The 226,622-nt window shown below is 44.9% G+C and overlaps 1 protein-coding gene and 2 pseudogenes across 1 annotated transcript; 1 reads left to right on the top strand and 2 right to left on the bottom strand.

The window, feature by feature from the left end:
• Nucleotides 1–26,704: 26,704 nt before the first annotated feature.
• Gm22557 lies at nt 26,705–26,804 on the bottom strand (annotated as a pseudogene).
• Nucleotides 26,805–40,122: 13,318 nt separating this feature from the next.
• Nucleotides 40,123–223,185, top strand: Tgfbr3 (transforming growth factor, beta receptor III). The gene is made up of 17 exons (NM_011578.4): nt 40,123–40,497; nt 63,402–63,558; nt 114,675–114,859; nt 151,810–151,947; nt 175,317–175,500; nt 179,794–179,962; nt 181,579–181,726; nt 187,206–187,395; nt 189,040–189,368; nt 189,831–189,983; nt 192,082–192,222; nt 192,675–192,833; nt 196,723–197,019; nt 199,174–199,291; nt 208,345–208,392; nt 211,226–211,333; nt 219,995–223,185. The coding sequence occupies exons 2-17, from the start codon at nt 63,492–63,494 to the stop codon at nt 220,111–220,113; spliced, it is 2,553 nt and encodes an 850-aa protein (NP_035708.2). The 5' UTR covers nt 40,123–40,497; nt 63,402–63,491; the 3' UTR covers nt 220,114–223,185.
• On the bottom strand, nt 87,303–88,133 carry Gm8145 (predicted gene 8145; annotated as a pseudogene).
• Nucleotides 223,186–226,622: the final 3,437 nt, after the last annotated feature.

Below are 226,622 nucleotides of genomic sequence, written 5' to 3'. Positions count from 1 at the left end.
GCATTGTCTTCATCCCTGTGGAGAAAACACCTCAAGACTGTGCTCTCAAAGGAAGCAGGACAACCTCTCACTAGAAGCTATAGACCTCCACACATATAGCTGTCCCCTCAGAAGGCTCTTCTCCCCAAAACACAAAAAGTGGCTTACTTCAGACATAGAGTTAGAAAGTACTCCTTTTTCTTTTTCTCTTTTTTCTCTTTCTTTTTCTTTCTTTCTTTCTCTTTCTTTCTTTCTTTCTTTCTTCTCTTTCTTCTCTTTCTTTCTTTCTTTCTTCTTTCCTTCCTTCCTTCCTTTCTTTCTTTCTTTCTTTCTTTCTTTCTTCCTTCCTTCCTTCCTTCCTTCCTTTCTTCCTTTTTTAACTTATGCACTTTGCATCCTATCCCTGTCATCCCCTCTCACCATCCTTCCCCTATCCTTCCCTCCCTTTCTCCTCTGAGTGGTTGGGGGCCCTCCTGGGTAAACCCACACACACACACACACACACACACACACACCTTGGCACTTCAAGTCTCTGTGAGGCTAGGCACTTTCTCTCCCACTGAGGCCAGACAGCTAGAAAAAAAACATATCCAGGGAGGGACCTGGGAGAGAGGAACCTGATCTGGTATTGGGTGAGGGAAAAGGACTGAAGCCCTGAGGAGCAGCACAAAGAATGAAAACAGGCAACCTCGGAGATAGGTTGCGGGGGACCCTCCAAAATGCACCAGAGACCTGGGAGGTGAGTGACTCTCAGGACTCAAAGGGAGGGACCTTAGATGAAATGCTGGACAGTAGGGAGAGGGAACCTACAGAGCCCACCTCCAGCAGGAAGACAGGGCATCAAGTGAGGGATGGGATTGCCATCCCACAGTCACAACTCTGATCCATAATTGTTCCTGTCTGAAAGAATTACAGGGATGGAAATGGAGAGGAGCCTGAGGAAAAGAAGGTCCAGTGACAGGCCCAAAGTGGGATCCAGTTCAAGGGGAGGTCCCAAGGCCTGACACTATTACTGAGGCTATGGAATGCTCACAAAAAGGGACCTATTATGACTGCCCTCTGAAAGGCCCAACAAGCAGCTGAAAGAATCAGATGCAGATATTTGCACCCAACTAATAGACAGAAGTAGCTGACCCCTGTTGTTGAATTAGGGAAGGCTGAAAGAAGCTGAGAAGGGCAATCCTGTAGTCTCAATTAATCTGGACCCCCAGGATCTCTCAAATATTGGATCAACAGACATCAGCTGATATGAGGCCCCAACACACATACAGTAGAGGACTGCTGGGTCTGTGTTTATTCAGAGATGATGCACCTAACCCTCAAGAGACTGGAGGCCCCAGGGAGTTTAGAGGTCAGGTGGGGTGGAGAGTGGGGATATCTATGTGGAGACAGCTGGGTGGGGAGGAGGTATGGAATGTAGAACAGTTGGAGGGTAGATGAGGAGGGGGGAATAAAATATGGAGTGTAAAAAAATAATTAATAAAAAATAAGAAAGAAAAAGAAAAACATACCCCACATACAGGTAACAGCTTTTAGAATAGCCCCTGTTCCAGTGGTTCCAGACAAACATGAAGACCAAGTTGCACATCTGCTACAGATGAACTGGGAAGTCTAAGTCCAGCCTTTCCTCCAGCCTGTGTGTGCTCTTTGGTTGGTGGTTCCGACTCTGAGAGCCCTAAGGGTCCAGATTAGTTGATTTTGTTGGTCTTTCTATGGAGTTCCTATTTCCTTCTGGGCAATAATCCTTTCTCCTATTCTTCCATAAGAGTCCCCAAGCTCCATCCACTGTTTGACTGTGGGTGTCTGTATCTGTCTGAGTCAGCTGCTGGGTGGAGCCTCTCAGAGGACAACATGCTCCTGTTGTTGCATAACAGACTTCATTAATAGTGTTAGAGATTGGCGCTTGCCCATGAGATGGATCTCAAGTTGGGCCAGTTATTGGTTGGGCAGTCCCTCAGTCTCTGTTCTATCTCCCATGCCTGCATTTCTTGTAGACAGAATAAATTTTGGGCCAAAAGTTTTGTGGGTATGTTGGTCTCTCTTTTGCACTACTGGGGTTCCTGCATGGCTACAGGAGGTAGCCTCTTCAGGTTCCATATCCCCAGTGTAGTGAGTCACAGCTAAGGTCACCCCCATTGATTCTTGGGTGTCCTTTGTCCCAGGTCTATTTCTTCCTGGAGGTGCCCCATCTCCTCATCCCCACATCATTTATAGATTTCTATTCATTTTCATGGCTATCTGGTCATCTCTCCTGTCCTTCCCTACACCTGATCCTGAACCCCACATTCCCCTGCCTATCCCCCTACTCTCCCTCCATCTCCTCCTTATGGCTATTTTATTCTCCACTCTAAATGAGAGTCAAGCTTCCTCGCTTGGGTCTTCCTTCTTGTTTGGCTTCTTAAGGTCTGTGGAGTGGAACATGGTATCTCCATTTCATGGCCAGTATCCACTTAAAAGTGAGCACATATTACTCACGAACTTTAGGGGCTGAATCAACTCACCCGGGAGGATATCCTCAAGTTCCATCCACTTGCTTACAAAGTTCACGATACCTTTCTTTTTAATAGCTGAATAGTATTCAGTTGTGTAGATGTGCCACATTTTCACTTCTATGAACAAGTTGAGCAAGTGCCTTTGTGGGATGTTAGAGCATCTTTTGGGTATATGCCCAGGAATGGTATAGCTGAGTCTTCAAATAGAACTATTTCCAGTTTTCTGAGAAAACACCAAATTGATTTCCAGAGTGGGCAGCCCTGTCTTGCCCCTGATTTTAGTGAAAATAGTATATGTTTCCATTTAGTTTGATGTTGACTATTGGCTTGCTATATATTGCTTTGATTATGTTTAGGTATGTGACCTATATACCTGGTTTCTTGAAACCTTTAACATGAAGGTGTGTTAGATTTTATCAAAGTCTTTTCAACATCTAATGAGATAATCATGATTTTTTTTCTTTCAGTCTGTTTATATGGTGGATTATGGTGATGAATTTTTGCATACTGAACCATCCCTGTGTCCCTGGAATGTGACCTACTTGATTTTGATAGATGATGTCTTTGATGTGTTCCAGGATTCAGTTTGTGAGTATTTTTCTTTATTCTTGGATATTTTCTTTCTTTATATTTCAAATGTTTTCCTATTTCAGGTCTCCCCTTTGGAAGCCCCCTATCCCATCCTCCCTCCCCCTGCCTCTATGAGGGTGCTCCCCACCCACCCACCCCCATCCTCCCACCCTGGCATTCCCCTACACTGGGGCATTGAATACCCCAGGCCCGAGGGCCTCTCCTCCCACCGATGTCCAACAAGGCCATCTTCTGCCACATATATGACCATGAGTTGCTCCATATGTATTCTTTGGTTGGTGGTCCAGTCCCTGGGAGCTCTGGGGGGTCTGGCCTGTTGACACTGTTGCACCCTCCATGAGGCTGCAAACCCCCTCAGCTCCTTCAGTCTCTTCTCCATCTCCTCCATCAGGGATCCCCGAACTCAGTCTAATGGTTGGCTGTGAGCTCCCTCCTCTGTATTTGTCAGGCTCTGGCAGAGCCTCTCAGGAGACAGCCATATAAGGCTTCCATCAGCAAGCACTTCTTGGCATCCATAATAACTTCCTGGTTTGGTGGCTGTATATAGGATGGATTCCCAGGTGGGGCAGTCTCTGGATGGCCTTTCCTTCAGTCTCTGCTCCACATTTTGCCTCTGTATCTCCTCCCATGGGAATTTTGTTCCCCCTTCTAAAAAGCACCGAAGCATTCACACTGTGGTCTTCCTTCTTCTTAGGCTTCATATGGTCTGTGAATTGAATCTTGGGTATTCCAAACTTTTGGACTATCCACTTATCAGTGAGTACATACTGTGTTTGTTCCTTTGTGAGTGAGTCACCTCACTCAGGATGATATTCTCCAGTTCCATCCATTTGCCTGTGAATTTCATAAAGTCATTGTTTTAAATAGCTGAGTAGTACTCTATTGTGTAAATGTACCACATTTTCTGTATCCATTTCTCTGTTGAGGAACATCTGGGTTGCTTCCAGCTTCTGGCTATTATAAATAAGGCTGCTATGAACACAGTGGAGCATCTGTCCTTATTACAAGTTGGAGCATCTTCTGGGTATATGCCCAGGAGAGGTATTGCTGGATCTTCTGGTAGTACTATGTCCAATTTTCCAAAGTTCTTGTCATACAGATCTTTCACTTGTTTGGTTAGTCACACCAAGATACTTTATATTTTTTGTGACTATTGTGAAAGGTCTCTTTCCCTAATTTCTTTCTTGGCCTGTTTATAGTAGGGAGCCATTCCAGACTTCCTGGTCAGCAGGATGGAAGTCTGCTCCAGGTAGTAAACAAGCCCTTGTTTGGTGGATGGCCCGCCCTTAATCCCTGATTAGCTGAGCAAGCCTGCCTGGTGAGGTGATGTGACCTGTGGTGATTGGTGGGGGTGTGGTTGTGGCTGGAGTGGAGAAAAACACTTGTAACTAGAGAGGCTGGGGGATTTGAAGTAAGTAGCTGCCTGAGTAAACTGCTCAAAGAAGAACCGGTGGTTTCGTCTTTCTTGCTGGTCGAGTGGGACGCGACAGTTTATCCTTTGAGTATAGGAAGGCTACTGATTTGTTTGCGTTAATATTATACCTGGCCACTTTGCTGAAGTTGTTGATCAGCTGTAGAAGTTCTCTGGTGGAATTTTTAGGGTCACATAAGTATACTATCATATCATTTGCAAATAGTGATATTTTGACCTCTTTCTTTCCAATTTGTATTTCTTTGACCTCCTTTTGTTGCCTAATTGCTCTAGCTAGAACTTCAAGTACTATATAGAAGAGATAGGGAGAGAGGGGGCAGCCTTGTCTAGTCCCTGATTTTAGTGGGATTGCTTCAAGTTTCTCTCCATTTAGTTTGATGTTGGCTACTGATTTGCTGTATATTGCTTTTACTATCTTTAGGTATGGGCTTTGAATTCCTGATCTTTCCAAGACTTTTATCATAAAGGGATACTGAATTTTGTCAAATGCTTTCTGAGCATCGAATGAGATGATCATGTGGTTATTTTCTTTGCATTTGTTTATATACTGGATTACGTTGATGGATTTTAGTAATTGAACCATCCTTGCATCCTGGGATGAAGCCTACTTGATCATGATGGATGATCATGTGGATGTGTTCTTGGATTCGGTTGGCAAGACTTTTATTGAGTATTTTTCCATCGATATTCATAAGGGAAATTGGTCTGAAGTTCCCTTTATTGGGTCTTGTGTGGTTTTGGTATTAGTGTAATTGTGGCTTCATAGATTGAATTGGTTAGTGTTCCTTCTATTTCTATTTTGTGGAATAGTTTGAAGAGTATTGATATTAGGTCCTCTTTCAAGGTCTGGTAGAATTCTGCACTAAAGCCATCTGGTCCTGAGCCTTTTTTGGTTGGGAGAATTTTGATGACTGCTTCTATTTAGGGGTTATGGGACTATTTAGATGGTTTATCTGATCCTGATTTAACTTTGGTATTTGATATCTGTCTAGAAAATTGTCCATTTCTTCCAGATTTTCCAGTTGTGTTGAGTATAGGCTTTTGTAGTAGGATCTGATGATTTTTTTTTTATTTCCTCAGTTTCTGTGGTTATATCTCCCTTTTCATTTCTGATTTTGTTAATTTGGATACTGTCTCTGTGCCCTCTGGTTAGTCTGGCTAAGGGTTTATCTATCTTGTTGATTATCTCAAAGAACCTACTCCTGGTTTGGTTGATTCTTTTTATAGTTCTTTTTGTTTCTACTTGGTTGATTTCAGCCCTGAGTTTTATTATTTCTTGCCATCTACTCCTCTTGGGTGAATTTGTTTCCTTTTGTTCTAGAACTTTTAGGTGTGCTATCAAGCTGCTAGTGTGTGCTCTCTCTAGTTTCTTTTTGGAGGAACTTAGAGCTATGAGTTTTCCTTTTAGGACTTCTTTCATTGTGTCCCATAAGTTTTGGTAAGATGTGCCTTCATTTTCATTAACTTCTAAAAAGTCTTTAATTTCTTTCTTTATTTCTTCCTTAACCAAGTTATCTTTGAGTAGAGCATTGTTCAGCTTCCATGTGTATGTGGGCTTTCTCTTTTTTTGTTGTTATTGAAGACCAGCCTTAATCATAGTGATCTGATAGGAGACCAGCCTTAATCATAGTGATCTGATAGGAGGCATGGGATGATTTCAATCTTCTTATATCTGTTGAGGTCTGCTTTGTGACCGATTATATGGCCAATTTTGGAGAAGGTACCATGAGGTGCTGAGAAGAAGGTATGTCCTTTTGTTTTAGGATGAAATGTTCTATGGATATCTGTTAAATCCATTTGGTCCATAACTTCTGTTAGTTTCACTATGTCTCTGTTTAGTTTATGTTTCCCTGATCTGTCCATTGATGAGAGTGGGGTGTTGAAGTCTCCCACTATTATTGTGTAAGGTGTAATGTGTGCTTTGAGATTTAGTAAAGTTTCTTTTATGAATGTGGTTGTCCTTGCATTTGGAGCATGGATGTTCAGAATTGAGAGTTCTTCTTGGTAGATTTTTCTCTTGATGAGTATGAAGTGTCCCTCCTTATCTTTTTTGATGACTTCTGGTTGAAAGTCGATTTTCTCTGATATTAGAATGGCTACTGCAGCTTGTTTCATGGGACCATTTGCTTGGAAAATAGTTTTCCAACCCTTTACTCTGAGGTAGTGTCTGTCTTTGACACTGAGGTGCATTTCCTGTATGCAGCAAAATGTTGGGTCCTGTTTATATAGCCAGTCTGTTAGTCTATTTCTTTTTATTGGCGAATTGAATCCATTGAGATTAAGAGATATTAAGGAATAGTGATGGTTGCTTCCGTTATTTTTGATGTTATTTTTATGTTTGTGTGGTTATCTTCTTTCGGGTTTGTTGAAAGAAGATTACTTTCTTGCTTTTTCTGGGGTGTAACTTCCCTCCTTGTGTTGGCGTTTTCCATCTTTTATCCTTTGTAGGGCTGGATTTATGGAAAGATAATTGTGTAAATTTGGTTCTGTCATGGAATATCTTGGTTTCTCCATCTATGGTAATTGAGAGTATTTGCTGGGTATAGTAGTCTGGGATACATCTGTGTTCTACTAGGGTCTGTATGAAATCTGCCCAAGGTCTTCTAGCTTTCATAGTCTCTGGTGAGAAGTCTGGTGTAATTCTGATAGGCCTGCCTTTGTATGTTACTTGACCTTTTTCCCTTACTGCTTTTACTATTCTTTGTTTGTTTTGTGCATTTGGTGTTTTGATTATTATTTGATGGGAGGAATTTCTTTTCTGGTCCAATCTATTTGGAGTTCTGTAGGCCTCTTATATGTTTATGGGCATCTCTTTCTTTAGGTTAGGGAAGTTTTCTTTGAATGGCCCAGAAGCACCTAAAGAAATGTTCAGCATCCTCAGGCATCATAGAAATGCAAATTAAAGTGACCATGAAATTCCACCTCACACCAGTCAGAATGGCTAAGATCAAAAATGGTGACAACAGATGCTGGTGAGGATCTGGAGATAGAGGAACACTCCTCCATTGTTGGTGGGATTATAAGCTGGTACAACCATTCTGGAAATCAGTCTGGTGTTTCCTTAGAAAATTGGACATAGTACCACCTAAGGACCCAGATATACCACTCCAGGGCATATACCCAGAAGATGCCCCTATATATAACAAAAACACATTCTCCTCTATGTTCATAGCAGCCTTATTTATAATAGCCAGAAGCTGGAGAGAACCCAGATGTCCTTCAACAGAGGAATGGATACAGAAAATGTGGTACATTTACACAATGTAGTACTACTCAGCTGTAAAAAAAAAAAAAAAAAAAAAAAACCAATGACTTCATGAAATGCTTAGGCAAATGGATGGAACTAGAAAATATCATTCTGAGTGAGGTAACCCAATCACAAAAGAACACACATGGTATGCACTCACTGTTAAGCGGATATTAAACCAAAAGTTAATTCACAGACCACATGAAGCTCAAGAAGAAGGAAGACCAAAGTATGGATGCTTTGGTCCTTCTTAGCAGGGGTAACAAAAAACACACAGGAAGAAATATGGAGACAAAGTATGGAGCAGAGACTGAAGGAAAGGCCTTCCAGAGACTGCCCCACCTGGGGGATCTGTCCCATAAACAGTCATCAAATGCAGACACTATTGTGGATGCCAAGAAATGCTTGCTGAGAAGAGCCTGATATAGTTGCCTCCTGAGAGGCTCTGCCAGAGCCTGACAAATACAGAGGAGGATGCTGGCAGCCATCCATTGAACTGAGCACAGGGTCCCCAATGGAGGAGCTAGAGAAAGGACTGAAGGAGCTAAAGGGGTTTGCAACCCCATAGGAAGAACAACAATACCAACCAACCACATCCCCCAGAGCTCCCAGGGACTAAACCACCAACCAAAGAGTACATATGGAGGGACTCATAGCTCCAGCCGTATATGTAGCAGATGATGGCCTTGTCGAGAATGAATGGGAGGAGAGGCCCTTGGTCTTGTGAAGCTTAAAACCCCAGTGTACGGGAATGCCAGGGCGGGGAGGTGGGAGTGGGTGAGTGGTTGGGGGAACCCCTTCATAGAAGCAGGGGGAGGGGAGATGGGATAGGAGGTTCTGTGGAATGGGGTCGAGGGACTGGGAAAGGGGATAACATTTGAAATGTAAATAAAGAAAATATTCAATAAAATAGAAAAAATATATAATTATGTTCCTTTTTCTCTTATCCCTCATGAATTAAAAATACAAAAGTCCAGTGTCCTGTTAATACTAATGACAACTGAATACATTGAGAGATTGGTTTGAAATTCCCAAACATATTAACAGTTTCCCTTCTTTCATTTCTTAGTATATGCTTTCATGTAACCACTAGGTGGCAGAACATGCCCACATTCCTTTCAGGGAGCCTTCCGTGCTCACCTTTTTGGGAACATTAATAAAAGTTTCATTATTTGGTTTTGTTTGTTTGTTTGTTTGTTTGTTTTAATTAGATATCTTCTTATTTACTTTTCAGATGGTATCCCCTTTCCTGGTTTCCCCTCACAAAACCCCCTATTTCCTCTCCCCTCCCCCTGCTCACCAACCCATCCACTCCTGCTTCCTGGCCCTGATATCCCCCAATACTGGGGCATAGAACCTTCACAGGACCAAGGGCCTCTCCTCCCATCGATGACCAATTAGGCCATCCTCTGCTACATATCCACCTAGAGCCATGAGTCCCATGGTTGGTTGAAGTTTCATATTTGAAGAATACGTTGTAGCAAGATAAGTACTTTAATAAACAATGTCTCAAGGTGTACTACATGCAGGGAAGACAGTTACTTTTATTTTTAATTCACTCTAGAGCTAACAGCAACACTAGAAGTAGACTTATGTCCCTGCTGCTGCCCTCCCCTGTCCCTCCCCAGTATCTGACATGCGCTATGGACTTGCGCTGGTTAATTTTAGCTTTAAGATATGACTCACTGGGGAATAATGATTTTTTTTTTAAGGTCAGGCTTTCATTCTATAGCTCAGGTTGGTCTGTAACTCAGAGTCCTCTTGCCTTAGGCTCTGAAGTCTTTGCGTGACAGGAGTAAGCTACCACACCCCATATGTTTTCTAACCGTTTAATTCAAGATGGATCCTGCCATGCATCTTTTTTACTATCTTCCAACTTCTAGACATGTTAGGGGGAAAAGCAGTTTAAGTTTCAAGGCTTCTGCACTGTGTCAGTAGATGTGCTTAGGAGTGGCTTGATATACTTGGAAGTTTCTTCATCTTTAGTGGGTGAGTGCTGTTGGGTGTATTTTCTGTAGAAAGGTATAGAATGCAATTCACATTCATATAACCACACGTGCTCAGCTTACCTTGGAAGGATCTGAAATGGGCTAGCAGAAAAGTCACCTACATCTAAAATTCATCAAATATTGCTGTCAAGGTTGTCTGAATTTATCACAGATGACCAACTAGGGGCTATTTAGTACAGCTGTTCACTGTCAGGAATAGAATACTTTCCCCTGAAGTTGTTGGTCAAGGGTGCTCTGGAGATCACCAATACAATATAGGTTATTGTCATTGATCTTGGTTGCCCACTAGAACTCCATAGTAAGACCCTATTGCTGAAAACATCGCAGTTTGGTCACAGGACTTGAAGAAATTAAGCTGGTACTGACCGTGAAGTTTCCTCCCTGCTGGCTATCTTAGTACTGGAGGGTACTATTTATGTGGCTGGGGAAAGATTGTGAGCCTACAATAAATGAACAGATGGCAAGATATGCCCATGGACACAGCAGTGGCATGCATGTTATGGGGATAACCAGCTAGGTGTTCTCTGGTTGGATTTAAGGTCCAATCGACAGGAGGGAAAACATGCCTATCACTGTAAATCTGGTCAAAGAAACCATGGTTGAGTCGTCACAGCCCCAGGGGTGAACCTACTACTATTTTGCTAAATGACTTTAACTTTTAAAGTTTTGCTAATAACTTTAATATCAAAATACCCTCTAAATTCACATCTGCCTGCAGCTTTCAGACCCCATCAGCGAAATTTCTTTGTGCAGTGGATGAGGCTTAACCGAGAAATTCACAACTGTTCAACTTGCAGAGAAGTGTCCATGGTGCGTCCAGCCACAAATGGGTCATCTGTATCACACCCACTCTCAAAGGCTTCAGGGTCATCATGGAAGATGGGGAAGAAGGACGGGAAGAGCCAGGTGTCAGGAGGACCAGAGTGAACAGGGTCTTCTGGACAGACCTGACCACCCATGAGCTAACAGCGGTGTGGCTGCCTGAGCGAGACCTGCTAAGATCGAACTGGTCAAAACTCTAGGAGAGCGGGAGCCCCTGCTCAGGCTGAGGAGCTTCTGACAGTCAGCTCTCAGGAGGAAGAGTCGGTTGTCTTACAGGTTGTGGCCTCTTACAGGTTGAGTACCATGGAGGCATACAGTGGACGGCCCCACACTTGTGAGTACAGCCAATACAAGTAGGATTTGGGGGACTAAACGTGAAGTTGGGAGGGGCTGGGAAAATGGGAGTTTGGTCTGGGGGAGTTAGGCAAATACAATAAAATGCAGAGTATGCATGTGTGAAAGTCTTGAAATTAATTTTTAAAATTACACTTAAAAAAGAAATTTGATTCAACCAACTGCTGGTGTGGAGCCCCACAGGACTGGGGAAGCGAGTCTGAGCTTCAGAGGCTGAAGCCTTGGGTGTGGCCCTAGCTGAGCAGCAGGCTAAACCTCTCTGAGCCTCAAATATGAACGAAGCAAGTGTGATCACACGCTGCCAGGAGACCAACAAGATGATGATTATGGCAGAGGCAGAGAAATGGAAATTTCTGCTTGCAAGGTGATTGTTATTGTCTGGGGGGGTTGCGTATCATCCTTGCCTGCTATCTACATTGAGAGGCTTTGCTTGTATCCCCAAACCCCTGTTTTCCAGCAGAGGAAAGCAAATGAAGCGATTGCCAAGCTCCTTATTAGGGGCTTGCTGTTTGCTTGTTTGGTGCTGTAGGTCACACCCAGGGCCTGGCATACACCGAGCACTTTCTAAACACCAAATACTGTTTCTGTCTCCTTACCTAGCAACTAAATTCTTTTTTAGCCTTAAACTCACTATGTAGCTGATTATCTTCTTGAACTTCTGATCCAGCTCTGCTAAGATTACAGGTGTGCTGAATGGTTTTCGTCTCATCCTGACACAAGCTTGGGTCACCTGGGAACAGTTAACCTCAAATGAGAAGGTGCCTTCATCAGACTGGCCTGGGGTCCAATCCGCTGTGGGTGGTGTCACCCCTGGGCCGGCAGTCCCCGGTTGTGTTGAAAAGCGGGCAGAGCAAGCCATGTTGAGCAAGACAGTTAAGTAGTATTTCTCTACAGCAGTGGGTCTCAACCTTCCTAATGCTGAGACCCTTTAGTACAGTCCCTCATGTTGTGGTGACTCCCCCCCCCCCAAAATCATTTCATTGCTACTTCAGAACTGTAATTTTGCTACTGGTATGAATTATAATATAAACATCTCCCACACTCCCATGCATACTCACAGGTTGAGAACTGCTGCTCTACAGCCTGCTTCAGTTCCTGCCTCCAGTTCCTGCTTTGGTTTCCTGCCCTGACTTCCCTCGGTGATAGACCCTGGTTTTGGTATGTAAGTCAGGCAAACATTTCGCCTTCTATGTTGTTTTTGTTTATTATCTTTAATGCATCAACTGAAAGCAGATTAAGATACCAGATACTGGCCAGCATGGCCGGGTTTGGGGGTGCTGGGGATTGAGCACAGAGCATCATGCATGCTAGGGAAACACCCTATTACCTGACCTTACCCTCAACCTCAACCAACTTAATCCTCACTCTCGTCTCTGAAATAGATTTGTGGAAATTGACTGTTCATTAAAATCTTAATGTGTGGGTCCTGACTTCTAAGATGACTCCCACCCCCGCCAAAGGAGGTGACTGTGCCAAAAAGGGCCGTGGCCGTGACTGCCCAGTCCGCTACGAGTGTACAAGCCAAGGTCACTGAGAAGTTCATTGCCAGGAATGCAGTAGAGACCTACCACATCTCCCAGGTTCTGTGTGAAGCTGAACCGCTCACAGTGAAGTGGTCAGGAATGGATCAACTCCCCCCCCTCCCCAATTTAGACCTGCTGGTTCTGCCCAGTGACTTTCCCCAAAGCCCATGTGATGAGCTGGAGTCTGCACAACATAAGACGAGTCATCTTCTGGGGAAATATAAAATGGAAAATAGTTTTTAAACATCTTGACCCTTGAAGCTGGAAGCCTGTGATCTCAGCTCAGTAGCAACAGGGAAGCCATCATCCATGCTTCAGCGAGACTTCTCAGCAGTGTGGTTGCTTTGGGGTCACCGTGCTCTCATAAGTACCCCTTCCCCATGCTCTGTAAGTAAGCTCAGTAAAGTCACAGGTTCCTCTAGTTGAACCTCATTTTGCCCTTTGTACTCTGGAGAGGGCAGTTTATTGTTTATCACTGAAAGAGTTTCCCCCTGTAGAAATCATGGCAGAGAGACAGATCCTAGACCTGGAGTCACAGCAGTGGAGCGGTGAGCAAAGAGATGATCTCGATGGCTGAGAGATGCAGGGTGAACCGATATCTCTGTGACTCAGCTTCGAGAAGGGCAGTCTAGGATGTGGCGGTTTGAATGGTGGCCTTCGAAAGATTGGCACCTTCACCCCTCAGCGCTGGAACTACAGGCTTGTGCCACTGTTCTTGGCTTTTTTCACAGGGCTCCTGGGGCTGCAGCTCCAGGCTTCATGCTGGTGTGTGAGCACTTTACTGACTGAGCATCTCTCTGGCTTCCCTGCCACCTTTGTGAGATAGTCTCACTCTGTAGCCCAGGCTGGCCTAGAACTCACGATATAGTCTGGATTAACCTTGAATTTGTGGTGAGCCTTCTACCTTAGCCTCCCAAGTCCTGAGATTACAGGCATGAGCTACCCAAAACAGCTTTCTATATGGTTCTCTGAAGAACTACTAAACTACTAATAATATACAGAGTCTAATCCATCCCCCCTTGGTGAAGACTCTGAGAGCAGGCAGAGAGAGGGGTGTTGTTTGTTTCCACGTAGGAAGGAAACTCTTGTAGGCCCAGAGAGAAATGGAGCCACGTCCATGATCGAAACCATCAGGCAGGTCCTCTGTGACCGTGGTTTATGAATGAAAAGGGCATTGAGGAATGATGTCTGTCCAAGAGATGACCAGGTGCTGATCCACGTCGTATTATACCCACACTGCAGACAAAAGTGCCACACATACCTTCGGAATACACGCTGTTCACTGAAAATGTTTAGCTTCCTCAAAAGGAAGATGAGAGTTAAATCTAATTGCTTTAGATTAAAGGCTGAATAGGCATGGTGGCACATACCTTTAATCCCAGCCCTCAAGAGGCAAAGGCAGGAGGATCTCTGTGAGTCTGAGACCAGCCTGGTCTATAAGCCAGAACTACATAGTAAGACCCTGTCTCAGAAAGCAAACAACAAAGCAAATGGATGGATAGATAGATAGATAGATAGATAGATAGATAGATAGATAGATAGATAAGATGGCGCCTGAGCTCACTCTGACCAAATCGCTCAGACTTGGGGGTTGGGGGTGGGGAATGGGAGGGTGGGGAGCCAGTAACATGTCTTGAATGTAGTCTAAGTGTTTCTTCCAAATCTGAAGTCTCCAATACTCAGCTCTGATCTTTGAGGGAGAAATATGGTGGACATCTGTACATTTGTTTGCTTGTGGCTTGGGTTTAATTATCTACAAAGAAAAAAAAATCCCCAAAATGTTTCATGTTCCTCTCTTTTAACTGCCAAGCCAGGGCCTCTGAAGTTTGACAGACTTTGTCACAGTCCTTTGGAAGTTTTATTAACAGAGACGGAGTATGTTTTTAATCTTTTGCATTATGGTCACCCAAGTTTATTTTCTGTGATTCATTTGTGTTTCATCCTACCATACTTTAAGGAAACAAATCAGCACTTTTTACCTTGTAAAATATATCAAGCTTCATTTTTTTTAAATGCAGCTCAATGGTAATTAATGAACAAATGCAGTTTAAAGAGTCCTTTTCTGTTTCAGAGAGAAACAGAGTCTTACAAACTCCTGAAAGATTAGCATCTGCACAGATTTTCGTGTCAACACATTTCTTTTCACTCAGGAACTCTGTGTCTGCGTGTTGTAGTGTTATGAACTTGTCAAGGTAGAACCAGATTCCGACCGCTCACTCTGGCGCCTCAGGTGGCAATGTGTGTCAGCAATTGCAGTTTCAAGTAAGTAATCAAGAAAACTTTTAACGATAAAAATGTTCAAGAGAAACTACCAGTACTTCAAATCCTGGGTTGTAATTGTTCTGTTGTTCATGCTTTTGGCCCCTCCCCTGAAGCTGCCATTCACACCTTACAGTCTCTTTCTTTGAGGTCTACTTAGGGCGTTTAGAGCTTAAATGTCTACTTAGTCACAGTTGCCTGGACTGAGAAACAGTATCAGACTTTCTAGATGAGTGAGTAAGAAGAACATATTTTGAACAACATAGAATTTAGTTCAACACTCTCCCACTAGATAGTTTTAGTGAAATGCCCAAGCAAAGGCTATTTCCGCAGAAATAAAGGCTAAGATATATGCTGGCTGGGTTTATATTAACTCGACACAAGCTATAGTCTTCAAAAGTGGGGGGACTTCAACTGAGAAAATGCTTCCACAAAATTAGGCTGTAAAGGCATTTTCTTAATTAGTGTTTGATAGAGAAGAGGTCCCAGCCCATTGCAGCGGTGCCATCACTGGGTTGGTGATCCTGAGTTCAATAAGAAAGCAGGCTGAGCAAGCCACTAAGCAGCACCCCCCACGGCCTCTGCATCAGCTCCTGCCTCCAGGTCCTGCCCTGCTTGAGTTCTTGTCCTTAATTCACTCTGATGAGCAGTGCTGTGGAAGTGTAAAACAGGAAAACCCTTTCCTCTCCAGCTTACTTTTGGTCCTGCTGTTTTAATCGCAGCAGTAGTAACCCTAGCTGGGACAAGACTTCTGGTTGATAAAGATAATTTTTTATTGATTATTTTATTTATTTATATTTTGAATGTTATCCCCCTTCCCAGTCTCCCTTCCACAAACATCCCTCTCCTCCCCTCCCCTTTGCCTCTAAGAGGGTGCTCCCCCCCACCCACTCCCACCTCACCCCTCTAGCATCCCCCTTTCCTGGGGCATCAAGCCTCCACAGGGCCAAGTGCCTCCCCTCCCACTGGTGCCAGATAAGGTATAGTCCTCTGCTACATATGTAGTGGGAGCCATGGACCCACGCGCACATATATATATATATGTATATATATATATATATATACATATATATGTATGTATATGTATATATGTATATATATACACACACTTTGGTTTGTGGTTTAGCCCCTAGGTGCTCTGAGGGGTCTGGTTAGTTGATATTGTTGTTCTTCCTATAGGGTTGCAATCCCCTTCAGCTCCTACAGTCTTTCCCCTAACTCTTCCATTGGGATCCTTGAGCTCAGTCCAATAGTTGACTGTGAGTATCTGCATCTTTCTCAGTGAGGTACTGGCAGAGCCTCTCAGGAGACAGCTATATCAGGCTCCTGTCTACAAGCACAACATGGCATCAGCAATAGTGTCGGAGTTTGGTGTCTGCAGATGGGATGGATCCCAAGGTGGGACAGTCTCTGGATGGCCTTTCCTTCAGTCTCTGCTCCATTTTTTGCCCCTGCATTTCATTTAGACAGGAACAATTCTGGATTAAAAATTTTAGATGGGTGGGTGGCCCTGTCATAGGGTTTTCCTGCTGTGAACAGACACATGACTAAGGTAAGTTTTATAAAGGACAATAATTGGGGCTGGCTTACAGGTTCAAAGGTTCAGTCCGTTATCATCAGGGTGGGAGCATGACAGCATCTAAGCAGGCATGGTACAGGACGAGCTGAGAGTTCTGCATCTTCATCTGAAGGCTGCTAGTTGAAGTCTGACTTCCAGGCAGCTAGGATGAGGGTCTTAATCCCATGTCCAAAGTGACACTCCTCAACTGGGGGCCTTGCCTATCTACTGGAGGTGGTCTCTTCAGGTTTTATCTCCCCTCTGTTGAATATTTTGCCTCATATCATCCCCAATGGGTCCTGGGAGCCTCTTGCATCCCTGGCGTCTGGGACTTTCAAGTGGCTTCCCCCAACCCTTGTTCTCCATACCCACTCACACACACCCCACTGCTACATATTTCTATTCGTTCCCCTGGCCTTCTGGACTTCTCTCCTTCTTAGGTAGAGCAATTGGACAACAAAAGTAGGTCAAACTGATACAAATCAGAAAGGAAGAAGTTAAGGTATTACTATTTGTGGATGATATGTAGTATACATACACGATCCCAAAAAATTCTACCAGAGAACTCCTACATTTCAGAAACAACTTCAGCAAAGTGGCCAGATATAAAATTAACTCAAACAAACCAGTAGCCTTCTTCTACACAAAGGATAAATGGAGTGAGAAAGAAGTTAGGGAAACAACACACTTCACAATAGTAACAAATAATATAAAATATCTTTGTGTAACTCTAACCAAGCAAGTGAAAGATCTATATGACAAGAACTTCAAGTCTCTGAAGAAAGAAATTGAAGAAGACCTCAGAAGATGTAAAGATCTTCCATGCTCATGAATTGGTAGGCTTAACATAGTAAAAGTGGCCATCTTACCAAAAACAATCTACAGATTCAATGGAATTCCTATCAAAATTCCGACTCAGTTCTTCACAGAGATAAAAAGAGCAATTCTCAACTTCATCTGGAATAATAATAATAAATAAAAAACAGGATAGCAAAAACAATTCTCAACAATAAAAGAAATTCTGGGGAAATCACCATTCCTGACCTCAAGCTGTACTACAGAGCATGGTATTAGTACAGAGGCAGACAGGTAGGTCAATGGAATAGAATTGAAAACCCAGAAATGAACCCACACACCTATGCTCACTTGCTCTTTGACAAAGAAGCCAAAAGTGAGGGTGGGGAAGCATTTTCAATAAATGGTGCTGGTTTAACTGAAGGTCTGCATGTAGAAGAATGCAAATTGAATAGTATTGAATGCAAACTCCGATACTATTGCTGGTGCCATACCTATCTCCTTGCACAAAGGTCAAGTCCAAGTGGATCAAGGACCTCCACATAAACCAGATACACTGAACCTAATAGAAGAGAAAGTGGAGAAGAGCCATGAACACATTGGCACAGGGGAAATTTTTCTGAACATAGAGTACCAATGGCTCAGGGTCTAAAATCAACAATTGACAAATGGGATCTCATGAAACTAAAAAGCTTCTATAAGGCAAAGGACACTGTCAAGAAAACAAAATGACAACCTACATATGAGGAAAAGATCTTTACCAACTCTACATCTGACAAAGGGCTAATATCCAAAATATACAAAGAACTCAAGAAGCTAGACTCCAGAAAACCTAATAACCGAATTAAAAATGGGGTACAGAGCTAAATAAAGAATTCTCAACTGAGAAATCTTTAATGGCTGAGAAGCACCTAAAGAAATGTGTAACATCCTTAGTCATCAGGGAAATGCAAATTAAAATGACCCTGAGATTCCACCTCACACCAGCCAGAATGGCTAAGATAAAAAACTCAGGTGACAGCAGATGCTGGTGAGGATGTGGAGGAAGAGAAACACTCCTCCATTGTTGGTGGGATTGCAAGCTGGTACAACCACTTTGAAAATCAGTCTGGTGGTTCTTCAGAAATTGGACATAGTACTACCTGAGGACCCAGCCATACCAATCCTAGGCATATACCCAAAAGATGCTCCAACATGTAATAAGGACACATGCTCCACTGTGTTCATAGTAGCCTTATTTATAATAGCTAGAAGCTGGAAGCAACCCAAATGTCTCTCAACAGAGGAATGGATACAGAAATTGTGGTACACTTACACAATGGAGTACTACTCAGCTATTAAAAACAATGGCTTGCCGGGCGTGGTGGCGCACACCTTTAATCCCAGCACTCGGGAGGCAGAGGCAGGCGGATTTCTGAGTTCGAGGCCAGCCTGGTCTACAAAGTGAGTTCCAGGACAGTCAGGGCTACACAGAGAAACCCTGTCTCAAAAACACCAAAAAAAAAAAAAAAAAAAACCAACAAACAAACAAACAAACAAAACAAAACAAAACAAAACAAAAAAAAAACAATGGCTTTATGAAATTCACAGGCAAATGGATGGAACTTGAGAACATCATCCTGAGTGAGGTGACTCACTCACAAAGGAACAAACATGGTATGTACTCATTGATAAGCCAGAAACTAGAAACAACTCATTCTTTCCCTCAAGGAAAGAATGGATACAGAAAAGTACATTTGCACAATGGAGTACTATGCAGCTATTAAAAATAATGATTTTGGGCTGGAGAGATGGCTCAGTAGTTAAGAGCACTGACTGCTCTTCCGAAGGTCCTGAGTTCAAATCCCAACAACCAGATGGTGGTTCACAACCATCTGAAATGTGATCTGACGCCCTCTTCTGGTGCATCTGAAGACAGCTGCAGTATACTTAGATATAATAAATAAATAAATCTTTTAAAAAAAACACTGATTTCATGAAATTTACAGGCAAATGGATGGAACTAGAAAATACCATCCCAAGTGAGGTAACAGATGTAAAAGGACACACATGCTATTTACTCACTGGTGAGTGGATCTTTGCCCAAAAGCTCAGAATACCTATGATATAACACAGACCATATGTAGCTTAACAAGAAGGAAGACCAAAGTGTGGATGCTTCAATCCCACTTAAAGGGGGGAACAAAATAATTAGGGGAAGTAGAGGGAGAGATGGACCTGGATGGGAGAGGGGAAGGGAAGGAGTAAAGGGGGGCGGGGGCAGGATCATGTATGGATAATTTTTTGTTTGAAGCAACCTGAAATTCACTACATAGACCAGGCTAACCTTAAACATACAGAGATCAGCCTGTCTGCCTCCAGAGTACTGGAGTATGAAGCATCAGGCCCAGTAGTGTTATTCTTAAGTCAAATTTATTTTTTAGTTAATTTTATAATGTGCATTATCTTGCCTTTGTTGTTAAATTCACACTAAAAATTATATAAGATAAGCTTATAAAACAAGACCAAAAAACCAGTACTTTAACAGATCTTAACTCTGTTAGCGCCGGGCGTGGTGGTGCACGCCTTTAATCCCAGCACTCGGGAGGCAGAGGCAGGCGGATTTCTGAGTTCGAGGCCAGCCTGGTCTACAAAGTGAGCTCCAGGACAGCCAGGGCTACACAGAGAAACCCTGTCTCGAAAAACCAAAAAACAAAACAAACAAACAAAAAAACTCTGTTATCGACTTATCAGATCTCAGAGAAGTATAGACTCTTCCACCTAACAGACTTTAAGGAGTTAAAAAAGAATGTCTAGCAACAGAAAACTAATTTTTCTTTATTTATTTTTCCCAAAGGATCTGGCCCAGCAGTCTCAAAATATGCCAGAAAGAACCATCTTGTCATCATTTCTTTCAATTTCATGGTGCCAGGATAGAGCCCAAGCCTGTAGGCTACCTGGGCAACTGTCCTACCAAGCAGCTCACCCCTCCCACCACCGTCCTTTTAGCAGCTGAAGGAGCAGGCACTTTAGTGCCTCTCACACTGATCAAGGTTTTCAGAAGACAGAAGGAAACTAGGCACCAAAACCTCACTCACACGGAGCTTGTGTGCAGAAGGGTGTGAACCAGACGCCGCTTAAACACATCTGGTTTTGTTTTTATTTTTTTGTTTGTTTACTGCTTTTTGTTTTGTGTTGCTTTGTTTTGAGTCAGGGCCTTACTTTGTGGCTCTAAGTTACATCCTCAAATACATCCCTAGTCTCTGCCTCCCAAGTGCGGAGGTTAAAGGCATGTGCCACAACCATGCATAGTTTAACCGTGTTTTTCTTTACTCTACTTGTAACGCTGAGAATGTAGCTAATGGGTAGACTATGTGCTTAGAGTGTGCAAGGCCTCAGGCTCAACGGCCAGCGTCAGAGCAGTCACCTGCTGCTATGGAAATCTTAACGACTTCATTATGGATTTTTAAGAACACCTACGGAAAAACATTATACCACAATCTGTTATTTTTCTGAATCTAAGAAAGTGTGATGATTCACCCTATTAGCTCGTTTAAAGTTTATAATATAAGTGGTTACTTTCCCGTGAATAAAATTTTATACCTCTCCTTACTAAATTATGATTTTATTTATACATGATAAAGTAGTAAATCCCAGAATCATACATCATTTCTTCAATCAGTGTCATCAGAAAGCGGTTACAGCACCAATGCCATTCCCTCCTGTGACCCTTAATGGAGTAGTGAGACAGGCCAGGAAGACACGGCCACCCTGGAACAACACTTCTAGTCTGTTATGTGTCAACTGATTTGCTAGTGTTTGATTTTGAGGCCTTCCAGGTGAGAGATGATGTTACATCCTACTATTTACAAGATTTCAAATTCAGGATGTATCATTGTTGGAACGGCATTTTCAGAAGGCTCAGGTTATTTGAGTGTGTGCATGTGTGCTCACATTTTGTGTGTATGTGAGTGTGTGTGTGTGTGTGAAGTCTTGGAAATAGTTTGGAAACTGATATACATCAATGTGTATGCTCACATGCATGTGGATGTGTGCGTTTCTTTTGAATGCATGCACATATGTGTGTTTCTTTTGAAGAGGGTGACCTTGCACTATTGTCCCCCTACATTCTGTTGGGGCACTCCGTTTGGGCTGTGCACCCGCAGATACTCAGTTCAAAGGATTTTTTTTAAAGTTTTTTTTTTAAGTTGCATTATGGAATTTATGTAAATATTTTTCTTATTTTCCTCCCTGATCATAAACTTGCTCCCACTCCTGGGTCTGGAATGTAACCAAGTTGAAAATACAAGAACATGTTTGCAGAGCACAGTGAGGTCATAGCAGCAATCCTCGGGCTCAGCAGCATTGGTGGCCCCGACTCATCCGCTGAAAGAAGAGGATCTGTTTAAAGTCAGTTAAGCATTGAAATGAAGCAGCAGAGTTAGATTTCCTTTTTGCATTTCTTAATATTCCAGATAAGGTATTTTTCTTTGCCAATACGATCCTCTTTCCCTTAGAAAAACTGTCTCAGCCAATAGTAGCTTTTTGCTATTGCAAATACCTTCCGTCTATCTTATTGTAGTTATTTTCATTGTGTAGAGTTATTATAATGTTAACTTTTGAATTTTTTTTAATTGGCAAAGGTTTAATGAATTCTCAGACTATTATTTATTGATTGGCCAATTTACTTTTTTTATATGGAGAACATTTTTTTCCCTTTGCTACTTTTTCATATGGCTACTGTTATTTATGAATGGCCTAATTTGCTTTATCAAAGTGAAAATATGATTTCTCTCTCTTGTGCACAGACACTGCTTCCAATGCAGAGCAAGTGAGTGTCACTTTAAGTTTCTTCTCAGATGTTTGCCACATGTGGCGCTTAGTTAGCATGGAGAATAATGAGTCCAGAGTGACATACCCCAGTTCCCTCTTGAAACATCTTTTCATGAACTGGCTGCATGTTTTAATAGATGCTATTATGGTCATGCTCAAGCCTTGTGTAGGCAACTGGTACAAACTGACTTCTGCGGCAGTTCCTGCTTTCCCCTGACCACTACCAACCTCCTCTGTCAGACCACGATGGGGCTACAGTGATTGCCCGACATGCAGGAAGCCCTCTGCCCTGAGGATTGCAGAAAGCAGTCATGGTGCACACCAATAGCCTCAGCTACATAGGAAGTTTGAAGCCAGACTGGGCTTGCAAAACAAATAAATGAAACAAGCACGAGAGAAAAAAATAGAAAGAGAAAACCATAGAATAACCAAGAATGAATAATAAATAAGCAAACTGAATTTATTTTGAGGGATTCTTGCCCTACCCTGTGTTAGTTATTCTAAACTAATAAGTGTCTGAGTTGTTCTCTAAGGCTTACAAGAGAACAGAAGGTGTTGTGAGGCCGGGGAGTTGGCACCTGCTTTGCAGGCGTGAGGACATGAGTTTGGATTCCTAATGCCCCCCTCCCCCTTCGTGGACACACACACAAAGCCTGGTGCAAAAGAGCCCTCTTATAATCCCAGGCAGGCTAGCCAACTAGTAAGTTTCAGGAAGATGGGTCCATGTTACCACCAAGCCCGATGACCTGAGAATGGGACCCACATGGTAAAAGCAGAGTCAACCCTCATGTTGTGCTATTAACTCTCCATCTCTCCGTCTCTCTGTCTGTGTCTGTCTGTCTGTCTGTCTGTCTCTCTCTCTCTCTTTCAGACACACACACACACACACACACTCACATAAAAATCAATGGCCTGGAGCTGAAGGCACCCTAACTTTTGTATCCCTAGTGCTGGGATCATAGGCATATGTTACCATGACTGCCTCAAGCATTGTTTTGAAATTAGAAAAATAATTGGTACCAGAATCAAAATCCAAGCCCATAGCTAATGTTCAAGTCTGTGCTTTTACCATTGAGCATTTTAAGTCTCCAATATGTGTTCTTGAGGAGATTGGGAGGAGAAAAGAAGAGGTGGGGGATGGGAAGAAGGGAATGAATCCCTAGCTGGCTGCTTAAGAAATCTTGGATTCCTGCTTCTTCCCCCCAACATAGGGCCTCTGGGTGAGTATAGAGGAAAGGCTGGGAACAGCTTGACCCAGACCCCTGCCCCAGGACCTTCTCCTCTCAAGCCAGGTCTCTGGACTGAGTTTATTCTCTGACCCCACGCTCTGGGTGTCGATGGTTTTCATGTTGGCTCTCCACAGCTGGATGTGGTGTTGGTACTGCTTGCTTGTACAGATTTCTCCCACGGGGACCAAGTTCAGAGTGCAATTCATTTAACCCTTCTTTTAAAAAGATGTTTTGGTTAGAGACCCTAAAAGACGTGGAAAACATAATTTTGAAAATATTATTTCAAATATAAGTATGCCCCTTAGTGAAGAGGTGAGAGGAAGCAGGGCCTTGGAGAGTAGCCACCCAGTTATGAAGTTAGCTACTTATTAAGTAGATGTCGTTGGGAAAATCGTGTCTACTTCAGTTTTTCTATATACACATATACTAAGACAGGGTCATATATAGACCAGGCTGTCATCAAACTTGCTATACAGCTTTGGATGGCCTGAGTTTCTGACCCTCCTGCCTCTACTTTCCAGGTGCTTGGATTACATCATAATTTATGTAGTGCTGGTGACCAAACCCTTGTTCCACAGGTGTATACCACTGTGCCCACCTGACCAGTGCAACCTCAATCACATAAATGATTATGTAACACAAAAAAGATGGGCTTGCTTGTCTTTGACACTGTGGCACAGCTTGCCTTAACTGTAATCCTCACACCCTCTGGTCTGCAGGTTGATCCTGCTGATGTGGCTGGGCTAGGCAGCTGTCCCCTTCCTCCCTGCTCTGTGCATGTCCTTCCCAAAGCTGCACTCAGAGGAAGAGGATGACCCTCCCTTGACAGAAAGGGCTGCTCCTCAGCCCGGGCACAGCAGCGGCTCTGTGGTGCCCTCCATCCCCCGTGGAAACAAACTGCTCTCACTCTGTCTTGAGAACCTTTTTAAAATTGCATTTATCATGTATGCTTGTGTGTGTGAATGTGCACACATGCATGTCGTGGCACACATGAAGTTTAATAAAGACATTTAACATAGGCCTGAGCATGAGGGATGGAAGAGAGGCACTCAGAACAATGTAAGGACAATAAGACTCACCCAGGGAACATGGGCTCCTGAGGGGACAGTTGTGGAACAGTCTTCGTTTTTACAAAAGAAAGTCTTGCCACATACCACAGTGTGGGTGAATGCAAGGACACTATGCTGCATGAAAACATCCACCAACCAAACCAATATGTATGCTCCATCTACATGAGATACATACATGCACACAAAAACATACATGGATGCACACATACCCACACATGCATATACATGCACACACTCCCCCCCAAATCCACACAAGCACGCACACACACATACACATGCATATTCACACATATACCCACATGAATGCACCCCTCACAAACCCACGAATGCATGAAAACACACACACACACACACACACACACACACACACACACACACACACACAGAAATGGAACGGGATAACCAAAAGGGAAGGAGAAAATGGAGAGTTGTTCAATGGCTTAGTTTTAGTTATGAAAGACAGTTATTCCAGATACCTACTGTACAATAATGTGAACACAATGTATACTACTGAACACTATATTTTAAATTAGTTTTAAAACTTATCTTTTTTTTTAAGACAAGGTCTCATATATTCCAGGCTAGCCTCAAACTCACTATGTAGCTAAGGTTAGCCTTGGACTCCTGGTGCACCTACCTCTATCTCCAGAGTGCTGGCTTTATAGTTTATACTACCATGCCTGGCTTCAAGACAGTTCAGTGCTAATAAATTCTGTTCTGTGTGTTGTTTTTTTTTTTAATTGCAGTTTTAAAAATTACATAAAAACCCAATGTATTTTTTCTACCAACTGTATTTATTGCTAGAAACTTTAAGCTTTGTTTTTTTTTTTAAAAAAAAAACTATTTTAAAAACGGGTAACATAGGGAAAGACAAACATGTGGCTGACAATAACTCAGAAGCACTCTTGTGTAAACAGATATAAGTCACAGAGGGCCAGCAAGGTTACTCAGCAGTCTGGGCCCCGTTCCTGAAACCTGTATGAAAATGCAAGAAGGGAACTAACTCCACAGAATTCTCCTGTGACACACCACGCCATGATATGAGCAGCCCCCATCAATATAGATGATGATGATAATGATGATACGACGACGAGACGACTACTAAAACTTTTTAAAAATTAAAAGCACTGAAATACTGACAATGTAATCAGAAAGGATGTAATGCCTAAGTGGATACAAAACCACTCAGGGGCAGGTGAGACAGACCAGACAAGGCTGACACTTGCTGGGACCCACGTGGTGGAAGGAGAGAGCCGACTTCTGCAAGCTGCCCTCTGACTTCCATACTTGTAATATTACAACAACTAAATGATAAAAAAATAAAAGCACCCGATAGGGATGAGCTTTGGGCACGTGGTCGTCAAGTGAACTGAACTTTGAGCTAAGTTTTAAGTGAGCTGGCTTCTGTGGTGGATGCACCCCAGGATCCCCCTGAGAGGTGAAAGCTTCCGAGTGGTAAGTTACCGATAGAGACCTAAGTGTGAAAGTGACCTGAGGAAAAGCAGAGTCTGTATATGACAGGGTGCATATGTGCATACGTATATGAACATACTTACACAGATGTATACTGGGAGTACCTTGAAGCTCCCCAGACACCCCAGAGTGCGTATTCCATACCCACTGAGACATACTTATTATCTCCCGACCTGAGCAAGACGGCAACCAAAGACAAGCCTTTCTGAGCCTCTCCACCCACAGTCTCTAGAAGCAGACAACCCAGACAGGAGCCCCACTCTGCGCCCCTACCATTCCCAGCAGAGGGACAGGAAGCTGTACCCTGCCCTTAGAGAGACGGCCACCTCTTCACCCAATTAAAGATAAGACACTGTGGGACATGCATGACTGACGCCACCTGTAGGGGAACAAGGAGGGGTGTGGTGTGCTGGGCTTGGAACTCCCCAGAGGACTGTTGACCAAGATTGCATTCCTTGCCTGGCTGGGCTGGTGTCGGAATTTCTCAAAGGCAGTGACTGCAGCTCGGATACAGTTGGTGGGGGAGCTTCTGCACTTCGTGTCACCAAGTGGGACACCCATGGCAGAGCAAGTGCCACTCAGGGTGGCAGAGGTGACAGTTTCTTAGCTGCTTCTGGAACGGCTGCAGCGGTGGCTGCTGTGGCGGCGGAAGTTACTTCTGGAAACCCTGAAAACGTCATCTTCCTCACAGTAGACAGAACTGCTGACATAGCAGAAGGCCTCCCAGCTCAGTTTGCCCTAGAAGCAATACAAAGGTCTGGAACCTATTGGGACCCAAGCAGGGGTTTTCCCTCTGGAACCTGCTCCATGGCATTGCCCGGGGCATTTAAATCTTGGCCATACAACATTTCCCACAATTGAATTTTCAGTAATGGTTTCAAAAACTCCCTAGAATTGGGATGACAGATGTTTGCTCGCCTTCACAGTGGGGTCCGGACATTTGATTCGGATTACTACGCTAATACATGGCTTCCCAAATGCAGGAGGGCAGGGATGGCTTGTGGGTGGGAGCTGGAATCAGAGAATCACTTTTTTTTAAATTTTATTATTTTTATTTTTTTAAATAAGGAATCCTTCACGAGTTTGCTTGTCATCCTTCTGTCGAGGTCATGCTAATGTTCTCCGAATTGTTCCAGTTTTTAATATCTGTGATGTTGAGGTGAGTGTTCTCATCAGTTTGGAAGGGTCAAATCCAGAGTGGCGTTGAGGAAGCTTTCTGGGGCGTCTTTCTGTAGGCATGGCCACCAACAGAAAATATTCCTCGGTGAAGCAAAAGAATGAATGGATTGTTTAAAATATGCAGTCTTTTATCAGCACGTCCTAAACCATGAATACTAGTTGTATGACTTTTACAGTTTATTTATACTTGTTTGGTTTTTGATTTTTCAAGATAGGGTTTCTCTGTGTAGCAGCCCCTGGCTGTCCTGGAACCAGGCTGGCTTGGAACTCAGAGGTCCACCTGTCTCTGCCTGCCAGAGATCTGCCTGCTGGGATTAAAGGCGTGTACCACTCACTACTGCCTGACTGAATTATACATTTTAAAAAGGTGTTCCAGGGTCAGAAAGTGTGGAGGCTACAAGGTTAAAAGGTGTTAAATATAGCAGAGCTTGTGGTCTAGGGTTGTGAATCCCAGTCAGAAGGTAGGAGGGCTTCCCTTAGCTAGTCTCAGTCAGGGCTACATAGTGAGTTCAAGACCAGTGAGGACACAAACTGAGACCCTATCTACAAAAGAAAGAAAAGAATTAAAGGCGCACAGAAGATGCACTAGCCTGGGCTACAAAGGAAGACCTAAAAGAGAAGTTTCATCGTGTTTTTAGTCCAAAAAAAGTTAAATGAGATTCATTTTTACTCTGTAATTTTTCAAGGGTTTTATCACGTTCATGTTATTATACCAATATCATATGATAATCAATATGTATATTATGTTTACAGTTGTTTATTGTCATCATTATTATGGGGGGGCACACAGGATGTCAGAGGAGCTGATTCTTGCCTTCCTAGGGAGGTAACTCCTGCTGTCCAGGCTGCACAGCAGCTGGTGCCTTTACCTGCTGAGCCATCTCACTTTCTGCCAATGTGTGATACTTATGGACTTATGGTTAATATTCAGTGTGATGGGTGTGGTTGCCACCTGCCTGTAATCCCAGCACGTGGGGAGTCATCCTTGGCTACATAATGAATCAAAACTGATCTGTGCTACAGGAGACCCTGTCTTTTAAAAAGAAACAAGACAAGACATTTAACGCTAATACATTCCTGTTTGTCCTAATGCTATTTCAGCCAGGTGCAGCCACCCAGGCTTGAGAATGCTGCCCTACATCATTAGAGACAAGAGGACTCAGGTGGTAATGTCCTTGTCCCTCACCCCCTAGGCTCCCACTTCCAGATGTGTCCCTCTGTGAGGCATGGCATTCTTTTTTTTTTTTTTTTTTTTCGAGGCAGGAGTTCTCTGTGTAGCCCTGGCTGTCCTGGAACTCATTCTGTAGACAGAGTAGGCTGACCTCAAACTCAGAAATCTGCCTGCCTCTGCCTCCCAAGTGCTGGGATTAAAGGTGTGTACCACCACACCCAGCTGAGGCATGGCATTCTTGTAAGATGTTTTCCTGTCATTTTCATTTTTTCTGACTTTGCCTTTACACCATGGTAACTGCTGGGACATATCCGGAGCATGGGGCAGTAAATATTTTTTTCTGCTGCTCTGCGCTTGTGAGATGATGACTTAGCTGGGCTGTCATCTCCACTTCTCTTAAGTCTTCCAAGCAGCACGATGTTTCACGATGTTGAGCCTCAGCTGAGCCGCAGTGTGCTCTTGCTCTATCACTGGCAGAAAGATGAGCTAAATGTGTTCTGTGTTTCTGGACATGTGTGTTGTGTCCGGTCGAAAGCTTGAGCGTGCTGTGACCAAACTCAGTGTTTTGCTTTTTGTCTGTGCTCAAGACCAAGACATGGACATTTGAGGGATGGCAGAGAAGCCCTGAGTGAAAACCATTATTTGGGCGTCCCTGAGCTAGGAAATTAGCTAAGACCATTGAGCCTGAAAGGTAGAACCACCAACCCAAACCTGATGAGAAGTGTCGACTGTGTGTCTGTAAACTTTTGGAGGTTCTCAGTAAACCTTTTTTCTCCTTAGCAAAGGGCTGTTTCTGAAGACCTCTTTCTGATACCTCTCACCTTACTCCGTTCACTAATTCAACCAAAGTGTATTGATTGAGCACCTATTTCATCCAAAGTGTATTTATTGAGCACCTTCTGTTTATTAAACATTGGGTTGCCATTGAATGTATTTATATTGGTATCTTATGTATGAATTGTGTTTTATTTGCATTAAGAAAAATTTAAGGAGGTATTGAGCATAGGATAGGGCCATCAGGAGAACAGAATTTACTAAGATGAAACTCATTATTTGTATGTTCATCTAAAAAAACTAATAAAAAAGAAAGAAAAATCTCAACAACTTATTCTCTTTAATTCCAAATTGCAAAAAACAATTCAAACTGTCAGTTCAAGTATTAATTAACTATATGTAAAAAATTTTAGTATGAAGATACAATTTGCAAAACACATGAAACTGAAGAAGAACGAAGACCAAAGTGTGGACACTTTGCCCCTTCTTAGAATTGGGAACAAAACACCCATGGAAGGAGTTACAGAGACAAAGTTTGGAGCTGAGACAAAAGGATGGACCATCTAGAGCCTGCCATATCCAGGGATCCATCCCATAATCAGCCTCCAAACGATGACACCATTGCATACACTAGCAAGAGTTTGCTGAAAGGACCCTGATATAGCTGTCTCTTGTGAGACTAGGCTGGGGCCTAGCAAACACATAAGTGGATCCTCACAGTCAGCTATTGGATGGATCACAGAGCCCCCAATGGAGGAGCTAGAGAAAGTATCCAAGGAGCTAAAGAGATCTGCAACCCTATAGGTGCAACAACATCATGAATTAACCAGTACCCCGGAGCTCTTGATTCTAGCTGCATATGTATCAAAAGATGACCTAGTTGGCCATCACTGGAAAGAGAGGCCCATTGGACATGCAAACTTTATATGCCCCAGTACAGGGGAGTGCCAGGGCCAAAAAGTGGGAATGGGTGGGTAGGGGAATGTGGGGGAGGGTATGGGGGACTTTTGGGATAGCATTGGAAATGTAATTGAGGAAAATACATAATAAAAAATATTTAGATAAAAAAAATTTTAGTATGTGTGTTTCTTGAAACACTACTTTAAATTTTTCTCGTTTGAAATAGGGTCTACCCACTGCCCTATCTGGCCTAGAGGAGATGCTACAGTCTAGGTTCCCTTGAACACTCAGTGATCTTCTTTTCTTAGCTGCCTGAATACTGGTATTACAGGTGTGAGCCACCCCCTTAGATTTAAATTTTCTTTTAAATCTAATGCCAGGTATAGTGGCATCCACATCCAACGTCAAAAATTCAAAGAGGTAAAAAGTAATTGTATATTTTTATAGAGTTATAATATGATGCTTTGATCTGTGTATATGCTGTAGAGTAATTAAATTGGTGTATGTGTTGATTTTGTTTTGAGATAGGGTCTCCCTATGTAGCTCAGGCTGGCCTTGAACTCACAATCCTCCTGCCTTTGCATTCTAAGTACTGAATTATAGGTTTCCTTCACCTGGCTTTATCTCATACTTGTTAACTTTTGTGTTTGTGAATGTGACAAGAATATTTGGAATGGTATCTTAACAACTTTGAAATATACAATACTTATTAGTAGCTACTGTCAGCATACAATAAACTCAAATGCTCTTTCTGCCTGCCTAACTGAAGCCTGTGTTCTTTGATCCACATGTTTCCGTGTCTACATTTTTTTTTTTTTTTTTTTTTTTAAGATTTGCTTGATTTAAGGCCGAGGATGTAGCTCAGTGACAGAGTTCGGGCCTAGTCTGTGTGAGGCCCTGGGTTTAATCTCGAGCGCTGAAAGACAGAAAAAAAAAAAAAAAGTTGTGATAGTTTCTGCACACGCAGTGCAGTGAGCAAAACTGAGGAGCTGAGCGAGCTAGGTTTGACTGTACTAGGATAGGAGCAAGGCACGGAGAGAAAATGCCCGCCGTGAAGCAGGAAGCAGACCCCACACGCAACTGGCAGCTTGCAGTCGGCCTCCAGAACTCTGTGAGATGCATGTGTTGTTGGAGCCTAACAGGACAGGCTTATTAAAGGACATGGAACTGAGGCAAGAGAAAATGTGGTGAAGATGTGAACAAACTTGGTGAAAAGAGGAAACACAGGAAGGGACAAACACCACACAGAATGTATAAATAGGCTGGCGATGTAGTTGGAGGTAGAGAGCTGGCATAGTACACACAGGACCTGGGGGTGATAGTCTGCACTGTGCACACATACGTGCACACACTCATGCATGCACATGTATGTGTGCTTAGGACTGGAAGCTGAGAGAGACTATTAACTAGTAAGGAATAACTTCCTCATCATTTGGGTGAGGAGGAGATGGTGGGTGAAGCCTCATAGGCAATCATGTCCCTATCTATTTTGAGACATATTACCATAATGACATGGGAGGCTGATAGGTATGTGAGGCCATCAGACTGTTATATTATTCATTTATTTTATTTTGTGTATGTATGTGTGCTGTGTATGTGTTTTTTGTGCCATGGCACATGTGTGGAGGTAACTCCTTATTTTTATTTTATATATGTGTGTGTGTGTGTATAATTAATTAAGAGCTAACATTTTGATTACATTGTTCCCTTCCCTTTCCTCCCTCAAAGCCCTCTCAATTCCCCCCATCTCTTTCAAATTCATGGTCTTTTTTTCCCCTCTAGTTATTATTGCATATATGTATATGTATATATACAAAGATACATATATATCCCTAAATATAACCTTCTCAGTCCATATGATATTAGTTATATGTGTGTATTCTTTCTTCCTCTCTTTCTCTCTCTCTCTCTCTCTCTCTCTCTCTCTCTCTCTCTCTCAGAACCCCAAGTAGGTCTCAAACTCTTGAGCCTTCTGTCTTAGCCTCCCAGGGTCTGTGACTCTGAGTGTTCCCCTATGTCCAGCTTGAGGGTTTGAAGAGAGAGAAATCAAATAAATCTCTTAGAAAATGCCCAGGTGACCTCTAACACACTTGCTGGGTAGCACAAAGGATGGTGGTCATACATTTGATGTAAGATTTGTAGGTGGTAAAACATAGGCAGGTCAATGAGTAGGAGATTCTGGTGGGAGCCAGGAGTCATTGGAACTTAGACACTGAAAGCAGTGAGTCCAGTGGGGACACTTCGTCCTTGACCCCACCAGGAAGTCTAACTTTCTAACATCCCAGGCTTGGTTTCTTCCAGAGACCAAAGTAAATAGGAAATAGAGTTTTGAGTACATCCTTACCAAAATCAAGGCTTGGTCCAGGGTGATGTTTCCGTGGGTAAAGTTTTCACCAGCTGGTAATCATCAAATGCTCTCTGCTTGGATCTACTGATGAGGATCCAGTAAGATTAAAATGCTTAGGTATGTTAATTGTATCTCTAAATAAAGAAAATGAAAAGTTTACAAGGAATAGTCACCTCACAACTTTTGGCTAAAACGTGTTTATTAACAAACAAACAAACAAACATTAAAAAGACAATGACCCTTGGGGGCTGGGGTGTGGCTCACTTGGGAGAGTGTCTGCCTGGTGTGCCCTTACCCCAACAGGAAGGAAACTGGGTGGTGCACACCTGTGATTCCAGAACTCTGGAGGCGGAGGCAGGAAGATAAGGAGCTTAAGATTTCCCCTGGCTATATATAGGGAGAGTTGGGGGCTAGTCTGGGGTACAGAAGGTCCTGTCTTATAAAAAAAGATACAATGAATGGCCCCAAAGCCCCTAAGGATGGGCCTCTTGTTTACTTGCACTTTGCAAGTCTTCTTGAGTCTCTATAAACTCTCGCACAGAAGGTGAGGATAGCCTGAAGTTGACCAAGGGCCCACACCCATCCCTGAACTCTTGAACATTTTGTGCTTGTCAAGTCATGAGTTTAGATTTATAACATTTAAAGCTTTTGGTACATATCCTGGATGCCTGTGATCCTATTATGTCAGCTATCTGGGCAGGGAGTCCTTATCTAGGCCCAAACTCACAAAGAGCAAACAGAAGAAACAAAAGAGGGCTAGTTCTTTGCTGTGGAAAATGGGAGGGGTGTAGGGGGTCCCCTTTTGGTTTCAGCTTTCAGCTACATGGGAGAACAAGCCCCACCCGCACACCATCTGCTGCGTGGAGACCACAAAGATCCCAAGTGGGTTTGTTGTTATTTTGAAATGCTACAAGTTTTCTGGCTTCATTGGAACCCCTGCTGTGGGGAAATTGAAGGCAGGTGAATTCTGGAAACCTCCATCCTGGGCCTCCCTGAGCCGCCGCTTCTCAGGAAATGGCATGCTGGCAGAGGCTGGTGGTTTAATGATCACAGGGAATTCGCTTCATGTTTTCATTTCAAAGCCCTGGCAGGACTCGGGTCTAAAGCAGGTGCTCATTTGGCTCTCTGCCCTGCACGCAGGGCCATCGAAGAGTCATTTTTCCTTGTTAATTGGAATTTTGCCTGTTGCACATTTTATCAGTCCAGACTTACCCCTTCTCAGATACAGATATAGAAAACTGTGGCTCTAACTTTCTGCCTTCAATTATAATGCCGTATGAGACGCCCGCAAGTTCGCCCTGGCGTCTTCGGAAGCACACTTTCGAAATGAAGTTCTAAGGCGCCCCTGACAATAGGCCAGCTAAAGTGAAGGTGAGCCTGCACGCTGGAGTCTGTGGACCGCGCCTGTCACAGCAGTTTTGGAACAGCGTTTGCTCTGTCACACATCCTTCAGAGTGGTTGTGCAATTGCCCTCTGGCTGCTCGCTGCTTGCTGTTCGCTGTGCTTGACAAACTTTAAGCTCACGTTTGGGCCTGGGTGAAAGGAGCCTGTTTTTGTGAATGAGTGGAAGTCAACAGTTCCACTCAACAAACTTTTTATTTTATTTTATTTTATTTTATTTTATTTTATTTTATTTTATTTTATTTTTTATTAATCTAGTCAAGTTCCAGAGAGCTTTAAAACCCAAAACAATGAAATAAGACTTTCTAACCTAGGCACGGGGCTCATTGTCACCTGTGGTACAGAGTACAGCTGTAGATATGGACTCTGGAGCCCAGTAATCACCTGACTCAGCCTCTTGCAGGTAAGTGACTCAGCCTCTCTGAGCATCCTGTCATACTTGATGATATGAGGGTAACAGAACTGTTATAGGCTTTATTTTGCTATTCACATAGACAAGGCCTCATAGAGATCAGGTTGGCTTCCCACTTCCTTACAAAGCCAAGGCTGACCTCGAACTTCTGATCATTCTCTCTCCACCTCCAAAACTGCTGGGAATGCAGGTACCTGCCATCATACCTAGTGTCTATGGTGGTAAAGATAACACCTAGGGCTTCATGCATATGAAGCAAGCACTGTGTCAACAGAGCTATGTTCCCCAGCCCTGGCACAGGGTCTGATTAATTAAATTCATAAATTATAAAGAATATACTGAGTTCTATATCAGGACTATGGAAAGAAAAAACAACCATAGGATTTTTAAAAATGACCAGGGCTTTCAGAAGATTGGAGTTCAGGGGGGCCAGGGCGAACCTAGAGCAAACATTACGGACAAACAGGTTATTACGCATTTTCTCAGTTGCCTGCTTATCAGTGGGATCTGGAGCCATGCCACAGGATGAGTCACCGTAAGAGTGAGTCCCTGCTTAGGGGAGGGACTGTTCCTTGAGACAGACACGGGTTCTGTAAATCACTGGGACTCGGCTGTCAAACATCTCTTGTGCAAGTAAGATGAAGTATTAAAAAAAAAAAAAAAGTCAGTTCTCTTTACAGCTCTTCTTGGGGGTGGGGGAGACCATCCGTTTGCCTGAACAAGACCTGCAGAATGACACCACCAGTTGATGTGGGGGATGTGGGTGGGGGAAATGTCACAAAGCCCCACCCTTAGATGAAGAGCTGCAGGCAATTAACCAGTCTTCTCTAGGGATGAACCCATTGGTAGTTGAGTCAGTTCTAAACACATACACATAGGAGCAACCCTAAGTGGACGCAAAAGGTTCTCTGTCTCTCTGTCTCTGTCTGTCTGTCTGTCTGTCTGTCTCTCTGTCTGTCTGTCTGTCTGTCTAAAACAATAATTAAAGAAGAGATCATGAATTTGAGGGTCAGTAGAGGGGGACATAGAGTTGGAAGAAGAAGAAGAAGGTGTAGAAATGAAGTAAATGCAGTATTCAAGTATGAGATTCTCAAAAAAAATATTTAAAGCTCAAATTAAAAATGACCATTTGTGTGCCTGCTTTAAAAAAAAAAAAGTTTTCTACCGAGTATGAAGTCTTGAATGGCTTGTGCCTAGATTCCTCAGAAGGGAAGGCAGGAAGATCAGTAGTTCTCACATTGTGTTACACATCAGGTTACAGGACAAAGTGGGACACTTGAGACCCTGCCTCAAACCAAAGAAACAATAAAAGCAAACAAACAAACAAACAGAAATGGATGAAACCGGCAAAAGGAAATTTCTCAAGATACTACCTCGGTCCAAAGGAAGATGGTCTCTATGGCAACAGCTGACATTCAGGCCAGGGAGGTAGCTTAGTAGGAGAGAATGCTTGATGCCCTGACCTGAGTTTGATCCCTAAAATCTGCATCATGGAGAGAGAAAGCCAACTCCAGAAAGTCAAGACATGATATGTGCATACAAATAAACAAAGGGGAAAAGATTTAAAGTGATGCTACCTCTGCATTCACAGCTAGTGAATTCTGAAGTGATGTCACCTCTGCACACACAGCTAGTTAGTGAATACTGATTCAGTCCTTTTGTTTTCTCATGACGTGTGCCCTCTCATGTTGTCAATATGGAAGCTTCTGGCGGTCAAGCCTGCTGGTTAAGGATTTGAACTCAAGGTAGATAAGTATTCCTACTTAGTAGCTACAGGCTTCTGTTCGTACACAGGACTTGGAGAGTGTGTTCGTATGGATAGAACATTAGTATCCTGATTGGCAAAGAGTAATTGGGTTTTATTTTTTAATTTTAAGTTTTTTTTGGAAAAGTACTTCCTTTTTTTAAAAAAAATGTTTTGTTTTAAGATTTATTTATTTATTTTATGTATGTGAATACATTGTTGCTGTCTACAGACACACCAGAAGAGGACGTAAGATCCCATTACAGATGGTTGTGAGCCACCATGTGGTTGCCAGGAATTGAACTCAGGACCTCTAGAAGAGCAGTTAGTAATCTTAACCACTGAGCCATCTCTCCAGCCCAGTAACTGGGTTTTAAAAGTGGTGTCATTTGGGCTCTATGGATAGGTACTTCATCAGTCTTCAAAGACAAAGGCTATGTAATTGAGGTTGGACCTCATGATCCTCTTGCCGTATCCATACCATACTTGGTAATTTAAGGGTTGAATTAAATAATCCTGCCCAGTTCAAGCGCTCATGTGTGCACTTGAGACTAAAGGCATGACTTGAGGCATCAATGCTGTGTACTCAAGTGTAAAGAAATCTGGAGGCCTAAAGTTAAACTGTGTTCAGGCCTGGGCTCACTGGCCTGGGTCTTGTTTCTTCAGGATATTATATCTATTAGCATTTGCAATACCTTAGCTCCCACTCTCAAACACTGCTTGTTTCTTCAGGATATTGTGTCTATTAGTATTTCCAGTACCTTAGCTCTCATTCTCAAACAATGCTTAGCACCTATCGGTAAGGTGTTGTGTTCAGTACCTTGCTGTGGCTGTGGTGAAACACCCTGAGCAAGGCAAGTTACAGGAGGCACAGTTTACTTGGTTTATGGTGTAAGAATCTACCATGTCAGGGTAGAAACGTAAAGCAAGCATTGGTGATGCTCTCATGAGCAGGGAGCCAAGAGATTGCACCTTTAATAGCAAACACCAAACAGAATGAACTGGAAGTGGGGAGAGGCTGTAAGGGCTCAGAGACGCTCCCCACCAACTGATGTACTCCCCCCAGCAAAGCCCCATGAGTGGTGCCCCATGTTCCCTCCCCAAGCAGCACCACCAACTGGGAACCAAGCGTTCATGCCTGAGCCTCTAGGGGCTGGGGGGTGGGGTGGGGCATGACTCATTCAAATCACCACAGATACCCAACAAAGAGAGTTTCATAGTAACTCATTTGATTAATGATATAAATCATTACAACGAATCTCTGTAGCTACATATAAACACATGGAAGAAGTGAGAAGCAGTTCCCGTTTTCTCAAGTAGTGGCTTCCAATAACTTTCTATTAAAGTTCAGTCCGTGTGTAGAGCACTTAGTGTGCATGAAACCTGTCTCCATCCCCGGCACCACATAAAATCAGGCGTGGTGGCAATGCCTGTAACCCTCCCAGGAATCATGAGATGGAGGCAGGAAGAGCTGACGTTCAAAGTCATCCTGGGCTACACGAGACCTCATCATAAAGTGAAAATAAATATAACAGAACTCATGCTCTGTCACAGTGGCTCTCAACCTTCCTAGCCCTGTGACCCCTTAATATAACCCCTCATGTTGTGTGACACCCCCCCTCCCCATAAAATCATTCCGTTGCTCCTTCAGAGCTGTATCTTTGCTACTGCTATGAATTGTAAAGTAAGCAGATCTGTGTTTTCCCTGCATGGTAACCTGTAAAAGTGAGTGTTAGTTTTTACATCCCCACACTGGTGTGCAAGTGTTCTCGTTTCTCTGGTGCTTGCCAGACATTATCATTTACCTCTTTGATAGCCATTCAGTGGGATTGGGCATCCGTGGTTTTAATTTTTTGCTTTCCTGATGGTTACTGGTGCTAGGCATATTTCGTGGTCCCGTGGGTCATTTGGATGGATGTCAGTGTACTGGTCTAGCCACTTCCTCCTGGTGCTGCTCATCTGTGTGCTGCTGGGGTTTGGAGGCTGTTGTGCTGTGTGCCTTGTGGATTGATATCAGCCTCTTGTCACCTATTGTTGTGTGTCACACACTCCCGATCTCTGGCTTGTTGCTCCCTTTTGTTATTTGTTATCATTGCTGAGCACAAGTTTTATATAATCAATCCCATTTGTCTGCTCTTACTTTTTTTTGTTTAGTATCTTATCCTAGGGTAATCTTTGCCATTGCAATGTCAAAAACCCAAAATCCACCCACCAAAGTGTCTTCCAATGGTCTTAGGTGACCCCAAAGGGGTTGAAACCCACATGCTGACACTGGAAGCCTCCTCCATGGGGTGTGCTGGCTGGCCCATGCCTGTGACCTTGAACTTGGGAAGTATGAGGCAGAAGCAGGAGAAATGAGAGTTCAAGGGCAGGCTTCACTACTTAATGAGTTGGAGACCCTGAATTACTTGAGACCTATTCAAAGGAAAACTAACCCAAAACAAAACAACATCAACAACAAAACCCTAAAACCCTACCACTCAATTCTCCTCGTTAGAAGCCTAGCACTTTTAGAGGAAGGCTGAAGTGGAAGCTTAAGGGTTCTTTCGAAAGTCAGTTGTGTTAGGTGGTGTTTTGCTGGGGCAAACATGTGAAGGAGTGTTTTCCTGAAGCAGACACAGGTGTACGTTTAAGGCAGTGAAAGGAACATTCCACTGAAGCAGACACAAGTGAGAGGATGTTCTGCTAAAGCAAGCACGTGAAAGGACATGTGATAAAAGATTCTTTGCTAGTGACAGACACATATATTGGTCCGCCTTCCATTGCATAGTTGAGCTCCATTTGTCAGGACTTCAAAGAGAGAAACACACCAAGAAACTTAGGTGGCGTGACACAGTTTCTTGTGGCTTCCATGGACTCGGGCTGATTGACAGAGTGATGTCAGCTGAGACAGACTCACGTGCTGAGGCAAGACCTGTGGGGAGGCAAGACCCGCAGAGGACATAAGGCGTTTGAAGGGTATAAGTAAAACTCCATGGACAGTAACAGAGTATAGCTAGGATTGTTTATAGAGCTAGCGGTGTAATGCTGGTCGGTTTGGAATCTTTGCTGATCTTCGCTTCTCAGAGGGGCATAGCTGAGAGCTTCTCCTGACATTCCTGTTGGTCCCTGCTGCTGCTGAGGCTGAGGCCTGGCTGTTTCTGCTACGTAGTGCCACCGCTGTTGATTTGTGTTGACTATCCTGACTCTACTGAACTTCATATATCTGTGAAGTGTTTGCGAGTGGATCCAACTGTCTCTTCAAACCTGTGAACTGAACTACAGATTTCCAGACAACACAGATGGGAGTTGCTCCAAAGAACCTTTCTAAACAGGTCTACTTCCCCATATCCTTTGGTTTTTCCTACTTCTCTGGAGGGTGGTGGGCAAGAAGGGAGGTTAAAGTGTTTAAGAAACATCATTAAAAATAGGCTTTAAAAACTTAAAATTACAAAAGTCTAGCTGGGCTACTCATTTGTGCAAAGGTTCCCTGACGATCCAGCAGCTGTCAAGACTGGAAACTTGTCTTTGAACCAGACACTTCAGTCACTCCATCTGTTGTGGCACCTGTAGAGTTTCCCGTGAAGTAACTGGTGACAGAATTCCATGGATAAAGGTGCTTGCTGCCAACCCTGAAGAAATGCACCAAAGATGGATTCTTGGGCCCTACTTGAGGAAAGGGAGAAAGTTGTCTTCTGACCTCTACTCTGGCCAAGGCTGGTTCTGAACTTGTGATTCTTCTGCCGTACTTGGTTGTATGTGGTGCTGGGGCTCAAACTCAGGGCTCTGTGTATGCTGGGCAAATACATTACTACCGAGCTATAGCCCCAATGGGCAATTCACCTTTTAATAGAAAGTGAAGCGTAAACAGTGCCAGATTTGTGTTGGTGACTGAAGTAGCTGCATTCAACTCTTGCAAAGCACATTCATGCAGGCAGGACCCTGTGTGCTCGCCTATCCTGTGTTCAGAGGGCCGCGGGGAAACCGTAGGAATGGAATTCAGCAGCTGGAGAAGGCACTTTAATTCAGCAGCTGGAGAAGGCACTTTGAGCTAGGCTGTAGAAAGTAAGAGACCCTGACCACACCACAAGAGCATATCTTTAGATAACCGAAACTGGAGAAAAACCAAACTGGGGCAGAATGAATGTGTGCATGGGGCTTCGATGTGGGAATGGGTTTCTCTGAGATTTTTTTTAAAGGAATTTTTATATCAACAACCAGGAATCCAATAAAACTATCTTCTCCTAAGGCCCTGGTAGTTTGAAGGATCTAGGGAAAGGCAGCGAGTCTTCGCAGTGCGCGCCACATCCCGGGTACTCCACACTTCTTCCAGGCCGGGGATGCCCAGCTGTCATCCCATCTCGGGCCGAACCCCCCCCCCCCCCCCCCACACACACACACACCCGACTTCCTTTCTATCCTTACAGCTCCAGCCTTCTCTGCCCGAAGGGAAGCACAGGCTGGAGCAAGCTCTCTAGGCTCATCCATCAGCAGTGGAGGAGGAGGAGAGGAGGGGCAGGAGGAGGAGTTTCTAGGCGGCCGAGCCCCCGAGGCCCGCGGTGCCCTTCCCCCCTTTCGCTGATTGCTGTGGCTGCGCGCCCGACCCCGCCCGCGCGTGTGCGCGGCCGAGTTAGGGCGCCGCACGGGCCTGATGGGGGTGATCCAGGCTTTCGGGGACGCCGAGCGCCACTTTCCTCCTCCCTGGCAGTGAGAGAGAGAGAGAGGTGGAGAGGGAGAAGCGGGCTGCTGTCCTTCCAGGCCACTTTCGCTGCGCGATTCCGCGAGCTCCCGGCAGGAGGTGAAAGTCCCCGGCGGGGTCCGGATGGCGCAGTTGAACTGCGGCTGCTGAGCTCGCGGCCGCCTGCGCGCGCTGGGCGCGGGGACTCGTCTGGGCTACTCCCCCACCTCGCGTTGGACGACCGGTCCTGGACACACCGCTTGCGAGGTACGTGCGGTTTGGCGCCCTATCAGAGGCTGTGCACGCTGCGTAGTGCGGGTCGGTGCCTGCTTTGCGGGGTTGCTCTGGCCATCCAGGACCCCGAGGCTGGGACCTGGCTTTGGTCCCGCAGGGTTGACGCTGAGCGGAACCGGGATCCGCTGCGGTCCCGGGTGGGCAGCGCCGGGGAGGAGTTCCCCACACCCGCTTTCGCTCTTCCTCTCCACGGTTTCCTAGTCCCGTGCGGGGCTGCAGGCCACTGCGCTCCTGGCGCGTGACAGCGTGGGTGGGCACTCGACCATGATGGGTAGCAGAGGCCGCGGCCGCGGGACTCGCGCGCCAACGCCAGTCCTGGGTCCCCGCTGGCCGCGCCCTGGCTCGGGGAGTCAGTCCCGAAAACGCTGTGAAGGACGCTCCCGGGTTAACCTTGTGGCGCTCCCGCTGATGGTAGAGGCTCCCTACGATTTGTGAACTTGGTTGGGACAAACTTGAAACTCTTGGATGTTGCTAGAGGAATCCGCTTGTAGAGTTGGGCTTATTGGGGCATTTGTCCCACCTTCCCGCACCGGATAGGAGTGCAGACAGCTGGAGTGACAAGCCGCAAGTATCACGGCTTAGGTGTTGGTGCAAACAGTTGCCCTACTCGCTAACCGTGAACTGGGAGGACACGGTCCCCCAAGGTGGCTGTGCGGTTTGGAGGAGTGCACAGATGTTTCTGACTGGGACCGTGCGGAGCGCAGCACAGGTGTTAGCGCCTCGTGCTGCGCCCTGCTGTGACAGGAGAGCCGCGAGGATAGGCATCCCGTGAGTGTCAGACTGAGATAAAGAACCAGCCAATTTAAAATTTCTTCTTTCTTCGAAGAAGTGAGCGGTTTGGGAGGGTACCAACACGCAAAAAAACCCATATCGGGATCCTTTAATATCCAGGGAATGGCCCTTTAGATTGTAGCGGGTAATTTTAGGGAGAGCTCAGCAGGTCCTTTTGGGGTACTAAAACGGGAATATATTGATCCCTCCCTGTATGTCAGTATCTCCAGCAACTCCAGCTAGTTCCTGTCAGGGCTTAAAGACTACGTCAACTCTGGTTCAAAGTGATTTTAGTGGACCCATTTTACAGATCATATATGCTAGACTCCAGCAGCTAGAGGCAAAGTTACTTGTCCAAGGTCACATAGAGCTTTCTGTTACTTTTAACCCAAGAGCTGCCTCGGTCAGTCATGGCGGAAAGTGTGGTAAGATCCATGGGCCCTAAGTCCTTGGCCCTCTGTTCTCACCCAGCTTCCTGTCTGAGTTGAATACATCTTTTGAAACACAGATACAAATTATCTGTGATTAATTTAGAGGATCATATACGTATGTACTTTGCAGGAGCCAGAATCCAGCTTCTCTGAGTCTGGGTCCAAATAATTATAAATAGAACTCTGACTCGTGTTAATTTCAATCTTTATTCTTCATTACTTTTATTAATCCACCAGACATTGTTGATCAAGGCCGCTTGGCTTCCTTAGGAAACAGCTTGAGGCTGGCACAGGAGGCAGGGAAATAATTCTTACCCCCTGAAGGGCTATTAAAGACGACTTGATTTCATGCCATTGTCTCAGCAAGAGGATGTTGCTCTGTTTCTTGATGTTCTCTGCTTTTGGCTTTAATTCTGCATTGTTTAGCATTTCAAGGCTTAGGCATACTTTTTTCTCTTGACATTGTTGTCAGCTTTAAACGTCCCCTATTGTGATGGAATCTGGCCACCCCACACCACCTTTGCTTAACTGTTGATTAAGATATGTACATTAAAAAACAATAAAGTCATCAACTGAGTTTTGAACCCCAGCACTTCAAAGGCCTATGCCTTGAGAAATTCATTGTTATTTTAAACACTAGCCAGCAGGGGGCGCACAGCATATTATTGATGTCCTGCTGACATCTAGACCTGTTTGTACTGTGTGTAGCATATATTTCAGAAATGGAAATTATTGTAGCTTTATCTAGTACAGTAACTAAGTTGCTTTACGATTAATTCCAACTGGTTAAAAGTGGGATGATCTTGAGTTCCGGGCCTGAATGTTAAATGTGTGTCTAGAACCTGTAGTGACTAGGTAAATATTTAAATACAAATCACAGGGTTCCCCCCCCCTCCTTCTAGTTTGCTTTTCCTTGAGAGGTATGTCTGTAAGATTTTGTGTTGTTTGAATAGCACTTTAGGTTATTTAGAAGTGGCAATCTAAAGAGATTCATTTGAGAGTCCTTTAGTAATGACTCCCATTGTCTCATTTATAAAACTGAATGCACGAACTCATTCTTGAGGAGGCTGACGGACTCAGTACTGTCATCATCATCTTTCATTAGCATTTTCCTCATGTAAGGGAGCCCGTTATCCTGTGTCCCTTTTATAGAGCTGAACATGCTGCAGACATTTTTGTTTTTTGTTTTGTTTTGTTTTGTTTTTTTGTTTGTTTGTTTTGGTTTTTCGAGACAGAGTTTCTCTGTAGCCCTGGCTGTCCTGGAACTCACTCTGTAGACCAGGCTGGCCTCAAACTCAGAAATCCGCCTCCCTCTGCCTCCCAAGTGCTGGGATTAAAGGCATGTGCCACCACTGCCCGACAGACATGTATGTTTTAATTCAGTGTGAGTTCCCTCATCAAAAGTGTTTGGGGGTGCCGGGCACTCAGGAAGCAGAGGCAGGAGGATCTCTGTGAGTTGGAGGCCAGCCTGCTCTGCAGAGCCAGTTCTAGGACAGCCAGGGCTACACGCACAGTGAAACCTTGTCTCAAAAAAATAAAATGCTTGTGAGTAAAAGGGCTTTGGATTTGTTCAGACTTTGGAATATCTGATGTGCATAATGATCTCCTGGGAGAGGGAACTGGGTCTAAACATAATTTGTGTGCAATATATATCTGAAAACATAAAGGTAGTTTCGTACAATGTTTTTAGTGTATCTGTGTCTTGAGTTCAGCTAGTTATATGACATCGGGTGGAATTTTCCACTTGTCAGCCTTGTGCTGAAAAAGTTATAGATTTGGAGACGCTTTGGATGTTAGATTTTGGGTCAGGGGTGTTCAATTTGTATGTCAATAGTTCAAAGCCATATTCTGCATGAGTACAGGTATCTGGTGTGTCTAGGCATCCGAGGTCCCTATTTTAAATAATGATTTTAATAGCTATTTCAGTCAGTTCCTTAAACTGTCAAACATTGCATTTTTCCACATTAAAAAATCTTTTAACTAGTTTTTGAAATTTACGTAACTGGTTAGGTTCATGGTTTTAGAGATTTTTAACTTAGATGTTCTCTTTCACTGCCTTAGGAGAGTGGCCAGTTAAGAATGTGAGGGTGAGCATAGATTATAAGAATAACTACTATTCCTATTATTTTGAAGTGCTAGGGTTTGAGTCAAGGGTCTTATGCATACGAGGCGAGCACCAGGTCTCTGAGCTACACTCCCACACCCCGAAAGTTATCCCTACAGGAGCATCGGTGAGTAAGAGATTCCGTGAGGTGTCTGCATCAGTAGAACACACACACCTGGCACAGGAAGTTCTTTGGTTTCCCTGTCTTCAGTCTCAAGTGTGAAGTGTTAGCAATGCTTCTTTGCAGCATTTTGTAAAAACGCAAACTGTTGCTAATTTGTTCAGTTTCTAGTCAGGCTGAAATAAACCAAACACCACTTGGAAAAACTGCTAAAATGATCTGGGTCCATTTTCTGGGCTCTGGATTTCTTGTTGTTATAGCCTTTGAAATCACACATTTACTTGTTAATTGACTTACTTGCTCCATTTACAAAGTCCTTGCTAAGGTTTAACATGTATTTCTAAGCGTGCCTGCTCTCCTCCTCAGCCTCCCCCCCCGCCCCCCCCCCCCGAAACCTTAGGGAGAGGTCCAGTTATTTGGATCTCCAGATCTCTCAGCCAAGAAATGTAATATTTTGGGTTTGACTCAGCATTTGTATAAATTCTCTTTGGGGCTACTCTTGTGGGCCTTATTTTACAGTTTTTCCTTAATTTTTTTCGGACGAAAGATGGAGATTTAAATAGGCTAACAACTACTTATAAGGCTTGTATTTAAGAAGGAAAGACTGGAGGAGAGCCCCAGAAACACATCTGTAGGCCACCCTAATGCACCTGCCAATGAGTATTGTATAGGGTGTGCATATGTGCATTAGTGTGCACAGTATTGCTATCTGGTATTTGTGTCAGCAACTGCTGTGTGTTGAAATTTCTTTCAGCCAAGCGTAGTGGACCATACCTCTCACTTCAGCCCTTGGGAGGTAGAGGCAGGAAAATCAGGAATTCCAAATCAGCTTACAATCCATAGTGAGTCTGAAGCCAGCCTGGGCTACATGGACCCTGTCATGGGAAAAAAAAATCCCCCAAAACAAAAACAAAAAACAAAAGCTTTTCCAAATCTGGGGAAAGGACTCTAAGTGATGTGTAAATGTGAGCAAGTTTCATTTTTATTTCAAATTTAATGTCAGATTGTCACCAGAATAATCATTGAAATTAAGTTAGATTAGTACCAAACTTCTGTTTACTTTAGGAAAATGGATAACAGAAAAGTGTCTGTTTCTTGGGTGTCAGGTTGTGACTGAGAAGGACCTGTGGGGTTTGGTACCGTTTGCACTGGGAAGGGCACCTGTTTTTCTGTCCCTCCAAATACATAATTAATTTTTCTGGCATATGCTGAAGGTCAGGTTGTTGTATACAATTACAGAAGGACCGTTTGTGAAAACACATTTCATTTGGTTAGTTTGTGGTGGTGGGAAATAAAAACCCTCTTTAGAGAGTACCCCGTGAAGTGCTCTCTAAAGAGAGTCCGGAGCCTTTCCCCTCATCTGATCATCCTCGGGCTCACTGGCGTGGTGCACTGAACGGCCCACGTGGAGGGTCTGGCAGGACATTGCATTTTCTTTTTACTGCTTGAGTCTTTTTCGTGGAAACTTGATGAATACTTAGTTCCATGTGGTTGTGTCATCCTGTTAGCATCTTAGCAATTCATGTGCTTTGACAGTGTGATGCTGGCCCTTGGATACAGCACCATGCTGGTGGCTGTTTGCACATTTCACTTCATAATTACCTAACTGTGCAATAATTGCTCGAGTAGACTATGACTTTTCTTTTCCCTCACATTAGGAGGGTTATTTGAGGTGAGACACTTTGACACAAAGCCTAAATAAATATCATTGTGCAAGCCTCTTTGTGTTGTTGGTAGTTGTCCCTTCTGTGGCTTTTACTCTTAAAACAGAATGCACTCAAACACAAACCTTTCTCGGTATCCTTAAAGGGTGTGCGCCCTTTTCTTACATGACTTTATGCAGTGGGCTGGCAAGTTCAGTTTGACTGGGGGGAAAGCACCATGGAGTCATAGTGTGTGCTGAGCATCAAGGCAGTATCAGGTCTTCCCTGTGTGGGGGGAAGTTTCTCATCTTCTAAATGGGTCTACCTCTTTCTGCCAAGGCCTTTCTGTCCAGACATTCTTCTTCATTTTCTATTCTTTCTTGTTTGTTTGTTTTTACCTTTATGACTTTAGAGAGGAGGTTACATGTTGTATATTTATAGCATACCATGTGAACCATGAACAGCGTATGAGCAATGGCCTGTTTTGTGCAGAGACAGCTGCACTCGTCTTGGTTTCTGATCCCTCCTATTCACACCTGACCACAGTTGCAGCCTGGCATTGGATTCATGATGTTTTCCACGGCAGCTCAGGGAGGACAGACCTGTGCTTTTTTCCCTGTGGTTCTCTGCGAATGCCTTTTCAGTTTGTGGCATCTGTGTTTCCTTGTTAGAGTGTCTGTTCACAGTTTTAGTTTTATTCAGTGTGTGGGCTTAGAGAAAGAGATTTCTTTTAAAAGGGGTTCTGCAAGTTCTTGAAAACGCCTCCAGAAAATGTCTCAGGTAGATGTCATTTGAATTGGGGATTTGAATTGGGGCTGGTTGAACCCAGGGTGGGATTCTTTGGAGTTTAACTGGGTTGGGAGTCTGGGAAAGAGAAGAGTGTCTCTCCTGTTGGATAGCTGGAGAAAGCTTCACTGTGTTGGGAAGGGACTGATAGCAAGTTTTAGGTGTGCAGGCAGGAACTCCAAGGCTGCCTCAGGTTGGTGTTGCAGCTGGCAACTCTTAGCATCCCAAAGATACTGTTCTCCAAAAGCCAGGGAAAACAGCCTGGCTCCAATTATGCATATTGCGCGCATGCACACGTGAAGCTAAGCCAAGAAAAATGTCCATCTGGGATACGGGTTGGTGTTCTGAAGAGAGGAAGAACAAAGGACAATCGATACGAACCTTAGAGAATCTGCTAGTTTTTCTTTTGGCTTCCAGATGCCTCTCAAGTGCTTTGTATTGGAGATTAGAAGCAATTTTAGGGTTGAGTTTTTTGGTCCCTATGTTTTGCAGAGAACAGAAGAGCAAGCAGCTAGGCAGCTTTTGGTGGTGCTAAAGGAAAGAGGGTTCTGGGACCCAGCTGGTGTGTTTGAGAAAGCTTTTCCCACCTTCACAGTGCCAGAATAGGGTGCAAGGTCCTCCCCCCTTTCCTCACACCTTCCCCGTGTTTTCCATGCAGCTGTGGTGTCTAGGCTCAGCGGTACTCTAGACTCTGTGGGAGGATGTTAGAGGCAAGGTGTGTAGGCAGCTGGATGATGAACATGAACACATTGTCCTTCACACCAGGCAGAAACAACTTGCTCGTTCTCTCTCTCTTGCTCTCTCTCTCTCTCTCTGGGATGTCATATGCCCAGGCTGACCTCAAACTGGTAGTTTTAAGGCTTCCTGTTCAATATCAAGTCCCTGTTTGTTGGCACTTATGTTAGCCCACTTTCTGTTGCTACCACAGAATAGCCCAAACTGAGTGATTTATACAGAATAAAGGCTGGGAGACTAAGCTTGTGAGGTACTTGTTGCTGGTGGTGGTAGAGGGGCTCTGCCAAGTCCTCAGATAATATAAGGGGAGACGGCATCCTAGCTCAGGTGCCTCTCCTCAGGGCCCTAGCCTTATAACAGCTCCAAGCCTTAATTGCCATCTCACAGTGGCCTTGCCTCCAGTCACCACAGCTGGGTCCAGCTCTGTCCTCTGGCTCCTTCATAAAGGATATTAAATTTCAATGTAGGTTCCGGTGAGGGACATCCACACTGTTAACACTTTTCCTGCCCATCTTTCTTCTCAGCCTACATATAGTCAATGACCCTATTCATTCTAGAAACTTCTAGTTTTCTGTTTTAGAGCCATGTTCACAGCAGTCTGTAGGCAGCCTCATGTGGTTCAAACAGGTCATCCCATTAAATTAAGCATACCTTCTAACTTCCTATATACTCTGCAGCCCATTGTCCTCGTCACTTTTCATGTCATCCTTGCTGCTGTCCCCCTGTGCATCGATGTGGTCTGAGCTCAGCGCTGTTGGTCTTTCTGCTTGGATGGGAAGGCGTCCTGGGACTTGCAAGGCCAGGAACCACATAGCTCTGAGGTGGGACAGTGTCCCAATGGACAGGTGTCCTGCAACATGGGAACTCAAGAACCACACAGTTCTGAGAGGAAGCCTCCTCAGCAGAGGCGTTGCAGCTCCCCAGGGAGGGTATCCCCAGCTGAGCTCAGGAGCTCAGAGGCCTCAGTCTGCTCGGTCTTGCTTCTCTCCTTTTCTTTATTGCTTGTCTTCTTCTGATGAGAGAATCACACCAGGCAGCAAATCTCATTGAAAGAGATTTATTGGAAGGTCAAAGACGTGGAGGAACGAATTCAGGACTGGCTGCCTATGCTCCTGGAAGGGATCAGACAGCAGCAAGGAATTGGACAAAGTGCAATGTTTTTATGGGGGCTTTTGTGGGTTGGAGCGTTCTAGGGTGGAGATTTCCACGGTAAAGATTGGTTGGATTTCAAGTCCTGAGCTTGAGGGAGCTCAGGGATTGGTGGGTTTTCCTGTTCAGGGATTGGTGGCTTTTGTTTAGACTTTTCATCTAAATTAGCATAACCCAGGGAGGGTCCTGTTGAGGGTCTGCAGATGACAGTCTGGAGATGACCTTTGTGATAGTTACGATAGTTGGGAGGGTTAGGGTAAGGGAGGGGCCTAGCTGATGGAGCTCCACCCCACCCCACCTCCAGGCCCTGGCCACTTTTCTTTCTTAAGGTCTACAAAGTTTACAAAGTATACAAAGTTTACAAAGTATACAAAGTTTACAAAGGGAGTCCACAGCAGGGAAAGCCTTCTCTGACACTTGAGTGGTGTGAATATCTAACAGGTGCATCTCTGCAGATAGCATCCTCCCCTTTCCTCCCAGGTCTTCCCAGGACCCTGACTATTCCCATCATCTTCCAGCTGTTTCTTGTGGTTTCTGCATCCAAGTTCTCGTCCGTGATCACTGGTACCTTTGAAAGCACATCTCACTTTGTGTCGCTTGGATCTTGCAGATTTGTGATTCTGTTCTCCTTAGCATGGACTGTATGATTATTAAAATTTTAGCCATTTTCCCCTCTGCTTCTCTTGAACCTCAGTGTGTTCACCTGAGGCAGCTCTGATTTCCCAAGTGTTCCATGTGCGTTCACATCCTGTTTCTTTCATAACCACACTTTTATAACCAGTGTGCCCTACTCTTCCAGCCTCCTCTGTTAGCTTAAAGTTTTACTCTGTCAACAGATACCATGACCAAGGCAAGTCTTATAAAGGACAATCTTTAATTGGGGCTGGCTTACCGGTTCTGAGGTTCAGTCCATTATCATCATGGTGGGAAGCATGGGTTCCACATCTTGTTCTGAAGGCAAACAGGAGAAGATTGTCTTGCAAGCAGCTAGGAGGAGGGTCTCAAAGCCCACTCCACAGTGACACACTTCCTCCATCAAGACCACACCTCCTAATAGTGCCACTCCCTGGGCCAAGCGTATTCAAACCACCACACTGTCGTTAGCTCTTCTGTTGAAGCTTCACAGGGTTCCTCTCTGAAGTGACTTCTCTTGGTAGCTCACAAGAACCTCTTTCTTTCTGTGAACTATCCTCGATTAAAACTGAGGGTAAGGTCAGCTTTTCATCACCATAACAAAAATACCTGAGATCATTAGCTTATAAAGAGAAAAGGTTGCTCTCGGCTCACCGTTTTGGGGGGTCTTGTTCAGAATTGTGGGCCTGTGGTAAGGCAGCACATGTGGTGGGAAGCATGACAACAAAATTATTAGCCTCATGTCTAGGCAGGAATAGAAAAGGCTGCGGTCTCATCACCTCTTCAAGTGCCTGTCTTCAATGGCCTAAAGGCCTCTCACTATAACCTGCCTCCTGAAGGTTTTACCACTCCACATGATGCCTTTAATAAATCAGTCTTTTGGGGAATATTCTGTTCTTCCAGATATCTGAAGGTCACTTCCTATAGATCCTTAGTCAAAACAAAGAAACTTAAGACTCCCACCTGATATACAGTTATGTGTCATGCTTATGCTGTCTCCAGGGCTCCCAGGGCAGGTACTTGTACATTTTGTGCCTTGTATCCCCATATTGGAGGCAGTAGCTGGTGTGGAGCAAGTCTCTCAGAACTGTAGTGTTTGTTGAGTGAATAAATGAATCAGAAGAAGCAGGACCTGGGAGGGTTTGATAGCTTCAGTTTAGCATACACTCAGGTATCTCTTCTGCAGGGAGGTAGAGAACCTGAATTTTCACTGCCTCATTGGAGACAAGCTGGGCTGGGACACTGGCGACTCTCCCAGCCTTTCAACTGGTTTGGGAGATTCCCATTCTACCTCCAGCAGGCAAGGGCTTGTTGTGGTTTCTCTCTGCCTGTGGTTTGCCCTTTAACCCATCCTGCTAAAAAGATGAAAAATAAACCTGGCAGCAGAGGAAGGGGTTTGGGGAGAGGGCGTGCAGAGCAGAAGGCAGCTCTTGCTGTGCCCCTACATCCTCCTTTGGCTCTGAGCTCATCCTGTTGGCAGCTCACTGAACTATCCAGATCGGCCCTGCTAGGGCCTGCGCTACAGTAGCCTGAAGTCTGCCAGGCCTCATGTCTTTTGAATTTTTTTTCCTTCTTCTTTGTCCTATTTTCTTTGAAAAGAAATGTTCCACTTCAGGCAAGAAGGACATGGGAGGAAATTACATTACTATCTTTAATTATTTATTATTTTGGGATGGTCTCATGTAGTCCAGGCTACCCTCAAACGCAAGACTATCCTGCATCTACCTCCTGTGTGCTGGGATTACAGGTGTGCACCATCATACCCAGTTTTTTTTTTTTTTACTATCTTAGTTAAGAATATTTTTAAAGATTAATTTTTATTGTGTTTTATTTGTGTGCATGCACACATGCATACATGCACATGTGTGGGGTTCCGTTTTCTCCTATCCTGTGGGCTCTGGCATCAAGCTCAGGTTGGCAGGCTATGCAAGAGTCCCTACCCACTGATCCATCTCACCTGCAGCCCATCTTTAAGATGAAGTGGAGTTTTAACCCTTCTCAGATTCAAGGACTGTTGGTGAAGCTAGTTCTTGCTTCTGTCTGTGATGCTAGTGATGGGTGGAAACTTCATGAAGCAGTCACTTAATCCTAAGGGCCAGGAATTTTCCTGCTGAAGAGTCAGGATTTTGGAGCCCAGTGTATGTGGGCCAAAGCGTGTGGCCAGTGTCATTGTGCCTATTGAGAGAATATCAATTTGGTCTTCTCAGGACAGGAAGTCCAAGGCTTCAAAGAAGTGGGGCTGGTGAGATGGCTCAGCCGGTAAGAGTACTGACTGCTCTTCTGAAGGTCCTGAGTTCAAATCCCAGTAACCACATGGTGGCTCACAACCATCCGTAATGAGATCTGACGCCATCTTCTGGTGTGTCTAAAGACAGCTACAGTGTACTTACATATAATAATAAATAAATCTTTAAAACAAACAAACAAGCTATTATAAAGTCAGCATTATAATGTAGCCCTGGGATTAAAGATGATCAGGTTAGAAATAAACTGATATGTGTGACATCATATATATGTCAATATGATATATCTATATCATATGTTATATGAAATAAAATGATAGAGCTACTAGTGGCTAGTTGAAGGGGGTCCTAGTCACCTGACAGCTTTCTAGGTATTCTTTTTTTTTAAAAATTTATTTTATTTTATTTATTTTTTCAATTAGGTACTTTCTTCATTCACATCTCCAGTGCTATCCCCAAAGTCCCCCACACCCTCCCCCCCCCCCAACTACCCCCCACCCCCACCCACTCCCACTTCCCGGCCCGGGTGTACCCCTGCACTGAGGCATATAAAGTCTGCACGACCAATGGGCCTCTCTTTCCACTGATGGCCGACCAGGCCATCCTCTGATACATATGCAGCTAGAGACACGAGCTCCGGGGAGCACTGGTCAGTTAATATTGTTGTTCTACCCATAGGGTTGCAGTTCCCCTCAGCTCCTTGGGTACTCTCTCTAGCTCCTCCATTGGGGGCCCTATGATCCATCCAATAGCTGACTGTGAGCATCCACTTCTGTGTTTGCTAGGCCCCAGCATAGTCTCACAAGAGACAGCTATCATTCTAGGTATTCTGTACTTACATTTTACTTCATTCATTCATTCATTCATTCATTCATTCCTCATAACAGCCCTGGAAGGGACTTAGAATCAGCACCCCACCTTACAGGTCAGGTTTGGACCCTGATCACCAGGGGCGGAGGGCACCACACTTCCCTCTACAGTGTACTGTGGTTGGCGTCATGATCCCATGCTTCACTTCTCTTGGGGCCTCCCATTCTGCTTCTCTCCCCACCCCTTGGCTTTTTCTTGTTACAGTGTTTCTTTCTCCTCTGCCGGGAGGTCTTCCCTGACTACTCTGGCACAGACTCAGCATCACCAAACCAGCTGTTTTCCTAGTCCCCACTGGAAGCCAGACTCCATGACAAAGATGAACTGAAGCCACCAACCTGTGTTTAGCTCCCGAGGGTCTAACACACAATAGTTACTTCTAAAGTTTTGTTGAGTTAATGAATGAGGGACAAACTTTGCCATACTGATTTCAAAACAAAGTAACTTGTGCCTATGTCAGCCCTCATCAGCTAGGAGCTGTCCCCTTGTCCCCATCCAATGCCCAAAGTGATGTAGGAATGTGCACAGCCCCTTTCCTTTCTTTTTCTATTTTTTTTCCTTGGTTGTTAGCTATTTCTGGCAGAGCCCCTGTTTATAGTGGCTAAAAGCATGGACTGTGGAATTAGACAGACTTGGGCTCAAATCCTGGTCCAGGGCTTCTTAGTTGGTGACCTTGGCGTTGCTTAGCAACTTAAAGGAAGCACCCATCTCTGTGGGTGGTTGAGAGGATTAAGTGAGAAATCATGGAGCATACAGCAGGTGCTCTGTAGCTAGTCACTGAGATGCTGTATGGTGTCAGAGACGAAAGCCAGGTACTGAAGTCTCCTCGGAAGGGGATAAGGTTTGCACATTCGAATGGTCAGAGCAGTTAGAACACAGCCTGGGAGGAAGGCAACAGAGGGCCAGTCATGGAGCCTTCTGAATTCTCGGTTTGCCTATCTGTAAGAGACTGATGTGGATACACCCGTTTCTAACACCCTCTGTTGGCTCAGAATAGGTGTAACATGGGGTACATTACACAAAGACCATAAGGCTGGGATTAATCATAAGTGGGCTTTAGAATGGGGAGAGAGAAATGAGGAGAGGTCTCAGACCTTGAAGACACATGTCAGGTTTTAATAAAAAAAAAGGCGAATATAAACTTACGTCTCTCTCTCTCTCTCTCTCTCTGTGTGTGTGTGTGTGTGTGTGTGTGTGTGTGTGTGTGTAATAAATAAAATGAACAGTCCTGACAGAAGGTGGAGTTAAATGCTTGCATTGCTGGGAGCATACTGCATTTTTGTTCCCGTAAGTTCCAGAGAAAAATTTTCGAGTGTAATCTGAGTGTTCTCTTTACCACTGAGCTGTGAGGTTGAATGTTCGTTCTCCTGGGACAGTGTGTTCTGGCTTTTCTCAGTTCCTGCCAGACCTTGCACAGTGAGGCATTTGAAGCTTCCACAGGAATGGATGGTAGCTTGTTTACTGTGAGAGATTCTCATCACTGTCCATTCAGATGACAACTGTGTGGAAGGCATGGAAGAAAAACAATTCTTTAATCTATTCATACTAAAGATGAACAAAGTGAAGGCCTAGGAGGCCTTTGGGTGGCAGAGCTCTTGCCTCCTGCGTGCTAGGGTGCTCAGGGTTCCTCGTTGTATCTGCCTCTTGTTTGCCTGTCATTTGTTACTAAAAATGTTCCAACAAATTCCTGGCCTTCCATAAATTTCCTATTGTATACAATAGTGTCTTGTCTTCTTTTCTTGATGATAACAATCTAGCCCAGGGTCTTAAGCATGCTATAGGCACAGGCCCATCACTGAGCTATCCTTTTTTGCTGGCTAGTTTTATTTTGCCTGATACAGACTGGAGCACCGTGTGTCTCATTCAGCATCCTATTGCAATGAAGAAATGCCACATCAAGGCAAATCTTATAAACATGGTGGCCCACATGGCGCTGGGGCAGCTGAAAGGTACATCGTGATTCACAGGCCAAGAGAGAGAAAAAGAAAGAGCCCTGGCCTGGCATGGGCAAAGCCCACCTCCAAGGTTTCAAAAAAACCTCAAAATGACATACTTCCTCCAATAAGGCCATGCCTTCCAATTCTTCTAATCGAAGTCCCTGATGACTAAGCATTCTAATATATGAGCCTATAGGGGCCAATGGTATTCAAACTACCACACCTGGGAAGAGACATGTCTATGTGCACTTTCTTGATTGACAGTGATGTGGAAGGGACCATCCTATGAAGGATGGCAGTACCCTTGAGCAGTAGGCCTGGGTTGTATAAGCAAGCAGGCAAGCCAAGGACTGGAGAGATGGCTTAGTGGTTAAGAGCACTGACTGCTCTTCCAGAGGTCCTGAGTTCAATTCCCAGCAACCACATGGTGGCTCACATCCATCTGTAATGGGAACTGATGCTCTCTTCTGGTGTGTCTGAAGACAGCAACAGTATACTCACATACATTAAATAAATAGATAAATAAATAAATATTGAAAGAAAGGAAGGAAAAGAAAGAAAGCCAGCCAGCCAAGGAAGCCATGGCGAGCAAGCCGGGAAGCGGTGTTGAATCGCCTTCCTAGAGTTCCTACCTTTGTTTGCCTCCGAGATTGACTGAAACCTGAAAGTCAAATAAGCCAATTCCTTCTCAAGTGGCTCTCAGTCAGTGTTTTATCCTAGTGACCTAGAGCACCCACTCCGGTCCCTGCTTATTCAACAGAACCCTGCTGGAATCCTTGCACCATCACGACTAAAACCCCTGGTTCTGAATCGTTTGGGTGGCTTACTGGCCCTGCCAGTCTGAATTCCACAGTCTCCTGCGTAAACCTCTGCAGATTTGGGATCCAGCAGGTAGAAAAGGAGGGCTGTGCAGCCAGGTCCTGACCTTAGCCAGTGGAGTCCAGGCAACTTCTCTCGATGGGGAACAGCAAGCAGTTACAACGGTTGCTAGGGCTCATGTCCTTTTTTTTTTTTTTCTTTCTTTCTGGTTTTGAGAAAACATCTTGCTGGCCTGGAAGTTGCAGCGTAGATCAGGCTGGTGTTGAGTTTGTGGTAGTTTTTTTTATGTCATCTCTTGAGTGCTAGGATTACAGATGTCACCCAGCACACCTGGCTCAGGGCTGCTTTGCTTGCTTGCTTGCTTGCTTGCTTGATTTAGTTTGTGTGTGTGTGTGTGTGTGTGTGTGTGCAAGCATGCCCATAGCAACCAAGTAGTGGTCAGAGGGTACTTTGAGGAACTGATTCTTCCCTGCTACCTTGTGGGATCTGGGGATCAAATTCAGTCAAATTCCTTTAGACTGTTGAAGCATCTCTACCTGTTGAGTTATCTTGTCTACTCAAGACTCATCTCCTATCTTGAAAGCATTCTTTAAATGTTTTTTTTTTCTTTCCATTTTTATTAGGTATTTAGCTCATTTACATTTCCAATGCTATACCAAAAGTCCCCCATACCCACCCACACCCACTCCCCTACCCGCCCACTCCCCCTTTTTGGCCCTGGCGTTCCCCTTTGACTTTAAAATTAAGTGTACGTGCTTGTCTCTGTGTGGGGATGTGCCCCTGAGTGAAGGTGCCCATGGAGACCAGAGGCTGGGGAGCCTCGGAGAGGTTTGACCTTAGTCTCTGTCTCCTCTACTCACACCAGACTCCCTTAGAGCTCCTGTCCTTCCAGCACTTGAGAAGTAGAAGCAGAGGGATCAGGAGTTCAAGATCATCCTTGGATGGGCTGGCGAGATGGCTCAGTGGTTAAGAGCACTGACTACTCTTCCAAAGGTCCTGAGTTCAAATTCTGGCAACCACATGGTGGCTCACCGCCACCTGTAAAGAGATCTGTGTCTGAAGTCAGCTACAGTGTATTCATGTTGATAATAAAGAAATCTTTGGGCCTGAGCAAGCAGAGTTGACCAGGGCTAACAGAGGTCCTAAAACATTCAGTTCCCAACAACCACATGAAGGCTCACAGCTACAGCTACAGTGTAGAGCTACATGGAAACTCTCCCACCTGGTCCACCCTCTCTCCTGGCTAAGAACATCAACACCGGGCCTAGCGCTTTCTCTTTCCTTGAGACTGAACTGCATTTTATCCTTGAAACCCTAGGTGTGCCTGGTTAGCCCCTGGCTCAGGAGTGGCTCAGACATGGAGAAGTTAGCAGAGCCATGGTGTGCTGCAGCCCTTCCGTCATTGGCCCTTAATGTGGACAGGGCTAAAGCTTCCATCTCTCTCACACATGACCCAGCCCACAGCCCTGTGGGCCTCTGGCTCCTGATCCCTAGTCACCTGACCTCTCACTCCCCTGTAGCCCCTGTTCAGGTGTTAAGACCCATCTGAATTTTGGGCAGCACTGTATCATACCCTAACCCCTACAGTATACGCACTGCAAAGCCAAGCCAAGCCGTCCTCTCAACTGTGCTCTTAACTGTGGATGTGACCTGACTGGCTGCTTCAAGTTCATGACCCTTTGACCAGAGGGTTTGACACTCACCCAGGTTTCTCTGTGTCTGACCTTTTAGGATGTGGGTCTTCCTAAGAACACTTCCTTTGGACTTCTTACCATACTGTATAATTCTGTATTCGTGACTATGTGCCTGTCTTGCCAGACTGTAAGCCCAGAAGCGTAAAACACAAGCGCTTTGATTGCCCACCACATTTCCACTACCTGATGCGGCACAAAGAGTACATAAAGGTCTGTTGACAGAGGAAAGGACGCTCCAGAAGCTAAATGTCTCGAGTAGCAAGTGATGCTGCCTTCATAATGCCAAACAAAGGCAGAGGTTTGGTTACTCTTCATATTGCCACACCCTTGGCACCTTGGCTGGTGCCTGGCACAGAGTGGTAGTAAATATTTGCTGAATATCAACTATACTTAGATATGATTCCAGAGATTTCTTATCTAAATCCTCTCCCCTCCCCCTCTGGGGGCCTGAATGATCCAGCTTCTCTGTGTGGAGGAGGCCTGGCAGTAGCTGCTGTGGGCATCTGCATACAGGTCTAAAGGGCATTCAAGTGTTACCAGACACAGCAGCTACTGCTCTGTGTCCCCCTCCCTGGCTGCCGCGCTACCCTCTGATGTTGTAATCCACACTGCCTTCCCTGAGTAGCACTGAGTAGCAGTCAGAACCGTGCTGCCAGCTTTTATTGAACCATTTTCAAACCTGTGTTTTTATCACAAAAAGGAAAGAAGAGAAGAGAAAAGAAGAGAAAATCATCTAACTGACAAAGTTGAAACATTTAAAATTTTTAGTGTGTATGTATGTGTGTGCGCATGCATGGACAAGCTCGGGTGTGTGCATGTGACCTCGGGTGTGGCTGTGTCGTGACATTCATGTGGAAGGTTAAAGAACAACTTCCATGCGTCGGCTCTCTCCTTTTATTCCAGGGATTAGATTCAGGTCTCTGGGTTTGTACAGCACGTGTACTTTTGCCTGCTGAGCCATTTTGCCCAGTCTATTCATTTCTAAGCCATTGGAAACTCGGGGATAACTTATTACTGAAGTTCAGGCCAGGTCAATTTTCCCTTTTTGATGTTTTGAGTAGTGGTTGCATACAGCCTAGGCTGGCCTGGAGCTTGCTACGTAGCAACAGATGATGTTGGACTTCTTGATCCTTCTGCCTCTGCCTCTGCAGTGCTGTGAGTTCAGGCATAAACCAGGATGCCTGCTTTATGTGGTACTGTGGAATGTAGGACTTTATGTGAGGTAAACAAGCATTCTACCAACAGAACCACACCCCACCCCACCCCCACTCTCCACCGTTGTAATTCCACTCACTGTATCAGTCCCTGTGAGCTCTCTCAGCCAGTAAGTACTGACTACTGACAACCCAAGTTCAATCCCTGAGACCCATGGTGGAAGAAGAGAACTGACTCAAGGTGTTCTCTGACTGTCTCGTGAGTGAGTGTAGTATCATGTACACACATGCTTGCACACATGCATGTACACATATGCACACACACAACATGCATACCACACACACATGCACATATACTTAAATGCATGCACACATATGCACACCACACATGTATGCACACATATACATGCACACACAGACACATACAACAAGCACACTGATAATAAATAAAATAAAAAATGTAAAAGATCTTGCTGGGCAGAGTTGAGCACACTTTTTAAAAACCTTTTTATCGATTCTTTGTGAGTTTCGCATACTGAACCCCAGTCCTGTTTATCTCCCTATCCCCTCATATCTGCCCTTCACTCTTGCAGTGTTCCCCGCCTCCAAATAAAAAACACATGCATAGAAGGCATCTCTTTGTGGAAACTGTAATCTGTGGCAGTGTGTCCTGAAGTACACCCCTCTGTCCACACATCCTTACTTGCAAATGTTCATTGCTATGAGTCGTTGGTGTGGTTCAAGGCATCTGTTTTCTGTGACGCCATCAATACTGGGTCCTCACCGAGACGCCTCTGGTTATCTTGTTGCTGCCCTGTGTCGTGGAGATCCTGCAGATTTGCATTTCACACATCTCAACAGCTCACAGATGATATAGATTTTTGGGTGGGCCAATTCAGAGCCCTGGATCTGGGCCTGGGTGGCAGCTGAGCCGGTTAAGTGTGGCAGCTCTTCCTTGTCTACACTGCAGGGGTAAGCTCCCCAGCACTGCTCTCCCTGGGCCACCTAGAGCCACCATCTGCAGGAGACAGAGTCAGCTAGCTCTCTTGCCCTCATGAGAACAAGATCTTCAAATGACCTGCAGGTCTGATTCCTGTCAGTATCAGGAGACATCACCACTCAGGTCTGTGTCCTTGCTGTGAAAAACTCCAGAATTTGTCCTCGTCAGGCTGCCTGTTCATCATAGCTGCCCCTGTGGTCCAGACTCAAGTCGTAGTTATAGTAAGTAGTGCTTTGTGTAGGGTCTGTGTCAGTATTTGCTGTCAGCACTGCCAGCCCCTGCCCTTCTGTTTCAGAGATGGAATGTTGGAGGTGAATGGCGGCCTGCTTGTAGAGCAGAGTAGTGGTGGTGGTCAGTGCAGTGATCATGGAAAAGATCTTGTCTCTAGTCCTGACCTTACTGTGTTATTCTGGGCAAGTGTTCATCTTGCCGTTTGGGGCCCCTCTTCACTCGTGAAGTCAAATGCTTCCAACTTCAAAAGTTACTTATGCTAATTTAAAACACTTTTCAAATTAATATAGATCAGTTGTATAAAGTATGGTTTCCTTTGTATGATTTAACATTATTGTTATTGTTATTATTATTATTGTTGTTGTTATTATTATTATTGCAGGCACATGTGTGCCACAATATGCCATGTCATTTCTCTGGTCCGAAATAATAGTTGTTTTGAAATAACCTTTATACATATTCATATAACATTCTTTGGTCGTAGTCACTCTCTAGCTAGCTGACTTTAAACAGTTATTTATTATATGTCAAGCTTTCAAGTATGTAAAGACTGCCTTTCTTTTCTTTTTTTTCTTTTTTTTCTTTTTTTTTGGTTTTTCGAGACAGGGTTTCTCTGTGTAACCCTGGCTGTCCTGGAACTCACTTTGTAGACCAGGCTGGCCTCGAACTCAGAAATCCGCCTGCCTCTGCCTCCCAAGTGCTGGGATTAAAGGCGTGTGCCACCACACCCGGCTTAAGACTGCCTTTCTTAACTGAGTAACTGAACAGTTACAAGTTAATTGTGAATTATGTCTCACTTTGAAAGGTGTCCTGTACTTAGCCATCTTAAGAATAGCTAGCACATTTTTTTCTTCCTGGCTACCAGACATCCATTTTGCCACATTTCCCTCTAAAAACAATGTTTTCCCTTCATTAAAACAAACAAACAAAATCTTCCGGGCCATCAAGATGGTCTAACAGTAAATGTGCTTGCTGTGCATAGCCTACACCTGATGACTGAGTTAGATTCTTAAACTGACTCAGAGCTGGAAGAGAAAGGACTTCACAAAGTTGTTTTCTGACATCTGCATGGGCTGCCCAATGCACATGTACACACATGTACATACATGTACATGGTGTCATACATGCCCCCATACACCCACACAAATGTACATAGACACATACATATACATACACAGATACACATACAGACACACACCACACACACAGATTGACAGATGCACACATACCACACACAGACAGAGACACACCACACACACAGAGGAACATACACACATGTACACACACAAATATATATAATATATTATATATAGAGACACATATACAACGATACACACAGACAAACACATACACACCACACACACACAGATGGATAAATATACACACACAAATATACATAGACACACACATATACATATACCAGATACACACACACACACACACACACCACACACACAAATTGACAGATGCTCACACACCACACACGGACAGAGACATACCACACACACACACACACACACACACACACACACACACACACGGAGGGACATACACACATCACACACACAAATATACACACACACACACACACAGATACACAGAGACAGACACACACCACACAGACGGACACACAAACACACACAGATAGACACAAACACGCACACACACACACATTCCTTCCTTAGTCTAGGCTTTTCTAAGTAGCTCCTTTGGAGCGTGGGTCTAGATTCGTGGTGCTGTCAAGGATTTGGTTGAGCAGGCTTTCCTCAGCTAATCCCTGTATTTACCCAAATGCTTTGCTGGTTCTCAGGAATGTGCAGCAGCCAGCTCTGATTAATGGTCTCAGAAGTAAACACAGCATGCTCCGAAATCAACAGACTTAGCAAGCGGCACATTCTTCTTTGTTTTTAACCTGTGAGTGCCCCCCCCCCCCTGTTTTCTTCTGCTAATTTGTGGTGCTAAAGGCTCCCATCCCCAGCAGTGGAGCACACTGCTGTGAAGCTTTGGGTGGCGAGCAAAGAGATCACTCTGCAGTCGCCTCCAGATTGTTCCAGGGTCTCAGTGGTTCTACTTACGCACTCACACAGCTCATGAGCCCAAAGAGATTTCATGATGTCAAGGCGGGTCAGCAGCTAAGTGACTATGACAGAACCTCACCTGAAAGAGGAGTTGGTGTTTTCTGGTTTTATTTCAGAGGTACACAATTATGGAGGCCTGGCTCCACCCAGCATTCAGCTGAGGGGCTGGATTCCTGAGTCATGCCACAGCTCTGGTCTGTAGTCTTGGCTGGACATCAGCCAGGTGGGACCCCTGGGATTCCCTTCCTGTCCTCCCAGGCCCTAGAACTCTGTCAGCACACTGGGGAGATTAGACAAAAAAAAAAAAAAAAAAACCCTCGCAGTTTGCTTTCTTTTCGAACACGTTCTCATAAAGAGGGGCTTCAGCTCAAAGAAGCTCCTTCTTTGTTCACCACAGCTGTGTGGAGTCTCAACTTGTCCTGCACTTCCTCGGAGATGTCTCGAGATCCGGAGTGAACTTGCTGTGGTTGCCTTTGGGCATCAAACTGTTTAGCTTGGCTCGATTATATAATAATTATATAATTGCCCAATATTCTTGTCAGCAATTTGCAGGCCGTATTTTTAATAGGGCCATTTGCCTTTCTTTCCATGGTTCCTTCAGGACTGGTGTAAGCTCCTGGATTATTGCAGCGCAGCCCCACAGGCCCTGCACAGATGTGAGCAGAGGTGACGCGCGCCCTGGGCTGCCTGTGGTTATTTGCTCCATAAAAATCCTCCTGTAAACCATCTTCTCAGTGCTCCTTATGGGTCTTTGCTTTAGTAAGATTTCTGTTGGTGTTCGTTGAAATGGTATATTCTTTCAGGGAGATTTCTCTTTATTAACCCGTTTAGGAAATCTAATTTTTGAAGAAAAAAACCTGGAAACAAACTCTCCAGCTTATTAACCCATTTAGGAAATCTAATTTTTGAAGAGGAAAAACGGGAGACAAACTCTCAGTGTTGTTGTCGAGTTCTTAAGCAAACAGACATTTCCATTTATCTGATGGTGAGAGAAAGGCGAGGCTTCCAGGGGTTAGCTGAAGTAAATTTCGTGGCTTTCAAATAAGTTTTCTAACTTGTCAGCATTGCTGGTAACTTTGTTCTCCCTTGACCTTGACTTCTTTCTCCCTGTGGCAATACACAAAACTTGTTGGGCAGGAGCTAAGAATTACATGAATGACCGACCACACTCCGATCTTTTCAGTTATCAGCAAGAAGACCTCAAAGAGAATGGGGTAGTGATCAAAATAGCTGATATTTTTTGATTGATAGCGTATTATATGTGTGGCACCTTATAAACCTGGGTGCGCGCTCTCTCTCTCTCTCTCTCTCTGTGCCTCTCTCTGTCTCTGTCTCTCTTTCTCCCTCTGCATCTCTGTCTCTCTCTCTCACACATACATATATATATTTCAACTGTCTCAAACAAAGCAACAACCTCCCCTCCCCCGATACACATATCAGTCACAAATCTCAGCTAGATGACGGCCACACCTTTAATTCCAGAACTCAGGGGTCAGAGGCAGGTGGATCTCTGTGAGTTTGTGGCCAGCCTGTTCTACAGAGTGAGTACAGACCTACCAGGACTACAGTGAGACCTTGCCTCAAACAAACCACACTCACACACAGACCCAGACACACACAGATCCAGACACACAGAGACCCACTACACACACACACACACACACACACACACGTAAAGCAACAGCAATACAACCTTGACAGAGCTCTAGACAGGAACCAGAAATGGTTAGAAAGAGGCTTCTGGATCACATGGCCCAGGACTGAGTTTTTCTGCAATGTGGCAGAGAGGCAGCAAAGCCCTTTCTCCTTTTTAATATTGGTGAAGAGGTGAAGAGTTGAAATATGAGTTTTGTTCTTTCTGTTCTTTTTTTGTTTTTTGTTGTTTTTTGTTTGTTTGTTTGTTTTTTGTTTTTTTCTCTCTGCAGATTGACTCTCAGTGCAATTGAAGTTGATCTTAGTGGTAACCTCGCCATGGTGAGGCTCAGTCTCTAAGAACTATTTCTGCTTGCTGGCTCTTGGAACTGCATGTCCAGTGTCCCTGACTGTGTACATTGTTACTGCTGATATGACAGGTGTCTGCCTGGCGTGTCTGTCACGGTCCTAAAAACTCCACACAGAACCAAAGATCTACTTGAGTGTGTTGGTACATTCCTGTGATGCTAGCCATTCAGGGAGGTTGAAACAGGAGGGACTTGAACCCAAGAATGTTGGGCTAGCCTGGGAAACATAGTGAGACCCTGCCTCATGTTTAGTATGTGAAGTATAAGCATGTCACTTTTAAAACTACTCTCTGTAAGAGTCTTTGTTAACAGTCACTGTCCACCCCAATTTGCCTGAGGGCTGCCCCGGTCTTTTTCAGGACAAATTGTTTCTCTTCGATACTTTTCAGAAATTCTCCATTTAACTTTTTACATATGACATGTGTGTTCACTAGCGAAATTTCAACACTGTTTTCTTACTGAAATTTGTTTATTTTTCTAGGCAAGTTGAACATTGCAGAGAAGGATCTTAAGGCTACACCCGACTTGCCACACTTGCCATCCAGCTGAAGAACCAAAGGCTGTTGGAGAGATGGCAGTGACATCCCACCACATGGTCCCTGTGTTTGTCCTGATGAGCGCCTGCCTGGCCACCGCAGGTAATGCACCTTCTCAATTGGGAGGCTCTTAACCTTCTCTTGAATTCCTATTTCCTTCTCCCCTCAGTCTCTTTGGCTAAAAATATTTAGTCCATATTATCTTATGTAAAATGTGAATATTTATGTTATTTAGGTAAATAAAATATTTGACTATCATACTGATACATAATATGTTTTCCTGTGTTGTAGTTTACTAAGCTGGGGCTAGACATTCTAATGTCATGACACGGGACCCAGCTAACCTCTGTTGAGGTAGGCAGATAACAAAGAGCCCCATTTGAATTTTGTTACAGGCATAGTTAAGAGCAAAATAAGAATTGTAAGGGTCTTTTTATTCTCTTAAAAGAATGTTTTTATAAAATAAATAGATCTTTTGATATAGAGGTAACATCCTTATCGTGAGATTTGGGGAAGGGAGGCGTCTAGTTTCAGCTGCTTCGGACATATTAATAAGCATTCTTTAAGACCCAGAGAGAGGGTCTGAGAAGTAGGCTGTCAGTGCCAGCTTCAGCACTGAAGGAGAGAGAGAGAGCGAGAGAGAGAGAGAGAGAGAGAGAGAGAGTGAGAGAGAGAGATCGCTCGCGAGAGAGAGAGAGAGAGAGAGAGAGAGAGAGAGCGCGCTTATGTTTCCCAGAGGCTGTCAGAATGTAAGGGCAACGCTTTGGGGGAGTGTTAGGGGTATCATCATTTAACACATTTGGAAGGTTAATTCGCTCTATTTTATCATTGTGTGCACTTGTTCTGTAATGAGCTATATAAAAGCAATTCATTGTATCAGTTCTGGAAACGGGCAGTTCTCAACAAGGACAGCACCGACCTAAACGTGTACTCCAGCCAGCCTTTGGTATATATCGTATATAAACTCGAACAAAATAGTTCCATAAGCTCTGGTAATCAAAGCTCTGAGAGAAGTGTGCCATTTAGTAGGAGATAAAATGAGATATGGAGATACATAGTTCATTTACACGAAGTTGTGTAGCGGGTCCAGATTTTTACGTTTTGCATTTTGTGTGGTGGGTGGAAGATAACATCTGACCACGGAGGCTTCCGGAGGCAGACAGGGACTGTGCAGACAGACTGTGGGAAGGCCAGTTGGTAGAAAGATGTGTGAGACTGGAGATCAGAATGCTACCCCCAACCACTGTAGACATTTTGAAAGAAAGTTCTTAATGTTTTTTATTGATTCTTTTTTTCTTTCCTTCTTTCTGTTGTTGTTTTAAATGCCAGTATGTGAACTTGAACTGCCCGCTCTGTCTGTGTGGCTCTCTGTCAGCAGTTTCACTTTGTGTCACTGTTGAAGAATTGTTTGCCTTTCAGGGTATGCAATAAAATGGATCTTTTCTTTCTCTTTCTTTTCTTTATTTTTATTTTTTTGAGATAGGGTCCCTCTATGTTGCCTAGGCTATCCTGGAACACACAGAGACCCACCTACCTCTGCCTTCTGAGTAGAAGGATTCAAGATCTATGCCAGCGTGCTCAGCAAAAATGAGTCTTACTGTTAAAATGGATCAAGCGGTGGGCGAGAGGAGGCACACTTGCTGTGATAAGGTGTCGAACTGTGCCTGGGGTCTTGACACAGGGGTTCTGCTCTTACTGATGTCACGTCACGGAGAGCGGCTCCATGGGAAAGCTGTGAGCATGACGGCTTGTGTAGCCTTGATAGTTTTGACAGTGAATCACTCTTGCCAAACACCCTCCTTTCTCTTTCAGAACATAAGAGGGGGATGGGGGAGAAAGAAAAAGAAGAAATATATACACTTAGTCTCATATATATCCAAAGTTTTGCAAAAGTAGAAAATACAATAGAGCCACGGATTTTGTAGACTCACAGGGCACCTGGTAGGAAAGCAGAGGGGCGGGTGCCTCTTCTGTTTTTATGGGTTGTGAGTGTGTGTGTGTGTGTGTGTGTGTGTGTGCATGAGCATGCATGTATGAGCATGTATGTGTGTATGTAGGCCAGAGGACAATCCAGGTGTCTCTTTTCAGGCTCGGTGCCCTTTTGCTGAGACAGGTCTCTCAGTGGCCCAGAACTCACCAAGTAGGTAGATTGGCAATCCAAGTGAGCCCAGGGCACCCATCTGACTCTTTTTATTTTTATTTTTTTAAAGATTTATTTATTTATTTAATAAATATGAGTACACCACCAATGCTCTCTTCAGACACACCAGAAGAGGGCACCAGACCCCATTACAGACGTTTGTGAGCCACCACCATGTGGTTGCTGGGAATTGAACTCAGGACCTCTGGATGAGCAGTCAGTGCTCTTAACCACTGAGCCATCTCTCCAGCCCCCCCACCCCTGACCTGACTCTTACTTGACATTGGTGAGATTACAGCCGAGCCACACTCAGCTTTTAAAGTGTGGGTTCTGGGGACAGTCTGGGGATTGAACTCAGGTCATCATGCTTGCAAGACAAACATTTTACTGACTGGGTGCTAATCCGTAGGAAGGCTTTTTAAGTGTAGAAGTTCATTAGCTGGTGTCATTTTGTGCAACCCAGTAAGGGCGAATGAATGGAGGAGAAATAGTTCCTGCCTGTGCCGATGTATGCCAGCTTGCTTCTCTGTCCCTCAAGTTTGTCAGCGGCTAAGGATGACCTTGAACTGCTGATCTTTGTGCCTCTGGCTTTAGAGTGCTGAAATTATTGACGCGTGTCCTTATGGCCAATTTATATGATGCTGGGGACCTCCAACATGTTAGGCAAGCACTGACTGGGCCGCATACCAGCCCCTTTCAATAGTGTGTGACATAGACTCAGTTTACGTCCCAAAATGTTTCTTGGAGTATTCTGGCTGAGTTGAACTTCAAGAAGATCATAATAATGAAAACTTATAGAGTGATTACTGTATGCTAAGCCCCACCCTTCAATGCTTCTTTTTCTCTTTCTTTCTTTCTTTCTTTCTTTCTTTCTTTCTTTCTTTCTTTCTTTCTTTTTCTTCGAGACAGGGTTTCTCTGTGTAGCCCTAGCTGTCCTGGAACTCACTCTGTAGACCAGGCTGGCCTCAAACTCAGAAATCTGCCTGCCTCTGCCTCCCGAGTGCTGGGATTAAAGGCGTGCGCCACCACCGCTGCCCTGCAGTGCTTCTTACATATGACATCATTTCATTTCCAGAACAATGTGAATACTGTGATTACCCATAATTCTTAGGTGAAGGAACAGAACTGCAGAAAGACTAGCTGTTCCTTCAAGGGCTACCCAGCTAAGGAGCAGCAGTTAGTGGTACATAGATTACTTTAAGTTTGGTGACTGAGCCTTTTTGTTTCTATATTAAGAGAACGTTGAGAGTATTTGCTTTTGTTTGGCTTCCTTTTGTTGCTACTGTTTTGAAACAGTCTTACTTTGAAACTTTGGCTGTCCTGGAACTCACTGTATTAGACCAGGCAGGCCTCAAACTCACAGAGATCTGCTGGTCTCTGTCACCTGAGTGCTGGGATTAACGGTGTGTACCAAGCTGCCCTGCCTGAAAGGTGCTTGAGAAAGTGATGATGGGTTTCACTTGAGCATGGACTCTGTCTTCTGGCGAGAAGACTCTCTGAAAATTTTATGGGCATAAAGCAAGGCTGGTTTGGGAGTGAAGGAGGGGAGTGGACTCTGGGGATACTGAGTTTCAGAGCAGAGCTTTGGATTTCATTTTGTGCTTTGGTCCTGCTGTTCTTCAGTCCTCTGAGGTGAGAGGCATACCCCGCTTAAGTTATGAATCTAAGCACCTCCTACCCTCTTCCTGAAGCTGAGAATACAGCCAGTTTCCAGGCGGGAGGGCTGCAGGCTAGTGTGTGTGTGTGTGTGTGTGTGTGTGTGTGTGTGTGTGTGTGTGTATCCGTACATGAGTGCATGTATGTCTGTGTGTGTATATGTGTGTGTATGCCTTGTGTGTGTCAGTTCCTGTGTGTGTGTGTTATTAAGACAACTTAACCCATGATTATCTTCAAATAAGAAACCGAGCCTCAGTTTAGTTAATGACTTGTGCAAAGTCCTGCGACTTCCGAGTGGGAAACTAGGCACTTGAGCCTAGGTATTTGGCAGTGAAATGCAGGCCATTGCTGCCCTATTGGGGTGCCCCAGGAGGAGAGCCCACATGTGGAATGAATGAAACTCTTAGCTTGATTAAGTACCAGGTGAGTAGTGCCCGAGTGGCATGCGCCCAGAGAGATATAATGACCTTGGTTGTCTTCATTTTCATTTCACACAAAGAACCTCGTGGCCATATCCCAAGACTGCTGGAGAGCAGGCAGGATGAATGTGGTAAAAATGGCTTGTATGGGCTTTTCATGGGGCAGGGCAAGCATGCAAGACACAGCAGGGTTTGTGTGTTTACCCCATGGGCTCGGTGGGGCCCTTCTGTAGAAATCTTTCGCGCTCTGCTTGTGTTGGGGAAGAGCAAGGTGAAGCAGGCAGGTGGCAGCCAGCCATGACTCAGGTTACCAACTAGTTTGAAAAAAAAAAACTATCTATCCTTTATCCCCCAAGTCTTTCTCTACTTGGTATTACATGGCATTGTGAAAGTGAGGGCTCTGCTCTTGAAAGATATACCATGTAAGAAGCAGGGTGCCTTTTTATTAGAAATTACCACAGGCTGTTGACTGGCCCCTTATTGTACATCCTGTGATCTAACATCAGGAAAGCAAGAAGCTCGAAAACTAATGCTTGTCCCATAAGCTCAAGTCTGCTTTCACTTTAAAGACTACTACACATCTCTAAAAACAATAGTGGTTGTTGCTTCTGAGGTCTGCCAGTGACCAGCAGGACTGTGTCTCCCTTGTCCTAGTAATGAGGAAAAGGCATGCAGAGAGAATTTCGGGAAATCAGTTTGGCTAGAAGACAGGGCTTTGGCTGCGTTTGCTGGCAGGCATGTGCCAGGTCAGGAGAGGTCTTTGAGGTGAGTTCTGCAAAGCCTCCCCTGTTGTGGTGCCAGGGCCTTCTTCATTCCTGACTTGATGTGGTGTCCAGGTGTGTCCTCTTGGAAGCTTGCCCACAACCTGGACACACACTTTGTCTCATTTCCATTTGGATGCACCTGGAATTCCAGGTGCAGTCCACGGGGAAGCAGAGATGGTTTTCATCTACACTGCTTTCCTGCTGAGCAAGCTTTGAAGTCCGGTATCCTGGTGACAGACAGCAAGCTGAGATACTAGCTGGGCCAAGCTGGAGCTTGGAGAGCATCTAAACTAATAATTAGACCCTCCCGGTAGCTGCCAGTTTTTTTTCAGGATGGTGTCTGTACCTCCCATTTCATTGGAACCTCCAGCAGCCTCAGATGCGTAGGTCTTGGTCTCTTCATTTCTAAAGTGAGAATGTTGGGGCTTAGACTGAGTGATTTCGAAAGATTGATTCAGTTCTCGGTCCAAGTAGAACTCAAACACAGACAACCTGTGGTACCATGTGTTACAATGCCCCTCCCCCTTTCCCCCCCCCCCCCCCCACACACACACACGGCACCTCGCTTCTCCTAACTGAAGCCTGCTGCTTTCCTGGGCCCAAGACATAGATCTGTTCATTTAATCCTTACAGAAAGTGCATGATCTTGTCATTCAACATTTGTCACTGCTGCTGTCTTTGCCATGGCCTCTATGGCCAATATTTTAACCCATGTTACAAATGGATCAACTATGACAAATTCAAGGTTAAGGCTAGCTGACTATATGACACCATCTCAAACAACAACAACCCCTAAAAAAAAAAAAAAAAAACCTAGCAAAACCAAGAATACTAGAGTATGCTGTTCCAAAGACATTGATATTCAATTTATTTTTTTAGTTGACAATAAAGATAGGTTTGTGGGGTCCAATATGACATTTTAATATATAAATATTATGTGAGTTTATATTAGGAGATGTCATATTTAATATTTGAATCACCTCTCCCTTTTAAAAGCCTAATTGATCTATTACTGTGTATGGGTATACAGGCCATGATTGATGTGTGAAGGTCAATGGACAGCTTGTGAGATCCAGGTCTTTCCTTCCATCCTATGCTACCTGGAGATAGAACTTATTTCATTAGGCTTGGCAGCAAGTGCCTCTACCCACCGAGCCATCTCGCTGGGTCCTATATTTACCACTTTTGTTTGCCTGTTGTAAGAAGTAGAACTTACTCTCAGCAATTAAAAAAATTAATAAGTGTGTGTGTGTCTGCGTGCGAGAGCACATGTGTATGTGCACAGTTCACTGTGATCTGTAGACAACTTTCAGGGATTGGTTCTCATTTTCTATCAAGTGAATTCTAGGGATCAGACTCAGATTGTCTGGTCGGGCAGCAAGAGCCTCAGCTGCCTGGGTGGAGTTCTCTCCTGGCCCCGCCTCAGCATTTCATGTCCTTAGTACATTATCACTGACTTACAGCCTCCGTGATACTTTGGAGATCTCAAGCCTTTTCCTCCCAAGACTTTTTATCTTTTGACTGATCTCTCCACAGTCCCCACCCCCTCCATCTCAGCCTCAGGCAACCAGGGTTTGATTCTCTGTTTCTATGTGTTTGATTCTTTGAGGTTCTGCGCATGAGTGAGATCATGCAGTATCTTTCATTTCCTGTCCTGCTTATTTCACTTAACACCCTACAGTTTTATCTGTGCTGTAGGTCTGAGGGGATTTCTTTCTTTGAGGCTGGGGGGGGGGGGGGCTGTGTGGTCCTCCACTAGGTCATGTGCCTCATTTTCTTTACCCATTTATCTTCTAAATGCTCTAGATTTTGCATCAATGAGTCATGGATTTCAGAATGGGGAACAATCAACTATCTAACCCAAGGCCACCACAAAACAACAACAACAACAACAACAACAATAACAAATACAGAAATAGCCACAGCAGCCAAAAGGATCAAGGGTTGGGTTGCAGTCTTAAAGCTTCACAACAGAGTGAGAACAACTCCTCTTGCCAGCCTTGAGGTCTTGGGACACAGGAGTTGATTTGGGTTCTTTAGTGGTTCGAATGAGAACAACCCCCATAGACTCATATATTTGGATATTTGGTCAGCAGTTGGTGAAGCTGTTTGGGAAGGATTAGGAGGTGTGGCCTTGTTGGAGGAGCTGTGCCTTTGGGAACAGGTTTTGAGGTTTCAAATGTCCACACCATTCCCAGCCCCTGCCTCTTGCTTGTGGCTAAGGATGTAAGGCCTCAGCTCCAGTAGAAGATATAGAACTTTCTTCTATAAGTTGCCTTGGTCTTCATAGCCATAGACACATAACTAGGATAGCCTGTAGTTATTTTTGTCTTTAATTCTTTACTTTTGTGTTTAATATTTCTTTTTGATATATAGAGAAAGCCTGCTGTCAGTGAAGTACCAGCCATCATCAGAGCACTAAATTTTATGTTTATTCTATTTTTAATTGTATTTATTTGGTGTGGTGTGTGTGTACATGTGTGTACCACAGCATACATGTGTAAGTCAGAAGTCTGCTTGGGGGAGTCCATCCATATGGGTCTTGACAATTGAGCTCTGGTCATCAGGCTTGGTGGCAGGTTCTTTGCATGCTGAACCATTTCACTGCCCTACCTATGATGGCCCATCTATTCCAAAGAGCAAATTAGTGTTTTTGAAAAAGAGCTGGAGTGGCTGCAGTGGTCTGCATTTGGGCTGCGTTCTCTGTGATACTGTATATGTTGCGCGCGCTCAACTGGCCAGGAAGAACGACGCTGCTACAGGATCCTTCTGCACACATTTATTCAGTCCTGTTTCTTCTTTCTCCATATATCTCCCTTGTTTATATCTCCCTTGTTTATATCTCCCCTGTTTATATCTCCCTTGTTTTTATATCTCCCTTGTTTATATATCTCCCTTGTTTTTATATCTCCCTTGTTTTTATATCTCCCCCGAACCCTGGGCCTCTCACTCCTTTTATACTCTCTCTCATCCACGCACTGCAGGCCACGCCCCCTCGCCAGTCACGAGGCTTCAGCTAATCAGGGCAGCAGGGGCAAATCTCCACCAAATTGGATTCACCTGTATCCTGGTACACCTGCGCAGCACTCAAGATGTTTGTGTCTTATATGAGGAAGTCAGGTGCAAGTCATATGACTTAGCTGCAGTCTCTGGCGCCTTTGGGACTGCCGCCACACCCGCTCCCCACAATTCCCCCTTTTTTTCTTTTTTGGCAGAGAGAATGTCTGTAGATAGCCCCCCGCAGCCATGCCCCTTACCCGTCCTTGGGTGACAAACAGCATTGGTTTGATCCCTGTCTTAGGTTGGTGACATGCCCAGGGAGTCTTATCACTGACTACTTCTCTATCATGCCAAGCCACACCTGGGGAGATTGTGTTTTGCTTGTGGCAGGTGCATCAAAAGGCCAGGATGTTAATTAACCTATGGCCAGATCTTAATTGCTGCAAGCAAGCCTCATGGGTGAAGGTAGAGGTCTGATCCCCAGTGTGCAAGCATAGGGGCCCTACACAAAACCATCCCTTAGGCTCATCACCCAGAGAGGTCTTGGCCAGCTCCCGTGTCATTTTTCCTGGGGGAAGGGAACTAGGACACTGAACCTTCATGCAATCAGACGTGCCTTCCACAGGATGCCAACAGCAAGCTATCCTCTGTGCAGTGCTTAGCCTCGCACCCCACGGCATAACGCAGCATAATTTCTTTTAGAGCGGCAAACCGAATCTGAGGAGATTGTCCCGCCTCCACTGCAGCAAAAGCCTACGCTACCATGGCGAAAGTGCGGGCCGCACACTCTGCACCTAACACATGTGCCAAACACAAAAAACACACACACTATAACAAGCATACATCCCAGGGCTCTCATCCCCGCTCATCTTCCCTGAAGCAAGGGATAGATAGCCAGAGGGGCTATATCTTTAAGGGGAATTCAGGGATCAAAAAGCGTGGAAAAATTTGAATGTCATGTCGAGCTGGTATCGGCTTCTGGAATACCGAAAGGATCTCTCATCTCGGCTCCATCCTTTGTGCTTGTGGGATCATCCACCACATCCACAGGGGCAACTGGATCAGGAGCCTCATTCTTGCAGCGTCTCATCAATCTCTCCGGCTCCCAAAGAGGTTCTGTCTGGTCCTGTGGAAACACAAACAGACCTTCTCGCCCAAGTCAACACCTGATCTACTCGATCCCCAGGGGGGATGGACACAATACCTCGTGGTGATGAGACCATAACCTCAATCACCTGTGTGTCCATCTGGGGAGTCAATATGAGAGTCAAGTTTTCACTAACTTCCCCTCTGTTAGGCAATGATTTCCACGCCCTTATAGGAATCTGATTCACCTGCTCAAACACCTGCACTGGATATCCTGTCTGTTGTTGTGCAAATCTACCTTGATCAAGCAGCATATCTCTATCCCATGCAAATTTAGCTTGATCAGTGAAAATAGGACATCCCAGCAAGGAGAATCTATCCTCTTTCCAGACCTCCGGACAGAAGGTCTGCCCATAGATGGCTGCCGAGGAGGCATAGGGAGGAGGCGCAGAAGCTAATTCGCCTTCCTCTTCCGCCTCAGCTCTTTTATTTTGTCCTTTCTGTCCACCTGATAACACTGTGTCTCCTTTCTTTTTCCTTTTTCTTTTTAAGCCCTTTTCCTCTTCCGACATACTTTCTTGTTGCTCTGTAAGGATTTTCTGACCTGTCTTGACTGCCTCTCGATTCAAACAGTAACAGAGTCCATATATCAGAACAAACAAGACCAAAACTATCAGACCTACCCACAAAGGGTCAATGGGAGAAAAAAGCATAACTACACAGCGAGGATCTATTGATCACTACACTGAGGTTATCATAGTTCCTTAACTTGTCCCCAAACCGGGAACCTTAACTTGTCCCAAAGCCGGGAACCTTTTGTTACCTTGTGCCTGCTTCCTGGCAACTTTATGCTCACCTCTATTTTATCCGAGGTCCTTCCCAAACTCCTGGGTTACTTTGTGCCTACTTCCTGGCAACTTTATGCTCACCTCTATTTTATCCGAGGTGCTTCCCAAACTCCTGGGGTCGCAAGTTTCACTCACCTTGAACTTACCCTGCCGGCAACCACTGACTGCTGAAAGTTCTGAACTCGGTGGGGGAGTCGGTTCCCCGTACGGGCCACCAATTGTCGCGCCCACTCTCGACCAGCAAGAACGACGTGACCACCAGTCCTTTTAACAGCAGTTTATTCAGCAAATTTCAGTCTTCCTCTCTCTTCTTTATCAGTACCGTTCCCCAGCTGAAGAGTTCTGAATCCACGCCAGATCCTTCTCAACAGTCTGTTTCACGGGAACACTTCATTACCACAGTTCCCCGTGATGCAGTTCTGAATCCTCCCTGTAGCAGGGGGTCTTCGCTCATGCCTGAAGATGTTTCTTTTCCCGGGTTTTCTCGTCCCAGGTCTTCTCGTCCCAGGTCTTCTCTTCCCAGGTCTTCTCGTCCCGTCCCGAGTTTTTCTTCCCGGGTTTCGGCACCAACTGTTGCGCGCGCTCAACTGGCCAGGAAGAACGACGCTGCTACAGGATCCTTCTGCACACATTTATTCAGTCCTGTTTCTTCTTTCTCCATATATCTCCCTTGTTTATATCTCCCTTGTTTATATCTCCCCTGTTTATATCTCCCTTGTTTTTATATCTCCCTTGTTTATATATCTCCCTTATTTTTATATCTCCCTTGTTTTTATATCTCCCCCGAACCCTGGGCCTCTCACTCCTTTTATACTCTCTCTCATCCACGCACTGCAGGCCACGCCCCCTCGCCAGTCACGAGGCTTCAGCTAATCAGGGCAGCAGGGGCAAATCTCCACCAAATTGGATTCACCTGTATCCTGGTACACCTGCGCAGCACTCAAGATGTTTGTGTCTTATATGAGGAAGTCAGGTGCAAGTCATATGACTTAGCTGCAGTCTCTGGCGCCTTTGGGACTGCCGCCACACCCGCTCCCCACATGTATACATTCACAGGCGATGAAGTATCACTTTCTCTACTTCCCTTTTAGGTTTTTTGCACAGAAACAACACACACACACACACACACACACACACACACACATGAGTAGTCATTTCTCAAGGATTCTTCTGCATTGCAGTGTGTGTGTGTGTCTGGTGTGTGTATTTGTATATATGGGGTATGTTTGTATAGGGTGTGTTGTGATAGCTATTAAATAAAAGGATATATCTATGTATATACATGTGTGTATGTATTTTCAGGGAAATTTACCAACAGCCTTTGATTCAGGTAACTAGATATATACACAGACTAGGAAGGGCAGATGGTTAACAGGACGGTGAATGAGATTGTCCACAGATCGGATGTCAGACCCCTCAGCAAATGCATTTTTTCTCTTTTGCATCTGTATCCCAGGTTGTGTAATTGCTACACTGCTCTGGATTTCTGATTATTTGAATTATTTTAGAATTCCAATGGCAGGCTGTTTTATGAAGAGTGATTAAACATTCTCTCTAGGACACAGCTATCTGTGTATTCCCAGACAGCTGTATAATTGCTAAGTTTATAGTTGGCCAGAGTTGTGTATACAGGAACTTAGACAACTGATCCTTGATACTTCAGCAGCAATGCATAGTGTGTGGTGCAGCGAATGCCACTTAGCCCGCAGCTGGCCCTGAGTCTTTTCATGTAGAAGGGGGACTGTTCATCATTTTACATTCACTTTAAACAAAATCCACTGTGTTTTTGATAAGACCCATGATCTTGTCATTAGACCAAGTAACCTGTTGTACCTCAGGGTTTTGCTTGGCTTCCAAGGCACAATGTGGCAGGGATGGGGTGGGGTGGGGGGACGTGGGGGGTTGGGTCCTTAGGAGTCACTGCTTTTGTCCCTATTCTTTTTACCTAGTAAACTGCTTACAGTGCTAGTCAGTTGCTGTATTTAGCCAGCATTTATTGAGTGCTTACTGTTTTCATACACTATTCCAGGTGTTGGAGGTAGACTAGGAAAAGAAAAACCACATACCCAAGAGTATTTGATCTTATGAATCATGTCTGGAGCAGGGAGAAACAGCAGAAACAACAGTCCAGCTAAGGACTAAAACCATCCAAGTACTGCATGCCTGTGATCCCCGACCTCATGGGTGGAGGGTGGGTCACGAGTTTAAGGTCATTCTTAGCAATATGAGACCCTGTCTAAAACACCGGAAGAAGGAGGAGGAAGAGGAAGAGGAGAAGTAGGAGGAAGAGGGAGAAGAAGGAAGGAGGAAAAGAAGAAAAGAAGAAATGAGAAGAAGAGAAGAGAATATTTCAGTTTGAAAGAACTTGCCTAGATTTTACTAGACCCAGTATTTTATTCCTAATACCACCCCAAAATACTGTTTTTTTGTTTGTTTGTTTTTTGTTTTTTTAAAGTTGGAATTTGGGCCCCATGATAGACTCTAGGTATACAACGTGCAAGGCTCATCATACAAAAGCACATATATCCATCCATCCATCCATCCACCCACCCACCCCATTCCTCTCACACAACCACCCACCCATCCATCAGTTCACCCATCCACCCATGCATACCATAGGTGTGATCAAGAAAGGCCTGACTGACTTGACCTTTGTGCAGAAAACTGAAAGAAGTGAGTTAAGTGGCTCTCTGAAGAGAGAGAGGGAGGGAGAAAGAGAGGGAGGGAGGACGGGTAAGGTCCTGAGATGGAAGCTGGCCAGTAGTACTCAGGTGTTGGCAAGCAGACCATATGTGTGCTGGGATGGGTGAGTCAGAGAACTGACCATACAGTGAGGAAAGCTTGGTGTGTGTGGGATATGTTCGGTGTGTCATGTTGGGGCTGTGCATAGTGGAGGGCCTTTTAGGCCCTGTGATGACTCCAGTCCAGGAGATGGAGCCATCAGAGTGCTCGAGCCAAAGAATTTGATCAAGGGCATTTTCTTCTTTTTCCATTTTCATATGTGTATGCGAGTGTGCACGTGTGTGTGTGTGTGTGTGTGTGTGTCTTGCATGTGTGTGTGTGTGAGTGTGCAAGTGGAAGCCGAAGCTTGATGTCACGAACTGCCCACCTTTGCGGTCACTCTTCCACCTTGCTCAGTCAATCAGGTCTCTCAATCAAACTCAGAGCTCGCTGATAGGGGTAGCCTTGTTGGCCAGCTTGCTCAGTGAATCCTGTCTCTACCCTCAGAGGCTAGGAACAAAGATGGGCAGCAGAGCCCACCCAACATTTACCTGAATTCTGGGCATCTAAGCTACAGTTTGTGTGCTTTTGTGGTTCCCCTGAGCACTCTGGGACACTGTTCTGTGGTTGTAGTTACTGTGTTGAGACATGGTAGGAACCAGGGTCACTTACTACAAGGATCAACCTTTGGGAGTGATCTGCTCATTGAATGGGCTTGACAATTCTGTGATGCTTGTCAGTCAAAGGTTGCCTTTGGGAAGAGGGAGGAGTTCTGATTTGAGCTGATTTGCTTTTCTAAGCCTCATCCCAGGCAGTAAAAGGCCTGTGAATAACCAAGTATAACCCTGAGGAGCCCACAGCTCCAGGAGGTAGTCTTTCTGTGTTTGAGACTGACTAGGGAAGTTTAGAGGAATGCTTCAATATTTTCTCTTTCAGCCCCCTGCTGCTCCCACCCCCTTCTTCAAGACTTCCTCTACATATGTTTATCTTGTTGGCATATGGAGCAGGCTACACTTCTGGGTGGCCTTAGATAGTGAAGACTAAAAAAAAAAAAAAAAAAAAGAAAACCTCCCCACATTTGTGCTTATGGGAAGAAGGACATATTAGATTGTGCGGGAGGGAGAAGAGGGAGGGAGGGACAGAAGAGAGAGGGGGAATAAGAGGGAGGGGAAGGAAGAGAGAAAGAGAGAGAGAGAGAATGAGGCTGACTGAACTTTAATTTTGAGGGGTGAGTGTATAGAGGGGATGGGAATGTGTGTTTCTATGGGTATGTGCCCTAGAAACTATGTCAAACAGAAAAACAAACAGACAAACAAAAAACCCTTTCTTTTGAAAGAACAGTTTGAACTTCAGGCCTGTTAATGATATAATTGGAGAGCAGGGCCTGACCCCAGCACCTACTACCTTCTTGGTTGATAGGAACAGCTCTGCTGTTTGTCACCTGTTGGGTCTAAGTGTGGCTCTGGTGGGAGCCCTACAATCCTGTCTCCTGTGTTTGCCAGGCTTAATTAGCTCTAGAGGATGCTATCAAAGGCTGTCTGGCAGTGGTTTGTTAATGATAGGGGAGAGATTCAAAAGCACTAATTAATTGTTAGATTATTTGCAAAGCACATGCTGGAAACCCGAAGCCTGCAGAGAGGGTTGGCAGAGAGGCCTGAAGAGATTAGCCCCGACCTTCAGGCTCAATTGCCTCTTGGAGTTGGGCCAAGAGGGGCATAGCTGTTCTTTGTGGAGAAGTACACTTGGCCTTATTCTTCCCTGAATGGCCAATTTGCTGTTGAGGCTCCAGGGTGACAGAACTTCTGTGGCCCTGGCAGAAGCAGACCGCCCAAAGGACACTCTTAGGAAGTTGTGTGTGCTTTCTGTTTAGTGAGAGAAATACAATCACTTAACATTCATTAACCAAATAAACACTTCCTGAGGGCCTCTCAGAACAGGCAGGGAGCTGCAGTTTGATCTTGAAGCAGTTCAGGTTCACAGTGTTAAATGTCCAAAAGCATCAGGGTTAGGCTTTTAGGGGTTTAGAACACTTGCTGAGCGTGCCTAAGGCTCTGCCCTTAATCTGCTATCTTACCAAAAATACCTGGCCCCAAACATCCATCATGTCAATTAGCACCTCCCTCCCCATTTAGGGGAGTCAGCAAAAAATAAAATATTTAAGTGCCCAGTGTAAAGGAAAATGATGTTTAAAACTTTGAAAAAAACTTAAAAACCCCTAAATTTGAAATTCCGTGTCCCAGTGGAAGCTCGGTGTAGACCATACAGGGGGAAAAGGGAAAAGCAGGCTGGTGCTTTTTTTCTTTTGGGCAGTGCATTTAGTGTATCTTACAGAATCGCAATCCCTAGACTCAGCCCCATCCGTCGTCCTTGTGTCTGCCCCGTAAAGATGAGCGGGATCTGAGCCTTTGCCAGCGACCACCATTTTCTGTGGATTCTGAGGTCAGCGTTGTAGAAGAAAGCAGTAAGAATTTGGTGATTATCCGAGAGCCAAACGAGTGCATGCAAATGAGAAAGCTGCTGTAGCCCTGCTTAAAAACAGGCTCAGAAATACTCTAAGACCCAGGTCTGGCCTTCACTCTGCCTGACAGGCTGCAGTGGCTCCTCCCCACCCCTCAGCCCCACCCCAACCCCCACCCCCAACCTGCTCTTCTAGGCTTGGGCACCGGAGTAAGTAGCTACAAACTCCAGACCAAATCGCACTTTATTAACAAGATTCAAAAGCAAAGAATTCTAAAGAGACATTTCAGAGATCCATGCTGAGCCATCCCATGGTACTGTCACAGCGTCCTGAAGTTGAGAAAGGCACAAGATGTGCTACTTCTGTTTATTAAGCAACTCGGATCCGCAGGAGAGTGTTTTCATGAGCGCCTCCTGGAGTGCGGTGGAGTGATGCTCACCCACGGATGCCTCCTTGGTTACTTTGAGGTCCCGTATCCTGAGAACACGAGGACGTGCCCCAGCTGGCAGGCCCCAGGGCCGGACTTTAACACTTTCTGAAGGCCCTTCCTGATAGCTTTATGGAGTCTGATGAGACAGAAGCTCTCAGAGCTGTCGGAATCACGAGGAACTTCAGCTTAGGAGCCATCTTTGGGTTGGTAAGTGGCTAACTGCTGTGGGTGTGTGTTGTGTATGGGTTAAATCAATGGCCTCACGTGTGCTGAGCCTGCACTTTGGTGTCAGCTCTGTGTCCCCACCTGTTTTTAAGATTGGTTTGTTTCAGCTTCGTTACATTTTTGGGTTTTTTATTTTTTTGGGTGGGGGGAGGGGGGAAGTGATGCCAGCAGGTAGCATATCCCAGCTAAGCTGTGAGAGGATGCTGTGACTAGCACTTGAGTTTTATTTATTATTTTTAAAGACTTTAATTTAGCTGCCTTGGAACATAACCATGTTTATTTACATTTAAGTACATAGGAGTGTGTGTGTGTGTGTGGGGGGGGGGGGTGTCCATGTTGAGAGAGGGGGGGGGGGCAAATGGCCGAGTGTTCACAGCCTGTTGTGTTTGTTCTACTGTTCATGAATATGGTACACCCATCTTACTAGTTTTTTAAAAAATCCTTCCGTACATTGTTGTTTTGGTAGGTGTTTTTTCCTCTTCTTTTCTTGTGTGTGTGTATGTGTGTTCTAGGCCTTTCCTCCAGTGTCTCATGCATACTAAACACTAAACGTGTGCCCTACCACTGAGTGAGTGAGGCTCCTTGGCCCTCAGCAGTTCAGACTTGGAAGACATCAGTGTGTTCACACTGAACCATATTCCTCAGACATGTTTCTTAAACTTAGGTCCAGGGCCCTAATTTAGGGCTGTAATTTCACCCTCTGTCAAGCATTCTTCATTAGGAATGATGGCCATTAACACTCCCTATGGCTAGAAGGAGCATGAGTTCAGGATCAGGTAACTAAGGCTGGTTGCTAAGGAAGGTCGCTGGTCTGGATGGCTTTGCTCTAGGTTATAGGAACTACAGACTAAGGGATACGGTGTTTAGCTAAGGCTCAGGACTAAGCCTGCTGATGGTCACAGCATCCTTGCACTGTGGTTAAAATGAGAATCCTTGATACTTTGGACTGTACATCATTAGGAGCAGTCTCAGCATCTAAATATTGAATGCTGCACCCTTTCGTCAGGTCCTCAGATTTTCAGTGAAATTTCGCTCACTCCACAGAAGGTTTTGGGATTTGTGACCAAGAGATTTGGTAGAGATTTGCCTTCGGAGTGTGAGTGTTTGAAGACTTCATCATGCTGAACAGTGACCCTGTTAACTATTATTGTACATTTATTAAAGGAGGTATTTGTGGTTTGAATGTAAAAACGGTGCCAGCTTCGATGCTGTTAGAAGGGCGAGGGGCTGGCATCACTGGGGAGTGGGGCAGTGTGTTAGTCCATACGTCTGCATTAAACAATCTCCAGTTTCGTTTGTGTTGTTAATGAAGCCCAGAAACCTCTAGATTCATGTGAGCAGACAGCTTTATGTAGAGCGGAGTTGTGAGCTGAAGTGGTCTGTCTTTCATAGACCACCATTTCCCTGAAAGAACACTGTACAGACAGTGGTCATCCAAGGCGTTGCATGCAGTTTTGACTTAAGTACAGGGTGCATCTTTTACTCAAAGGCACTATTTGTTGCCTGTGATAAGAGTGTATCCAATCAGAATTCATTATTTGGAGAATTTGCATCTGTCACCATGGCTATGAGAGTGTCACGGTAGTTAGCTGCTTTTCTGACAGGAGTAATGGAGACGCTATGAGCACGTGACATTAAAGATACAGCACAGCAGGATGCCTTGTCTGATGATTCTGTAAGACTCAGCGAGGCGTTGCTTTCCAAATGATTGGTACATGGCACATGATGATACCATTCATCTTTAGAGCACAGGACAGAACAGTTGATTCTTAAAGCCTTTATATATATATATATATATATATATATATATATATATATATATATATATATATATATATATATAGTTGTTGTTGTTGTTTTGGAGACAGAGTTTCTCTGTGTTGCCCTGGCTGTCCTGGAACTCACTTTGTAGACCAGACTGGCCTCGAACTCAGAAATCCGCCTGCCTCTGCCTCCCGAGTGCTGGGATTAGAGGCGTGCGCCACCACGCCCGGCTTGCAGTGGATTTTAATGCATCAGAGTAGGAAAAGCTCATTCTGTGACTCAGAGGCAGGGTTTCGGGAAGCCTTAAAAATGACTGCTTGTTGATCCGAGATGCGATATGGAAGAGCCCCAAGGACACGGAAAGACTGTTAAGATCTGCAGTTTCCAGTAGCTTAGATGGCCAACCCTCTGTGCCTGTGGGATTCACAGGCAAAGCTTCAACCAAGCAGATTGGAAGTATGTAAAGCAAATTGCATATATACCAAAGATATATAGACAGTCCTTCTCCCCATTATTTCCCAAATAATCCAATAGACAAACTGTTCGCACAGTATTCCCATGTGTCAGGCACTGGAGTAATCTAGAGGTGATGTAAAGTGTACCTGAGAGCATTGTCTGGCTGTGCTTTCTCATATAAGGGACTTGAGCATGTCTGGTGGGGGTGGGGGTGGGGGTGGGGTGAGGGGTTCCTGGAAACAATCTCCCGAGGAAAGCTAGGGACTCATGACTCTGTGTGAGGCCGCATTTCTCCATGTCTTTCAAGCAGAATAATGCATCATAACAAATTGAATGCAGAAGCAGGTCTGAAACCCAGCTGCCTCTCATTAAGCTGGACATTGAAGAGATTTGCAAAGATGCAGAACAGTCTAACTCTGCCCTCTGAATCAAGAGCTGCTTTAGAAGTTGCTTTTCCTGCACAATGCTGTTTATGCTGAGATGCGCTGTATCTGAGGTTGGCTCTGAACAATGTAGTATGTACTTAAATAGTTCCCAGGCTTAGTTTCTATTGTTGTAAACATCAATGTATGTTATGCATTTATATGTGTATATATACGTATGTGTGAACATGTGTGTATGTATATATGATACATATGCATATAAATGCATAGCATACATAAGTGTTGTTCAAGGTTAGAGGTAAAGAGGGTAGACTGCAGTATAATTTATGAGACAGGAATTCAAGGGGTTGTTCTGAGCTTGGGACCTGTAATTGATTTCTTTAGCTACTTCCCTTAAAAAGTAGAAAATTTAATGTAGATAGGATTTTTTTTCCTACAACGAACAAGGAACTTTGAATTATTGCTGAATGTTCCAGCAGTTTATAGATACTACAAATGTAAAAGTATCTAGTTTTGTAGAATTTTTCTGCTGTAATGTTGTATATAAGCTTATAGTAAACAGTCACGTTTTTCACAAATCACTTTGTTCATATTTTTTTTAATTTTATTCTTTTTTTTTAAAAGATGTATTTATTTATTATATGTAAGTACACTGTAGCTGTCTTCAGACACTCCAGAAGAGGGCGTCAGATCTTGTTACAGATGGTTGTGAGCCACCATGTGGTTGCTGGGATTTGAACTCCAGACCTTCCGGAAGAGCAGTCGAGTGCTCTTACCTACTGAGCCATCTCACCAGCCCCCTGTTCATAACTTTTTGAGATCAACCCTAACCATATTGTCTAGGCTGTGATCCTCCTGCTTCAGCAAAGGTTAACCAATTGCTTGTGATGTCTATATTGAAGCAGGAAGTGTAGGTTATAGATATTTATAACTGCTTATAATCCTTACCAAGGTAGTTATTTTGCTTCTTAAAAAAAAAAGCAGACCAAGACCACCAAGAAGATAGGTTAGGTGGCATTAGTGCTTGTAAATAGAGAATTTTGAAAAATAAGACCAGCTGTGCTGCAGAATCCAATACTTTAAAAACCAAATTAATTATCCCAAACTTTGGAACTAAGTGTATTTTATTTTGTTCTGTATTGTTCTCTGACAGTTTCAGGCGGATGTACTGAGTTTGGGCACTTACATCCCGTTCCCCTCTCAATCCTCCTCCCTCTGCGGCCTTCCTCTCCAGGCTCTCTCTTCCTCGAATTGAACTCTCTGTCTTTTCCTTGTGTTAGACTAAGAATCCTAAACCTTGGAGTTAGCTTTTGAGGGGTCGGACTGATGCTAGGGATCACACGTAGGGTCTCCCACATTCTAGGCAAGGGCTCCACCACTGAGTGACATCCTCAAGCACACTGCCCTAGGCAAGGCAGCAGGACAGTGTCCGTAAGTGTCCGTCTAAACCAGCTTTTGAGCAAGAGTCTGTATTCCACGTAGTAGATTTTGTAATGGAAACCGCCACTGTTAAGGCCAGTGCCACCATATTCAACCATGTGGGCATCCATATTCATGGTCATCTTCAGTCATATTTAACAGAAACATAAATATCCAGACACCGTGTTTGTCCACGTTTCATGAGAAAATATTTGTCACTGATTTTGAACCCAATTCTTTACTTTCCATGCTTATTTTTATGTGTCTGAGTGTTTTTCTGGCATGTGTGCCTATGCACCATGCACACTATGTTTGTGCCTGGTGCCTGAGGAGGGCCAGAGGAGGGCATCAGGTCCCCAGAGATTGGAATTGCAGATGGTTGTGAGCAGCCACAAGGGTGCTGGGAATTGAACCTGGGTCCTTTGGAAGAGCAGCCAGTGTCCTTAACTGCTGAGCAATCTCTCCAGCCCTTGCACCAGATTCTTTTGATGTCTAAGGTACTACTTGGACCTCTGATCTTGGAGCTAAATTAACTTACTGTGCACTGGTACAATAAAGTATGTTATTAGTTCAAAACATACTGCATATAGATTAGAAATGTTGGGTGTTTTTGTATCAAAAGAACTCTATTCAACAGACCACAAGTTTTATTTAGTATTTTAGAATATGTATGTGATCCAGTCTAAAGAGAAGATTCTGCTTGCCCCCAGTAAGAGAAGTTAACTGAGCACAATGCTTTCAGAATTGACTTAGAGTCACATGTCCAGATGCACACATAGCTCTTCCATGAAATGGCCTTGTGACCTTGTTCAGTGTTCTTGCCAATAAAATGAAGGTGGTAGCAGTATCTGTCTCATTGAATTGTTTTGAAGATTTAATAATATGGTGCTTTTATGTACAAACCCCTACCTGCCATTTACTATATTCTGTTAAGCCCATCAGGACTGGTGAGGTTTTATCAATCATTTGTGGCTTCTTTTCTCGTGACATCACAAAGTTTTCTGATGGGTGTGTGCATCCGTGCACACACAGGCCTGAAGTTAACCCCAAGGGTCTTTTCTCACACTGTCCATGTTTTATTGTTGTTGTTGTTGTTTCCTTGAGATGGGGCGGGGGGGGGGGGGGCGGTGTCTCTCACTCACTGGGCCCAGAGCTCTCTGGTTAGGCTGGGCTGACTGGCTAGTCAGTTCAAGGGAATCCTCTTGTCTCTGCTTCTCTGTTTCTCTAAGAACAAGAATTGTGTGTGTGCACCGCAATGCCATGCTCTTTTGTAGGCACAAAGCAAACTTAGGTTCAGTGCATAGCACAGATCTTACCCACTGATGCATCTCCTCAACCCCGATATTAGAACTTTTATCTCATTAGCAGGATTATCATCTAGTAAGTCAGACCTGGAAATATTTATGTTCATAAGGCATCATAGCATCATAGAATTCTAGTAATGACATTTGACATTTAACATTTTAAAGAGTCTTTATTTTGTCCAGCTCAGTCTGAAATTATGCAAATTATCTCTCTAACGCCCATTAATGGAAATTCTCAGCCTTTGATTAAGTTTAAACAAGAAATCTCCTGGCTCATGAAATTCTTTCTTGTATTGTCCCGAAACCTCCACTCTTAGCTCTGTATCTGCCCTGCTGAGCTACAATGGGCCACAGTTAATGAAAACCCATCTCAACGCTGGTGGTGAGCTAATGAGTTCTGGACAGTTAGATACTACCTAAAAGTGACAGCATTCTTGCCTTAATTTAGCAAAAAAGGATTTTTCTTTCTAGTGATAGAATAACTAAAGCTCACGTTTGCAGCTTGAGCTGTCCTGAACCAGTTGGAAATACGATGGCATAAGGACTTTCTTCTGTAGCCTGGAAGGTTGTAAGCTAGAAGGTATGGTTAGTGCTCTGATCTCTAGACACCTCTTCCCAAAACACCCCCTGAATGGCTGTCCTTTCCCAGGTAAAGGGGTGAACTTTCAGTATGATGGTCACAAGTTAGGGAGGAAGGGTCTATTTGGGCTTGTAGCCTCAGAGCACTCGTCTCTTGGTTGCTTGGTGCAGAAGTGTGTAGAGGAAGAAGTCTTTCACTTCATGGAAGATAGAAAGTAAGGAGCCAGGCCAAAAGAGGTCAGGGCCAAGATTTCCCCAAAGATTCATCCCAGTGACAAACTTCTAGCTAAGGCCCCTTCCCCAAGTTCCTAGAAGCTGCCTAAATAGTACCACTCTGCAATGAGCAAGCACTTGAAAAATGAGTCTAAGAGGGTCCATTTATATTCAAATTCTAGTCCTGGGATGCTTTTGGCTTTAAAATTCAACTTTGTGTGTTTGGCCTCTGTCTTTGTGTCCTCCTGATGGTGGAAGCTCTGTGATGGTAAAGATGGAGCTGCCTTCTGTTAACAGGTTGATTGAGGTCCTTTGCAACAGGCAAGAGCTGTTGGCCTGGAGCTTGCTGTGTAGATCAGACTGGTCTCCAACTTGTGGCTATCCTCCTGCCTCTGTCTCTCAGGTGCTTGGATTATAGGTGTACACTACCACACCTAGTTTGAAATGGCTTATCTTATGCAGCTACCAGAACTTGGCCTACAATTCAGTATTGAAATGATGGCATTACAGGTCATCTCTAGATCTCCAGGGTGAACCCTGCTCTTCACTTAGCACAAGAAAATATACACTGTCCTCTCTTGTGTGTCATGGCCAATCAGCTCTTCAGGCTGGAAATGGAAGGGAACCCCTCAGAGAGGAGCGTGAAAGATCTCAGGAGACGTATCTATAATTATATGCAACTTTCAGGGAAAAGGCATTCTTTTTAAATTTTTCTTCTCTTTTCTGCATGAGGCTTTCCTAGAGAGAGAGGGTTCTAATCTTATCAGAAGCAGGAGTATGCTGTGCTATCAGTAGGCTATTCTATTGGGCCAGTCTGGTAATAGCTTTCCATTATAGCCCTGGCCAAGGACTACACTGAACCCAGCTTGACTTTCTCTGAGAATGAAACAAGAAACAGCACCATCAAAACATCACAATGTAGAAGAAAACTGTAGTGAAATTTCTATCATCTTATGATCTCACACTTACTGGGGCTTTAAACATTTTCTTATGTAATTTGCAAAGACCACCTGATTGCATAAAACATATGTGAAACTATGAAGTGACAGGTGTTGCGATCCTGAGCTGGTAACTAGGGAACTGTGGGTCCCTTTCCTTTAGGTGTCTGTGTCTGCCTACCACACTAGTAGCTACTCGTTCCATAGGGTGAGGACATGTTTGGGTCAGGGCTCACTGGCTCAGTCCAGGGACTAACTGGATCATTTTCTCCAAGAGAAGCCCCTTTGGTTTTGTATCCTGGGAGACAGCTTGCCTTATCTGTCAGGTTTCACACTTGCTTGCAGCCTGCCTTGGCTTCAGCGTTTGACTCAGTAGCCTGATGGCTTTGAGTGAGTTAGTATAATTCAGTTTCCACTTTCTTTAACCCGATTGTGTATCTCAGGGTGGTTGTGAGGAATAATCATACAATACCACATAAAGGGCTTAGGAGAGGCCCTGGCACAGTAATGCTGCAGGAGACAGGACTGCCGTTGTCATTTTGGATGTTTTGAGCAGGATAGTGGAAAAGAGAAAAAAGGATATTAGAAAGCTTAATGTCCTTACATAGACTCAAAGGACTATGCTTATACTACTGAGGGACACTGTGTTTCCATGTGTGCTTCTTATGGAGTGAGACAGTGGTGCCCTCTTAGCCACAAACTAGGAAAGAATGCTTTGAGAAGTTTAAATTTACTAGTTAGAAAATAAAATGATGGATCTACCTTCCTTCCTTCCTTCCTTCCTTCCTTCCTTCCTTCCTTCCTTCCTTCCTTCCTTCCTCCCCTTCTTCCTTTCTTCCCTCCCTCCTTCCTTTCTCCCTTCCTTCCTACCCTTTCTTCTTTTTTCCTTCCCTCCCTCCCTCCCTCCCTCCCTTTCCCCAACCCCCCTTCTTCCCTTTCTCTTTCAGTCCCTGCTTCCCTCCCCCTTTCCCTCCCTCACCTTCCCTTTCTCCCTTCCTCCTTCTATTCCTCCCATCTTATGTAGCTGAAGCTGATCTTTTTTTTTCAAGGTCGGATTATTTATTTGTTACTCTTTTGTTACTCTCCCCTCCTTTTTATTAGATATTATTTGTTACTCTTAAAGACTTACTTTTGACTGGACTCAGACTTGGAAGTAGAAGCTCTCAGCAAGGAGAGCCTACATCTCTTGGCAATCTGTTCCTGGCGCTTTTCTTTGGCTTCCCTCTTTCTCTTGGCCAAAAGTTTAGCATATTCTGCAGCCTCCTCCTTGTTTTTCTTAGTGCATTGTTTCTTCAGAGCAATACATCGGCATTTGTGTTATAGGACACGTGGAGTAAGAAGATGCTGAATCTTGGGTGCTTTGGTCCTGGGCTTCTTCCCTTCTTTGTTTAAGGGCTTTCTGACAACATATTGGCAGAGATCGTCTTCTTTGAAGAGATTAAAAAGCTTTTGGATTCTACTAGCTCTTTTAGGTCCCAACCGAGGAGGCACAGTAGTATCTGTCAGTCTAGGAGTATCCTTTTCTCCTTTCTTTACAATAACCAAGTCGGAACACTTAGATTAGCATCCACAATGCATCTGCAAGCAGACTTGTGCTTCCTCTCTCCAGTTCTCCTTGGTCTGTAACAGGGATGCCCCTTACTCAACAGCAGGTGCACTCTGCCATGGGTCAAAATGCCTTGCTTCATGGGAAAACCTTGTTTATCATCCCACCACTGATCCGGACCACACAACCCTTCCACTCTTCACCAAGAGCATCAGCAGCTACTTCTTCGGCCATGCACTTCTCATAGACCGTGCAAAGCTTGCAATCATCTACTTCAGTGAGTTTCTGACAGCCGGTGGCAGGGAAGGAGATACTCAGCTTCATCTTGGTCGAGGCTGATTTTGAACTCCTGACCCTCCATCTTCCACTCCCTGAGTGTGCACCACCACTCCAGGCTGACTTTGAGTTTCTCCACTTTATTGGGGGGTGGGGTGACTAAGGATTTAATCCAGAGCCTTATGCTCCACCATTAGCCACACTCTTAGCCCTAACTTTGAGTTTTCTAAGCTGTTCTTGTACTTGGAGTTTTAGCTGTTGAATTTCTTGCATCAGGGGGTCTTAGAAAAAAGTGCTCTTTCTTTATTTGGCTTAACAACACTCATATGCAAAGTACAAAGGGAGGTAGACAAGGTAGGAAGAAAGGGCATATGTGCTTTATGTTTTCATTATTTACGTTTTTAATTGTTAAACTTTATCATAAATTGCAAATTAAAAAATATTAAAATTAACCAGACCCAAAGACGATACAGCTGTTCACTTTAGCAAAGACTCGGAATCAACACGTGGGTAGTGAAAATCTGGAGTATACTTAAATGGAATACTATTCAGCTCTAAAACTTGTAGGAAAATGGATGGACTTAGAATGTAAAATATTAAACAAGATTATACGTTCCCTGGAAGAAAAAAAACCCAAGTGTTCTTCCTCATATCTGGAATCTAGCCAAGAATATATGTATATACAAAAAACAAACGTGTGTGTGTGTGTGTGTGTGTGTGTGTGTGTGTGTGTGATGGGTTGCCTAGACAAGAGAAAAACAAGAGAGCAAGAGACTAAGCGTTGGGGTGAGGAAGGGCTGCACACAGGTAATGGGCAGGAGTTAGGGAAAAGGATAGAACGGCAATTGTCTTTCCAGTTATAATGCTGTCGTGAATGTTTCGTTCTTGGTGATGGATAAATGAATTAAATATATCCAGTAGTGAAAGTATAAAGCCCAGCAAAATCCCCACAGCTTCCACACCAAACACCTCCTCTAAGTCCGCACGCGTGCCTGACACTGTGTGCTGATGAAAACCCAGGCATCTTGTCTTATGGCTTTGTCCCCAACCAGAGGGAGCAGATTTGAACATGCCATGGACCAGCCCCTGCCCAGAGTCTGCCCTCCCTTCCCTGTTAAAATTAATTGGCCATTACATTTAATAGGACTTTAAACAGAGGTAATTAATTGTGACTACTATTTTGATGTTCAGTAGGGGAAGGAAGCATTACTTTATGTGAGCAGAGGCTAACAGGGAGTCTTTGAAGTCTGCCCAGGAGCAAACGTCTTAACTATTTGGTTTTCCTCCAGCTTACAATAAAAATCTAAGGGCAAGAATTTCAAGAATTCCAGGATTTGAACATTTAATCCTGTTTGCAAAGCAGGTTCTGCCCAGGGTTCCAAGCTTATGAGTTACTAGGATGAATTAGAGGGTTCTCGGCTTTATAATGATCTGATTGGGTCTTTCGGTAAAGACAGAAATTGATGTTTTTGAGAAAGGCAGGTCTTAATTTCACTTATCTTTTAAATGGCCATGTTTCTGAGTATGGTACCAGTGTAGTGTGTGTGTGTGTGAAGTGTGTGTAGTGTGTGTAGTGTGTGTGTGTTGGAGATACTCTTACTATCTGTAGTCTAGGGTAGCCTCAGACTCACTACATAGTCCAGGCTAGCCTTGAACTCTAGGTAATCGCCTTGTTCCAGGAAGTGCTGAATTCCCAAGTGCTGTAATTACAAATGTGAGCCACATACTCAGCTAATTTTATTATATATATGTTTTTCAAATGAAGGTGGGTCACAAAGACAGCCAAGTGGGGTTTATGTTCACAACATCCCGTAGCTTCTATGGGCCCCAGTCAGGGTGATTTGATTTTACTCAAAAGAAGAGGCTTGATTTTTAAAGAAGTCTTGTGTGTGTTTGTATGTGTGTGTGTGTATAGATATATGCATGTTTATGGGTATATATGCATTGGAAGGCCAGAGGTAGATGGCCGCTCTTGTTCTACCACTCTCTACATTGTATATTTAGACAGGCCTGTCCAGTGAGCCCAGAGCTTTCAGGTTGGGTTAGTCTAGCTAGACAGCTTGCTTCAGGGATGTTCTGCCTTGGACCTTTGAGTGGGATTACAGGTAGGCTGCCACACACCCATCTGGCACTTGTGTGGGTGCCGTGGCTCCAAATTCTGGCTCTTGCACAGCACATGTTTTACCCACCTTGGCCTTAGTGATTCAACCTCTATAGTAGTTTTTCTTAGAAAGCCTGTTTCTAGAGGACAGGAGCTGCATTCTGCGAGTAGGAGGCTAACAACTCCTGACTTTTACAGGTGGACATTCCCAGGGCACTTGGACAGGCTGCAGGTGCTGTGCCTATCACACACTCGTGCGCATTCACAGGCCTAGCAGATCCTTTGAACAAAGTTGCCTTGGGAAGGTGGAAAGAGTAATAGTGGCTTCTTGCCTGTAAGCCTTGGGGTTCCAGGCCAGTTTTTCCTGCTGGGTAGAAAGAATGGTGAGCTTCCTGCTGTGGGCTGGGAGGATGGGTTCTGCCTCACCCGGGACAGGGAAGGGCATATGGCATGCATGTATAGTGAGGGCACGGCCACTCCAGGGTGTGGTTGAGGAGCTCTTTATTGTAGACATGAGGGAGACTACACTCAGGAGCATCTGGAAAGGTCCAGATCAGGGAAGAGAGTAGTCCACTGAACATGGCCAGCAGAGACAGCCATGAGAGGAGAGAAAGGCAGAGAGCGAGAGAAGAAGAGATGACCGAGAGAGGACCAAGAGAGAGGGTGTCAAGAGAGAAGGGCCCAAGATAGAGAGGAGCCCAAGAGAGAAGGAACCAGGAGAGAGGGTCCCAAGAAAGAGGGGATCAAGAGAGATGGAGGGCCAAGAGATGACCAAGAGGGGGCCAAGAGATTTCCTTGCTGAAATAGCAGGATTATCTAGGAATCAGAAGCTGGGGAAGGGAAGTCTATGAAATGGAGGAGTTTAGGGTGGGGTGGGGTGAGAAGTGCTCACAGGTACTGAGTGAGCCTGGGCGCCCACATGTGCTTTGGTATGCTAACGGGCACTACAGTTAGCCATTTGTCCTAAGTTTCTTTTGGACCTGACAATACACAGTGTCTCTGGCCCAGGGCCAGTTTCACCTCTCCAAGATCTCTTCTGTCCTGGGGACTGCTCAAATCCCAGAGAGGAAGTTTCCTCTCTTCTCATGCCCTTTACTCTTCCTGAGCCTCCAGGACAAGACCTGTCAGAGGGGCAAAATCCTGTTTGCCTGTCACAGCCGCTCTGCAGCCCTCAGGGTCGGCTCCTGGATGAAGTAGGAGATCCTGTTGATCACTGTGCACAGATGCAGAGAAACAGACCTTAGGGCCCAAGGAAAGCTCAGAGTGACCTCTGCTATTAGGCAGCTGCGCCCGACACCAGTCGCTGTGGTAACTGGGCTCTGTTTACAAAAATGAATAAGCACTTCAAGCCTAGGGCATCCACACCATGGACAGCCTGCCAGATTGCCAAGGCTAAACCAAAACAAAGACAAACCAAACAAAAGTAGCCTGGAAGTATTCTGTCCCCCATGGGGGGCATACACAAGGCCCCAGAATGCTGGCATCCTTCGTCACTGGACAGAACATCCCAGGGTGAGCTTATCTTGGTTATGTCAGAGAAAGACAGAGGCCAAGACTGGGGCCCCTGTGTGGTGCTGCATGGGCCTAGCTTCTCGGCAGTGAGTTTAGATGCAAGTAGTTGTTAGTACTACAGATTCAAATTCTTGAAATTGTCTTTTAAATTATGTCTTTAAAGAATATTTATTTTAGAGTGTGTGTGTGTGTGTGTGTGTGTGCGTGCGCCTCTCTGGGGGCATCTGATTTTCTGATTTTCTGGAGCTGGAGTTACAGCCGGTTGTGAGCCATCTGACATGGATGATGGGGACTAAACTGAACTCTGGTCCTCTGAAAGAAGAGCAAGTGTGCTCTTAACCTCTCCAGCGCCTGGTTATGTCCTTTGGTAAACTATGGAGCTGCATTTGAGTCTGCAGCTGTGTTAGGAACAGCTGGGTTTGGGGGTTATCCTCCCTGAGTTCTTCTTTTTATGAGGAACAATGGTCTGTTGCTTGCAAAGAACTGGTTGTTTGGCTTTCCCTTATAGAAAGGCTACTGACATCTATGAGTCTACTGTGAAGCTTGGCGCTTCTTCTGGCCTGTGCTCTGGGTGTTTCTGCATTCTCAGGTTTCCTGATTCCATAGCCGTTGCCTTTCAGTCTGGTGTGTCTCTCTGCATTTGCTATACCCATGAAGTCATGAAGGCCCTCAGCTGCTCACCCTGCTCTGTAGACATCAAGAAGTTGAGGGAGAAAAGAGGAGAGAGCCTGGAGGTGGGGTGTGCCGTCAGCTGCAATGACACTGATGGGAACTGGCTTTAACCAGAGCTCCTTCTCAGAACAATTCAGGTCCACCTTTGCCCCCTCAGCCCTTCATTTCCCAACAGGCTGTGAGCCCTGGGGCCCAGCCAGCTGTTGTGGGACCAGAGCACTGTCTCGAAGGTATCTCGCCCTTCAGGCCAATGCAGTTCCTGTGGCAGTTGCTATTGTTTGCTCCTGATAGTTCATCGTGTGGTCTCCTGTCGATCAACTGAACCAGATCAGCTTTAGTTTTCCTTTAACCAACGATTTCAGTTAAAGCCTAACCTCAAACATCCTGCTGATTTCCATGATCACAGCCCCAGGCCTGCACACAAGGCCGTGAATTCAGCGCCAAAGCCCTTATGGCAGATTCTCTTTCCTTCAGCTCGCTAATGAGGCCAAAATACTGATGGAGAGGTGGGGAGGTCAGTTGGTCATATTTGGGGATTCATCATGCGGGGTGAGACTTGGTGCTGGCAAATCTAGTAATTTATGTATTTAGTCTCTGTGTATGTGCATACACACGCATGCATGTTCATGTGTGTGTGGCTGCACTACTCTGTGTGTACACATGCTGGGAGAGGGCAGAGGATAACCTGAGCCTTATGTCTCAGACACTTTGTACTTTTTGTCTGTGACAGGGTCTCTCATTGACCTGGGACTTCACCAACTAGATCAGGCCAGCTGGCCAGCAAGTCCCACATATTTCTATCCCATCTTACCAATGATGGGATTTCAAGTGCTCTTTCTCCACCATGCCTGGTTTTTCACTTGGATTCTGGGGATCTGAACTCAAGACCTCATGAGTGCAAAGCAAGTACTTTATCTACTGAGCCATCTCCCAGTCTCGAAGCTAGTGCTTCATACCAAGAAATTGTAAAGTAGGGGAAACAGCCCTAGACTCTTCCAGGGTTATCCTGTCACTGTCAGAGTCCCAGGCGCTGTTGCCTTAGGAGTGAGGAAGAGGCTTGTTCAAGGGTGCCCTGGCTGCGCTGTCAGATTCCCTAGGGTGGTTCAAGCTAGCAGCAGGATGCTATTCTGGACAGTGCAGCCAACCGTCTCTCTGGCATCTGTCAGCCAGTAGGCATGTTAATAACAAGTCAGTCGGAGAGAAGCCTGCACTGGTCATAGCTACCTTGCCTTCTGAATGTGGGTCAGAGAGACTGAATAGATACATTCATTCAGTGATCAGGGAGTGGCAGCACCTTTACCCAAACAGGGTGATTTTCAGCTTTTTGATGACACACGCTGTTATTGTTGTAAATAGGACTGGCTGAAAATGTGCCCCTGGGAGTTAAGGCTTTGCTCTCTTCTCTACCACAGATCCTGTCTCCCTGTATCTCTGATCATTCTGTAAGTATCTGTTAAGGGCCAGAGACATACACAGATGCATAGGAAGGAGAGGGTAACTGGGGGTCCTCCTTTGTGTCTCCTCCTTACCAGTCTTTGGCACTGTCCATCAAGGACAGGAAATAGCCATCGGTTCCTTTGGTAAGAGCAGTTTTTAGACAGGTTTGGAAGAGGAAATGAAAACTGTTGAAAAACAGGAGATCTGCGGACAACTGCTAGAGTCTTCTTAGTCCTGTTTCCTGGGAACTCTTTCCCAGTTACCACTGAAAATGGTGGTTTTTTAAGTTTAACTAGCTTGTAGGTGACGCATGCTGGGAATAGAAGCCAGAACCATCCCATGCTATAAACTACCAGCCTGGGTGTGTCTGCCCTGGTTCTGTGCCTCTGGTTGCTGTGATTTGAAACTTCAAATGCTAACTGTGTGCCTAGCACTACACCTCACACCTCCAAGGCCACCCAGGACCTTCCTCTATGGTGGTATAGGGTATGGTGGAGGGGGAGGGACAGAAGCTTTGCTTTGGTAAGGCCTGGTGTTTGCTTGAACCCACAAGTGGACTGCAGGTCTGTGGGGAATCTGAAATACTAACTTCCAGCCATGCTGTGTACAAAATGAAACCAGAAAACAACGAGGCGTGTGTAGAGCAAAAAGGACTGAAAGTGACTGGAAAGATGGCTCAGCAGGTAAAGCAACCGACCTCTGTGCAAGCCTGGTACCCGAGTTTGGCCCCAGATCCCACATGAAGGTGTAAAGGGAGCACTGGAGCCATAGTGTCCCCTGATTGCCAGCTATGCATGTACACACACATGCAATAGTGAAGGATAAAAGAGAGAGAGGCTGAGGATAAGGCTCTGTGGGAAAGTACGTGCTGTGCAAATGTGAGAACCCGAGTTCAGATCGCTAGTACCTCGGGAGATGCCCGGTGGGTGTGGTGGCCCAGTGCTTGGGAGGTTGAGGCAGGACCCTTGGAGCAGGAGGCTAGCTGGACTAGTTGAATCAGAAAGCCCTGGGTTCGAGACAAAGGCCTTGCCTCAACATATAAAGCAAGAGTCACAAGGGAAGACAGCTGACCTCACCTCCACGTTCACATCCACATCCATACGTGTGCATGCACACTTACACACGTGTGAAAAAGGAGGAACTGGGCATCCTGGCAGATGGAGAGGAAGAGGCAGGAGGATTGCTGCAAGTTTGAGGCCAGCCTTTCATTTCTCTGGTACTCATTTTCTTAAACTACAGTTGAGATTTCCTTTTGTTTTCCTGCACCAGAGAGAGAGAGAGAGAGAGAGAGAGAGAGAGAGAGAGAGAGAGAGAGTATCATGCTTGTAATCCAGGCCTGCAGATGGCTGGCAGCTGTATGCCTCAGCGTTTGGAAATAAAAGGAATTTTAGCCCTTCATGAAAGGTAGACATTGAAAAACTCTTTCTCTGCTACGATTCTTATCTTCCCTTTTTGGATTCCCAGCACAAGGAAGTCATTTGCTACAACAAGGATTTGTGGAAACACATTCATTCAAATACAAAAAGAGAAAAACTTGACTAGTGTGTCAAGCAAGCCTTCCCTGTGACAGTGCTGGAATACGAGTTTACATGCCACAGTTTAAAGTTTAAATCATTAGCGACAAGCTCATTGCAGCCACTGGTGAGTGTGTATTTACTGCAAAGGCCCGAGAGATCTAAGCTCACGGCAGCACACATCCCCCTGGTTATCAGTACCATCCTCATGGCTGAGCTGGGGCCCTCGTTCCAGAAAACATACTTCCTTTCGTGTTGGAAATAATCCGCATTTATTTTGACCTTCAGAGGACTCGTGGCCTTGCTGGAGGACATGAGCCAAAATTTATCCTGGCAAGGCCAGAGCTGTTGGAGGCTTGTCTCCACAGGGATTGCATAGAGTGAGCCGTTAGAGGCAGCAGGAGGAAGGTGGCTGAGGTCAAACAGACATTCCTGAACTTTCCGGCCTGAAAATTAAAGGGGTACTTAAGAAAAGCAGTATTTGCAGCCCCTCTCTCTGTGTCTGTCTCTCCATCTCTGTTTCTCTCTGTGTGTCTGTGTCTCTCCATCTCTGTCTCTCTGTCTCTGTCTCTCTGTCTGCCTCTCTATCTCTGTCTTTCTGTTTCTCCGTGTCTCTGTCTTTCTGTCTCTGTCTCTCTGTCTCTCTCTCACCCCTCCCCTTCCCACCCCAGAGTTCCTGTTTGTCTGACTTTGCCAAGGTTAGAGTGTTCTTTGTAGCTGACCTTGGTAGGAAGAGGACATCGAATCTCATTTGTCACTGTGGATTAATGCCTGTAATTCTCTAAAGTTTGTCAAGTGCAGATCTCAGAAGATGGATCACATGACTTTTGAGCAGTATTCCTTGGTTGTAAAAATGTTGTTAGCTGAGGATGCAGCTTATGCCAGTCTTTGCCTAGCGTGTGTGCAAGGTCCCAGTTGGGGAGATATTTTAATCCATCAGGTGCTGTTGCGTAAGCACAAGTCCTCAAGTTCCGTTTCCAGAATCCATGTGGAAAGTCAGGCATGATGTGCATGCTTGTTCCCTGTCCCCATGCTGGGGAGACAGACACAGGTAGATTCCTGGGGCTCACTGGCCTGACAGCCTAGCCCGATGGTGAGCCCATGGTCCCAAAGAGACATTCTGTCTCAAAAAACGAAACAAAGCAAACCAAACCAATAACAACAAAACCCCAAACAAGATGAATGGCTCCTGAGGAATAATATCCAGGTTTGACCCCTGGTCTCTCTTCTCATGCACACATATATGCATACATTCACACACACACACATCCCCCAAGTTTGATCCCCAACATGGGCAAAATATGAATAAATGAATAAGCCCTTATAAAAGTACCGTCAGACTGTTAGGTGGCTGGAGATGACTGTCATGGTGTCTTCCCTCCAACCTCACCTCAGCTGAGACAGCGACCAAAGCGCAAGGCAGAATTCAAAGGACTGCTCTTACTGCAAAGCCAATGTGCTAACTAGAGGCTGCGTGGCGAGTGTGAGAATCCTTAGCTAGACCAGAGTCTCTTGTGACGCTGAACCACAGTTAGCATCTGTTATATTTCTAGCTGTTTTAGAAACAGGAGATGCTGAGGCGCTAGATAAATCACACGTGGTAACATTAAGACATTTGTTTTACTAAGAATATCCATTATGTGAGAACAATTAAAAATGATCATTTTAGAGTCAAGCTCTCAGTTTGATTTGGGGGAGGGGTAAGTATTTTATATCATACTTACATGAAGAATATGGATACTGATGGTCTTAAATACTTCATGTCACTGTTGATGTTTACTGTGCCGGTGAAGAGTTTCATCTGAGCCCAGTAAATGGGAACCACATTCTGTAATGATTTTCAGAACATAAGGTGAAAGAGGTTCCATAAAATACTCAGGTGGGCTGAGTGATGAGATGAACATCTGCTAGGGCTGGGACGATAGCTCAGTGGTAGAGTGTTTCCCTCGCATTCACAAGGCCCTGGGTACAATACTCAGTACAACCAAAAAGGAAAAATAATAGGGAGATAGATAAATAGATAGATAGATAGATAGATAGATAGATAGATAGATAGAAGATGATCATTTAATCCAGGACAAAGGATTCTGACCTTATAGCTGTGTGCCAGCCACCTTGGTTGTCTGTGTGTTTTCTTAACTACACAGGAAGAATGTTAACAAGTCTAGGTATAAAAGAATACACTATGCAATGTGTGTTCAGCCCAACTTCATGCCCAGTGCAGGTGAGAGGGCAGGATGATAAGAGTCTGCAGGCGAGAGCTAGAGAGGTGATCCCCGGAACCCACAGAAGGACTGTTCCATCACTCAGAGGCAGGAGCAGATCCCTGGGGCAAGCTGGCTAGAAGGTTAGCTGTAGAGCTCTGGGCGCAACCCAACCGAAAGACCCTGTCTCAATGAACACCGTGAACAATCAAGGAAGACTTCCGTGTCAATCTTGGGACTCCACATTCATATGTGCATGTGCACATGTGTGCCCCACATGTGTGACTACACATACATTATGCATGCATGATACACATATATGCATGTCCAGTGCATGCACACACACACACACACACACACACACACACACAAACAGAGGAAGAAGTTTGCAGGACTGGTTATGTGTAGGGAAAATAAGAAAGAAAGAAAGAAAGAAAGAAAGAAAGAAAGAAAGAAAGAAAGAAAGAAAGAAAGAAGGAAGGAAGGAAGGAAGGAAGGAAGGAAGGAAGGAAGGAAGGAAAGAAGGAAAAGGAGGAAGGAAGAAAGGAAGAAGAGAAAGAAAGAAGGAAGGAAAGAAAGAGAAGAAAGAAAGATAGATGTGTGTTTTGATAATCTTTGTCAAGTGTTTTTTCAAAGACTGGCCTCAGATTTAAAGCATTATCCAGATGTAGTCTTTGGCCTCCGGTAGTCTTCTGATAGGAACTCGGCCTGGAGCTGAACTTGGACACAGCCTGTTTTCTCTTCTGTTTAATTACTAAGTGTCCAGTCTGCCTCTCTTTGTTATTTCTCTTCTTGCCCTTCTGTTGCTTTCTTCAGGGGCTGCTGTTTATTCTGGAATGCAGGACACCCACATTTAGAATTAGGGTTTGTGTGCCTCGATCCTAACCAGGAATGGGGAAAATGTGATCTGATGTTTTAATCTACAAGTTTTAGTAGACTCAGAAGGGTTCTAATCCACAGCTATGTGCTCAGAATTCCAACCTGTAAAGCCTGCGGGTTCACTGGTTAGTGATAATGCACCAACCTCGCTCTTCCAGGCTCAGGCTGTGGAGGCTGCTCACTGTGTCTTCATTGGCTTCTTCTTTATTGTGTTCAAGAGGAATCTTTCTTTGCTTGCCAGCATCGGTCTATATGCCATTAAAATCTAAATTGTTTTCTGTTTTTGTTTGTTTCTTCAGTGCTGGGATCAAACCAGAACCTCATACAAGTTGGACAGATGTTTTCTGTTTAGTGCCAAAGTTCAGATTTCTTACTGGGCAAGTCTAACTCATTAATATTTTACAGATATCTCCTGCCCAAATTTATAGAATTTTTTTTGATGCCTGTTGCTTTTGTTCATTTTTGGTAAGACAGGCAATATTTGCTCCAGGTGAAACTCAGGTAAAGGAAACCAGGGCAGGCAGCTTGGACGCCTCAGATCTAAGCCAGAGTCTCCAGACTGCCAAGATCAGTGTTTCCTGTTGGTTCTCACTGTAAATTGTGGCCTTTTCTTTTGGAGAGTGGGATAGGGTGGAAGAAGAAATGAGATACTTTCCAACTGAATTTCCATATATTGGTAATATATCTTTATTTGTGTAGAACTTTCCAGTTTAATTATGAAAAACTTTTAAGTCCAACTCTTAATAGTTTTTATACCTTCCCTTGGGGGTAGCGAAGACAAAAATTATCCCTGTGTTTAAAAAGAAAAGACAGGTCTTGGAATGTCTTCAGTAGTTAGAGTACTGGCCTAGTACACACAAAGCCCTGGGCTTAATCCCCAGCACCGTATAATTGTGCCTATCAGCATGTCACAGGCTGTGTGTTCAAAACCATCTGCCTTTAGTTTGTTAATAGTATAGTAGAAGTTCGTAGGGCTGGGTGTGCTAGCGATAAACTCGGTAAGAACCCACTTTAGGGTGGAGGAGGGGTGGAAGGTAGAAGGCTATGCTGTAGATCAAGGCCTGATACTGCTCATTTCTCTATGTGTCTAGTTCATAGGCTGACTAGTTCAGTATAATAATGCATTACATAGAAAAGAAAACGTAAGTCTGTTGTGGCTTCCAGACAGTTTTAATGTTTTTTGGAAAATCTCTCACTTATCGTCTTTAATATTCCAAAGCTTTATTGTGACTCGCTTTAGCTGTACAGTAATAGAAGAGGAGACCTTGTTGCGTGGGAGGGGGAGATGGCTCAGCAGTTCAGAGCACTTACTATCCTCGAAGAGGACTTGGGTACAGTTTCTAGCACCCACAACCCCTGTAGCTCCAGTTCCAGGGACTCTGACACTCTGTCTGACCTCTGTGGGTACAGCATGCATGCGCTACATATAATGCCTGAAGACAAACATGCATACAGATAATGAAAGAAATTTTAAAGAGAATTCCCCCTTGAAGACTCCATGAAGAAATCTGGAGAATTATACCTTTGCAGCACGTACATATTAATTTTTTTCTAAACATTGAGATTTGTTTCATAGTTGTGAGCAGGGCAGTGTTCTGAATGAGAGAGGGCAAAATGTAAGGAGTTAAAAAAGCATAGTTAATTTTTCCCTCTCTTTGCTCAAACATGTAGTTTTACCATAAACTACTGACAGTTTCCTGTTCTGGCTTGATTTAAAAAAAAAAAAAAAACAAAACAAAAACCCTACACTTCCATTCATTGTTTCCACGTGACTTCCTATGCCTTTTATAGTAGAGAAGATTGAAATCTAGGATAAATTACGAGTTATCTTTGGAGGCAGAGGGACTCTTTATTATTTCAGAAAGGAGCTTGACAAGTCTACCTATGTGTGCATGATGCCTGTCTTTATGCAAAGGTTTGCAGAGAGTGCAGTCAGACCATTATTGGGAATGCTTGCTGACCCACACTGTGTTTGTTAAACGTTACGTTGTGATTGCGCCAGAGAAGGGTTTTCCGAATGACAACATTCTGTGTTGTCTTGGACTGAATCACCCATGATGGCCATTTGTATAGTACTGGCTGAGGGTCTCTGATGGTGCCTTCTCGCCCTGATTTGAGTGAAGGCAGGAAGGAGTTGTGACTCTAAATTCTTTGGTGGAGCCATTGAGGAGTGATTCCCACCTGGTGCTAGAATTGCTGTTAATCTGGCGTGTCTGTCACTTTTGCAGCACACAAATCGACTTGAGCAAGGACTGGTTAGTGTGGCTCTGTTCAGAGCACAGTTCATCGAAGTGGGAAAATCACGGCAGCAGGGGCTCTAGGCCACTGCTCACACTTCTGGACATGCTGCATGTCCAGAAGCGGCAAAGAGATGGATGCTGGTGCTCTGCTTACTCTCTCCTTTGTACTCAGTTCAGAATATCATAGAATGGTGGCATCCACAGTCAGGATGGGCCTTCCCTATCAGTTAACACGATATAGAATCTCCCTTGCAGACATGCCCAGAGGTTTGTCTCCTGAGTGGCTCTAAATCCTGTCAGGTTGATAAGCAAAACTAACCGTGCTGGGATGTGCAGGCTCTGCACTCTCTTTATTCTAACAGGGATTCATTCGGGGGAGAAAACCATGAGAAGCTGGGGATGGGGCAACCACAGGAACTTATCAGACCTACTTATCCATTTAGGATTTTTTGTTTTGTTTTGTTTTTCCTTTTAGAGTTTCTAAAATACTTGAAGGTCTCTGAGCAGTAGAAGCTTGAATGGACTTTTAATAGAGCTTTGCTGTGAACTAAACTCCCAACAGTTCACCTTACTGTATGATTCTTGCTTTCTTTGGCTTTTTATTCAAAATAGGCAACTGTGGGCCTGGGATTCTTACTATTATCTAATATTGTTTTACTGTGTCAGTTTTGTTTGTTTTTTGCATCCTGAAGGAACCCACAATGTTTTAATGACTTGCAAGGAAATCAGATGTCACAAATCCACATGGGCCATTGTGTAAATGGGGCAGGGAGCTCCACCCAGCCCTTGCTAGGGTGGATCGACTTAAAATTGAATGTAAGTATAAATGTTAAAGTGACAGGCTTGAAGATGGACACAGGCCTATATCCAGAGGGAGAAAGCCCTTCAGGTGTGCTCAGAGTCCAGGCAGAACTAGTAAGTGTACAAGTGGGGCCATTGTAGTAGAGATGCAAACTGAAATATCAGGGCTGACTCAGGGAGTAAAAGCTTTGCAGGCCCGGGGCCTGGGGCCGATTTCTGGAACTCATGGTAGAAGAAGAGTAATGTGCTTGTGCACACACATACACACATGCACACATACACACATGCACACAAACACACATGCACACATACACACATGCCTGAGCACACACATACACACATGCCTGAGCACACACATACACACATGCCTGAGCACACACACAAAATAAATAAAAATGCCAAAACAAAGGGATGAAGAGATGGCTCTGTGGTTAATAGGACCTACATTTGGATGTCCAAATAGGACCCCCATGGTTGTTTGCAACTGCCTGTAACTTCAGTTTCAGGGGATCTGACACCCTCTATTGGCCTGCTTGGGCACTGCACACATGTGGTATACATACAGACATATAGGCAAGCACTCATACACAGAAGATAAAAATAAATATTAAAAAAAAAACCTAAAGTAGCATGCCAACCCTTAATAAACTATAATTAGTGTTTATAATGATAACCTTAAATGAATTCAGGAAAAAATACAATAAGTCATTTTCAGAATGCTCAAAATATTTAAGCTGGCCAAAAAGCAATTATGCATTAGTATGTGTTAGGTAATTTTCCATTTAAAAACATGACCAAAGTTACATTAGTAAAGTTCAGTTTGGTGGGGTTTTGCTAATGTGTAACATGGTGGGAAGTATTTCAGATATGAAATACTGAGAGAAGAAATCAATAATATTTCAAATCATAGATATTACCTTAATCTCATTTTCTGTTCAGATCTTACAAACAAAACCCTTTTGTGGTAGGGTTTGGTGTGCAAAGCATTTTTGTTTTTAGGTCGGACCATTTGAAAGTCTGCATGTGAGAAAATGTGGGTTCCCGCTGGCAGAGTCAGTGACTTCCCTCCTTCACTCGGGAGGAAAAGAAGCCGCTTGATCCAGAGTGGAAAAACACTGAAGAAAAATCCCCCCCAAATAACACCCACAGATTTTAGAAAAACAGAAATTGCTTTGACTGATGTGACACACTTAAAAATATATCCAGAAGCACGGCTCCAGCGTTGATGCAGCAAGGCAACCGGTCTTGAAAAGGTGCTTTGTGCGCCACCGGGCATGTAACCCACTGTGCGGTGTCCCCATGAGCATGCTCAGTAGCTGCCTTGTGGGACAGGTATCCCATTTACCTCGTGTTTAAATTTGGGGGAAGATTTTTATTAAACAACAAGACAATAATTTCTGTAAAATGACTCCCCAAAGCCACTCCTCCTTTGTAGAGTGACTATCAGGTCTCTTACATTTAAATCTAGGAAAAATATTTCCCTGGCCTAAGAGCATGTTTGTTTCCTTTTGACGGGATCCATGCAACCGTCATATTTTTAGGTGATCTTGGTTAATGGTTCGTTGCTGGGTTTGATTTCTTTAGACGGATTCTTAACAAGATTTCTATCTTGCCAGCATGACTTTGAATTGATTGCAGCTGACGTGGGCTTTCTTGGATTTGTTGTTGTTATTGTTCTGAGTTCTTTGATTTCTTTCGTAGAAATAAGTATACGAGCAATAAGAGAATATGTAAAAGATCAGGAATTTTCTAGCAGTGAAACTTAAGGCCCCCGTTTAGACTAGTATTGATACATGACCTTTGAGGGTCTTGGATGAAAGCCATGCGGTTGATGTCTGAAAAATAGGAAGGTTTGGAAGGGTCTTTTCAACTCATGCATAGAAGTCCTTAAAACCCATGGGGCAGCAGTCAGGACACTAAACAGCATCCAGGGTCCATTAAGCTCTCCTGCCCCATTGCTGCTGCCGCAGAGGGAGACTCAGCTGAGTTAGGAAGAAGTTTTCCTTTGGGAAGATGTTGGGAAGTACGAAAATGATAATTACAACCATGTTGTAGCTGAAGTTTGTTCTAGGAGCAGTCCCATTAGCAGCATCCCCTTGTGTGGATAGAGATATGTTACAGGATGGTTAAGTAACTGCCTGAGGCCATAGCACTAAAGCGTGGCAGGACTGAGGTTTAAATCCAAGAGAGAAACATAGAAGCAGCTCGGGGCTTGGTTATTCTGTTGATGGAGTCATCATTCAGTGAGTCTTTAAAAACTCCTGCTGCATGTCAGGCATGGCACCAGCAATGCAGTGGACAGTAAGCAGAGAGCATGGCTCTTGCCATCGCGGGGTTTCGGCTGAGAGAGTCAGGAGAGAGACAGAGAGGAGAGAGAGACAGAGGCAGAAAGAGACAGGGTCTTACTATGTAGCTCTGATAGTTCTGATCAGTCTGTGTTCTAACTCCAGAGATCCACCTGTCTCTCTCTGCCTCTTGAGTGCTGGGATCAAAGGAGTGTGCTACCACGCCCAGCTCAAACAATAGATTTCTAAGGGCTGACCTTTGCTATAAAAGAAGTCTCTGATGATAGTTTAACAGGTTTAAATGTAACAGGGCATCAAACATGCTTCAGGACCAGCATTAGTGATCTGGGAACAGCCCTGCTATATTTCTGAGGTCATTGATACACATATAGTTTGATACACATTGATACACATGAAGTTCTGTGACTCCTGATGAGCCCAGAGCTTCCATGAGCTGCAGGAATTACATCTCCTACAGAGCCATAATCACCCCCTGAATGCAGCAAGTCTCTGTGACATACGTGTGTTCACAAGATTCCCTTCAAACCACTAGCTGTCAGCTTCCATGTATAGAAGCACCTAAGCAGGGAGCTAGTGAGAGGAAGAAGTCCAGGTTGGTCTTATAACGGGGTCTGATGCACATCAAACTGGGTAATTTTCTGTTAATGGTGAGCATCTCCTTCAGTTGTTGAAAACCAGTTGCTGAGTGCCCTGATTGCATAGAAAAGCCTTCAAGCAAACGTGTTGCAGTTTATGGCTTGCCTTTTTGCACATGGATCTAACCAGTAATAGGTCACGTGGCCAATGCAAAAGTTGGTAGATTCTTTTTCTTTTTAAATCTTTCTCTCATCTGTAGTCAGGACCCATGGTTTTAGGTGATGACCCAAGTGTTTCCCTCGTCCATCCTTCCTGCCCCTCCTCCCGTATCATCTTATGCCACTTGTGCCTTGCCCATGGTGTGACAGAGTGCTTCCTCAGCCTGAGTGGTCCTGCTGTGTGCCACACCTCAGAGCTCCGTGTATAACTCTTCCTGTTTCTTGCTTCCTCTTTTTTTTTTTTTTTTTTATAATCAGATTTAAAAAGAGAAAGATGGAGGCTAGGGCTATAGCTCAGTGCCTATACAAAGCCTTAGATTCAACCCCCAGTACCCACGTGGGAGGGAAATAACTAGTTTGGTGATTATTGTGGGTATAAGTCAAGGTCTTCGTGGTGAACAGATCTGGGACTGTCACGGTAGTCAACGGGACAACCCTGTGCCCCTTGAAGTCTCATTTTGCCCTCGTAGGGAATGGGTTACAAATTTTGTTACGTGAATGACTGGCGATTGATATTATAAGTTTAGAGCAATTAAATATTTTTGTCTTAACAAAAATTGTATTTTCTTTGAGTCATTTTGTATTCTGAAGTCAAGACGGGGAGTGGGGGAAGAAATCCGTTTTTCTTTTCTTTCTTTTCCTCCTTTCTTTTCTTTTCCTTGGACTTTAAATCTTAAATTTTAAATATTATCACTAGTGTGCATATGTGGGGGTGGGGAAGGGTTTGAGGGTCCACATGCACCGTGGCACGTGGCAGCTTGCAGCACCTGCTTCTCTCCTTCCACAGAGTGTCCCGGGGATTGACCCCAAGTCATCAGGCCTGTGGGGTAGACACCTCCTGACACGACTGCAGCCAGAGAATCTGTCAGTTATGTTAGCTTCTTATCTCTTAAGTGAAAGCTGCAGGCTCTGTCCCCTTCCACCTCTGCGTCCTTTAAGTTAGGAGAACAGGAGTGTGTGTGCCCTCCTTTGAGTGGGAAATGGACCAAAGCTTGGCTGAGCTGGAGCTGAGCTAACCAGAGTCCTCAGAGGGCTGGGGCCTGACCTGTTGTCCCTTTCAGCCTGCACTCCCAGAATGCATTCAGAGAACGGGGAATTTTACTCTAACTCTGTGTGCGGTTTAATTTGAAGTCTTCCCACTATAACTCTTAGGAATACTTTGGAGTAGTTATAGCTGTGGAGCACCACAAGGATTCTTTCTTATCTTAAAGGCTTTACTACACATTCTAAAAGGCCACCGAGAGAACATTTTTCAACTGGGTGGGGGGGTGGGGAAGTACTTTTCATTTATTCATTTCTCCCTCCCTGGAGGAATTTACGCCTCTAATACTACATGAAATTTGAAAAGTGATTTTACATGTAACCCTTACTTTAGCAGCAGGTCAAACCTGTGAGGGACTGAGAGAGACTGTGGGAAGCATTTTAGGACATGGCTGGAGGCTGGAGGCTTGTGGTAGAGCACTTGCCTAGCAGATGCTAAGTCTAGGGTTTGATCCCTAGTAGAGCACAAACAGCATGTAGCTCCACCCAACTCCCAGCGGGCCGAGCTCCTCTCACTTCCCTATTGTAGGGCTTACCCTATATTCATATTTTCTGCTCCACCATGAAGCTGCACCCCTAAAGCCCTAGGGGCTCCTCTTGGTGTTAGCCAGTGTGGAATACTAACCTCTCTGTCCCCTATTCTCTGAGATCTCCACACACCCTATTGTAGGGCTTACCCTATATTCATATTTTCTGCTCCACCATGAAGCTGCACCCCTAAAGCCCTAGGGGCTCCTCTTGGTGTTAGCCAGTGTGGAATACTAACCTCTCTGTCCCCTATTCTCTGAGATCTCCTGTGTGGACACTTATAAGCAGTAGACTTCCGCACAGGTAGAAGAGCCACAGGGCCTTACTAGCTTGGCGCTTTCCCAACCCTGAGAACGTGGGCTCGCAGTGAAGCTCTGCCCTTTGTTTCCTTTTGAACATTTCAAAGCTCAGTTTGAACACAGGAAATTCTTCAACATGGTTGCACCCGCTATTTCAACACAACAGTATACAAATATGCACTGGCTTCCAGCCCGACAAATTGACATTTGACTTCTTGGAAGATGGTCGGTATTGTCAGGAGGATGGCTTGGGTTCTGATATTCAAGCGGAGGGTGAAAGGCACCCTGATAAGGCTGAGCCCAAAGACGTGGGCTCACTTCCATCAAGTAATCTGTGCTTCAGGCTTAAGGCTTTCCCCTATCAGAAATAAACTTGGGATTCTAACTAAGTCTCATTGTTGGAAACCCAAGTGGGGACTGTGGTCTGAGGGCCCCTTCAAGAGTTTAATGGCCATACATTCCCCAGCTCTATCCCCAGGGGCCTTAGAACCAATGAATAGTAATTTAAGATGGCACGAATATTAGCTCATGTTGTGTACTGGCCAGAGGCTCTGGGGCCCAGGGCCTTCCAGGTGTTTCTTCTCTTTGAGCTTTATTTCTGCATCATATCCTGGTATTTGTGACATTCCTCCTCCCAGAGCTCAATAAGAGCCAGGCTATGCTGTTGGCTGAGAAAACATCCTGGACCCCCCTTTTTCGCTGACTCCGGCATCCTCTGGTGCATAGCGGGATAGAGTAGGCCCTACAGTGCCCCAAGTCCCACAGTCTGTGGGAGTTTGTCCCTCTTCACAGTTGACGGCATTGCAGAATTCCCTGTGGCACAGTAACACAAACCCTTATTAGCCAATGGTGTCGTTGCAATAAAAACCAACCCCACTGCAGTGTCCTGGTCCCAGGCTATAATGTTACTTCTTAATTCCCACTGCATCTTTACCATTTTTATTACAGCTGAACACACGTTTCTCATTAGTACCCTGGGCGATATGGGGAATCAGAATACTGGGGATTGTGCAGAATCGGTACCAGATGTTTGCGTCAGCTTTCTGTTCATTAGGGTGGAAGATGTTTGCAGCTCACATCGAGTAGATATGAAAACACCTTCCTGTGCTTCCAAACAATGTCCTTCCCTCCAGATTTGACTCGATATTATGTGAGGTGTGACAGCAATGGCTTCTTTCAGGGGCGGGTAGATTAAACATAGCATATGCAGCGAATACAAATCTGTCCCCAAAGGTTTCATCTGCATCCTGTCCGAGGCGGGGCCCTGGCCCACAGCCAGCATGGTTCTGTAACCCAGCGGGGAGGCTGGATGCAGTCTATTTGCATTTTTCTCTGTGGGTAGAACTGGGAATTTAGATAGTGATGTCACGCACAGTTTCCCATTTGTCCAGATAATCAATCAGTCATTAATTGAATGGACCAAGCAGAGATTTGGTCAATGAGACAGGAACCAGTGGCCTTTCTTCAGTGAGGGCATGGAGTCTTTGAAGTTGGCATTGGGCAGTTCCGACCTCACTGATTTTTATCACGCTGTCCTGTTAGATGTGAATGCAGGTTTGTGTGTCTGTCTGCAGAGTCCTCCATGAAGACCTGTGATGTGCAAAGCAGAAGTAGGTGTTGTGTTGTTATGAGAGAGTCTGGAAAATGGTTTTCTCAGTCCCTTGTTATTTGGCTGGTGGGGCATGACTTTGGGTCAGCAAAGGACCCTTCTGTGACCCGGTTTCCATCACTCTCAAATCAGAATTTTAGCTGCATCATCTCCGTTGAATTACAAGGATCAGAAACAATACACACAGGATGTGTGGCCCAGAGCTGGTACATGCTAGCCTTCCACAGGAGAGCTTGTTGTGGGGCCTGTTATACCTTGTAGACAGCCCTGGGCAGTGCAAACCTCACAGTGTTGCTTTGGAGGATGTTGCTCTGTGAGGGAAGCTGGTTTGGTGATGGCTTCATCAGTGTGGCTGTGGAAGGCACTGTGTGTGTTTGCACTGGGGAGGAGGGTGATGCATGATAACAAGCCAACCTCAGGGCAGGAGAGAGGTCCATTCTAATAGGACATGATGCCCAGTAAGATTTGGGGAGGCTGGGGTTCCTAAAGAGCCAACAGAGAAGGATCAACTCAGATTATACCTGGAGACCACAGGAAATTTAGATATGAGCCGGGGAGGGGCAGGAGGGATGACACAGGGCAGAACATGTAGCAGATGGCCAGAATTCCTGTTGAGGAATGACCAGTCGGGAAAGCTCAAGCGTGGAATGGCCCCAGAGGGGATCTCTGAGTGCGTGATTGCCAAGGACTTGGCATCTTGCAACAATTTAGTTATAGTGGAATAAATAAGATTTATTCTACTCACTTATAAAAGTTTCTGTGAGGATCCAGATAAAGCGTCTGTGACATGACTGTAGCTCTGCAATGTTTAGTGACGGAGGAGCCTGGTTTCACGTTTGTTTACTTATCTACCTGAGGCTGGCCTACGACTTGCTGTATAGCCAAAGATGATCTTGAGTTTCTCATCCTCCTGCCTCTTTTTCCTAAGGCTGAGTGCAGGGGTTACAGACACGAGCCACCAAGCCTAATTTATGCAGTGTTTTGAGACTGAGCGCAGAATTTATGTGCTAGGCTAGCTACCTACCAAGCCAAATAAATCCCCAGCCTTTTTCTAAAACAAAAACAAAAACAAAAACAAATCACAAAACCCAAAACAAAACAAAATGCAAACAGAAACCCAACCAACCAACCAACCACCACCACCACCACCATAACAGTACATATGTTGATGAATTTAGAGAAAGCAGTCTCTGTCCAGGTTTCCTCTCAAGGTGGTGAGGGAGCCCTGAGGCTGCTCACTGGTCTCTGGATTACAGGGTCAGGATTGCATAGGAACAGGAGGACTATAGGTTTTTAGCTGTGTCCACAAGAGAAACCTCTAGTTGGTGAAGATGCCCCCCAGTTCACAGAGCATTGCAGAGCAAGCCAGTCAGGCAGGTGTCAGAGCACACTTTCCTGGTATCTTTCCCTTGATGGCTGGAGGTGTTGCATTCATTCCAGTTAGTGCGGCAAGAAAAGAAACCATCACTGTGCCCCCTCAGACATGGGGTGGGGGTCCGTGGTGTGAGCCATATAAAAGGCTTAGCTAAATGCAGCCAGGTCCCACAATGTGTGGGCAGGCCTTAGGTGAGCTCTAACACTGTGTATTGCATCTGCATTCTATAGGTCAGGAAGGAGTTTAAGACAGAGGACACGCCCCCTTCCTCCTGTAACCACACCCCTTGGAAGACTCTATGCGCGCAGCCATTGGTTCCATCTCAGAACTTGGTCACTGTAGCCTTGTATAGATGCAAACGGGGCTGGGAGATGCAGCCTTCATTTGGTGTGATCCTGTGCGGAATAGTTGGGGAAAGAACAGTTGATGTCAAGAAGCTGATAGGAAGTCTGTGCCTTAGCCAGAACAGCTAGCACACAGTTAAGCATTCGGGGTGAGGCCCAACCAGGTTTAGGCGGGCTCTCTTAGCCTTGGGTTGTTTAGGGCTTCACCTGGAGAGCGAAAGTTCAGAAAGTCCTTTTTAGAAAGGACACCACCACATTTATGGTTTTTGAAATCTTTATTTTCTTTTTATCCCCTCTCTGGGTTTTGGTTTTGGCCTCTGGTACATGCTGTACTCTCAGCATAACCCAGCTATGCCACATGCGATTTCTCTATGGTGAGTTCCTGGAGGAAAGTCGCTGGGTCAGAGGATAGGCCTTTTGCTCTCTCACCCAGTTTGTGGTTTCTGGAGGTTGCTCTGACCTTACATATAAAATTTTTATAGGCGTACCCTCCCTCTTGACATTTTAAAAAATGAAACATTTCAACATAGGAAGATGTTGAAACTGCATTCACTACACATCCAAGTTCCTCGCAGTTAACATTCTGCAATAGTTGCTTTATCAGATGTGTGTCTGTCCATCCAGACGGCTCCATTTTGGATGCATTTCAGAGTACGTTACAAACCTCAGGATGCTTCAGCACCTATGCTATGATAGCTTTCTTTGTTTGTTTGGCTGGTTGGTTCCCACAGACTGTGTGAATACTGCTCAGTCTTGCTCATCAGACTGCTGTCTACCAAGGGAGAAGGCCAGAGGCCTCAGGTGACCTTAGAATAGTCGCCTAAGTGTGCAGAGCTATTGTCCTTTTGTTTAAGATGCGGAGGACGCCACCTCCTCCTGCTGTACAGGACTCAGCATTGCCCAGCAGAGTGGGAGCTGTGTGAAGGGGAATGATCTTGTTATTATATTTACTATATCAGCCTGACGGTATATCAAACTGTTGAAGACATTGTTTTATATAACATTTAAAATTTGTTAGATGTGTTTATTTATTTATTTAGTGTGTCTGTGTGTAGTTGCACATGTGTGTGAATGTGTGCTTGTGGTGGCTAGAGCTTGATGTCAGGAGTCTTCGTTACTCTCCACCTTAGCTTTTGAGACAGGGTCTCTCACTGAGCCTGGATCTCATTGATTAGCTGGTTGGTAAGCTCTGAGGATCTGCTGGTCTTGCCTTCCCATAGCCAGGGCTACTTGCTGTGTGTGTTTTGGGGATAAGGACTTCACGCCCTCAGGAGCAGGCACTTTATCTTCTGAGCTGCTGCCTCACCTTTTATACTTTTGAATGGATAATTTCTCACATACACATCATTATTTTTTGTTTGTTTGTTTGTTTGTTTTTAGTGTATGCTTGGTAATACGTTGTGGGCTTTTTTTTTCCAAACTTGTAGGGAAAACAAAACATAATGAGCAAACACAAAAATGCTGGGGTGCCAGGAGCACTCTGTATTATTAAATGCTGTAAGTGCCAGGAGCACTCTGTATTATTAAGCTTTCTGTTGCCGTAACAAAAACCCTGGGATATAATTAAGTGGAAGAAAGGTTTGTGTCTGAGGCATTATATCATGGCTTTTGGGTCATGGTTGCTTGCTTCTATCATTTTGGGTCTGTAGGGACATAGTGTGTCCTGGTAGGAGCACGTGGTAGAGGGAACTACTCATCTCAGGATAGCCCTGGAGGCAGAAAGAAAGGTAAGGGGCTGGAAGTCCATTGCCCGCTTCACCACAGGTGATCTAACTTCTTTACCTCATGCTCCATTTCCTGAAAATGCTGTCACCGCTCTAGAGCAGCCAGAGATAGCCACACTGCCACATCGAGGTCTCGAGAGAGCCTTTCGACCCAGAGCATGGCACTGAGTATGTTTAGACACTAGACTGCAGAAGGATCTTAGACAGGCAGCTGTCCTGCCGCTCGGTTGGTAGACTGTGTGCATCTTCAGCCTGACTTTGGGCTGGAGCTGTACCTTCCTCCTGCCCCCCCTCCCCCCCTCCCCCGCCCCCTGCCTCCTGCCAAGCAAAGGGCAAGAGCAGGCTGCTCTTCTGGAAGCACCTGAGGAGTGCTGGTGACCTTGGAGAGAAGAGGCACCTTGAGCGGGCTGCAGGCCCCTTGGGAGATGAATTTGGTCAAATGACAGAGACTGAATTGTTCTTGTGTTTAATTTGTGATCATTGTAAATCATGGCAGGAGGTTCTGAAACCAACTTGGTGTTTCCAAGCCCAGTAGCTAGTCTATGGAATATCATATCATCTGTGCCCCCAGATTCCGGAGGGACAGCCTTTCTCTGAGGCTCACCCCCTGCCATTGCTGTCAGCCCCTTCCTTCACTGCCTTCTGCCTTCTCAGAAAGCAGCTGGGCACTGTCCAGCAACAGAGTGGCAGGGATTATTTGAAAAGGCACATACTTCATTTCAGACCAGATTTCTATTATCAACCTAGATAATTTCTGTGAGTCCTGAAATAGACATGGCCCAGCAGGCCAGGTACCAGTTTATGACATAGCAATAAGGTACACAATGGCTAGGCCAGAATTACAGATGGCCATTTGAGACTGGGGCTGTAATTCTAAAGAGTACCTTTGTTATTTAGAAGCCAGGAGGAACTCACCAGAATGCGGGAGGACTTTGATCTGGGTTCCCTCAGAAAAGCCTGCAGCTTAGTGGTGCCTTGGGCTCACATTCCTGGAGACTCATTGGAATGAAGTGAGCAAATAGCAGCGCTCACAGGGATGTGTGAGGGGGAAGAGTTCTAGGAACCCTCCCCTCTACCTTCTGACAAACACAGATTAAATAGGAGAAATAGAATAGAATAGGAATTCATTGCAAAAGAGGAAAGTTCAACCATAAGCCAAAAATCCAGAAACATCTGCTCCGTTTCACTAGGGAGGGGGACTGCAGATATGGGAAATCTGAGGGTTTGAAAGTGTTTTTAGGAGAACCCAGTGAGCTTGGAGAGTGTGAACGGCAGAAGACAGTTACACAAAGGTTTGCCGATGGTTCCCTGTGAAGTACTGAATGGGACCAACATGGAAGACCATGGACTGTGATAAGTGTCCAGGTGTGTGGACACACTGCAGGCTCTCAGCCTGCCATGAGTTCACCCAATGCCTTGGGATGGAACCAGAGGTGATTACATGCTTCCTTGGGGTCCAGACTTTAAACAGTCAGAAAGGCACCAGAGGGAAGTCTCCTCTAGCTTCTGCTGCTGTCTGAATTCCTTTATAAAGTTAAAAGTTCAACTAACATCCCAAGATGCCGTGTTTTGGGGTGACAGCCCCAGAACCTCTTTAGTGTCCCCTTTCCTCTTTCTGGGCACCTGTTTATCAATATGGGATGTGGCTGGGGAGGAGTGGAATTATAGCTTATACCACTGTAGCTACCCATTGCTCGCCCATTAGTTCCCGTGACCAGTCCCTGCAGGAAAGAGGGAAGGGTGGGGGGAGACAGAGGGAGAGGGAGAGAGAGAGAGGGAGAGAGAGAGAATACATAAATGAATATATGAATATGAACCATCTTCATGCCAGGTACCATATGGAGTTATGAGAACCTAGCAGGCGTATGAGAAAATATGAAGATGTAGCTGTCAGGAAGCTTACACTGTAAGCTGTACTGGTTACACTGGCTGTAACAGGTGTACACACCTGTAGCCCTGTGGTAAATGAGCCAGAGGCGCTAGGTAAATACATTATGGGGGATGAAGAGATGGGGAACAGAGGAATACCTCCTTCAGCTGGGGAGGGGGGCATTTATTGTGGGGGTGGGGCTAGAGTTGAAGAGTTTGGGTGACCAAGACAAGCTTTATTAAAGACATGAGGTTGAGGATTTTCATGCTTCCTCTGGTGATCCTTAAGCAACTTGGTGCAGCTGGGGGTGGGATGGAGGCAGGAAGGGTAGGAGGCTAGATGGGGCAAGGCCTGATATGTGCCCTATTAAGGGGCTAAGGCTATACTTAGCAGTTCTCAGAGGTCAGAGCATAGTCGTGGGTAGGGAGGGCAGACATTTGCATGTGGAGCAACTGTAGAGTTGTATTCCTCCTGGTTAGAAACCACCCTGCTGTAGAGATGGCTCAGAGAATGTGAGGGGTGAAGCCTTCTTAATTGTGTGGGGACAGCTGGAAACAGAGGTGGAGAGGGATGGTGGGTTTAGACTTGAAAAAAGCTTGGTTGGTTAGAGGAACAGGAAAAGAGACCTCTGCCCTACTTGACTTCTGCCCTAAACTTTGCCATGCAGGTCTGGCTCCAAATTCCTCTTCTTCTTTTTTTTTTAAATAGTTCTTAAATTTGTTTTATTTTCCCTAATAAAAGAAAACTCAGGGCTGGAGAGATGGCTCAGCGGTTAAGAGCACTGACTGTTCTTCCAAAGGTCCTGAGTTCAATTCCCAGCAACTACATGGTGGCTCACAACCATCTATAATGGGATCTGATGCCCTCTTCTGGTGTGTCTGAAGACAGTGACAATATACTCATATAAATAAAATAAATCTTAAAAAAAAAAAGGAAAAACTCTTAAAAGGTATTTTAGACTATTCAGGGAATATATGTACAATTAGATATTTAATATTATTTATGTGTATGGTATTCTTTGGACTTAAATAATTTATTCCAGCTATCTCAGATTTTCTCCCAAGAGAAGAAATAACAACTCAAATGTCCATTGGGAGGTTTCCTTCACCCAGAGGGATATGCCGGTGACACATAAACCTAAAGAGAAATCAAACACACATCAAAATTATGCAAAAAAAAAAAAGTAAAAGGTTGGGATTTCAGATGATGAGACCAGCTTTTTAATCTTTTTGGAGTTCTAGAAACTTAGTTGTAAATGCTTATCTGATAGGTTAGCAGTGAATTTATCATCCAAAGTGTTTCTACTCATGCTGAACAGCTCGTGTCTGCAATTGTGTTCATAGGTCCAGAGCCCAGCACCCGGTGTGAACTGTCACCGATCAGTGCCTCTCATCCAGTCCAGGCCCTGATGGAGAGCTTCACCGTTCTGTCTGGCTGTGCCAGCAGAGGCACCACTGGGCTGCCAAGGGAGGTTCACATCCTAAACCTCCGCAGTACAGACCAAGGACTAGGCCAGCCGCAGAGAGAGGTGAGTGTGGGCATTGCCCTCTGAGTCTGAGACATTAGAGTAAACTTCTGTGAGTGGACTCTTTCTTCCATGTTGGATTCTGGGAGTCTGAACTCACGCTGTCAGCCTTGTGTAGAAAGCACTTCTCCGTGCTCTCCTCATGGGCCCTTTCTTTTCTAAGATCACATTTCCCTTCTTTCCTCCTGCCTTGCTGTGTCTTAAGAACACATTGCTCCTGGAGGAGGAATCAGGGAAACCTCTAGGACAGAGGTCAGTACCCTGAGGGTAGTTCCTTATTGAGTTACCATATCTTCTCCAAGATGGCAGTCTTGGTGGTCATGGAGAAGTCTTGGAGGAGAAGGGAACGGAACAAGCTCATGAATATTCAGTTTGTTCTGGGCTCCACCATTGATAAGAAGGACATCACCGCTCCAGGTCCCTCCATCATGTCCAGTCTACAGGTTAGGATGCAGGTGTGAAGACATGAGGTTCAGAGATGAACAGCCCATTCCTCCCGTGACTCAGCAGTGGCTTAGATGGCGCCTTAGCGGTCTCCTTGTAACTTGTAAAGAGGACAGATTTTTTTCCCCCACAAAATAACACAGGGTTGTCTTCTTTTTTCTGTTTTTTTGTTTGGTTTTGGTAGCAACCCCTCCCCCTCCCCCCCCCCCCCCCCATGGTGGTGGAGTTGGGAAAAATGACTGGGAAAAAAAAAAGAATTAACCTTTCAGCTTTCTCTTGGTCAGAGAAGTGAATTCCCAGAGCTACCTGTCTATGTGCCACAGGAATCTCCTTGCCTTTCGGGGTACACAGGGGAAACGCTGGCCTGGAGCCTCCACCAGGAAAAACAGAACTGACTTTAATCTGATGAAAGTGTGCAGTGTTGGCTCATTTCAAAGTCAGGGCATCAAACCCTTCCCAGCTCCATTGGAAATTATTGTCAGTCCTCTTGGTGGCCTGCCATTGTGGCTGCAACACATTCCTCAGGTCAGATTTCCTTATCCCAGTAATATGTCTTTAATTCTTGTAGTACTTGGGAGAGTTTGTGGCGGGAGGGGGAGGGGGGGTAGGAAATACAGCCCCTGTGAGGCACTGCTGACTCCAGCAATTCCTCAGCCTTGCAATCACTCATCTTATATATGGTTCTCTCAGAGGGACTGAGGGGGAAGGAAAGTCCGAGCTGTTGCGGGAATACCAACAACCGAAAAAATTCTTAAATCATGTTAATCGCTGTTCAATCATGTGGTACCACTGTGGACTCTGAGAAATGAACAGATTGGATGAGACCAGCACGGCAGAAGAAAAAAACTTCAGGGAGGGGCATCTCAGAACAGGGCAGCACAGAGGGTGTGTGGTTAGCTAGGGGTTTCTGCAGGGAGGCCCCAACACCACACTCCTTCCGTGTCTCTGTAGCCAGTGTGTAAGCTCTCTGGCCAGTGATGTAAAGGCATGTCTGCTGGTAGGCCTCTGAGGGAAACTGCATTGTTGTGGTCCTTGGAGACCTTTAAGGATTAGATGCTGTAGTTCAGGGCTGCCTGCAAGTCTCCATAGCTGTCATGTAGTAGACCTTGGAGTCTTCTACTTGTATCCAGGAGTATTGAAAAGAATCCCAGACAGAGGAGGAGGGAGTTTGTTGATTGGCAGGTGGACGTGGAGAAGTGTTAAACTCTTAACCCTTTTCATAGATGGCTGGAGACACATCCTGGCTATTGTGCTAACTGTTTTGAGATAGCTTACCCAGTCCACGAGTTAGCAGTTCTACTCAGAAATGACAACTGAAGTGCCTACTTAAAGCTTAGAAATACCTTGAATAGCCATCAACTGATGAATGGCTGTGATATATCTATATATTGGAAGGTTATCAGACAATTTAAAAGGCACAGTTACAGAAATACTGCATAGTACAGATGAAATTTAAAAATACTGTGCTAAGTAATTGGGATAGTCACACAACTATGCATTATATAATTACATTTAAATGAAGAGTGCAGCGTACATACGGAGAGGTAAAGAGTTAAGTTAAGCAAGTGCTTGCTTAGGGCTAGATAGGAAAGAAGGAGGTAGGGTCGACTATTACGGGTAGTGGGGGCCTTCAGGATGGAGGTGAACATATTCTAGAACTATCTTCTGATTCTTACACAGCCCTACAACTATAGCAAAATTGCTGAGTTATAATTTAAATTTGATTGTACGTGAATTGTATCTAATTTCTTTTAAAGCCCTTTGACTTGGCAGGGTCTAGTTAGCTCATAAAGTCAGCTTTGGCCAGTTCCACCCCACTTTTTCTTTTTTTGTTCTTTAAGAACTGAAACTGCTTTGCCAACCTAGACTCTGTTCTTTTTGTTACTCTCACTGGACGACTTGGTTTCCGTAGCTATGGCATTGCATGGGCTATGCTAACTGTAATTGCAGATGTTTGGGGGGTATTTGTAGAAAGGCCAGAGTTAAAGACTTTGTAAAGTCTATACCAAACTTAAGGAAAGTATTTTTCAAAATTAAGAAAAGAAAAAAAAAAAAAAAAAAGAATGCCTTGGCTTACAGACCAACCCGTCTGAGCATGCCTGGCTATCAACAGGAGATCTTCCGTAATGCCATTCTTGAATATGGGGAATTGTGAAACCAGCCCGGTTTGTCCTTAGCCTTTAGGGATACAGGACAAGCACCCAAGCTATGTTAGACCACCCCTTCTCTAATATTTGACCAAGCCCCTACCTCCCAGGTGCCATTCATCTGCGGCGAGGTTTCCCATTTTCCTTGGCAGAAGGGGAGGCAAGGGTCTCTGCTCATGGACATGGTCACTGGCAGCTTGACAGGATCTGAGGAAAGGGTTCTGCTGGGCTGGGTAAACAGCACACAGCCAGGGGAACAGGCTTGTTGCGGCCTGTTGGGATGTCCTCTCCGTGGTATTGCTCTCCCACCCCCTCTCTGTTGGCACGAGAGACTGGGGAAGCTAGATCTAGAATTAGTGTTGTTTTCATCTGGGACCATACCTCTCACTTGTAATCAAGGGCTTCGGGAAATAGTAGCCTGGAAAGTGGGCAGGAAACTGGACAAAGACCTCCGAGTATGGAGAAGGGCAGAAGAGGCCAAAGGTCCTGGAATAGTAGATTAATTATTTGTTGAATGTGTGTTACCACTTTCTTTACTTTAATTAAAAAAGCATTATTATCATCATCATTACATCATTGTCATCACCATCATCATATATAGGTGGAGTGGGGTTGGGTGGGGTGGGGTGGGGTGGGGATGAGATGGGGTTGGGTGGGGTGGGGATTGAGGGTAGGGGGTAAAGAGTCACAATCATGGAAAGCAAAGGATAACTGTGTAGTCAGCTCTCTCCTTCCATCTTCACAAGGATTCAGAACTGGGGGCTGCAAGAATTTCTGCCTCTGGGGCATCCCGCTGGCCGGGGTATTTGCTTCTTTCATTGCTCTTCCTGGTGCCTGCTGGCTAGAGCAACACCCCTCTGCTTGCATCTGTTCTGTGAGCCCTGGGGTTCAGTGCCTCAGTGCTCTGCCTGACTGTGAGAGGGTCATAGCACCTTCCCAAGCTTGTTACAGAACACTTTCCCATCAGGCATTGGGATGGTGACAGTTTGTCTCCTGTCTTCTCTTGCTTCCCCTACGGTCTGTTTCCTGTAGTGGTACGCCTTTCCTCTTCCCACCTGCCGAGGGTCAGCCACCTGCACCACTGCACACATATAGGAGACACGGACACTTATTCACATTTGCTCTGTATTGAAGGAAAGGCTGTTCTTTGGGAGATGGGGTAGGGGTGGGGCTGATTCCCGGGAGCGCTGTGATTATACGCATGCGCTGCCACATTCAGTTTATGTGGCGCTGGGATTTGAGCCCTGGGCTCCACACATTCCCAGCAGACACACTGACTCAGCCCATGAAGGATAGACTGTCGGTGGGTGTGCCAGTGCCTGGCTGCAGGTCTGGAGTGAGGAGGCTTCACTCCTGTGGGGAAGGGACTGGGCTTAATAACTCCACTTGTCCACGATCTCTCAAATTTTGATATATTTATTTCTCAGCCTCTTTCTGAGAGAGGATTTGGGGTGTGCGCCCAACAACATGCACAGCAGCGGTGTAGGCAGAAGTGCAGAGAGAGGCATGAAGCAGATGACTGCACTTTGTCGGCCATGTGGATCTGTGTGCAAGGGAAGACCGCAGTGTATTGCTGTGCAGGTCTCTGAGCTTGCCATGATTGAGCCTGACACTCAGATCCTAGATTCTTGGCGGTTGTACCAGGTGGTTGTGTTACTCACACATGTGGCTCCAAACCGTTCTGTCTTTATACCTGCCTCTTCCTTGGCTTTTCCTGAGGGCAGGGAAGACCAGAACAGGAGAAAGAGAAGGAAGGGAACACCCCGAGGTGTTCTGCTGCCCTTTAAACAGCTTCCCTATCCCCAGATAACAGCAATGGTGGCTCTGATGGTGCAGGTCATGGTGGGCCATCCCTTTGCCAGGCACTCACAGAGACTCAGGTGGCCCTCTGCAGCCTGAAAGGGGAGGCTTGGCTGTCTCTATTTTAGTGGAAGGGCAAGTCTGGGCTTTGGGAGGCCATGCTACCAGTAGGCTCTCTCCCACTGAGGAGTGTCTAGCTCTGTCCCCACTTTGAGATGGCCTCTCTTGCCTTAAGCTCTTGCTTTATCTCAGGCCAAGTGAACTGTGCCAGTTAACTAAGGGAGGCGGCTCTCCCAAGGAAGGTTCAGGTTTGTGTATCAGCTTGTCACAGGAGGTTCCTGCTCTTGGGTTAGCATCCTTACTGTTTTAATTCCCCCAGGGCTTCCCTGTAGTATTGGAGTTGGTCTCAGTGTGGTAGGGCGTCTTCTTTGGTGTGGTTTAGGATTAGCATAGCAAATGCCAGCAATTATAAAACACAGTGCTCTCAACCCCAGGAGCTATTGCTGGGCTCACACAAAACACCCCTCCCTGCCAGGGGCTTGTTTTCAGGCAACCACCCCAAAGCTTTCTGTGGCTTTCATAAAAGTCACTCCGTGCCACCTGAGAGGTGACACCTACCTTAGCTATGTGGAGGGAGCTGGCAAGTTAAGAGCCTCCCACTCACAGTGAAGAACCTTGCTTGATCTCAAATCTGCTTGGTAGTCCCACCTGCTGCCTGGATGTCTTCTCCCTCCATATTCACGTCTACCAGCCTCTGATCTTCTATTTCTGTGATATTAACATAGGAACAACTTCTTTCTTCTCCTCCTTTACCCTTTGAAAGTCAGTCATAGCGATACTCAGAGAAGCAGGAAAGGTGTATGTCTTGCCCAGACCCATCTCGAAAGAACAGGTATGCCACTTCAAGGTTGGATGTTTGGAAAACACAGAGCAGAGCAGAACACCATGGAACTAGCTACATTTCTTCCCTATGGGAGGCATGTTCGTTCTGACAGTAGTCATTAATGTCTTCCCAATATGAGTCCTACGTATATACAGAAGGAAATGAACCCTCAACCCTGAGGGGTTATTTGCATTTGTAGTGTCTTATATGCATAGAGTTTTCACTAAGCACATGTAGAAGTCAATGCCTCACACACAGACATAGACACTTGTTTCTTAAAAAAAAAAAAAAAAGGAAGGAAAACTTATTGTATGTGTTTGTTCCAGTGCTGGGGATTAAACTTGGGGCCTCATAAATGATAGACATGCTCCTTGCCAGTAAGCTACCTTCTCTTATCCTTCCTTGAGTTCATAAATAGATAGGTAGGTAGATAGATGATAGATAGATAGATAGATAGATAGATAGATAGATAGATGGATAGATGGATGATAGATGATAAATCGATGATAGATGGTAGATAGATGATAGACAGATAGATAATAGATAGATGATAGGCAGACATATGATAGATAGATGATAATAGATGATACAGATGATAGATAATAGATGATCGATAGATAGACAGACAGATGATAGATAATAGATGATAGATGATCGATAGATAGACAGACAGAAAGATGATAGATGATAGATGACAGATAGATAGATAATAGTGATAGATGATAGATGGAGAGATAGAGATAGGTAGGCAGATGATAGATGATAGATAGACAAATGATATAGCTAGATGATAGATAATAGATGATAGATAGATAGATAGATAGATAGACAGACAGACAGACATTCTGGGGTATGTGTGTACTCCCATGTACGCCATGTTGAGTGTGTGTGGAGGTGAGGGGGCCAGCTTGGGGGAGTCTGTTCTTTCCTTCCACCATGCAGATTCTACGATGTAACTCAGGTGGACAGGCTTGACTGTGAATTTCTCTGCCTGCCGAGCAATCTTGCTGGCCTTCACATTCAGTTTTTAAACAAGCCCCTCCATACATAAGCACAGCCTGCTGTTTGATTGGAAGGGGTCATCATGGGAGTCACTCCTGTGAAGGAGGAAGGATTGCTTCAACGCTCAGCATTGTATCACTAGCCTACAGCAGGGTTATTAAATTCCCCGCTTTCTCCCTCCCTGCTCTTACTCTCTCACCTCAAGTCCTGTGTTATGGTAGAATGATTGCCCTACCTTCAAAGGCAGCTGGCTCTGACACGTGGGACCAGAGAACCTAACCTAATAAGTCATTCACATCACTACAAAAGTGTCATCGCTTCTCTTGAAGACACCCAGTGCAATCTAAATGATGTCTGCTGGGCAGTGTGACAGTGTTGGGCCAGGCCTAGGTAGAGGAGAGGGGATGGGGGCACAGCTAAGCAGGGATATCTTAACAGATCTGTGCAGCTGGAGCTGAAACTGCCTGCTTTAGTCAAGGGTGGTTTCTAACAAGTTGGGGCAAGATGTGTAATCTGAAACTACAGCTAACTGTCAGCTAAGAACTCTCTGAAACCAACCTTGGAGCTCTGAACGCCAAAATCAGAGGTGCTATGAACTCCAGTCTTGGCAAACAAATCAGCACACAGACCGAGGGAAGAAGTTACGGCATTCATACTGGGACTTGGACAGGTTACATAGTTTAAACCCTGTCGTTTACCAAAGGATTGCCCACAGGGTGTAAAATTGCCCGACAAAGCTTAGGTTGCACCCCAGCAGGAGAATCGAGCCACATGGACTGTGCTACTTCAGTATGAGGGAGTGCTGGGTTATGTTCTACACGGCCTGGAAGCTGGTAGATTGGACGAAACCCCAAACAAACATTCTCTTCTTGCTGCCTTGTAATCCTCAGGATGGGGAAGAGACCATCCTTGACCCTTCTTCATCTGTCCGGCAACGGTACTTCCCAACTAGTGTAGTGTTTGATCTTCCTGGAGGTTAGGGTCACAGCCTTGGTCTGCGCTGTTGCTGCTGTGCTTTTGACTCTTAAAATTTCCTGGACTCTTTTTAGAACATGTTTCTACGCGAGTGCCCGCCACATTTGAAAATGTGATTGGCTTTCCTTCTAAGCATGTCTAATAGCATATAAAAGCCACAGGACAATGCACAGAGCAGATCTATCGATGAGTCTTAACCCCCAACGTTGCCAGTTGGGCAGATGCCCTGTGTGTGTGTGCTGAGTGTGTGCAGATACCCAGAGTCTGTGCCTAGTGTGTACAAGCCCAGCGTGTGCAGATACCCACTGTGAGCAGATAACCAGTATGTATGTACTCAGTGTGTGTGTGCTGAGTATGTGCAGATACCCAGTGTGTGCATACCCATGTGTACCCAGTGTGTGCAGATGCCAAGTGTGTGTGTGTATTCAGTGTGTGCAGATACCCAGCATGTATGTACTCAGTGTGTGCAGATACCCAGTGTGTGCAGATACCCAGTGTGTGTGTATTCAGTATGTGCAGATACCCAGCATGTGTGTACTCAGTGTAGGCAAATACCCATTGTGTGCATACCCAGTGTATGTGTGCCCAGTGTGTACAGATGCCCAGTGTGTACAGATGCCCAGTGTGTGCAGATGCCCACTGTATGCAGATACCCAGTGTGTGTGCACTCAGTGTGTGTGCCCAGTGTGTGCATACCCAGTGTATGTGTACCCAGTGTGTGCAGATACCCAGTGTGTGCATGCCCAGTATCCAGTTATCCACCTTATCTGCCATCTTGACATTTTGTTTGCTAATAAAGGGAAATTTACTACTAACATTTTTTATTTGAAGACTCACATTCCATAGCAGTGTTTATCATACTACCTTCCACCCTTCCCTTGACTGTGATTTTGAAGTGTGTCTGTATAAATCAGACACAGTTATTTTACCTTTTCGTTCCCTGCTTTGAAGAGGACTCATGTGAACTTGGCCCCTCTGCCTCAAGGCTGTGTTTCGTTCCTCATGCCCCCCTCCTTCCCCTCCTTTATGAACTCCTGACTGAGTGAACATCAGGACATCCTTCCCCACCCCGCACCCCCATTGCCTGATTTCTGTTCTTCTGTGCTTGCCTGTGTGTCATGTATGGTGCTGTCAGACCAACTCAAGGACTCCTGGGACTGGGGAGGGGCCAGACCAGCACTCCCGTCCTTGGAAGTGAAGATGATGGTGGCCCTTGGTTGAGAGATACTCTATGCACTTTGGGCTGGCATGTATGCCTGTCAATTGTCAAATAGCATTACCTTTTAAAAAGTGTCTCTGAAATGGAATTTATATGAATACACTGTCTTCAGACACACCAGAAGAGGGCATCGGATCTCATTACAGATGGTTGTGAGCCACCATGTGGGTGCTGGGAATTGAACTCAGGACCTCTGGAAGAGCAGTAAATACTCTTAACCCCTGAGCCATCTCTCCAGCCGAAATGGAATTTAAGAGTCTTCTAAGTCAGTTCTCCCCTACCCCAGGGCTGACTTCCCAGGCCAGCTTCCTGGCACCATCGGTATCACCATGGCATCTAAAATCTGTACCATCGTAGATCTACCCAAACCCTGCATTTGGCCAGTCGTCATTAAGTTTTATCTCCATTTTCTCTGCAGTGGCTGTGGAATTTATCTGTCCTATCTCCTTACCATGTGGCCTCCTTAGTCTCCTGGGGAGGTCAGCTTCAGCTTCAGTCTCTCATTGTTACCATCTTGCTTGGGAACTCCTTCATAAATCCAACCTCCCATAAACAATGTTCTCACCCCTCATCCGTTTACTTATTCGCAGACCCATTGCTTGAGTTATTTACTAAGAGCGCGTTGGATAAACACCACTGCTCCTTACTCCGCTATGTGTCAGTAGCACCTGCAGGAGGTTAAAGGATAAATTTAATCCAACACAAATAACGTAACCTTAAGACATTAACAAAACTTTGCAGGAACACACGGAGAGAGGGGCTGGTTCTAGCTGGAGATGAGAAGAAGTGTCCAAACAGTGTGTATCTTGTGGAAGACTCGGATGTCAGCAGATGTTGTCTGGCAGAGTCTAGAGATGTGTCAGAGTAAAGATCAGAGACTATACATGAGAGACAGATCTTTGCTGTGGGTGATGTGGCTATACAGTGTCACCTTCAGACCAAATCCTGCTTGTTGCCTTATTTGCTCATAAATAACCCATCTACATGCATACGCTTCACCTGTCTAAAATGAACAAGTCAGTGGCTTTTGTTTATTCATAGAGTATACAAACAAGCAGTTGAATTTATGTATTGATCGTGATTGTCCATTGATGGGATCTGGCATCAACAACAACAGGAATCTCTGGGCATGTCTGTGAGGGGTGACGTAGACTAGGTTACCTGAGTGGCAAGGGTCACATAAACATGAGTGGCACCGACCATTCCGGGGTCTGGCTTCCTGGATTGAGTGAAAAGGAGGATGGGAGCTGGGTACATTCATTCCCTGACTGTGGATTCCATGCAGTGAGCTGCTGCAGGGTTCTGCAGCCATGCCTGCCCCACCATTAAGGACAGTGCCCTCAAACTGTGAGCCCCACTGTAAACCCTCTTCCTTAAGTTGCTTTGGCCAAGTATTCAGTCACAAGTACCAAATACGAACCCATAATCTAATTTTACATTTTCACTATTCATACTCAAAGAAAATTCATCACTGCCCAATTTTGGTGTTCTCCCTGCTCAGCCACCCACTGGTCTGTCTGTTCTGGGCATTCATGTAAATAGAATCATGTAACAGGTGGTTTTTGTGGCTGGCTTCTTCCACTTAGCATAAAGCACTTGAGATTCGTGGCATGTCTTAATATGTATCTGCACTTGAGATTTATGTGTATTTTTAATATATGCTCTCTTTTATTCCTGAGTGGCATTCCATCACATGGTTGTAACACAACTCACTCATCCACTAATCAGTCTGATGTCTTGTTTTTGTAAATAAAGTTTTATTAGGACACACCCATACTCATTTGTTGATATATTGTCTATGGCTGTCTTCTTGTGATGCCAGAGTTGAATATTGTGTAACAGACCCATGTGGCCTTTGAGGCCTTAAGTATTTATTCTTTGGCCCTTTGTAGCAATAGCTTGCCAACCCTGGGATAGAAGATTGGGATAATTGTGGGGTTAGATTGGGGCTAAAAAGTGGGAGACTAGATTAGAATGGCCATATACATAAGGATTAGGATTTAGTGCCATGGATCAATGTGTGTGGTTTGTGAAACTCCAGATACCTGAGAACTCAGGTTTAATGTCTCCCCCAGGCTTGGTGGCATGTACCTGTAGTCCCAACTACTTGGTGGAGATAGGGAAGTCACTGGAGCCCAGGAGTTTAGAGCCAGGCTGGTCAATATAATTAGATACTGTTTGTTTAAAAATATAAAAGACACTGGGAAGAGCCTGAGTTTTGACTCAACTGCTGAATCCATTGGTCCATACCTTCCTTCTTCTTTTTTAAATGTGAGTTTTAAAGATTTATTTTTAATCGTGTGTATGTGTATGCATTTACATCTCTCTCTCTCTCTCTCTCTCTCTCTCTCTCTCTCTCTCTCTGTGTATGTGTGTGTGTGTATACACGTGTGTATGTACATGAGTTCAGGTGCCAGGTGAGGGCTCTGGATTTTTTAAAACTGGAGTTACAGATGGATGTGATCCACCATGTGGGTGCAGGGAACAGAACCTGAGTTATCATCTCAAGAGCTCTTAACCACGGAGCCATCTCTACAGCCCCTCTCTCACTCTCTACTTCTGAATCTTGTATATTAATCCTGAGTACCTGGCTAGTACGTGGGCTTCCTAAGAATGGGAACTGGGTCTCGGGATGTTTGCAGCATGCCAGTTGGCCCGCACACGACAAGAGAACAGTATCTGCAAGTTCCATGCATGCCGTTTTAAGTCACTGCATCCCGCAGTGCATGCTTGCTGGGGTTGTTCCATGCATGTGGTTTTAAGTCACTGCATCCCGCAGTGCATGCTTGCTGGGGTTGCTTACTGACTCTGTGATGTGATCAGTGGACTTGAGTTGGTGCCCACATGCTCACTCTTGTATTGCTGTTCCCCTAATTAAACTTCATTTTATTCATCTCCCCATCTACTCTGAAGTCTGCAGGTTTCTGTTTCAGTCCTTCTGCAGACCAATTCTAAATTCTTGTTACATTCCTCTTTCCTCTTTGGAGTTCAGTCATCTGCTAGTAAACTAGTTAGTCTTTCCCTCAGCTGGATAGAAAGCTATAAATAGTTTTTTGTCTACTCCGTGCTTCTCCCTTGGGTAACTCATTTGATCTGAGCCCGGTTTGAAGTTGGGCCATGCGGAATGATCTGTCCCTGTGGTGGTGGTAGGGACTCCCAGCCAGTTCTTAACATTACTGCACTTAATTAATTTTGATTCCTCCAGTAGAAAGAGTACGTTTTACTCTACTGTGTCTTCTTAGATAACTAATAACTCGTTTTTTTTTTTTTTTAAGTTTTGTTTTCTTGCTTGGTGACTACTTAAAATATCCCTGCCTATATAGTAATTTGTTCCTTGTTTAATGTGGCTCTTTCCTGTGTTTACTCTGGACTCCAGTCTTTGTAGCTTGTTTTCTAAGGCAGCTCAGAAGTTGGATTTGGCAGTGTCTTCAAGCTTTACCCACCAGAACCCTACAGGAAGTTGTGTGTCGGCCAGAAGAGCCTGTTTACTTAGAGCATGGTGTCCAGCAGAAGCAAGCCGTTTATGAGGGTCTGGTCTTAAAGACACAGGAGCCTGACTCTGTGTTTGGAAGACAGTGAGTCTGACCTCCACTGCACTCGTGTGCCCTGCCTTTTCCTTCCAGCTTAGTGGGGGGCTAAAGCTGGATCTCAAGGCTAACTCGTCCTTCCCAGGGATGGCTTCATTCTGTCTGAAAGGCTTGGATACTAGGTAGTCCAGCTTGAAGCCGAAAGAGTAGGGCTTGCTCTTTCTTATGGAAATAAAGCTGGCTTCTGTAAGGATTCATTGTGGGTGAGGATATTATGGAACTGTGTTGAAATGCCTCTAGCTTTCAGGACCTAGCTGAGTCCCTGCCTGCTACCATCACAGCGACAGCAATACTGGAAAGACATTGTCAGTCCAAATGTGATGTTCCTTCAGCTGCATCTAGAACATTTCCAAATGTGACAGTCCTCTAGCCGAGTCTGGAACATTTCCAAGCACAATGGTCCTTCAGCTGCACCTAGAACATTTCTATCTACTGGAGGTGAAGGATGGGGTGGAGAAGGGAAGGGGAGGTCTTCTTTAATAGATAGCTTCAGCTCCCGTTGACGAGAGAGACTAGAGAAGATGCTTATGCATCTGAGATCCAAGACCAAAGCCAGCATCAGGCTCCCGGATCACTGGGTAGCCTCTTCCCTGGAGCCCAAACATCCCTCTGTGTACATTAACTTTGAATTTCTATTTGGTGACAGGTGTGTACATACCCCAGACCCTTTGTGGGTTTCATTTGCCTAGCCTTGGGCCTGCCACAGGGTCAATATCCGTGTGCTGGTTTAAGTGATCACTATCTTAAAGAGATGAGCCTTTGATTTCTGTGAGCGCGCACACACACAGGTTCTTTGGGGGAGAGGAGCAAAGAGATCCAGCTGAGAGCTGAAAATGAAAGGCAGAGTGGGGGAGGAGCATCGAGGGGGAGGGACATTGAGGGGGTGGGGCATCGAGTGCCCTGTATGCATCCATTCCCATTGTCATTTTAATGGTTGGCAGTTGTTTAGTTTTTTTTTGGTGAAGTTCGAGTTGAGATGTCTTGCTTATTATAAGTTTTAACAGAGCAGTGACTTTATTAAAGCCTTATATAAGTTTAGTACTTCACTAAGTCCAAAACAATACTTTGTAATTCTCTTTCCTGTTATGCCTCTCGGCCTGTTTCTGTATTTCTGTGTAGCAACAGTGTTGTCTTGGAGATCCAGATGTGTTTGAAGGTGCGGATGAGGCAGAGTAAGGAAGGCAGGTTGTCAGGAGGCCTGCGTGTCTGTGCTTCTGAGTGAGGCCTTTGGGTTGCCTCCTTCTCTTAAGTATTATTTTAATTCCCTTTTAAAAAAAAAAAAGTGTGTGTGTGTGTGTGTGTGTGTGTGTGTGTGTGTGTGTGTATGAGAGTCAGACGGACGGACGGACAGACAGACATGTGGGTGTGAGTGTGGAGGTAAGAGGACAATTTGGGAGACAGTTCTCTACTTTTGCTGTGGGTTCTAGTCTTTGGTCCCAGATTGCTGGACTTTAGGAAGAAGCACTTCTAATCACTGAGCAATCATGACCGCCATAGTTACTCTTCTTGTTGCTGTGACAAAATACCTGTGTGATGCCTCTTAGGGAAGAAGGCTCGCCTGTGCGCCCATGTGCTCACAAGGGAAACCACAGCAGTAGGAGCTGCTTCTGGCTTTTGTATCCGGTGCCTAAGGTCGATTGCTCACATCCTGGCTGACTGGGGCCCAGTATGCAACCTGAAGGCCCATCCTTAATGCTCCACTTCTGGGGCTGCAGCTTGGCCCCACCTCCCGAAGATTCCGCAACTCTTGGAGCAGCGTCACCAGCTGGACTCCAAATGCAAACCTTTTGGGGTCAGCATCCTGGAGAAACCTCAGAGCCGGCCCTTTCCTGTTTAGTGCACGTGTTGCTGTTTGTTTATGTTTCCTGCTTTCACAAGCTTGAAGAGCTACTCTTCCACCACTGGATATTAGGATAGCGAGACTCTAAATGGCAAGAGCGCCATTCTGAACGAGTATTTTTCTGAAAGAGTCTTGTTCATTTTAAATGCTGTTAAAGATCTAATTCTCAGTGTTTTAACTGGAAGCTGTTCAAATTTGCCAAATCATAAAATCTTTCAAAGCCTGCTCCAAGCTACATTTTATTGATTCAGCTTTCCTCCTATTTGCATTTTAAAAAGCCCAACTTGTTTTCTTATGGGGGAAGTGATTTGTGTGTGTTAGAGTACAGAGTGATAAACGAACCCGTGACTTGCCGTGAGCTTTTTAGGTGACTTGCCGTGAGCGTTTTAGGTGTGTTGTCGGAGCAACATACAAGGGTAATTTCGAGTCCAGTTTTGCCACGTGTCCTTATGTATGTTTCCCAAACACGTTTCCTGGCTTGGTACCGTGACTGTGCATACGGCCTACATGTGTTTCCTATTTTTTATGACTCATACTTACAGTACTCATAAAGATTTCTTCTTTATCTTGGCTCTGAGTAATGAGCCAGCTTGTACACTTCCAGCATAGATGTGGGCTGAGGGTTCTGCATGTAATCCTGAGGGAGGCCCCTTGTAGGCACAGTGCAGGAGTCTATACTTGCACTGTATAGTCTCTGTAAGTGCAGCTGTTTATAGGACTGCGCACTACTCCCGGTACCATTCAGAAACTATGCTTTTTGTTGATTTGCTGCACCTTTGTTTTCCAGATTTCCCCCCTGTCTTGGTCAGGCAGTTTTCTGCTAATGTGTGAGGCTGCCCCAGGGGTGGACAGGAGAGGCCAGTGCTCTCTTTCTGTTGCTTGCTGGTAACTGTGGTAAAGGGGTCAGTGGAAGGAAGGAATGGAAGTAATTAACTAAAATGACATTTATAACTTGTGGCCACAGACACAAGGGAGGGTCTCCTTGGCTTTAGAGAACTGTTCAGACCTGAGACACAATAGGACAAGGATGACAACTGATGTCAGGACAGCAGATTCCTCTTTCTTTCTCTCTCTACCCCCCTCCCCATTTGTCTCTCTGTCTCTCTCCTCTGTATCTCTGTCTTTCTCTGTCTCTCCTCTGTCTCCATCTCTGTGTATGTGTGTGTACCTGTGCCTGTGCACCCGCAGCTCTGTATGTATGTTACCGTAATGTAAAAGTCCTATGTCTTCGTAGGAGCTTTGCCCATAGGTACCAATGGTTCCTTCTTGGCCAGTGCTTCCAGGAAGTCCTCTCATATTGGTGCCTGACAGCTATTTAATATTTTTTCTAGCAAGTACATGAGTTGCTGTGTATTGTGATTGGCACACCAGGATTGCAGATTAATAGAATTTGCAGAAGATCAAATCCCCACGTAGAAGAGAAGACTGTCTTGTTCACTCTATTCACACTGTGGATTTATCTGTTTCTAACAGTGGTACACCTCCAGAGACATGCCTGTATCCCAACTCACCAAACATGTGAATGTTACTTTACACAGAGTCTGCAGATGTGATGAAGACCCTTTCAGTGGGGAGATTATCTGGGAGGCCCAAGTACTCTCACCAGTTTCCTTGTGAGATGCTATGAAATAGCCAGAAGTGGGGAAGCTGGTGTGACCCAGTAGACAGGGAGTAGAGGGATGGGGTCACAAACCAAAGAAGGCACCCTCACCAAGGTACTGGACGAGACACCAGAAATGTTTCTCCAAGAGCCCATGGAGGGGCATCTCTGAAGACACCTTGGCTTTGGCCCAGCAATGCTGACTGGGGAATTCCAGCCTTAAACACATCAAGAGAATAAATTTCTGTTGTTTTATGTCATTAGGTTTTTGGTTAGTTGGCATGGCAGCCACTTGAGCTGAATATTATATTTTATCTAGTTTGGAGAATTATCCTGAGTTCCACTCAGCTCCGTTTTCTCAAGTTTGTTCCCTCCACGTGTCTCCCATTTCTGAAAAGAACACTCCCAACCACTCGTGACAACCCCAACCCCTGGTGTTACCTATGACTTCCAGGTTTCCTCAAATCCAGTCCCATTTCTTCTATCATGGGACTCTATTGTGAATCTGACTGCCTTTGGCCTTTACCTGTGGTTTGAACCACCATGTTTATATTTGAAATATGGCCATTTCTGACCCAGTCTTTTGAGCATTCAAGGTCTGGGATAGAGTGCTCACATTGGAAACTAAGTTTCTTGCTTTGGCCCAAGTTACTTTTCTCTGCATTGTTTCCTGGGATAATGTTACAATCTGCTTCCTGGGTCGCTATGGCAAAGAAGTATTTAAAAAAAAAAAAAAAAAAAAAAAGACAGAACAGTAGCTGGAATCAAACCAGCACCCAATAAATGCCAGTCACTATCTTTATAGGCTAATACGATCTATTCTCTGAACAACAGCCAACACGATTTTTTAAAAGCTTCGGCCCTATCACAAAACCCATCCGTTCAGCTTTCTAAGATGGTTCCTCATCATTTCTAGAGTGGCATCTGCCTAGAAGTGTGGGAAGCCACATGTGCCGTTGCAGAGTGACGCTGACTACTGCTGGCCACCACGCATAAGTTTGGACAAACAACCAATGTGTACATATGCAGTAAAGCTTTTTGCCAAGACACTGCCTGACCCGGGCATGATAATGAAGCTTTGAGAATATAACCAATCAGATGTGAGACATGCAAATGAGGTATGATAATGAGGCTCTGTGAGGAACAGAGAGAGAGAGAGAGAGAGAGAGAGTAGCCAATCAGATGAGGAACATGCAAATGAGGCATAGTGCATAACCAATCCGGGTGTGAGGCATGCCTCTCCTAGGCCTATATAAGCAGCACCAGTTCTGGGCTCAGGGTCTCTTCGCCTCTGCAATCAAGCTCTCCCAATAAACGTGTGCAGAAGGATTCTGTTGCAGCGTTGTTACTGCTGGCCAGTCCGGCGCACGCAAGATAGAAGGACACTTGCAGGGACTTGGGGTGTCTTCCCTGCACTGAGGCCTTTGCTCCTCACTCATTTACAATACCAGCCTCCCCGACTCCCCCACACCTGACTCCCACCACAGCATCCAACCCTGTTTTATCTCTAAAATAATTCATATCATCTGGGACTAATCTTTGAACATGTGTATTTTCTCTCTTCAAGTAGAATACCCAGAATGGTAGACATTTTTTTGCCTGCTGATATTCCCAGCAGCTAAAGCCATGCTTAGCACAGAGTGAGCACTCGAATATTTATGGAATAAATGTTTTGAATGAACAAATACATATGCGGATACACAGTTTAACCTTGGCAAATAACATTAAATCTGGTGATTAAAATTTACTTATCAAATATTTGTTTGGTTAGTTTTCGAGACAGTGGCTTACTGTAGAGCTCAGGCTAGCCACAAACATTCCATCTGCCTAACTCAGGGTCCTGAGTCCTGGGATGACAGGCATGGTCTACCATATTCACAATTTGTATTTGGGAAATTCTCATTAGTTATGTTTTCTGGAAAATCTGGTTACTGACGTCTCACTATTGTAGAGGTATAAAACAATGTTTCTTAAGAAATTATTACACTCACTATTTGTGTGTGAGTGTGAGTGCTATCATCTCAACAGAGCAGAGGATAGCTTGTGGGAGACTCCAGGGTCAAACTCAGCTTGATAAGCTCGGTGGCAAGCACCTTTACCCAACATGCCAACTCACTGGCTCCAAGAGTTCTAAAACAAGACTTCATGGTATCTACCCATGGTGCTACCTATGGTAGTCACAGAGTCTACCTATAATGATATTTCTATTGCTGTGCTGGTGTTAGGACCCATCCCTGGGTTCTTGTGTGTGTTAGGTAAGTGTGTCATGGAGCTACATGAGCCCAGTGTCACCCCTCCCACTCCCCACCCCACCCCACACCCCCGCCACCAACTTCTTGTTTAAATTTTGGTATGTGCCTAGAGCCATGTGAAACTGGTTCCTTTGTGCCTGTAGGAAGAGACTGGTGAGGTTCCACTCCTAAGGTTTCCTCCAGTGCTACTGTTTTCCAAGTCTACACTGGACATTAAGATTATATTTTTAATGGAACTAGCCCAGGCCTCCAGTATGAAAAATGGAATAATTTGCATCTAGTGAGAAAGCCCAAGAGGGCATTAGGATAGAAAGTGTCTCTGGAATTGGTAAACTAGAAAAATAGTCTTTAAAGAAACCCTCACAGAAGTGGTTGGAGCCACCTCACAGCTGACTGACGACTTATTTAAAACAGAAGACATAGATGACACAGGTTTACAGACAAGGGAAAGTCTCCTTTCAACACTTGGAAAAACACTGTTAAGTGCAAGGCTTAGGTCTTCCTCACTGGTGAGCTTTTGATGGCTCTCCAAAGCGCCTTACTGCTCCATCAGGACAGAATGCCCTCACTGCGCTCTCTCTCTCTCTCTCTCCCTCTCTCTCTCTCTCTCTCCTTTCTTTTGTTTATCGAAATTTGTAAGGTTAGAGGAATTAATCGTTTCAGTTTGCTGAGCAGAAGTCCCTCTCTACAGAAATTAGAAGCAGGCGTTGGACAGTGATCCATGCATGCAGCCTTCATGGACTGTTCGCAGAGCATTATGGGGATGATGAGGGAAGCAGGCTGGGAGCTCAGGATTCACTCCTGGGGACTGGGGTGGGGGTGGGAGGCGATGTGGGATCGAGAGGACACAGGCCGAAAAAACGTAACATTGCCTTAAACACACACAACAGAAACAACGTAACCACATCCTTAATCAACTCCAGCTGGTCCGAGGTAAACAATCACTAAGTCACTGAGCACGTTGGAAGGGCCCAGGCTGCAGTAATTGGAGCCAGGTGTGTTAACCTGGCACTGCTTTTTGGAGGTGAGAATTTGGAGAAGTTTGAAATAGGGATGTGGTTTGGCTAAGGGTTGGAGACAGAATTTTCCAAGACCAGAGTAGAGACTAGTAAACAAAACAGAGCTGTGTTGGAGACAAAATGTGTTGAGAACAGCAAGTACCTCTACAGCCTGACAGCTTGTGCCTGCTGGCCTTGCTGGAGCGTGCCCGAGAGATGGGCCCTCCAGCTGTACCTCGGGTCATTAAAGCCAGCTGAGTTAATATCACTAACACTGGGCAGGATAATGTAGGTAATTTAGGATCTAAAGGGAGGGGCATCGTTAAGCCTTTGAACATAAACACTTGTCCCTAAGCCTCCCGTTTGCAGATCTGGAGCAAGCTGTGGGCTGGGCTGTCCCTCACCACTACCAGGTGAACTGAGCCATCAGGGAAGCAGGCCATTGCTGCTTATGTTTCCGTTAATGTTTCCCATGTTCCTGCTCTCCAGAAGGGGTACCCCAGAGCTCAGCAGAGGGCAGAGGTGACTGAGTTTCTGCTCAGAACTTTTGAACGGATGAGGCAATGGGGGTTGGGGGGTGGGGAACTGCTGGATAAAGGCAACCTTTCTCGGTTGGATTCGGAACTTCTGAAAACTTCAGTGTTAACTGCAGAACGAGACCCAGCCCTGTGCATGCTAACAGGGGCTAATTAAAGAGTAAAATGAGCCAGCCAGGAAGGAATCACCCCACGTGCCCTGGCCAGGTTCTATCTCCTGATTCTCCAATAAGCTCCAAATCCCAAAGGAGAAGGACAGGTCCACAAATAGCAGAAACCATTCCTTCTCTGTTAGCAAGCAAAGATGGCTGCCATCTGACCTGTAGGTGAGAGGACATTCGTCAGAGCCACGGGCAACTTAGGAACTATAAAAACACGGTTCTTCTTGGCACTAGGCCTGTTGTAGAGGCATGGAAGTAGAGACTACCCATGGTCACTAGAATTTGGTGTCTCCTAAGATGCAGTTGGCTTCCCCAAGGTGTAGATGGCTCTTCAGCTGTTAACCCATTACTTGCTGAGCACCTGCAGACATAGAGCTAGGCAGTGACAATCCTGACGCCCATGCTTTAAGGATTTTGCCAAACATAGCAGGCACACAGCGGACCAGCTTGGTCCCTCTTCTCCCTGATCCACTTGAGTGGAGCTGCCTTGCTTTGTGTGTGTGTGTGTGTGTGTGTGTGTGTGTATTTCAGTGTTGCTTTGGATTTTGTTTGTTGACTTAATGATACTGGAATTAAATCTCTGGTCTGCTTCGAAACAGCCATCTGGTAGGAATGGTTCAGTTGTCGTCAATACGTGATGAGGTTAAGAGGCTTACAATGGGGGACGGAGATCATGGCTCACGTTCTATCTATGCAGCCCTCTTTACCTGGTTATTTGTGCCAAAATATTACTAAGTAGCATGGAAGCGGGGAAGAGACCGTAGAGTTGAATTTGGAAAGGAACACTGGAAAATGTTTCAATAAAACAGTGTTCTTCACCTCCCTGTAGATTCAGCAGTGCGGGGCTCTGCTGGCACGTCCTGGTGAGCTAGGAGTGAACGCATCGTGGCACCGTGGCTTGGTCTTGAGTTCCTGACTCATTTGAAAACATTCATGACTTTGATTATCAGAGGTGCCCGGGGATGTGCTCTAGAGGGGGAACTGTTAGATCGGCTGTCTGTTTTCTCTTCCCTTTGATTTTATAAATACATATATGAAACAATGCCTTGGTGTCAGGGTGAGGCTTAGCCCCACATGCTGAGAGATCCACCTGCTATGTTTATGGATTAGCTCATGTCATCCCTCTAAGAGTGTGTGTTTCCCGTGAAGGAGCTAAGTTGGAGACAAGCTAATAAAACACTGTGTCTGTTTCTCCATCTCCATTTCTCTCTCCCTTCGTCCATCATCCATCCTTCATTCATCCATCTCTTGGGTTTTTGTTGTTGTTGTTTGTTGTTGTGGTGGTTTTTTGTTTTTTTTTTTTTTTTAAGACAAGGTCTCAACAGTGTAGCTCAGGCTGGCTTCGAACTCATGACCCAGCCTACTGCTGTGTTTACCACCACATCCACACCTAGCTGGCTGTTTTTTGTGTTTCTTAGTGAAACTTGGACACCTCAGCAACCTTTCGGGTTCGTTTTCCCAGCACTTGGAGTGGGATCTCACACCCTCTTCTCTCACTGAGATTTTAATACACATTTGATTCTGGGTTTCTTTTTCTTCTAGTATATTTTTTACCACTGTTCTCACGGTGACCAAGGTTCTGATTTCACTCTCTTTATCCTTTGCTCCCGGGACAGCCAATGAACTACCTGGAGGATATGTATGTGCTCCAGGAAGATATAAACAGTGTGGGAAACAGGGACCTTCCCAACTTTACACATATTCCTAAACCAGGACTTCTCCCCCCCCCCCCCCCCGGCCTTAAGACAGATTTATGCCATCAAAATTATACCTTTAGACCCTGGCACTGCAAGTGTGCCATTTTCACTTACTCTTGACTTTTAAGAAACATTTTTTGACAAAATTAGAAGCTATACCTTTTGATATAAAATATACAAATAATTATCAATCTTCCTGAAATCCAGTCTTAACCATGTGCCCCTCTTGTCTAAAAGCATCTCTAAAGGAAATTAAGCAAGACCGAATACCCGAGCTTGTCCTGAGGCCACCGCCCTATCTGCACTACCTACTTTGGGGGATGCCACAGAGGGCGGTCACTCTCAGGAGATGCTGCAGTTCACCGTTTGTTTTGCTTCTGCCCAGCACAAGAAGCTGCAGGGCACAGAGAGCCCCAAAGCGAGATAAGAAAAAGAAAGAGTTGAGAAACAGTCGGAGAAACTAGATAAAGACATTTGTGGATCTTTTCAGTTGTTGAAAGGAGACGGGCCACTTCTGCTCTCTTGTGAAAACTTGGACAAGTTCAACTTTTTAAAATCAGCCGTCCCTTATACACTTGTGCAAACAAATTAGTGTGGCCTAGCATTTGTGACAGTGATGACTTAGCCACACAGGCCCCTGTCCACATTGACATCCATCCTTAAGGACTCATGTGTTGAAGAGTTACTGCTTTGACTTTGTAGGTGGCCACAGACAGGGCTTGCAGTGTGGGATCCGATCCAGTTATAATCTGACGATGGAACTCAGGTGGTCAGGCTTGGTGGGCAAGATCCTTACCCACCAAGTTACCTTCCTACCTCAGGAAGTTTTTTGTTTTGTTTTCTTAAATCTGCAAGAATCAGTACATTTAAGTTCAGCTTGGGATAAAGTCCATCTATCGTTTTATCAGAAAATCACTCACCCTTATTCTTTAACCCAGGTTGGGACCAACAGCTGTTGTACTATGCCTGGGTAACTTGATCTAATGACATACATCTTCCCCCAGGCTTACTCTTAGACCAAATTTGAAATGGTTGTTTTGGAAAATGTGCTGTGAGTTCCTATGTAGACCTTCAGACTAGGGCAGGAGGTTCTGCCTGGCAAGTCCTTGGGCCCTGATATGCATCTTTCATAGCAGAACACTGATGCTTGACCGGAGGCCTTGGAATCAGCACAACACAGCGCTTCGGTACAGCCCTGACTTTGATCGTCTTTCAGTTCCGGTGCCCTGGCCCTTTCACCGAGTCCGGATTGCTTTACCAGAGCTACAGGCTGAAGCCCATGGACTATTTTTTTTGTAGTCTGGTTGCTATGGTGATTTGTAGCCTTCCATGGAACTTTTGTCTCCAGGGAAACTGAAGGCCTTGCAGCTACCCCAACCTTTCTGGTGTCATACCTGAGGTAGTCTTCACCAAGCTGGTAGCAAGCCCAGCAGTGGTCAGTTTGTGTCAACAAATACTTGGAAATGAAGCATCTCGCCGGGGATATGCAGTATTTCAAAACTAGCAGCTCCCTGTTGCTGTTCCCCATCCTATGGGGCCTCTGAAGCATCTCCAAGTCTGGCTGGAGGCACAGTGGAGTGAGTCCTAGAGAGACTGGCATTGAAAAGATCCTTAGTAAGAGCTGTGAAGAAGGCAGAGGCGGTTAATGGAGTTACAAGTTACAGAGAGAGAGAGAGAGAGAGAGAGAGAGAGAGAGAGAGAGAAGGAGGAAGGTTGCTGGGCCTCTAGTATGGCCAGTGAGAGGAAGCTGGCATAAGGAAAGAATGCAGTGGGCTTGAATTTGGAGGATCCTTAAGGCAAGCCCAGCTTCTTTCCATAGGAACCAAAGGAACAGGGAACAGCTGTTGGTGATCGTAGTAGGGGAGATATAAGACTTGAGCACTTACCTCAGGCCTCTCAGTATCCTGATTGACACAAATCACATCTTTACTCCTCTGACACCTGATGTAGCAGGTTTAGTGCTTGCCTCCATGTTAAAACTGATGAAAGTATCACAGGCAGACTCTTAACTGATGGCCATAAGGGAAGAGCTGAGACTCCGAGTCACTGTTCTTCACCACCCGCCTATACTTTAGAAAGAGAGGCGAAGTGACCTGGAGGATTTGATTATGGGAGATACCGGCCCATCGTGGAAGTGATTAGAATTTGTTTTAGAACGAGAGTGTGAACTCATGTATACATGCATCCCATGCTCAGGTGTTTGTTTCCCTCTTTCGGTACTGAACCAGGACCTAAGATGATAAAACGGTCCTAAACCCCTCCGGTGTCAGTCAGCCGTGTCTCTACAATGCAGCATCTGAGATAACTAATTTTCAAAGGGGAAGACTTATTTCAGCTTCCAGCTTTGGAAGTTGATTGAGCCCTTTGATTTGGGTCTGTAGTAGGGTAGCACAACTTGGGGTCTCTTCACAGTGTTTCTCTGTGTGTAGCCTTTACTGACCCGGAACTTGCTGTGTAGACCAGACTGGCCTCGAACTTACAGAGATATGTCTGCCTCTGCCTCCAAAGCGCTGGGACTAAAGGCGTACACCACCACAACCTGGCTTTGTTTCCTCTTCTAATGACTTCCCATTAACTACATAAGGCTCTAGTTACACCAGGAATAAATACCAAGACTATTCACCTTGTCAGCCTGGGGGCAGAGAGGTAGAGAACCGGGCCTGTGTCCCCCACTGATGGCTGGCATCTCTGAGTCCTCTCACTAGCCCCTCATTCATTACAACCATAAGAACTCAAAAAAGTAGTTGCAACTATCTAGTGGGGTTTTGTTTTTGTTTTTAAAGAGTGGCATAGAAAAATAATGTGGCTAACGGAAATACTGAGTCATACACGCCGTCGCTCCCTGTGCACACAGGGAGGTATGTTCTCTAAGAGTATGCGAGTATCCGAAGGCCAGTCTATTAGATGCTGAGGGGTAGTATCCACTGAGTAGTAGATTGTATAACTCCATTCCTCAGTTAAAACATTTAGTGCCCCCCCAAGAGGAATCCATTTTGTCCATTCATACTTTATCCCTGGGGTATCCAGAGCCTTCTGTAGTTAGTGGGAAGTTATTGGAAGAGGAAATAAAACTGGGCAGTGGTGGCAGACACCTTTAATCTCAGCACCCTGGAGGCAGAGGCAGGCAGTTCTTTATAAACTCCAGACCAACCTGGTCTACACAACAAGTTCCAAGGCAGCCAAGTCTACACAGAGGAACCCTGTCTCAAATAACAACAACCAAAAAAAAAAAAAAAAAAAAAAAAAAAAAAAGAAGAAGAAGAAAAAAAAAGAAAGAAAGTAAAGAAATGAAAATCATACAAGTTTGCTACTTGTTAACTCTGGTTAGAAAGCTTTTTGGCTTAAAGGCTCCGTTGTGTGGGTAGTAATCTGACTTTATTGGGTTTTTGGCTCAGATCTGATGGTGTCATAGAATACTGTTCATCTGTGATGGTCTACAAAGTATAACTTTTGTCTTTGAGATAATAAAATGTTCCTTATACCTTAAATTAACAAAGAACTATACTTGAATCAAATATAAATTATTTTATCACAGCATTCTCATGTCATTAGTCTACTTGAAAATTAGGTGAGGTTGGAGGCTAGCCTCTGCTGCTGTTCCAGAGGACCAGAGTTCAGTTCCCGGCACCCACACTGGGGGTGCCTCTAGAGGAGCTTAGCATTTAGCAGAAAGCAGTAAGAACTACCACCACATTGGTGGATACTGTTCAACCTTCCCAGAACCCAAGTAGCACAAAAGCAGAGAACAGGCGAGTTCACATTTTCTTTTGAGGACATGCAGTTTCCTCTGCCTGTGGACATCAGAACTCCAAGTTCTTGGGGACCCTGGGACTTACATTAGTGGCTTCAAGGTTCTCAGGACTTGGACTGGAAGTTGCATGACAGCCTTTGCCTGTTTTCCAGCTGTAGATCCCAGAACTTCTCAGTTTTCATGGCTTCATGAGCCAATTTCATGGCAGATTTCCTTTTATGTAGATGGTCTCCATGTAAGAGGCCCATCACAAGTTGAAAACATATTTAACACCCGAATGTCACAGCTTAACCACACAGAAACCCAGGAATGCCAACTGTTTGCTCTTGCGATCTTGCTTACTACCCCTCAGCATTGGGAAAGACTTTCTACCACAAATCGCTAGCTTGCAAAAAGATCAACATTTAGGACTCTAAATATGAACGAGATGTGGTGATGTATCTTTGCAATCCCAGCCACTCAGGAGACCGAGGCATAAGAATGCTAAGTCTGGGACTATCCTGAGTGGGCACAATTTTTTTGTTTGTTTGTTTGTTTTTCAAGACAGGGTTTCTCTGTGTAGTCCTGGCTGTCCTGGAACTCACTTTGTAGACCAGGCTAGCCTCGAACTCAGAAATCCGCCTGGCTCTGCCTCCCAAGTGCTGGGATTAAAGGCGTGCGCCACCATGCCCGTCAAGTGGACACAAATTTGAGGCCAGTCTGGGCGATATAGTAAGACTCCATCTCAAACAAAGCAAAATACACACACACACATACACACACACACACACACACACACACACACACACACACACACCCCAAAAGCCAACAAACAAAACAAAACAAAAAGAAGGAAGGAAGTGATAGAGAGAGAGGAGAGGAGAGAGGGGAGGGGAGACAGGAGAGAGGAGAGAGGAGGAGAGAGGAGGAGAGAGGAGGAGAGAGGAGAAAGGAGGAGAGAGGAGAGAGGAGAGAGGAGAGAGGAGAGAGGAGAGAGGAGAGAGGAGAGAGGAGAGAGGAGGAGAGAGGAGAGAGGAGAGAGGAGGAGAGAGGAGAGAGGAGAGAAGCAGCTTCTCCAAGTGAGGTTTCCCTCACAGTCTGTGACTGAGGTCTTATCTATGAGATGTTTATGTTTCTCAGGAGAAGCATGATTAATACAGCCATTTTGGCCATTTTGAAGTGTGCAGTTCAGTGATGTTTGTATATTTAAAGTGTTGTGCAACTAGGGTGATCATCAAAAAGAGCCCCATGCCAGTAAACCCTCGCTGCTCTATTCCCAGCGTCTACAACTCCCAGTCTGTTTTCTGTGTTCCTGGACTCGTTGGTTAGAATGTAAACATACCGCTTTGCAGCAGTGTCTGTCTGGCGTGTTTACTTCACACGATGTTTCTGGGGCCTGTCCATGTAGTATCAAATGTCTATACACCGTCTCTTTTTATGACTAAATAATCGCGCATTGCATGGGCGATACCATATTTAATTATCTCAAACCACATTTTACTAGGGAAATTTTTATATTATGAATCTAACCTTTTTTCTGTCTGAAGATCACATAAAGAGAATTTTGAGTTGCTTCTATAAAATCCTGTTAACTGTGGCATTTAAATTTATAATCAAGGTCTAAATGTTTGTAATGCAACTTTTATCCTTATTTATTCTTTTCCTGTCTGGGCTCTGATTCTGCTTATTAGTGGTATTTCCAAAGGATTAATTAGAGGGAGAATCACATATTAGTTTGGTTGACAATGAGAAGAAGACAAACAGCTATCACCGTAAACGCTTGGGTCCTGACCGAATGATAAAACAGCTCAAGGCGTCTTGACAACAGATCTTGGCATTTCTAGGGCTATTCAGATTTTGGTAAAATTAGAAAACCCATTGTGAAAGAGTAGCATGGGCCTTATCTCTGTGTATGAAAAACCCTTCGAAATAGTTTCAAAATCTGTACATAGGCACATAACTTTAACCTGTCAGTTAAAAGTACCTCCGATGTTTATCACACTGAGAAGATGAAAGATATCAGCTCATTTTATAAAACACATTTTGCTTAAAATGCCACAGTGGTGTCTAGTATCTTGTATGCAAATTTAAAAATTATTTAAAAGTTGAAGTACTTACAAAAAATTTTTTTAGTTAGGAGAATAGCAAAAAATGAAGCTTATTTTAAATATGAAAATTTAACATATATAAAAATAAAAGTTTGACATAGCATTGCAAAATGTTAAGTAGGACCTTACATTCTCTGTCAGCTATGGGAGAAAGTATTTTCATTATTTGCTTGGAAGATAATTGACATTTTTATTTCACTGCCACCTTCGCAGATCCTAATGATATGAACTACACACTACGGTTTAAATTGGCCAACCATATGCATGGATTAGTCAGGCCTACTGTATTTTTGTTGCTTGGAAATGAGTATCATATTTTAGTCATATAACTTGAAAATCAAATGGTTTGTGTTTAATTTACACATTTAATTCTGAAATTAAGGCCTTTGCTAGTCCCTGCCACAGCCTTTGCTTCTGATTTGCCTGTAAAGAAACGGCCATTCTGTCAGCTTCCCTTGGGGAAAGCCTTTTGCTTGTTCTTTTCTTTACTTCTTCCTTCTTTTAAGTTATTAACAAGCACTGAGATTGTGGGGTATGCATGTGTGTGTGTGTGTGTGTGTGTCTGTGTGTAAGTATGTTCATATGTGTGTGTGTATGTTTGTGTGTATGTTCATATGTGTGCGAGTGTGTGACTGTGTGTGAGTGTGTTTGTCTGTAAGCATGAGTGTATGTTTGCGTATGTGTCTGTGTAAGTATGTGAGTGTGTGTGTATGTATGTGTGTGTGTGTGTCTGTGTATATGTGAATATGTGTGTCTGTCTGTGAGTGTGTCTGTGTGTAAGTATGTGAGTATATGTGTCTCTGTGTGTGTGTGTGTGTGTATACACATGCCAGAAGAGGCATTCTTGTCTATCGATCTCCACTTGTTTGAGGCAGGGTCTTTTCCCAAACTCAAGGCCCATGCTTTCCCAGTTACACTGGGACTCAGTGACCACAGAACCCTCCCTGGAACTGGGTCCAGATGTATTTAGGACTTACCTAGGAAACAGTTAAAAGTAATAAGCTCTGGTGTTTTCTGCATATTAAATTTGCTCTGGCCAGGCGTTGGTGGTGCACACCTTTAATCCCAACACTTGGGAGGCAGAGGCAGGCGGATTTCTGAGTTCGAGGCCAGCCTGGTTTACAAAGTGAGTTCCAGGACAGCCAGGACTACACAGAGAAACCCTGTCTTGAAAAACAAAAAAACAAACAAACAAAAAAAATTTGCTCTGTCACGTGTCAGGCTGTTTTTATTAGTAAACTTTATAGTTGCTCTGAACAAATCCTGGATAAGAAGCAATATAAGGGAAGAAACTGGCTCACAGTTTGGGTGTGAACAGTTCATACTGGCAGAAGTGTTCGGTGGTTGGAACAAAGAACAGACAGGAAGTGGGGCCAGGCTGTGAACTCTCTAAGCCCATGCCCAGTTGTCTACCCCAGCAAGGCTCCCTTTACCTCTCAAAGTTTCTATAACATTCTGAAACTTTACTACTACCTGGGGGTGACTGTTCAAACACATGAGCCTGTGGGGAATACTTCACATTTGCGCTTGACACAAACCCTAGTCATCTGAGGAGAAAACCTTGACTGAGAAACTGCCTCAAGGTCAGGCAGTGAACAAACACGAGGGGCATTCTCTCTCTCTCTCTCTCTCTCTCTCTCTCCTCCCTCCCTCCCTCCCTCCCCCCTCTCTTTCTCTTCTTCCTTCCTTTCTTATTTTATCTATCTATCTATCTATCTATCTATCTATCTATCTATTTAATGTATATGAATACACCATAGCTGTCTTCAGATACAGCTGAAGAGAGCATTGGATCCCATTACAGATGGTTGTGAGCAGCCATGTGGTTGCTGAGATTTGAACTCAGGACCTCTGGAAGAGCAGTCAGTGCTCATAACCGACGAGCCATCTCTCCAGCTCCAGCATTTTCTTAATTAGTGATTGATGGGGCAGGGCCCATTCCCTGGGCTAGTGGTCCTGGGCTCTATAAGAAAGCGGGCTGAGCAAGCCATGGGGAGCAAGCACCCTCCATGGCCTCTGCATCCGCTCCTCTTGCCCTGTTGGAGTTCCTGTCCTTGCTTCTGTCAGTGATGAACTACCAATGTGCAAGTGTAAGCCCTAATAAGCCCTTTCTTCCCCAACTGGACTTGGTTGTGGTGTTTCATCTAAGCCGTAGAAACCCTAAGACAGCATTCAGACCACAATAGCCCTTCAGAATGAAAGCACTTAAGATTTCGCTCTTCTGCAAGGAAATCGAGATGTTTGGAAGATGTTGTGTGTTAGGAAGATGCTGCCCAAAAGATGAACAAATTTCCCACTTTGAATCTAAGTTACTTGTTCTCCCTGTCTCAAGAAAGGGCATGTGACAGGAAACTCAAGTTCCTCTAAGACAGCTTCTGAAACCCATAATATGGAGCGACAAGATTGCCCTCCCAGACCAGGAATTGCTTTTGTTACATTTTCAAGGGAAACCAGAACCTGGAGTCCTCAAGGTTTTCCTTTGACCAGAATGAGTTTCCTTAGGGAGTACTTGAGTCTACTCCTGTATCAGTTGGGGGCCCTGCAGCTTGGTGGTTGCTCTCTGTTACCCCTGCGCTCATTCTCCTTGGGTTTTCGATTCTAAGTGCGGAAGGTCTGAGACACACCTGATTGACTTGGATTTGAAGTGCTCCTCCCAGCATCCCATGGGGCCAACCGTGAGGGCTAGGAAAGATTTTCAGTGTCAGTGGAGGAGGATTCTCTGCCAAGACCTCTCGCTGCCTTGGTGGGGGCTGTGGCCCACCCTGTCCAGGATCCCTTTTAACGCCTCTTAGTCCTCTTGGGACTTCTTAGAATTTGATGCTCCCCCCCCCACCCACTTCATTCTTTTCCAGCAGTAAAACAGTTTGACTTGGTCACCAAAACTTCCATGTCCTCCTCCAACCCGAGGAGAAGGGACGTGTGAATGGTTTGTGGGGACAGAGACTGAGGCATCCACCACTGCCACTTGCTAGCCACAGGATGGGATAAATCACCGCTTAGCATCAATCCCCCCATTAAAGTAAGATTGGGCAGTGTCCATGGTGACATCAGTATCTTCATGTCCTTTAAGATTCCTGGACCTCCGTGTCTGCCATGTCCCCCGAGCCCTAGGTGCAGGAATTGTGCCGTAGTTGTATCACTTGGGCTGGGTAACCATGGACATTTGTCTTGGAAGTTGACCAGTGCATAGCCTGGCAGTCCCTGGTACTTGTTTTGGTGGCTGAGGGATCTGTTTGTTTTTCTTGACCCTGCTTTAATGTTCAAGTTGTACTTGGTAGGGGATGTTCTCTAGACGAGGAGCCTCCCTTCTTTTGGCTGGAAAATCAAGACAATATGACCTCATGACCATCATTGGACTCACATTTCATTAATTTTATTGATGAAATTTATTTATGGTTCCTTGTATTCATTTTTTAAAAACGTGTTGATCTCTTCCTGGATGTCTGGCCTTGCACTAGGCACAAGGCTGCGGAGCTAAACGTGGTTCCATTTTTGCCCTTGAATGATGTGCTCTGAGGATTTCACAATCTGACAAAGGAGACAAACATCTGTAGTGTCCTGTGGAACTTTCCAGCTCTGCCCAAGGACAGTGAAGCCTGTGGCTGGAAACCGTCTATCTGAGGACATGGCTGTCCTGTACTTTGAGCCAGAAACCTTGGCTTAAATACATAACCTTGGTGTATTAATGGCATAGTACACTGTCTACACAGCCTATGCTTCAGACTGAAGGACAATGGAAAAGTAGTTTTGAATTTGCTGTGACTGGTGGCCTGCTGGTGGTCCTAGATGTGTTCTTACAGCAGAACATACCTACACCAAGAATCTCCGCTTTTCTGCCCCTTTCTCTGCAGCAGCTGAGGGCTTCTCCGGGAAGGGAGGTCCAGGGTCCCTGGAATCCCTGTGTGAAGCTCCCAGGACCCTTCCAGAGGGTCATGACTTACAGCTTCATAAATACTGGTCTGTTTATATTCGCTCTTGCTCCTCACCCCCACCCCAAATTTAGTTCCTAGTATTTTTCCAGGGCATTCAAAACATGCGGTGGAGAAAACAGACTTATTTCTGCATCAGATTGTAGACTTTTAGGGTTTTTTTTCCTTTTGTGTCACTATATTAAATTATTTTAAGACGCTCCCAGGGAATCCAGAATCTTGTCGTTGTTGGGGGCAGGGCGTGAGTTTGGGAACTCACTGACTATGTTCCTCTCAGCTCTGCAAATGGCTTCAACATGAAACCACTGCGAGGAAGTTTGATGTCATCTGCCATGCAGTGTGAACTTTGACTTCAGTGCTTCCCCTGACGGAGAAGATGGTCCTATACTCTCTGGGATAGGGTAGGGACACTTGGTGGTTTGGGACTTTGAATTCAGGACCAACTAACTGCTCCTAAGAAATTCAGAATAGTATAAAAGTTTCTAAGGGACTTTTTTTTTAAACAGAACTCTGACTCTACTCTTCCAAGAATGCTTTAAGGGAATCTTTTTATACCAATTCTCACGTGGCGGAAGACGAGTATGTCAATTGCAGTGTCAGCTGTCAGGGCTCCTCCGACCAGCAGACCCTTGAAAACTCTGTAGTGTTTGTTGATTAGCTAAGTACAGTTCCCTTCCCCAGCAATCAGGAGCACATTTCAGAACCATTTGGGGGTCCCATTTGAGTTCCTAAGAATATTTATGCTCAAACACAAGTAAAAATATGAGGCCAGCCAAGGAACCCTGGTGTCTTGAAACAATTATGTCCCCCAATCTCTGTGTGTAACACCCGGGTGCTGGGAACAGAAGATTCAAGGTGTTCCAATTACCGACACTGTTGGGTGACATCTCCCCTCCGCAGAGGAGATGGAGAAGGGTCTAAAAAACAGCCCCTGCTTTTATGGACCTGGGATGCAGGCACATGCTGAAGTTCTTTCTCTTATTTGTAGTGTAAACTGATTACTGAATCATCTATTTCGGAACATTACTTGGTTTGGTTTTAGATAACAGAAGTCTCCCGGGATGGGTTTTAGATGACTTCACTGCTTCACGGGTCCACGCTGTTAGACTCACATGGCAGTCCCTGTGCGGACTGTTGCTTTGTCTTAACAAACTCTAGGAGTGGGGTGTGGGGTCTCACTAATAAGAAACCTTTTGAAATCTCTATCATAGGAATGTCCTGTATGTAGACTACAAATTCCAGTAAATCCAAAACAATTTTTATGGCATATTTCCATAAAAGTGGGTTTCTTTTTCTACCTGTAAATATATAGTTCATTTTCATACTACTTGGAGATTTTGAGAAAAATGTACAGCGTTTTTTTGTTTGTTTGTTTGTTTCATTTGTTTATTTGGTTTTGGTTTTTTGAGACAGGGTTTCTCTGTGTAGCCCTGGCTGTCCTGGAACTCACTCTGTAGACCAGGCTGGCCTCAAACTCAGAAATCTGCCTGCCTCTGCCTCCCAAGTGCTAGGATTAAAGGCGTGTGCCACCAATGCCCGGCTAAAAGCGTTTTTTTTCTTATCAAGTGTAATATTTAGGAAGTGGAGAAGCCAGCTGGGTGTGGTATCACAAATCAGAAATCTCAGTACTCAGGGTGTTGAAGCAGTAGGAGGATTGTTGAGCGTGAGTTCAAGGCCAGGCTGGATTACATAGTTTGATCCTAACCCCACTCAAGTGAAAGAAGGCAAGAAGCAAAGAGGAGAAAAGGAGAAAGAATAGAGAAGTTCTCCACCATGAGGTTCAGAGGACAGTGTTTTCGTCCTTGTCTGGTAGTGGGTCAGGGCACCTCTCCCAAACCGGAAGCAAGAAGATGGTCTCTCTGCCCAGAGGCTCCTTGAAGTTGTGAGCATTCTGCAAGGGAGGATGCAGGTCTGTTTTGAGTGTCCTTATAAGTTTGTGCACAGATAACCTCAGTGCAGGCAGGTGTTACAGAACTGATTAGACCAGCTATCGTCCTTCCTTGTAGCTGACCAGGGAGACGTGACACAGGGCTGCACTTTCTCATGTCACCAGGATCCTTAGTGGACCCTTAGTGAAGTCTGACACACATAAGATTAGAGCAGGAGTTCAGCTGGCTTCATGAAGAGTGAGCCTGAAGTGAGGAGAACAGGAAACCTAGACACTAATCCCAGTTGTCATCTGCTAAGGTTTCCCCTGGAAAGATGACCTCTTAAGGGCAGACTTGTGCATCTCGTTGGATGAAGCCATCTTGTTTCCCTTTCTGCCAGTCCCTTGGGGTTTTCCTGCTCTTGTCCAGTGGTTTCCTCCCTATGGGATGCATTTCGAGTACATTGTTGCAAGATTTTAGTGCCTGGGTTTTTGGTTTGTGTGTGTGTGTGTGTGTGTCGCGCATATGAAGAGGGGGTTTATCTTTCAGTTCCGTTATCAAATGTTGGGTGACTCCCAAAGATTATCCAGCCCCATCATTAGAGCATCACCTGTGTTTGGGAAACTTTCCAACTCACATCACGCCTGCATTGGGTTCCCTGTTACTTTTGAAGCTCATAAGACTTTGAGTATTTTTGTGTGTGAATTGGATAAAGGATGGAGGGTGAACTCTTCAGACTACTGTGTGGTTTTCTTAGAGACTGTCCCATCCTGCCTGTCACGTGTCCATGGGGGACATTTCTTTGTTGCATTCTGTCTCAGCTCTTCGCTCTAGACTACTACCAAGGACAATCTAACTATAAAACCTTGTGCAGGATTGTTTTCATTTTTTTATTAGATATTTTCTTCATTTACATTTCAAATGCTAGTCCCTTTCCTAGTTTCTCCTCCGAAAACCCCCTATATCCTTCCCCCTCCCCCTGCTTCCCAACCTACCCACTCCTGCTTCCTGGCCCTGGCATTCCCCTATACTGGGGCATAGAATCTTCACAATACCAAGAGCCTCTCCTCCCATTGATGGCCAACTAGGCCATCCTCTGCTACATATGCAACTAGAGACACAGCTCTGGGGGTGTACTGGTTAGTTCATATTGTTGTTCCTCTTATAGGGTTGCAGACCCCTTTAGCTCCTTGGGTACTTTCTCTAGCTCCTTCATTGGGGACCCTGTGTTTCATCCAATAGATGACTGTGAGCATCCACTTCTGTATTTGCCAGGCTCTGGCATAGCCTCACAGGAGACAGCTATATCAGGGTTCTGTCAGCAAAACCTTGTTGGCATATGCAATAGTGCCTGGGTTTGGTGGTTGTTTATGGGATGGATCCCCAGGTGGGGCAGTCTCTGGATGGTCCTTCCTTCTGTCTCAGCTCCGAACTTTGTCTCTGTAACTCCTTCCATGGGTATTTTGTTCCCCCTTCTAAGAAGGAACGAAGTATCCACACTTTGGTCTTCCTTCTTCTTGAGTTTCATGAGTTTTGAGGATTATTTTTATATAGGGGTATCTTGAACTCTTGATCCCTCTATCTTAGCCTCCTGAATACTAGGTTACAAGTGTGTATCTGGTTTGTAACTATTGTCATTTCTAAGCTATAACTGATCCTAAAGTAGGTTTTCCTTTATCTGCCTTTCTTCTTCTTCTTCTTCTTCTTCTTCTTCTTCTTCTTCTTCTTCTTCTTCTTCTTCTTCTTCTTCTTCTTCTTTTTCTTCTCCTCCTCCTCCTCCTCCTCTTCTTCTTTTTCTTCTTCTTCTTCCTTCTTCCTTCTTCCTTCTTTCTTCTGATTTTCAGACTAGAAGAAATTAGGCAATTCATCCCAGAGTTCTTTAAGATGTTTGGGTTGTTCTCCTCACATTCTGAGGGGCTCTGATACCATCCTGCTTTTGCTGGGTTTTGGTTGTCTGTGTGGTCCCTTCTGCCATGTTTGCTTAGGTGGAGACAGGGAGAGAAAGGCCTCTGGGGATTGGGTTAGCCTGAGCTCACAGGACTCTGTGCCTGCCAATTTTTCTTTTTAAGTTCTTTACCATGGTGTGAATCCTCCTTTGCCAAATGGCTCTGGGGCTTTGCCTGGGACCTCTGTGCCAGAGGCAGAGATGCATCTTGGCCAGACATGGCCACATACTGAAGAAGGAGCCGTTTCCACGAAAAGTGCACGCTAAGCTTCTTAGAAATCATCCCTTGGTTGTCTGAGCCAGGCCTCGACACTCAGACCATCTGGGAAACTCTGGACCCAAGCATCAGTATCTGTTTCATACATCTTCTCATTTCATAAGCTTAAAAATATTCTGGTTCATCTGAGACTTGTATTTATTGATTTTTATACATATTGAGCAAAGCTTTTGCATATTTGGGAGCTTTAAGAAGTCTGTGTCTTAGGACTAACTACAAAACAGGCAGAGTCAACAGCTCTGGGGAGGACAGCTGCTGGTCTTTGGGCCCTGATGTGGTGCTCTGGGATAGGGACAGCCTCTGCTGCCGCTTGCTTTAGAGGGAGTCTGTGACACTGTGGTTTGCAGGTGCTGTGCCTCCTGTCCTCCCTGTCACCTACCGCTGTGTCCAGGGAGTGCTGCAGTCTGGACGCACTCTGCTCCCTTTAGATTGTGTCTTGTTTCCAGTAGTTATCAATCTGTTTACTTCTAGATGAAGACAGTGACTCCAGAGTGTGCTATGTGTCTAAACAACCAAGGGACACATTGTTTCGCTGTTGCTGTGGTTGACATCACAGTTCATCTAGTGCTTTGATTTGGGGCCATGCTGATTCCAAGTCTAAAAGTGGTCCGGTATGCAGGAATAGCTCCTAACAGTCAGCATAGCTGATGTTTTTGTATTTTGCTGCAAATTAGCTGGCTTAAACTCCTTTGCACATAGCAACTTCTTCAGCCTCTTTTTAATCTTTGGGGTTATATATTCATTTATTGATTGGCTACAGTGAATCAATAGTGTGGCTGCCTGCAACATACTGACAACAATATTCAGCTCCAGATGTTTCTTTTTGTCTGTTTCAGAAACTAAGACAGGCACACTCAATAGTTAACAAGTGCTATGATTATATGCACATGTGAAAACTATATGTAGAAAAATATGCCTTGTGGCATCAAGAAATGGAGAATATATCCTATTAACATTTAGAGGGTGTTTGTCATAAGCTAAAGCATGGGTTTTGAAAGATAAGAAAACTCAGTACTTTCTTTATCCATAACTTGGTTACTGTAATAAATGATACTGGTTCTAGACTGGCCCTAGAATAAGACAGTAATTCCTCACGATCAAAGTGGACCAGCAGCCATGGGGAGATGTAGTCAGCTTTTGTGCTATGGCTCAGGTGATTGCATAGACTCAGATGTGTGTGGGAGTCATCGGAGGCCAGCGAGGCACTGGGACCTCTGGAGCTGCAGCTACAGGGAGTTGAGAACTGTGGGTGCTGGCAACCAAACTCAGGTCCTCTACAAGAGCAGTAAGTGCTCCTCACCACGGAGCAGTTCCTCTAGAGCCCTGGAGCCTCTGTTTTCTTTTGATAGAGGCGTTATACTGTCAGTTTATTCTGTCTGATCTCTGGGCTTCCTTTCTTTGGAAATTTCCTTTGTGCTAGTAGCTGGAAGGAGAAAGGCAGCTTGCTCCCCTTGGCAGCCCCTCTCTTGACTTTCAGCACTATTTTTTTTTTTTTTTTTTTTTTTTTTGGCAGAGCTGACCTAACTTTGTAGAGATTGGAAGCTACCTGGGAGAGAAGAAAGTCCTTTCTGTGAAGCCCCCCCCCCCCAATGAAAAAACTCACCCATAAATATCCTGTTATGTCATGTCAGCTTAGGTTTCTGACTTAAAGGATAAGGAATCCCTGAGGAAAGGTAGTTTTATTCCTGTGTTTGGTGTAAAAGAAAGTGTTCTGTTTACTTCTGTTCTATTCTTAGTGGGCGAGCCATGTTTTAGTTGTGATTACTGGAACTGATCATAGCCCGCAGCCGCTGGGTAGTGAAACAGTGACTGGTTATCAGCAGCATTTAGCTCAACCTTGCATGACTTGTCGTCTTGGTTTGGGCAGTGAGTTGTGAAGAAGTGTCCTATGCTCCTCGGAATGAATGGCCTGGGGAAACCAGCACTGAACTCTTCTACTTTGTGTGGTCTCCTAGGTTACCCTGCATCTGAACCCCATTGCCTCCGTGCACACTCACCACAAGCCTGTTGTGTTCCTGCTCAACTCCCCACAGCCCCTGGTGTGGCATGTGAAGACAGAGAGACTGGCTGCTGGTGTCCCCAGACTCTTCCTGGTAAGTGTTCAACACCCCTCCCTAAAAATGGTCCTGGTGCAGGGTTATAATGACTCTGGTTTGGTTTTGTTTTGTTTTGTTTTGCGAGACATTGCGTTTCTTGAGGCAATATCTTGCTATCTAGATGAGACTGGCTTCACTTAGTTCTCCTGTCTCAGTGCCCTGAATGCTAGGATTACAATTGTGTATAGCATGCCCAGATTGCAAAGGGTTTGAAAAAAGACTTCTTTTCATTAAAATGATACCAAAGTGTGTTGCATTTTTATTTGCACGTGGGGCGGGGGAGGATGTTTGCATGGTGTAGAAAAGAATTCACAGGAAGCAGATGCCACCCACATGTCTTCTGTGGAGGCAGAGTTGGGTCTCACTTGCACAGAGGTGCAGGACCTGCTGTCATACTCTTGTGGCCTGCCCACTGGTGCTCCCTCCTACCTCATGGTATTAAGAGTGCTGTCAAAGCTGTAAATAGGTTCTGGGTGTGTGGTCTCTGACCACAGAATAAATACACATGAGCCCATTGCTATTTGTATATAACAAACCTAATTTCTGAGGGACTGTCTGCTGTCAGTGACACAGTGAGCTCCAAGCATGAAATCATTTGTATTTTATTTAAAATAAAAAAAGAAAGAAAGAAAAGAAAAAAAAAAGCTGGAGACGAGCTCTTGCAGAATGGTCCAAATATTACCTACTATTTGTAAATCATATCCTTCGGTGTTTGCCAGAGCCTTTGGGTTTGCTAGCTGTGGAGAAACAGATGGGTTGTTTGGATGAAATGTTTGGGGTGTGATATCATGTCTGATGAGCAGCAGCTCGCAGCTCGCAGCTGACCTCTTAGTCAGTTGTGATGGCTTTGTGAAGGCTGCCTGCTGTCCTTGCTGCAGAGCCTCAGGCTCCTGAGATGTGGCCTGTAAGCAGCCCCCTCATCCCTCCAGGGAGTCACTTTTGACACTCTAGGGACTTCTCATTTGCATTTGAAAAACACTTTTAACCAATTGAAGGTATCTATCAACTAAAGTAAGGATCCATATAACTGGTAGTAGAAAAACTGTAAACTAGAAGAGATAGGGAGGTTTTATTTGTAGTAAAATGCTAGTTATTAAATACACATGGAAGAAATGATGGAGTCAGAATATTGTTTTGCAATTATAACAGTGAAAGTTGATCAGACATGAATCTTCAACAGATGTTAGGAAGAGGAGAGATTTGGAGGGACAATACATTCATATATTCTCTAGATATGTTTCCACAAGTTACTTATTAATCAGGGAAGAAAAGAGCGACCATAGATAGTAAAGAACCCTCAGCAGGGCTTTAAGCAAGTGATCAGACTTAATGACACCGTCCTGGGGCAGATAGATGTCGTATGTCTGTAAATGAGAAAGAACGAAGCATCCCTCATGTCTCAGTCAGGGTCACTTGCTGTGATGAAGCACCATGACCAAAGCAGTGTGGGGAGGACAGGGTTTATTTCACTCACAGCTCTCTAAAGCAGTTCACCACCCAAGCCAACAAGGAACCTGGAGGCAGGAGCTGATGCAGAGGCCATGGAGGGTACTGCTTACTGGCTTGCTCCCCATGGCTTGCTCAATCTGCTTTTTTTTTTTTTTTTTCCAAAAAGGTATTTCTTTTTATTTATTTATTTTTTATTAGATATTTTCTTTATATACATTTCAAATGTTATCCCAAAAGTTCCCTATACCCTCCCTCCACCCTGCTCCCCTACCCGCCCACTCCCGCTTCTTGGCCCTGGCATTCCCCTGTACTGGGGCATATAAAGTTTGCAATACCAAGGGTCCTCTCTTCCTAGTGATGGCCGACTAGGCCATCTTCTGATACATATGCAGCTAGAGATACAGCTCTGGGGGTATTGGTTAGTTCATATTGTTGTTCTACCTATAGGGTTGCAGACCCCTTCAGCTCCTTGGGTACTTTCTCTAGCTTCTCCATTGGGGGCCCTGTGTTCCATCTTATAGATGACTGTGAGCATCCACCTCTGTATTTGCCAGGCACTGGTATAGCGAGACAGCTATAACAGGGTCCCTTAAGCAAAATCATGTTGGCATATGCAATAGTGTCTGGGTTTGGTGGCTTCAATCTGCTTTCTTATAGAGCCCAGGACCACAGCCCAGAGATAACATCAACCACAATGGGCTGGTCCTTCCCCCATCGATCACTAATTAAGAAAATGACCAACAGCTGGATCTGATGGAGGCATTGTCTCAATTGAGGTTCCCTTCTCTCAGATGTCTCTAGCTCGAGTCAAGTTGACATAAAACTAGCCAGCACACCTTATGTAGCAATCCTTCTAGAAATGAATGTAGCCTGGTTCTAATTGTGAGGAAACATTGGGCTGAACCAAATGGAGCAACATCCTATAGAACTATCCAATTCTCTAAAAAGTGAATCATACTGGGTTGGAGAGATGGCTCCAAGGTTAAGAACACTGGTTGCTGTTCATTCCCAGCGCCCATGTGGTGGCTCACAACCATCTTTAACTCCAGTACCAGGGGTCCTGGTGCCTTCTTCTGGCCTCCATGTGTATGGCAATCATACCTATAAAATAACTCATTAAAAAATAGTTACACAAAAGCACATATACATAATCTAGCCAATAGTATATATATATGTGATACTATATATATATATATAGTATATGTATATATGTGATACAGTATAACATAGAAAAGAGAAGAGGAGGGAAGAGAAAGAAGAGGAAGGAGAAGAGGAAGAGGAGGAAGAAAGAGGAAGAGGAAGAAGAAGGAAGAGAAGGAGGAGGAGAAGGAGAAAAAGGAAGAAGAAGAAGAAGAAGAAGAAGAAGAAGAAGAAGAAGAAGAAGAAGAAGAAAAGAAGAAGAAGAAGAAGAAGAAGAAGAAGAAGAAGAAGAAGAAGAAGAAGAAGAAGAAGAAGAAGAAGAAGAAAATAGTAGTTGTATTATCTGGGGGTGAGGAAGACTAAAGGCAGGCAATGGACAGGAGTTATGAAAAAAGACACAGAGTTGATCGTTTCTTTAGTTCCACTGGAGTATTTTGTTTTGATGGTGTGTGAGTACATCAAAATAGACTCTATAGTGAAAGCATAAGGTCCTGTATGAAGCCGTGTGAGGCTCCACAGCTTTAGAACTGCTACCCAAACCCTTTGGAAGTTATTCCACCTGTGTAGACTTTGTGTTTAGTTAATTTCACTGTGCATTTTTTTTAACTTGCAAGGTTTTTCCTTATAATAAAGTATATAAATTTTTAAAAAACTATGCTTTTAAAGTGAATTATGAAAGGCCAAGAAAGGCTGGGGACCACCCTAGCCTGAAGATGACTAAAAACCATGTGACCTCACTGCACCATGGGTCAGGGAACAGCAGGTGTAATTAGAACTCAGCCTGCTGACTCAAGTACCAACACTGGCTTCTTGCTTTTGAAATCTGCACTGTTGTCTAGGAGACTGGCTTTCTTCCAAAGCAGGCTTAGTGGTAAGGGGTAAACAATTTAGAAAAAAAAAAAGACCATGTTTAGACAGAAAGTAGATGTTAAAAAGCTGTGGCTCTAGTTAGAGAATACTAGAGTCTTTTGTAGAATATTTACCATTCTGCTGTAAAATTTTTAACTTTAAAATGAAGCATTTAACATCTTTATCATCTATTTTATATATATGTATACGTACATATATATATTACATATGTAAGGTGAGAGTTATTAAGAGTTTAAACTGCAAATACAATTGAGATATTAAAAATGTCTTTATTTTATTTTCCATGTTACATAGGGGCACACATGTCATGGGAAGCATGTGGTGATAGGCAGGTACTTTGTGGGAGTCCTTCCAGTTTGCTCCTTCCACTGTGTGGTCATGGGGATTGTCTTAGTTAGGGTTTTACTGCTGTGAAGAGATACCATGACCAAGACAGCTCTTGTAAGGACAACATTTACTAGGGGTTAGCTTACAGGTTCACAGGTTCAGTCCATTATCAAGTCAGGAATATGGCATCATCCAGGCAGACATGATGCAGGAGGAGCTGAGAGTTCTACATCTTCATCTGAAGGCTGCTAGAAGAATACTGGCTTCCAGGCAGCTAGGGTAAGGATCTTAAAGCCTACACCCACAGTGACACACCCACCCCAACAAGGCCACACCTTCTAATATAGTGCTACTCTCTGGGCTGATCATAGGAATCTACTCGGGTCATCAGGTGTGGTGGCATGTGCTCACTGAGCCAGCTCACCAGCCTTAGTTGTGCCTTTTTGTGGAGACAAGCTCTCACTGAATGTACTGTGTAGACCAGGATGGCCTTGAATTTACAGAGATCTGACGTTCTCTTCCTTCTGAGTACTGAGACTGAAGGCGGGTCCCACTGTGACTGACTACTCTTTTTTTTTTTTTTTTTTTTTTTTTTTTACATTTAAAGGACAGAACAGTGATAATTAGGGGCCACTAATCTTATTCATTTGACTGTGTCCTCAGTACCTAATCTCTTTGTTTTTCCTCCTGGTAACTGTTTTCTGTAGAATCTACTCTGTAGCACATCTGCTAAGGTGCCATGTTAGTCACACCAGCTATAATTGGTGATGGTAAGATCAAGACTCTTATAAAGTTGAAGTGGGTGTGTGTACTGCAGCCCAGTGCTCTAGGAACTACCTAGGGATGAATGTCTTGTAAATACACACACACACACACACACACACACACACACACGCTGAGTTTGGTGGCACAAACCTGTATTCTCAGCTATTGCAGAGGCTAAGGCAGGAGAATTCCAAGTTGAAGGCCTCCCGAGGCTATTTAGTAAAGACAGAGGTGTTTTTTGGCAATTTAGGCTCTTTCTCAAAATTTTTAAAATGTGAAAGGGGGCCTTTGATTGGGTAGAGCATTTACCTAGCATGCATGAAGCCCTGTGTTCTATTGCCAGAACCAAAACAAACAAACCAACAAACAGACAAACAAAAATATTTAAATCTAATTGTTGTGATTAGCACCTTTCGGCCCCGGGGGAAGTCTGGAAAGAAGTGACCACCCCAGTAGTCAGGATAACCGCAGGTGTCTTGAGCGGATCCTCTTTCTAGACAGCTGTGGTCCAGGCAGTAATTAGGCAGACTCATCTCCGTAAACCTGACTTTCCCCAGCTGTAATGTGTGAATAACAAAGTCCCACAGCACGGCAGGGAAAGAAGAATCTTGATGTGAGGAAAGTGCTCATAAAATGTTGAGTGCGGCACCCACCGCTAAGTTCCCCTGCATTTGCTATTTCTGCTGTCACTATGAGAACAATGAGTACTTGTGAAGGATATTAAATTAACATTTGTAATTGTGAGTAACTGTTGGCTGGCTGCAGATTTAAAGTCCCCACTTCTCTGGGCTGTGGGTTCCACGAAGAGCGCTGGCCACACACACTGTGCTTTGCTTATTGCTGTTGGAGTTTTTCTCACCGCTCTGTGGGATTTAGGGGAAGTTATCTTTGTTATTATTTATTTACTTGATGAGCTGTAAGAACTGCATCTTGACCATTAGTTGAAAATACACTAATGAAGAAGACAAATTTTATATACAACTTAGCATCAACCTTATTTGGAGTTAATCCCATATAAGGACATTGCAGGGCAAGTGATGGGCCCAGAATGTGAGGTGTAGGGAGGCAACTGTGGGAGAGATTCCGGGACACCCAAGCTCCGCCTCCTTCAGGCTTTGTCTGTCTGTCTACACTCTCTCTATGGCCTGGGTAGTCAGCGGATACCTGTTGCTCCATCAACTCACTACGCCACAGGTGGTTTGAGATGTCTCAAAAGCCTGGCAACTCCCCCTCCTCCCCAAGACCTGAAAAGCATTCATGTCTTGTTGCGAGCTGCTGGCAGCCGCAGGTTTCAGGCTGGGGGAGGGGAGACTACAATGTCATCCACAGCACAGTCTTTGTGATGACTGAAGACCAGGTATTCTATTTGTCCATCCGTGGAGTTTGTTCATCCATGGAGTGATTCTCCAAACACTTCAGTAGGCCTGTAGACTCCTGTGAAGCCGAGCCCTAAGATTATCCAACGAGCCAACTGCTTCAGACCAAGGATGGTCCCTTGACCCTCAGTCCAGGATGCATGCCTCATGCCCTTCTGACACGTAATGGTGAAGGAGTCACATGACTATCTCCAAGCTGTCTTTTGTGGGAGTGATACTTTAGTGGTTGCTAATATTTCTTAAGTAGGATGATAAGAAAAGCTTGTGGGCTGGTGAGATGGCTCAGCGGGTAAGAGCACTGACTGCTCTTCCGAAAGTCCTGAGTTCAAATCCCAGCAACCACATGGTGGCTCACAACCATCTGTAATGAGATCTTCTGGTGTGTCTGAAGACAGCTACAATGTACTTATGTATAATAATAAATACATCTTTAAAAAAAAGAGAAAAGTTTGGATAATGCCATCTACCTGTAAATGTAAATCATGGTTTTAACTGCCTGAAGCTTGCATAGTTAGAAATTATTACTCAAAAATGTCTTAGCTGCTGATACTTAAAATATAAAATATATTTATTTTATCATTACACTATCTTTAGAGGCATCTGCCTTTAGTCAGCTCATCATTCCTAAGTCTACAGCACAAACAAGAATGCCAGGCACAGAGGGGCAGGGGAATTTACTTTCCTTTGCAAATGCAGTTGCTTTGTCTAATTTTTCTGGTCACCTAGCAACGGGGAATGGGTAAAGTGTTTCAAGATGCATCTCAAGTCACACATGTGCACATGCATGATGGCCTTACAATATTTCCTGGGTGGACCAGAGAATATTCATTAGATGAAGATTGTCCCTGGGTACAATCAGAAAGAAAAATCACCCTGCCTTCAGCGATGGAGATGCAGCTTAGTGTAGAGCACTTGCTTTGTACAGATGAAGCTCTGAGTTTGATCCCCAACACTGAATGTCACTGGATGTGGTGGCATATACTGTTGTCCCAGGCCTCAAAGAGGTAGAAGAGGAGGGATCAGAAGTTAAGGTCACCTGGGACACATGAGACCTTATCTCAAAGTGTGTTTGTATGTGTGCTTGAATGTGTTCACACTATAATTTGAATAAACATTTTTCCAAGGACAAGACACAGATGACCAGAAAGGGGAGGGGGGGGGGGGGAGATGCTGAACATTACAGAGCATGAGGGAAAATCCACCAATCACAGCACTGACCACCTATGTGACAAAACAGAGAGAATATAACAAGATTGACAGGATATAGAGAAATCAAAAGATTCATACTTTGCTGGTGGGAATATAACAGTCCTTCATACCCAAGGTTCCTGCCCACAAATGTCCAAAACAAAGTTACTTGTAACAGCAAACAGCCACAGAAACAACCCAGACGTCCATCACCTGATAGGTAAAAGCAATGCAAGAGCCATACTATCTTTTGACTGTGAAGTTTCATGTGATACAAAAGGCTGCATATTATATGGTTCTGTTTGCCTGAAATTCCCAGGTTACGATCTATAGAGACTAGAAGCCATGGCCAGGGGCATGTGGGGGATGGGAGGGTGTGGACTCACTACTGACCACTGTGTGAGGTTTCATAGAAGACAACTGTAGAGGAAGTGTGTAGTGGTGAGCATAGAACATGCTGATAATATATTAAAAGCATTGAACTGAAAAAAATGTGATAACTCTGGTATATTACTTAAAGCCTATATCGCTGGTACGTCATCCCTAAAACTGCTAGGAAACAAATCTGCTGCAGTCTTCTTTGCTGGGATCAGTGCAAGAGCTGGGGGTGTTGCTCTGTGGTAGAGGGGTGATTTGGTGTATGCACAGCCCTGGGTTCCGAGCACATCTGGACTGACAGTGTCACTCAGTGAACAGGACTCAGGCAGTGCTGGGAGCTGAGCCAGGACCTCGTGTACCCTGAGCATGGACTCAGGTGCTAAATAAACTACAGTCTCCGCTCCAAACTAGATTTCCTAAAATCTAGCATATTTTTACTTTACTCCTTGTCCCTAACTGTGGTGGGGTTTTTTTGTTTGTTTTCATCTTGTGGGCAACAAGGTGGCTCAGGGGGTTAAAGACACCTGATGTACAAGGATCTGCACGGAATTTGATCCCTAAAACTCACAGAAGGTGAGTGGCAAGAGCTAAGGCCACAGAGTTGTCCTCTGACTTTCATACATGTGTCTTGCCCTACTAATGATTATTATTCTGTTGTTGTAAGTGATTATTGTGCTATTAAATGTCACTTATAAATATTCTACATATCATTATAATTACTATTAGTAGGGTCATTTAAAACCTCACTTTTATATTATATATAAATATTATATATGATACATACATATTATACACACACATGCATACATATATACATATATATAAAACATAATTATTAATGTTAGGGTCATTTCAAGCCTTGCTTTGTATGCCAAACCCAAGTTCTTTTCCCCCTTCAAGCTCATAATCTACATAAGAAATTTTCAAGATGAGAGCCTGGCAGCCTCATGTTGTGATATGTTCCTGAAATCCCAGCACTTTGGAGGCAGAAGTAAAAAGATCCAGAATTCCTGGCCAGGCTGCCTCATAGTGAGATCTTGTCTTTAAAAGTAAAATAATAAAATAACAACAACAATAATAAATTTAAATGAGAAAGAGAGAGACAGACAGGTACAGACAGACAGGCCCTAGTGACTGATTCTTAACAGCATAAAGTGTCTGGTCTGGCCTATCCATTTGAGAGTTAGCTGTTTTGTAGTCTACTTAAAGCGGGGAAATGAGGATGCCTAAGACTAGGAAAGTCTCCGGGAAGAAGCGGCTGCTTCCAGTGTTATACTCTATGGGTTTCTGTCCTGTGATTTCTTTTTTCCCAGCCATTTTATCATTAAATCAGGAAAGAAATGTGGATATCTTTGGCAGCCAGATGGGGATAGGACAGGGCAGATGTTGGTCTCACAGCACAGTGACCAGGGTTTGACATATAAAAATGCAGGTTTCTAGTTCAAGTTGAGTTTCAGATAAATAAATTTGCTTAAGTATGCCTGTGCAATATTTTAGACATAATTACACTAACAAAATCCATACATTCTTTAGCTACAGTTCAAGTTTAATTTGGTGTCCTGTATTTTTTTCTGGTAACCCAGGTTTTTGTTTTTGGCTTAATCTCCCCAGCATGGGTTCTAGTTCTGGCTCCAGCACTAAGGAGTTGTGCATCAGGGCGCATGGTTGTGCTACCCCGGGCTCAGTTCCCCCATCACAGATAAAGACTTTGGATTATTTGGATTAAGCTGATCTTCCGAGTTCCCTCAAGTTTTTTTTTTTTTTTTTTTTTAACTCTTATGCTTTGATAATGCGGCTGCTAGATAACTATATCCTAATTTAATTGGAAACAGAAGATAGCAATATGAACCCTGCCCTCCTCAGCAAATCTGAGTAAATACCAAGGCATGGCAGTTGGAATAAGTGAGGAAAACCGAACTTTATTCTTTGGCTTTGGCTTAAAAACAAATCAAAACTTAATCCTAATGAAAAATGTAAATTAATACCAGGAACACACTGAATATTTAAAAAACAGCTCTGCGTGTCCAAAGAAGGGGGAAGGGTGACTGAAAAATCCTTATTGCCAAAATCTGGCTTACTCCTTTTCCTTAAACTGGAGGGGGCGGGGAGGCCAAGTATTTTGGACCTCTGCCACCAAACCACAGGCAGTTCTCTGATTTGCACTGCATTTTGGATGCCTGACAAGACTCGGTGAAAACAAGTGCTATTTGTTTTCCTGTGCCTAGTATTTAACTGGAAATCAAAAGGCTAAATTTCCAATCAGTTGTTAAGCAGCCCCAGATGTGAGCTCAGGGCCGCACTGGGGGGAGTCAGCCTAATAAGGCGCATGCGCCACCTAACAGGACACATGCGCAGCTGTTACCTTTCCAAGCCAAGCAATGTGTAACCGAGGGTTAGTGTGTCCAAAAATGCTCTGGGAATAACTCAGTCAAGCTTGCATGTGGAGGAGGGAACTTAAAAATAAACAAATTGAAAAAACTCCTGGGTTCTATGGTTTTGCATTAAAAAACAAAATCTTTCTAACATCCTTTGGCAGCTCTGCCCCATACTTGAGAGCCCACAAAGTTAGCAAACCTTCTATGATGTCCTTCGTATGAACTGTTCACCGATTCAGCATCCGTTTTTTCTGCCCGAGTGCTTGAGGAAAATGACCCAGGGATTGACAGGGAAGGGTGAGTCACCTACGTTCAGAGAGCTTTCTACCGCTCGCTCGCAGAGCTAGCTAGAAAATTGGGAGTTGAGGTTCAGTGTAAAAATGTACCGTTGTTTAGATCCCAGAAGTTGGAGAAAATGAGACTTGCCCTCTTGCCTGTGCAGACGAGGTAGCAGCTTCCGGGAGGTGGACTCTGAGGAGCATGTAGGCAGATGGCTTAGGGAACTGTAAACAAACGGAGCTTCCCACCAGGCTAGAGGTGTCACCCCTGTGTCCTAGGGACCTGACTGCACCATTCAGTGAAGTCTTTCCCCAAATAAATTCTCTCTTGAAGGCAGATTAAATAAACACTTCCAGATTCGTGGTGGTTCTTTTCAGTATCTCTGGCCGAATGACTCACTGTGTCCCGAGGAGATTCCAAGTGGTTGTGTACCATGCGTTTCTTCTCAAGAGGCCGCTTATCTGTTGGTTTTGTGGCTTGTCCCTCAGAGATGTAATTATATGGGGATTGAGCCTTTCAGGAGCTGGGGTCAGTCAACTACCATATTTCCTAGAATTGAGTTTCTGCCCCTTTGTGGTAAGAGAGCCTCTCCTAAATGTCACTGTGGCACTTAGAACGTTGGAGAGAGTCCAGTTTCAGCTGGTAAACCTGGTCCAGAGAGGGCTTGTAGAAGCTTTTGTCCTGACAGGTTGGGGAGGGTGGTGACTGCAGCGTAGATGAGTGGCCCAGAGCCCTGGTTTGCCCTCTTGTAGTTTCCTAAGCGAGACATCCTGTCCAGGAGGACTCACCCAGTGTGGACTTTTCCTGGCTCTACTTGGTGTGTTGTGTCATGTCTGTGTGTAGGCACGGCCCCAGCCCTGTGAAGGCCTCGCTTTCATTCAACAAATTGAGGTTAAACAAACTTGAGTACACTGAACAGAAGATTGGTTTTCCTTGCATAGTCCAAGGAGGTTCTTTAGAGCTCTGGAATAAAGCTAATCTGGTGACGTAATGCATCTGCCCTTCCCAGGCACCGGCATTGATGTCAAAGGTTAATCTCTGGGGCTGTGGGTAACATAGTGGACAACCTCCGGAGAGCTATTTGGTAAGAAAAAATGAGTGTTTTGTTAAGGGAAGTTACAGAATGTTTTATTTTCATATAATGAGAGGAGAGGAAAAACTCTCCCAGGAGGCTCTGGGATGCTGATGTGAAACTTTTAGGCTGTGCCTGGGTGCAGATGGTGATGTTGTGGGACAGCTCCCAAAGCTACCTCACAACCCGTTTCAGGGAATGGCTGCAGCATGGCTCAGCTCCTTTCTGGGTACACACAAACTGTCCACTTTGCTTGAGACAATGTAGGTTTTGCATCTCCGATCCTTGTCATCTAGTTTTCTGGCTTAGAAATCATCTTATCGTGGGATAGAATCTGTATCTTAATCTCTGCTTTTGCCATTACTCCTGGGTGGTTTGGAGTCCCTGGTGCAGATCAGGGTTAGGGTTAGGGTTAGGGTTAGGGTTAGGGTTATGAACTGTGAGTGATCCCGTGGTGGACGTGGTCAGCAGGGTACCCTTTGGATTGTGAGTGATAGCCCAAGCCGGAGCTCATGCACCTGCCACCTACAGCCCACAGAAATGATAGCTCACTTGCTATCTCTTGCCCCTTTATCTTTATCTTTTGAGAAAGGTTGGCATTGCTTTGATCTGTGAACACAGGCAGAAGAAATCCCTTTCTAGACGTTTGCATAAGAAGGCTCAGCTTCTGCTCCACTGAGCAACAAACTGTGGGTGATGAACGTTAAGGTCTGTCTTGAAGCCCTCATGATGTGTTTGGAGGCCATGCATGCATGAGTGTAGTTAATAAAAATGAAAGAGTGTGTATCGGGGGCTGGATGCTTCAAAGTACTTACATACATTACTCCGTTTGTAATCTCTGTAACAAGTCTGTTATGTAGGTGCCATTGCTATTATTATCATAAAACTATTTGGCTGTATGATGCAGTTCTTAAAGATAAATTTCACGTAGGTATCATTTATCATTACTTTAGATGAGGAAATGAGACAGGGAGGTTGACAAGTGTGTGGACCAACTGTTGCTGGATGGTGGTTATAACACATAAAGGGGCAGGAAATTGACTGAGTATGTGCAACAGCACTCCCCCGAATACTGAACTGGGGGCCTTGTTGGGGAAAGCTACGCTGCCGGACCTGAAGGCAAAACAATGCTGTCATTGGTAACTCCCTTGTCTAGCATGGGGCCACAAATGGCTATCCCAAGATTAGGGCCTCAGAATGGAACTTCAGAGCAAACTGGGACACCAGGTAAGCAAAGGCCTCATTTTAACAATGCCTGTTGTAAATGACTTGGGAACTGAGGTATAGGCCCTGTGGCATTCCACTCAGCCGAGGGTTTGTCAATTGTTTCGTTGACCCCTTCCCCAAGTACACTTTTCCTCTGGGCTCCTGGTTGGACTGTTTTTGGATCAGCTCCATGGCCTGCCTTGCTTAATTAGTACACATATACCCTTAGCACCTCAGGGACCATTTCATCACCAAGCTTAAATGTGCTTAGTTCAACTTTCTTAGCTTTGGCAGAGGACACCGTCCTGGTTGTCTGCTGAGACTTGATTATAAACTGAAAACTGGGGGAAAGGGGCATAAAACTCCAACTTGGAAGTTCCCAAAGGACACCAGCCAGTGTGCCTGGCTTACGGCCCCTTCTCCAATGCTTCTCCCCAAGGAGATGTCCTTTAGGCTCTCTATTCCTTAGCCATTCTTGGGTTTGGTTGCCCAGTGGGCCAGAACGTACAGCCCATTTCTCCCAGGGCTTGCATCAGCAATTCACCGAAACTGTATCAGCCAGAGTTTCGGAGACGTAGACCTGGCAGGGGATTTACAGAAGGAGAGCTATTGCAAGGAACTAGCTTGCACCGTGGTGGAGACAGGCAAGGATTGTGCTCTCCCCTTTTTGCATCTCTCAAACCTTGTATAAATATCCGACCCAACCTTGGCAGACCTGTGGGCAGACTCCCTCACCCGAGGAAGATGGCCTTTGCAGGATCCCATGTGGAAGGGGCATGGTTTCGGGGAGCCCAGCAGTTTTGATCTGTGCTTATTCTTCGCTACACTGTATGATACATTTCATTTAATGGCTCAGAGCTCCTTTCTTCAGTTGTCAACCATAAAGACACAGACTCCACGTAGGATCTATTTAGCAAGAATTCATGTCCAGGCTGTGTGACTGTTTTCCTCCCAGTGTTGAGCTGCTATGGGGCCTGGGGTTGGAGGAGCTTGGCCCTACCACACAGGGACAGCCTGTTCAGTGCCTGACAGGGGCTCTCGGTTCTGTCCTCAGCCTTGCTGCCTACCCTGGGGCCTGGGGAGGTCCTCCAGTTTCTTGGAACTGTTATTTCCTGTCATGTAATAGATGACTAGCATGAACAGGAAGATCTCTATAAAGGGCATTCGAAGACCCTATCTGCTGTCTGGCTTTTGTAAAATTCATTTCACGTCCTTGAACTTGGCTTGACACATTGGATGTAAAGGAAAAAATAGCCATCCATAGTGAGAGGTTCCTAGAAGTATAAATGGAGGGCCTGTACAGCTTGAGGGGTGTGGTAGGTAATAGTAACAAGGTCAACAGCCAACAGTGCCTCCTCAAGATTCCCCCAGGTGACCCTCCTCCTCCTCGCCCTCTTCCTCCTCCTGCTCTTCTATCTCCTCTTCCACTATCACCTTCCCCCCTCCACTCCTCTTTCTCCTCCTCTCTTTGCTAATGTTTTTTGTTTTTTTTTTTTTTTTTTTTCTGAAGAGCACCCTTTAGGAGATCAATGTGCTTTGAAATGACACTCAAATGACTCTTGTTGTTGTTTGTGACAGGGTCTTACTGAGTAGTCCTGGCTAGCCCAGAACTTACTATATAGATCAGGCCGGTCCCAAATTCATGGAGATCTACTTGTGTCTGCCTTCCATGTGCTGGGATTAAAGGCACCAGTCACCAAGCCTGGCAAGTTCCTTTTAATATCATGGGACAATAGAAGATGGGGGAAGGAGCTCAGAAATCCAGGCTGTTGTAAGGCCCAGGTACATCTCCTGCTAGCCTGGGGTGGGGTGGGAGGATGCTGGGCTGAGCCTGATCTTCAAACTGGGGTTGAGAGGTTTTGCTTCTCCTTGTAGCCAGCCATGCTTCCTCATGTCCACCTCCATTCTTGTGCTGTTCCTGTGAGTTAGCACATCACTCTCTCAATGGCTTAAGTCCAGGTTTGTGCATGCCAGTGTCCAGTGTGCTATGCACAGCATGTGGGATATGAAGAACACAGAGCAGTCTCCATCCTCCAACATCTTACATGTCCGGAAAAATTAAAACATCCCAAGATGGGCATGACGAATGCTTTGAGAAAAATTAATAGTCAAGTGTGTTCTAAGTCATTTTATTGGAATAAAGTAACCTGGTTTGGGTTAGAAAATAAAAACACCCAAGAATCGAAAAAAAAAAAAATCCAGTTATATGAATTTGCATTTCCTGAACCCATGATTGGCACGTGCTGTAATCATATGGCTCACAAATGTTGTACATGGACATGGAAGTTATTATTTCTTTAGAATAATCCCTTTCAAAACAGCATCAAATCATGACATATGTTAATATAAAACATGTTTCAGATTGAATTTCACATCACGGGACTTTGAGGGAAATAGTCGAATACAGTCCTCTTGGGGATTGGGTAGAACCCGTGACTTTCTTATTTCAGAAGGAAGGGTTCAGTCAGTCCTCACTCGAGGTAAATCTTTCAGGACCTGAAAGGTTTTGCCTTTCCTGGGCTCTGCACATCCCAGTGTAATCTCCCTGATACCTTTCTGTGGAGGCATGAGATACCTGGGCCAATTTGCAGATCCTGCTTTGGCACAGAGCTGATTCCAGGGGGGGGGGTCTCCTTTTTCATATCTGCCCACTACCCCCTGGGACTGAGCTAGCCAATTCTGGCATGGCAGGCATTTCTGAAATATCTGTTTCCCTCTTTCTGTTTCCTTGAGGGTGCTGTTTCCTTGGGGGCGCTGAAAGTGAAGAGGCATAGAGAAAGGAAAGGGGTAGCGGGGCAGGGTAGAGGCCAAGAAGCTCATCTCTACTGTGCGGATTCTCCACCATGAGTCATGCAAACAGGCAAAGGTGGCTGTGTGAGGTGAGCAGCCCCGAGGGCCTGTAATCCAAATAGCTGATAGCCCAGGCTCTAGTGCATCAGGATTGAGCTGGAGGGGATTTGGGGGGGGGGGGTGCACAAGTGTGATGATTCCTGGAACAGCTTTTCCTGTGAGGTCTCAGCTGGCTTTTCTTCATCTCTGTGGAGCTGTGGTTTCACTTATTTTGCAAGAACCACTTCTTTCTAAACGTGCAAGATGATGGTCCCATCCACGATGTGGCTGTTCTTTCTCCTTTTTGGGCTTTTTTTTTTTCTTCTTCACCAATGTAAGACGAGATTCCTACTTGGTCAAAGAGCAGTCTTGTTCAAACTTCTGATCTCCACATGCCCACTATTTTTAAGAATACACACACACACACACACACACACACACACACATCATGCACACTCACAAAAAACAAAACCATGGGGACATGGGAGGTAGATACAGTTTAATTCATGTGCAAAATTATTGAAGAATGTGTAATAAATAAAACCAATACCAAAGATGATTTGCAGGCCTGGTGATGTAACTTAGTGGCAGAGTGCTAGTCTAGTCTACAAAAATCCCTGGCTTCAATCTCCAGCACCATGAAAACAAATTAGTAAATAAGATTTGTATCTCTGGCCTAGACCAATGTTCCTGGGGATGCATTAGAGTTGTGAAATCTATATTTTGGCTTATTTCTGCCTGACATACATTGGTCTGAAGATTATACTTGGGGAGTTCCTATCTTGGAGTGTCCTTTTATCACTGATTTGTGTTCTGAGTCTAAGAATCAGATGGGTGATTGTACATCACCAGCCTGTAAGTGCATTCTTTCCCTAGGGTCATATTGGAAGAAGATGATCTGCTAGAAATCAAACTTGAACTATGTATAATTTTAAGTATAAATAAATAAAAATATAACTAATTCACCCAACCAAATATTTAAACATGTAATGCTTAATAAAAAAATTCACAGGGTATTTTTCTGTAAAAATCAAAAACATAAAACCCCCAAACCTTCAAACTCTGGTATGTATCTTTTATCTTCAATGTGGGTTGATTTAGCAACATTCAGATTCTCATTAGTGATGTCCAGTCAGTGGTTGTCCTATTGAATAATTTATGAATGGGAGTCAAGATAGCCTTCCCAGACTCCCTGACATTCACAGTACATTGAAACATTGGCTCCTGTTTCTCTGCTCCTAAATATGTCCTCAGAATTTTCCTTAGCACAAAACTTGTGGCAGGCACAGCCAGCCAATTGAATTCCAAGGTGCATTCTATCAGACACTTACTGTCTTATTGGTCCTCTTCACATCCCAACTGCTTGGGATGTGTCCCGGCACCACATGGGTGAGCATTCCAGGCTCCAGAGGAAGAGATGAGAGATGGGCAGAGTAAATGGATACATCTTGTGGGGTTTAGAATGTAATGGATACAATAGAAAAGATACACAAAGAACAGAGTAAATTGATACATCCTATGGGGTTTGGAAAGTGATGGATACAATAGAAATGATACACAGAAATGGCACACAAGGAAATATGGAGGACCCAGAACTGCCAGTGTGGCATGCTGTTGGTTGTGTGGCAGGTTTAAGTGAGACTGCATTCTGAGGGTGATATGTGAATGAACTTGAAAAAGGGGATGTGAGAGGGAAGGGCAAGACCTGATGGTCTCCGGTGGTCTGCTGAGACCTGAATGTGTATCTGGGGTGCTCACCTGAAGGTGGGTGGGGATGGGGTGGAATCAAGAAACGGAAGGATGGGACTAGAAGAGGCATTGAGCAGCTGCAGCACTGGCCACAGCAGAGCTCCCCTCCTCTTCCCCCACTGAAGACTGAATGGATTTGGGGAGTGTATGTTGACCTGCTGAGATCAATGCAAACATGAAGCAGCACATTTCCAGGAAGACTCTGTAGAGTCTCCCAAGGATCGGCCTTCGCTCCGACCTGTGAGCTCACTTCAAGGCATATGTGAGTCCGCTTAGGATTTGAAGAGTTAAGCTGGAACACAGGTGTGGAAACAAAAGGCTGGATGCCTTCTCTGCTTTTTCTTTTTTCATGTACTTTTGGATGAGGTTATTGAATCTTATCCAGAAAAAATAATAAACTTGGCTCTTGTAGCCTTGCCGTAAGTTCTTGTAATAAAACTCCCAACATTGGCAGATAGAGTAATGTTCTGCTCTTAAAAAAAAAAAAAAAAAAAAAAAAAAGTCTGGTAGCATAACTTGAATTTAAAAATACCAATGTTGTGCACAGTTCAAGCAGGAAAGAACATTCTGGTGAGGAAGGGACTCAGGTGCACCCCAGCTTCCCTGGGTTGGTTAGACCACAAAACACTTAGTGATTGTCCCTTCAACAGACCCTTGCTAAGAGTCGAGATCCTTGGAGCTCAGTGTTTGGTGCATTCCCACAGGAAGACATCTGTCATGTCAGGGAATGTCAGGGGTTGGGTTTTAATTAGAAAGTAGGAGGAAAGTTCAGTGGGTGGAGACACAGAGCTGCTAAGTATGCCTTAGTAATTGGTTTTTAGCTAGAGTTATTAGGTGAGAAATCAAATCATTAGTTTGAAAGCCTAGTTGAGAGTCATTTTCTGGGAGAGAAGGCAGGGAAGCAAGAAGCACTGGCCACTGGGGTGAAAGTGGTCTTTCCTGTAAGTGACATCAAGAAGGGTCCCATCAACCAGCAATCATGAACCCTGCCTTGCACCACGCAGTGAGCCAGCTAGCAAAATTCACAATGGACACTTGCTTCCTTGGCCCTCCGGCTTTCTGTGTCAAGGGAAGATGGCAGGTGTGTCAGTGTGTAGGAGCTGTTATTGAGGCAAGGAATGGGCAGGAGGTCCTGAGGAGAGCAGGGAGCCTGGAAGGCCTCACAGAGAAAGGCATGGGAGGTAAGGAGCCTGCTGGCCAGGTGAGGCGGCCACAGCAGAGTGATCCAGGCAGGGAAGAAGGAGAGAAGGCCCAGGATGGAGTCGTTTGTTCTGCAGCAGTGATTGGTTCTTTAGGCTGAATTCAGGGCATGTGGGAGAGTGGTGTGAAATGGAGGTGGAGGGTCAGAGATGCCTCTTCCCCAGCTATGTGCCACATTAAGATGCTTACCTGATCTGTATTATTGCACGGTTGCACTTTAGGAAGGGAACACGGGTGAAGGAACGGGATTGGGTACTTTATTTTTCTCTTTTTAATTACAAAGAGAAGGAGCAGGACAAAGGACCCTGAACAGAGATGGAGTAAAAAGGAAGTCTCTGTTATTCCATCCAACTGTAAATTCCTGTGCTCAACCATTCATTCTTTTGAAACAATTTCACATTATTTATTGTAGAATACCAAGAAACATGATTAATCTCTGCTCTTTATGTCTGTCACACATCTCCTAAAAGCTTTGGTGTCCCCAAAGTGATATCTTGCTGTGTTAATGTGATAGCTGGTAACTGGGTGGCCTCAAGTTGGGAGCTGGTTGCCGTGGGAACCAGCTGCTAGCTCAGAGGCTGGGCCATCCAGCATCTCTCCCACAGCTGAGAAAGGAAATAGACTTAGACCTCATCTCCATTGACCATGGATTTGATTCAGTCTGACCCACCCATTCAAAGAACCCTTGAGTCTTGCCTCAGTGTTCAGAGTCAGTACTGGTAGTGATTTGACAACCGTGCTGTCTGGGGGTGCCGAGGACGTCAAGAATATTGTCCTGAAGTATGAGCATGTGACAAAAGTTAAGTAAAGGTTTGCATTACCAAAGAACAAGGAATGAACTCTCTGACTTGGTAGGCATGACTCAGATCAGCAAACCAAAGGGGAATTTTAGGGGAAGAAAGAGAGCCGGGAGGGAGGGGCGGGTAGGAGGGGGGAGACTGGAGAGATAGCTCAGCAGTTAACAGCACTGACTGTTCTCCCAGAGGTCCTGAGTTCAATTCCCAGCAACCACATAGTGGCTCACAACCATCTGTAATGGGATCCGATGCCCTCTTCTGGTGTGTCTGAAGACAGCTACAGTGTACTCATAAATAAAATAAATCTGAAAGAGAGAGAGAGAGAGAGAGAGAGAGAGGAAGAGCAAGCGCGCAGGGCTCGAGAGATGGCTTGTCAAGTAAGGGCACCGGGATCCACTCAGTGGAGGATGATAACTGGCTTCTACAAGTTGTCTTCTGACCTCCGGATGTGTTTCATGCCACATGTGCCTACACACACACACACACACACACACACACACACACACACAAACACACAAGCATGAACGTCATCATTTTGGAATGAAGGAAGAAAGGGAGGAAGGAGAAGGGAAGAGAAGGGGGAAGAAGGTAAAGGAAAGGGAAGGGAAGGGAAAGGGGGAAAAGGAAAGGGAAAGGGGAAAAAGGGAAAGAGAAAGGGAAAGAGAAAGGGAAAAGGAAAGGGAAAAGGAAAGGGAAAAGGAAAGGGAAAAGGAAAGGGAAAAGGAAAGGGAAAAGGAAAGGGAAAGGGAAAAGGAAAGGAAAGGAAAGGAAAGGAAAGGAAAGGAAAGGAAAGGAAAGGAAAGGAAAGGAAAGGAAAGGAAAGGAAAATTTATCATGGCTGTGCGTGCAGGGCTCTTTCTGGAGGAGTTGGAACAGAAGCCCACTGTGACTGGCGACACAAGCCTCGTGCATAGGTGCCAAGGGAGACTATTATTCTCTCTGGGGATTCTTTCTCTATGGAAATCATAGTCATTTTTAGTCCTGAGGATTATGGGGGCCACCCGTGAGCAACATCTCCTACAACTCCATCATGGCTGGGAGGGCCTTTGCAGGGCCTGTGAAGCTAGTGGTTGAGGGGAGAGCGCTGACTAACCACTTTCGAAAGCAGAAAATTTCCATTGACCTGTAGTCAGGGACACCTCCCTGCCCCTGGCAGCTCCCCTTCCTCCTTATTGGAATGTGCCTGAGGAGTGGCGGTAACTGCGTTTCGTTTCCAAATTCCTCAGCTCTGAGTTTATGAACCTTGGGGCTGCCTGGAGAGAAGACTGCACTGGGGCAGGGTTGCTGGTGTGTGGCAGGGACTAACCCCTGAGTGAGCCTCCCCCCTCCGCCCCCTCCCCCCCACCCCCGGTCACATCACATGGCTCTTTAATGGCTTCAGGCTGCATCCCGTACTACGACTGACTCCTATTTACACTCTTCTAACCCTCGGAATGTACCAATATGATGCGTCTCTTCATTCACTTTGCTTTGCATAATGTATTTAAAACCCAAAGTTAAACTGTACAGCTATAACATGCAAAAGGACACAAGCAACAAACACGGAGGGATCCTTGCCTCCACAGCAGAACGATGCTGGCGGTGGGTCAAGGCCTGCTCTGCACTGCCGTGGGTTTTGTTCTTTTGGTGACAAGCTGAATAAAAATATTTAAGTTCTTTTCAGAAGCGAGAAGATTTTACTGCAGGGCAAAAGTCACAAAACCTGGTGAGGCTGGTTTGGGGTTCTGTGTTGAGGCATGGCTGCACCCCCAACAGTGATGCCTAGGGGTGGCATGGTTACTGTGAGGCTGGAAGGTGGCTTTGACATGAATACACAACATCAAAACCAGGTCAGAGCTAGGGCTTCCACACTGGCTTCTCTTAAGCAGCCCGAGGACCATTACGAGCCACCATTACCTGTGATGTGAAAGGCACGAGGTTGTGCCTGACACATAGTGGATGGACAGCCGATGTCCATTTAGGACATGGTTTTTACCCAGTTTATTAATGATTAGTTTCGTGCTTCCCAAACCAGTACAGACCATAAAGGCTTCCTTAAATGTTAAGAACCCACAGGGCCCTCTGAGATGGCTCAAGAGGGTAGGTGCCTGTTACTAAGCCTGACAACCTCTCAAGTTGTCCTCTGACCTCAATACACACCCAGGGACATACATGCACAAAGTATATAAATATTGAAACAAAAAAAGAGTGAAACCTGATATATATCATAAAATGGGGTAGTTAGGGGTTCATACTGGGGAATGGAGCAGATATTTGGGTACTAATGACACTTGGTAATGTCGAGTAATGACAGTTGGTCATTACTCCATTATCACTGCCACAGGCTTCCCAGTGTCTTCAGCAAGTTTGCTAAGATTCAGTGTCATGGCAACTTGGATAATTCTTTGTTGGAGCAGCTCCATACATCGTAGGATGGCTAGGAGAGATGCCAGTATCACCTCCCCCTCCTGGTTATGAGAATAAATATTATTTCTTGACAGTCATTGCTTAATGCCCCCTTGGGGAATAGAATGATCCCTGGCTGAGAGTCACTGGTAGAGAGCCATCTGCAAGGTACTCACAATGGGTCTATGCTTGCCTTCCACGCTATGGAACACTCAGCGAGGTGTTTCCTAACAAGACCAAGCAGGGTCACCCAGAGATGCTGGGCCCACTGGAAAGTCTAGTAAGTCTGGGTGTTTGGATAGTTAGCAGCTCCTTAGGCACTTTCTGCTTCAGTCATGACAAAGATGATGGCACATGCCTGTAATTCTAGCCCTTGGCAGGCTAAAGTGGGGAGATCAAGAGTTCAGAGCTAGCAAGATCAGTCTCAAAAACAAACAACTTTTATGTGGGTATATATATATATATATATATATATATATATACACACATATATATGTATGTATATATATATACCCACATACACACACATATGTATGTATGTGTGTGTGTGTGTGTGTGTGTATATATATATATATATATATATATATGATTGTGTAAAATATTGTATAGAAAGTGTTAGTGCATATCACAGCAGCTGAGTGAGCACCAGGCTACTCACGTGAAGAGGAGAAATGCAGTTATATGTGAGGGAACCACTTAACAAAGTCCCAGCCCTCATCTAGCCTTTTGTTCTGAGGTTCATTGTTACTGTGTGGCTATTTAGAGCCTCTTGAGTAATAACTTGTTTTTTGCTAAGAACAAATAGTTAATATGAAGTTTAATGTATGGTGTGTATAGTTTTGAGACTCATGAGCATTGTTAACTACTTTGGGTTTTCACATTGGCATTGATAAAAACTAATCAGTTTACAAATACTAGCCGGCTCCTCCTTTTTATGTGTTACTACTTACACACCATGCTGTGCAAGGCCAGGGATGGCCTGAATATACCACAACACTGTGACATTTGCACAGACATCCTTGCAAGTTTTCTTGGGATTCGTTTGACAGGCTCTTGACCTCACGGTTCCTGTGGGGATCTGGAAGTTAACTAAATGAGCTGTTATCCACATTCTTCCTCCTGCTGAGAAACCTGAAATTGAGAGACCTGTAGAAAATTGGACACCTTGGCCGTTCTTTATCTTAATGCTCAGGAAAACACAAACCAGTTGCGAATAGTTCTCACTCGATCTGTTGTGGTGACTGTTGGCAGAATTTACAGCTTATGGAAGCCATGTTCAGTTGCTCATCAGACTTTGAGATCATTGCTCTGACCCTGAAGCCAATTTGCACACTTAGTAACACTTCCTCTGTGACATCCAACTCAGCACAGTACTGTCTTCTGACACAATTTATTCACGTGACATTGGTTCCAGGACTACCTCCCTGTACCAAAATCTACAGATATTTGTGTCTCTCACAAAATGGTGTAGTGTTTGCATGTAAGCTACACACACATTCCCCTGAAGACTTTAAATTATTCCTGGGTTACAGATAGCACCCAATCTAGAATACATACTGTGCAAAGAGTACTTACTGATTAGGAAATGACATAGCTAAAAACTTTTAAAGTCCATGTTTGTCAAGAGAGGTGCTGTGTTTCCCTTAAATGTCCAGTTCTAGACACGGCTCTGGTATCCATATGTGTTGAAGAGAGGTACTGTGTTCCTGGTCAGTCCACAGACATGGCAACATATAAACAGAGACTATCCAGTACTCAGAAGTTTGATCTTTAATGGAAGTCTTCTTGGGGTTACCTGGAAGAAGTGGGCTTGGGATTGCTTGATTCAGCTCTTAGGGAGCTTGCCTCTGCCACATCTGCCTGCATGTCAGAGAGAAGAAACAAATTAGGTATGATGGTGAAGTCTAGCTAGGGCTCCCTCTAAGTCTGGTTTGACTCTGGGTAACTGTGTCATATTAACTATAAGTTCTATTTGTTCCAGGTTTCGGAGGGTTCTGTGGTCCAGTTTTCATCAGGAAACTTCTCCTTGACAGCAGAAACAGAGGAAAGGAGTTTCCCTCAAGAAAATGAGCATCTGCTACACTGGGCCCAAAAGGAATATGGAGCAGTGACTTCATTCACCGAACTTAAGATAGCAAGAAATATCTATATTAAAGTGGGAGAAGGTAAATGTTGCATGGCTTCTGTTAATGATGTTAATGTTTATAACTGTTGGTTGTTTACCTTTCTGAGTCCAGGTGCTCAGAGCCAGGCATGGTAGGATTCCAGAGTCCTGGAACTGGCGGAGACCTAGGAGATGGCATGAGAACTCTTCTCCTACACCACCTCCTTGTTTTTCCTTCTGCAGGAGTGGGGCTGGTTATAACCAGCTGAGAGGTAGGGAGCAGTGTAGCTGAGAGGAAAGGAGTTGTTGTGTAGGATTTAGAACGCAGTCAACCACAGAATTCAGAGTAAGCAAGTGGCTAAGTGTCGGAGAGGGAACAGCAGTGCCAAGGGATGCACTGAAGGAGGCAGGATGGGTTAGACAGTGGGGGCAGCTTCTTACCTGTGATCCTGCAAATGTTTTAGGCCAGTGTCCCTTCCTGACATTCAGAGATCAGTTAAATTTTAGTCATTAACAGAGGGGAAAGTATTCAAGTACATTTTTAGTGCTAATGCTTGCTACAAGGACAAGTTCCTGATAAAAGGAACTACATGCTTTGGGTAAGAGACAGACCATTTTAAGTTCTGTGCCTTGCAGAAAGGTAAAATTTCCAACAACTCAATTTTGAAAGCCTGTTTGCTAAAAGCATTTTAAAATCAGTTTTAGTTGGGAATATTTGGGACTCCACCCACCTTCAAAAGTCAACGGGACCTGCTGACATCAGCTGTGTAAATAGTACTGCTCTTCTGCTGCTCCCTTGAATCTGACAGTCGGCTGTCACTTCTTCCCTAGATGTCATGCGGGGGTTAGGGGCTTTTGAATGCTTGGTCCCCCATCTTGGGTCTGGGCTGGTTGAAAGTAAAAATGGGCCATCATTGGTGTGTAAAGGTGAGTCACTATTGATGTGTAAAGGTAAGCCACCATTGGTGTGTAAAGTAAGCCACCATTGGTGTGTAAATGGTGAGTCACCATTGGTGTGTTGACTACATGCAGATACATATCAGGAGTTGTCACATGTCCAAGAAGGGGGCATTGTTTCTGTTATTCTATACAGAGTTTAGGGGAGGGGTAAGTGGGTGTACTCTGATCCACATTACTAGAAAGTGGGAGAGCCGGTTCTCAACTGTAGACTTCCTCACTCCTGTGTCTAACGCTGTGACCTGATGTTGTGCTTAAAGTCTTAGCCTCGTAAGCACATGCCCAGAATGAAAGTGAGCTGCTGATCAGAACGTGCCCACTGACCTGAGGAGGGTTTTAGAGGAGAATGGGGTTTGAACAGCCTAAGTTTGTTCCTAGATTCTTGTGGTAGTCAGGCCTCATCGTGCCAAAGAGATTTTTAAACATATCTTAATAAAGGCTGTAAGCCAAGCACCCTGTCTTTCTGAAGCAGAATCTAGTAGCATGAAGGGATGGAGGGATAACAGTTCTTGGATTGTTAGAACAAGGAAATTTGGGGTGGAAGCATGTGGAATGTTGGACCCTGTTTCCTTGACAGTGTGTATAGCACAGATGTCACCTGCCCCTAGGATCTGCAACACTCAAGTAACCGAGCTCCACCGAGAAGAAGCACAAGTAAAACATCTGATGCCCAGTCAAGTAAAAACTGGTCGGCTCCTTGAGTATCCCTAGCATCCCCTAAAACTTGACTCCAGCCATCAGTTGGGTCCAAGTCACTGGTCCATGTCACAGAAGGGAACAGTCTCGGGGAGAGAGGAACACTACTGTTCTGTTCAACTTGTAGACCCCGAACAACGTTAACAACGATCACCTTGCATCAGGGTGACTGATTAGCTTTCCAAATAGGGACCCTAGCCACGAGTGTCTCCTTGCTCAAACCGCACTGGTTCTGAGAGTGTGACGACCGACCGTGTCAGGAACATCACTGTTACTGAGCACCTTGTTGGAAATACCATCTGTGGCTCAGTCCTGGCCAGCTAAATTAGAAACGGGGATGGGGTCAGCAAAGTGTGTTTCCATGAGCCATCCAGGTGCTGGTACTTACTATCGACAGAGTGAAGGAGCGGAGTGAAAGCTGCTGGCTCTAATCTGAGCACCATGTCTTAGAGCATAGGCCTTCACGGCAGGAAATGGAGCCTTTGCATGACTTCCAAGGCTCATTGCTGCTCTCACCATCCCTACCAAGCTTAAGAGGTTTCTACCTGCAGATCACCTGCCTGTGGTTCCCTTTCTACTTGGCACTTGGTATAAGTTTTTACACCAACCATGTGGAAAGGCACTTGAGCTGAGAGACTCCGTGCCATAAAATGTGATCAGCTCCTTCAGCTTGGTTGCAGTGGCATGTGGGACTGGAACCCTTAATAATCACAGCTTTTAGACAGTTAAACTTTCCCGAGCAGCTCACCAACCTGGGGAAATCTTTGTCTATTTGTCTCAAATTTTACATCGTCGTTAGTGGACTCAAGAAGCCTATACGGTGTGTCTATTATGTGCCAGCTGCATGCTGGGTGCACCTGGGTAGGAACTGCAAGCCACAGTCCCAGGAGGGTCCTAGTCTCTTGAGTCTTCTGGCCCATATACATCTCCTGATTCTCAATTAGATTTCAGCCCTGCAGCCTGATATCATTTTCTGTCTTGTGAACTGGGTGGGGGTTGGGGGAGGCATCACAGGGCTGCAGCTGTGAAGTACACATTCTTCATCTGCACATCTGGAAAAGCCCTTAGCAGATGTGGAGGAGGGCCGCTCCAAAGCCTGAATTGTTAAGCTGTGGGCTGTTTCCTTGGAGGAGGTTTGCAAAAAAGAATGCAGGGTGCTTGAGCCAATGCTCTCTTGCAGCAATCACACAAGCAGGGGCCATATTAACTACTGTAGTGCCGCCTGCTCTGAGGTGCTCTGGGGATATTGCAGTGGTTGGAGCTGCGGTGCCAGAGTGTGAGTTGTGCAGGGTTGGGGAGGGCAGTGTCAGCCCAGCCTTAGAATCTTAAAAGCTCATCCCCTGTTTTTAGGTGAGGCTTCCATGTGGAGGTGAACCCCCAGCACCCCGTCGTTAAAATTTAAAAGACACAAGCCTGTCTCACCAAAATGCCAGGTCTGGTTCATTCCCCTTCTGAAAATCTGGCTTCCCCTAAAACTTCCTGGACACCGGTCCCAGTTGTCACTGTGCCAGCAACTTCACTCGGGTTCTGCTTAAACATTTAAGCCACAAGATGGAAATCCCATCAGGTGTAGTGCTCTGTAAACAGCATGTGTCACGGGGGAGTGTCTTCAGAGTCTTGGGGCTGGGATATCTTTTCCCTTGTGGAAGTGGTGAGCAGTCCTCAGGCAGTGGTATTTATAAAAGCACCGTGAAAGTGGGAAAAAGATCTGCGGGCCAGAGAACCAATAGCTACTTGTATCAAAGCTGCAAGTGCCCAAGGAGAAGCCTATAGGATTAAAAATGGATTCAATGTTGCCAGTGCTCATGAAAATACTGGCTAGGTCGGGACCTTCTGGTAGACAGATGACAGTCTTAAGTCTGCAGCCCAGGGGAGGAGCTGTGGTCTAGGCGCACAGGAGTGAGTGAGGTTATCTATAGAAAATAGACAAAGGGAGGATTGAGATTCTGAGTCTTGATTATTTAGCCTAACATAGGTTTCCAGCTGCATACATTTCCCTGTATATGCCATGATGTCATTTTTTTTTCTCATAGCTGTATATCTTTGTTGCTGTTTTGTTTTTTGAGATAAGGTCTGTAGTCCAGGCTGCCCTCAGACTTGCTATGTAGCTAAGGATGCTTGTAAATTTCTAATTTTCCTCGCTTCCACCTCCTGAGTGCTGAGATTACAGGTGTACGCTGCAGAACCTTTTACACGATACTGAATATGGACCCCAGGGCATATTGCACGCTAGGCAAACATGTTACCAACGGATCTACACTCCCCAGCTCAGGGCTGGGAGTCTTGGGCTTGGCTGACATTAACTACAGAGCCTCAGAAAGGAAAGATGTCCGTGTCCCACATGATCCCCTGAATCAGATTCTGAGGGACAGAGTCCTAAGAGGTGGTTCTGTCCTGGATCAAAGACAGAGGACCACTCTAGTGAAAAAGAGTAGGACACAGCAGGGGTCAGAGGAGATGAACAGGGGCAAGAAAGGAGTGGGTGTAGGCAAAGAAGAAGCCACTAGCACTGGCCAGCAGAAGGCCCCTGGTAGCCAAGGTAGAAGGCATGGCTGAGCAGTAGCCGAGGCCACAGATGAGGACCCTTTGGGCTCGTGGCTTCTGGTTCAGACTTAGCCTCGGTCACACTACCACCTCTTTCCTTCCCTCCTGGTCCCATAAACTCCCCGATTTGACCCCAGTGCCCTGTCTTTACTTTCAGATCAAGTGTTCCCTCCCACGTGTAACATAGGGAAAAATTTTCTCTCGCTCAATTACCTTGCGGAGTACCTTCAACCCAAAGCCGCCGAAGGTTGTGTCCTGGCCAGTCAGCCCCACGAGAAGGAAGTGCATATCATTGAGTTAATCTCCCCCAACTCCAATCCTTACAGGTGAGCACGCCTGTGCACTCAAGTGCACCCATGTCTGCATGTATGTACATGTGTGTGTGCGTATGTGTGTGTTATAACCTGAGAAGAGATGAAAGTAAAGATCTGTTCTCCCCTGATATGAGGGTGAGAGCGGGGAGCAGCTCACTTTATTTGGAGAGAGGGAAGCAGCCATGCTTCAGGCAGGCGTGGATCACAGAAGAGGAGGACGGCACTCAGCATGGTGACGTGGTTTGCATTATCACCTGGTTGTAAAGATATATATGCCAGAGAGTTCTTGAAGCCCCTTCTTAACTTCTGGGTTTAATTTTTAAGATAATGGTTCTCCTTTGCTATCTCCTTTGACGGACATCATCACTGTTGAAACAGTGATGTAATTAGAGTTACAGAGTAGCCTTATTATCTACCACAGTTACCATTTTAATATGCCTCTTTTGATTCGGTTATATGTATAATATCCTCAGAGTACGTATGCACCGTGTGTCTGTGTGTCTGTGTGTCTATGTGTCTGTGTGTGTCTGTGTCTATGTCTATGTGCGTGTGTACTGCATCTTCATGGTATGAATCAAGGATCCATTAAATAGATATCACAATCTGACACTTGTGGAAGTTTGATTCTCCCTATGAAAATAATTAGATTTTGTTGTTGTTTTTAAGGAGGGGAAAAATAATAATTTTCTACCCTGACCTGTATTTCATATGGGCCAGTGACTCAAACTTTACCAGTTTTTCTGTAGAGAGATTTTTGAAATGAGACGTGTAATAGAGTTTTCATTTCAAAATTGAATAGACCACAGATCGTTTGGGTGAGAATCTGTTCCATGCCATGTACAGAACTCTGTGGAGGGACCTGGAGAGTGCGCAGACCTTCAGCCAGGCTTTCTGATCATTGTGTCTCACACTTGAAACCACGACAGACCCTTCCCTCAAATTCGGAACGTTTAGTAAAGCGTTCATTTAGTAAAAACCATTTTCTCTCATGCTCAGTTCTTAGAAGTTTGTATTGTGCTCATCAATTTTGTATCAATTGCTTGCTTGACCACTAATTTAAATAACTTTATATACAGAAGCTTGGGAAAGTAAGTGCAGATATGATTATTTAACTGTTACTGATGCCGTAATCAAAACTTACGTAAGTCAAGAGGCCTTTGGCCTTTTATTTATTCTGACATTTCCTGGAGCATGTGCTAGCATGCCTCCTACCCCTTCCCTCCTCCAGCCTCAGCCACCCACATCAGGCTTTGAAGGGCTTCAGCATATAGGGACTTAGAAGTTCCACAACAAAGGGCGAAGGCACAGAACCTTGAACACAGACAATTCTGCTTCAGAAGGAAACTCCCTTGGTGTTCAAATCCCTTTAACTGAGGAAGCATTGAGGAGCCTTCCTCCCTCCCCCTCTCTAGAGGAGAAACACAGCTAATTAGCATCAGGCCTGCGATCCTATTGTTATGTAAACCCGTTTTGTTCAGCGTGCAACAGCAATCTGTTTTGCACATGTCATTTGCCTGGGATCCACGCCAGCATTTTAATCAACTGGCCAGACACTGGAAACACGAGGCTTGGAGCAGTGGCAGCCTTCTGGCTCCGGTCTTGACTTTGCCTTTGGTTTTCACACACAGCACCTTCCAGGTGGATATAATAATTGACATACGACCTGCTCGAGAGGATCCTGAGGTGGTCAAAAACCTCGTCCTGATCTTGAAGTGCAAAAAATCTGTCAACTGGGTGATCAAGTCTTTTGACGTCAAGGGAAACTTGAAAGTTATTGTAAGTTGGTTGCTCATTTCTTGGTCTTGTTAAACAGCAATAACTTAAACTGTGGTTGTGTGTGTTATTTTTGCAAAGGTTCTGCCTCTTTGAACTTTCTAAGCTCTCTGTTAGTTTTCACTCTGCAGCCTATACTTGGTTTCTTCTGCTGGACAGTCAATGTCATGGCTAAAACATGGCCCTAGGGAACATTGTGGACTTGGGTTTGAGTCTTGGCTCTATTACTTAAAAATTATGGCCTTGGACAAGTTCTTAAAGCTCTCTGAACTCCAGTTACCTCATTATGAAAGTTCTGACATGAGTTAGTGTACTTTCTAGTCTTAGTAAACATGAAGCAATGAACATTTTCATGTCTGCATATTCTTTAGGGGGTCAGTGTCACAGTCTGGAACCAGGTGCATAGGGAGGAAGGAAAACCAAGCTGACCCCAGCCCATGCTGTAGACTTCCCTGTTGAGATAAATATGTGATGTTGGGTGAATCTGGCTTGCATCCAACTTCCAGGAGTAATACTCTGACAGAAAAGTAACTCTGGGCTCTGTGTGTATATGGAGGGGGTGGGGAGTGAGGGTGGCATGGGATGGGATGGGATGGGATGGGATGGGATGGGATGGGATGGGATGGGGGTTGGTACTCACTCAGTAAATGACTTTATCCTGCAAGCTGTAATCCCAGGGCTGGAGTGTGGAAGACAAAAGAACCCTGTGAGCTCAGTTGCTGTCCATTCAGCCTAGCTGGCTTGGTGAGCTCCTGGTTCAGTGAGAGAAGCAGATAAAGATTCAAGAAAACACCTGATGTTGACTTCCCACCTCCACAAACACATATGTGCACCCTGCTCACACACATGTATATGCACTACACATGATCCTTTCATGGTAACCAGCTTACCTCTAACATAGCTTCCCAAAGCTTCTGTGAGGGGCCTTGCAGGCTGACAGGCTAAGGCAAAGGTTCATGTTGAAAAGTTGATGAAAGTTTGGTAAAACCAAGCTCATCTCAGATATAATTAGGGGGAAAAAACAACCCGATTTGGCATAATATTGGAGCAAAGTGTGGTGTGTGTGTGTGTGTGTGTGTGTGAGAGAGAGAGAGAGAGAGAGAGAGAGAGATCTCCTTGGCATCTCTTTTGTAAGAGTCAAATTTTTAATGTGTGTTAATTGACCATCTTTGTTAACAGCTAAAATGGATTGTAGATGTTTGGAATTTAGGAGAGTCGAGTTGTGTTGGTTCAGCATTCCTCTGCCCACTGCACCTTCCATGTGATCTCTGTCCTTTTGCTCACAGCACCTTCCATGTGATCAGCAGTGAGCAAAACCAACAGTTCCCTACAAGTCCAGTCACTTAGGTGAGCTCCCAGAGGAGCAGACAAAGCCAGGAGCACATCTTAATTTAAAATGCTTTTTCCTTGTTCCTAGGGATTTTTATATTATTATTATTATTAATTTACTTCGACTTTGAAACAGTCCAAATAATCCATCAAATGTAGTAGTGATGCATGAGGCTGGTACTGAGTGCAAAGCCTTGCCGTGATTTTCCAAGGTCACAGATATTTTGATTGCCTTCCCTTGGCATGGCGTAAGGGGTGGTGGCGACCTGGAGTGTCTGCTGCCTTTGCTGCCTGGCACGCCGGCCAACTGTTTTTAGTTTCAGAATAACAAAAACAGGAAAGGGAATCATGCCTTGAAAGGCAGAAAACATGCGGTGCACTTTAACTCCCTGCTGGAGTTTGTATGTACTTAGCTCTGACTGGCGGCTCTGCTGTCCCTGCATGCACGTGCCTGGACCACAGTGGTCCTGGGCTTTGCTTGAATGTCCCTGTCTGTCAGAGGAATCAGAGAGACTAAGAAAGACGAGGAATAAGATCGGCCATCATCCCAAACAAGATCTGTTTATATTCCTCTCTCTGGCTGCACTCCTGTTCCAGGCCAGTCCTGGACAATACATGACAACATTGCTAAACAATTAGGTAATGTTTCATGATGATCTTTTATTCCCCAGTCAGTTTCAGGCTCTTTGACTTCTAACTCCCTGTCCCAGATGTGAGCTGTGCTATGAGGAACAGGTACATGCTAAGACAAAAGTTTAGGTTGCAGCTTAGGAAGAGAGAAATGGTCTTCCCTTTACAGACAATATGGTTACATGTGAAGAGTAAAGGACTCTGACTCAACCACACAAAGCTAGATTCAGGTACCATCTCCAGCTGCCAGTTCATGGCGGACAGTACGACTGAACATGGTGTAACTGTGAAATGGGACAGTGACAGCACTCACTCATTGTGGGGTTTAGCTAAGCTCATTCAACCACCCAGCAAGTACTTGTTAAGGGCATATGGGGTCTTTTTAAAGCACACAGGTACATGGAGCATTCTCAGCTCCGTGTGTTACCCAGTCTGTGCATCACAGCTTCTTTCTCACTAGTGGAGCAATGGTAGAACCTAGCTCCTGTATTAAAGGAAGACTAACTTAGGAAAATACATGTGAAGGTCTATCACAGACCTGTTGTACAAAGACTCACCTTTCTTCCATAAGCACTCCCTTGAAGAATTTGTCCACAGGAAACTCAAAGGGCTTCATTAACCAAGGTGAAAACAGGAGAGCTACCAAAGTTCATAAGACCCTGAAAGAGTAATGCCAGCAGCACACCCGCATGGCTGTGTGTGGGTTTGTTAGAGGCACAGCATAGGCGGCAGTGGGAAGTGATCAGAGAGATAGGAAGGCTATGCAACAAGATCAGCAGCAACACTGCAGTGTGGCTCTGGCCCCTTCCGCAGGTCCTCCCTGTGGACGTGGCCCAGTCACTTCTACAGCAGGGAGAACCTCAGAACAGAAAAGAGGAGGAGGCTTCTTAGAGGCTTCCTCTTATGGGCCAGAGAGATGGCTAAGTGGGTAAAGGCACCTGCTGCCTAATCTAAGGACCAGAGCTTTGTCCCTGGTATGCACTTGGTGGAAGGAGAGGGCCAGCTCCTGCAAATGGTCCTTCAAGCTCCACATGTGCACACACACACACACACAAGGATGAAATCATAATAAACTTAAAAGCTAAGTTTTCTCTTGTATTCTTTGATGGAGCCTACTCTTAGAAACGATGCTAGTTTAAAGGCCCAGTGTGCAGATCCTCAGCACACTATTCTCCGTTAAGCCCTTCTCTTCACCATTGTTTCAAAGGCATGGGGGTGGGGGGGGGGGAGGCAGAGCCCCTTCCACCCAACCCAGCTACTAGTTCACAAAATGGGGCTGAAGATAATGGTGGTGGTATTAGGGGAAACGTCCTTTGAGCACCCCCTTAGCTGCACTACGTTGGGAAAGTCTGGAGAGTCCTAGGAACACAGAAATGAGGGATTTACTCAATGCTGAGAACCAGCTTGCCTCCCGTCATCCTGCTGCTCTCCTAGTGCAGAGTGATGTCTGATCTTTTCAGTTCCAAGCCACAATTAACGTGAATCACACAGACAGCTCCTGTGTTTAATGTGGAAAGGCGTGAAGAGATTATTCTGTCCTGGTGCAGCAGAACAGGTGGCCATTGCGATGATGAGATTCTGGAAATACGGTATTTTCTCAGCTGTCTGACAACATGAAAGTCTAGGGCAGATGAGGCCAGGCAGTATTGTTTAGGCCAAGGTTGCGGTTCCAGCCAGTCAAAACACATGCTGCTTTGAAGGGCTGGGAGATGCTGCACCTCAGCAGGCTGGCTGAGTGAAGCTCTGAGAGCTGCTGGCTCTTACTACTTCAGCCCCGATTCCTCTTTATCTCATTCCATTTTCAATCCCATTTCCCTCTCTCTCCCTCCCCCTTCTCCCTATCTCTTTCTTTCTCTTCTTTTCTTTCGCTCTCTCCCTTTCTCTCTCCCTTTCCTTCGCCTACAGCCCTCTCTTTCCTTCTCTCCCTTCCTCTCTCCCTCTCTCTTCCCTTCTCTCTCTCTTCTTCTTCTCCTTCTTCCTTTAGGAGTTTCCTCTGAATGTGAGTAAGAGCTAATGCCTGTCGGTCTATAACCTGGCTTACAGATGGTGGCAGGATTCAGTTCTCACTCCCTTTTCTTTGCATGCATATGCAAAGTCGTGACTGGCCAGTCATGGCAGGTTGGTCCCTAGATCAGCTCTTTGGGTAACAGGAGAAGATTTTGGGTGACACATTGAAGTTTTGACTTGGAGTAAAAGTGTCCGCAGCCAATCTCCCACAACACGGAGGCCAAGAGAACTGAGAGCCCGTGAATCTTTTACGACTCTACAGTGGGAAAGGATTAATATTTGGTCATGTTTGGGGTAAATAGAATGGGAAACAAATGAGGAATTTAGGAAAAATGCTACAGACACGCAGGAGAAAATCAGTGGGCATGGAAATTAAAGGGACGTTGATGTGGCGTGACAGTGGTATAATCTGTGCTCTGGACATGCCCCAGCCCTGTTGGAGCAGTTGTGGGCACTGTGCCTTCCCATCGGGTCTCTCTGCAGTGACCAGCCTCCTCACTCATCAACAGGATCCCTGACACAGGAGTCAGCAGGGGACATAGACATTTGCTGCCTGTATCTCGGCTAGTCAGAGGCCAGTCATATACTTCCTTGAAAGAATCCTTTCATTTTAGTGTTGTAACAGATTATTAATGAAAACTAACCTTTAATATGGCTTTAACAATTTCCATATTGTTATAGAGGGGCCATATCAATCGTTACATCCTTTCAGTTTTAATATGCATGTTGCCTGTGTAAGCATATAAGGGCTTCCTCCTTTATTACTAAATACAATGCTACTACCTGGGTGATATCTTAATAGTACTCCACAGCATAAAATATAGTATATTAACAAAATTGGCAAGTGAATACAATTTCAGAACACCTAATCAGTCAGATGACATGTAAAGGTTTGAGGTTTACTATGTGGAAGCTAATAGTTCATACAGCATTGGGAGAGTCATGTGATCATGCCATCTTCCCTGTAGATCTAGGCCACAAGATGCAAAGCCACAGGCATGTTTGTAAACACGGTGTGCACACCTGTGTACTCTACAGACAGTTTTACATAAAAAAAGCGGAAGGGAACATTTGAAATGTGTACTTGTTGTCCTAGTAACGGACATAAAGTAAGTACTCAGTGAGAATGGGCCTCTCTTCGTGTGCAGTGTTTTATCTTAGTGTCTTCTTATCCGAGGAAGACAGAGGTTACAGGGTAAAGCCTCCTTGTGCAGTCCAGAATCTGTTGGTTTCAGATAATTCCTCATTCAAAGTATCTTTTTAGAATATCCTTTATTCTTTGACAACTTTATACAATGTATCTTGATAGTGACCACCCCCAATTCCCCCTTCCCTCATGGACACCTGTAAAATATCCTTTTCCACCTTCCAAGGTCCCCCTTTCATTTTTGTAACTCTCTGAGTCTGATCTTGCTGAGGTCTGCTGCGATCCTTCCTCATCGTGGTTTGACCTTGTGCAGATCTTGGACCGGCACTTTTAATTTTAGACTCATGGGTAAAATGTTGCTGTCTTTAGGCTCCTGACAGTATTGGCTTTGGAAAAGAGAGTGAACGATCCATGACAGTGACCAAATTGGTAAGAAATGACATCCCTTCCACCCAAGAGAATCTGATGAAGTGGGCATTGGACAATGGCTACAGCCCAGTGACGTCATACACCATAGCTCCTGTGGCCAATAGATTTCATCTTCGGCTTGAGAACAACGGTAAGTGTGATGTTTCCCACCTGTTGGCTTCTGTCTTCCAGAGGAAGCTGCTCAGTGAGGGACTCTCATTTCCATGTATATGTTGCTGGCTTCCTGCTATCCGTCTTTATAATCTGTCGGTTTCACCGTGAAGCTTAAACTAATGTATTGGAGGCAACGGTAACACACATTCTCAGGGATGGAGAGCTGCTTGTGTGTCAGACATTTTTGCTCTCTGTGTCCACTGTGATAACATCAGGACGCTAAGTGACCGCTCACAGCTGACAACACCAAGGGGTAGGTCCATAGCAAAGAAGCCTGACAAGAGGCTGAAGCTTACAGGAAAGTGACCACGGGGCTCAGACTGGGTAGGTTTCATTCAGCCTGTGGAGGCAGAATTGTCTCTCGGTTTCTAGAGTCTTAAAGCGGGTATGATTTGAACCTCAAGTTTTCTGAGACCTTGGTGTGTTCCTCACCCCATGGTACACGGGCTGAGCTGCAGCTGTAGGTTCACTTCCCACTTAGTATTTCTTTACTATTAGGGGAGACGTTGCTTAATCTCCAAACCCGAGCCTCAGATTCCCTGTCAATAAATCAAGGGAAGGAAAAGATCTGTCTTGCTGGCAAACTGCTATGAAGGATTGGAGGGGGGGCCGGGGATGTTTTTGTTTAAATCAATGTCTATGTTAAAAGCAGTCCAAAACTGTGACTTCATGTGGACCCAGATAGCCATAGCATCCTTTTCAAAGGGATCCTGTGGAAGGAGAGTCCCCGTCTACAGATCATCTCTATCTCACACTGAGGGGGGTGTGATCCTAAGCATAGGTCAGCTGGGCTCAGATAATAGTGGAGGCGGAGAACACTGGGAGAACAACTAGTTCTGTAAGTTATTGAAAATGTGACAGCAATATGCATTGCTTTTACAGAATTCTGTCTTCCTTCTGAAGCGCTCTGCTCCCCAGAGACAGTGTTCAGAGAGACCAGGGTACCTGCACAGCGCCCAGATTTTTATCAGTCAGAAAGGAGGTGACAAATAACAGAGCAGCGTCACTGTCATAGAGGAACCACCCAGTATGCTGAGGAACCTGGGCCTGATCCTCTGAACTACAAGATAAAATTTAAAAATAGCAATATAGTTTCTAGAAATCTTCTGGAAAAAAAAAGATTTTTAAAACCCTAGATTCAAAGAAAGTATTTTAAGGGCCTTTGACTAAGTTGTTACTGCCCCTCATCGCACAGATACATAGTTTGTAGGGACTTAGAAACTATCTAGCAGAATGAGTCTCTTTGGTGATGGAGCGTCCTGATCACACTAGAAGCTTAAAACATTAAGAACTGGAGTTCCACGTGTACCCAAAGTTGAGGATCACTGATATACTCCAAACTCTTAATTTTAAAACTTGGGAAACTGAGTCACAGAGAAGTAAGTCACCTGTCTGGGGCCATTCAGCTAGTTAGAACAGCGGGATCAGAATTCAGGGTTCCATGTTTCTTAGTTAGTTCTATACATTGCTCATTTACTGTAACTTTGATTTTCACCCATTCTGTGCTAATTCCTGTTCTGTCTCTAACAATGACCATGACTGACATCAGTCACTCATGATGTTCTCACAATGACCGTGACCGACACCAGTCACTCATGATGGCTTGCCCTGTCTTTCCCAGAGGAGATGAGAGATGAGGAAGTCCACACCATTCCTCCTGAGCTTCGGATCCTGCTGGGCCCTGACCACCTGCCTGCCCTGGACAGCCCATCCTTCCAAGGGGAAATCCCAAATGGAGGTTTCCCCTTCCCATTCCCGGATATCCCCAGGAGAGGCTGGAAGGAGGGAGAAGATAGGATCCCCCGGCCAAAGGAACCCATCATTCCCAGAGTTCAATTGCTTCCAGACCACAGAGAGCCAGAAGAAGTGCAAGGGGGCGTGAATATCGCCCTGTCAGTCAAATGTGACAATGAAAAGATGGTGGTAGCTGTAGACAAAGATTCTTTCCAGGTCAGTGCAGTCTCTTAAAGGAAAGACGTGAAGCTTTCCCCAGCTAGCTGCAACTCTGCATTTATTATTTCCCTGTAGTTATTTTACTTTTGAATCTCCGTATGGTGATGTTTTCCCAGTTGGATAGGCCACTTTCCCTTGGCAAGGGCCTTCATTCACTTCCTGTTGTTCTCAAAAGAGGAGGGGAGTTCAGATCCTTGTATGTCAATATTTTGCTATTAAAATTTCAGTGCCAATAAACACAATCTGTTGTTGACAGGTGCAAGGTGAAGAAAAGGCTTGATATTCCCAGGAGAGGCTGCCCAGATGAAAAGGGGAGGGGGGCGATGAAAAGGCGAGAGGGGGAGGGGCGAGATGCCTGCCTGCCTGAGGCCTCAGCCTTTGAGACAGGCACTGCTTGTAACCCCAATACAGTGAACAGTGGTTAAGCCCTCAGGTAACCTTTGGTGCTTTCCATTTCAGACCAATGGCTACTCGGGGATGGAGCTCACCCTGTTGGATCCTTCCTGCAAAGCCAAGATGAATGGTACCCACTTTGTACTGGAGTCTCCGCTGAATGGCTGTGGTACTAGACATAGGAGGTCAGCCCCAGATGGTGTGGTTTACTATAACTCTGTGAGTATTCTCTAGAACAAAGCCTTACCTTTGTCACGGCATTGCTGGGTATTATCGAGGGTTAGCCGCTGAAAATGACTGGGATGGAGATAAAGCCAGATGTCAGTTCTCAACAAAAGGAGATGGACTGTAACCCTGAACTCTTGTCTTGTTATGATTTATCAGTGTATGCTTGGGATTTGAAGGTCCTGTTTTCTCAGCTGGAGTTGTGATAATCTCACACACTTCCTTCTTCCATATAATGATGGTTCAACAGCAGGGTGGTTACACCAGAGGGTCCTTATGGGGTTAAAGCCCCAAAGCCCTAGGGTACATGAACATCCCCCAGTGGATAGTCTCTTGCTTGTCCAAGAGTAAGAAGAGACTTCTTTCCTCATGAGCCTAAGATCAAAAAGGAATCCTGATAAAATTATCCAGTCTCTCTAATAAAGACCCCAGATTTAAGAAAATTTATTTTTTAAATCTAACTGGAAGAAGGTTCAATTTTCCCCAAAAAATAATTGGTTGCAGTCACCGACTCTTCCCTCCGGGAAATTACTCCTGCCAGTTCACCTGAATCTTATCAAGTGAGGCCTGTCCTCTTCAGGGAGGGAGACTGAAGCACAAAACCCCACAGATGTTTCAAAGTGTCCGTTTTGCAGATCGATTTTTAAATACTTCTCAGCACGCCACCCACAATCACCGCGTGAACCTTGGGCAGCGTGTGTTTCCGTGAGCTCTTAGCTCGATTCCACCACTGACATGGGCCAGCTCTCTAAGCTGCTGGTTCATATGACCTCCCATCACCACATTTGACCCAACCCAGAAGAGCAGCCGGAGAGGCGTTTGCCCAGTGTGTCACAGGGCTCTCCTGTCAGCTTGCTGTATTGTTCCTGAGACCCTTAGACAGTTGGCCCAGGAAAGAGGGGCAACATGATTTCACTCAGTCGCCTCATTTCAAAGGCAAAGAAACTGAGCCCTGGAGAGTTCTGAGGCTTGGTCAAAATTGAGGGGCTGGTTATACCGGAGAGCCAGGACCAACTCTTCCCAGCCCCACACCCACCGACGTTTCCTCAACACCAGACTGGCTTATGTTCCTTGACTCATCTCTTAACTTTTGCATCCTACTCATCACGACACTAATTTTCTTGTGATTATCCAGTTTCTCTAAATAGACAAGTGCCATGCAATAGCAATGCACTTGATATGGACGTTTTAAACTGATTCCAAATTAGCACTGGCAAGAAGGTGATCTAGTGAGTTAAATCTTCAATTGCCCCAAGAGAAAGGATATCTGGTCCAAAAAGTCACTTCTTTCTTGTTTGCTTTTCTTTTCTTGTCCTTTTTTTTTCGGGGGGGGGGAGGGGGTTCGAGACAGGGTTTCTCTGTATAGCCCTGGCTGTCCTGGAACTCACTTTGTAGACCAGGCTGGCCTCGAACTCAGAAATCCGCCTGCCTCTGCCTCCCGAGTGCTGGGATTAAAGGCATGCACCATCACACCCGGCTTCTTCTTGTCCTTTTTTTTTAAAAAAAAAAGATTTATTTATTGTTATATGTAAGTACACTGTAGCTGCCTTCAGACACATCAGAAGAGGGCATCAGATCTCATTGTGGATGGTTGTGAGCCACCATGTGGTTGTTGGGAATTGAACTCAGGACCTTTGGAAAAGCAGTCAGTGCTCTTACCCGCTGAGCCATCTCACCAGCCCTTGTCTTTTTTAAGGACAAGGCATTCAGTCCTCCAGCACCCATGAGTGCATCAGGTGCCTTCCTAGTTACTCCCCCACCCTTACCCCATTCTGCTCCCAGTGGTGAGTGCTTCAACTGCCTGCTCCAGTTGTGACAGTTTGTAGGAATCTTCGGACTCCCTATGTATTTCTGTTTTCCATTATGCTCATAATTCAAGCATACGAAATGGAAATAAACTAGGTTGTGATTTGCAGAATTGTTGTATTCAGGTCACCCTCTCCATCCTATTTACATGCAACCCAGTACAGTAATTCCAGCCAATGTGAAGACAGATTGCTGTGAAGAGAACGTCTTCTTTTTTTGCACCCATACACACAGGAAAGATATTGGGAAGGATTGATCAAAGAGCTGTGTGTCCCCTGTCTTCTAGATTGTGGTGCAGGCTCCATCCCCTGGGGATAGCAGTGGCTGGCCAGACGGCTACGAAGATTTGGAGTCGGGTGATAATGGATTTCCTGGAGACACAGATGAAGGAGAAACTGCCCCCCTGAGCCGTGCTGGAGTGGTAGTGGTATGTGTTAGTCTCCCGTAGATGGTTCTGTGGATACATTGTTGCTCAAGCTGGTGTGGTGGTGGTGGTGGTCCTACATGTTGGTCTCCCTTAGATGGTTCTGTGGATACATTGTTGCTCAAGCTGGGCTGGTGGTAGGTATTGGTCTCCCTTAGACCACTCTGTGGATAACATTGTTGTCCATTTGGTTTGTTTCACTGGGAAGTATCAAACCTAAAATTGCAGTGGCTACGCCTTTAATTCCAGCACTTGGGAGGCAGAGGCAGGCGAATCTCTTAGTTCAAGGCCAGCCTGGTCTACAGTGTGAGTTCCAGCACAGCTAGGGCTATACAGAGAAACCCTGTCTCAAACAACAACAACAAACAACAAAACAAAACAAAATAAAACCTAAAATTACATGTTAAAGGCTCTTCATGTGACTGATGTGTCCTTATCTGTTGGCTGTTTTCCAGTTTAACTGCAGCTTGCGGCAGCTGAGGAGTCCCAGTGGCTTCCAGGACCAGCTCGATGGAAATGCTACCTTCAACATGGAGCTGTATAACACAGACCTCTTTCTGGTGCCCTCCCCAGGGGTCTTCTCTGTGGCAGAGAATGAGCATGTATATGTTGAGGTGAGGTTGGTGTGTTATCCTCGGGTGTCTGGCCCACTACCCTACGCAGCAGTGCCCTGGCGGCTAGTGCCCTATGCAGGTCATGTGACATTAGCATGAGCACCTGGCACAGGTCTCACCTTGTTTACTTTGACATCTAAGTAACAGTTTGGCTCAGAAAAGGCTTCCAGGTCATTTTCTAACTAAAAAAGATTTTATGAATTATGCTAAATGGATGTAGTGGTTTTTAGTAAATGTCAAAAAGAAAATAATGAGCAAAGTGTGAACTGTATCAGTAAAGAGTGGTGCTTGTTCTGACATCAACACTTTGGGGATAGTTGTTTAGCCATATCCATGGACTCTTCTAAAACACCTTACATATTATCTTGGACTTCCAAGTTAAAAGGTGTGCTCTCCTGAAAATCACTTCTGCCAAGTCATTTTCTTAATAGACGCATGAATTTGTCAAAATAATTTTCCACCTGGAATGGTGGTCTTCGTGCATAGCTTAAACCTAGAATGCCTATGAAAATAATAGACAGTGGTGGTAATAATGAAATAACAACAGCTAACATTTATTACCATTTTACCATGCAGTGGATCTGTCATGACTATAATCACAATGAACTGACTTGCTAGAGGGACTCTGTAAAAATGGATTAATTAAGATCCAACTTTTGTATGAGAAAATCAGACACAAGGCGGTCCAACATGACACCTGTGCCTGGTATATTACTTCCTTCTGGGGTCCTTTCTCTAGAGTCTGTGCTGTTGACAGCCAGGTGCTGCTGTTGTCATTGCCACCCCCTCTCAAATTGCCACTTGAAAGAGAATAAGACATAACTTCATGTCTAAGTTCTCAGACTCCATTCTGGAAAAGACAAACCTATGTTTCAGGTTGTTTGCTGCCCGTGTGCCCTGAGCATCATCTGTAGGGTGACAAAACTGGTCTGCTGGTCTCACTGTAAGGCATCATGACTGCTTTGCACCTCACAGGGGGAGAGTGAGAAGGGATAGAAATGGCAGACTCCCAGAAGTGAAAATCACCACAGAGCACCTATGTCTGTTTTGCAAAGACAGTGCGCCATGTGCATTGGCACTGGGTTGGAGTGGAGCCAGGCAGCCCTCCCTGTTTTCTTCAGTCATATCAGTCAGTCCCTCTGCACTCAGCTCCCTGTTGTTAGCGCCCTGGAGGAAGCCATGTTTTGTGTGTGCTATTCCTAAGCCTGCATCTCTCCTGATCCAAGCTTCCTATTTTCTTCTGCCTTTTCCATATTCACAGTCCACAAGGGTCTTAGTCAGCAACTCCCACTGATGAGAGGACACTGCTTAACTGCATTTTGCTGTTTTTTAGACAGATGCCTACATCTGCTCTTTGGTGGCTTTATGATTTATGCTAGCCAGTGGCTAATCTGCCTGTGTGCCCCACCCTAAATATTTTCATTTCTTTTTTCACCCCTGGAATGCTGGCTTACTCCATGAAGCCAGTAGATTCCCTCTCCTCCCTTCCATTTTTTTGTTTGTTTTTTTTTCTTTTTGTTCTTGATTTCTTTTTTACATTATTTCATATCGCACATGTTTTTGTAGTTAAATTTGATTTTAAAAGTAGACCAATTTTTTTTTTTCTTACTGCTATCTTAAATATCAAGTTAAGAAAGATCTGGGGCTGGGTGAGTTGTTATAAACTATTTTAAACTTGATTGAAACTACCAAAAATAAGAAAAAGAATCTGTAAATGTTTTGTTAAATAGGATACCAGTTGACCATGCCTTGTCTTTCTTTCCTGGTTTGGACTCTGCTGCTGGTAGGAAAATTTTTTACTTAAGTAAAATAAAACTTCATAAATCTTGGCTTAACCTGAAGAGCCATTTCTTGGTTTATTCTCCAGCTGCCCTCTGTAGCTTTTCCTGGAACCTTCCGTTCCCTCTGGATCACAGTTCCTTCCATTAATCCATGATCTTCTCCCCTTTGCCCCTATTCTCGGGTCACTCCTGGGTGATGGCCGGTGATATGATGACAGCTTTCTTTTCAGTTCCTTTGGCTTAGTGATGAGCATCTAGAGCCAGTCATGGGAGTTCCTACTGCTGAACCTGAGCTGTTTGCATGCACCTTGATTTCAGTGTTTCTTACACCAACTGTATCTTTTACACTCATTACGGCCATCATCCTCTAGGAGAGAGCACTGCATCCCTGGTATGCACAGGAGCAGCAGAGCATGTGACTTCCTTGGTCTGGTCCCATTCTAAAGCCAACACTCTTCCTACTGTTCACTTCAAGTCCACTCTACAGCAAGACTTGCTAATATTTTCCTCCTCAAAAGCACCCATAAGGAAATCTAGACAGCGGTTCTCAACCTTCCTAATCTGCAGCCCTTTACTACAGTGCCTCATGTTGTGGTTACCCCAACCATAAAATTATTTCATTGCTATTTCACAACTTAATTTTGCCACTATTATGAATCATAAAGCAAATGCCTGATATGCAGGATATCTGATATGTAACCCCTATAAAAAAGGGTCATTCAACCCCCCAAAGGGTGTGCAACCCACCGGGTTAAGAGTCACTGATCTAGACAGCCATTCTGTATTGCATGTCTTTGAAAGTAAGACAAGAATCAACATATGTGTGCACTGTAAGCTTAGTTTATGGTAAATGGCACTTTTTATTTGCAGCATGTATATAATTTACCACCTTAACAGGATAGAACATCTTGTTCAGCAGAAATAACTCAAGGATAGTGAAAGTGATTATTTACAGAGGGTCGAACAAGATGGCAACATTGTAATTACCTCCACCTTCTGCTCATGCTCATGCGAATACCCCATAGTTACCAATGTGGGATCTTTTGCGAGCACTATGAATTAAAAGTTCCTGCAATGTCAGGAGATTCTCCTGGGAAGACTCCAAATGCTAAGTTTATTATCTCTCTATCTTTTAAAGCATTTAGGGGCTCTTGGTGGATGGGTAAGGACTAACTTTATTTCTAAAGTGTCTACGTTTATTGTTTATGTTTAGCTTAGTCAAGGAAAGAGGCATCGGAGTTGGAAGAGTAGTCCACATAGCAAGTCGTGCCACCAAACAGTGGAGCCAGTTTTGTTCCAGGGTTTTTTAGCAGAGTTCAGGATAGCTAAGGTTTGAGTTGTGCTTACATTTGGCTAAGCACTACTTCTTGTTTCTGAACAAAGGAACCTTAGTGAGATCTGGACATGATGCACAGAAGTGATTTGTAAAAAGGAAGAATAAATGACTTGGAAATGTGTCTAGGTTAGTTTTCCATGAAGCAACCTCCCCCCCACCTACCTCCTCCGCAAGGCTAGGTTGGTCCTATGAACAGCTGGGACACTTTGCCAGGTTGGTGATAGCCACTAAATCACACTGTCCCTGATATAAGAAACCAGAGGCCTGCTTACTGACCAAGCAGGATACATCTGTGGCTTTCTGCTCTTCTAAGTTCACTCTGCTTTCTTGCACAGTCATCCTAGGTCACATGGATTCTCCTCTGTCCTGAACTATTTGGCAGCATTTAAAAATTGAGCCTTGGTAATAATCTACTATCGTGATATTAGGGGCTTTATCTGTGTTTTGCTTATTTTGAAAAATCCACTTAGGTGCAAGGTTTGCTTTTATTTTCCTTTATCTCTAAGGACTTGTGGAAGCTCAGAGAAACTCTCCCCATCTTGCAACTTGTAGGGTAGCATTTGAATTAAGCAATTTGCTGTCATTATGTCAAGTTTAAATGGACGGTACCTTTCATCAATCGGTGTATGTTACTATTAGAGTTAGGAAGTTCTAGATGTTATTAAATAGAACGATGTCTCATCCAAAGAACTGTGGCAGGATATTGTCCGAGTGACTAATGTAAAATAAGAAGCCAGCCCATTTCTGACCTGACCTTTATGCTCCTCTGCAGGTGTCTGTCACTAAGGCTGACCAAGATCTGGGATTTGCCATCCAAACCTGCTTTATCTCTCCATACTCAAACCCAGACAGAATGTCTGATTACACCATCATCGAGAACATCTGTCCGAAGGATGACTCTGTGAAGTTCTACAGCTCCAAGAGAGTGCACTTCCCCATCCCACATGCTGAAGTGGACAAGAAGCGGTTCAGCTTTGTGTTCAAGTCCGTGTTCAACACCTCCCTGCTCTTCCTGCACTGCGAGCTGACGCTGTGCTCTAGGAAGAAGGGCTCCCAGAAGCTGCCAAAGGTGCGTGGGCTCTCATCTGTCCGGACTGTGATTCGGGCATGTCTGGGTAAAGAGGTTGAGGTTTTAGTTCTGAGGTTCTGAAGACTTCCGTTTGAAGCATCAGTGTGAGCAGGGAGCCGTGTGCTTTAGTTAGGGTTTTGGAGAACAAATTCTGAAAGTTTGTCTTTCCATGTGTGCTGAATTGTGCCTTATGAGTGATCAATCAGGACTGTTTTTCACCAAGGGAGAGGCCTGGATCTGGCTCTGTTGGTCAGATAAGCACGCCGTGCCAGAAGGACAGCCAACTGAAAGGACAAGACCAGTGTGAGGATTAATTTTTCCAGGTCCCATGGAGACCGGGATTGCGGTTGTTTTTGTGACCTTCTCTGTGTGAGTGATGGGGTTGCTCCTCTCAGGAGGACGTGTAGGGGAAATTAGTAAATATTTTACTTTTGCCGGTTTCTTATCAGTTCATCTTGTGTGCCTCCTGCCATTGCCCATATTAAACGGCTATGTTCTGTTGCCATAACAGAAATCAGACCCCTTTGACCTCGCTGGAGCCACCGCAGGGGTTCTGTCAGGCCTGCCTGTGTGGGACAGGTTTCTCCTGCTGTCACTTCATTTCTGTGGCCTGAGATAATTACATATAATGTCCTCCAGTGTGTTTGTTCAGTAGCTGTTATACACAGTCTAAGCTGGAGTCTTCTTCTCTTCTCATCGTGGGTCCGCTGATGTCTGGGAAGCACAGAATCAAGCTGTAGCATTTATATGTATGGCGTCCTCACATTCAGGGACCGGAAGAAAAAGCAGGAGTGAACATCACTACTGTTAAATAGATTTCTATTGACCTGAATTCCTTGACTCATTTCCCTGAGCAGTTACTGATTTGAGCGCTGTCTACAAATAAACGCACACCAGATCACCCATCACCAGGAAACACTTGCAAAGGCCCAGACTCTGCTTCTTCTGGAGCCACTGCTGGGCAGAAGAGCAAAGGAGACAGGAGATACATGTAGTAGGCAGGTAGCGAGAGAACCATTAATGCTTCCTTCTGCTGAAAGGCAGAATTTCCCTATCTCTAGTAACTCCCAAAGTACTTCTGTGACAATAGAAAAGGCCCAAGAACCTTCTAGGAAAAGGTGTCGATGATCTCCAAATCTAGCTGCTCTTTGCTGTGAATTACGTGTCTGGCCGAGGATCAGACTCCAAGTTAGCATTATATGTTCTTATTTAACTAGAGGGCTATCCAGAGAGCAAGAGGAAAATACAGTCGTGAAATGAACTGCATATCTTTTCAACAACGTGCCTTGACACAGAAAATACAGATATAGTTTTCCTCTACAAGAAAACTCTTTTCAGGGAGTTTCCTCCCTCTGTTCGTTTTGGGGTAATGATAGGGCTGGAATGTCTTCTTGTGTGTGGCCCAGAGGTGATGGCTCCTGTCTAGATTTCTGATTAGTTTCAGGACTTAAAATATCTAGAAACTGCTGGTCTCAGCTTACACACCTAGGCGTCACTCCCTCCCTAGGACCTAAGTTAAGCACAGTCAACCCCAGGCTAAGCCATGGATATGGTGAACTGATAAAATATTCACTGAGCATGTGTGAGGGACTGGATTAAATCTCTAGCACCAAGAATAAAAAATAAGCCAAATCAAAATAACAAAAAGGGAAAGAAATGCTGTGGGAAGCCTAATGTTGTAGAGTGAAAAAAAAATATCCAACAACCATGACAGTGTGCGTGGTTATATTAGAAATATAAATCCTATCATTGTATAACACTTTAAGTGCAGTTCCCCACAGCTACAGATCATGGGTGTTATCACAAACCACTTATACAAAGCCACTATGGTACAGAGCCAAAAAACCACTCCTGCAGTTCTCCAATTGACAGACTAATTCAGAAATATCTAGCTCTTTTGTGGCCAAGGGGCAAGGAAGATGTTTGTAAGCTGTCCATTGGTAGTTGCATCTTCCAGTGTAGCTGAAAATACACTGGGCCTGTCGTGATAGCTCCCTGGTTATTTAAGGTTCTTTGAAAAGCACACCGATGGCCTGTTTTTCCCATGGTTCATAGCCGTGAGCTGTCTGATAAGGGGCCAGAGGACAATCGTCTGCAGGCCTGGGGAGGGTACTTCTTTCTGAGCCATGACTGCCTTGCTCTGCCTCTCCACAGTGTGTGACTCCTGACGACGCCTGCACCTCTCTAGATGCCACCATGATCTGGACCATGATGCAGAATAAGAAGACATTCACCAAGCCCCTGGCCGTGGTCCTCCAAGTAGATTATAAAGGTAAGCATGGTGGCCTATGGCGTGTCTTGTAAAGATTCCCTAGAACATACATGGTGAGGAAGATGAATAACTCCTGCAAGCTTCCTCTGACCTTCACTAGCACGCTGTGACACTTGCATGGTATGACACATATACACTTTCCCAAGTTGTCCTCTGACATCCATCCACACGTGTTCTGTGGCACACACACACATACACACACACACTTTATAGTGAACAAATAAATGTAAAAAAAAAAAAATTAAGCTAAGTTAAACGCCAGTTGGTAGCTTTAGAAAAGAATTCTTTGCCCCAAGAGATTTTCCTTAGCTGATTCTGTCCCTGTGGCTACTTTGTAACTTATTTACAGATTGTTTATTCCTTAGAGAATAGCTCAAGGGACCAGAGAAAGGGCTTAGTGGAGGAGTCTAGGTAGCATGCAGAAGATTCTAATGGCCACTAAAGTATCAGGTCAAGGTAAAGGTTGGCTCTGCCCTGTTACTCTCCGCTACACTCAGATGTGCTTCTGTGAGTCCATGGCGTGCTGGGGCCTGCACACTATTCACAGTCCAGCTTTCCACACTCATGATTCTACTGGCTCCAAGCTGCCATACCCTTGAGAGGGGCTGTGACCTGTGAGCATTGTCCATTTAGGGATACTGGCAGAAAGAAAGTTGACATTTATAAATGACTTTTCAGAACCTTGTACAAGAGCAAATGCTGGTCCTCCTTACACCTCCGGTTTCTGTCCCTTTATGTATAAGAACACCCACCATGCTGTGCCGAATAGAAGAGGAGGTGAAATGTGTGGTGTGAGCACCCTAAGGAAAGGTGGGGGCAGACCTCTAGCAGGGAACCCTGAGGACTGCGGGGAGGATACCACAGCACCAGGGGCAGGAGTATGCTACAATGTATCAGGCAGCTGTCAACAGCTTTGGGGTGGGACCAAACGCAGCAGGGAAGATCTGAGTAGTTACAATCTTCCCTGTCTGGAAGCAGCCTGTCACTCTCCAGATGCCTTGCTGTCTAAGGGTGTCAAGCTGAGAAAAGGCTGGCAGGGTGAGAGGGGATGTCAGGCCTCCAGGGTAAGGTATTTCAGGATTAGAATCACAGACCATGTCATTCCATCCTGAAGGGCAGAGAATTGCCGAGCAAGAGCCAGTGAGGAGCTCGGTCCCAGCTGCTAGGCATTAGAAGGGAGCCATGCTGACTGGTACTGACACCAGATCTGGGGTTTAGGGCACCCCTAGGATGGCACTTTAGGGCTGGGGTTTGACAGGATTAAGCAGTGGGCGGTTCTGGAGCAGGCATGAGCTACCAGAAAAGAGGCAGGTGGGTGCTGCCAGTTTCTCAAATGCGATTGGGCCTTTGTCAAAAGAGCTGTGCCTTTCCGTGTGCACATTCCTACAGAAAGGCAGGGAGCATGGGGTAGGACTGGCTCACAGCCTTGAAGTTGAGGACTCTCCTCTTGCTCCCTCCATACCCAACTGGCTGTGACAAAAACCTCACAAACCCTCTTTCTCATGTTCTTGTCTGGAAAGGGAGCATTAGAACAGGGGGCGTGGAGGTCAGCTGACCTGTAAGGAGGAGCCGATTTCCAGTTCATTTCCGCCATCCTAAACGCAGAACGTTCATCTCAGATGCTTATGGCTTTTGTCCTGAGTGTGGTTTCTTTTACTTTATTGGTTGGTTTCTAAAAGGTCTGGTGGTCTCTCTCTAACTGGGCTGCCCAGATACTGCTGCCATTTTGTTGCATGTAGGGGAAAGGAATGTGAGTAAATTAACTGTATTGCAAAGAACTCATAGTTGGTCAACAGCTAGCTGTGTTTTGTGCTATAAAAGCCATTAACAGCAGCAGCCACATGTTCCCTGTCCCTGTCCCTGTCCCTTACCTATTTTGAGAGCACTCATTCAGATGGTAATTGAACACAGCAACTGGCTGTGCCCTGTGCCAGACAGTACTTAGGCCTTAATATTACAACACTATAACTTCCAGCAATTCTTTCATTCTTTTTTGTTAAACTCTGGTGGTATTTTTCTAAGTAATTTCTCTTGTAAAGTAGGTAATTACTTTTATTCAAACTCAGAGCCATTATACTGAACACTCAGTGTTTTCTTTACATAAAACTCTAAGAGGAAAGGTACTTTTTTAAACCAAATATCAAAGCAATTTCATGAGACTCGCTAGTTGAGGTGAGATTTTAGTTGGAGAAGCAAGTGGGTGAACCGTTTATTGCTCAGGTTTGTGAAACAAATTGAGAAGTTGAACTTGAGCTTCCCAAGGGGCTGTGTGCAAATCCGTCTTCCTTGGCAGGAACAGGTAGGTTTTCTGCTGATTCTCATCTTTATGATGATCCCCTCACCCTGTATGATTAGTTTCTTGGGCTCTGAAATCATTTCTGTTCCATGTAGAGCACTGAAACCTGTTTCAGCTACACAGGGCATTGGAATAACACTGGGAAAAGGCAGGAGATCACTGGCCCAATAGTCCTGGCTTATTTAAAATAACAACAGCTAATGCTCTTTCTGAGAGTGGGCCATCAGGGGGGACCTGTGGGTTCCCCAGCTGCTTTACTGACCTGATGCTATTCCTGTTGATGTCCTTGCCACAGAGCCGACTATCCCTGCCCCTTTGCTCCATCTTTCTTTACTGCAGTTGCATTTTTATGGACCATAGATACAGGCAACGTGTCAACCACCACTGCCGAGAACAGGGACGTCTTTCAGGCAGTGTTTCTTCCTCAATGGGCAGGGCAAGTGGCCATCAAAGCTACATGAATAATAGTAGGTTTTTATTGGAACCTTCGTGAAGGTATCACCTTTGGTCTTTAAGTCCTTTGGGATCAGTGTTGGCTGATCATCTTGCTACTTAAACCTTCAGCAATAGGTGAAGATGCTTAGACTATTAATGGTGGTGAGGGTCCCACATTGAATTTGTTTTGTGCTAAATGCATAGGGTGTTACAGAATTTAATTCTTGCAGCAGCTCTGTAGAGAGCCTCTCTATCAAACTTGGACACACACCTGCATATAGCAGACCAGGATTCAAACCCATTCTTTTGATTTTACATCTTTTGCAAACCTTCACGTGTAATCTAATTCCTATTTTTAATAAAACAAACATACATCTGCTGGTACTATGGGGAGTCACCTCCTCATCTCCACCCCTTCCCCCTCCACTCCCCCATCCCCTCCTACCTCCACCCCTCCTCCTCCCCAACTCCGCCCACTCCCCCTCCTTCCCCTGCCCCTCACTCTCCCCACCTCTCCAACTCTACCCTCCCCACCTCCACCCCCTCCCCTTCTCACCTCCACCCTGTCCCCCTCCCTCCCCACCTTCACTTCTCTCCCTCCCCACCTCTACACCCCCACCTTTCCACTTCCCCCACTCCCTCCCCCTTTACCCCTTCTCCCCCTCCCCATCCCATTGTTATCAATGTAGCACCCGAGTATTCTAATGAGTAGCAGCTAAATAGTAGATGAAAAAAATTAGGGGTCGAAAACCCACATGATAGGGTTAAAATGCTAGAGTGTGTTTAAAAGTGCAAACCCAGACACTCTGTGACTTTATAACTTAAACACACACAAAAGCAGAAGATACAAATAGCTGATGCGTATTATGGTTTCTGGCAAAACAATTAAAATAGCTGAGCCGCTGCCGGTTTGCCATCACTGCTGGGACATGAAAGCATGTTGGCAGGCTTCCCAATTTGCCACGATTTATACCCGGTTTTTAATTCTTAGCAAATTAAACTTTTGAAATGTTGGATCTTCTCCACATTGGAAAATAAAAGCACCTGCATATCACGGGCTGTCAGTAAATGCGGAGTTCCTGCTTTGCTTTCTGCCAAACCAGGGCTCTTTCAGGGGAGGAGAGGGTTTTGGAAAGCAGAGGTCTGTGAGTTGGAAATTGATCTAAAAGAGGCGTGACTTTATGGAACACTTTTGGATTTTTCCAGAACCAAAAATACTCAAAAAAAAAAAAAAAGTTTGTCCTCAGGTTAAGGGCAAGATGAGGAGAGGAACAGGGAAGGGGCGCTCAGGAGCTGGCAGAGCCAGGACTCATCCATCTCTCTTCACGGAGGGAGCAGGGGAGAGAACTCAGCTTATGCCAGCCTCTTCACATTTTGAAAACTGCTCTTTGGAAGATTTTAAATGTATACAAAAATGGAATGTCCCGCCCCCTCCCCAGGAACACACCACTTCCAGCTTTAGCAACTACTCATGGTGAATCTTGTTTGACGACTTCCCATGGCCCATTTCATCTGTCAGTCATCCAAGAGATACCTCTGAAATTTAAGAAACATCAAAAGATCTTGAGAAGAAGGCTGGGTATGGTAGCATACATCTCTAATCTCAGCACCTGGGAGGCAGAAGCAGACAGATTTCTGTGAGTTCAAGGCCAGCCAGGGCTACATAGGAAGGCCCTGTTTCAGAAGAGGAAATAAGATGTTGAGGAGAGCTCCAGTACTTCGATCACTTAGGAACTCGGCTCTGCAAGCCGTGTAAATGTTACGCTGCGAGAAAGAATCTGGTAATAGAACATGAAATGATACTTTGGGTTGTTTATTATAAAAACATGTTTACTGGGTTCCTACTAAGCCTGTAAGGTCTTTCTAGCACAGTGTTTCTCACTCTGAATAGCATCCTCCCCAGGCTGGATAACTCGTTCAGGCGCACTGTAGAATATTTAGCATCATCCTTCATTTCTACCCAGTAGATGCCCGTGCCCACCCCCAACCAGGTCGTGACAACCCAGTAGGATTCTAGAAGTCTCCAAGTTTCAAAAGAGCCTCCCAATCCCCCATCTCCACTCCCCACCCCTCACCCCTACTCCCATTGTCAAGTGGCAGAGTGCAGATAAGGTGACAGACCACTGCCAGGGACTCCATAGATACTGAAAAGTGCCCAGAGGAAGGGTCAGAATCAGGGAGGTAAGGTTGGTAAAAATACTCTTGAACAACTGCACAAAGTCTCCTCCTCCCTGGCTCCCCTCTGCCAGATGCCAGCAGATGTGTGTGTGTGTGTGTGTGTGTGTGTGTGTGTGTGTGTGTGTGTGCCAGTTTGATGCTTTGTTTCTTTGTGGGCCTTTTAGGGCTTCCAGTGTTTAGAAGAACTGAATTAAAACGGGAGGCCAAAAGCCGTGTCAGTTACTCATGCATAACCCACCCCAGGCTCGCGCATTCACGAAAGCCCTGCCCAACAGCCGGAGGGGGGAAGTTTTGGTTCTAGAGGTAAACCAAAAGTTGTTCAGAGTATATGAAAAGATTTGCTCCAGAATGTTGATTATAGTGTATTCTTTCTGCAAAGAAATCTACTGTTAAAATTATCTTTACAGCAATATCTAGGATTCCTTTTTAACAGTCTTTTCCCCTAAGCCCAAAGTCAATATTGTTACGGCCGACGCTATTTTAGTTATACTCAGGGGTTATGGGGAACAAGAACTGTTAGAGGATAAACCCTGGAGCCTCTGCCCTGCTGTGTAGGCTTGTCTCTGCACAGATAGTCAAGAAGGGACTTGACTCAAGGAAATGAGGCAGGGGTGTTTCTGTTTAGCTCTCTGGGAGAGCCCCCTGTTTGGGGCAAAGGGAGAGTATTAGATCACACCCTAAGTCCATTAAGAACTTTTAAACAATACCATCCATCAGGAAGGCCTTGTCATAAAACCTAAATGCTTACATGTGAGGTCTCCCCCGGGGAGAATCATTCTTTTCAAACCACTTGGGGATTCTGAGTGAGAAAGTTTAACCGCAGGCGGAAGACTCCATGGAGCTCTTCCCAGAAGTGAGTGTGCACACACTTCTTGCGTGATGCACACTGCTGAGACCGCCAAATGCCTTTGCGCTTACTTCAGTGAATCAAACTGCTAATTCCTGAAAGTAGGTGGGTTTTGTGGTTAGATGCTTCCACTTCATGGAGTTCTTACGGTGGAGGTAAAAGGAGCAGGATTTTTGTTTACTTTATCGTACTGCACAAATCTATAAATGTTAGAGTGAGTGTTGTTCGTGCTGCCACGAAGCTGATACCCAGGCAAGTGCTCTACCAAGTGTGCTACACCCCCAGCCAGAAAGTGCATCGCTCTAAAGAATGTATTTTATTATTTTATATGTGGGGGTGTCTTGCCTTTGTGTGTATTTGTGTGCCACTCACCTGTCTGATGGGCTCAGAGGCCAGAAGAGAGCATCTGACCCCCGAAATTAAAGTTACCAATAATTGTAAGCCACTATGTGGGTGCTGGGTATCACACCCAGGTCCTCTAGAACAGCCAGTGCTCTTAACCACTGAGTCATCCCTCCAGCCCCTCCTAAATGCATTTTATAGTTGGTACAACGAGTGCAAGTTCTGTATACTGAATTGTATTATTTTCCCCCTAAGGCAGTGTTCTAGTTTCATGTCTTGTGCAGTGATAAAATATCCAAACAACAACAAAAAGGCCACATAGAAGAGGGGAGTCGTTTATTTAGTTTGTGGTTCTAGCTTACAGTCTATTCCTTGGAAGAAATCAAAGCAGGAACTTCAAGAATCTAGTCTCACCATACCAGGGGCCAAGAGTAGAAAGAAACCTCTGCGCACACACTTGCTCCATCTCTCTTGTGCAAATTTAAGACCCTTGTCTAGGAATAACACCTCCCATACTGGACCGAGTCTTCCCACATCAATTAATTTAAGATAGTCCTCCCCTCCCCCAGACATGCTTCCACACCTCCATGTGGACAGCCCCTCAGTACAACTCTCCTCCGAGGTATTTCTGCCTTGTGTCACATGAGCAATCAAACACCACAGAGTCTCACTATGCAGCCCAAACTGATCCAAAGCCACCGTGTATCCAACCTGTCCCTTAACGAACAGTAATCCTGCTTCCGCCTTCCAGGGATTGGGGTTATAGGACGATACACTATGCCTGGCCCTCTGAATTGATTTTTTTTAAAGCGCTTTAATTTTCTTGGTAATTGTATCAAAATGTAGCACAAACGTTTCCTCATCGGGGGCCACCATGATCCTCACTTTAAGGGATCCATACAGTTATTGATCATTTAGGAATTGGACTTGGTCCAACTGAGCTTGTTAGCCCCGAGAACAAGCAACGATCTCTTTTCCCGATGTCAACCTTATTATTTGTTTTTAATTTAATAAGGCCAGCTTGCATAATTTTGGTCTAAACTCCACAAATTCTTTTTTGTCAGAGTTGTTTTGCTATGAATGAAAAGTGTGTCTTTATTGAATGAAGGAGCTGAAACGGAGAGACACTGAGCACAGACCATGTTTAAACTCTGAAGAGAAAGGTGGAGCCTGAACCACAGGTTCTTCACCCTTTTTCTAGGAAAGGCAGAGAGATAATACATTTGGTTTGGGACATATCCAGCCCTTGCCTCAAGTGCTCAGATCATAGGGCACTGTGCTTATGGAACAAACTTGAATTTCATGTAATTTTCACCTCATGCAATATTCTTCTTCTTTTGCTTTCTTTAAATAAATCATTTCAAATTGCAATTTCCCATCCCAGGCCACAGTGTCGGCACCCTGGTTTAAGCCCATCTCACTGTGGAGAGCAACAAGCCCTGTGTAACAGCAGTTACTAAGTAACAGTAGTTACTAAGGCAGGACTTCCCCAGCTGAGGGCAAGGACTTGCACTCCTCTGTAGCCTGGAGGCAAGAGTCAGAAATTGTGGCTCAGCCCTTGGCCCTGATGCTTCCCAGCTGTGATCTTGGGCAGGTCACAGGATATCAGAGTCTCAGACCACACTCATTTGTAAAGTAGTAATTGCAAATTCTTTCTCTGCCTGCCTCAACAGGGTTTAGCATCATATAAAACCTCTCGGATCTGTGGCCTTCTACGACTGCGAAGCTACAGAATTATTGACGCACCTAAACTTTTTGTCATCTTATTTCTTGTTTCCACCATTTTCCAAAAGGGTGTCAGCATTTTAAGCACCTGTCACCAGGCACCTCTAGAAGTCCAAGTCCCAGCTTCTCCTGAAGGCTGGACAAAAAGAAACGCTGGGAACCTCCACACTGCCTGGCACTCTAGCGTGTTAGGATGCAGCCCATGTAACAGGAAAGGGGGATGAGCAATGTGGAGAGACCAGGGCCAGCACAGCAGGAATTAGTTTATAAGTGTAATTGAATGAGCCTGTGCAAACCTTAAAGAAGGAGGAGCCACCAGCGTCAGGACCTGGGAAAGGAGAGGAGATACTATGTTTCATTGGAAGCAGACCGCACTTGTTTTTCTATGTATACAAAGGAGAGTCCCTGGGGGTCTCGGGAGTTCACTGTGAGGGGACCCAGTAGGAGAAAACATTTGGAATATGCTGAGAAGAGAATGAATCTGGTAACACCAATAGCGAAGCCAAACCTAACCGTGTGGTTAAGTAGAGAAGTTACAACAGCAGTAGATGGTGGTGGTGGTTGTTTTTATGAGACAGGGTCTCACTATGTGGTACTGGCTGTCCTGAAACCCTGGTCTCTATGTAGACCAGGCTTAGCCTCGAACACACCTGCCTCTACCTCCTGAGTGCTAGGATTAAAGACACCTGCCGCTATGCCCAGCTGAAAGCTGTAAATTATTAAGAGAATGTTTAAAAGCGGGAACAGTGTTGTGACTGTATTGGAGATGCACGGTTTTTGTCGGTATTGAACCCTTGTATAGATAATGAGATGAATACATGCGCGCAGTCAGACTCAGAGCCCTTAGATTCGGGTGCCTTTGGCTTTCCTTCTCTGTAATCTCTCATTAGCAAACTACAGTGCCTAACTTTTCTGAGATGGACTTTTGATATGTAAAGAGGAATACTGGTAGCGGTTTCACAAAGTATTTATTAAGATGGGGCTGGAGAGATGGCGCAGCAGTTAAGAGAGCTGGGTGCCCTTCTAGAGAACCAGAGGTTAGCACCCAGCACCCAAGTCAGGTGGCCCACAACTTATAATTCTAGCTCCAGGGAATCCAATACTAGCCTCCAGTAGCACCCCCATAGGATTACACACACACACACAAACAAATAGAAAAACGTCTGCTCTGCTGAGCCCGATGATCCCTTACGTCAGTGGAATGCATTGTGACTTATGCTTTTGTTTCAGAAAATGTTCCAAACATGAAGGAGTCCAGTCCGGTTCCTCCTCCTCCACGTAAGTCTTTATGCAACTATTTCCAGGCAAAGCCTCTGGCCTTTTCTAAGAATGTGCTGGTTCGGGAAGAAGTCGTGCCAAGCTGAGCTGATAAGGAGTACTGGGCAGTCCTGCCCACTTCCTCTTCCTTTCCTCTCATGCGTTCCTTTTCCCTTCCCCTGTCCTTCCTTCACCCCCCTCCCTTCCTATTCCTGCGGTCTCTACCTTCGCTGCATGAAAACCTTAATTTGCTGACCCACTGACACATGTAGCCAGAGTGGGAAGGCTACAGCCTCACTTTACCAAGTTAATTATTTGTGGGTTTTTTGTTTTTTCCCTGTCATCCAATCTGGAGTGTTTGCTTCAAATTCTGCCTGTGGTGGTTACCTGCTGAGAGGAACTCAGCACCACACATTCAAGACTATTTTTAGGTCAAGGGATGGAGAGAGCTAGGGAGAGTAAGAGCATACCGGTGTTCAGCACCATTGGTACAGGGCAATGAGTTGGGAGTCATGTAGGTGGTTATCATTTTGTATATTATTGAAGTGAGTTTCCATGGTTATCATTGGCACAGAAGCAGGACTCCACCTTGGCGTCTTGCCATCCACCCAGAGTTCTAGATGATATGTCCCTGTGAGGATAGTCTGTATTGTTTTCTTCCTGGAGACTCCCAGGACTTGTTCCCATTGCTGACCGCAAGACATACATAGTATTCTTTTCTTTAACTTTCTTTTTTTTTTCTTTTCTTTATTTTTTTAATTTTTATTTTTTGGTTTGTTGTTTTTTTGTTTTTTTTTCGAGACAGGGTTTCTCTGTGTGGCCCTGGCTATCCTGGAACTCACTCTGTAGACCAGGCTGGCCTCAAACTCAGAGATTCGCCCATCTCTGTCTCAAGAGTGCTTTATACAAATCACTCTTTATAGTACTTTTATAGAAAGCCCTTTTTATGTTCTTCTAAGTGACTTATTTCCAGGAGATTATGGAATAATGGAGAACCACAAACTCAGTAACAGACCCACTGGGCTTATTTTCATAAGTGACATCTCTGTCTTTGGAATTTCAGGATGTTTTTACTAAAAGACTTAGGAGCACGCTATCTTTGCATTTGTAGGCATAACCCTAACCCTGATGGTTCAGCACCTCTTTGTATCTGTCCCATGGACTAGATTAAGCTTCGTGGCCTGAAGGGTTGACCTGCCATTGTAACTTCCACCAGGCTCTTCCTGGTTTCTCGTTCTGTGTTCCTTCCCAGGACTGCCTCTCTGTCAGACTGACTCATCTTGTGTCACCTCCTGCCTCTGGTGGGTGGAGACACCCTCCTTATTCCAGAATGTAAATGAACACACCAGCAGGCATGCAGCTGGAAGAGCTTGGGTCCTTCGGGACGCCTTCCATAGGGCAATACTAAACAAAAGCCTTCGAATGGCTTTGGGTACTCAGGGGCCACCTTTGCCTATGGCTGAATCTTTTGTGTTGGTATGAGTTCAAAAGCGCAGAGGTTTCATTTCTAGAGCTTTCAGTTAGGGTTGCTTCTGAATGGAGTAAAAGAAGAAATTGTGACACGGAGAAAACTTGTACCTTCAATTTAAAAAAATTACACACACACTAACGTGTCTGTGTGTGTATGTGTGTGTATATATTAAGACAGACTTTTATCTTACCAAACACTTCTTTACAAACTAGTCCTAACTCAAAGATACTTAGTCTTGAATGAAAGAAAATATCCAATTTCTGAGAGCTGAAGTCAATTTCAAACAAACAAAAAAAAAAAACCAACTTTGCCAAGTAGAGGAACAATTAGTTCTTTTACATGTTTTGCTGACTGTAAAACTGACGTGGCACCCACGAGAAGTAATTTTCTTCACAGAAAGAGCAGAGTTGGAAAGGCGTCAAAGAGCAGGTTGTTTAGAGCGAGGCTGCTCATGAGGATTAAGGCTGGGGCTTACTGTGAACTCTGAGGTGTGTTCTAATGCACAAGAATAATTCATTCTGTTCTGTTCTCTTCCCCTCTCATCTTTCTGACTCTATAAGTGTTCTCAAAAACACTTCAGAGTCCGCTAAGGCTACGGTGAGCCTCATTGCTTACAACCACCCAAGGAAGAAGCAACAAGGCTGATTTTGATAGTGGGAAGTTTACTTTTTTTTAAAAGATGGGGTCTCACTGTGTAGCTTCGGTTGGCCTGGAGCTCACTGTATAGACGGGGCTGGTCGTGAACTCATCTTGATCTGCCTGCTCTGTATCCCGAGTGCCGGGACTAAGGCCGTGCACTCCTGGTTCTTTACCGTCTAAAGTATTGTAACTTGTGACTTTTCACGTTACCGAGGTTCTCAGACCACAGATTTAAAGTATCACGGCATTTATAAATCTTATTTTTTAAAATGACATTTTGGGGGGCTGGGGAGGTGGCTCAGTGATTAAGAGCACTTGTTGCTCTTGCAGATGACCCCAGTTGGGTCCCGAGCACCCTCACGGTGGCCCGTACCCATGCAGAACCCCAGTTCTAAGATAGGAGATTCAAGGGGCACACCCATGGTCCGTGGAGATTCAAGGGGCACACCCATGGTCCACTTAAGTGTATGCAGGCAAAAGAATCATACAAACAAAGTAAATTAAATAAGCTGGAAATTTTTTATTTAAAAAATCACTTTGCTCAGAATAAATTGCAAACAGAATATGTAAAAGCCCAATCAATCCATCTTTTCCTTTGTCAGCAGATTTGCCAGTAACAAAATATAGAGTTTACTGTAATTATTATCTCTGATCTTACTGTGACCGTGCTTGGGAAGTGAGAATGAAGCTGAAGTGTGAAACAGACAGCTTGACATCATGTATGTATCTCTTCCCCTCTTCTAGAGATTTTCCACGGCCTGGACACGCTCACCGTGATGGGCATTGCGTTTGCAGCATTTGTGATCGGAGCACTCCTGACGGGGGCCTTGTGGTATATCTACTCCCACACAGGTTAGTGACTACTCACTGGAAACTAGGGTGCATCTGGGCCACACAGGGCACCCGCCACACAATAGACACCAGAGTTTTTGTTGGACAGGTGATATAATAAGCAAAAGGAAGAGAATATCCATTTTCACTATTCTTATATTTATGTATTTTGTGTTTTAGGTCACGTAAAAATGTAACTTGGTCTAAGTGATGCCTAGAGAAAAAAAAATGTTTACCCTGCTTTTGTTAGTTGCAGTTACAGTGCTGGTGATATTCAGCTTCTAAGACAGTCTAATCTTGTCATAGAACCTAAAGGAGTCTGGGTAGCATGACGAACTGGAACTAGAAACCTTCGCTCCAAAATGAAAGGCCGTGGAATAAGCTGCTGTGATGAAGGAGACCAGTTGCTCATGACCACAGCTGCCAGGGCATTGGATAATGCCCGCCCTTGTCCTGTCCTCAGTCAGGGACTCCAAACCACGACCTCCTGGCCTTTAACTCATGACATCTTTCATAAACAAAATTCTCCCATTTTACAAAGTTTATATTTCAAAATATATTTTTATGACTAAAAAAAATATAAAAAGTGAAACAAAAAAAGTTAAAGGTGTGCTCTCCCACCTCACCTTCCTGTTTTGATGTTCTTTTGGTGAATACAGAGTTGCCCCAATAATCCTGGCTTCGACCCCCAAAGCCCTAAGATACAGTTAGCCATCAGCCTTCCCTGAACTTTACATAAGTTCTGGGAGATTCTATAGCCCAGCCATCATGCTTGGGCAGCAGGCGCTCATCCCCAGCTCCCATGTTTTCTGCTGGTTGCTAGACAGAGCCTCAAACTCTTGAGAAAAGTACGTGACACCAGCATGCTTGCTAGCTAAAGGTTCTGACTCTCTTTTCACTTCAAATGCTACACCTCGTAACAGTTTTTTAGATCGGGGCACAAACAGCAGCAGACCTTCTACACCAGGCCTAGGAAGTCTTCTACCTTGTGAAAGCCAACGTAGTAGCAAAAGCTTAAGAGAGTTTGATAATGGAGCTCTAAGTCCTCAAGAGTCATTGTTCCCAACCAGCAACTCCAGTGAAATGTGTTTCGTGTCAGAGAGAACGAAGGCCTAAGTGGGGTGGTTCTGAGCGTCATATAAATGCCTATGAGTCATTTGAAGAAGTTTTCCTCATGCAAAAGTTCAGAAAAGAACCCGAAGGGACAGCTTTTAGCAGAGTAGAATTTTGGAGTACTTTTATCACAGCAATACTGACATGTTTAGATCTCAAACTAATAGTTCTTTGCAACTTTTTCCAGCCTCCTGCATGGAGGAGGTTCTAGGGCACTTGGCGGCCTACATTGTCTCCTGGGAATAAACTTGAAAGTACTCCAGGAAGACTGTAGCCCTGAGGATTTTATGTGGGGCTGGTCACTCGCAGATGTTTTCCATGTGTGTACTCAGCCACTGGCTGGCTTGGGTCTTAGAACCAATCCTGAAACCCACATGGTCCGTCTTGGGCTAGGAAGCCAGGCCAGGCATAATAGAGGGTTACCAAATGATACTCACTGTGGAAGCAAGGCCCCACTGAGATCCCTCTGGGAACCCCAGATTTGTCCAAAGCCAAGCATCAAGCTGATAGAGGACAAAGCCTGGGTGTTGTGTCCTGCTCCTCACTGAAGTCGGAGGTGGTTGTACCTCACCCTCTGTCATCCAAACAAAAGCCCCAGAGGGAAGCTGAAAGTACCGTTAATACAAAAATAAAGTTTGCACACAGCTTAGAGACAAGCAAAAGGCCCTTCCAGCACACAGTTTGTGTTTGTGCCGACTCAGAAACCAAAAGACCTATGGATGCTGTCGTTTGGCTTAGGCTCTTGACGTTGCTCATGATTCTGCTCCAAAGTGGCTCTTCAGTCAAAGTTGTGGCCCCCAGCTAATCTTAGGCACAGCTACAATTAATCTTAGTACCAAATAAACACAAAGAGGGCTCAGTCCAGAGCCCAGTTAGTCTCTGACGTGGATCAACCAGCAGAAAGTTTAGATGAACAGGGATGGTCAGAATGCTGTGGCCAGCAAGCAGAGCCGGGCATCCAAACACCGACTCAGTCCTTTAATTTCCACAATAAGCTAACTGTGGAACTCAGACCTTATATGGTATATTTGGGGGTTCAGGCTGCTCTGCCTCTGTGTCGGGAACAACCCTTTGTTTGGATGACTCCCTCTGCTCACGTTCTCCAGCCTTTCCACAGCACACCCCAAGTCACAGATTTGAATCTTGACACATGTTCCTGGAATAACTTTTAGTCTGAAAAGATAGGGTTCCCACTCTGTCTTATTGCAACTCCGGGTACAATGAGATAACTGCCTTTGGGCTCTATTAATTCTGTTTGGAGATCCCTATTTTAAAACCCTGTCTCACTGTGAACAGAGGAGAGATGGTTGGGGGTAGGTGTGGTTCTGGTCCAAGGTTTCTGTGACACAGGTCCCAGAGTCACAGGTGTGTTGACATCTGTAGTTTCCTGGAGCATAAGAGCTCTGTGTTTGCTTTGTAGAAAACCTTTTTAGCCTCATCAATAAAGTGCGTGAGAGTGTGACACCTGAACGAGGTACTGGGACAGCCAGACCCACCCCCACTCCCTCTTTTATTCCTTCCCTGAAGCAACATCTTTAAAACTCTTGTCTGGTTCATTGAGATATTAGCTGAGTTCAAAGCCAACATAGGCTGTGTTGAGATACTCTATATCACCCTACACACACACACACACACACACACACACACACACACACACCACACACACACATACACACACATATACACACACACACATATATACACCACATATACACATACACACACACACACATACACACATACACATACACACCACACACATACACACACATACACACACACACACATATATATACATCTCTAAGTAACACAAGTATACGGCTGCCTCTTTTTGCTTGGGATCCTCTCTGTTAACATCCTACTGCAGAAAACAACTGTTTATCTCTGCTTTACCTAGGTGTCCCAATTATCCATTTCCCTTCTTAGCCCCTAGCAGGGTGGTTCTCAGCCTTCCTGATGCTGTGACCCTTTACTACAGCTCCTCATGCTGTGGTGACCCCCAGCCTTAAAATTATTTTCGTTGCTACTTCATAACTGCAATTTTACTACTGTTACAAATCATAGTGTAAATATCTGATATGCAGGGTATCTGGCCTGCAACCCTGGGACAGGGTCATTCGACCCACAGGTTGAGAACTGCTACTGCCCTGGTAGAACCACACCGAAATCTTAGTTGGATACACATTGTCTTAGTTAGAGTTTTACTGCTGTGAACAAACACCATGACCAAGGCAGGTCTTATAAAAAACAACATTTAATTGGGGCTGGCTTACAGGTTCAGAGGTTCAGTCCATTATCATCAAGGTGGGAGCATGGCAGTATCCAGGCAGGCATGGTGTAGGAGGAGCTAAGAGTTCTACGTCTTCATCCAAAGGCTGCTAGTGGAAGACTGACTTCCAGGCAACTAGGGTGAGGATTTTATACTCACACCCACAGTGACACACCCATTCCAACCAGGTCACACCTATTCCAACAAGGCCACACCTTCAGATGGTGCCACTCCCTAGTCCAAGGATATACAAACCATCACACATATTCACTGTTTCTGCAGTGATGACCACACACACACACACACACACACACACACACACACACGCGCGCGCGCGCGCCGATCACAATTTAGCCATTCAGTATGATAGCTCTATTACCTCTCCCCCAAGTGTTTAGGTTTTTCCAAAGATAAGCAGCATTTCTCTGTATCCCATCTCCCACTAGCTTAGTTTTCTAGGCATTTATCGTCAGTTTGTCTACTGACTGCCAGCTGTTATGACCTCCTCTCTCACACACACACACACACACACACACACACACCAATGCCATCCATTTTCTTTCACAAGAGTACTTCACAGAGCCCAGGTACGGCTCCCAGCATCTATGCCCAGCAGCTACTCACACGCATAGGCTCACTCTCCTCCTCCACTCTTAAAAATAAAACGATTTTTAAGCCAGCTGGACCTGTCCAACTTGTCCCCCTGCAAACTGTCTCTTTTGCCTCCAGTCTGGAGTTTTCCAGCGCTTTTCTTTGGGTCAGGGATGCCTTAGGCCATGCATCCCACGCCTTCCTTCTTCTTGGTTTAAAGGGGACATGGGAGATACATGTTCCCTTTATGCCATGAGTCTGAAATATCCCCGCTTTATAAAAACACTTGCTTGACAAACATGGTATCCTCTGTTAGGTTATAAACGATCCCTTGGAGTTTTGAAAGTGCCCCTCGTGTTTTTCTCTGGCTCAAGGCTTGCTGCTGAGGGTTTGAGGCTGCTTAGATTTATCTTTCTAATTCTCTCTACCTGTGACCTGTCTTTCCTTTCTGGAATCATCTTTATAATAATAACAGCCCTTGATTTAGGGGCATTTTCATATTTTGTGCTGGGAATTAATTGGGCTTTCAGCCTAAAAAACCCATCCATTGTTCCTTCCGTCCCTCTTTCTTAATTGGTGTGTGTGTGTGGTGTGTATGTGTATGTGTGTATGTGTGTGTGTGTATGTGTGTATGTGGTGTATATATATGTGTGTGTGTGTATGTGGTGTGTATGTGTATGTGTGTATGTGTATATGTGGTGTATATATGTGTGTGTGTGTATGTGTGTGTGTATATGTGTGTGTATGTGTGTGTGTGGTGTGTGTGTGTGGTGTGTGTGTGTGTGTAGGGTGATATAGAGTATCTCAGCACAGCCTATGTTGGCTTTGAACTCACTATGTGGTCCAAACTGGCCTCAAACTTGTGGTCTTCCTGTCTTAGACTCCTAAGTGCTAAGGTGACAGGCATGTGTCAGTCAGTTTTTCTTTTCTCTGTCCTTTCTCACCCCTGTTTCCTGTATTCTCTCACTATATGAATTATTTGAAAGATGAACCTAACCAGCCCTCTGCTTCGTCTCTTTCAGTTACCTAGAATCCTGCCTTGATTTTTTTTAATTCTAAGAACTATAATTTTCCTTTCCTTTGTTTGTTTGTTTGTTTTTAAAAGTTCTCCTCTCCCCTTGTGCCTGGGTTATCTATCTGAAAATAATACAGGAGTAGTTATGAATGTGGAGGCTGTGGCCATGCAAAATTCCGTAGGGTGTGTTGAGGGGCTGTTTTATGGATGGATGAGTTCCAGGGTCACCCCTGCATCTTTCCTCTGAGCTCATCGGATTTTTCCTGAAACAGACCTTCCTGTTTCCTACCTGCACAGTATAGGTCTTGCCTAAAAAAAAAAAAAAAAAAAAAAGAGTATTAATAAAAAGTGCTGACATAGCAACATGGGAAAAGAAATACTCAAACTTCCAGGGCAGGGCACAGTACTGACACTTTTCCTACTTTTCCTGAGTGTGGATAATCAAATACGTGTCATGTTCCAGAGGAAACAAACATGTGGGCTGTCATGAGAAGACCGAGGCCACTCTGCTTCAGTAGGTGTGAGGCTGAGCTCGTCATCAGCTAAGCCCAAGTGTGTCATACCTCCTCAGCAGCACCTTGAACTCAGCTGTGGTGTCTTGGACTGAGCGTTTCTAGTACCCTCAAGGTCACCCTCTTCAAAGAATGCATGACCTCTTCTTCCTGGATAATGACAGGCAGGTTCCAGTCTTGCAAGGGACAGAGGAAACTCAGGGGAGCCATATTGCTTCTAGTGCAGCAGTGGGATCTACTCCACTAGAGTATGAAGACCCTAGGCACCTCCTCTTTCTTCGTTGTCTGGCGTCTGAGTCGCCTACGCCTTTGAACCCTCTATGACAGGTTTATACCTTTATACTTTATATATTGAGGCAGGGTCTCTTCCTTGCACGCAGAGCTCACAGATTCATCTAGTCCAGATAGCCAGCCTGCAGCCTGCTCCAGGGTCCATTTACAAACAGGTTCCCTGATGGATTCTCTTGCACGGAACCAAAGTCAGAAAGAGTAATAGGGTAATAGGTTAGTGTGACTGTCCACCTCAGGGCACGCCCCGCTATTTTGAGTATGGGCGCTCTCTCTAGTGCTCTCTCTCTCTCTCTCTCTCTCTCCCCCCTCCCTCCCTCCCTCCCTCCCTCTCTGCCTCTCTCTCTGTCTCTCTTTTTCTCTGTGTCTGTCTGTGTGTGTGTGTGTGTGTGTGTGTGTGTGTGTGTGTGTGTGTGTGTCTCTCTGTGTCTCTGTCTCTCTCTCTCCAGGGTTTTACATTAGCAAGACAAGAGCTTCCAAGACTCTGAAAGTTATGAGAGCTTTTTCTAATGGGCATTAAAATCGCTGACACAGCAAAGAGACACTTCCCAGGAAGCAAATCTCCAGACTTCCTGGGCAGGACACACTGCTGACATTTTTCCTGAGCTTTGACTCATCAAGCATTGTCCTGTTCTGGAAGAGATAAACATGAGCGTGCTGCCCCGGAGGAGCAGGGCTGTCCTGCCTCATCCACTAGACCCAGAGCTCACAAGGCCAGCAGAGCCCAAAGGGATGGGAGGAACCTCCCTTTAGACCAGTGTGCCAGTGACTTAAAAGGGGAGAGGTTGTTCTTTTTAGTGAGGCTCAGAGATAAAGGATTTAACTCAGAGTATTTACCTAGCCAAGTCCAAGGCCTCTAGCTCTGGATAAACAAACAAACAAATAAGCAAGCTTATGTATGGCCACCATAGCCTTCTAATGGGCTACAGGAGGATTCAACTGAGAATGAATTAACATGTGAATGGTAAAGTGGTGTGTGTGTGTGTGTGTGTGTGTGTGTGTGTGTGTATGTATGTGTGTGTGTGTGTGTGTGTGTGTGTGTATGTATGTGTGTGTGTGTGTGTGTGTGTGTTTATGTATGTATGTATGTGTGTGTGTGTGTGTGTGTACATCAGAATAGTTAGTTAAGGGCTAGAAATATATGGGAATATAAACTCAGGTAGGGCCTATCATATCCAAGGCCCTGGGTTCAAACACAGAAGGGACAGGGGAGGTAAACAGAGGGAGAGGGGGAAGGAAGAAAAAAGACTGGATTATTTTCTAGAAATGATCTCCCATTTATGAGTCAGTGAATTTTTGGCAGGATGTTACTTCTCCCCCGTGGTTACATACACATTTGAAGGGGGCGGTGCTGAGGAAGATCCAAAATCCTGCAGGGGAGAAGACACTGTGACTTGCCTGCTCCTTGGGAATACTGATGTCTTCCTTTCTCCCCCTCCAATCCCAGAAGAAAAAATAATTAGAGCCAGCCAAATGCATGCAATGGCCCCAGGTGCTCTGAGGTGCATGCAGAAGCCGGCGGAGCTGTGTCAGGGAAAGCTGAAACCTGACCCGGGGAGCCGGAGCCGGTGCTGCCTTTTGCAGAACTGCATTTGGCAGAGATCTTTGAGGGGCCCCAGGAAGGCAGTGGAAGTATAGGCCTCTGGTTCCTGAGCTGGTTCAGAGGTCAGAGCCTGTGCTAGCTGCTGCAGTGTTGTGTTTTAATGAAGCAGAAGGGAGGGTTGCTTATCTCTGGCTGATAGATGTGTATTTCAGTATGACAGGAAAGAGAGGGCCTAACTCATAAACAGACCTGGCCTGCTGGGGGCTTCCCACGTCGGTGGGGGTGCGGACAGCTAAGGGGGCATTGGGGCAGCAGCTCCCACCTCTCTCCTCTACCTAGAGTCTTTTTTTTTTTTTTTAAAGGCCAGTTTCACAGAAGGGACTAGCTAACCATAGGACCTCTCACACAGTTAAATGCAAACCATGTGTGACCCGAGCTTTCCTCACTCTCCAGAGCATTGCACACTTGGCACAAAGAGCGGGTGGAGCTGTAATGCAGCGGGGTGTGTAATGACAAGTGGGGCATTTAATGTGTCAGGAGATGCTCACACTGAACTCAACAGAGAGCCTCAAATGCAAAGAGGTGCTTTGCTGGCAACCAGTGCAGGTCCCATGTGTTTGAGTTCTTTGCCCCAAAGGGTTTTCCCTTGGCAGTGACCCCAGCCCCCTCTCCTCTCAGCCCCCTCAGCCCCCTTCCTAGTAGTACTTCTCTGGTGGGTTTCATGCTGGGCATACAAAGCTGTTTTGCTGTGGCCAGGGCAAGCTCTCAAAGTCACTAGCGGGGCGGGGCGGGGCGGGGGTGGGGTGGGGTTGGTGTTTAACAAGGCATTGAATGCAAAAGGGATGGTGATATGTGGCTCATGCCCAGCCTGTGCAAAGTCCTACGTCTCATCCCTAGCACAAATAAAACAATTATAGGCATACTTAGAACATTGTTATGTTGATTTGTGATTAACTTTACAACTTGGTCTTGAACTCGGTCATGAACTTGTGAGATGGTTATGCAGTTTCACGGTGTCAGAAGAATCACTCCTAGCTAGCAGATACTGGTGATGCTTTGAGAGTTGTAGGCTCTAGAATCCAGAGAAATTGTCACGAGCCACCAGAGATCCTAGCCACAACTGGCCATACAGAAGACACTCTTATTGGCTTATAAAAACAATAACAAACCAAAAAAAACAAAAAAACCAACCAACCAAAACAAAACCTTAAAGCACAAGGCCTTCCTGGGCTAGCTGCTCCTGCCTCTAATTGAGAAAAACATCAGGTAAAATGTTAAAGAAAAGGGTGTCCATGTGGGGGACACATTCCTCCTCAGATTCCATTATATGACATGTCTTTCTTAACTGCAGGGGAGACGGCACGAAGGCAGCAAGTCCCTACCTCGCCACCAGCCTCGGAGAACAGCAGCGCAGCCCACAGCATAGGGAGCACTCAGAGCACTCCCTGCTCTAGCAGCAGCACGGCCTAGGTGGACAGATGGACGCCGCTGCCTAGGTGGACAGACGGATGCCTGCCACCGCCGGGGCAGGGCCAGATGCCGATGCTGGGTGTCCAGACTCAGAAGGCTTGATCTGGGTTCCCTGTAAAGAGAGAGTGAATTTCAGTATACAGACAGCCTGCTCTACCCACCCCTTCCTTACCACGGCCCACGTAAATGTGACCCTGGACATCTGTCACACGAAAGCTAAGCTGGTGGCCTTCCCCGCCAGCCCCTCGCAGGATGGGGGTTTCAATGTGAAACATATGCCAGTTTTTGTTCTTTTTTTTTTTTTTTATGCTGCTTTGTCCAGGTGTCCAAACATCCATCATTTGGGGTCGTATGTTTTAAAGAGTAAAGGAGACGGTGAAGGGATGTCAGCTAGAGTGTAGAGCCAGGGAGAGACAGCCAGGGATTCTCGCCTAGCTGAACCAAGATGTAAAATAGGAGAAATGCTCCCTCCATAGCCAATCTGCATCTCGCTCTGGATGCCCACTCCTGACCTGCCACGCCCTACATGGTCCCCTGTGTAGCTTGCTAGCCTTGGGGGCCTGTCACTTGCCAAAGTAACATTCCTCTCTTGGGCCAAAATGAATGCTGACTCCTGATACTCCGCACAAGCACACCAACTCCAAAAGTGCCTTAAAGCCAGGTTTGTGTCTCCTTTCAGGAGAGAGCGTGTAACGTCAGATTTGTGCCTGTCTCGAACATTCTGTCCTAATCATACTTAAACATCAGGCAGGTGGGGTTCAGTGGTAAGCGAAGGGATTATTAGCAAGGTAATGCCTGTGTATGGTCATATAGGCACAAATGCAGAACACCCAGCACATTGGAGAGACGACCACTTCCTCCTTTAAAATGTCCTATGCTTCCAGAGTCGGAACCTGAGTTATATGTGGTAGATTATATTGACTCCAACCATCAGCCTTTCTGATGAGCCTGTAGAGAAGCCTAGAGAGCCCCGGGCCATCTGATGATGTCACCAGTGCTGCCTCAGATGATACAGAGACAGGGAGTTTCAGGTGAACTTCTTCAGCAGAATAAGGTGATGCCACTCTGACCTTTGCTGAGCTCAGTGACTCTTCAGTGTTAAAACTGAACCCCAGAGGGGATTCTCCATGCCAGATCCGCTGCAAATTAAATAATACCAATTTTCTAGAGTCCCTCCCTCCTCCCCCCTCCCCTGCCAACCAACTTAAGATTCCATAAGTAGAACAAGCTAGATCCTAACCTGAAATAGCCATGAGCAAAGCCCACTGCCTTTACAGTCAGGCAGTTGTGCCCAGACCTTCATGAATGAAAACGTCAACGTTGAAGCGTTGCTGATGGAAGCAGCGTGTGAAGGGATACGGACAATCTCTCAGTCGATGAGCCCTCGTCTGACTGACCAGAGTGGCCCAGCTTCTATTCAATTGGGAAAATTTGAACCAAAGCAGATTTCTTCAGGGCTGAGGGTCTCCAACCGATGCATAGATACATTGAAATACTTTAGATTTCCCACATGGATGGTTTGAGACTAGAGAAATACTTTTCTCTAGTTCGTTGGTTTTTAACATGAAGGTGTCTTTGGGGAGGACCTGGATCATGCTACCTGTGTTTAAAAATAATGCGCTTTGCCTAACCTTCAGCCGAATGTAACTGATAAGTATATTCTATGTATAAAAAAATGTTTAAAGATGTCTTCAAGGAAGACTAGAGTCTTTAAATCACTTATAGCTATATTTTACTACAAAAATTCTGTATAAAGATATATTTAAATATTTTAGAGAAATTTAAGTTACTCCTTATGAAATGTTTAATTTCAGTTACTGTGAATTCTTCTAATCAGTTCGTTCTTTGATTTTAAAAAGAAAAACCTTTTCCATCATATTAAAGAGAAAATTAGCTATGGGAAGATATTAAAAGATTTCTTAGATGGATGTGGTTAAAATTTTTGTAATATATTTAAATGTATATTTTTGAGAGAGATACTACATTGCCAAGGACTTTATAAATAATCTTAAATTAACTTACAAATTTATAAGATGCAAACCAAAAGACTTTTTTTTTTTTAAAGAGAGAGAGAAAAGAGAAAAAAGCTTTTATTTCCTTGGATCTCATTATCAGAAATATTATTCAGCTCAAGAAATCTGACCCCATATTGGAAAATGAATGTCCTTTAGTATTCCTGAAGCTAAAGCTTGGGTGTCTCCTCCCAGCTCTTGTTACAGTGTTTCTGACTGCTTCACCCTTCACAGATTTAATACAATGTATAAGCCTTACTTTCATAACATATTCTACAAGTTTCCTTAAGACTGTTGTTATAGTCTGGCTGAACCCATTTCCACCTGCAAAGTCTTGTGTTGTGTCTGCAGGCCACACCAGTGGCCACAGGGGCCATTTTGTCTTGTTGATGCTGAAACCATGCTGGACTGCCCCAGGCTAAGGCAGGACTGTCTGTGCAAGGCACTACAGCTATTCACGTGGAGTTACCGCTGCATTTTCAAAGGTCGGAGATCTTTCTTCTGCCTGAGTTGGTCATGTAGCAATTTTTTCCTAAACACAAAATGGCCTTTTGCTTGTCTGGTAATGAGATTGTAAATCCATTTCCTGCGTGTGTTCTCCGCAGGCTTGCCTGAGTGTGTGGGGTGCGCAGGCGCGTGCCTGTCTTTTTGTACTGTAACTACCTCATGGTTTGAATGATGAGCGTACTGCTGGTTGTATTAACAGAGCACATTTGTCGGGTGAGTCGTGTATACAAACTTTTTTTTTTTATCCTGTTTGTTTTATCTGGGGGTTCGTTCATTAAACTGACAGATATTTTTCTAGGAAGGACTATTATCAGTTTCCAAATGCAATACTCTATTCTGGTTTTTCCTGAGTGAGCCTGATTTTGTTCCTGTTTTTCATCTACGAGGGTAAAAGCATACCCCGGGAAATCCCTGTGGCCAGTTTGAACACCCCTGCTGTAACCTTCCCTCTGTTCCATGGTCTTTGTGAACCTGCTTAGAGGTATAGTTTTGATAACCACAGTTTTAATTCTTTTATCTGTGCATAATAAAGATATGTATCAATTATTAATTTATGTCATATCTGGTCATCACTAAACCCTCCCCTTGGTCTGACACAGCTTTGATGGCACCTGCTGGAACAGGGCAGATGAGGATGAAGAGAAAGGAGGGGAAAGAACAAGGACCCAAGAGAGCAGAGAGGAAGGGAGGGGGCAGGGATGCCAGGCTGTGCCCAGAATTCACTCCATGGCCTTTGAGAGTCAAAGGGAGAAGTCATGTGCATTTAGACTCCACCCCTTTCATCTCCCCAAATGTCAATGCAACTTCCACCGTGCACTGTCCCTGTCTGCCACTAGTTCCTTCTGGTTGCCCAAGGCAGAAAGTAGAATATGGTTGGAGTCTCCTTGACTCCACACCCCGGTTTACAAAGCCCAGGTTTCATTCATTATTGACAATATCATTTTCAAATGATGAGTTTATTCCTTCTACCTGAGAGCCTTCTTGGCTTTAATTTTTCACTACACAGCAAAACTCCTAAACACATGCAAACCATGTCACTGCACCACTTGAGCCTTTTAAGCAATTTCTGTTTGCCTCACTTTCTTCCTAGACCCACAGAAGTTACCAAAGTAGAGCAGCTGCCATAGAAGATAAATCTGCAGTCGCTTTCTCGGGTCCTCCAGTCACGTCCCTGGAGGACCTGGTATCCATGATCTTAGTTCAAACTCAAAGTCATTGATATGTTTTCATAAATAGGGATTTTGTGGTGTTGAATAGAAACAACACAACAAAGCCGACAACTAGTCATGTGGTACAGCACAGTCCCACCCCACCCCACCCCAATAATAGCAACTTCTTGTACTTGGTGGCTATACACTATTCCCTGTAGTGAATTAAGCCTCACTTCAGATAATGGATTTCGAAGTATTATTGTCACAGTGCTAACAAAACACTCTGCTGTAGTTAACATTTTTTTTTGTGTGTATGTTTATATATGAATAAAATTGATATTATTTCCCCATATGTGCACACACACACATACACACACACACACACTTACAACCTGGTGCTTTAAAACAAAGACTGAAAGACAATTTTATCATTACAAGAGGAGATTTTGACCTATGACATGTGGAAACTGATCAAGTAAAAGGGTTTGGTTTGGAGAGCAAGCTGTGGGTTCACACCCATAATTCCAGCACTCAGGAGACAGATGGAAGGACTAAGTTCTGAGTCAGCCTGGGCTGTATGATAAATTTCAGGCAAGCCTGGGCTACCAAAAAGGTTCTGTCTCAAAAACAAATTAAAAGAAAAAAATGGATGTGAGAATCTGAATGATGCAGTTGAGCTTGATCAGCTGGGTTCACGAAAGACCGTTTCCAGGCTGGAGAAGGCTCAACAGATGAGATAGCGCTAGGAATTCTGCCCCATAGTGGGACTCTCAGCAAATATCATAGAATTCAATCATGTCGATTTAACATAATGCCAGGTTAGGAATCGATCTGATTTGATTGGATACCCAATACATTTCTAAATTTCAAGGCACTACACAATGGTTAAGGGTTAAAGAACTTGTGATGGCAAATGGGAGGTATTTAGAGTGGAAAACTTAGGAGAATCCATGGAAACATGCTGCTGAAGAAGCACTGTGTGTAGTTACAATGTTTCAAATTCGGAAAACACAACGTTGCAAGTCTCATGCACTGTGGAACTGCTGAAGGCAGAAGTTCCTCACAATGAACACAGGCATTAGGCAGGAAACAGCGCACACTATAGAAACGTAACGAAAGTGGTTGCCATGAACCACTCTATCCTCTCGAAGCAAAAAACTCAGTCACGGTGGGTGACATGACAGGGTCAGTGTGGTCCTGGTGGATAAACAGACTTGGTCAGGTGGGTTTTAGGCAAGTGAGGACATGAATGGTTGGCTGAGGTTAATCGGTGAGGAAGATGAGCTGGGTATATTGGAACGTGAGGCTGTGAGATGGTTTAGTGGGCAGACACCCACTGCCAAGGCTGATAACCTGAGCTCAAGCCCCAGGCTCCAGATAGTAGAAGGAGAGAACCAGGTCCTGCAAGCTGCCCTCCAACCTTCACACAATGCACATTATAAATCAAAAGTGATAGAAATGAATTAACAGAAGCTAAAAATACAATATTAATTACTAAAAGTAAAATGCACAAACAAATAAAAAAGTTGAAAAACCAAGAAGACAGGGAGAGGGCTCAGTGGTTAATAGCATGGGTTAATAGACCTCTTGCAGAATGTCTGTGCTCAGTTCCAACACCCACATGACAACTCACAACCATCTATAACGCCAGTTTCAACTGACATTCCCTGCTTCTGGCCTCTATAAACACCAAGAGTGCATGTGGTACACAAACATTCCTGTATATCATCAAACACTCATATGCAAAAAAATAAGTAAATCTAAAAAAGCATTCTTTTCAGTAGTAAACACACAGATGAAAACAGATGGGAAGACTAAATTCTGAGATGGCAAGCCTGGGCTATATGATAAATTTCAGGCAAGCCTGGGCTACCAGGAAGGTAGTAGTAGTAACACAGAGATGAAAACACTGCTGAGCCCATGTAGTTTTACAGGTAAAATTTTCTGAAAGGTAAAATTTCCAAATGGTTTCTGGTTTCTGGAATGGTGGGCCAAAGAGAATGCATTTTTAAAATTAAACTGAGCATGGCAGTACACTGTAACCTCGGCCCTTGGCAAAACAAGGAAGAAAGATCCATCCAGTCATATGGCGCTGCAGAGCAATTTCAAGGCCATGCAACCCTGCTTGAAAAATGAAGAAAAGATGTATTGCCACATTACTCTCTCTGAAGGCCATGTGTGAGCATGCCCAGCCCCTGGCTCCTCTATCAGCCCTGGGCATGTTGACAGCATTCAAGCTCTGGGAGTCAGATGCATGGATTAGATCTTGGCCCTACCACTTGTTGGATAAGCCATCCCTTAACTTAAAATTTTTTTTAAAAAAATATACTTTTCAACATTTCTGTGAATATTAAATGAGATAATCTACATGAAGTTCTTGAGGTAGAATAATAGCTTAATAAAAGCATCTCCTGCCATCACCAGAGTTACATGCTGTGTGAGCTTTGGCAACATAATGGGTGCAGCTTTATCTCATTATTGAGATTATTTGCACTAATGGTGAGTTCTAAACTATTTTATAATGGCCTTTTCCAGATCATTCTGTACATTTCTAATTTCTCTGCCTGTTTTTTTTTCTTTTTCATATGATGATATTTTAGAATATTTTTTATTAACTCTGAGAATTTCAGGCAATTTTTGATCATACTCACCCCTCCCCCAACTCCTCTTGGAAATCTAGTCTATTAATTTCTGAGAATTTCATAGGTATGATGTGTTTTAATCAGACTCAGCCTCTCACTGCTCCCGCTGACCTAGTCTCCTAGTTCTACACTAGCTCCCTCCCTCCCTCGCTATGTTTAATAGCCGACTGTCAGCCTACCAAGGATCACATCTTTAA

Source organism: Mus musculus, chromosome 5 (genome assembly GCF_000001635.26).
Source record: "Mus musculus strain C57BL/6J chromosome 5, GRCm38.p6 C57BL/6J".
In the NCBI taxonomy this organism is placed as follows: Eukaryota; Metazoa; Chordata; class Mammalia; order Rodentia; family Muridae; genus Mus; species Mus musculus.
Note: the sequence above shows the minus strand (reverse complement) of the source record. Positions and strands in the feature narration are given on the sequence as shown.

Coding starts and splice junctions, on each gene's coding strand:
- Tgfbr3 (NM_011578.4), top strand. CDS start 63,492: ATGGCAGTGACATCCCACCACATGGTCCCTGTGTTTGTCCTGATGAGC. Junction 63,559..114,674: donor CGCCTGCCTGGCCACCGCAG/GTAATGCACCTT, acceptor TTGTGTTCATAG/GTCCAGAGCCCAGCACCCGG. Junction 151,948..175,316: donor GTGTCCCCAGACTCTTCCTG/GTAAGTGTTCAA, acceptor TATTTGTTCCAG/GTTTCGGAGGGTTCTGTGGT.